The sequence below is a fragment of the Solanum verrucosum genome, unplaced genomic scaffold (assembly GCF_900185275.1).
Source record: "Solanum verrucosum unplaced genomic scaffold, falcon-dt-bn FXZP01000032.1, whole genome shotgun sequence".
NCBI lineage: Eukaryota > Viridiplantae > Streptophyta > Magnoliopsida > Solanales > Solanaceae > Solanum > Solanum verrucosum.
The window spans coordinates 3,661,080-3,917,877 of record NW_026020569.1 but is presented as its reverse complement, the minus strand read 5'-3'; the positions used below and the strand labels follow the sequence as shown (position 1 = coordinate 3,917,877).

The following is a 256,798-nucleotide window of genomic DNA, read 5'->3' as shown; positions in this document are numbered from 1 at the left end:
TCCTACAATATTCATTTATGTCCATTCTAACTTTTGGATTGTCTTGTCTTGCCCTTAACATCCATCATTGTGTTAAACAAATTGTCAAAAAAAATAAAATTCAATGTGCATCATATCAAGGTTATGTCGTAGCAGATTATCCTTTCAATACGACAACTCCCAAAATATGCTCTGTTTGGTCGAATTATGTTCAACACCATATTCAGGAAGCCTAGAAGGTGGAGTTTTTGTAATTTTAGGTAATTGAGAAACTCTCTCTCAAATTTGATGCCCTGTGAGTAATGGAGGTGGCGGGGAGTCATTTTCAATCTTAGTTTTCCTAAATGCATTTTTCATCTTTCTAAAGTCATGGTCCATTGGCAAGAACTGACGATGACAATCAAACCATGTATTTTTTCTGTCATACTTTAAAATGAATGTCTTACTATTTTCCACGCAATATAGACAAGCTAGCTTTCTAGCTGTCATCCAACCACACAACACATAACAAAGTTCTACTTAGTTGATATATCATAAGTCAGTACGCCTTCAAACCACAATTGTTTGAGCTCATCTATCAATGGTTGCAGATAGACATTAATACAACTTTTTGAATTATAAGAACTTGTAATAACACAACCTAGAGCTTCTCCATCAGATGGATGAGACAAGACACCCGGTGGCCTTCTGTATTTACGATGCCATATCATATGTAGAGCAGACCTTATTGATGCATACAACCTCTTTAACTTAGGAATAATAGATAAATAATGCATCGCCTTAATTGGGAACATCTATCCAGCATGAGTCCTCTTATAACGAGTATGTCCACAAAACATACAATTTTCTAATTCACTAGTCTTGTAAACAACATGCAATCATTAACACAACAATGAATTCTATCATACGTCAATCCTAACTTAGAACTGATAGAAGTTCTTATGTAAACTCTGGATTAACTAGTTCACCAAAAGATCAACCGTTGAGTCCATAGCCACATTAGGAACATTCCAATATGATTTAATATTTCATTAATCTAACTGCAACAAACAAGGCAGAATGCGGACTCCCTTCACATAGTGGACGACTAGGCTCTTCTAATTGATCATAGAAGTGTCTTGCTTCTTCATTAGGAGTTTCATCAAAATATTGTTCAGGTTCCATTCCACCTTGAACCTCGAAAGCATCATTGATCATTTTATGAACCCTATCATGTTTAATCATATCATCGTGTTCAACCCTAATATGGCCATGTGGTGCAAGCATATTATATCCATCCACGGGCATTGAATTATAAAATATATCATGCAATCTATCTCTTTCTCCATGATCGACCCATGCAAAATATCTAGGCTTAAATCTATTACGGTACAAATGAACCATGACTATATTTGGATTAAAAAAATTCAAGCACCTACATGCACTACAAGGACACCTAACCAATCCATTATTCTTGAAAATATCAAGTGTCATTGTATGTTCAATAAAAACTCTAACACCGTCAATAAACTCAGTTTTCAAACCACCACTAGTTTCCTAATGCATATTATACATCCACAAACGATGATCCATCTACAAAAATATAGATATTCAGTTATAAATTAAATTAAATAATAATTTAACTACATTAACTAAATTATATTGGTAATATATATTTATAATTACTCATAACTAGTTCGTAAATACTACATTTCAAGATCTACAAAGTTCAAGCTTATTAATTCATAAACACTGATTAAGTTTAAGATTTTAAATAATTAATTATATTCGTTATTAAATTCAAGTTATATTAAATTAAGTTCAAAGTTCTAATTAAGTTCAAATATATTAAGGTCAATAAGATTTTAAGTACTTCAAAGTTTAAATTAAGTTCAAATTTAAAAGTTTAAGTTCTAATTAAGTTCAATTATTAAGTTCTAATTAAAGTCAACAAGATTTCAAGTTCATATTCCTAATTAAGTTCAAGTTATTATAAATTAAGTTCAAAGTTCTAATTAAGTTCAAATACATCAAGGTCAATAAGATTTAAAGTAATTCAAACTTCAAATTAAGTTCAAGCTTAATTAATTAGTTCATAAAGACTACATTTTAATTATCAATATTTCTAACGTTCTCAATCTAATAAGTTCATAAATTCTACAATTCAAGATTTCTAAAGTTTTAAAATCCTACAATAATTCAAGATTTCTAAAGTTCACAACCTAAAGTTCTAAAATCCTACAATAATTCAAGATTTTTCTAAAGTTCACAACCTAATAAAGTTCTGAAATCCAAAAATTCAAGATTTCTAAAGCTAACAACCTAATAAAGTTCTAAAATACAAAAATTGAAGTTCATATCTAATTTCTAAAATTAGTTATATATAAACTTCAAATCCAAGAATTTCTAAGTTCAAGAATTCAAGTAACCTAATTTCAACTTTCATATATTATCCAATATTTTTCTAACTTCAAAGTAATCTAACTTTCATGTACAATCTAATAATTTTCTAAACTTCAACTTTTCAACTTACTAAATTGAAGAATTTCTAAGTTGTAAAATTCAACTAATCTAATTTCAACTTTCATATACTATTCATCAATTCTCAACTCAATAATATTTACACAATTCACTTATCCTCAAAACACTTCAATTACTAATTCGAAAAAAACCTCATCAATATATATTTATGACATTCAAACATCCATCTTATACTCAAAACACATCAATTACTAACTTGTAACTTCAAATTAACACTTCACTAACTAACAATCAATCAAATTTAAAAAAATCCTAATTCACAAATTAAAAAATCCCAAATTCAAACCAGTCCTAAAATAAAAAATCTTTAATCCATTCACTAACTAAAAATCAATCATTCAAACTAACAATCAATAAAACACAATTTCAATAAACTAATTACAAAAAACTAACTAACAAAATCGAATATAACTCAAATTGAAAAGAAAAAAAAAGAAAAAAATTATTTTTATTAAAAAGCGACTGACAATGTGGCAAATTGTGTTGCTTTTTTTAGCGACATTGTTCGTCGTTTTTTGCATATTTTTAGTAGTGTTGCAACTACACAAACCAATGGCCGAGGAAAGATTTTCATCTAGTGGGTTCAAAAAGATAAGTAAGCACACTAGTAGTATTCACAATAAGTGGGTTGGGACGGGTCGAATTCAATATAAGCAACTAAATAAAATTTAACTCTATCTCAAAACGAGGAAGTTTGTGTTTGACATAATATTAAAATGAGTATGAGAAAACGTATTTTTTTGAATTTTAGTTATGGTCTTGTCTTCATCATTGTTGTGTATATACATTATTCAATTTTGAAACTAAGGGCCTGTTTGAAAGGCCACAATGGAATTGGGAATTGGTGTAATTACTCTCTGTCATGTTTGGTAGACCAAGTAATTACTTGGTAAGAGGGGAATTGGGTGTAATTGAAGGGGAGTAATTACCCTCCTCAATTCACAAGGGATGGTAAGGAATTGAGTGTAATTACACCATGTAATTACATGAATTTTTTAATATTATATTTTTTAAATATATTTTTGTTTGGAATACCAAGACACTTCTTCCTTTTTTGTCTGGACATTTCCATTTCTAAGAACGGCAGCACAGTAACAAGCCCTGTACTTCTTCTTTCAAGTAAGATTTATTTCTTGATTCATTTTACTTTCATATTTTGATGTCTAGATAGATTATGTATGAGTTTTATTTTTGTATTTTCTCCTGTTAGTTTTGAGATTAAAATAATTATGAGAATTAATTTTTTCTTTAATTTCTGATAATAATAATAATTAGAATAATAATAAATTAAAAAATCGATTCTAACAATCAGTTATACATAGTAATATTATTTATTCAAAATCTGATCTATTTTAAAATTTAACTGTGTAATTACATTCGTCCAACCAAACAAGACAAAGGGAATTACACTGAATTACAATGTGGCAACCAAACAGGTCAATGTAATTACTAGACTGTGTAATTACTAGGCTAGTAATTACTACCCTAGTAATTACACCAATTCCAATTACCAGGTGACTTTCTAAATAGACCCTAACTAAGGAATACTTTCAAATCCAATCTCACTGTAGACAATAAAATTTGTGTTGAGAAGATAATAATCAAGACTGAAAAATATCGCAACAATAGTATTTTTATTTATAAATTTTAAATGATTACACCTATTTATTTAATCTTACTTATAATTATATTATTCTTTAATCAACTATAAATTAAACGCTTGACTTAAAATGAGTTTGAGAGAGTATATTTTTTAAAAATTTAAATTATGAAAACTTTAAAAAAGTTATAAATTTTACTTAATTTTATAAAAATAGAAAATAAATTTATTTATTTTTATTTATAAATTTTAAATTATTACACCTATTTATTTAATCTTACTTATAATTATATTATTCTTTAATCAACTATAAATTAAACGCTTGACTTAAAATGAGTTTGAGAGAGTATTTTTTTCAAATTTAAATTATGAAAACTTTAAAAAAGTTATAAATTTTACTTAATTTTATAAAAATAGTAAATAAATTTATTTTTCAATATATCCCAGTAGATTTTCAAATAAACCGGATGTTTCATTTATTTACAAATAAAAATAAACATTGGCTGAAACAATAGAAAAAAACCTATAAGCGAGATTCGAACTCGCAAAGTTGAAACTATGAAAAAAAATGTTGCCACCCGGATTTGTACTTGAGAAGCGACACTAACTTGCAAAATGTTGAATTCCCTTAACCACTGAACCAAATCATTTGCTTATGCTTGGGGAGGGGGGGGGGGGGTCATCGTTAAGTATATATATATGTAAATTAAAAAAATCGATCATATATATAATGTAATTTTTTCGATGAAGGGGATTCAGACTCCATGTAGCTCCGCCAGTGGCGGATCCAGGATTCGATGGGTGCTCAATTCTTTTAACATTTGGTAGCCAAAAAAAATTTCATTCTAGAAGTTTACTACTAATATTTTTATAATTTAATTAATAAATGAAATACAAAAAATAGGAAAGTGGAAAAACAAAAAGAGATATAAGCAAAATTTTGAAAAAGAAGTCATGAAGTTCTGTTGGCCTTTTTTCAACAAAAAGATAGATGTTGTCGTAGGGGCTCGAACCCTTGATGAAGGGCACCACCGCTCCTCGATTCCGACTTCAGAACCACAGAGCCCATGGAACACTTTGTTTAATGGGTGCTGAAGAAAACCTTATATAAATTTTTTAGTATTTTCTATATACATATATAAAGTTTCCGTCGGGGTCAATGGGTGCTCAAGCACCCAAAACTCTACACGTGGGTCCGCCCCTGACACAAACTAGTTGCAAAAAGTGATGTGTGGTGTCTTTAAAAGCGCTCAAATCTCAACCTTAAATGTTTATCAACACTTCACAAAATTTGTAAAAAATAATCTCAACTTGAAAAAAATTATAGAAAAGAATGTAAGTTGTCCATCAAACGTAAGTTTTAGCCTTGCCCATAAACACAAAACTTATGGTAAATTAATAAATTCACTGTTTTATAAGCAAAATGTTTGATACAAAAGTTTTGCGCATATTGTCAGTCATGCATGAGTAATAGCTTTTGCCTATAAATACGTGTTCATTGCCTATAAATACATGTTTATAGATCAAATTTATTTATTTTCACAACTTATTACCAATTAACCAATAAAAGCTTTGCCTAGCAAAATTTTTGAAACAGGTTAAATAAATTGTTAAGAAGGTGAAAAAAATAATAAATAAATAAAAACCACTTCCTTTTAGGCAATTAGTGAAGTTAACCCGATGGGCCGAGTTAGAAGTTGGGCTTAATGCATGATGGCTATAGTAAAGAAACAAGTGGCCCATATTCTTCAGTTCAGTTTGGAGCAAGGCACGTCACTGGACCAATGATATTGGAACACGTGGTACCTCTCCGACTCAAAATGCTAAGAACCCCTTGCCTATGTAATATAGTGGTAAAGCCAGCTGAAAAGTCTTGGTCATATTTGAATCTGAATCTGTATCTGTGTTAAGCAAGCATGGCGGATTGTGCGAGGAAGTTCCTCCTAGCTACCGTATTAGCTCTATTATGTTTCTCATGGACAATCGCAGCCTCTGACGGGCCATTTATTGTCGCACACAAGAAGGCCGCTCTTACTCGACTCAAATCCGACATCGAACGGATTTCCATCTCCATCGACATCTACAACGAAGGATCTGCGTATGCTTTTCTTCCCCTTTCTTACTCAGATCTCAACTTCCTTGTTTTCACAAATGCCGATCTCGCGCCTTGATTGCCTAAATCTGTCATTCATTTCAATTAGTCCGAATTTGTTTCCTGTTTCCATAATAGGAAAAGGATTACCTAGATAATCTGCGGTAATTAGCATTAATTGTTTGAGGCATCTTTATCCTACCTGTATTTATGGAGTCGAAGCTAATAAATACAACTATACTTTGCTCAATTGGTAAGGAAATGAAAGTTATTCTAGTTTAATCTCAGTCTTCATTTTGTCCCATTTCCAAACAGGGGTGCGAATTCTCTTGATCTGATTGTTTTATTGGGTTAATAAATGTAATTATTTGAATTATCTTCTTTTTTTCCTCCACACTACCGTATAGGGGAAGTGCAATTACTAATCGTGTAATCAGATTTCTTTCTTATTGAAATCCCCATAAGTTTTTTTTATTGCTTTCACCTTCCTGAAGCTGAAGCATCCTTGGAAAAAGAGACAACAAATTGCAAAATGATCTGGACTGGAATCCCTTTTTGACTTCACCTCCAATTCTCAGTAATTTATCGTGAAACAAATAAATATTCACAATAAAAATAATCTTTATCTTCTTCTAAATGTGTTTATGCATATAAGTTTTGTAGACAATGTTTGTGAAGGATAAAATCATTTTAAAAGTCATCCTTGGGTGCTTTACAGACAATGAGTAGTCTATAATTTTTTGGTCTTATTGTTTTCTAATTTTTGAAAGACTAACTCCTGTGTCCTATTTTTCTGAGTTTAATATCAATGGAATCCTGTATTCAAACTCTCCAGCCAGCACCTGTTTCAGATAACACTATGTACCTTAGTCTTTCTCCACCAGATCAATCTGTCTGGATTTAGGTAGCAATGGATGATATTGCTGAATGTGATCGGAGAGAAAAGGACACTTTTTCCCTTGATTGGTAAGAGGGAAATAAGGAATTGCTAAGTAAAGGGATTTGGAAACCCTCCAAGTCAGCTGTTTGGATCCCTTGTGCTTAATGAGAAAGATTTCCTACAAGAAAATACAGTCACCTTGGCTGAAATTTGGTTGTTAAGTCTTGGGGGTAAGATAGTAACCACTAGTGATATTTGGTGAAAATACTTCTAAATAATAATGTGTTTCTCACTTTCTTTTCACGTCATCAGCAGTCTCTCTCTCAGTACTTTTCAAAATGATTCAAACCTTGTGCTCGTTCCTGAACCATGTGTGGGATAGACTAATTCCTTGGCTTCAATGTGGTGAACAGTTCGGAATCTAAGAATCTCATTAGCTAATTAGAGAATGACTTTGCGAGATTCTTTTACCTTTTCTTGTGCAACTGACACACTCTAAATTGTTCTCGAACCTCTAGATTTCTGCCAGTTGCTCTATGCATTATCATTTACGATGATGTGCCTTTGACATGAAAAAGCTCTTTTTGTTCAGGACGGCATACGATGTGAGTCTTTATGATGATAACTGGTCTCAAGATGTATTTGAAATTGTCGCTGGTAACACATCCATGTCATGGGAAAGGCTGGACGCGTGAGTCCTCTTAACACTGGTGGTATCTGACTATTTAATTTCTTTATCTTGTCTCTTTTTCATGCTGGTTTGTTTGTCTGATGTCAGTGGGGCTTCTCTCTCCCATTCCTTTGAGTTGGAAGCTAAGAAAAAAACAGTGTTTTATGGGGCACCAGCGGTCATAACATTCCGTATTCCCACTAAGGCTGCTCTACAGGTTTGACATTCTTGCTTATATGCTTCTACTTGGTATGCTTGATATGGATGGTGTTGATCAATAATATTCTCGTTTTAGGAGGCATTCTCAACTCCGATCCTCCCTCTTGACATACTAGCTGATAGGCCTCCGGAGAAGAAGTTTGACTGGGTAAGCGCTCAAATACTAGTAGCTGCAGCTGCACGAACTACAGAACACATTTTTTGCTAATTGTAGTTTGCTAAGAGATGAATTTCCTTTTTTTGCATGGACTGGCCAAACTCTTGGTGAATATTCACAGGCAAAGGTATGACATCTTCCTACAATAATATTTAGCTTTGATAATGCTTACAGTTACATAAGATTACATACAAATACTGGAGAAGTAACCCGTTACTAGGTTATCAATCAATATCTGATTTAGGAAAAAACACATCTGAATTCAGAAAGAATGAGGGGTACAGGGTTGGAAAATTCATCTTATAAACATCTCTTTGAGCGCACCCTCTAAGTTTGACATTTTAAGTTGAATCTAAAATTTCTGCATTTTACATGTCCCATGTGCTTGGTACTTAATGGAAATATTTGATAATTATGAGAATTCGGACCTCATTTTATCTCACCTTGTTTACAGAAATTGATGGCAAAATATGGTTCCTTGATTTCTGTGATCTCAATTGTGGTTCTATTTGTCTACCTGCTTGCGAGCCCTTCAAAGTCCAATGCTGCAAAAAAGAAGCGCTGAATACAAATTAGCTGGCTTGCAACTTGGTCATTATTGAGACAAGAATGCTTGGAAACCTTCAGGCTTATTCTGTTTGTCCTTGTTAGTCAAACAGTTTAATGTACCAGTTTTAACTTTTACACTTGTAACAACATCCAAGCAGGTAATTAGACTGAGATGTTAGTCTTGGGCAGATCTCTAAGCTAAGATTTTTACTTTTTATGAGAATTTTGTACTGGGTTCCTTGAATACCTAAGTTTTTTGTTTTTTGTTTTTTGTGGTTGGCTTGCTTCTTGAGCATAAACAATTTCATTTTCTTACACTTTGAATTGTGCGATTTCATTATTAAGAGGTGCGAAATATTTTTCTGGTCGGGTAATGGATAGATTAGAATTGTTTATCTGACAAAGATGGCCAGGTCTAAGTAAGGAAAGTTGTAATAATTTTAGGATGCTTGTTTGTAACCAGCCCAGCACTTGGCCCTTGTGGACGGGTTTCTTTGGATATACAGAGTATTATGTGTTGGTGCTGATGGATGGGTAAGTTTACATCCGTAAAGCATAATTCCTGATTTTTAATGCCTTACTAATTGAGATGTAAACGCATTCTTGTCTTGCTCAACGGTTTCCAAGGAAAGAAAAAGTTTCCGTGTAAATCCAGACCGTAGAGGAGAGAAACATTGAATTACAAATGACAAAATTCCACTGTATTACGAACCTACCTATCTTTAATTTACAAGAATGGCCATATTGTTTATAAGGCGAAAGAGGGAACAGAATACTAGTCTAGTTAATTACTTGTATCAAGTTTGTTGCACCCATTCAACACAACTTTTTGCAGCATAGTCTATGGTTAGCGTATTAAAGGAATACTTGATCAGTTAAAAAGACCAGAGAGTCTGAGGCCTTCTGCATGACTTCATCAAGTGGCTGCTTAGTCTAACATCACATCTAATGTTCAATATGAAACAAACTAAATCGGGGCAATACTTTGACACAGTTATCAGTGCTGCATTAGTCCCACACTCCCACCTATACAACAATATATGATTTAAGCTAGCTTTTCGCTGATACCGCCCGCCTTCTTCAGTAACACCAGAGGAACACCCTTAATTCCTGCAACTCTTTACAGTTATCAAAACATCCTTAAGTACCATATTCATAAATTACATAAATCTGTATTTCATTACAAACTTTCAAAGACATTTTTTTTTTTATACAAATCTATTAGTCAACATTAGTAGTAACTAATTATTTTTCAATAGAATCCTTTCGAATAATATATATATATTATATTAGTGTTAAACATGAGTCTTTTCTATAAAATTCAAAATAACGAATCTTTTTTAATAAAATATAAATTTAAGTATCAAAAGAATTACATATTCAAATGTTACTTTAAAATCATAATTTTATGTTACCAGTCCAAACACAAGCTAATTTGGTCATGGCGAGGCAATGTGTTGCGCCTTCAATCAAGAGTATTGCTTTCCAATACGCATTTTTAAAGGTAGAAATAATGTGACATGCAAATTTCATGAACCATCCATATGTTGGGTGTTCCTCTGTCTCTAATTACTTGTCCATTTTTCCTTTTTTAGCTCTCCTTAATTACTTGTCCATTTTGACAAATTTAAGAAAGGACAATTTTTTTTTACCTATTATACTTTCAATTAATTATTTTGAAAAAGGTAGAACTTGTTGAAAATCTTATGTTTTTAATTCATCAACTTCATAATTAATAAAGGTAAAATGGTAAACTTACTATGTCAATAATTATTTTCTTAATAGGTGTGTTAATTCAAAAGTGAACAAGTAATTAGAGACAAATAGAGTACATAATAAGAATAATGGGAAATGAAGGGAAGATGAAAAGAGGAATTTTTAAGGTTATTATGCTTTAGTAAGAAAAAAAAACAATTCTCCCTCATTGGTGGTGGAAAGAAAAGTTCAAGTGTTTAAATAGAAAAACACTTCTATTAATTGTTAAAGGGTTGGAAAGAGAGACTCCCCTTGCGCCGTCGTCATCATTGTTCGCTCGGCCTCGGAAAATGATCGAGAGATTATTTTTTGGACAAAGTTTTAATTAATTAAATGGCTAAAACGTTTTTAATTATTTAAATAATGAGCTGAAACCCGACTCACAAATTCATTATTCGTGTAGTTTACTGCCGTTGAGTGGCTCGCTGACATGATTGTTTTGGCTATTAATACACTGGTGAATAGAATCGCTCTATCCTGAGAGGATATATTCCAATGGTGAATAGAATCGCTCTATCCTGGAAGGATATATTCCAATGGTGAATAAAATTATTCTATCCTGGGAGGATATATTCCAATTCAAACCTCGAATACTAGAGAAGAATAATTTCTTTAAGAGAACACTGTACATTCAGTGGATTCGATTTTCTTTCCTTTATGTTTCATACGATTGTTACAAATTATGGTATGTTTTACAGAAGTATTAGTTTTTGTTAATTGATTTCTGCTCTTCACTATGTGCTTTAAACTTTAATATTTACTGTTCCTACAAAATTTTGTTATCACTAGTATTGATTTAAAATACAAATGGCATAACAGCATCCACATTAATTAACAATTAACATGTGAATGAGCTAATAATGGCCTCCTTTTATGCTATGATAACAATTAACATGTGATTAAGTTGGCTGGCCAAAATGGGAGATAGAATTTAATATTTATAAGTTCAAAATTCAATTTTTTTTATTACGTTCTAAATTATGCTATAATAATTTGTGTATATTAGTAATAATTATTTAAAGATAAATTCAGAATTTGAACGATGTCGTTACATGTTGATATGGATATGGGTAGTCAATATTGTTTTGGTTTTATGATTGTTTATTTATGAACAAAAAGTAAAGGAGTATAAAAGTGAAAGGAAGATGAGTATCACAGCTTTCTTAACTATTGCAAAAGCGAAAGGCATTTTGATTTTTGTCCATGGCGGCTATTTCCACCGGCACTTACACGGCGGCCGGTGTTTCGCCGCTTCTCCAATATCGGAACTCATGCCTCCGCATCACCTCCGCCAGATTCAAAATTGCATCTGCAGCTGCAACTACTGGGAGATCAACTAACTCTATCGGCCAGCAACCGCCAACAGTACCGATGTCCAACAACTCCATTACTGACTCCACTGAGCTAGAGCAAACAACTACTTTGATTATGAAAGATTTCATGGAATGGAGCAAGGCTATGATTGCGTCCGGATCCGACGGTGGGCCACCACGCTGGTTTTCACCCTTGGACTGCGCTGCTCCTATGGAAGACTCCCCTCTATTGCTCTACTTACCAGGTGATTCATTGGAACAGCAACTTTACTCATTTTTTATATATCTTCAGTGAATGGACAATATAGCAGAAAAAACAATCTGTAAGATCCACACGCTAGACAGATAACCTTCTTTGTATCAGCGTTTATGAACTGTTCATACAGTGATCTAAATAGCTAATCTGTAAGTTAATTAAACTAGGTTTTATTTACTCGGAACATTGCAGGGATTGATGGTGTTGGACTTGGCCTTATAAAGCATCACAAAAGACTTGGGAGGTAAGCTTGTTAATTGAACTTTTCGGCACAATGTCGGAATTTAAAATATTTGATTTTTAGCAGTACTATTGTCTTTAAGATGTTTGTGTTGTACTAGACTAAAATATCTTGTTAAGTTATCTTCTTCTTTTTTTGTTTTTTTGGGTGGTGCTTTCCATACGTGAAGGATCTTCAATATATGGTGTCTCCACATTCCAGTTACAGATCGAACATCATTCTCAGGTCTCTCCTTGCTCATCTCCCTGTTGTGTTCTTAGGAAAAATTGCTTGCCTGAATTTTAATAGATGGAAACCAAACATCTGAATAAAAATATTTTAAAGAGTGGAAATGGTAGCAAGTGCTGTTGTCCCTAAATTTTGTCTTATTATATATTTTCACATGGACATCCAGAAGTGATGATTTGAGGATATATTACTACTATTATCATATACTGAAGTCAAATTCTCTTTCTTAGTATTGCATAACAGGTACAAATCTTATGTAATTTGTGAAAAAGATCCTTTTAGATTCAGCAAATCAGATAGTTATGAATCACCTAACAAATGGGACAAGAATGCCAACTTAGCAAGCTGTGCATTTGGAAAAGCCATGCAGTTACTATTTAAACATTAACATGAAATGTCTATGCCCTGATATCTAGTGCTTTTTGCTTTTTCGCCTCTCTTTGTAATGAGTAACTTAACTTGTGTCCACTTTTAAGTTTGAACAATGTTACTAGACAAACCTGTCCTGTTTCATCTCAAGCAGTTTTTCTTTCTGAACTTGTGTGTGTGCTCCTTTTATCTTTTGAAATGAAAGTAACAGTGGGATATACTTCCCCTTAACTCTCCTTCAGACCTGGTGTACCTGGTTGAAGCAACTGTTAGATCAGAGCATCACCATGCACCAAGACGTCCCATATATCTTCTTGGAGAATCTTTTGGGGGATGCCTTGCACTTGCTGTTGCTGCTCGTAATCCTCATATTGATCTTGCACTAATTTTGGCAAACCCAGGTTCAAAAGCATGTCATTATCATTTTACGAGATAAATTTATATTGCTTGAATCATTTTTCTTATTGCAAAGATGTGTCTCAGCCACGCGTCTACGTGAATCTCAGCTGGAAAATCTGATAACGTTGTCCGAAGTCATTCCTGAGCAACTCCATCCAAGCATGGTTAAACTGTTAAGTGTGACGACAGGTTATTGTACCTTCATCCTCTGATTTATGAGTATAATAGTTTAAGTAGATGGAATTTTGTCTTGCCAAACTAGCATTTTAATAACTGCTAACAACTATTAGCTGTATATTTTGGTAATATTTGTTTGAAGTTTCCAGAAACTAAGTTTGTTTTGAGTTTTTATAAAAACTGTTTGTTTGACTGATTTTTCCAGCAAAGGTTGACTTTTTAAAAATATTCTCATACTCATCTTTCTGAATTCTACCCAAAAGAGTTGCTTTTCCTGCATCTCCTTGATTACCATGCTAGATGAAATGTGAACTGTTTGGTTTGGTAGATGAATGATCCCAGCTTCAGGACTATTATTTCCTCTGAATCTTTTAATGAGAATCTTGTTGACTAGAATTGTAGGAGGAAACATGCTAAACATGCTCTCCAGTCACTAATTAAGATGTTTACTTGCCTACCTACGTCAGTATATATAATCACACATGTCATACTTCACATTGTATCTTTCTCCAAAAGATGTGTGTATCTGTTGGGACAACACATACCTATTCAAAGTGTGCAGCAACTTATTCTGGTCTTAATTTTTTCTAACTTGCACCACAAACTTTCACTCAACTTGAACAGTTTGACTGCTGGGCCAGAAAAATCAATTACTTGAAGAACTTAATCCCAATATTGAACAAATCATTCAGCTATGTTTGCTGTATGCATAATTCTTTAAAAAGCAATAGATCTAGCAAAACACCTACCAAATGTCTTTGAAACTTCTCTTCTTTTTTTTGATAAAAGTAACAGTTAGTCTATATTTATCCACAGGTATACTACCTCAAAAGTGTAGTTCCCCTCCAAAAGTGTTGTAGTTACATAGGCTCCTATACCTACCAAGTTACAGCCAGTCTATAGTTGTGCTGATTACTTCTGAGCTATCTAAGACTACTTGAAACTTCTCTTGATAAAGTATATGTATATGTTCACACTTGTTCTTTTAACGTTTGCACGAATAAATTTACATCTTTAGTTTTAGTTATCATGTTTATTGGTTCTAAATCCCTCAATATTGGGCTGTGAAGTGCTCAAAATGGAGTGACATGAAGAGTGACGATTCATATAGCTGACCAACTTGCTTGGGATTGAGTTGTAGTTGTTGATCGCAACTAAATAACTTCAGTGGATACTTCTTGCTTAAATTGGTTTACTGAGTTCACTTTCTGGTTAACTTTTAGATGAAAATTTACAACTGATTGAATTACATTGATTAGGGGTTCCTGCAAGGGTGGCAGTGGCAATTCCTGGCAGTGGACACCCTTTGCAACAAGCAGTAGCAGAGTTATTTCGTGGTGATGTAGCATTTTCATCCTACTTATCTGTAAGGTCCAAAAGTCTTAAACTCATTAGGTTAAATTGTGAAAGTTATCCCTCTTAATCTTAAAGCTTGGTCACCCTAGAAAAGAATTGTTGCATTTGGACATTTTCACCAATTTATTATTTACGGTACCTTCTTAGTAGTGATAAGATTCCCTTTCGTTCACCATGTCTATCCATGTTGATATCTTCCTTTCCCACTCTGGCTTTGACACTTCAATAGTTTTGAAGACTTTAAACTTAGACAACCATTATTAGTTGATATTTTCAGTTGGAGATTGTTCTTGTTGTCAGTTTGAGCAAGAAAATGATGATAAAGGTCACAGGTGCTGGCTGATGTTTTACCTGTAGAAACACTTATCTGGAGGCTGAAGATTCTCAAATCAGCCTCATCTTTTGTCAGTTCTCGCCTCCATGCTGTCAGAGCTCAGACTTTGGTACTCTCGAGGTAATTTTTCAGAGTTCCAGTGTCATTGGTAAAATTTGATGAAAGAGAGATTTTTAATTGCCTACGCCTTCCGTGGAGATAGTTGATTTTCTCTCTCTTTTCATCTTTACGAGAAGTTTATTAATGTAAACTAGAATTGTTGTGTTCTTTCTTATTCCGGACATTTTGAGCAATATCCAATTCAGGTTGGCTTTTGCAACTGCCACTATGTGGGACTAAGAATTATATTGCTATGCAGTGGAAAAGATCACTTGATACCCAACCCAGAGGAATCTGAGAAGCTTCGCAAGATGCTTCCAAACTGTGAGATCCGGAGATTTAATAACAGTGGGCATGCCCTTCTCCTGGTAGGCTGTTCTTCTTTTCCAAACCCTTTCAGACCCAATTCCTCTTTCCAACTTTCCACATATTACTTTTGCTCTATACCATATTCATAACTGCTTATGCAAATGGTAACAGTTCTTTGTTTAGAATAATTTTTGTGAACAAACAACAAACCAAAGCAGAGAATGTCTTGATTAGACTATGCATCAATATAGATAGATTTTTTCAAGAACTCTGTGCCTGAAGTCCCGTTGAGGTTTATTAAATGACAAAAAAAGGAAAACAAGAAAAAGAAAGTGCCTTTTAGTTAAATGGAGAAAAGAACACGCCCCTTAGTGACTGAATAGGCTTGGGAGTAAGTGAAGTAGGAGATGGGACCTCAAGGATCTGTTATGGGCATAGTGAGGTAAGATGATAGAACTTTCAGTTTGCTGGCAGTTGTGTGCTTTCTAGTTGCGTAGGCAAATGTAGGTCCTTGTTATTCATTTTATTTTTTGATTATTGGGATATTCACTGCACTCTTCCAACTTGGAATTATCCATGCATTTTGTATACAAGCTGAAGTTTATAGCTTTTGCTCTTATTTTCTATCATCTGCTGTAGTTTATGATATCAGGTAAGCTACAGTCTTGATATAACATTTTTTTACTTACTTTTTATCTTTGACAAGATTGAATATAAAAAGTGCAAGGGTTGCCTTCCAACAGAATTACTCTGTCAATATGATTCCATAAAAAGTCACACAGTGGCATATTACATGCCTTACTTCCTACAGAAAGATTCAGTACCCATGGCAGTGTATACAATAGGTTACGTAGTCCTGCAGTAACCTACCTGTATGCTCTTAGTTCTGCATACGTAGAACTGGTTACTTCGTATTCCAACAAAGATATTACTCCAACTTTTAAAGCATTCATACCGAAACTTATGCAAAAACATCTTTTCTGGGGTATATGATAAGTTGAAGTTTTTATGCAGGAAGCAGACTTTAATTTGGTAACTGTCATAATGGGTGCCAATTTTTATCGACGTGGAAGACACCTTGATTTCGTTAGAGATTTTGTGCCACCAAGTACTTCTGAGTTTGACAGTGTGTATCAACCATACAGGTATTTTGTCCTGCTCTATGTTGGAACACACTGACTATTGAAGTGTGTGACCATCTCATCTAAAAGCTTAAACTGTTAGAGGGAACACACTTTTATTACTTAATTATATTCTCAATACACCCACTCAAGTGAGGGCCTGATTCTTTTATCATGGGCCGAAGCACGTGGAGATTCATTTTTATTACGGGTGGTGGTAAGATTTGATCCCAGGACTCTGTCTGCTCTGATACCATATTGAAGTGTGTGACCATCTCATCTCAAAGCTTAAACTGTTAGAGAGAACATACTCTTGTTATTTAATTATATTCTCAAAACTAACCACTAACCAGTCGGTAGGGGATTGTAGAGACGCATAATTTGCTTCCTGGTCATTTACAGTGTGCTCTATGTTCATAGATATGGTATCTAGTTAAGGAGGTTCCATGCTGACAATGTATTTGTTGGCGGTCTTGCTTCTCTATAGAAGATGCTACCTTTGGACTAAACTAGGGTTAAGCTAATCAGAAGCTCTTATTGGCATAGTGAATCAACTCTTCTGCATCTGCTATTATGTGTACTTAGTTCATTTGATAAAAACACAAATACTGCCAAGTTTATTTGATCATTATTTCTTGTGTGACTGATTAAAACACAGGTGGATGGAAGTTGCCTTCAACCCTGTGATGATATCAACTCTTGAGAATGGGAATATTGTTCGGGGTCTGACTGGAATTCCTTCTGAAGGACCAGTCTTACTTGTTGGTTACCACATGATGCTTGGACTTGAACTAGTTCCTTTGGTGTCCCGTTTGTGGAATGAACATAAGATTGTCCTGCGAGGAATAGCACATCCATTGATGTTTAAGAGACTAAGAGAGGGAAAAATGCCTGTCTTATCAATGTATGATGATTACCGATTTATGGGTGCGGTTCCCGTGTCGGCAACTAACTTTTATAAACTTTTATCATCAAAATCCCATGTGTTGCTGTATCCTGGGGGCATGCGGGAAGCTCTTCATCGGAAGGTATTACCTAGTTAAAGCATCTTGCTAAGAAACGCTCTTCTCAAAATATTTCTGTATTTACTGACTTCAGTGCAGTCAAATTCTATATTTTGTTTATGAATCTAAGGGTTGCATTTCTTAGAAAGTTTGTGATTAACTTGTGTGATTTTTCTCTTCTCCACTTGAAACATAATGTCATGTGAAACATTAATGAGTTGATCACTAACCTTTTGTTTCCTTAAAACCTAAGGACAAATTTGTACTGCACCGTCCACCAGATCAATTGATTTTGTATCTTAGGCTCAACTTTAGTCTGATTAATGTCATATGTATGAGCAGTTTATCTTGTTCATAAAGATACACGTATGCATGATCTGAAGATATTTATTATGATAGCAAATTTAACAATGCAGTTTGAAAATTGAATTTCTCATCTATTACAAGTATATGTGTACTAATTTACTTTGTATGTCAAATGTTGAATTAAATGGTCATTCTCATGTTAATGAAACAAAATTGAAATTTACAACCTGTTGATTTCTCAATATGCTATGTATTTGTTGTCTGTGGTTCCAAGGAAAGCTTGATACAAAGTCTAGATCTATATATGGCATAAGTTAAGTATTGAAATTTGAAATAAGTTGCTGAAAGATGTTTGCTTAAGTATGGGGAGATTGACTTGGAACAATATAGCAGAAATCCTTGCAGTTATAAATGTTGAATAAGGTTATTATTTAGCCAATGAGCAGAAGATAAAGGCATGCTGCTCTTCTAATAATTTGGTCTTCTATATTCAGGGGGAGGAGTACAAATTGTTCTGGCCAGAACAGTCTGAATTTGTCAGGATGGCAGCTAGATTTGGAGCAAAAATTATACCTTTTGGTACAGTGGGAGAAGATGATATTGGCCAGGTAATTTCACGAGTTAACATATTTTGTATTTGAAAGTGTTTAATCAGACCATGCAACCAACATATATTCTGGTGGATCAGTTTCACCACAAAAGTTGAGTCTTTTTTTTTTTTTTTTTTTTGGAATGCATAAATACATTAATAAATATAAAAACAATTGCTTAAAGGAATGTTGAATACTTATGAAAACAAGATGGAAATCATTGTTTTACCTGAATGGATCGGGTGTGATGGGACAGAACAGCTTGTGGCTTCAGTTCGATAACAGTGTTTTAATAGTTGAACTGAATCATTTAGTTTTTTTTAAGTGCTGAGGTTATCCAATTCAGATGGTTTGAAAGGGGAATTTTTTTTAAAAATTGGATATATTAAAACTTGTCTACTAACTAACAAAAGTAGATTCTGATAAAGAAATCCTGCAAGCAGAAAATTTAGCCATTAATTGGCTGGTGATATTTTGCCGATTATAAAAAGAGTTTCATCTACTAATACGTTCCCCCCAAACCCCTCAATTTGGAGCATGGAGAAAATGCTCTTTAATTTTGCTTTCATGTTGACTACCCAAAGCTCTTTCCTTAAGAAACAATTAAACAATAATGCACCAGCTGTTATTCTAAACCTGCTGTGATTAACATTGAGATAGATTTCCTTATTGGAAATAGCAACTTTTGTATCACAAATTCATCCTCTTGTTCACTCATCAATCTTTCAATCAGATGCTCCTTGATTATGATGACATGATGAAGGTTCCGTATCTCAAGGCTTTCATAGAGGAGTTAACTGGTGAGGTGGAGAAGTTAAGGTATTGAGTTTGTTCTTTCCTTAGTTTATCTGACTTAGAGTGTGTTTTGGTATGGCGTGGAAGTTATATTTCACTGTAAAGATTTTCCTGTAAAATGTTTTCCAGTGTTTGGTCGGCGAATGGGAAATGTTTTATTTTCCAGAAAATAATATATAAAAGATTAATAATATTTTTAGCTAATAAAAGAGTGGTTTGATGGGAGTAATAATAATAATGTGTGTTAGTTGAACAGAATGATTTATGACATAAGGAGGACTACTTATTTTTTACATTAGCAGTCAGGCCAAAATAGGAGTTGATTCTACTAGTCTCTTATTTCCAGTTACTTTTTTTTCCCTATTTATTTTGGTTCACTTTGCAAACCATTTAGTTGAGTGAGAGTAAAATTGACAGAAGAATGCTGTCTTGTATGTGAACACAGATGTGACACTGAAGGAGAGGTTTCAAACCAAGATGTACATCTTCCAATAATTCTTCCAAAAGTTCCTGGCCGTTTTTACTTCTACTTTGGCAAGCCAATTGAAACAGCAGGTAATTCGTGAAGTATTTATATGCTGCTTTTGATGAGCTTTTAATTAATTAGTTGTTGTTTGCACTTTTGCAGGTAGGAAGGAGGAACTTAAAAGCAGGGAGAAAGCACATGAATTATACTTGGAAGTGAAGTCTGAGGTTGAGAGATGCATTGATTACCTGAAGGAGAAAAGAGAGAATGATTCGTATAGGAATATAATGGCCCGCCTGCCTTACCAGGCTAGCCATGGCTTTGATTCTGAAGTTCCCACCTTTGATCTATAGTACTTATTGTATTCTTTTCTTATATATATATATATATATATATGTGCGCACACCTTCCTTGTTTAAAAGAAGGAAAAAAATACTTAATACTATACAAAGTGATTCTTTACAGTTATCATTTTGCAGCGAGTTGATCAATCTTTACATTAGTATAGCGCACTTAAGTCACTATCAGTCATAAGTAAAGGCTGATGTTTGACGTAGGCCAAACATATATATCACTACTTTAATAATGCCCAAAAACCCTTGTTGGGCGTAAATACCATCACCTTAATAAGTAGAGATAAATGGAAAAAGAGAGACCAAAATTGATTAAGCAAAAGACGTTTAGGTAGAAGTGGTCCCGTCCCAAGTATAGTAAGGTAATTATGCAATGGGTCTAATGTTACATGTGCCATTAAGAATGAAACTGGTAGTACGTACATACTGATACTATATATATGGGAATGGGATGTGGTTAACAACATAATGTGATTTTCCGATTGTGTTGCAGAGTATTTCCCAAGTAGTAGTAGTAGTGCAATCAGAAGAATGAACAAGTTAGGAATGGTTTTGATTTTGTTGTTAGAAGGGGGTGGGGTTGGTTTTGAAGCTCAACAGAATGGTTACTTTGTTTGGGCTAGAGGACAGAGGAGAGGAGAATAAATATCCCAGTGCATGCAGAGAATGAATGAATTAAGAGGTAGGTACTTTGATCATGCATTAGTTTAATTAATAAAGACACCTGGTTACTTACTTATTTTACTCACTTCACTGCTCCATAATTGAAAGCATAACTAGTTACTATCACTTTCGCATTAATTACTCTGCTGCTAACAATAACAAACATCCCTTCCCTTCTCAACCATGCATGCATGCATGCAACTATAAATAACTATATATATATATATATTCTCCACAACTCTTTATCACATTTCTTCATATAGCTAGCTAGCTAGCTATATATACTCTTTTCTAACCAATTATAAAATTCAATTTAATAAGTGGGAGCCACCAATATTCTGCTTTTAATTCCCCCCCTGAGCAGTTGATTAGAAATTTCAAAATGGAGTAATTAAGAGAATAGAGGAGACATGATGAGTTAATTAGCTAGGTAAACAGGACTAATTAAACAGGGGATGATAGTAGTACATGGATTAATTAAGGTAAGACTGTAGCTAGCTAGTAATATAATGGAGCGACGACTAATACATTCAGATCTGACGCATGCAGTAAGTCCTTCACTTGCTCGCTATTCTAAAGAAGAAGAAAAATCAATTTCTCTTACAAACGAAGAGTAAGGTCGAGATTCAGCTGGCGTTCATCAACGGGGGGAGTTGAGAGAGTAGGAGCATCACCAGTAGTAGTAAAATATCCATGATTCGGTGGAGGATAGAAACCGGATGAGGAGGAACAGAAAGGGTTAAAGTTATTGTCTGAAGGAGGGGCTTGGAGCTGGCAGCAGTAATTACTCATATTGTAGGGGTAATTACCATTGATGATGTTCTGTTGTTGAGGCATATTCTGATCATTGTTGTTGTTTTGAAGAAAATGGAATCGGAGCATATTATTATTGTTATTGTTAGGGTTAGGGTGAGAGTCGGTAGGGGTGGTGGAGAACATATTCCGGCGAGAAGCAGCTCTTTCTCGTTTGTGAGCATTCTGGTGTCCCCCAAGTGCTTGAGAAGTGCAGAACTTCCTAGAACAATAGAGACAAGAGAACATTCTAGACGAAGATGGAACTTTTGGTTTAGGTGCAGGGATCATGGGTGGTTGATGATCTTCAAGAATAATATCTGGGGCGACGGAGTTAGACTGGCTCCAGAAATCATAAACTAGGTGGGTGTGGGTGTGGGTGTGGTCCGCCATTAATGACTTAATTTTCTGAGGAGGAAATTAAAGCAAGGAATGTATGTATGTATGTATATATAGGAGAGGAGAGGAGAGGAGAGGAGAGAGTACTGATCAGTAGTGGGGAATATAATGGGACAGATTATGGCAGAACAGAAGAGAGAGAGAGTTAATTTGTTTGTATCCATCTATCTATCTATCAGCTGCATGCATTCAGCTCCACCCCCGTTGTTAGTACACAGTTGTTAAAGTGTACCATTTTTACTATTTTCTCATCATTTCCAATATCCCTGCATGCTATAATAAGTAACTACACAAATATTAATCATAAATTCATATCCATCAATACCAAACCTTTTTTCGATCGACTTAAAGTATTAACTATATTCTGAATCTATCATCCACCTTTTAATTTTTGGTAAAATAAAATTAATCCAAGACTTGTAATATCAAGACTAAAATACTGGGATAATAAAGTTTACAACGTACACAAGCTTATGTTGATCAGTTTAGAAGTTTAAAAAAAAAAACTTTAAAATTTCTACGTTTGAATTCACGATCAATTTAAAAGTTTGAATCTTGAAATTTCAACTATGTCACATAAAAGGTATATAATCCCTCGTCATTTAATATTTACTCATCTCCTCATATTGAGGTGTTTGTAGTTTTAATTAAGAACAATTATATATAAGTAAGGGTAAAATGAAAAATAATTATTTTGAAAAAGCAGGAGAGATAATTTGATGGTGTAAGAGGAATATATAGGAGTAGAAGTGGTGAGTAACTATTAAGAGTGATTAGATATAGGGATGGGTGTGTTAGAAGTTAAAATGGTATGGGTGAGTACGTGAGAGTGGTTTAACTTTAAGCAGATTGATATGTTTGTTTAAGGAAAGGGGGAAAAGTGATTGACAAGTTGATGTGAAGAAATTGATTTGTGTTGGTTGGTTCAGCCAATTCTGACAGAGAAACAAACAATAAAAGGAGAAGGCAAGTCTCATTAAAAATGGCACCCTAAAATGCCTATTTCCCAGAGGCAGATGGAGGTATGGACATGGTGGTGGAGATTAACACCTATATATGTACTACTCTTTCTTTTATTTATATATTTATATGCCTAGACATTCTATGATGAAAAAGAGAATCTAGGAATTGTGATGTATTAATTAATTAATCATATATAAAAATTGATTTAATCTGTAGAAAAAGGACAGACAGCAGGGTAAGTGGAGAGGAATTAGCTTGTTAGACACGTGTCTGTCTCACTAAGTAAGTAGCAGTGAGTAGAATCACAATAACCTGAGCTGAGCTGAGCTGAGCTGATCCCCCTATCCTATCTATCATCACCCAAAACTGCATTCCCTCTCTCTCACTTTAACAAGACGTCTCAATGTGACATAAATCCTACATTACAACTTTTTTGATAAATAAATAAAACTTATCCCTACTCCTACCCTCTTCCTTTTTATGGAACATACCCATAAATATGGAATGGAGTAGGCATGTTTAACATTAAGAATGACAAAAAAAAAAAAAAACAATTATCCTAGTTGAAAATTTTACTACTACCGAGTCTGAGTCTGAGTCTGAGTCTGACCCTTTCTTTAGATTATTGAGAAAAATTGTCTCTACAGTATGGTTGCTGTATACAAGTAAGTTCCTGCATACAGACAGATGAACAACCATACAGACAGTAGCCGAGGTAATTTTGATTCTCCCTAGTGTTAGACTCACATTCTTCATCCACTCCCTTTTATAATGTTAACAAAACACACATCAATATATATGAAACATCTTCCATTAATAACCCATTAAAACAGCCTTCAAGCCAAAAGTAAAAACACAGATCCACCCATTTCTTAAATGGATGCCTTTATACTCTTCCTAAGATTACCACACTGGCCGCATCCTGATCAACCAATAAAACCAAAAGGGTAACCACTAAAGAAGCTACTCCCCCTCCCAATCACCTGGCAAATATCAGCCTGCACGTTGCACAACTTCAGGAATCATGCCACTTTTATGGATTTCACAGATAAGTCACAACTCGAGGAGAAGTCACCAAGAAACACGTACAAGGATCAAAAGGCTCCAGGATCATCAAAGAACTAGTACTGATATCAAGTAAAGGAAAGGGAACAAATCTGCTGGTAGTCGTATAAGAATCTCCCAATGGCATTTCCTCATATAAAAGTACATCTAGGTACATACAAGGATGTAGATACATTCATATTGGCAGTTTACATTTCACTTTAGGAGCGTACAAATTTCTGCATAAATTTCTCCAAAGCACTTCTGAAATCATGGGTTTAAAGTTTGATATTTGTTGAAAGGTTACTAGAATTTCACATATATTTGTACTCTGTTAAAATTATTGGGAACCCATCCATCTCTGTCTGATTGCATGATATACCTGTAAGATTTAGAGGATGGAGTTTCTGGGTAGCTCGATGTTTAAGTGAACAGAGATTAGTTGTAATTTGGTTTGCAGATTAACAATTTAGAAGAAAGCTTTATCCGACCACAGTAAGATATATATATATGTGCACAGAAGTGCAACATTTACAATACTCACAATATACACGCCAATTAAGAATTACTCTCACAATACCAGAAGTCATACAACTGCAAGAGCATCAAGTATTGCCATCATTCGCCAACTTCAGCTCAGCACTTATGGCTCCAAACAATAAATGTTGATTCTGCAAATAATAATTTGAATAACTTCAAAAACTTTCATTAGATCTTTTCTGATAAAAAACCACCGCATTTGTTGTATATCTAGGACTTCTTTTGTAAGTCAATTGTACATCTAAGACTTGCTCAATATGATTACTTTGGTCAACAATATACTTTTTCTAATTCATTCTCAAGTCACCTGCATTTATTAGCTGGAAGTAATGCTGATTTTTCTCTGTTTCCCCTGAAAAAAAGACACCCCGACTTCATAAAAAATACGTCCTAGAAACTTCCTTCACGATTCAGCATATCACACTCTGTTATGTATCTTTTTTCTACATTTAGATTCGAGATACCACAATGTTAGATGCAGCTAATGTGTCTTGGTAGAAATTGAAAATATGCAATGAATGAAAGGATCATGTGACTTGATTGCCTTGAGTTTCCATCATCTAAAGACTAAAAGAGCAAGCCTAGGAAGACCTCCGGGATAATGTTAGCTTTTCTAAATGGATAATGGCAAATAAATTCAAAGTCCAGTTAATTAGAAGGATGAGATTAAAAGAAAATCACCAAACACCCATGTGAACAATACTAATCAGAACTAACCAAAATAATTGGTATTGGTGGTGAATGAAACTAAAATGGCCTGGCAGCTTCTTCCATCAACTTCTTTGCTCTCATCAATCTCTCTACCTCCTTCAGAGTCTAAAATCACAATAATATAGAACACTTACATGGTCAATTATCAAATAAAATAATATATATCCTCACACTTGTAAAGAATTTTCTTTTACCTCCAAAACCATATCTTCTGTGGTCACTGCATCCAATGTATCATAGCCTAACCGAGAAGCAATATCTGCAAAGAATAAATAAGCTGTTAAAATACAACAAAAGGATATGTTAGTGCTAATGAGTATGAAGCAAATATAAATTACTCTGTAGTGCAATAGTTGTATCAGCTGTAGCATATCCATTACGGCTATCTTCATAAATAGCAGTTAATTGAGTCAACACCTGTTACCATGGTAAGCTAAAAATCAGCATAATAGCCCAACAGCTGAAGAAATCCACAAACAAGAGGCGTTCATTAAGCTAGAAAAGGATGTTTAACATTAAATATGAGCAAAATATCAATGTTTTGTCTAGCTTTTTAGGTGGAGACCTCGGAATATGATCCATTTATTGTTTCAGCAGCAGGAAATTGAAAATTCTCCTCCACAATCTGCTTGGCTACCATATCCAAAGGGACATCAATCCATATTGATATGCCGTGTCTCATAAGCGCCCTGTAAAAGTCAAGTTATGATCAAGAACAAGTCTTGTTTTCTCTTGGGGGAGAATAATTAACAGCATTCATACAGATTAGCTGCGCACTGAACTGCACCATTCCCAGTACAAACAACAAGGCGACCCATGGATGACAACTGCTTCAGTACCTCCGTCTGCAGTTGCGAAATTGGTTTTGGTGATAAATCTCAACATAGAGAAGCAGTAAAAGACAGCATATGGACATTAGGAAGCCACCTCCGAATCTCGAAATCCCTTCAAGTCTGTCTTGATAAACGACCTGACAGCATCCTTTCCTCCCAAAGCTTCTTCAACAACACTATCACTGCAATAGATTAAGCTAATAAGATGAGTTAATGAAGATGTTAGTTTAGGGTTTTTGGAGAAAACGTGCAACTTACGACCTGTCAAAATAATAATAGCGCAGTGCCTCTGCAAGAAGTTGAGCTGAGTTAGATTTGATGGAGCTGCTTATTCCTTTCAATTAAAAGCAACATAATTAGTGAGGAGAGACGACAAGCGATATTCTAACCATGAAGGATGTATAATAAATTCGTGGATTTTCATAGAGAATGAAGGGAGAAAAGTTATGCCCACCAACAAGGAATAAACAAGTTCCTTTCAAGTCTGGGGATATCTCTGCTGCTTTCCTCTGAATCACAAGTCAGTTAAAAAAAAGAGTTTGACGTAAACAGAAGCATCCATCCAATGCTCAGTCTTACCTTGAGGGTTAACGAAAGATCAAATTGAGTGATGGAATCTGAAAATGGGAAATCGTAGGTTAATTATGAAATTTCGGAATACGAACCATTTGGTGTGTGAGAGACAGACTCACCATGGTTATTGTTGGCAAGTGCTCTGGGCTTGAGATGATGGCAAATAGTAGTAGGTCGAGAATGGCCGACCAATGGCCATAACTGCTGAGCCAATTGGACCACCTTCATTTTCCTTCCCACTTCTTCTTCCCCTTATCAGCTAACTAGTCTTAAATATATACCCTTTTCTTTTTTCTGTATGTATAGTAGACTAGTTTGTATTAATCCAAGTTCAATTGTTTTTGATGGGCAAAATAGATTTTTTTGCTGACCAAATATTCCTGGTCATTAGTTCATTTCATTCCTCAAAAAGTTAGTACTAATTCTTATCTTCAAAACAAATAAATAAACTTCTTTATTTACCATTGCAACTTCTTTCACAACTTTGTTGTCACAATAAACTTGCATACCCTTGACTAATCCACCAAATGCATGCTGCATGCCACGAATCTTATCTTAATATAATAGAATGGACTAGATTATAAAAGAACGTTGTTCTTAATTTGACGTTTCTTCTCAAGGGCTTCCCCAAACGCTACAAGGGGGGGTAGGGGTGGATTTGAACACCGCGAGATCAAAATTGTGGCAGGGAGCTCCCGTTACATTTGTGTAAGATACATGGAGAACATTCAAAACGAACAAATAAAACCTTACATTAATAACATATGTACAAATCCCACTCCCGCAATATTGCTTTGTGGACACAAACTCTACACCCCCGACCCAAAAGAAAAAAATACGGCACTGTCTACAATGGCTTACATATATCAGCTCCTACCTGCATCCACCAAAAAAAAACATGTCAAATATAACGAGGGAGGAAATGAATTATACAGTCACATGAAAATCAACGCATTCTCCTAGCCATTTTTAGCTACTATAGAAATACTTCAATTACTTAACAACCAGTTATCCCGCACCCAAACAAACAACCAATCTGACATACTTTTCCAGTGAAGATTTGACCAGGTGGAGGGTAGAAGACTAGACAAGATTCAAACACAACTTGTAACCCTTTTTTCTCCTTCTCAAAACATTCAGGCAGATCAATCACAGATATGAGGTTCACTTTAGAATTTTTCACTAGCTCTGACAAAGAAATAAGCTACTTATCTGGAAACAGTATAGTTGCCATGTTACTATTAATCAAGGTGTTTTACCTCTGATTTGCCCAGAATTTGAAGCGTTTGAAAGAGAGAGAGGTGTTAATGGAGGAGAGCACATCACATCACCCTTGCCCTTTCTTTGAGGAGATTCTAGTAGCTGAGCTACATGTAGTGCCATTGCTCTCTGATTATTGGAAGGTATAGAAAAACTTCGAGGGATGGTTAGTGGAGGAAGTGGTAGTGGAGAACCCGTATTTGATGCCAGCACAGGGCTCTGATTAGTTGGTGACGTTTCTTGATTTCTGTTGACTAAGGGCGCAGAGTGCCCAAATGCAGTAGAACTTGATGGCTTGGAGGCCAATAAGCCAGGGGGACGAGGGAGCTCATGAAGCTCACTTATTTTTGGTGAAGAAACAAGGGGAGGTGAAGCACTGTAGGATACATCTAGAGTCGATGGTGGCTGAGTTATTGGTATTCCAGAAGCCAATCCAGGTTCTAGAAGAGGCCGTTCGGCCAAGCCTATAGGTCCACTGGCAGATAACAGTGGCTTGCTGGATGAAGGCTTACTTGCTAATGGACCTGAGAAAGCAAGTCTTCTTATCTTTCTGGCATCAATTCCATTTTGTATATCATTTTGTGGGAGAGAAGTTCCCTCAGCAAGAGGTGCGGGTAGTGGGGTGGAGAAAGTATGATCTTTAATCTCTTGAGCAGTAGATTGGCCTTTTGCAAGAGTGTCTGTTGACAAGTTGTCATCTGCAAATTTAGAGTATTTATCCATATTAAGCGGGGAAGAATGCCACGGATTGTTGCTGCCTCCACTAGTGTTCATGGTACTTGAGTGTTGAAGGGAAACACTTGTCCTTGAACCCAAACTTTTAGCATCGGCTGGAGTCGGTAAGACGTATGTGTGAAATTTCCGGGCAGATGTCTGTGCTTGTTTTATTCTATCAGAAATATCCGATTTCTCTGCAAATATTGGAGCAGAATGACTGACTACACGCGGTTGTCTAGTAAAAACCTGCTCCTGGTTTTTGCCAAAATCCAACTGCAAGAAAATGTCTTTCAAATTAAATAAGAAACATCTGACAAGTTGACAATAAGAAGCATACAAAAGACCCAACAAATCTGAGCATCCAACTGAAAATCTCAAGGCAACGTGTGGAGTAGCTCAAACCCTTAATAAACCCCCTTTGAAAGTCCTTACAAACGCCATATGGGAAAAATATATAGCTAACATAATGTTTCCTAAATACTAGATACAGCCACAGGGGTAGAACTTTACCTCCACTTCCTCCATCCCAGAGGTTAGGGTACTTGGAGCATCAGCGGGATCAAACTGCCAAAATCAGGCATATTAGACCAAAATCCAACATTTGGCAAACTAAGCAAGTCATCATCTAAGATCAGATTTTGATAATGCATAAAAAAAAACTATAGATCTTAACTGTCAATCACTATAAATCATAACTGTCATTCTCTTCCCAGGTGTCTCTCTTTCTATATACACACACAGGCGGACAAGTTCAGCTGTGCATTGAATGAGTACAAGAAATTGATCAAGGGATGTAATGTCACTGAAGGACATATGCAGTAATAAGAAGGCTTATGGTTATAGCTGGTTTTAGTAGTTGTGAGATTGGAATCAGTTTGTGTAGAAATGTGTTGACGAATAGGAAAACCAAAAGATTATTTTTGTGCTGCTTGAAAACTAGCACCTCATCACATACGCCAAAAATAATTGGATGTAGCCCATGAACTAGAAACATATTAGTGATCAGCCAGTTTCATTGTGGTTATTACAAGCTAACGGCAGGGAAACAGCATTTAAGAATTGACATGCTACCAAAAGCTTTAACAACCAAGATCTCCAGTAGGCAGCTCACAATCTTCCACAAAGGGAAAAAGAGGCATGACAACAATATGATTACCTACCTCCATTGAATCCCTCAATGGGAAAGAATCATTTGGTTCCTGCTTATTTTTTCTATAATCAAAACTCAATTCACCATCATCATTGGCCTCATAGCTCTTGCCTCCATCCTCGCTATCATCCAATTCAACAGGTTGATAGTCAATGTGTTGGTTTTCAGCAACCATCCTTATTTGTGGTTCAACAGATTCAAGAGATTTAAGTCCTTTGCGGAAGAAATTAAGCTGTTTCAGAAAAAGAGAAATTAGGCAGACAAGGAAGTACCCGATTCAAGAAAAAGATTGATAACCAATAATGAAATAAATGGAGTTATGAAATGCAAAAGGACACCTGTGCTCCATGGTGACGAGCTGCCTGGGTCAAAAGGCTGCGACATTGCCCTTGCTTCAGAGATTGTACACGGAAAATGCAAAGTCTTGCCGTTTCCTCATAGTCCTCCCGAGCTGCCTGTAACTGCTGAGAAGTAAAGTTCTCACCCTTTCCACCCTTTCCTCTTTTTGCCATATACTCGTACACCTCCCTGCAGATCATGCCAGATGTTAGCAAGACTTGATTGCAATTTTATTTTTAAAAAAGGATTTCTGTACCATGTCAAAAAGACACATGACGAAGGATACCTTTTTTCATCACACTGCAGTTTCATCTCCTGCATCAAGGAAGAGGATACAACCGACTGAGTAATGAGGAAACAATGCAAAAATTCTTGCATACACGTGTTCTATAATCAGCCTCCAAAGGTGCATCAGTCTGGCGGTTTTTCAAATTAATACATCTGTTTGGTTTGATCAACAAAATTGTTTCTGCTCATCTAATTTGGGTGGTTATTTAGGTTAATTCAATTAATCAGTCATAGCACACCCTGTCATAGTTACACTATGTCAATGGCAACAGGCCACTGTAGCTAATATGTGGACTGGGGAGGGATGGAATCTTGGCCAAAGAAGACAACTAAATGACTGGGAGATTGGAAATATGACAGAACTACTCAGCTATTTAGATGTTCACAGAAGTTTTGCTGGGACAATGATGTGCTAATATGGCAGGAAGACAGCAAAGGTGACTTCTCAGTCAAGTCTACTTATACGGCCTTACGTCCCTTAACAGGACAAGGGGACAGGAGAAAGAGTGGCCATGGAAGATGATATGGAAACCTAAGGTACCTTACAAAGTGAAATGCTTCACTTGGTTTTTGGAACAACAAGTTGTTCTAACACATGAGAACCTGAACAAGAGAGGCCATCAGTTGGCTTCTAGGTGTTACTTGTGTGGAGAACAAGATGAGCCAGTCAAACATCTTTTCTTACATTGTAAATGGACAGAACAACTATGGAGAATGTTCACTACCCTGAAGGGGATCAGGTGGGTGAAACCAGGATGCATTAGAGGAGTACTTAGTAGCTGGATCAGGGATGGAAATGTTACAAAGAAGGAGGAGAGATGGAAGATTGTCCCAGCATGCATTTGGTGGTCAATCTGGAACGAGAGAAACAATAGGAGCTTTAAAAATGTGCAGAACAGTCTACAGGATGTCAAAAAGAAGTGTTTAGCTCTATTTTACTTCTGGTGTAAACATAATTTATTAGCTCAAACTGAAGACATCTTTGATGTTCTAGATTGTTTATAGGTAACACAAATAGACTTGAGCTTTTGATAAACAGTAATACTTTTGAAGGGGAACTACACTTTTGGTTGTAGTATACATGTGGATAAATAGAGTAATGTTACCAGTTTCAAAAAAAGAAGAAGGTAATACCTAGCTATAAAAGTTGATGTTCAATAGGATTGGCAAACACGACTTTGATTAAAGCAACCAACTTAATGAGAAAAAGAAATAAATAAGTTAATTGAAATAATCCAACCCAACCAACCAAGCACTCTACATTTATGGGATTGTTGGTGTAAAAATATTGTCGATAATTTTAAACTCTATCAAATAGCAAAGAGGCCATAGTAGGGATGCATCTATTAGCAACTCTAACCCCACCCAATTAAGACTTTACTACAGCACTAAATATGGGAGATCTTCAACTAAGATGGCAAAAGGGAGTAACAACTCAGCATAAGCTTAAGTTGTACCTAGGTCAAAGGCATTAAAAGTTCATCAAATTTCTCACAACTTGGGACAATAACAACAATGAAAAGGAAAGAAACATCATCAACCAATATTACTTTCAAAAGTTTCAACCAGTTAAAGAGAAACAACTATAGTCAGGACCAAAGAATTAGCATGACTTATAATTAAATAGTTTCCGAATTATAATTAAAAGTGGGGTTACTGCAGACGAGAAAGAAGAGAATGGAAATCATCGCAATACTTTACTACTGGAAAGGTGCATGTGGATAAGAAAATATAGTGCAGAAATAGCAGGACTGGAACAGTTAACAACTACTCCCTCCGTTTCAATTTGTATGTCTAATTTTGACTTGACACAGAGTTTAAGTAAAGAAATTTCAGAATCTTGTGGTCTTAATCATGCCATGTGGAAGTTGAAATTAAAGAGTTGTCAAAAAAGGAAAGAGACTTCCTTTTTTAAACGGGCCAAAAAGGAAAATAAGACAAACAAATTGAAGCAGAGAGTAATAAGAAAAGAGTGGGGAAAGGATGAGGAAACTTAAACTTATCAAAAGGATCTAGAGATAAATAACAGAATCACAAAAGAACAAACCTCCACTTTCCGAAGTTCACTAAGAAGAGATTCAGAAGGGTTTGTGATAGTTAGGATGATATGGGAACGCTGCAATACAGAAGGCAAAAGTCATAACCACATTCAGTTAAATTTGGTAGAATAACTATTAATGAGAAAAAGAACAGGCACTGACATAGCAGTCTACAAATTTCTGAAGTTCTAATTGTACTCCTCCAAGCATCGACAGTGCTTTGCCTGCATATAGATAGTATTTGACAAAGAAAAGAATCACAAAACAGAATGTAAAATGATAGGGAAGTCCATTTTTAAACAGTACATTATATATTTTTAGCAGCAAAAGGCACGTATCAAAAAAAAGTCACGAAAAAAAATGAAAACTAAGCAAACAGACAAGAAACAAAAAATGGATAGAGAAAAGTTGTTATACATGTGTAATCGTCAAAAAACAGATCTTATGTGCGTGCAATAAGATTTTCAAGAAGAGAACAATAAGTACATATATCATAAATTAACTACATCAGACACTGGAAAATACTAAGACAAGAATGTGTGCTTCTATTTCCATTTGGTACTACTATATTCTTTTTCATTTCTACATTAGTTACACTGTTGGTGAGCTTCGGAGAACACAACGATCAGAGGGAAATTAGCATTTCTCACAGTTCCTAGTATAATTTGAACTGATGAGGAGATTGTGAACAGGTTGACAAGCTGAGACACAGTGGCTGAGCCAAAAAAACATTTTTTTTGGTAATATATATGATTTGGATTCTAATGTAGTGGTAAGGGTGGTTCAAATCTTGTCTTAGAACTCTAATTCAAATCCTAGGTATGACATTCTAGTCTTTTTTATAATCTCGTTTGACTTTCTGGCTCTGCCACTGCTGAGACCCAAAATAAAAAGCTCTGAACAGTGAAAGATAGAGCTTCTGCAAGGCAAAGGTATAACAGCCTGAAAAGTGTAACATTCCCTCCAGAAATACAAAGGGCAAACCAATATTTCTTTTCAAACTGAAAAGTTCCAAGGAATTAACTAAAATTGGTGCCTTATCATTTTTTCCAACTTCTAAGGAATTAATTAGAACTGGAAACATCTAAGTATACATTACACAAAGATGTTAATGATAAGCTTTGCACGGAACTGCTTGTTAAGCTGATAACTTTATTTAAGCAGTAGAAATCGTGTCAGACAATTGTCCAGGCAGAACACAATAATGAAAATCACTATAGAATGATACAAGGAGACCTAAACATTGGTTCACTTACGATTTTCTCCATCACCATTCAACGCAATTTTCTCCAATAAGCAGGTTCCCATTTCCATCAAGGATTCTGAAAATTCTGGAAAAGGAAACCAGCAAACTGACGATCAGTTTGATGAGCTAACTATGGAATTCTTTTTGTGAAGTAACTAAATATGCAATCCATATAAAGGCTAAAATAAAGTGGGGAAAGAATTTCATTTCTGGATCCTGTTACACAATGTAAATAGGGTTGTTCATGGTTGTGGTTAAAAAAACAAACCGAAACGCAATCCGATTAAAAAAACCGATATTTGGTTAGGTTTGGTTTTAAATTTTGAAAACCGATCCTATTTGGTTTGGTTTTGGTTTTACTAAAAAACAACCGCAAAAATAGCCAAACCAAACCGATAAATTGGATATATAAATTTTATAATTATTTATATATTATTCATAAATAAAATATAAATATCTTGTTAAATTTTAATTACTTAAGTCTTTAATTTTACCATTTTCTCAAGCCCAACACTTTAGCCCAACTATAACAATCCTAAGTCCAAGTCCATCAAAATCCATTTTAGTCTTTACCTACCCTACTTCACATAAAATAGTCTCACTTTCTCTTAATTGAATTACTTTGTTCGTGTAATGATAACTCTAGTATTATTTAATTGCTTAATTGAACCGACAATAGCTTTTTGTGGATTGTTCATGTACTAGGTGTTTGTGTCTATTGAAATACATACGTCCTCAAAAAAAATTATTACTTTCAAACCAGAAAAACTGATCCAAACCGACAGTTATTCTTTTCGTTTCATTTGGTTTGGTTTAGAAATTAAAAAAAAAAAACCGACTAGATTGGTTTGGTTTTGGTTTTAATCAATAACCGATCCAAACCAAACCACAAACACCCCTAAATTATGTAAATAAAGTAATCTTTCCCATAGGCAGCTTCTTGTTATCAAACAACTGATAAATCTTTCATACAAGCCATTTCAAAAGTAATGTAAATATTTTTCCTTTCTGGATCATATATGATCTAACATTTGTGGTAAAACAAAGTAACAGTGAGATGAATAACATTGGTAATACCATAGGCACTATTAGCCGCAGCTGCTGCTGCAGATAGTAAGCTGTCATAACAATCTCTCATGTCTTTCATATCCTGCAAAAAGGAGAGAATAAAAAACTTAAATTACAACACAAATAAAGTAAAGTAAAGAAATAGGCGCTTGGAGAGGAGTTGAGTGATAAATGAGATTTGTAAGTTGAGCAGAAATGAAATGAAGGAAATAATCCGGGAGCAGCAATTGGGAAAATGGATACGGGTCGGGTAAAAGAACAAAGCAAAGCAAAGAAAAGAGGAATCGGAAACCCTAATTGTGAAGGGTACCTGTGATGCCTGAGAGAGGCCATCCAAATGCAACAAAATCTGGTGATCCTTCTTGTCCTTGTGCAGTGCAAATTTCTTGAGCTTTCCGAAAGACGACTTCATCATTAATTAAATCTAATACTGCCTCTTTTCAGATTTACTATTGATCTCTCCCTCACACCTAATCACACACACACACAGTGTGCTGTGTGCTGTGTGCTGTGTGTTATAGTAATTTAGACGGGAGTGCAGTATGCCGGAGACCGGAGAAATTATTAAGAATTGAAATAAGTAGTAATTGTTGCGAGAAGAGGGATGGGTGGGAGGGAGGGAGAGAGAGAGGAGCTTATTTAGTTTTACCAAGAAAATTCTAATGTCATGCGCCCAAGTCAGAAAGGCAACTGCCTCTCTTCGTTAACACGTCTCTACTTTGACCCATTTTGTTAATCCACACTAACACTAGCTTAATAACTTTCCCCTTTCTACTTTCACCTATTCTACTTTAATAAAATAACTCTCCCATTTATTATTGGAAAAATTACCAAACATTTAAACCATATTAAATGTTATAGTTCTTATTTTGAATTTTTTTTGATTCACAACAATAGTTTTCCCAAATTATGCTATTTGTATAGATAGCTTAAATTGTATAATTTGTCTAACCGTATAAATTAGAATTTTGTATAATTCAGTTCCTAATTATATAAATTCAGAATTTGTATATGTTTACCCTAATTATTTATATACGATTTATAGAAAATTCACAATAAATTACCAACTTTGTATAGTTTACCCTACCGCATGAAATATATAAACCGCAGCTTCCATAGAAAACAAAATTATAGTTATGGATTATGTCTATTATGTTTGTTATTTCTAAAATTTTCTCATTAACTATGGTGATTGAGCTAGTTGATGATGATTTGTAGCTACGTGGTGAATGGCGATAATTGATAATAATAGGTATAGAATTACAGTTGACGGTAAACATGAATGGAGTAATGATGAATTGCATATCATCTTTGTGAAAATATCTTTATAGACATCTTAATAATATTAAAAAATTATCGATCTAAATCATTTAGAATAAGTAAGATTCAAATTTAAAAAATAACTTAATGGTTCACATATGAATAATTAAGATTAAAAATTAAGTGCAAATAATGTGAGGCTTGAGTGATCTACTAGCTCTCAACCTCATCTCATCTACCTAGGCATTTCTATTTTGTGAAAAAAAATATTCAATAGGTAGATACTTTCGCTTGCCAAAATTTTCACATTCAAACTGTTGAATTTACTAACAACAATTAAGTAGTAGAAGAGATCATTGTTTCTCTTCTTTTTTTTTTTAGTGAAAGAATTCAAAGGATGTGTGGATGGGGCTGCTCTTTCTTAATCAGAAATCTTGAGTTCGAGTCTTGAATATGAAAAAAATGGTAGGGAGTGCTTCCCCAGATGGACCTTATGCGATGCAAATTTAAATTAATCGAACTCGAATAGGGTACTGCACACCAAATAGGAAATAAAAAAAAATCATTCTAAATAGAAACAATATAGCATGAAAAGGTTGATCAAAATATGCATATAACATGATTCACAAAGATAATAGTAAATAAATGTGGTAATTAATTTATAGACAAAATAAGAAAAGTCATGGTGTGAGACAAAGAGCATAACATATTTGATGTGATTCTACGAGTAAAAAATGTAAGTAGAAGAATAGTTAGAGTTTGGATGGATGTCCAAGTCCCGCAAGATCCAAACATGAAAGGAAAATGGAGTGGGTTTAAGAATGAGCGAATTTGCAGGCTCGGACCATCTCCAATCCACCTCTATTTTATTCTCCATTCTCTATATTTGGAGAGTAAAATAGAAAATGAGCACTCCAACCCATTTCCATATCACTCTCTATTCTTCATATTTAGAGAGGTGAATAGTAATTCTCCAAATTTGGAGAACTACTATTCACACTCTCTATTTCACTTTTTGAATATTTTATTGTTATTTCTATTGCTTTCTAATTAACATATTATTTTAAATATAATGTCATTAATTAAATATCTAATATTCATAATTCTTTTTAAATGTAATATAATATTTTTAAAAATAGATTATTTAATATATACTACTTACATCCTGAATTAATAGTATTTTAAGTTTTTCTAATTTTCATCAATAATATAATTTGATTTTATTATTAATTTCACTATAAAGAATACACAAAATTAAAATGATAAGATGAAAAATTTAATTTAAAAATAAAATACATAATATGATCATTTAAATACAAGATAACAATACAATACATAACATAATAATTTAAATACAAGATAAAATACAATACACAACATAATAAATAATTCGCGATGAAACAAGAATCATGCCGAGAAGATGTTGAACGTACATTCAAAGTTTTGCAATCACGTTTTTCAATTATTGCAAGACCGTCACGTTTTGGAGAAAAGAAGCGCTACATGCTATAATGACTACATGTATTATACTGCACAACATGATAATTGAGGATGAACATGATCTTAATGTACCAATTCAAGATGTTGTAGTGGCTCCAACTCCAACGACAGAAATGGTGGTAGATGAAAATTTCTGATTTGAACAATTTTTAGCTAGACATAAAAAAATTAAGGACAAAAATGCTCATTTTGAACTCCATAATGCATTAATAGAGCATTTATGGGAGCAACATAATAATTTCAAAAATTGAGTGTTTATGTAATTGTATTTCACTTTTATTTGAATTTATCCATTAATTTGTATATTATGTAGTAATATTTTCCTGCAATTTATGCTATTTAAAAATTTAGAATAAAATATAATTTTATATTAAATAATTTTTTTGAAAAAATAAATTTTTATTCACATGAAAATTATATAAAGTAATTATTGGGAAAAAGAAATAAAAGATTTATATTATGAACCAAGAAAATAAGAATGAAGTAGAAATAATAATATAATATTGAGGAGAGAGAAAAAGATTCATTTTTAGAGAGTAAAACAGAAAATTGGATTAGAGTTGGTTATATGAAAAAATAGAGAACTCTATATTTGGAGAGTATAAGGTTGGAGATGCCTCAATGGCTTAATATGAAATCGATATCAACAAGACATGATTTGGGCCTGCGCTTATTTCTCATGTCTGATAGCCTTGACAAGTACTGGACCAAAACATACATCCTAATCCATGAAAGTCCAACAAGAAATAACGACTGGTCTGGCATTTGAAATGTATTAATATATAATATGTATATTGGAGTTATAATGTTTTGCCGATTAGATACACTACTACCATTATCTGTCAATTCAAAAACTTGTCAAGAATAAAAATACTTCATGCATTTCAATTTGTTTGTCATGTTTTGACTTGATATAGAGTTCAAGAAAGTAAGGAAAATTTTTGAATCTCATGATTTTAAATTAAATATATATAGAGTGTATCAAGATATCTTTTAATCTTGTGGTCTTAAACATACTCTGCAGAAAGTTGAAATTAAGAATTTACCTAAAAATGAAAGAGACAATATTTTCCTAGGCATACTATAAAAGAAGGTAGGACCAATAAATTGAAACTAAAGAATATTGTATTTGAGGAACATGTCTATCACTATGTGTGGAGAGTCGATAACACAAGGTGATTACTGTCTTTGGATTGATATTTGACTTTCCAATCCGTGTCTAATTGCTTTGGTTTAAAAACACTGTAAGTAATATTTTAAGCAATTAGGAATTGAAGATAGGAACTCTTAAATATAGAATTGGAAACTGAAGACTAACGGAGTAGGGCTTATTGTTTAATTAATTAATATTTACTGTCACTAGCAAAAGTGCTCTCTTTTTGGATTATTTCTATTCATGTGTTGTCATCGTCTCACCAAGAAATTAAGGATAGCTTAGAGAAACGTATATTGCTTAATCATACAAGCAAAAAATGAAACCCAAATAGAATTGCGCTGTGTGCTGCCCTATTCTCAATAAATCAACAAAACAATTTAAGGTCAGTTTGGTATATGAATATATTTTCTTTAAGTCAATTATCATCATAAGAAAAGAAATACCTTTGCTATAAAGGCCTGCCAAAATATCAACTTTTCCTAATGCCTACATTTTTTCCTTTTTTTTTTTTTTTTACTATTTAATCTTGTATTGCTGCATTGAATTATGAGTTTCATAATACAACCAAATTATTTTTTCGATAAAAAGCAAATATGTGAAGATAACTTGTACTTTTAACAACTTCACTTACATCAGTTCAAGTTGTTGTGCGATTAAATAGGTGTATATTTCTACATCTACTTTTGAGATGTGACAAATGGTTCCCCTCTACTTTAGAATAAATACCTTATAGTCCTACACACACTTGCTTTGCTTTCTCTAGAAATGTCAAATTTAAATACTGTAGTATTAATATGATTCACAGCCACAGGGACAATTGGTTTTCCTACTCTCTTTCATCATCCTTTCAAACCATTTGTCACATTATTCATCCATCTTAATCTTTGGGACTCCTCTAAATATGGGAATGGGAATAGATAAAGAAAGAATAAACAAACATAAAAGGGTTGGCAATGACGGACTGTTTAATAACTCAAAATAACCTAATTGAAGTGGGGCTTTGGACAAGTTGATTCATAGTCATGTTTTTTATCCACACAAGCAATATAATATTTTGATATGGAAACATTTGCTTCTTTATCTCGATGATTACAGTAAAAACCACTATCACTCCTCAATCTACATTTCTACATCTACACTAGTATGACAATCCCAGAGTGCACTCATTCATTCAGGCTATAGAAAAAGGTTATCTACAATCATATCATCAATTGTTATTGTATCAGTTCAGGGATAAGCTTGAGCAGAAAAGACAATTCCCTCTGTGAGAATTGAGGTCTATTTTGAACCTTCTCCTCCCCTTCCAGCAATATTTCATCTGGCTTTTTCACTAGCTTACACACAGCCTCTGTTACTTGTTCAACAAAATCCACTATCACTCCATCAATTCCCATCAGATGTTGCATATACACAGCTTCAGGCACATTACTGAACAAACACACATCACATAATACATTGTTAGTTAGTGTCAGACTATTCTAGAAACAACAACATCTGAATCAATACTACTTACTTCAATTTGCCGTATGTCAGGAGAGACAGCTTCGACTCTTTGATCTTGTTAACTAGTCCTGGATTCCTGAAGATACCTTTCACCTCGGAAACAATACCTTCCAAACCACCCTCTAAGCACAGTTTAGTGGCCTCTTCCAACGAGTTCCTTCTAACATCATAGTAAATCTCTGTACCTCCATTTGTGAGAAAAAACACCTACAGTGCCAAAAGTCAGATCGAATTCACTAATTAAGATTGATTGATTTAGATTCCAAAATGGAAACGTACAGGGTAACAAGTCTGGAGATTCTTGACAAGCAGAGCAGCATCAGGCTGGAAACTTGAGAATATGATTGGTCTGCCTTTAGCATACTCTAATACAACATGTAAGACGGCTTTAAGAACATGGATGAGGTAGTCTTGTTGATAAACAATGTGATCATCGAATTTCAGCTCGATGTTAAAACCAATAGATGGATTAACTTTCTCAAAAGCTTCTTTTAAGGTACATGCCGAATCATCAGTTTCAACTGTCCAGCTAACAATCTTTCCATCTTTAGTTTTCCTCATTAAAGGTTTTCCAGCGACACCCTCTTCTCTTTGGGGTCCATAGCTAAGAAATTCAGCAAGTGACAATTCAGTAATTCGCCTTTCATAAACTGTACCCTGCATGCACCCATGAGAATCAAGATCAATGTACATAAAGAGATTGATTAGAAGAGAAAGGGTATTTGGATATTAAAAGAGCTTACATTATGTTGAGTGAGGATGAAATCGTCGTGAAAAATGACAGGGCAATCATCCTTTGTCACCTACAAAAAATGACATTTACTACTTGTTTACTTTCCCCTCCAAGTAATCAGCAACAGTAAATGTACTGTATTAATTTGCAATCCATCCCCAAAAAAGATACTCCAGCAGAGACAGAGATCAATCGGTATTATAAAGTTTAGTGTGGTGAACAAACTGCATAATTTTTCGGCCAAGATCCAATGCTTTAGGTTTTTGGAATAATTAATAATAGAGATAAGTGCTAAAAAACATCAGAATGTGGGTTTCATATCTAAACTATCACTTTTTAGTTTGAAAAACACAGATCAATGGTGTGTAATACTCTCTCTTTTATTTGAAAAAAAACTTGACATATGAATAAAATATTTCACCTTGATAAAAATTAAATAATAAACTATTAATATTAATTAATAATTAAAGTGTTACTATTCATAAAAAAATATTCTTTTTAAATACCCCATAATCCCCATCCTATTTTTTTTTTAAAATTCTTGTATAAAATATTTTTTTTAAATTCATATTTCACCCCCTCCCCTCCCAAAAAAACCCACCCACTCATTCCCCCCGCACCACAAAAAAAAATTTGATATTATTTTATTTTTAAAAAAATAATAATTCTACACCATCCTATTTAACCTTCAGCTCCTAATTTTTATTTTATTTTTTTATATTTTTCTCATTTTGTATTAGATATGTACGTACATATATTTTTAGAAAAAAATTCTACTAGTGTACCAAATATAACTTAAATAAGTAAAAAATTTAAAAATGTCTTGCGGCGAAAAGTATAAAATATTTTAGATATGTATATACCTAACACAAAATGAGAAAAAAAATTGGAAGAGGAGGGCTAGGTGGGGTGGGTAGATTTTTTTTAAAAAAAATAAAATAATATTCAAATTAGTATAATTGGAGGGGTGAGAGGAAGTGACGAGTAGAGTAAGAAAAATATTTTACATTTTATTTATAAACGAAATATTATTTTTTTGGATAATAATTTTTTAATTTTTTAATTTTAACTAATACTAAAAATTTATTTAATTTTTGTCAACGTTAAATGTTTTGTCCATGTGAAGTGTGATGTGACAATTTTTTTAAATAAAAAAGAGAGTGTATTACCCACATCATGGTGAAAGTGGTATAAAAGAGAGATGTGTTTCTTACACTAAAAAGTGATAGTGATAGTTTAGGTGTGTTTTTAAAATTTATCTCTTAATAATATTAGAAATTCGGGTCGGGTCGGGTCGGGTCGGGTCGGGCTTTTGGGGCCGTGGATAGAAAGAAAAATGAAATAGTGCCATCCCATTGTACGCGGAAAATAGTTTGCAAGGTACCTGAACGTCAAATTCAATAAAATCGATTGGGTAATTAGCAGCTGCATTGAAAGAAAGAATGGAATTTTCCTTAACGGCATTCATTCTCCGGTCAGCGGACTGCAACAAATTCATCCCATTCCCTCTGTGTCCAATGACTAAAAATTTGGATGTTCTTCCAATTTCAATCCCTGCAAATCAAAATTAAAGAATTTGTCTTGTGTAGAAAGAGAATAGAATTTGTACAGCCAGAAAATAAACAAACCAAACCTTGAGACGAGAATCGGGTGGCATATAGAGGAGCTTTGTCAGGGACTTGATCTAGATTGGGGACATCGGAAATATGAACGGCGGCCGTAAGAGCCATTGTTTGTTATATACTACTACTTACTTAGTATATAAGAGAAGAGAAGAGAAAACGGGAGGAGATTTTGGAGAAAGAAAGGGAAATGAAATCTTATTATGGAGGAAGTAGGAAGAGAATGGTATTTATGGAGGTTGAAATCGTAAGGGCATCAGGAATATTCTCAATCCGCAATCGGTGTTATGCTTTTGGATATTCCTCTCTCTCTCTCCCTCCCCACGTAGATCAGACGCGTCCTCCATCTCTCCTCTATCTTACATACATTTTATTTTAATATTATATTACCTACATTACTTGTAATATTCATTCATCAAACTATATTCTAAAAACTTTCTACAATAACTACAGTACTATTTTAATTACTGTTTTCCAAATTTAACATAACAATTGTGTTACGACAATTCGGCTTGGAAAAGTATACGATATTCACCTTAATCGTTACTTTTAAAAAGTTAATTCCAATATTTCAGGGCATTGCATGTACAAAGAAGAATATGCTAAATATTTGATTGAAAAAAAGAAGAAGAATATGCTAAATATATACCCTATTTTGAAAAGGATATCCATAGACCATAATTAATACTTTTCCTGTTACAATTTAAGTGTGTTTACTATTGGGTCAAGATTGTTTCTTTTTATATGTGGTAAGTTTTTCAATTTCAACGTATATATGACAAGTTTAAAAATAATTAAAAATTACAAATATTTTTTTATTTAATAATAAAAATTTTGATTTGATTTATTTTTTAAAATTTTGTGCTTAGTCAAATGATAAGACTTAAATAAATTGAGATAAGAGGGAACAGGGAAGTAGCTTCGTAAAAGTAGTCTTATTTTTTAAAAACTTTGTAATAGCCACTTTACAGCTAATTGGTTTCCTTTGAGTAGGTAGGTAGATGTAAAACGTGCAACGATTCGATCATATTACTATTATTATATACAAGCAATTATCCATCCCATTTAGATGATATCCAAGTGCTTTTCGACTTGGTAAAAAAATAAACTTAGCTTCTTTATTACGTATTAGCCATGATTGATGAACTTAACTTTAACAACAACATATATATATATATATATAAAGTGAGAAGGTGAACTGATTTTAATAAATTGAAATTGGTGTATGAATAGAGAAAAACACATTTCCCTTGAATTTGACAATTGGCTGAAGCGATAAATATAAATTTGGAAAAGAGTATAAATTTGAAGATGAGAAACATAAATAAATCCTAATTAAGTACTAATAAATATTGCAATAGGCAATGGAATCATATAAGAGAACCTTAGGTCCGCCTACATAGTGCCACCATAAACTAAGATTCCCTTCTAATTTATTTATTTTCAAAACTAGTCTTCCCTTTATGAAAAGTGGCGACTTAAATGAAGGGTTGCGATTTTTATGAAAAAGTTGTGACTTTCATAAAACGGTTGTGACCTTTCTGAAAACTTTTCTAAATAGTTGTGACCTTTTAGATAAGGCACAACAAACATTTGCTCACACTATCCTTTGTTGTCTATAAATAGAGGGATTTCCTTTTATTTTAAAACAACAAAAATTCTGAACATTTTTTTCTTCTTCTTCTGCACAATTAAATATTCGTGTACTTTGCTCCTATTGAGTTGCTCACTGACACTATTGCTTATGTTACAGATCCTGGTATTTTTTACAGTCATAAATTTATACTTATGTTATTAAGGATAAATGATAAGAAGTTATAATTTTCATTTTTCTATACATTATTAATGTTCGTTACTACGTAATCTTGCATGTAAAATAATATAGTGTTTTAATTTTAATGACGGATAGATTTTAAGTATTATTTTATAAATTTCGTGATATTAAATTACCGCGCAAAGCGTGGATAATTTTACTAGTTATTAATAAAAAAGAATATGATGTGTAGCCACGAGATGCTGACATGTATGGATAACATACATTATGCAATCCAGGCAGCGCGATTTGCCAGAAGAGTATTTTGGAACTTGTACACATTTATTTATTGGAAAAATTTGGTGACCACTTGAAACAGTATTCTTCCTTTATTTATTGAAGGTGAGGTGGATCCATCCACTATTCACTATTGTTATTAATATTTCCTCTGTTTTATACTCCCTCCGTCCCTATTTACTTGTCCATATTTCTTTTTTTAGTTGTCCCTATTTAGTTGTCCATTTTGACAAATCAAGAAAGGACAACAAATTTTTTTCTATTATACCCTTATTTACACTTCTTGAAAATTGTAAAAGTGTATGTTGTTTCCCTCCAATTTATTTCACTTGAATTCAAATAAGTGGTTGTAATTTTGAAGTGAAAAGTTGTCATAAGGGTAAAATTGTAACTTCACTGTGCTAATCATTGTTGCCTTAATCTGTGTGCCATTTCTAAAGTGGACAACTAAAAAGGGACGGAGGGAGTATTAGTTTAGTTGATCATTGTATCAAAAATAATTGTCTCATATTAGTTGATTATTTTATTAAATCAAGAAAATGTCGATTAAATTTATCCTATATTACTCTTGCAACTAATTCTTTTTGAAATTATTCATATTTGTTTGTAAAAATCTCAAAAACTAATAATTAAGGGATGAATTAGTAAATTTATTTTCTTATTTATAATTTTTTAAGCACCACACAAAATGAAAAGCAATCGATGGATGGAGAAAGTATAATAAAAATATGGCAACTTGGAAAATGGGATATGTCACTACTCCACAACGTTATTATATATCTAGCTGTTGTATAAGGGTCTGAAAAATATCTCAATTTTGGTCGAATTTGTTATTGCGATACTAAACTTTCATAAGGACCTATTACCTCCCTAGACTATTTAATACCATATTTTTTACCCCCTGAACTATTTAATAGTGTATTTTAGAGGTATATATGTGTCCACGTGGACACATACTATTTATAATTTTGCATTATTTTTTATGTCCATGTGGACAAATATATATGTTTAAAATACGGTATTAAATAGTATAGGGAGGTAATAGGTCCTCATGACAGTTTAGTATCGCAACAACAAATTCGACCAAGTTAGAATATTTTTCAGACCCTTATCCCAAGTTTTTATATAATTATTAATGATTATTTCAGACAAATCACGACTATTAATTTTTTTCTCCTTCAATCTGATTTACATAATAGCTTAAAGTTGGATGGATTATGTTTTTCTTAATTAAATTAATTTTACACCCCCAACGTAGCGTAGATACATGTTATGTTTGTGAAATAGAGTAATTAGAATATGGGGGAAAGGTACATGAATTGAGTTTTACGATAATAGGAACAAGCACTTCACCGAGTACAATTTCCCTTCTTAAAGGAAAATAACCAAACTGGTCACAATGTCTATCATAATTAATAAAAATATCTACACTTTAAAATAATTATTTAAAATGTTAATATGTCAATATTTTAGAAAATAAATTATATCCTAAAATAACTAATTTCCTTTCCTTTTATTTCTCGGATCAGGCCACATCAGATCATTTTTTACTCCCTATCCGATGAAAAAAATAAACCATTACTCATTTATTTCTCTTTCTAGGTTTTATCCCAAATCACTTCTCTCTCTCTTCCCTTTTTAATTTAATATATACAAAATACTTTGCACAAAGGGGATGTACCTAACCTATTTGCAAAAGTTGGTAGAAGGCCCTAACTAATTTTTGTTGATTTTTCTGTGATAATGTTCCATATTTACCCATGACTATATATTTTAAATTTTTTAAGTTATTTTTTTTTCTTCATAAAAAGTGGTGTTGATGGGATTAATTTGGATGGTTGTGACGTATTGTTTCATAATATATTGTATTGTATTATATTAAATTGTGTCGTAATGTATTGTTCTAATGAATACATTGTTTGGATAGATTGTATCGTTCTCCGTTATACTTTGTCACATATTCATAATTGGAATGATAAACATATAAGAAAACTAGGAAATGAGGTAGAACTATTATGAAAAGGTAGAGTAAAAGATGAAATATAATTATTAAATAATAAATAAAAACAAAATGAGAAGAAAATATTAAGGTAACAATGTGATCACATCAAATCGGTCATTACATAAAATAATTATTTTCATCATTATCTAATGATGAATTTAAACAATACTACAATACAATAAAATTTAAATAAACAATCAAAATAAATATTAATAATACCTAGTGTGTGATTTGTCTACAGCTAGCTAGTGTTTTCTTCACTAGATACAAATTTGAACTTCTTGTTATTTTTTCTCCCGCTTTACTAATCACTAAGATACGTAAGTTATGCGGAAAGCAAATATCGCTTGCGACTACCTATGCCTACGCGTATTAATTAGCTTCTTCATTGATATTGAACTCTCATTTCGGTTTTTGCCTTTTAAAAATCAGAATTTTAAAATTTTTACTCATAATTAATATCTCAAAAGTTCACTGTAATTTATCCAACAAAGTCATTAAACTTTATTTTTTATCAATAAAATCACTTAACTAATTTTTTATTAAAAAAAAAATTGATATGCAAAATAACTTTTTTTAATGTAATATAAATATGAACCCTATAAATTTTAAAATAAAAATAAAAGTAGTCTCATTAATAAACTTTTATGAGCAAACTTAATTAGTGAAATAAATTTTTTTATGAGTATCTTACATAAATTCCACTACTTTAGATTCCTAATTACTAGAATTTTCGATAGTTTGTAATATTACTTTTTATATCATATTTTGGCCTCGAGATATATGTATCATTAATGACGAGATACATGTATGTTGTATCCAATAATTTTTAAAATCGAGATACACGATTTAGTAATTTGAATTATAGGGAGTGTAACTTATTTCCTTAATTAAAAGATTAATTAACAACCCAAGAGATTTACAGGATTCTTGAGTATGAACTCTAACAAGTTTTCCTAAAATAACGAAATCATAAACCCAAGTAATTTTGTTATTGTACTCTTCATCTTCTTCATCGGTTCCTTCTAATGTACAACGATCTAGTTGAATGATATCTCGGTTTTAAAAATTACTGGATGTATCTCCCCATTAATGATACATGTATCTCGAAGCCTAATTTGTAAAAGTTTACACAATCGAACTTTAGAGAAATATGAATTGCATCTCAGATACATGAATGAGATGTAAAACCAAGATACATTAGAGAAATATAAACTCTATCTCACATACATGTGTGTTTATCACCAATGAATATTACTTTTACTATAATATGAAAATCCTAAGATTGATATAAACACAAAAAAACTTAACTTGTGCTCCTTATGTATTTATTAACGTGTGTCTCTAATGTTGAAGGTTGCACTGTTGTGCTTGGACATGAAATATAGTCCTGTACAAGTTGTGGTATGCAAGCAATCCAGAATCTTGCATTATTCTTGTTGTGTTATCATTCTTGTATATTCTAATTTTCTAAAATTTTTCCTTTGAATTTAATTTATGTTTTGTCAATTTCACTACAAGAAAACTGTGGATTACATTATATACGAAAATTCACAGGTAACTTAATTTCCTGCGAATTTTCGTACCAAAACAATTCCGATGGAAATACCTTCGTAGGTGATTATTACCTGCGAATTTGAAAATCCCCAAGTAAACTACCTGGGGATTTAAATTCTGCAGGTAAATTACTCGCGAATTTTCTTGCAAAAAATACTAAAGTTATCCCTAAGATTTTTGGTTAAAATTGGTGAAAAAAAGATTTTACTTACAAATTTTTTCACAAGTAAATCCTCATGAAAATATTATATTATTATAAATTTAAACAATTTGTGGAAGATCAATAACCATTTTAATTCCTTTTTTTAAGTTTAATTTCTAGATTTTCCAATTATGTTTAGTAGTTCAATTTCTCATTATTATTTTCTTATTATACTTCTTGTTTTTGTTGTGATTGAAGGAGTCCGAAGGTAAATAATACAAAAAGATAAAAGTGAACTAAATAAGTCACTATTCTAGTAAGTAACTAAAATAGATTTAGTGGAATAAAACATTTCGTTTTATGCAATATTTTAAATGTTTTTCGTTAGTCTCATAACGTGTATATTTTAATATATAACGGAACTATTTTTTACACCTTGTAAAACGGAACTATTTCTTACACTTTATAAAGTGGAAGAAAATTTTTTGTTTTACAAAGAAGAATACTTTTCACGTTTTGCATTAAATTATATCTCTTTATGAAGCTTTTACAATGTTTGTCATACAATTATATTGATTTGACATATCATTAAAATGGAAAAAATTATTACATTATATATTTTTATTTATTTTATTCTGAAAACTCCTCCAAGCTCTATTTGTCAAATTATTACGCTTTCTTTATTTTTTAAAATTTTGTCACCGACAGCTGTGAAAATCCTCTAGAATAAGATAAAAAAGTGTGTTCATCTCACTTGAGAAAATAGTGAGTCACGAGAGCCATAATTATTACTAGATGGCCAATTACACACCATATATATATACTAGACATAGGATCCCGTGTCAGCACGGGGCCCAATATATATTTTGTATTTATTTTAATTTATGTCATATTATGAAATTTGAGAAGTTATTGAAATTTTTATATGATTTTAATAATATTTTAAATTGTTAGCTATTGTAATTTGTAGTACTTTTTTTTAACATAATTTTGAAAATAATAGTTATTACTCTCTTTGTTCTAATTTATGTGGCACATGCAGAATTTCAAATATTAACCCTTTTTTATATGTCTCTTTAATATATTAAGTTGTTAATTATTGTATTTTATAGTACATTTTGAACTTAATTTTGAAATAATATATGTTATTTCCCATGTCCCAATCTATGTGGCATTAATTGATAGATTTGTTGGAGTCGAGCAAATTTTTTTTGTTAATTATTGTAATTTATAGTTTCTTTTTTGTCAATTTCAAACAATATATGTTGTTAATTGATAGATTTTTTGGAGTCGACTATTTTTTTTTTTAATTATTGTAATTATAGTTTCTTTTTCGTCAATTTCAAATGATATATGTTTATCAGATAATCCATTTTATGTGGTACCAATAGAATTTAGAGAGTCAATTAAATTTTTTATATAACTTTGAAATATTTAAGCCGTTAATTATTGTAATGTATAGTATTACTTATATTTTTTTAAAATATATTTAAATATTATATGTTACCTTTTTTATCCTAATTTATATGGCATTGATAGAATTTAAGTGTCAAATAATTGTTAATTATTGTAATATAATATGTAGGACTTTTTATGTAGTTTTTACTATTTTTAAGCATATTAAGTATAGTATTACTTATATTATTTTTAAATATATTTAAATATTATATGTTGCCTTTTTTATCGTCATTTATATAGCATTGATAGAATTTAAAGTGTCAATGAATTGTTAATTATTGTAATATAATATGTAGTACTTTTTATGTAGTTTTTACTATTTTTAAGCATACTAAATTGTTAATTATTTATATATACTACTTTATTTTTTATTTTTAAAATATGTAATCAAGGAAAAATGGTGACACATGATAATTAAAATAAAGAAAAACACAACTATTGGTCAGCCGCCATGAGAAAGGTAGTGGGGCCCACTTTAATTAATTAAAGAGTAGTAGATTTGATGGATATATGTGTCATTATGGAGATGTTGGATGGTTTTTTTGTCTAAAGAAGAAAAGGTACAATTATAAAGCATTGACATACAAAAGTTTTAAGGAGCAAAAGCTAGTAAATACCAAAAATACCCCCATTTAATTCAGCCAATTTATTCATTTGTAGCTTTTTGATGGGGTCCAGTTCAACCCTGTTTTTTTTCTTTTTTTGCCACGTGTCGACGGAAAAGAGGATGTTTATTCACTCTTCTTATATAGTAATAATATATTCTCTTATATTACTATATATTAGAAGAGTCTAGGATTTACTACCAAAAGTGGGCCCCATCTCCTTCCACTTAAATAATATTTTTCAACCTTATCATGGTAAAAGTTGAATTTATTATCCTTTTCATTTAATTTTATATGATATTATTTTTTCTATAAAATCATTATATATGTTTTAATAATTTAAATTTCAAAAACATTATAATTTAACTTTAAAGATTTTATTTTATCAAAATCTTGTACATTGAAATATATAGTTATGAATTTAAAATATTTTTAAAATCATATAAAAATTTCAATAACTTCTCAAATTCCATAATATAACACTTAAATAAGAAGAGTCTAGGATTTACTACCAAAAGTGGGCCCCATCTCCTTCCACTTAAATAATATTTTTCAACCTTATCACGGTAAAAGTTGAATTTATTATCCTTTTCATTTAATTTTATATGATATTATTTTTTCTATAAAATCATTATATATGTTTTAATAATTTAAATTTCAAAAACATTATAATTTAACTTTAAAGATTTTATTTTATCAAAATCTTGTACATTGAAATATATAGTTATGAATTTAAAATATTTTTAAAATCATATAAAAATTTCAATAACTTCTCAAATTCCATAATATAACACTTAAATAAGAAGAGTCTAGGATTTACTACCACAAGTGGGCCCCATCTCCTTCCACTTAAATAATATTTTTCAACCTTATCATGGTAAAAGTTGAATTTATTATCCTTTTCATTTAATTTTATATGATATTATTTTTTCTATAAAATCATTATATATGTTTTAATAATTTAAATTTCAAAAACATTATAATTTAACTTTAAAGATTTTATTTTATCAAAATCTTGTACATTGAAATATATAGTTATGAATTTAAAATATTTTTAAAATCATATAAAAATTTCAATAACTTCTCAAATTCCATAATATAACACTTAAATACTACATATTATATATTAATTACTATACTATAAATGACTTAAATACTCCATATTATCTATTACAAAAATTAACAATTATTTGACACTTTAAATTTTATCAATGCCATATAAATTAGGATAAAAAACCTAACATATAATATTTAAATATATTTAAAAATAATATAAGTAATACTATACATTACAATAATTAACAGCTTAATTATTTAAAACTTATATAAAAAATTTAATTGAGTCTCTAAATTCTATTGGTACCACATAAAATAGATTATATAATAAACATATATTGTTCTCCATATTATCTATTACAATAATTAATAATTATTTGACACTTTAAATTATATCAATGCCATATAAATTAGGATAAAAAACCTAACATATAATATTTAAATATATTTAAAAATAATATAAGTAATACTATACATTACAATAATTAACAGCTTAATTATTTAAAACTTATATAAAAAATTTAATTGAGTCTCTAAATTCTATTGGTACCACATAAAATAGATTATATAATAAACATATATTGTTTGAAATTGACAAAAAAGAAACAATAAATTACAATAATTAATAAAAAAAAATTCCACTCCAAAAAACCTATCAATTAACAACATATATTGTTTGAAATTGACGAAAAATAAACTATAAATTACAATAATTAACAAAATAAATCTCTCGACTCCAACAAATCTATCAATTAATGCCACATAAATTGGGACATGGCAAATAACATATAGTATTAAAAAATTAGGTTCAAAATGTACTAAAAAATACAATAATTAACAACTTAATATATTAAAGAGACATAAAAAAGGGTTAATATTTTAAATTCTGCATGTGCCACATAAATTAGAACAAATAGAGTAATAAATATTACTTTCAAAATTATGTTAAAAAAAAGTACTACAAATCACAATAGCTAACAATTTAAAATACTTTTAAAATCATATAAAAATTTCAATAACTTCTCAAATTCCATAATATGACATAAATTTTAAAAAAAAGTGTTATAAGTCATAATAAATAGTACAATATTTAAACTACTTTAAAAGCATTATAAATTGTAATAAATAATACAACAATTTAAATTACTTAAAATTTAACGACTTAAAAATATTTTTTTAAATGTATTAAAATTTTGGTTAATTGTCAAAACTTTACATGTGCCACATAAATTGGGACATGGACAGTCACACATATTTTTTTAAAAAAATTACATTAAAAGTATTCTATCAATTAACAACATATATTGTTTGAAATTGACGAAAAAAAAACTATAAATTACAATAATTAACAAAATAAATCTGTTGACTCCAACAAATCTATCAATTAATGCCACATAAATTGGGACATGGCAAATAACAGATATTATTACAAAATTAGGTTCAAAATGTACTATAAAATACAATAATTAATAACTTAATATATTAAAGAGACATATAAAAAATGGTTAATATTTGAAATTCTGCATGTGCCACATAAATTAGAACAAATACAGTAACAAATATTATTTTCAAAATTATATAAAAAAAAAAGTACTACAAATCACAATAGCTAAAAATTTAAAATATTTTTAAAATCATATAAAAAATTCAGTAACTTCTCAAATTCCATAATATAACACTTAAATACTACATATTATATATTAATTATACTATACTATAAATGACTTAAATACTCCATATTATCTATTACAATAATTAACAATTATTTGACACTTTAAATTCTATCAATGCCATATAAATTAAGATAAAAAACCTAACATATAATATTTAAATATATTTAAAAATACTATAAGTAATACTATACATTACAATAATTAACAGCTTAATTATTTAAAACTTATATCCAAAATTTAATTGACTCTCTAAATTCTATTGGTACCACATAAAATGGATTATATGATAAACATATATTGTTTGAAATTGACGAAAAAGAAACAATAAATTACAATAATTAATAAAAAAAATAGTCGACCAAATTGACGAAAAACAAATTATAAATTACAATAATTAAAAAAATAAATCTCTCGACTCCAACAAATCTATCAATTAATGCCACATAAATTGGGACATGGAAAATAACATATATTATTAAAAAATTAGGTTCAAAATGTACTATAAAATACAATAATTAACAACTTAATATATTAAAGAGACATATAAAAAAGGGTTAATATTTTAAATTCTGCATGTGCCACATAAATTAGAACAAATAGATTAATAAATATTATTTTCAAAATTATGTTAAAAAAAGTACTACAAATCACAATAGCTAACAATTTAAAATATTTTTAAAAATATAAAAATTTCAATAACTTCTCAAATTCCATAATATGACATAAATTTTTTAAAAAAGTGTTATAAATCATAATAAATTGTACAATATTTTAACTACTTTAAAAGTATTATAAATTGTAATAAATAATACAACAATTTAAATTACTTATTACTTAAAATTTAACGACTTAAAAATATTTTTTAAAATGTATTAAAATTTTGGTTAATTGTCAAAACTTTACATGTGCCACATAAATTGGGACATGGAGAGTCACACATATTTTTTAAAAAAAATTACATTAAAAGTATTCTATCAATTAACAACATAAATTGTTTGAAATTGACGGAAAAAAAAAATTACAATAATTAACAAAATAAATCTCTCGACTCCAACAAATCTATCAATTAATGTCACATAAATTGGGACATGGCAAATAACATATATTATTAAAAATTTAGGTTCAAAATATACAATAAAATACAATAATTAACAACTTAATATATTAAAGAGACATATAAAAAATGCTTAATATTTAAAATTTTGCGTGTGCCACATAAATTAGAACAAACAGAGTAATAAATATTTTTTTCTAAATTATGTTAAAAAAAAGTACTACAAATCACAATAGCTAAAAATTTAAAATATTTTTAAAATCAGATAAAAATTTCAATAACTTCTCAAATTCCATAATATGACATAAATTAAAATAAAAAAATATATATATTTGGGCCCCGTGCTGGCACGGGGTCCTATATCTAGTAATAAGAGAGGGAGTTAAGTAGCTCAACCAGGCAGGAGGTCAACATGCCTGATTGGCAGCTTTAGAGGATAATTTGGTAATTTCAATAACATGGAATCATATTATTGGTCGACAGAAACTAATGTTGTCCATTAATGGTATACTTTTGGTGTAATGACAAAATTGCCCATCACAAACTCATGTAGCTTTTGCTCGCCCTCTGTCTTCAAAGTTTTTTCTTTAATTGACAGCCACGTGTATTCTATGAAAGGTTATTTTGAAAAGACAAATTAGATCTCTATTGATTATTACATGAAAAATTATTACTATAATAATAATTAGAAACTTAAAATATTTAAAAGGCATAAAAAATTTAGTGCATTATAAATTTTTTATTAGTACTACATAAATTAGAATAAAGAAAATGACATATATTATTTGAAATGTCATAAAAATAATATAAATTACAATAATTAATAATATAATTTGAAATAGTAGTAACAAGTATCACAATAATTAACAACTTAAATATTTAAAAGTCATATAGAAAATTTGATTGACCCTCAAAATTTCATCAGCGCTACATAAATTGAAACAAAATAGGTAATACATATTATTGAAAATGACATAAAAAAAAGCACTTAAATCATACTAATAATTAACAACTTACAAGTTTAGAAGACATATGAGAGAAATTATGTAAAAAATATTATAAATTATAATAATTAATAACTTAAAATATCTCAAAATAATTTTTTTATAAACTCTCTAGTACTAATAGAGATGGGACTTTCCGTATAAACTATAGAAGTTTATTCGGCAATTGAACACTAGTTTGGAGTGAAACTTTACTTGTTCATGCGTTCACGTTTGGTGTATTTATTGTGGTTATAATATAATGAATCCACAAACATAAAAGTCACCGAGGGACTTGTGTATTTTGACTCAAATCCACCCCCACATAGCATAACTAACTGGAGTTTTACAAGAACCTGTGATTTGCATTCACAGCAAAATGGCAGAGTAGACCCAGCCCAGCGTTTAGAAAATAGCGCAGTTGGCCATGTAAATTCCTCAAAGAGATGTTTGTTGTAATACCAGACTCATTCTTCCTTGTAAAATAACAACGTACTATATATTATATGGGACTCTTGACCCAAAGTGTGATGCACCCACCACATTGTTTAAGCACAAAGAATAAATTCACCGCCTAGCATGAACATAGCAAAACCCAGATGAGAACTAATGTATTACACTAACTAATCCACACATACAATACAAGTTTAGGAATGAAAAGCACCCCTCATATCACACAACAGTTCACTTCCTAAAGCCAACATCTTCACACCTGTCAACACTGATAATACACGACACTGAACGACCACATACCATACACCTCCAAGAACCACTAATCTATTCAATCCAGTTTCCATACTATCTGTTAATCACAACTTTTGATCTGTTGGTCTGCTACTCCCACCTGTTCGATTAGCTTCTCCCACTCTTGATGCCAAAGCAAGAACTTCAGGTGACATCTCCCAGCTTCCACTTTTCCTTCCCCAGCTTGATCCTCTAGGATGTATTCCTGCACGATCACTCTCATCTACTGTAGTTCTTATCTCAGGAGACATTTGCCCTAACATGCCATCTTTAATGTTCAGGCCATCGTTGTCGCTAAGTTGTCCTTCGTTATCCCCTACTTCACTCCAAACCGCTTTCCTGCCCATTTCTATGTCCTCCACAGCCTTCCCCATGTTTGGACTCACAAAACCCCCACCTGCAGACCGAGTTGGCACCTTGGGTTCCCTGGGCACCTTTGCACGGAAATTGTTCTTGGATGGAGGAATACTAGTACAAAATATCTCCTTGAAATTCTGCATCACTCCTCTGTTGTAGGGGTTGGCACGCCAATCATATCGGTATCTAAAATTCTCATAAGTAGTCTGCAGTACCCAGAAAATAGACATCACTCACAGTTCACATCAAAATCCAAACCACCTTAGATAAACAAAGGGAAGCATACAATTTCAATCCATGAACATACCTGATTAGTACTGATGAGGTATAGATGAAAAGCAGTAAGACCTCCAACAAACCACACTGATATAAAAGTGTATGCTATCAGAACAATGGAGGCCGGTGTTTTGATCATTGCTTTCCATATGGTGGTGTCATCTAGAACCATGATTCTCTTAATGTAGACCCAGCAGAACCCAAAAACATATATGCAAAGAAGTGTTGTAGAGAAGACAAACATGAAGAAAAAACGGTAGTTACGCTGCAATAAAAGACACAAGTTTCAGAAATCTGTGCAACGTATGGAAAGAGTCCAAGACATCAACACTAGATCCATTTTTAAAGATGCATTTGTTACAGAAATTATCAGTGCAAGCAAATGGACTATAGATATTTCCGAAATCAAATGTGGACGTTGACGTTAACAGGTAAATTGACCAGCCCAACTTCATACCTTCATAAATCTCAGACTCACGACAGCAAGTACTGTACGCAACGACAAAAAGATTTCAGTCGAAATGTGAGAACTTATACATGTGGATATGTGTACTAAACCCTCTAACTTATTTCCACCGCAAAGATCTAGAGAGCTAAATATTTCTAAAACATATAATTGTCTGCATGATGGCCATTTGAACTAAATGCTCAGTTACAAACCTTTGAACTTCCTCCTGCTACCAACAGCATCAATGGTAAAAAGAGTTTGATTCATACATTATTATTAACAATTTAACATAATTTATATACTTGAGCTGAATTTCACGATGCTTTGAGGATCTAATACTTCAGATCCACATCATTGCTTCATTCAGACAACAACTCTACAAGTTAACTTTAGACATTTTACGAAATTTACTTGTTTTCGCAAATTGACATAGAGTGAATAGGTAATTTTTTTAAAAAAAGATAAAGAAGAAAGAATCAGTCTTACATTTATTTGTTTGTATAAGTAAAAGAATCAGTCTTTTGTTAGTATCTTTTTATGAGGTTTCCAAGCAGAACGAAAGAGCATGATTATGATAAAATGTCTGATAACTCTTCATATCAGATTATATGCAATAGTTCATCAGACATATCAAGCAGTGAAAAGTAAAACTGAAAAGAGAGCATATCAGTTACTAGTGTGGTGGTACCAACTAAAAATATGTTAAGAAAAAAAAAAAGAACTATTACCAGCCCAATGCATTGCCCTACCCAAGGGCAGTGATGGTCAAATCTTTCAACGCAGTTATTGCAGATTGAACAGTGAGAACAACGGGGAGGTCTATAAAGCATGCAGGTGTCACAGTATTTGATCTTCACGGTAATGCCATTGACCTCAACTTCTTTAATGCGTGGCAAACGTAATTGAGGGGTTTGTCCACCACCTTCTACAGTACCATCATAACCTTCTGGTTCTGGAGGGTGTGCATTACGAGGAATTATTCCTGGATCCCTTCCAGATGTGAGAAGGAGTAGAACTAAAACCTGTAAGATTCAAATGTGAAACTATTAGCCATACAAATTGGAAGAAACCTTGCAAAAGTTATGCAATTAGGTTGCCAATCCTTTTCATTGTAAGGACAGCCACTTAACAGTCAAATCAAAGACTATTAACACAGCCAAGGCAAACTTACATCCTTGAAATGCAGTGCCAAGTTTGATATCTTATCAATTTTGAGATCATTGATTTTCTAATACTTGGAATTTTTCCAAGGCAACACAGATTAAGTAATTATCCAATACTCAGAATTTTGTTTCCAGTAACTGTGAGATTAAATAAAGACGAACTTATACAGCTATTGTGTTTTCTGCAATTGCAATCATAAACTGCAGGTAAGCTTGTTCAGTAAAACACTAAATCTGATGTTACAATCAATGAAAACTAGGGAGAGAACTTACATAGAATGTGAACACAATGACTACAACCATAATCAATATCCCCAGGTGATTTGAAAAATCATCCATCAGCTTTCTAGCAACAAAGACACAGAAAACTGAGACAGGGGCCACTATGAGAAATATGGTCAGTGCTAGGGATCTTGCGTCTGGCCCAAATATGAACCTTCCTTGGAAGAAAAATATCTGCTCAGAGAAGAACATTAACAGTCAGAAATTAAGAAAAAACTGGCATAAATTCTGTTTGCATCGGAAAACTCTACTCACGTCTCACAGAAACGTTTCTTTTTCCTTTTGTAAGGAGTATATGTAAAGAGATAACTTAACTATTTTTAACATAGGAAGTTTGATGATCACTTTTCAGTACATCAAGAAGTAATTTTTCAACACATGAACACAGCTGGAAAGATATTCAGTTATAGATGAGCATATGATCAGTATAGGGACTACCAAAGAAGTTTGTCCTAGAATTGAGATAAAATAATCAACAATGTCCTCCTCTAAGTAAAACCTCATTCTGAGAAGTAAAATAGCACAAACCAAAATAGAGTAAATGTGACAACATAAGCTAGAATGAGCACATCCTCCTACGTGTTGCTTGGCCACTAAAAACTAATACTAATAATCTTCAGGATTTCTCCAAGGAGATGATACCTCAAAGCTACTCCTTGGGTCTTTTTTAAACCAGGCTGATGGATTTTAGTTTGTAATGAGATAGCAAGTTGTAACAGTGTCAATAAACTATAGTTAAAGCTTTAAGAGATAGTAGAAAATAATGGAATAGCTAATACTTACATTGCTTCCTTTCCATGTCTGGTAAATCCGCAAGTCATCCGACTCATTAATGGATCCAGACAATGGATCGGGTCGTTTCGGAGGAGGAACCACATACATCTCTGGGCCTTCCTCTCTATTATGGCCCCTCAGGAATCGAGATCTCCAGCAACAAACGTTGATAAGAATATATAAGCACTAAAGTGAGAGCGACTTCCCGGCGATAAAATTTGCCGGCGAAACAGTCAGATTCCGGTGAAGGGGAGTAGTAGTGTTTTGGTTAAATGGGCCGACAAGGCATGAGGGTAAAGAGAGTGTAAAAGGAAAATAAGGGTTTGGTTTGGTTTGGTAGGGGACCCATTTCTCACTTTACAGGATGGTCAAACTGACGTGGCATATTATCGTTGGGTGAGCTACTGGAGTGGACCCCATCAACTTTTGTTTCCTTTCCTTCTTCCACTTTTAAGGAGTTCATCAGAAAAAAAAAAGAGAATATTTATTGTGCTTAAATAATGTAAATAGAATTGATGTCAATTAAACTTTCAAATATTGACGTATAATTACAAGTATTATTAAAGGTAGAGAAATATAATAAAAGAATGTAGTAGGAGTATGTTATTTTTCAATTAAACGCCAAACCTTTTTCTGTGGACTGAAAATTAACATTGGTGATTGGCACGAGATGATGTTGACATTTTAATTTTATTATAAATTAGAAAAAGCTGAATAATGTTTTCAACTGGTTCTATGGTGTAGTGGTTAGCACTCTGGACTTTGAATCCAGCGACCTGGGTTCGACTCCCGGTAGGACCTTATTTTTTTTCCTTTTTTATTTTCCCCACTTTAATTTGTTTTTGTTGTCTCCATAAATAATGGAATACTCCTATATAGGGTTGTTCATGGTTATTGTTAAAAAATCAAACCAACCACATTTTAAATCAAAGTAATTAAAAATCAATATTTGGTGTGGTTTAATTAAGTTTAGTTTTAAATTTTGAAAATCGATATTATTTGGTTTGACTTTGGTTTACTAAAAAAAAACCGTAAAAACAACCAAACCAAACAGAGAAATTATATATATAAATTTCATAATTATTTATATATTATTCATAAATAAAATATAAATATTTTGTTAAATTTTAATTAACTTAAGTCTTAACTTTACCATTTTCTCAAGCTCACCCTTAATTTTTTGCCCAACTATTAAAAACGGTTGTTTGGTGTAAGAGATAAAAATAAATAGTGATGGAATAAAAATTTTGTTTCTTGTTTGGTTGCCATGTTTGAGATAACTTATCCCACCATTTATACCATAGTGATGGATAAGTTATCACATATACATGGTGGGATAAGTTATCCCAGGATAATTATTCTTGGGATAACTTGTTCCCAAAACGACCCTAAAATCAAGTCCATCAAAATTTATTACTTTAATTTTTACCTACCCTACGTCACATTAGATAGTCACATTTTTTCTTAATTGATTTTCTTTATTCGTGTAATAATAACTCTACTATTGCTTAATTGGATTCCTAATAACTTTCTTGTGGATTGTTCATATGTTAGGTGTTTGTGTCTATCGAGATGCGTATACTCTCAACAAATTTAATTAATTACTTTCAAATCGAAAAAAGTAACCTGAACCAGACCAACAACAACCAAACAATTATTTTTTTCATTTGGTTTGATTTGGTTTTAGAAATTTAAAAACAAATTGGTTTGGTTTTGATCTTAACCGACAACCAATTTAAACCGAACCATGGACCCATACATGAATTTATTTATGATATTTTGAGGGATAAAAAGTGAAATAAGAAGATCCATACCTGCATTACTAATCTCTCTACAGTACAATTCTTACATTATTACTCTTGAATCCTTAATCCATGTGGATGCCTATATTTTAATGCAGCATAATCTTCCAACAAACATCTTGTTTGTTTGGTTAGTACTTGAACAAACATAAGCAAAACCTAATTAGTAGTACTTCTTAATGATAAATGCCATATACTGTTGTGTCGTCAAACAATCTCTATTGAATTTATTATGTCAAGCATACAAATACATCCCAAATGTATCCAGGGGGTGTCACTTTGCTGAAAAATTACACTCTGTAGATGATAAAATAATTTCTTTTTTATATATGTGTCCTTTGTGCGTAAACCTTTTCATATTTTGACACCTCTTAATAAAAATGTTAGCTCTGCCACAGATATTCGCATGAGAGTAAATGTTCCTGCTGCTGCCCTAGTAGTGTTTATGATAATCTCAGAATAGAAACCCGAAGTTCTCTGACAAGGACACTAACTTGCAATCACCACCTTGATTTATAATCTAAATGATCATCCGCATTCTGTTTCCCTTTCTCTCTCCAAGTCTCGCCCCACTTCTTGGCCTCTGCAACAGCTCGCTCCCGCTCTTGATCCCTGTTCAAAGCTCTTATAACTGTTACATCGATCTGAGCTCCATTAAAATCAACAGAGCTTCCATTTGTTAGTTCTTCAACAGCGGATGTCCTCCCGTCTCCCTGAGATCCAATCTGATTTGACTGAGCTGCATGTGAATTATGCTTTTGGGATGCAAAGTAACTCAAAGCAAGCACAATGTCTTTCGTGTGAGGTCGAGCATGGGGATCATCCTGAACACACATTAAGGCCAGTTCTACTACCCTGCGGAAGACAGATTGTGGAAACTTGCCTCTTAACATTGGATCCGCTAATTGTACATAGTTCATGCGGTCTTTCAACATAGGACGTGCCTGAGAAGGGGCAAGGAAACTTCACCGTTAGCGCACAAACAGGAACTGACAAAACAGGAGCCTAATGTTATCAATAATCTCAACACTTTTCATTCAGAAAAACAAATGAAACAATTTAGTGTATGATACATTTCAATGGTCAGAACCGTGCAAAGATGGTATTTAATCACTGGATAGATCAGTCATTCTCATTTTCCAGTAACTTTAGGCTCCTCCAAGACAGAGACCTTCAACCAAAATACCTTTGACATGTTGATAGAACTTTATGCTTCAAAAATGAAGTAATAGATGGTAGAGTCAAGAAAGGACACACAAACATTTTTAAATAGTGAAACAAAAAACTTATACTATTTGTTACATGTATTTATGTTTCAAAGTTGGTTTATTTTCCAGCTTGCCAAATATACTGACTTCAATCAATTAAATGTGAAGTGATTACCCAGTCAACAAGCATTTCTTTTCCATGTTCGCGAGAGTCATCCATTGCTCTACATCCAGTAATTAGCTCCAACAAGAGCACACCAAAACTATAGATGTCTGATTTCATAGTCAGTTTTCCGGTTCCAGCATACTCAGGTGCGCAATACCCATGAGTGCCCATAACCTGAGTTGAAACATGTGTATTGTCTGCAATTGGGCCAAACTTTGCAAGACCAAAGTCAGAAAGTTTAGCATGGAAACCCTCACCCAATAATATGTTTGCCGACTTAAGGTCCCTGTAGATAACAGGACGATCAGCTTGGTTGTGAAGGTAATCCAGGCCTTTGGCAGCACCAGATGCTATTACCATCCTGGTATCCCAATCCAATGGGTTCATGTCAGGCGTAATATCTGCACATTATACTCTTAATTAACACATTTTATACTTTAGAGGAAAAATGCATATATTAGTTGCATCCTCTGATGCATTTTCAATTTTAAAAAAATTCTACAGAAAAAAAGTTCAGTTCAAATCAAGCAAAGTAAAGCTGGAAAAGTTCCCACCAAGCTAAAACACACATAGTAACAACTTTGGCAGACATATTGCAGACAACCACAAATAGGATCAACAAATTTAATGCATGGTTAATAGAATAATACAGAGAGGAGTAAAAGAAGGGCAGTTGATATCCATCAAATTTGGCAGTGCAGCCGTAAAGAAGTGAAGACTTCCTCGATAAAGAACAAAAACTAATGAAAACAGAAGTGAAAGAGTATTAAAGAATGATAATAATAACTTCATATCTTCAAGGATATTCTGAAAATGGACTTGTTTCAAGCTTAAGAGCCTATTTGGATTGATTTAAAAGTTGGTCAAACCTACTTTTTAAGTCATTTTTAGCTTTTGGAAGTGTTTGACAAGGTTAAAAATAACTTAAATAAGTTTAAAATGACTTTCAAAGGTTAAAAATCAAAAGTAAGTCTCCCCTACTTTATATTTTTTGACTTAAAGTTATTTTTTTAAGTCAATCCAAATGGGCTCTAAATGAGTTAAGCTATCAAAGATGATCCAAAAGTTAATAGCAAATAATGCATGAATCTACAGCTCTGAAGAATAATATTAACAGATTGGTGCAGGTAGACGAATAAGAATTAATTTGTTAGAAATCCAAATTAAATCTCATAAACTGTATGAGTGAGAATATAATTACCATGGAGATGATATTCCAAAGATCCTAGAGGCATGAATTCATAGATAAGAAGACGCTGCTCTCCTTCAGTGCAGTAACCAATTAGATTAACCAGGTTAGGGTGGCGCATCAGTGAGAGCATGTGAACCTCGACAAAGAACTCCTTATCCCCTTGAAGACCTGAATGATTTAGCTTCTTAACAGCCACAACCTGAATGGTTACAGATGATAAAGTATGATGATGAATTTGAAATGACCAAAACACATGCACTTCTTTTAGCATGACATTAGATATAGTGAAAATCACCTGACTAGTTGTAAGTTGCCCTTTGAATACTGGCCCAAAGCCACCTTCCCCGATGATGGATTCTCGCCTGAAATTGTTTGTGGCGGTTGCAAGATCCCGGTAAGAAAAAGTTGGGAGGTTGCTTCTCCGAGGAGAATCATCTTTTGATATCAGTAGTTGCTGTCTGGGCTCCAGCAGTGTGATGGGATTATCTGGCATTAAAAAAGAAAATCATTACTACTTGTTGAAAAACCATTTACATTGTTTGAGGATGGAGAGTTAATTAAGTTAGTAGATTGAAATGGGATGGGAAGGGAAGGGAAGGGAACCTGGAGGAAGATGAGAGTTGATAGGATTAGGAGGGTCCCTAGTTGGTTCAATAGGGACGTAATTAGTGTTGGTTTTCAAGTTGATCCCCCTTTTCTTGCTCCCGATCCCGAAGCATGGACAATAGGGACCCATTGATTCTTTCTTTTTCTCCGATCCTAATCACATTCTCCATCTGCATCTTGCATTTCCCATCTAGCTAGGGTTAACATCTTAATAATAATTATTCCTCTAATCTCATATTTACAATCACATAATATTCCTAATAATAATACGTATGGGTCGGGCCTGTGTACACTTACATAACTAATCAATCTAATGGGCTTGGCATCATGACTTGTTTCCCTAACTTATCTTACCTGGAATTGGTTCTCTACCTGATTTGTTGTTGACACTTCCACCTCCTCCTCATTTCTTCTTCCCTATCCCTAATCTTGTTTTATGTCATCTAATAAACAATTTCTCATTTATTGATAATTTAAAAAATAAATAAAAAACGAGTGAATTTTTTTAAAATGTTAACTCAACTTCATTTTGCTTTTTTAAAAGTGATCATTTTCGGACATAAAATCTTTCCTGAATCTATCAATGTTCCCATAATCATTTGTTTCATAACAGTGACTACAACATGATGTTATATAATTTGGAGAAAAGATTGAGAGAATGTGTGTATCTCAAGTCTATGTCGTCTATTTCTAACTACATTAATGTATTTGGAATTTATAACATTCGTGATTCATACTTAAGATAGGGTATCAAATTAATTCTATCTTGATTTTAATAAAATGGAGGTTACCATTGTTATTCCAAAAAGCAAAGTAGTGTAATATTTTGGATTAGATGCGAATGTGGTATGGAGATGGTGAGTGGTAGAGGCCGTCCTTGATTCGTGCAAGTTTATGGCATTTAGAATATTAGACGTGGACAAGAGTGGAAGTTAAAGGGTAACTAACTAATTAATGTGCATCCGCACACATTTCCTTTCTCGTCGATTTGCTCGCTGCATCTCCAATCACAGCACTTTTCACATTTCCTTCAACACCTCAATTTGTTTACTCTTTTTGATAATGTAAGCTCAATTTTTTCCTACACACACACACCTGCTAAATTGTAAAGTTTCCCTTTCCTCACTCACTCTCTCTCTCTCTCTCTCTCACTCAATTACAATTATGGATCTAACACAAACTTCTGATCAAACAATATCCAATGACAAACAGCCAGATATTCCAGACGAAACTCCTCCTCCCCATGAAACAGAGTCTACAGAAGCAGAGATTGTTGAACAACTGCCAACAGACGATGGAGTCATCAAGACAACAGATGATGATGGTGCCAAGACAGACGACGTCAAACCTGACGACGAGGTTGAAGTTTCTTCTCCCCTGCCTCCTGATCTCGATAAGGTTTCAGAAGAAATAGATCAATTTATCTCTGAATCGTCAAACTTAAAAGGGGATGATGATGAATCTAAGCCTCCCGATGTTCCTGTGTTTGTAGAACAATTTGCTGTTCTTGTTGAGGCTAAGATTGATGAATATGATGGTGGCGATGCACCCGTCAAATGGAGCCAGCTAGCTCAGGAGGAAGCCACATCATTTTTGGATATTGTAGATCGAATCTCCAACCTATTTACCTCCCTCTGTCGATTTTCTTCAGAGTACAAATATGCTTATTCAATCAGCCGTGTTGATGGTGTTCTTCAACGAGCAATGTCCTACATAGAGGAAGAATACAAGTCAATCCTCTACGATTACAAGATCAATACTGATTCAGATATCACCAATTCAGACACTTCTTCTTCCAAGCCTAACCCTAATTCTTATTCATCATCAGACACCAATCAAGCTGCAGAACAAGACTACTCTGCTTCTGAAGAAAATAAATTTCCAGGCTACTCTGAGGAAATCGTAGCCACCTTGAATAAATTTTCCAAAGCCTTGATTGCAGGAGGCTACGAAACAGAATGCTGTCAGGTCTATTTCATCGCACGGAGGAAAGCTTTGGAGGAAAGCTTGCATAAGCTTGGGTTTGAAAAATATAGCATCGACGATGTGCAAAAGATGAATTGGGAACCATTGGAGAGAGAGGTTACTGCTTGGATTGCAACATTCAGGCACTGCACTAATGTTCTCTTCTCCAGTGAACGCAAGCTCGCCGATGCCGTGTTTGAGGACCAACCATCAATTTCTGAGACCATCTTCAGCAATTTGTCTCGAGGTATGATGATCCAACTCCTTAATTTCGCTGAAGCCGTTTCCATGACAAAACGGGCTGCTGAAAAACTCTTCAAGTTTCTCGACATTTATGAGACTTTGCGGGATTTTATTCCTTTGGTGGATAAGATATTTCCGGTTTCTTACGCTGATGAACTCAAGGCTGAAGCTACATTGAGTCGGGGACGCTTAGGAGAATCCATGGTTTCTATCTTTTCGGAACTGGAAAACTCAATCCAGGGGGACTCAAACAAGACACCAGTTCCAGGTGGTGCTGTTCATCCTTTAACTCGCTACATCATGAATTATCTGAAATACGTAGGCGAGTACAGAGACACCTTAGAGCAGGTATTCAGAGAACATCAGATGATAGAAAGAGCTGACTCAGCCACGGGATCAGACTTTGACTGCCAAAATCCACAAGCGGGTCAGAGTAATCATCATACATCATCGAATAAGCTATCACCTTTCGAGACTCATATGATAAAAGTCATGGATCTATTGGATTCAAATCTGGAGGGAAAATCAAGGCTTTACAAAGACACTTCACTCAGCTCAATATTCATGATGAATAACGGACGATACATCTTGCAAAAAATAAAAGGATCTCCAGAGATCAATAGCCTGATGGGGGATCAATGGTACAGAAAGCGATCTTCAGATCTAAGACAGTACCACAAGAATTACCAAAGAGAAACGTGGGGTAAATTGTTGCAATGTTTAAACCATGAGGGATTGAATGTGAATGGGAAAGTGAATAAACCAATATTGAAAGAGAGGTTCAAGAGTTTCAATGCATTGTTTGACGAGATACACAAGACGCAGAGCAGTTGGGTTATTAGCGATGAGCAATTGCAGTCGGAGCTGAGAGTTTCCATATCAAACATGGTTATACCAGCCTACAGGTCATTCTTGGGAAGGTTTAGTCAAACATTTACTCCGGGAAGGCAGACGGAGAAGTATGTAAAGTACCAACCTGAAGAAATTGAAACAGACATTGATGAGCTATTCGATGGAAATGCTACGCCATGGGGGAGGAAGAAATTGTAATCATAATAATCAACTGTTAAGAGAGAGAGAGAGATCAGTTGATGATCAATAACGTTCTTTTTGTGTTGTAACTTTTTTTTTTTTGGATTATTGTTTATGTTTGTAGTGGTACTCCATTAGTTAACTTTTTAAACTTTAATTCTTTGTTTCATGTACCCAATTCACTTTTACTACTTTTAAGTTTTATATACTCGACAATATAATGCCAAACTTTAGTTTTATAGGAGCAACATAACAATCTTAAAAATTGAGTATTTCTATAAAATTTAAAATAAAGTTTACATCATGATGCAATATTTATGTAATTGTATATTATGATTTCATTTTTATTTTATGTTGTTAAGAAATTAGAATAAAATATAATTTATATTACATGAAGATTTTGAAACAAATAAAATTTTATATTACATGACGATTATGTATGATGATTATTTGGAAAAATAAGAAAAGATTTATATTATGAAATAAAAAAATAATAATATAATATTAAAAAGAGAGAATTTTTTTGGGGGTGTAAAATAGAGAATTGAATTGAAATTAGTTATCTCCAAATTGAGAGATTGACAATTGACACGCTAAATGTATACTTGTAAAAAGACTAAAGAAAAAAGAGAAATTCAAAGTTAAGTTTATTTTCAATCTAGAAAGGTGGTTTTTTTTTTTTTACATATTAAAAAAAAAGTGACACATAAATTGAGACAAAAAATATAAGTATTGAAAAATAACTTTGTTGATTAAATCAGGATCCTAGACGCAACAGGTAGAGCTGGCAAATTAGAATACATCTGAAACAGGATTCCTACAAATATGAATTATATCCAATATTACTTGAGAAGTCAAGTTTAGTGCCACCTTGATAATTATCAAGTTTTTATATGAGAAATAGTTATCTACCAAAGTATTCTATTAAGTTTTAAGAGCCTGTTTGAATTGACTTAAAAAAAAAGTTTTTAAGTTAAAAAAAAAGTTTTTAAGTTAAAAAAAAAAAATTAAACTGAAATGACTTTTAAGTAAAAAAAAAGAATAGGGGGAGATCTACTTTTGGTTTCTGACTTATTTTAAGTCATTTTTTACCTTGCCAAACACTTCATAACTTATTTTAAGTTTTTTTTTTATATATTTGTCAAACACTTCCAAAAGTCAACCTTTAAGCCAATCCAAACGGGCTCATTTATTAAAAACCGTAAAAATTAGACTGAATGATCAGTTTTCAAATCAACCATCAAAATTTAGCTATTATTTCAAATATAACTAGAAAGTGACCATTTAATGCAAAAATATTACTCCGAACAAATGCTTGTAGAGAAAATATGAAACACACAAAACATGACATACAAACTTGAGTTGAATTTCAACACATTTGTTCAAAATGTTACTGAAGTTTGAATTTTAGGAACGATTTTGTGGAGTTTGAACTTGTAAAAAATCAAACTTTTACGAATTTTGAAATTGGTATCATTAATTAAACGATGACAAAGTTTTAAAATTGGTACCATGAATAAAATAACAATAAAATATATATCATGAGTGAAATAAACTTACATGATAATGTGAAAATCAATGATTATTTACTTGTAATACATGTTTTGAACTCAAGGACAAGTTGAAAGAGGAGTTGTGTTCACAACAATTTTTGTTGTTGTTTAAGAAAAGTTTGGGAATACAAGCTTATCTCAATACATTTTCCACCCATAGACAAATGATCAGACAAAACGCTCCATTCAGTCTCTCAAGAATATGTTAAAGACAACCTTAGATTTTAGAGAAAATTGGGGTGATCACTTACCCTTTATTGAATTTACATATGATAAAGCTACCATTCAAACATTAGAATTGTAAAATTCAAAGCTTTGTATGGACAAAGATGTAGATCACATATCGAATGGTGTGAAATTGACGAAATATAATTACTTCAGACAGATCTACTTCATCATGCTATGGAGAAAATCGAGCTAATAAAAGAGTGACTAAAAACTAGTTAGAGCCATCATAAGTACTACTCATATGTGTGATACAAGAATTTAGAATTTAATATTTTATATATGAAGGGCGTCATGCAATTTGAAAATAAAGAAAAGTTGAGTATGAGATACATTGGTTCTTATAGAATCTAACATAGAATTAGATCAATGACCTATGAAGTTGAATTACCTGCAAAACTATATCTAATTCACTCAATATTTCATATTTTCATATTGTGGAAATGTCTAGGAAATTCTTTCATTGTTGTATTACTGAGGATATTGAAATCACAAAAAAGTTTACTTATGTACTACGCTAACTATTGAGTGGATGATAGTATATATAAACCTAACTACTGAGTGGATGGTAGCCTCCACGGTACACACATGGGGTGTTAGTGACTTAGATCTTTCGCCTTAAGTTATTTGTGTTATTGAGTGAGATCCACAACTCAAAAATAATTGAACTCTGAATTTTTCTCAACAAAGTTTCTTTAATTGAACAATCGCACAATTCTCAAATATCTACCGATTACCAGAAACATATACACAAACCTCATATGACATTGCATAACAAAAATAAATAATAGGCATAAGCATATACACGATTTTTATGATTTCCTATTGAACATGATCTGCATTTTCAAACTTCTCAATCAATTTTTTCCGAGGCTCCACATCCAATGACCAAATACATACTTAAAGTTCGAACAAGCATTGCAACTAAATCTAATACAAACATTTCCAACCAAATTGAGACATTAAATTTATTAAATCCTAAGTTGTTAGAATCGTTTCCAAAGTACTTAATAAAAAAGTAAGAAAGAAAAAATACATCATATATATATAAAAGAAAACCTTAGGCTCGCCTATGTGGCGCCACCACAAATCAACATTTCCTTTTAATTTATTTATTTACAAAACTAACCTTCCCCTTTCACGAGAAGTTGTGAAATTTATGAAAAGTTGCGACTTTAATGAATAGTTGTGACTTTTATGAAAAATTGTGACTTTAATGAAGAGTTGCGACTTTTATGAAAGGTTGTGACCTTTCCGAAGGATTGCAACTTTTTCAGATAAATGTAACCTTTCCGATAAGGCACAATAAACATTTATTCACACTATCCTTCGTTGTCTATAAATAGAGGAATTTCCTCTCATTTTAAAAGAATGAAAATTCTGAACCTTTTCTTCTTCGCAATTAAATATTTGTGTACTTTACTCCTGTTGAGCGACTTTCTAACACCATTGCTTATGTTATGGTATGTATTTTTACAGTCATTAATTTATGCTTATGTTATTAAGGATAAATGATAAGATGTAATAATTTTCATTTTTCTTTACATTATTAATGTTTGTTAATACGTAATTTTTTATGTAAGATAATATAATATTTTAATTTTAATGACGGATAGATTTTAAGTATTATTTTATAAATTTCATGATATTAGTGATTACTGGTATTTGATAAGAAAAAAGGAAAGAGAAGGGGTTATAAAGGTAATTAAAATGAGTAAGGAAGGAGAGGTGCGGAAATTGGACAGGTTCACGAGCGGAAGCTAAACCCAACTTGGTTTGGTTAGATATGGGCCTTGAGTTTGAAGTCGTGTATTATTACAACAACAACTACTGTATCTGTATGTATGTATATCTGTAAGTCGGGTTTAATTATGTATTGAATTTCAAATATTACGAAACAAGTTGTTTCTCCCAATTCCCTTCGCCGCTACCCACTTCTGCTGCATTCTGGTTTGTCTTCTTCTTCTGCTCCTAATTCTGATTCTAGGGTTAATTCTTTTTTTTTTTTTTTCAGTTCTTGATTTTCTTGTTTGCGAGCTTCTTTAACCCTAGAAACCTAGGAATTGAACTGACATGCCAATTCTGCTTTGTTAGTTTTTTTTTTTTTTTTTTTTTTTTTAACTTTTCCTTCTGTTCTTTTTTTGTTTTGCCTTTGTTTAGAGATAAACTTATGTTGATATGTCTTTGATTAAATATAAGTAATGCAATGTTCAAAGGCTAAAGATCCAATCTTCTCTTAACTGGTAAGGCAACAGATTGACGCTAGCCGTGTTTTCAAAATTCCAAAAGGTAGGATTGGGATGGCTGGTGATTAATTCCAACTTTTAGAAAGGGTACAATAAATGATATTTCAACTATTGCCGAAAAGAACGGTATTTTAATTGTTAAGCATGTGTAAAATCAGGACTCCTAACAATTTCGATTTTTCATAGATTTTATTCCAAGTTATGGGGGTGAATGTGTGTTAAATTGGCTCAGTTTGTTATATTTGTGCTAATTAGCCAGATATGGACACAATGTGTGTATGGTATCTTTTTATTCTAGAAAAAAGTGTGTATGGTATCATAGAATGAATTGCAACTGCAAGCATGGAATATATTAGAGGTCAAACATTATAATACTTTTTACATCTATGTATCTGTTATATATCTGAAGAGCTATTCGGTAAATGTATCTGTCTAAGGGGAAATATTCAGCTGCCGGAAATCCTCCCCATACACAGTTGGGAGATCCTTTTTTTTTTTTTTTGGTTAGCTTTTTAGGAACTACTTAGAAAGACCCATTTTTCAGGAGCTATCCTTAAATGGTCATCCCTGGAATGCAATTTGTGGACTAATCTATATTGTTAAGAGAATAAGTGTAAACATTGACTACTTATTTGATTTGAAACATTCTTGTCTGCTTCTTCAAAATGGATCCTTTGACCCATAAAAGTGCTTCCTTTTTCTAAGTTGGGCATCATTCTCATGTCTATACTTGTGATTTGACAGGATTTGTCCTACTAAATTATTATTATCTAGTCAATTTTTTTTTTATCGCTCCCACAAATGTGATATCGTACTTATTTAGTTTGTTTCTGGCAGAGTGTGCTTTTCTCTTAAAGGTCTGCTTGCGGCTTACTAGTTGATGAATATTGCTTCCGAAACAATGGGGAGCACATTTAATACACAAATTTTGGTGGATAAGCTGGAAATGCTCAATAGTTCACAGCAAAGCATTGAAAGTATCCATTAACTTTTACCTGCTACTTAGATAATCATTCGATCTTAATTTTTTTTCTGTTTAAGTAGATAATAATTTAATCTTATGCTATCCCCTCTATCCAGTTTTTCAGGAAACAAATTGGTGGGGCATGGAAACTAACTCCATGTTTGAAAACTAGGGAGAAATAAAGGAGATTATAATGAACAAAAAATAAGTTATTTTCTTCCAGCTGTTTAATTTGGCGGATAAGAAAAAGAATGAGGACAAGTGTTGGACTTTCGTCTTCCCTTCGGGGTGTCCCAATGGTTTGGGCTTGGGACATCCATGTTGGAGGTCTCAAGTTCGAAACCCCTTGCCGGTGAAAACATGGGGTTTGTTTTTTGGGTCGAGCTCATTGCATCGGGCTTGCCTAGTGCGGGTTACCTCTCTCGTGTGGTTTGCGAGCTATTGCATAGAAACAGAGGTTTTACCCTGTGCGCACCCAAATGGTAGCGGCTGCGTGTTTCCCTTATCATAAAAATAAAATAAAATATTGGACTTTCGTTCTCTTGAATTTGAATTTGTGGGTACAGTAGGAAAAATTACTCTCATTTATTTCTTCAGCAATTATTTATTTAACAAATGTTTTCTTTTGTAATCCTCAACTCCAACTAGCTTTATCACATTGGTGTATTTTTCACATGACCAAAGCAAAACAAGTTGTGGAAACTTGGGCCCAGCAATTCCATTGCTCACCACGTGAACAGAGATTGTCATTTCTTTACCTTGCAAATGACATCCTTCAGAATAGTCGGAGAAAGGGTGCAGAATTTGTTGCTGAATTTTGGAAGGTTCTTCCAGATGCTCTTCGTGATGTTATTGAAAATGGAAATGAGGTTGGAAGAAACGCTGCTTTGCGGCTGGTATGTTTCTCTAGCTCCTTATTTTTAGCTCCACATGTTGCCATAGGGGTAAATGAGTTTGATGAGTTTTAGTCCACCCAGCTGTATGTAGCATTTGAGATACATATTTGTGGATGGTTAGCATTCCGAGAGGAAGACCCAGGTTATGCATCTAATTCTGAATTTCCTGACAAATCTCTTCTTTAAGTTTTTAAGATTCCCTAAGATTTCCCCATACATGGTGTTCTGATCAAGTAATAGGTAATGTTCAATCTCTGAGCTTTGTTGTCAAAGAAGGAAGTCCCATGTGTTATCAAGAGGGAGGTGTATTTAGTTTCACTATACTAGATTGTAGATTTATTTTAGAGAGAAGCGATGATAGTACGATAGCGTCAAATTAAGGAGAAGCAAAAGGTGTATCGCTCAAATGATGAGTAATCATGAATATGTCACATGATACCCACAGCAAGGTAAGAAAATAAATACAAGTCTACGTCAGACTACTTTGATACTTGAGAGATTGAACCTAGGAGCTTTAAGCCTTGAAGCCTCAGAGTCAAAGATATGCAAGCCCATTATTGAAGTTATCCAGTTTGCAAGATATGAAATTAAAATACTTCGGCTAAATAGACTTAACCGAGTCTCCTATTTATTTTGTGATATGTTTTTTTTCTTTCTGAAATTGGCAACTGTTTCTATTTCTGTAAATCAGTACATGGGTTGTACTGATATTTACATAAGGAACTCTAAGAGAACTGTCCTATCCCTATAATGAGTCTAAAACATCAATGATAGTGACAGTTTGATTAGAGTAAATCTGATTACACCAAAAACGCGAAGTCAGATTACAATTACTCTCCCTATTCTCAGAAACTCATGATTCCTCTGGTTCCATATAGTCCACCAAGTGTGCTTGGATTGTTTTTGTGGTAAGAAGTGGGACGAACCTTCATTTTTCTACAGATCTAGCTATGTGCAACAAAAATAACGACTACTTCTCAATTCCAAGCTAGTTGTGGTTGGCTACATAAATCCTCTCTATCCATTTCACTCAATTGGGCATTTTTCACTCCTATGATCAATAATTTGTTGTACTTTAATAATTATTGCTTTTTAGACTTTATTGGCATACGAATATCCAAACAGACTAATTCTTAGCATTTATTGAACTTAATGTAAGCTTACCATCTTGACTAGCTTAAATCACAACTAATTGGTATCACCTATATGAATCTTATGTTTCCATTGTGTTAGTTTCTCGAAAACCTTACATGGATTTTAATAGATTATAGGTCTTTTGGGACAACTTCCTTTCCTTGTGATTTCAGGTTTTATGTATCAACCTTTTATTTTATAAGCTGCTGGTCAAGTCTTAGCCATGAATAGGCAGGAATATGGTCAATGCTTTCTGTTCCATATGACATTGTTCTATCATATTCAGAATCCTGCATGGTTTTGCACTAAATTTTAGTAGTTCCATTTCTTTTTGGAGTAACATTTGTAAGAACAGTATTTGTGGAAAATGGAAATTGAGTATGACTCTTATTACTGCTGTGGATCTAGTCATTGTGGCTCGGCTGCTCCTTTCAAAACAGTTATTGCCGGCCAAAAATGTGTTGAGTCGAAACAACACCTTTTTGTGCTGTATGATTGTTGGTCAGAGATGAAATAAAAATTATTAGTAGATTTATCTGTTCTGGTGATTCGACAAATAAAAAGTAATTGTTCCCTGCCTTCACTTTCCCTTGAAATACTTGCGTTCAGGATGAAAGTTTCTTCAGGAGAAACACCAAGGCTATTGTATGGATATGAGTTATACATCGAACGCCCACCTGGTTAACCACTTATTGAATTGTATCTTAGTTGACCTTGTTCTAGATCATAGATGTAAGATGTTTGATTCCAGCACTTAGCTAAACAACATTTTCAGGGTGATTCCTATTGCATTTTCATCTTCAAGAGCCTACAAATATATGGAGGACTGACAAGATGTTCTTGAACTTGTGATATGGACATGCATTGCGAGTCCTATACTATGGTTATACTGATTGCAATTCTTGTAGCCATGAGTTTTAACTTTGATTAGCCACTTATTTTGTAAATTGACCTGAATAGCATGATTAAATTGGATGCAAATTTGCTATGATATCAAATCTTTTATTCTGGGTAGAGTTTATTCTGACTTGGCATTGTGGGACTGACATGCTGCCCATCTTAATGCTCTATTTTATTCTGATAACCACAGATCAGTATCTGGGACGAGAGAAAAGTCTTTGGTTCTCGAGGGCAGATTCTGAAGGAAGAGTTTGCTGGAAAGAATGTTGGGAATGGAAAGCATAGTGGAGGCAAAGTGGTTGGTCTCCCTTTTCATCCTGATCTTTTGTTCCTGATTTTTTTAGCTGTTCATTCTATTTTCTATATATTTGAAAATGATAGTACCTTCTCATTGAACTCTTTGGTATGCAGAGAAACTCAGCTGGAGATGCCCTTGACAAAATAGTTTCAAGCTATCAGATATTGTATGGTGGTCAAATTGATGAAGATGCGATATTGAGCAGAGCTAAAAATGCTATTAGCTGTGTTGAAAAAATAGATAAGGAGATTGGGAGTGATTTAAATCCAGGTGCCCTTTCTTTTCCACTTGTAATGTGTTCCTAACATAGCTTGGCTTGTCCAGTTCATGTTGCAGTGGCCCAAAAGAAACAATTCATTCCTTTTGCGAGGGTTTCTCTAGTTGCCAGACAATTATCTTCCAATTGAACCATACAACTCTGTTTTGTTTAAATGAATAATTAGTTTTCTGGGGCCAATTACTTGGACTTCCCTTTAATTCCACAAAACTAAATAGACCTCACTAATACATGATAGTTTTCTGCCTAAATATCCGAATTGGATGTCTTTTAGCTTTTGCTGGCCTGCGAGTGAAATTCCTATGCCTAGCTTAAACAAAAGTAGGAAGAAAGGGCTTCCTTCTTCCAAGAGTGTGTGCATGTTTGTGATATTTTACTTCTTTATTTTTGGCTTATCGTCATTTGTTGGCTTCCTTTTTCCCCAAGTGAAGTTTCCTTTTTTCATTCCTATTCCGCTTCTTCCGATTTCTTAATTTTACCAATTAAAAAGCTACATTCAATTATTTTGCTTACATGTCTAGTTTCAAATTATTTGTTTTGCTTCTATATCAGGCTGATTAAGAAGCTCCATAGAGAAAAAAAAACCTTGGGATACCTTATCAGACTGAGAGTCTGAGACGAAACACTTTTTTGATTTCAGTATAAGGACTTGCATCTTTTCATGGAGGAAGACTTATTAGAAAAAAGATCCTCACCAGAGAAGTAAAACTTACTCGAAAAAAATATTAAAAAGGTTAAACATGCTTGAATATGTAATCTCACAGACAGAGGTAGGTACACAACTGCTGAAATAGAAATGGAAATAGGAGAGTTTTTTTATTTTATTTGTAATAGTGGTGTTCGGTTTAGCTCGTGCATTCCTCGACTATTTCACCGGGTACCTACTACTTCCATTCAGCGCAGGCACCGGGTAGCTTTGCCCACCAAGGCTTAGGCAGATTGGAAGAAACCAGTGTTTTTCTTCATCAAAAATAAAGAAAAAGAAACCACAGTGTTTTTGGCGGCTGCTGGAATTTAAACTTGATACCTCATGGTTCTGTACCTTCTTTTTTTAAAACTTCTTTTAGGTGTGGACAAAGATAACTGAGGACCAAGTTTTACTTCTTCAAATTAACAATGTAATCCTAGACTGGTTTGGCAGATATTTTCCTGTTTCTCAAAATTCCAAGATCTTTCACTCTTGACTTTTATTCTCATACAATAACACATAAGTTGACCTATACTTCCCGGTATGGGATCAAGGTCGAGTTAGAATGTGACTACTAAATGTTGGAAATTACCCGTTTTGGATTCTTATGTCAAAATTGTTCTGCTGGGAGCATCATATATGTATTGCTTATTATGACAAAATATCAAATGAAACAGAAAAATGAGGTATCAATTTAGCTAAAAGTTATCAAACACCTGTATCTCTTGAAGTTACTTGTTGTGAGGACAGTAGTTGTTTAAAATTTGCTTAGGGTCATACTGTGTATAATCTTTTTGAAAATAAAAATGTGTTGCCTACCTTTTGCTGTTATGGTAACCAATTCAATTTGTCTTCAAACTCTGGGGAATTAAGGAAACTGTATGTGTTTTATTATTGTAGAGGAGGACATGATTGTGTATAGGATAATTATCTGCAAAAATTGTTATTCCTTTCCTCTACAAAGAAACCTTTCTTCCAAGTCTATTCACCATTAGAGCCATTTATCATCTTTCACAGTCTTACTTAGAGAAAAAGAGAAAGTTACAAAAGCTTTATCCAAGTCGTGTTTATTAGGTAAATGTATAGGGATTTTTTCTAGTCAGAGGAGCCGATTTTCATGGGCATGATTGAATGTTATACTTAACCATACGGTATTGTGGTCTTAGTTTTCAACTATCTAATCCATATTATATTACCTTATTTTTCCTCTGTTGAAATGTAGTTTGATTTGTTTTTCTTTGATACTTGTTTGTCACGCTAGACTTTCTATGATTCTATCGACCTCCTCCCTTTCCCTTCAGGCCATCTTAATGGATCTGGTATAGTGGATGAGCTCAAGGGGCAGCACACAATATTGAAGGACTGTGTTGAGCAGCTAACAACTGTTGAGTCATCCAGGGCAAACCTCATCTCTCATCTCAGAGAGGTCCTCCAGGAGCAGGTTAGTCATCCCATTGTTGTGCATTCTTTCCATCTTTCTGTTTGTTTTTGTGCTTTTACTCCTGATTAAGTGGTCCCATGGGTTTCTCCTCAGGAATATAAGTTGGATCAAGTACGCAATCATCTTCAGGTAAGTAACGTGCTTATTTATATCTGTTGAAATGATCATTGTTAAATTCATGATATACGTCTTTGTGGGATGGCCAGCTGTGTCAGTTTTTGAGTTTTGTAAATGTCTGTGATGCACCTCCTCTTTGATGTGTTATGATATTTTGGTGAACTTTTGATTGTGCTCTGTCATAGATTACATGATATTGGTTTCAAAGAGAATCAAATATAGTTGAGTAGACGATGAGAGATATACCTCATGCTTACTTGCAGAGTTATTTTCCTTTTTTATTTGATAAGAAAAAAATTATAGGGAAGGGAAATCCTATCGGAGCTACCAGCTTTCCTATTCATCAAAAGTCAAAATGTAGAGAAGGAATAGCCAGTGCATTTTTTACTTTCCCAGTAAAGAAGTGATACTTCTCACATTAGTATTGATAATGCTATCCTGCTAGCTTTTCTGGGTTACACATATTCCTAATAAACAGTGTAGTGACGCTTTATTACTTGGATTTTAGGCTGCTCAGTCCCACGCAGATCAGGTTGGCAGTATTTGCGGACAGTTGCTGAATTTTGATGGCAATGGGCAAATCTTGGTTGAGCAGAATCGAAAGGAAGCTAACACCTCCCAAGTTCCACACACATTCATATCTGGAAATCGCGAACAATCTGCTCCAGTGATGTACACTCGACAGGTATCTTATGAAAAATCTGGCAACCTTGATGAAGATATGAAGTCTGCAGCTGCTGCAGTGGCAGCAAAGCTCACTGCATCAACATCTTCAGCCCAGATGCTGACTTATGTCCTCTCATCCTTGGCGTCCGAGGGTGTCATAGGCAACTCAACTAAAGAATCTTCCCATGATAATCAACCGGAGAAAAGGATGAAGCTTGAAAATGACTGCTCTTTTTATGCTCCCCCTCAGAATCCTCAAGAACCCGTCACATTTTTCTCTCAGCCAAATTCAGTGCAACACAATCTTCCAAGCACTGGGGGGGAATCAACTCCAATTGAACCGCCTCCTCTACCATCATCGCCTCCACCATTGGCACCCTTGCCTCCTATGCAGCCATATCCAGTACCTCAGTTCATTCAGACATCTGGGCAGTTGCCTAGTTCAGCATTTGTTTACGCAACAAGCCAGCAACCTTCAACATTGGCTGGTTTTGTCTCTCCTGTGAATGGGATTTCTCCTTTCACATCTTCAATTGCTTATCAAGGTTATTCAAGTGATAGTAGTTTATATAGCCAGTCAATGGCACCGGTTACGCGTCAGTAGGAGAGTTGGTGGTGGTTGGGTTGTTATTTTAGAGCTATAGATTCATACTTAGCTTCTGTCGCTTAACTTTAGGGTTGTTGGGAGCTTTTATTTAATTTGTTAACTAGTCTGATGTACAAGATTAGGCTGTAACTATGTAACTTATATTGTGATTTTGTTTCTAGATTGGAGGTTGTTGGTGTTTATATAAATACTGATCTAGTATTGCAAGTGGTGTTTTTGTATCATCTAAGAGAATATTAATGTTTGTTCAATTGCTAATGGTCATGAACGTATTTTTTGGTAAACAAGCAAGGAAATCAACATTTTTTTTTTTATAATTAGAAAACCTCTCAAGTGGAGAGATAGATTCAATGAATATTGATTTGGGGTGACATATCTCTCTCGGGAGAAGGTAAAAAGAGACATTAATGGAACAAAAGCTGATTAATTCCGCCGTCCTGCTGTTGGTACTAGGAAGAAACCAGTCCACTCACTCATTTTCTCATACACACTTAATTCTCCAAAACAAAGCTTTGTCTCCCTTTTTGTTGTGTTACTCTGCTAATCCCATCAACAAGAACACGTGCCCTCTTTACAACTACTAATTTTCTCCAAAAGCAGCCGTCCAAATTTAAACTTAAACAAAGTACGTAGTAAATATACATACTCCTTAAAAAAGGGAACCATACTGAAAAAGCCTGCTCCTTTTGTCCCTCCACGCCCTCAAAATAGGTGCCAAATCAATGCTAAAATACAACAAGGACATGAGTTACACTTGACTATAAATAATAGCTCTAGTTACATTCTCAAATGAATGAATATATATATTCTCACTCACCAGTCACCACAAGGCTATACTATAGAATGCAGCAGTGTTACCTACAAGTTGTGGAAGAAATGGCTTCAAAGAATGCAGTGGTTATATTCAGCAATAGTACATGTTGTATGTGTCATGCCATAAAGAGGCTCTTGTGTGGAATGGGTGTCAATCCAACTGTTTATGAGTTGGATAATTATAACACCACTTGGCAACAGGCCTTGTTTACTCTTCTTGCCAATTCATCCTCCGATCTGCCTGTTGTTTTCATAGGTGGCAAGCTCCTTGGCTCCATGGACACTATCATGGCTGCTCATATTAATGGCACACTAGTTCCTCTTTTAAAAGACGCTGGTGCTCTCTGGCTTTGATCACCCAATTATTAATTATTTTTATTTTTACTTCGGAAGTCCATCTCTTTTTTTGTTTTGTAGCTAAGGGTCACAAGAATTCAAATTATGAAAAAGGCAATTGTAGTTTGTTCCCATATATATATCATCACTTCCTAATTTGTTTACCTTGTCCTCACCCTTCAATTATTTACCCTTTTCCCTTAACTTATCCGACTCTTTCTTATTGTACTAAAAGGAATGGCTTCAACACTAATACACAACACCAACAATATACCTATGTTATCCCACAAATTACTTTTCAAAGAATAGAGAGAGTTATGTCGTAAAAGTAAAAAGGTTGTTTCCCATCTCATCACTACTAATTCTATTCTTTTTAACAACATTCTATTTTAATGTGCTTGAAGTTACATGGCATGAAGAAGCTAAGTAGGGATTTGAATGAATTCAATAGCTCTTCCGTAAATTCAGTATTTGTATTAGAAAATTAAGTAAATATATATGTATATTAACTTGCGAACCCTAATATCATTACTCTGGTCTCTAATTTTATATTTTAAATTGATTGACGAATTAGTGAAAAGCAAAGTGCTTTCCATGCTTAGAGTTGTAAGTTTGAACCCTAGTATCAACAAAAGCTATTTATATCAATTTCTTTATAAAGTTTTCTATTGAGCTTGCATTCATTTCCTTGTTGAAACACGATGAAAAGAAAATATGGACATGACCCATGATTCTTTTGTGTTATCATATTTTAAAATAAGAATAAATACTGTAATATCATAATAAAAAAGAATAAAACATTTTTACCATTTCTTTAATGAGTTTTTACTTTTTAAAATGCAAGTAACATTGTTCTCTTAATATTCATATTATTTATTAGTGTAATTTTTTCAGATATGTGAATTCTAGATTAATTGGTTAAACATTTTGTTAACTCTTTATGCAATTAAAAAATGTAACTCTTTTTTGGTCAATTTATTAATTATGCATGTATATATTTAGTAAAATAGTGGGTCTCACAATCAGGAAAGGTACAAACAAACCTCATCCATTGATTATTTATCGAAAAAACAAGGAAAGAAAAGATATGATGCAATTCAAATTAACTTATAAAAATAAATAAAATTACAAGATAAAGTAGTCCAAAAACAGAAAAAAGGGATTTATAACTGCTCTCCTTCCCTACGTATGTATATATATACGCCTCGACAGACAGTAGTACTCTCATTATTAAAACCAAAAAGGAAAAAGTAGTCGCTTTTACATTTCTTTCCTTCATAAATTTGGGGTCTAGTCTAGGGTTCCTCCCTCCCTCCCTCCCTCTGTTTTACTGTTTAGTTTTTATTCTTCTTAGAAAAATAATGGGGGAGTTTTGAGTGGTTCAACGCCGTGCTGAACTCAATTTCTTTGTTTGGCTCTGAGGGTAATTTAGGAAGTCAAGTGAAGTTGGAGGTTTGTTTGTTGGAGGTTGGATCGGAAAACAAAGTGAAGACGGTGGTGGGGGATTTCAAATGCCGGAAGAGGACTTAATTGAACTCAAATTTCGGTTGTATGATGGATCAGATATTGGTCCTTTTCAATACTCACCCACTTCCACCATAGCTATCCTCAAAGAGAGGATTGTTGCCGACTGGCCCAAAGGTTTTTTCTTTTTGCTTCCTTTACTCTTCATCTTCGCATCTCTGACGTTTTCTGGCCTCTGCTGTCTTCATCTTCCTTTATGTATACCATCTTGTAATCCCTCTGCTTTGAAAATTTGTTCTACAGGCTAGCCACCTGCATGTTTTGTAAGTTGACTTTTGTTAGATTATGTGCTATACACAGTTTTTTGAGTGCCTTGATATATAGTTATAACTCTGTTGTGATAATTTCTAAATGGAACTACGCAAAGGCGGATTTATTAGTTACAATGTTTATTGTCAAGTAGAGAATCCAAAAGTGCTAGTGTTTGTTGCAAATGCCTGATTGTCAAGTAACCACAGAGAGTATCTTTCCCCGGAATTTTATGAGGCAACAATTGTAGTGAGGTATTCTTTGTTTTATAATGAAGTAGATTTAGTTAGTTTATCCATAACTAGGGTAAACAAGTAGCTCATGGAGACATATACCTTCCGTGAAGTTGTGAACCCATTTCGTCCACCATAGAACCTTATCTAGCATACTCTTAGTTAACTCATTCATATAAGCCAAACATTCTTGCACCTATGATTGTTCATGAAGGCAATGCATTCATACATACTACTACAGTTATATATTCTAGTGTTTAGATAATTCAAACATAATCAACCTATGATTCACAGTGTGGAAACCCCGCAGGGATATATTGATTATCCATCTTTAAGATCAAAATCAACACCATCACTGGACTGACTCAGATGTAGATCTAATGTGACCATAGACATTCTGAATTGCATGATTGATATTGTCTTACGTGAAAAGTAGGATATGTATGCCAAGTGTCAGATATGTACTGAATTATACAAGTGTATTATACTCATACAATGCATACCATTGGAGGCTATCCAAGGGTACTTATGACAGCCTTGCTAAGTATTTGTTGAGAGTACCAAGAAATATGAAGAGAGTATCTGTAGAAGGGAACTTGATAGCTGGATCTTCAAGGTAATGACACCAAATCAGAAATGATTCTCATTGAAGATTGACAAGCATTTTGGTCCCTACTCATTTTGCCTGGGAATGCTTGAAGAAAAACCCACAGACCTTAGGAGTTCTTGGTAGTGGATAAGCGCATCGTTGTCAAAGGCCAGAAGCGTAGAAAAGCACCATGATCTATTGGTTCTTAGCTAGGCACAATCAAAGGACATTGCTCAATAGGTGCTGACCAAGAGCAAAATCAAACAATTTATATCGGATACCAGGAAAATAACTATATGGATAATAATATAGGAAAAAATGCTATATTAAATGATGTCAAAAAATGTTTAAATACCGTACGTTAAGTCTCCCATTTGTGGGATTACACCAGTTTGTTGTTGTTGTAGGGCGAGTCTAAGTGAATCTTTTGATGAGGGACTTTTGGATCTGAAGATCCTGGACGAAAAAGTCCCTTCCCTCCTGCACACTCAATTAAAAGGTCTCTGTATTAGCTATAGGTAAAGTTCTTCTAGAGTCAAAGTCAGGGGCACAAGACAATGCTCCTTCAGAACTAGAAGAGGCAGTTTTATGTTTCTATACTTAATGACTGAACCTTCAATATGCCTTAAATTCACTCCTATCGAACTGGGGATAAACCCAAGACCAATATATTTTCAAATTATAAACATATATTGGTAGAGGTGATTTAATTTTGATCCTGGTAAAAACCACCTTAATGTTTGCTCTTATACCGTGCAAGAATGTGAATAGACATCTGAATTTTGACATTTGACATTTGACATCTTCCTCTATATCATGCTTTTCCCACGGTCCATTTTTTTCTGCAGGGATTTGTGAAAACGGGTTCTTCATCCGAGCTGGTTTATTATATGGTTACTAGGCTATGTTTTGATAAGATTCAGCTGCTTTTACTGCAGATAAAAAAGTTGCACCTAAGGTGGCAAATGATGTAAAATTGATATGTGCTGGCAAAATTTTGGAAAACAGCAGGACTGTTGGTCAATGCAAGACACCTTTTGGCGAGCTACCAAATGGTGTAATTACCATGCATGCTGTTGTACAACCATCTTTAGCTAAAGCAAAGTCAGGTAGGTTCCCCTTACTACGCAATATGTTGTCATTCTATGTCTGTTTTGAGCAACAGTGTTGCAAGTGCGAGTCTTATTTCTGACCTAACATGTGCCTAACATATTTATGCTGGAGATGTCGATTGTCTCTGATAAGATTTTCTGAAGATTGGCATTTCTCTCAAGGCAAGAATATAAGGTGTTCAGATATTGTTTAGTTGCAATCTTTCATATGTGGTATGGAGAAATGTGTATAGTTATGAGAAGAAAGAAGGTGGTTGTGATGATTTGACATTTTTGTGATCCCATCTATAATATTTCTTCTACTTTGAAGTTTGAACATTATACTTGTCAAACAGATTCAATGAACTTATGTTCACTAAATTAGCAACTATCCTTCACGTTTAACACTTTTGTCTATCTGTGAAAGATGCAAGTATACACCTAAGGGTGTGACCTAGTGGTCAATGAAGTGGAATTAGAACCATGGGTCTCATGTTCATATAAAAGTGGAGGCGAAAACACTAGGTGATCATATTCGGTATGAGGTGCAAGTGACACATTTGGAGGATAAAATGAGAAGAAGTCACTTGAGTGAATTTAATGAAGTCCCATATTGACTACCAATGCACCGGTCACTAACTGAAAGTAGTAAAAAAAGGTGAGGTAGACCTAAAGTCATACAGAAGAAAGTTATCTTGAACTACCATCTCTCAGAATCCATGTACACTCTGCAAATTATGGCACAATGGAAGTAAAATATCCACATACGGTTTTGATTATGAATTTATACACCAGTAAAAATGTTGAGAATCTAAATCTTCAAATAGTTGATTGATGCGGGTCTAAATGGGAACACCATGGTTAGCGGGGATCCATATAGCTGACTCTAGCTAGCTTGAAATTGAGGGGCAGTCGATGATGTTGCATCTTTTTCATCACACTTATTTGGTTTATTTTTTCTTTGTTGTTATTTTGCTTATTTTAACTTCTTCACCTGCAAGTAGTGCTACTTTTTGCTTTCTATTTTGTGGAATTATCTGAAGACCTGTGAGAGAATTGCTATGTTACAATTGTGTGCATAATTTCTTTTTTGCTACAATTGATATAATCTTCCACTATTAGTGTGACCTGAGATTACCGCAGACTCTGAACTTGTAGAGCAGCTACGAATTATGGGCTTCCTAAGTTCTTAGGAGTTTTGTTCTACTTGTTGAAGTTGCAAATACTCAAAGCTGGAACATTTGTATCGATGTGCTTATCTTAAAACTAAGAGAGAGCTCTGTATTTGAAAATCTTTGGTGGCCCTGTTACACCCTATTCCCTACTCCTGCCCCCGGTTTTTAATCTTCAGTCCAAGCATTGTGTTGTTGAGCCATTGATGTCTTTAATCTTTTCCTTTATTGCTTCTGAGACTTGTCTTTCTACAACAGAAAAGAAGATTATCGAGAACCCAAATCAAAGCATCTGTTCATGCTCCATATTGTGAGATTGTAAGTGATTCAGTTTGATCTTGTGGTATCATTGGGTTACCTGCACTGTGAAGTTTAGTCTGGACTCTCTAGCAATAATTTGTATGATACCTCATTATTACATGTTTGTTGAAAAGCATTTGTAACTATTGCATGTTCTTATGATCACGTTTGTTCTATAAAGTTTGTATCTTTATACTTGTAGTCACATATTTCTCATATAAAAAATACACAGAGAAGGCTGTGGAGACACGCAGAAGGATTTTTAGCTGTAATTTTTTTTTTTAATACTAACTTGTTTACCCTGGTCATCACGTGTCTATGTACTTGGACCATCTTGTGAAGAAGATGTAAGATTAAATATATTTATGGATTCATGTTTTAGTCAATAACTGATATTAGTGTGAAATAATGCATGGCATGTCAATGGAGATTACAGTATGTTAACGGGGTACAAAGTAAAAGAGAAGACGATCAGATCGATGGATATAGAAGCTCATTCCCTACCGGCATCTAATCTTGTTGTGTATTCCAATCAGTGCAGCTTCTCTGTTTGTGGCTCTCAGCTACAACTTAGCTTTGGACACCAAAAAGGTATCTGATCTTGAGAGTAACCACGTTGTTGGTTCTGATAGAAAATGACAGCATTTTCATTTAACTGCAAAGAAACGAGTTGATGTGGCAAAAAATCTTTTATGGTCTCGATCGATTATTCATTTCCTCCGTTTTCTATTTCATACCGACGCTTACCGGGCTCTACATGACTTTTCCAATTGCAGCCTTTAAAATATGAGATCTAAAATTAGTATATTGATGATGGAAATAACTCATAATTGAAACAAATTGGCAAAAAATACTTTTAAAATTGCAATGACAGTGTGGAGCAATCTATCCTTGGCCTTGTACGGTATTAAATGGAATGATTTGAGTTTAATAATTGAGACTCTTTTTCTTTTGATTTAAGTCATACTAATATTGAGAAAAGTAATGAAATGAAATCAGCATCGCCATGCAGAGGCAGCAAGAATGGCCCTATCTTGCCATCCCAATAGCAAGCAACCATTGTCCTCTGTCAATTTGTAACCATCACAGGAGTAGAGACCCAGTAATATTTTGGATTGTGTGACTGCGTTTGCACTCAGTGCTACTCCTTTAAAACCTTTTCCTTCCATCACCCTCCTCCACTTTTCTAACCTCTCGTGCCGCACCATTCTCTCCATTCCCTCGCACGAAACTATGTTCATTATCTCAGGTCCAAATATGTACTGTTCCAATTTTGCCCTCTGTGATGAATCCCCTGGAAATGTCGCGTCCAGGGAATCAAAGATGGCCGAATAGTAATGCAGCGCCTCCAGGAACCGACCCAGGAAATACGGTCCATTATGGCTCGCCTCTTGCTCCACGATCGTTACTATATTTGGGGCTTGGTCTCTGATCATCCCTAACAAGTTCCCAATACAATTGCCTGGTACTCGATGCAGTCGATTCACCGAATTCACCGCCAGTGCCTCACCTATCCTTCTGTTGAACATATGTGCTTTCAAATCCTCAAGCTGCTCCCCCACCGGGTGAAATTCGAACGGAACGTGGAGGGACTGCGCCAGTTCTGTCAAACATCGACCCGTTTCCCTCACCGCTTCCGGAGACGAACCCACTCCTGTGATACGAAGGAACGGAGCACCGCCAGGTCGGGCTGCTAAGGCCTGCATAAAAGCCGGCCACTGATAACCTTGAAGGATGTCTAAATCGATAACATGAACGCGCTCCTCTGCTTCGAATGCTTCAAATATGGCTTGATTAGCTGTGAAATGAGCGAATTTGACATAAGGGCAGGCTTGGTAAAGAATCTGATAGATCTTGAGGATTTCGAGGGAATTAGGAGGAAAAGGGTTGAAAGGTTTTGGGACAGAGGTGCTGGGTTTAGTGGCTAGTGTTGCGGCAAGTCTAGCTGTAAGAGCTTCGGTGAAGCAAGAAGCCACTCGTTGCATGGAGTCACCGATTGGGGTGACTACTCGATTCAGGTGGTGGAGATACCTTCTTGCCAACATATAGTCCTCTTTGGAGACTGCTTCAGCACAAGCAAGGAGAAGGTGCACCAATTGTAAGCCACTGTCCTGATCCTGCATCTGCACAATTTAATTACCACTTCTTTAGCCACCTAAGCGTTGCTATCTGGCGAAACATGAGCAATAGTTTATATTTGTAGCTGATTCAAAGAGTCCAATTTTTTGGAATGACAAGGACTAATTTCCTTTCATATATAATAAAAAACTTTTGTCCATACAAAGAGGGACAAATTGCACGGTGATAAGCCCGCCATATAATTCACTATAGACTTGGTTGGTTTCTTATATGCATTTAAAAAGAACTAAAACAATTGTTGTGAAGCTGGAACATTCAACACTAAAACACAAGCATTGGAATTTTGGAAAGACAGTATGATATATATATATATTTGCATGAGAGCTAGAACATACGGTTTCACAAAAACTGTGGTAAACCCTTGATAAGTGTCATTGCATGAGATTTAAGAAAGGAGAAACAGAAAATTATAGATAAAGTATACCTGATCAGGTGCAGCAACAACCAAGTTGTGATTGATAATTTGCGTATATTGTTGTTGTGTTGATGGTAGTTCAACATGTGTTGGTATTTGTTTTTGTTGCTTCTCATGCTGCCGTTCTTGATGTAGCTGTTGTGACAGAGGAGCAATAGACCCCGTCTGGAAAATCTCATCGTCTTGGTTCAGTACTTGTCCTGTAGATGTGTTGCTGAGTAATGATCCCATAAAGCTACCGGACGTATTGGATGATGAATTTGGCAACGCCAGGCACTCTAAGAAATCAGGAATTACCGACAGAGCATCAAATGAGTCGGAAGAGGATCCTGCTGCACCACCATCTGAAACTTTGAGGGTGGAATATGAGGATGCTAAATCCTCCTTGTCATAGTCATCATCCAAGAAACTCTCGAGAGCTGGCAGGTTAAAGCTCTCAATTTGCATGAACTGGTTATTAGGAGAGTTGAAAACTTTTTGGAGCGGGCTCAGTCCCTTGCCTTTATTATTCGAGTTGTAATTATTAGGTCTCAGGGGAGAGCAAGGAGGGGAGCACATCATCATGCTTTGCCCATGAATTCCCTGATGATGTGCGTATATGTTGTTATTGTGAGTAGTAGTACAGAAACTGGAAACAGGCTGAGGCAAGGGAAGGTTCCTGACGGGGGAAGAGATCATGAAATCTCCCTCCAGCTGATCAGCAAAGAAGGACTCCCAAATTGAGTTATCAGGAGATTGGATTTCAACATCATCGTGGCCTTCAAATTTGGCAGGGAAAGTGAGACTGCCACGATTGAGTTCAAAGTCGGAGGAGATAGGAGTCACATTCTTGGATTCAGAAGAGGCAAGAGAGTCATCTGGAAGCAGCTTGCTGTAAGAATTCTCGCTCTTGAAACTTGCTATTTCACTGTTTAAGCTGCCAACCTCACTTTTAATGTCATTCTTTAAACTCCCCATGTTGCCACCACACAAAGAATTGTTCATCACACGCATTCACTGCAGGACCTGCTTTTTGCAGTCTTGTGTTCTACTGATGAATCAACCTTTATTATTATTATTATTATTATTATGATTTGATGTCGTATATAATTAGAAATGTGAAGTTGACATAAAATGAGAGTGAGTTGTGAAGATACAGAAGATGTAAATTGGTTGCAAAATCAGGCGAAAAGGAAAAGAAAGAGATTTTTATAGGCGAGAGTTGAGAGTTGAGAGGTTGTCATTCGTCAGCTTGTCCAGACTGTAGCATCTGAGGGAGGGAGGAAAAATCTGTGGCTTTTTCATTTTTACATGTTTGGGAATTAGTGAATTTTATCGACTTGAAAATGGGATTTGGAATTATACCTTTTATACTCTTACTAACATTTTCCATCACCTGATTGGTTGATTCCACTTCATTTTATTATTTTATGTCTTAAACTATCTGCATATCTAAAGGAAGTTTCGTGGAGAGGGTGGGCTCCATCCTGGGCCGGCCCAGCTGACGTTGAATAAGAAGCTAAGGATGAGTTAATACCATAAAATAAAATAATGGGAGTATAGTGAAATCCGCAAGAGGGGATTGGTCGAAGCGGTATGAAAGGGATATTATTAGATAAATGCAATGCGTCTTTCTAGGTTAACAATCAAGTCACTTCCCACCACCCCAAGGCCAAAACTACTTAACAAATCCACCCACCAATTTTCTGAAATAGAAGAATGACTTACAGTGCTAATGGAGTACTAATTATCAATTCTACCCATACTTTTAACTAATTATCAAATCTATTAATTTTACTTTGTATATCTTCGCACTCTATCGATTAGAGTGAATAAATACATATGACAAAAACATAGTGAAGAATTGAACAAACATAGAGTGAAATAGATAAAACCTAAACTCTTCCTATGTAATGTAATTTTTTTAAACTCTACCAATTTCAGATAAATACAGGGCATGCATATGTTTGGTCTGTCAGATAATCTTCTCTTTTCTGAACAATTTTCTATTGTGTTTGTGTTTTTTTAGGTAGCATTAATGTGAAAAGAATATGATTACAAACACGGGCTGAGCTAATTGGGAACCCAATAGCTTTTTCGTAATTGTATTGGTATTAGAAAATTAAATAAATATATATGTACATTAATTTGTGAATCATCTAACAAAATGGCTCAGTGAGGAAAATGTTGTGGAAATGCTTTCCATGCTAGAGTTGTGAATTTGAAACCACTAGTATCAACAAAATTTTCTCTTCTTTTGTTAAAAGGAAGCATGCTTTTAGAACCCCCAAACTCCTAATCTTGGCACAATCTCTTATTGCAAATGAGTTTGAGTCACATATACATTGGTAATGTTAAAGATTTTTTAACACTATTGGCGCTTACGATACCAAGCTTGATCTTAAGAGTTATCTGTGGTGTTATTGTGGTAAACTTAACTTGGTAATGTAGTTTTTTTACACTATCAATGCACGGAACATAAATTCTGTATCAATATATAGTAAAAATTCTAAGTGCATCAATCTGTAAGATACAGTTTGACTTAGCCTAGTTTTGAAGTCCCAATTGTACAACGCATGCATATACATGGGAAGGAAACTATTAAGGTGGTATCTATATAAGTCTTGTTGTAGCTCCCTACATCTTTATATTATTTTTCGTTCATTGAACTTTAGTGTCAGACCAAAATATAGTTTCAGCACAAGGTTATTACTACCAATTGTCAATTCGAATATAATCTCTCTATCTGTATTTGTTCTAACTCATGATAAAAAGACACTCAAGCATATCTTTTTTTTTGTGTGTGTTTCTTGAGTTTTAGAAGGAAGAAAATAGACTCTCAACGCATTTGGATTTTCTCCTAGATATGAAGAGTTTCTTTTCTTTTTCAGTAGCATCTACATGATCTTCAGGCCAACGTTTTCCTTCATTTGAGCGGAATCACAATCACGCTCCGCACATGCCTTAAATTTTTTCTTATTAGCGGCTCAAAATTGCACAACCATTACTAGAAGTTACTATTTTCTCTATGAATTCCCCACTAAAAATGTTTAAGGGCTATTCTCACAGATATTTTAATTGAATTAGTGAGAAAAAATAGTAATGTTTTCATACATAAAAATTTAAAAGTTACCTACTATTTCAGTGATAATCTATTTTAGCTGTGCTTTTTCCTAGTGAGCTGATTTGGCGGGAAATTAATGGAAAAATCATGTTCTATAACACAAATTTTCCATTGATTTGAGATGAGAAAAATAGGAAAAATCCTTTTGGCTAGAAAATTTGGCCAGAATGGTAAAATAACATATTTCGCACTATGTTATTTTACCTTTTTAAACATTTTTACCCTTTTAACTTTAACAACTTTTAATTAAAAATAGAAAAAGATCAGTTTATTTTAAAATAAAAAGGATATTATAGACTTTTTAAATTTCTAATCAAATTTTCTGGCCATTTAACACTATCCAGAAAAATATTTGTTTCAAGTAGTAAACCATACAGTTAAAAGTTAGTAATAAATAAATAAATACAGAAAACTATGCAATGAGGCCACTCTTGTATGGTGGGGGGATATTGAGCTAATCGCTAGGCTACTGCAAACTCCTAGGTTTTGCACTTTAATTTCATATATATATATATATATATATATATTTTTGTGAAGAATACAATACCAACTCATCAGTATGATAGATGATTACTATGCTGTATTGCTGTTTATCAGTTCAAAGAATTGCACAACTCCTCCTGCTACCTTCATTTTTTTTTTAAATTCTCATGAAAGTAAGATGTAGAATTATTGCCGTTGTTGAGCTAGTGTTTAATTCGAACTCAAAAGCTACAAGTTATGAGATGAGCTTTGCCGATTATAATATATATGTGGAGCATAAACATTTATAACACATGTTTATTTGAGAATGGTAGAAATGTAATGTTAGGTTGAGTTGTAACCTTTTAGCTTTAATTGGAAAATTATTAGAGTAATTCGCAATTAGTATTGAAACGAAAATGTATGTGCTGAGTTTCGGCAAAAAGTAGAGTAGCCGATCGAATATATATTATAAAAAGGAATTAAACATTAAAATTACAAGTGTTAGCAAAGGGAGGGGGAAAATGTTTAACTGAGAGGATACGTAAGTAAAACAACTCTCAAGTAAATTTGTTATAGCATAATGTTCTTGAATTGATCGACTTTGGAATATAATAGAAGAAGAAAGTAAAAAAGGGGTGGATAAATAGTAGTAGTAGAAAATTGATAGCATCGTCTCATGTGGCGTCGTTTGGGATGGTTGCCTTCCTTTCTCTTTCTTGTGAATTAAGTCGGCATTTTTCTATTCACTAATTTCCCATCTCCGCACCTTATTTTTTACCTACTCGATAAATACATACTTGATAAAATTATATTACGTTACGTTCCTCAGCTTATATATGACAACTTATTATGACGTAATTCCAATACACACTACTTTGAAATATACATATATTACCAACTTTTTTTTTTACTTTTCCAGTGAAAAGTATATAGAGCTTATAATTTGTTGCTAATTAATGAATTTTGATATTTTCTTATTTGTAATTATAATAGTCGTGCAATTGATTTTAAAAATATTTCTATAATGTAATAAATTTAATTTTCCCATCACAGAAACACTAGTTTACAAACATATAGAGCGGCAACAAAGTTAGGGTCACGTGTAATAATATAACTACAAAAAAGGTATTTGACCTCGTCTAATTAAGAGATATTTACTACTTTTGTCTTGTTCATCTTTTAAAGGAAAACGATAAATATATATAGGTATTTAACACTACTACTCCTATTTGTTTTGAGATGTACCTGTGAAATCCATAGATTTTTACGACGCTTCACGCAATCATAAGAAATGGACTACTTGAATAGTAATAGTACTAATATTTATAAAAGAAAATAATCATATGTGAATTTAAAAAAGAAAGACAAAAAACAACGAATACACCAAGGACCAAACAACATAGAGAAATCGAAGTCTAATTATACCAATTTTTTTTATTAGTATTATATACACAATACACACAAACATGTTCCATCAATTTTTGCACGCTCTCAACTTCTTATATATAATGCACTTCACCTAACTTTAAATTCAGTTATGCAGTGTATTGAATACTATTTTGTTATTCTATCAATGTTTCATTTCAACTTGGAAACAAATTCAACTGATTTGCTTTTTTAATCATAATAATAAAACATAAAGGTGCAATGTTTAATATGCATTTGCCATTTTTCACCTATGACCAAATAAAAATTCACAATCAGAAAATTATGATAGATGTCAAAATTTATAAGTAACATATTATTTGGGAGTTATGGACTTGAAAAGATATAGAAGTAATGAAGATTATTAAGAGTAGAAGTTAATGAAGATGTAAATCATGTGTGATCAGTTAAAGGTACAAGATTAATGATTATTAGCAATAGAGTAGAAGTTATGAAAATAAGAGGTATGAGCTACTATGGAGTGACATTTTAAATAAAATAATTATGAAAAATGAAAAATACTTTAAAGTAGATTATCATGTTATAATTATATATGAAATGGAGAGAAAAATGTCAAAAAAGGAGAAGAAAAAATACAATCCAAGACCATAGAGAAGTGTGGCGTCACATAACTTTAGTATATGAATAGAGTTGTATATATAGTAAAAAAATCGTATAAACTGTTTATACTGAATTAAGAAAAAGTAAGAATACTTATCAACTTTTTGAATTCTATAAAATGTTTTAGTACTTTGTTGTTTTTAGTAAAAGAAGTAGACTACGATTTTGTGATATACAGAAGATTAAAAAAACACTAGGATCAATCAGCACTTGAGTGAAACAACATGAGTAAATGAATGATATATGTACACACAACTAATTTATAGGATTTCAATTGAATATTTGTTCATCTGCAAAGAGAAAAAAGGAAGATTAATAATTGTATTTTTACAGATGTATAATATATCTCTAGCTACTACAAGAAGAAGAAAAAGAAATTGATAAAAATAATCCATGGGAAATATATACAGTTATCATAGATTTTGTCTGTTGATTGGTATGCTAACATACAAATGGAAAAGCCACATTTCTGACTTTTTCCTTTTTTTTTCTTTTTGGATACATATATAATGAACAATTGTATGCTAGTTATTAATTTATTGTACCTGAAATATGATTTATGTGGACCATGGTTCCACCTTCATTCTGTTAAATTAGGGCTAGCGGAAAATTGCTTAAATTATTATAATGTGAAGTGAAATTCATTTCATTCATCACATGAACATGCATCCCAAAAAAAAAGAAATACTAAAAATAATTGGAAGTAAGCATAGTTATTTATGAGATGTTGGAAGAAATAATTATTTTACAAGTTTTGGAGGAGATGAATAAAAGTTTTTAGTAATTAACATTTAAATAACTAGCTCAATAGCCTAGCTAGTTCCGCCATGATGTATATATAGCCTAATGAAGTAGGTAGTGAGTCGAGAATAGTGTACAAGTATAAAGTGGAATATATAGTCTATACATTGTGAATGAAATGTAGCATACATTAGGCCACAATAATAGTACATATTTCAAGTTTCAAAATGAGTGATCTCGCCATACATTGGCACATGCATGCATGCATCTTCAATTCCTTCTTGTTGAATTATATTAGTCCCTTCTTTTCTGTGCCTCTTTTTTACTACTAGTCTACCAGCTAGCAGCATTACGATTAGTCTACATTTCTTTGTAAGCTATTAGTAGATTGATCAACTTTTTCCATTTATTAACAAAAAAATGCAGCTGCTACGCTGTCATCACGAGTACTCATGTATTTCGCCTACCCTCTTGCTTTGTATAACTTTTGACAAATTCAAGTTTAACATTCAACGTCAACGGTTCAAGACCAAACCAATAAAAAGTCGAAATATAACCTAAGACGTGAATACGTTTTTCCCTTCAATTATGTTCCAACCCACGTGAGATAGTCCACAAAATAACTACTTTTCTTCCCTCTATTTTGGGTGGTAATATGATTTGTCCAATCTATTTATTTATTAGCTCAACTCGTTAATTCAGCCTCTAAATTAAAACTCGGGTTGATTTTTGCTAAATATGTAATTCAAATTGATATATTTCTTTTTCTTTTTTATAGAGTCATATATAGTAAAGAATAAAAACTTTGTTAGTTTTGTTTGGTAAATGAACAAATTATAAGCAAACAAACCAAGAGTAATTTTTATTTTTGGTTAGAGTTGGACGAGTTGAGTTGTTGTTGACCCAATCCATATTTATTAGTTGGGTAATCCACTTAAATTCAATCTAACCGATAATTCCAGTTTTAACTAAGCTCAATAACGTAGTCTTTACATTAGGCTGGCATGTGGGAGTGGACTACGAAGTGCATATACAACCGATTTCAATAGCCCATTTACGTCATAGCCCTAAACTTTTTGCAAGTTTAGCTGCTTTTAAATTTTTAAATTTTAAGTGCACGATTTTGAAGTAATATGTGTCTGGAATTTAGTTTATCAAAGCCTAATTTCAGACAATTTAGAAGGAAACAACTTCAACCATTTTGGATGATGTTTAGACCGTATATAGCTGAAGTTTAGTCATTTTTGTATGAAATTCAGGCTATATATGTGACCGACCTTGAACAATTTTTTTTAAAAAAAGATCAGGCTCTATATATATATATATATATGACTTAACTCACTTGATGTTAAACTTGTAAGTGATGTATGATACTCTCTCTCAGTGCGCTATTGCTTGTAACATTGTAATTCATAAGAAACACGATTTGACACCTTTATAATCTCAGGAAATTATGATTGATGGAAGTAGAAGAATGCATCCACAAAATGAAAACGAGAATGAGAAATGAACTTACAATAAATGTGGTTGGCTGAATTCTTTGCCTCTATGATATATCACATGATTCTCAGTAGCAACAATCCTTCTCTGTGGCCAGACCAAATTTATAACAGATATGGGGAGAGTGGCAAGTCCGTGACTGGCTCCTATTGGGGTTAGGTCAAATAATAAATGGTACTGTAGCAGTAATTTATTTATACTATATATAAAGTAGTATCACGTTAAGAAGCAAGGCCACCATAAATTACAACAAACAAACATGTATGAAAAGGGAGGTCTATTTATTCCTCTATGTAAATGAATGAATTTGTCTACTTCCCACTATACTCTCTTTCCTACACATCCACCCTTACAAAATTCCAAAGAAAGTTCACATGATTTGTTTGTTCGTGAATTCTGACTAGCAATAAGGTGCGATCCCTGTCCCCTCTTTCTAACTTTGATCTCTTTTTTTCATTTCTGTCATCACTTATACTCATTATCCATACACACACTCTAGCTCACATCTTCCTTTTTTGTTTTTAAACATAAAATTCTTCAATTAGTCTTTTTGTGTACTATAATCAATCACTTTACTAGCTAGCTATTCACATATAAGTAGTTGATTTTCATCTCAACTCTTTTTTGTAAGTCTCAGCTCAGTTTGCCATGACTACTACTACACTTGTCCTGTTGGTGGTTTCATGCTGCTTCTTGTGGTTGAGTCTATCGTCAGCAGCAAAAGTGGTTAATCCACAGATCACTGTCATGGGTATGGTTTACTGTGACATTTGCTCCAATAATTCCTTCTCCAGGCACAGCTACTTCATGCCAGGTACACTCTTCCTTACAAGTTTTTGGGCAAATTAAACATTTTTCATCTTTTGCATAAAGCTATCTAAAATAGTCCTATATATACACTGGAGTTGGCAAATGAACAGGTTGAACGGCTCAAAGCTCTAACCACCCCCATTTCCCTTTCTTTAAATTGTTTTTAAAAAAAAAAGAAATTTGAAAGCTATATGCTTTAACTTCTTCCAAATTTACAATATCCCCAATCTTGAATTTTATATACTCGGGTTTGAGTTGAATTTTGACCCGTTTGGTCAATCATTTGGGTTCAACCCAACAAATGGGTCATAATCCAAACCCATTAAAACTTGGCCGGGTTACTAAAAAAGAATGGGTTGATTAATTTCGTAAATGCATTGGAATTGATGGCTGAACAGGTGTAGAAGTGAAAATAGAGTGCACCTTCAAGGCAATGGCGACAAGGACGGCAGAACTAGTATCAGTGTCAGTGAACAGAACTACTAACAAATATGGAGTTTACAGGTTGGAGATACCTTCTGTGGATGGAATAGAGTGTGCTGCTGAGAAAGCAGTGGGCAATTCCTGCAGGGCTAGCCTTATTGGAAGCTCATCTTCTTTCTGTAATGTACCTGGCTCTACAAGAACCACTACTGATGAGATTACAATCAAATCTAAACAAGCAAACATGTGCATCTATAGTCTCACTGCTTTGAATTTCAGACCTTCTAAGAGAAATGTTGCTCTCTGTGGAAATTAGAACTCCAACTATCTTATTTCCTTATTATATGTCTTCTCTCATTCCCATTTATAGGGAATATATAATATGTATAATTCATGTCCCTTTTTATTTCCAGTAATCAAAAGCTATGCTGTTAAATACAACCTCATCTTTTTGTTTTTGACCAGAGGAACTGTTGTTAGCTGCTTAATTGTTCTTGATGGAAAACACAGAAACAAGGTTCAAATTTGTGTCGTGTAGCTCTTTGGACATAAGAATCTCCTTTTACCTTCTACTGATATGACAACTCTATACTCTCATCACTTGATTCGAACACCAGAGCTCAGAATGCTAGCTGCTATTAACATAAAAGTTTTTACTGAGATGAAAATAATACTATGCCTTGATCAACTGCAATAACACAAAACAAAAATTACAAGCCTAAGCATGGCATAACGATTCCTTTGACTCATTGCTACCAAGAAAATTTCCAATTTAACTCCATCTAATATCATGAATAATTTAAGCAGCAATTTCATCGCAAATTCAAACCTTAAGATGCATAAGCCATTTTCAACCAGGGAGGTGGATAGACAAGGAATATCAAGTTAATATCTGGATAGAAAGTTAACAAGCATCAAACGTAGCTCAAGCTGTTATACATTTGTGAGAATTAGTTCACAACCTCCTCTTTTGCCTGCACCAGATTACGCAATAACCTGCTTATGTTTCCGCACATATTTAAACACTTCACAAAAGTGTAGGAATGGAAAGCAGTTCCAATTAGCAATATTTTACTTCAATATTGACTGTACAAATTCTACAAGCCTTAAAGAATTTCTGCTCGACTAAGATAAACCGCAGATGCAGTAAAAACATTCAAGTATGACACGTCCTGTCTCTTTGAGATTTTTTTAGCAAAATACAGTACAAGAGCTTCTTTTTGAATGCTAAAGAGTCATTTCCAGCACGTCTTGATCAGTACATTTCCAAGCTTTTCTTTGAAAAGAAGCAAAAGCTTAAACAATTGATGGACATGTAAAAATCATGCCTGACCACACTTGCTTAGGCATGCAACTCCCTCTTCTAAATAATCTTGTCTATTGATCCAAAACTCAGGGGCATCCTGCAGAAATTATTCGATTATCTACTTATTTCTGTTAACATAATAATGTTGCTTTCAAATTGTATGCTCTTCAATTAGGGTGTGCATTGATTCATTGCAATCCTTTTCCTTTTTTCGCATATTGAAAAAAAAAACTTAATAATGCTCAAGGAGAAGAATGACGAGAATGATTATTTTTTCTAGGTGAATGAGCATCCTGACTAGAAGAATAGGACAGCAAGAATAATTTAAACATGGAAATATACCAGTCACTATGATTTCAGCATGATATAAAACAATTAAGTTACAGCATAAAATTTTTTACTTGCTCAACTAAGTGGACTTTTATTTAATTAAGTTACATTCAGCCACAGGAACATCTCTCATACACAGATGATTTGATCAATTGCAGAGGAAGTACAAGAAAAAGAGAAGGATTGGAGTGACGTGAAACACAAATTTCCTTGTGCCTGAAGCTGATGATTGCACGGGCCTAAATCATATCAAAACAGTATAATCCAACATGTGCCGCAACCACTTCAACGGAGGACAGAAATAGAATATTCAAATCCAGAAAATTATGGGAAAGTGTACACGGATTAGAAAAGGATGTATCTCAAGAGATTAGCTTTCTTTTTATTTCTCATGGGAATAAATACTCTTCTATATGCATGATCAGGCAAGGAGCAGAGATGGGGCAACAGAGAGGAAATAGATACCACCATACCTTCATAATTCCGGCCAGAACTGCACCACCGAGATACACCATATGCTTTCTTCTTGGTGGATCTTCTATTCGTAAGCGCAATTTCTATTGCAGAAAACATATAAAATGAAATTTTCAAAAATAGAGAAAATTTCAACTACTGTAAGAAAACCAAGAAATGCATGGTAAAAGACAAAACAGTTGTAGGCAATGCAATCCAACTTCCTAGATATCATAAACCCTACACATCCTGTTCCAACTACTTTCTTATCTCCATCTCTTGATTGACTTGACCTCATATAGAGCAGAAACCACCATAAGCTGAAGGTACCAGTGAGATCGAGGTATTTTATTGTGGTTTGTGGGTAAGACTATTCGAATAAATGCTACTTAGTTGCATAAACCTTATTCATAAACCAAAAACCTCAAGAAATTGTGAAAAGAACAAATAAGAGTCACACAGTACCTTCAAACCATCTTTGTTCCCCTTCAGAACAACATCAAGATAGCGGTCCAAAATTTCTTTCTCAAGGCTGTCAATGTTTGAAAAGAAGGGAAAATAGCTGTTATTCAAGGAAACAAGAAAATGATGAGTGTGGACATGAGGTGGGTAAGAAAGAGTCCATTCCTTATATTCCCACAGTAAACCAAAGGATATGTTAACTGCAAAAGTAAAGTTCAAGGGAATAAATCACAAAGAGATGAAATTCCTTCTCGATGACAGCTCACGGATATTCTTAACAGGAATTCTTCATGCATTAAAGTGTATACCTGAATTTTCCTAATATAGCACATTTCTAAACAATATTCCTACCCTCTCGAATAGAATTTCATATTCTAATTTATCATACGTAACAAGATGAGAGTTAAAATAGTATGTAGTGAAAATGAGTATAGATTTCAAGTTAATTTGCATTTTTAGATATGCCTTCATGCATTTCATGTTAGTTATGATACTAACAATTTCAGAAGGGTACTTATGAGCAGGGAAAAAATAGAACAACTATGAGGAATTAGTCATCAGTCAGAGATACCAAAGCTGACTGCTACCAGGAGGAGGGAATTAGCAAATTTTGATACCGCAAGAGGGGAATCAGAAAATTCAAAATCCACAGGGAGGTGAATTAGAGTTCTACGCACAATAAAAGAGTGTTATCAAAGTTATAGCATAACAGCTTTACAGTTCAAATTCTCTGCCAGATTGATCAAACATTAGTCCTGAGAAAAAATAAATTCAAGGATATATTTTTGTTCATAAACTCAAAGCAAACTGTCACACCAGTTAAAACTTCCTAGAAGAGTATGACAATAATGTAGCATTTAGAATCAACCATGCACAATTGCACTACTCAGCTCCAAGTTCTCAAAGCTATATAATAAGGAAGAGTATTTTGAGTAAGTTACCGACTAGGTAAGCCAGGATACATGGTACTTCCACCACTCAAAACAATATGCTGGTAGAGCTGCAAGAGAAAATTTGAAGTAATGATTATTACATTAAACATATGATGGATTGCAAATGACAACACTGTGGCAAAGAATACAGAAGAAATTTCAAAGTTGAAGTACCATCATCCTGTTGTCAATATCCATCTCCTGGATGCAGCGAAATACCATGTCAGCCATGCCATCACCTTCAACATCAATAAGATCCTGAAATGGACAGAAAAAGTGACACTTAGCTTCCTTCCACATACATCAACCCATCAATTAAAATTTTGTAGAAGCGTGGAATAATATTTTAAATCTAGCTTCCTTGCACATACATCAACCCATAAAAGTAGAAGTTTGGAGAAGCATATAATAGCATTTCAAACCATGCAGTTCAGACAATGTGTTCTTGCTTCAATTTTTCACAAGGACTTAATTGACACTTTTATCTGAAACAAATTGGTTTGAGGATAACACTCTATTGCTTTCCTATTGAATAGTTGAGAGGTGAAAATAGTGTTTAAACAGCAAAAGAACCACCAAATTTAAGAAGCTGTACGACAAAAGATGGTCATGGTATTAGATAACAAATGTGACATTGAAATCTGGTGTTATATGGGATTTGCAGGATAGCTTGCTTTATGGGAAAACATCAATTGCCTTTCATCTTCCCCACTATGAGGAAAGCAAATCCGGTGCATTTTTACGAAAAAGATATGTTCTTGATTTGTGAAAGAGGAAAGTAAAAATGGGAATGCATGCTCACTGGAGTAAAAAGAGCCTCAGGTGCCTGGAACCTCTCTGTGCCAACTTTAAGTACCCTCCCATCTGGAAGCTGTTGAAAAACAAGTGAAATAATGAGTTACAGAATGACCAAGTTTCTTATGGGAGAAAAAAGGATCTTTACTTCCAAGAGCAAAGTACCATACCTAATTGCAGTTCAAAGTAGTAGAAAAGCTCAAAAAATAGTAGTGCCTTTGTTTTTTCCAATTAAAAGCTTATTATGGATGGAACCTACTCACAGTATAATTCTTAACAAGAATTGTAGTTTCAAGCCCCAACTGATATTCTCTCTTGTAATCATAACTGCAGTAAAGCAAATACCATTACTCGCCAGAAGAAGTAGTAAAGGGATTGATTTATGACGCAAGTAATTCACCTAATGTAGCAGAGCTTTTCTTTAATATCCCTGACAGTCTCAAAATCGGCACTTCTATTCATTGCATACCTTCAGATATTGACTGACCATCAAAACTCCAGTAATGGTTTAAAATAATCAAATATAGCATGAATGACCCTATTTAGTTTATTTCAAATATGTGTTGGCAATTACCCTCTCCGAAGTAGCAGATCAACCATATAAGATGTTATATGCCGTCCAGCTACATTCATTCTTTTCGTGAGGTGAGGAAATGAGTATCCATCTACAACGGGAACCTGCATCAAGATATTTCTGAATAACATACAGAAGAAAAAATATCCCCATGGTTCATAGCAAGTGCTACCATGTGCCACCGTAAGAACAAATAGCTGAAAAAAACACTGCCTTTAAGACCAGCTTGAAGGAGCAATCTTATTAGACAGGGAGCCCAATGGACTATGCAGGAAAACAGTTCTAGGTTTGGGGGTAGCAACTCCTAGTATGCTTACCTCAAACTGTATAAGAATTAACCTACTCTTTTGAATCAATGTTGAACCGAGACAAACTCATGAAACAGCTATGCTTATGGAAAAACTTACAACATGTGTAACTCCATCACCTGAGTCGATGACAAGCCCAGTCAACAAACCTGCATATTTGGAACATAAAAAATGAGCAAATCCATCACCAGATAGGGCCCAAGTAGAAGCAAAATATCGAATTAACCCCACCCTTGTAACAAATACCCTCTAAAAAATTGCAATATCAAGACTTATGATGGTCCTTCTCGCAACAACAACAACATACCCAGTGTAATCCCACCAAGTGGGGTCTGAGGAGGGTAGAGTGTACGCAAACCTTACCCATAGATATAGAGAGGTTGTTTCCGACAGACCCTCAGCTTAAATAAAGCATTCCAAACAGTTTGAAAAAAGGGGATACAAATATGAGAGCAATGACTACAATGAAATAATGCGAAATGGAGAGCATTACACAACAAACTGCAGAAAGAACAGTAACGACAATGAAATAATGCAATAATCTGAGCACAAACTAAATCAAAGAACAAGAAACTACGAGAATAGTGCTAATACTACTGGTAAGAAGGAAGGTCCAAGGATCACCACCAAGCCTATCCCGCAGGAAGCGAGAGAACGCTCAACTACCAAACTAACCTTCTACCCAAATCCACAACCTCTAAACTCTCCTATCGAAGGTCCTTCTAGCAGATAATTGAAAATGATTATGCCCCAAGAACTCATACATGTATAATGGTACCTTGAGCATACAATGTTAGAACAGCTTGAATTTGGATGAAGACACCAGCAAAGTTGTACTTCTCAAACATGGTTTCTACCTGTAATTCAAGTAAATCTGAGTATAAGTTAAGAATCATTGAAGCAGTAAAGAGAGGGTATGATTTTCTCGAAAAATTAAAACATTAACACAAACCATCGTTTCACGATTTTTAGATGGATTTAGAGGTGGATCTGTCAGCAGAATTTTGCATTCTGTTGGATCTATCTTCACCAGCAGAATGAAAGGAAAGTCTTGTCAGTTAACCATGAACTTATCATACAATAAGCATTTCAAAGAAAAATTAGCAAGCAAAAGTTTAAACCAATTAGAAATCTTCACAGGGAAGTTAGCAATAGAGAAATCTACCTTCAGTTCGTTGAAAAATGCATGGTCCCACACATTCCCCATATCATCCCAGTTTTGTACAATTCCATTGTTGACGGGATAAGATAAATCCAACTGATGGCGCAACTTCAAGCATTCATCTCCCACAATAATATCCTAGAGGAAGAATGTAAATGAGTTAAACATTCGTCAACAAGTCTGTGAGTACACTTACTTATGAAGCTCAACAGTTAGAGAGCAAAATATATTAGAGAATGGTATAATATAAGAATAAAAGAGAGCAAAGTACATAAGGAAAAAAAGTGATGATGGGAAGATTCCCAATGTCCTAGTTACAAGCTATAAGTTTAAACAATGAATCCAGGAGTATACTATCTAAGCAGAACTCAAAAAATCCTGAGGGGTATCAGAAAATAAAATAGATTTTAAACTTCATTTCACAAGAAGTAGCTATAACATCTAGTTTAGAAAGCAACTGTTGAACTAATGAAGTTTCAACCCAGATTTTCTTTCTCTAAGAAGAGCTTACTAGTTTTCGATAAATGCAAGAGAACCCTCACACTTTCAATGTAGGGTAAGCATAAAGTGAGAGATATTTACCTTCAAGTCTTGTTCCATAAGGGACTCTTCATATCTTAGCATTGGCCTCCCCACAACACAAGGGAATACAGATGTGGGAAAATTCTCACCCGCAAAGCCACACTTGACATACTGCATTAGTTCATCAAAACATTGAGAATTGACACACCATTTTACTGTCCATATAGACATCAAAATAGTTCAAAAAAAATATCACCATGACTGGCCCAAAAAGGAAATGCTAAACAAGAAAAAAAAATAAAGGAAAAAAAGCAAATACTCTGTACAAAACAGTCTCTCACTTCATAAAACTGAATAGCAGGCTCCAGTAGGAAAGGAATAGCATCATGCTTGAGTCGTTAGGATGATGATCTTCATAACCAGAAATTGAATTCAAAGTTTGCATCTTGTGAAGGAAAACTGACTTACTGAGATTTGGTTTCCAGGAACGAGTAGTTCCAAAAAAAGAAATAAAACCAAAAGTAGCTACAACAATTTCACCTCAACTCCAAACCAGTTCGGGGCGGCTATATGAATTACTAACCATGTTTCTCCATTCAAATTCATCTCACACCAACATTATACAAAATATAAAGCAGTATAGCGGCATATGTACAAGTTCAATGAAGTAATGTGATCATGCCAGACATACACCAACTTTTTTTCTTCTTAAATGAAAACTGCACTTTAAATTACCGGAACGAAATGTGTCCGACTAGAAAAATAGATATAGAGGAGTACTACACCCCCATTAGTTTCTGATTGATGCATAGTTGACAGATTTAATTTAGAAAAAAAAAATGAAAAATCTATTACCACAAGGATAGTGTAATCTTCAAAAAGAAAAAACGGCATTAACTCAAGTTAGCAGATCGTGATTTAAGCATCGAAATTGAGAAATTTCTACTCTTGGTGGCGTCTTTAGCTGCTTCTCCGGAAGTATATATACTCACATTCAACTTAATGCCCATTTTCTCTAATATATTAAGTAACATTTCAGGTATTAAGACCTTAATAAAATCAATTTCGTTTGACAATTGCGCAATCTTCAGATGAATTTCCTCTATCATCGAATCTAAACTCAAACAACACCAATTCAAAAGAGAGAACAAAGAGAATACCCCAGTGCCGTTGTCGCAAACGACAACATTTCGATTATCCATCTTGTAGCTACTCAGCTGGATCAATCATGGATTCCACTTTTCTTAAACTTTGAGAATTTTTTTTGCTTGCGGAATCAGCAAAGATCGAAGCATTTAGTTAATAATGGCCATGGACTAGCTCCGGTTACCGGAAGTTAAAAACATTTTTTGTTTGAGTCCTCCAATTTCGTAATTTTTCATTTTCTACCTCTTTTCTTATAAAAAGAGCCAAAAATACCTATTAACTATTGGGAAAGATCTAATAGACGGAAAAAACTGATGTCAAAGACCAGTAGCCGGTATTTGTGTATTTACACCAAAGTAAACTTGTCTTTGGCATCATATTTGCGGCTGTTTTTTATATTTTGAAAAATATAAATTAAGTCATGGAGCTGATATATTATTTCAGATATTGGATAAATTATATATATATATAAAAAAAAATCTAATCAAAAGTGAGGTTTTATTTCACCCAATAAAAAAATGACACGTAATAAATAACTTTTTAAAAATAAAATAAATATGGGGTATACTAAATAAGTTAAGCATCTGACACTTTTATGAAATTGATTCTTTTGAGCACTGAAAGATTTATAAACGGTGGAGACAATTTAGTAAATGGTTTAGAGGACCCGAATAGATGTTGAGCAAATAAAAAATGGTCCATCAAGCATGCAGTACTAATTTACGAGTAACTTCAAAATTATTATCTTTCACAAAATAGGAAAAAACTAGTTAGTTAAGTATTCCTTGTTACGTATGACCAAAAAAAGAAAAAAATAGATCCTCTATGTATTATGGTTGTTGGTTTTGTATCTCATTGTATGTTGTTGTCTCCTGCATTAGGCGTATGGAGATGATCAACATGTGGTATGTCATCTGTAAGCCATTTCTTTCCCCAACTCATTAGTACAAGTGAGACGGTTTTCTTGCATCACTTGAAATAACTTAAAAATTGGATCTGGTTTTGAAGAAGATGATATTGATGCCAATATTTCATTGCTCAGTGCTTGATGCATCAAAGGGGATTTGCCTTGAATCCACTTCAAATATTCAACAGCCAAACTTATCTCTTCAGCATCAGCTAAAAAATTGAGAAAATTCAGATGGGAGTCTAAAAATGCAGTATCAGTGCTTTGGTCACGGAGTAACTCCATTGCAGGAACCAAATAACCTGCAATTGTAAAAGGTAAAAAACTTAGTAAAACAGAGATATTCAGCCCAATATAAAACTACATTTGCAGTTAATATAAATCACAAGTAAAACATCATTATCACATATATGGAGTAAGTAATACCTTCCTTGCAGAGGCTGAGTATGAATGTACACAAGATGGAACGTGCAAGGGTTTGATCTTGTGTAGCACATTTGCTGAAGACTTCAAGAGACATTTTGAGATCTTTTGCTTGACAAAGCCCTTTAAGGACTGAAGTGTATGTAATAGCATCAGGTACTACTCCTTTCTCAATCATGTCATGGAAAAGCCTACAAGCATCTTCAATTTCACTTTCTTCTGAACACTTCTGAATAAGAATATTGTAAGTCTCTAAATTACCAGGGCACCCATTTGTGAACATCTCATCCCACAACCGTTTTGCTGGTCGCAGTAGATCTTCTCTACAGCAAGCTTCTAGCAGGAGATTGTAAGATTGTATATCAGGAACTGCACCTTTTCTTCTCATGTCACGGAGAACTTCGTAAGCTTCTCTCACTTTGCCAGCCTTACACAAAAATGAAACCATAATATTATAGCCATGTGTGTCAGTAAAATAGTTTCTAGAAGACAATTTTTGAAAAACTTCAAGCAATTCATCAAGCTTCCCATGCTTACAAAGGTTTGCACTTAAACTTGTCACAGTAACAAGATTAGGGGACCTTTCTCTATCTAGCATGAAGTTCAAGAAAAAGATGGCAAGTATAGGATCAATGGCTGAAACTGATCCTATCAAAGCATTGAGCAAATCGTCATCCATAGGAAAGTTACCAGACGCAATTACTTTGCCCAAATCTTTAGCTTCGGAAATCAGCCTCTCCGAAATCAAATCAAAGATGTACTCTTTATAATCGTTATTCCTTGGTGCGACCCCTAGTTTTCTCTTCTTCTTCAAAACCAAATCTTTGTCAACTACATTTCGCATATTCCCCAACGCTTCAGCAACAATACTATAAGCAATAAAATCAGGTTTACATTCCCTTATCCTCAATTCATCAAAAGCAGAAACAGCTTCTGCTATCCTAGACTGAGAACATAACCCCTGCACGACTAAAACTGCCAGAAGGGATCCATTAATTCCCGAAAAGTCAATCTTCCTAACCTCATCTAACAAACTCAAAGTCTTTTCCAACCCATTAAATCCACAGAATCTCCACAGAAACACACCAAAACCAAGAGTGTTCAAGCGAACACCTCTGTGATTCATTTCGTCGAACACCTGAAAAGCACATTTATAGTTCCCTTCTGACGATAAAGCAGCGAGAAGTGAATTACAAGTTTGGGATCCAATCTCCGATGCGAACGAAGGGACCTCAGTGAAAATGGAAAATGCTAAATTGGATTTCTTAGCAATGATGTGGGAAGCAATGACAGAGCGATATAGAGCAGGATGGAGACGGATTTTCTGGGCTTTTACCTGTTTAAAGAGCTTATCAAGGGTGTTGAACTGGCGAGTGATGCAGAGAGAGTTGAGAATTGAATGGTAAGTGGAGGAGTCATGAGAGAATCCAGGTTGCTGAGAGGCCCAGTTGAAGAAACCGAGTGCAAGAGAATGGTGGTGGACAAGAAAAGGGTCGATGACTCGGGCGACGAGTGTCGGGCTGAGTGATTCCCGGCATCCGAGGCGATATAACGTCTGCTCTAGTGCTGGCGTCCATGTTTGGCTTCTTTGCTTTGATGCGTGAATGAGAGCTCGGCTTATTACACTTGCAAACTCCCCCACTGATCGCCTCATCATCTTATACGCTCTCTTTTCTGTGTAGTACTAGTATAGTAGGCTAGCTATTCCAGCATTACTTGCTCTAGTTATTTTACATAATCATAAAATTGTTAGTACTTCCTCTATCCAAAAAGAGCTACTATATTTTTATTTAACATAATTTTTTAAAATACTTTCTAAATATTTTGAATTGTTAACTTACCTTTGAAGTATGTAAAGTAAATTTTACTTCAAAAATATTGGGATGCTGCTACAAAGTAGAACCAATAACAGAAGCAGAAGAGAGTTAATCTTGCATGCGCGAGTACTGTAGTGGAAGCCGTAACAACTCCCAAGTTTTAGTTGAATTCATCTGAAAAAAAATTAAGAAGAGCATGCTGCTTGTAGCGATGAATGCATTAGCACCGCAGACTATACGAAAAAAAGGAAACGTTAGGAGAAGGAAGGGACTGAGGAATTTTTCATTTTGATCTAAACCCACACTAACCAAAATATCACACTAAACCTTTTGTTTTCTTTACAGTATAAAATAAATATTTGTACAAGTTATATTCTATTATACAGTTTGGTTCTTCCTTTTTATAGTGAACACTGTCCAGAGCACATGCCACTTATATCACACATCCATGTATATACAGACAACACCTGGCAATATCTGCTACTACTGATGCTTTAAGAGTTTCTTCTATATCTCTTGATACTATATGGTCTAACTATCTGATGGTTACTATTTACATAAAACTAAAGAGTTCTTCACCAATGGGTAGGATATCTATCTACAATTTTTGTTACTTGAAATCTGCATACTGTGAGTGGTGTATCTGACATATCTACAATGTTTTCCAGTCTTACAGGGAACCACTCAAGTGTAGGATCCAATCAGCTTCAGACTTTGGAGGGTTCGAACTTTGAAGAGACTCCCAAAGAAGTAGCTAATTGTTCCTTCTTCAGGTAGCTTTTCTGAATGACAAGGATTCCACTTAACATGCAGCATATTTGGGCCAACTTGCTCACAAATTGAATCAACTGTCTTTTGCTCAACTGGATTCCCAGTCACATCTGTGACATAAAAGATATCTTTTGCCTTCCCCCCTTGTGTTGAGATTTCTGCTCTTTTAATACACAAACTATTTTCCCTGAATATCCTAGTGATATCTGATAGTAGTCCTAGCCGATCTTCTGTACACAATTCTAGCTCCAGACCCTGCAGAAAGCTAGCACATATTAGTGCCTCATCCTAGAGAAAGCTTTGGAAACTAAAATCTTCTTGTCTCGGACTAAAGCACTTCACCTCAGAGGTTCTTCTCTCAATAGCTGCTTCAAGACACAGAATCACACGCTCTCGCTCAGCCTCTGAGCTTATTGGAAGCCCATCAACATGTCGAATGTAGAATTCCTGCAGCAGGCCATTGATTTAGATTGACATTAGACATACAAAGCAGCAGAGATAAAGGAAGTGACTGTTAGCTAATATGCCATCACAAACCAAAACTAATTCATTACTTCAATTGAACTAAGCTTGTCTTGAATCAGTACACGGTAGAAAAACCATCAAGTACTGTCCACGTAGAAATTAACATTACCTGATAAGCTTCGTTCTTTCCTGTGTGAACAACTCCATGAAAGACCACATATTGCATGTCAGTCAAAGTGCAGACAATATCAAACAACAGCTTAGGTCGATCCCTTGACCTCATAGTGATCACAGTATAATCCTTTTCACTGCAATAATAAACAGTTATACAAGGCCCGGATTTCAAATCCTCAATGTTGCCCTGTTCTGTCTTTCTAACTTTTACATAGTCCCTATCATCAAACATTATCTGGTGTAATCTTCTCTCCCTGTGTGTAAATCCAGGAGGTGAAAGTGTCATCTTTGCAGTCTTCAAATCATTGTTTCCCTTGAGGACGTTACGAAGAAGTTTCTTGATTGTAGCAAGGCGTTTTGGGTCTTCAATTGCACAATCTGTAACGTCGTCCACAACATGAACCACGGCTGCAGCCCTAGCATTATGTGTCCAGATTGCAGCGTTCACCACATTACAGTGAAGGTCAGCAAGAACAGCGCACACTTCAGACAATAAGCCAGGTCTGTCTGTCCCGCTAAGTTCAATGGACGTGTGCTCTTCAGAAGGCATCAAGCCAACAGTTCCCCTTAAAGAGGGTAACAGAACCTCGTCATTTTCAAGAGTCTGTGTAACAAGAAACTGAAAGAATTTAGGATCCATGCACATCTTTGAGCCAAGTGTGGAAAAAGAAATCAATGTACACTTTTGCAAATAGGATTTTTCTTGCCTACAGCCTATTGATTTTTTTTGTGGGTAAAAGAAAAGGCCGTTTAGTAGGGTGTATTAGAGAAAATAATACATTTATTAGTCATGGTATTATTTAATCTTTTGTTTGGAAGGATTTTCAACCTATGTATAACTAACACATGTATTAGTAATACATCATATTCAATATTATAGGGTGTATAGCAAATACATAGCAACCCATGGTATCAACAAGGGTTACTAATACATGGATAAGCATGGTTAAAGACAAAACTGCCCTTAATACACCAAAGATAAGAAATAACCCTAGCATAACTTATCTCAGCATTAATAATACACCATATTCAGTCCCAATCCATGGAGTAACTTTGTCTATCCCATTCCCATACCAAACAATCCCCTAAAATATTAAAGACTGCTTAGCTGATAGACCATAATACTATACTGCAATGAAAATTGTCGACCCTTAATATGAAATACCTTTTGGATATAGCTGATGATTTCTTCATCTCTAACTTTATTTCCATCTTGATCAGTCACATTAAACACTGAAGAAATAATAAAGAGAATAATTAGTGGCAAGTATGGAATTTCTTGGTTTTGAGTAAATAATAAGAACTTACCGTCCATAAACCATCCCCATCAGAGGAAATGTATGCTTTCGTGATAACAAGGTTTAAATCCGTCAGAACCTGCACAACTTGAAGAAGAATCCCATGCTTGTTGACACTGTCAACCTGCACAAGGTTGAGGTTGAGCATAACATAAATACTTAGGGCACAGAAAGTGGCATCTTTAACATGAACTGGATGGCTAGACTTGATACAGAGAAACAGAAAAGAGGGGATAAGACGGGCATGGGCAGGGGGTATGTATACCTGGATAATGGTTGCATTCTCACAAGAGTCATTGTCAATTACCACTCTGTAAGAAGAAACAAGAAAACAAGGGTTAAAGAAAAAAGAGGATCTTTCTTCTCAAAATATAAACAACTTGATCAGTTTTCGAGTCCAAAATCAATTCAGGGACAGACAGGGGAAGATAGAACTTGACAAGAAGAAGAAGAAGAAGCAACCAAAACTAGTGAGTTGTAAGGACACAAGAGAAGAAAGAAATTAATCAAATTAGCTGGTGTGACTATCAAGATAATCTAGGTCGAGGAAATTGGTTAGAAATGAAAAAAATAAGGAGGAGAGAGAGAAATACCTGGGAGGATTCATCCTCCTGATAAGCTTAGCATACTCGTCATCCATATCTCTCAATTTGGAAAGAAGAATAGTGGGATGAATGAAGAAGAAGACATGCGAGGAGAGAAGAAAGGGTTAAAAGTAGAATGAGTCTCCAATGTCTGTGGAAGAAAGGCAAAAGCTGAAGACGAGTAAAGTGACGCTTTATTGAGTGGAAAAGGCATCCATATATTATGTATCAAAAAAACAACACGCCGCACCACTATTCACACTAACTAGTTAGTACTACTAAATTATTCCTATTTATTTGTATCTCAATTTAATAGTCATATTTGTTAAATCTAATAATGATTCTTTTTTAAAGTAAACATGACATTAAAGTGGAACGAAGGGGTACTAGACCAAGTGCCTCCCCCGGAGGGGAGGAGATGACGGATTTAATTGGCATATTCCAAGGTTGACTGCTAAAATATTTTTTGTATTTTAAACAAAAGTCTATAAAGACTTGTAGGTTATCTCAAAGTGTGATGTCGATTTATGCCCTTTAGTAGAATTATTTTGACTAATTTCGTCTTATTCGAGTTACAATCCTAAGGGGTTGGTTAGGAAATCAATTTCATGTATTAAAATTAGTATAATTATTATTACATTTCATATTATTTTATATAAAATTTAACACATTATAATCAAATTACAATCATCCATAATTATAATATGAATAAGTTCAATTTATATAATATTTTAGATAAGATAAAAGATGAAATACTTGGTAAATAACTAAATCTTGCCTAATTATCTTTTTTTTTTAGTAGACCATCTCCAACCCAACATCAAATCCTTATTTGGTGTAAAATTTGGTGTTTTTTAGCTTCAACCCACACCAATTTTTACACCAAATTTGGTGTATTCATTACACCAATTCACTTTTTGAATATTTTAATATTATTTCATTATACAAACTTTTAATTGAACATTATATAAATTGTATGTTTTAATTAAATCTCTTGTATATTTAATTATTTTTTATGTAATATTTTTATAATATTAATTTTAGATATAAAATTTAGCTTTTTTATAAATTAATTTTTCTATATATGACTTTTTTTAAAAATTAAATTTATGTTAATTCTACTATAAATTATAATTGGATATATATATATATATATATATATATATATATATAAAAGTTGGGCATTAAGCCTTTTATTTAAAATAATTGGATATAACTACAATTAACCTTCACAAAAATAAAAAAATGAAAACATATAAATTTTTAAACAAATAATACAATGTACTTAAAAATAATCGAAAATAATAAACATTCAACAAGGTAGTAATTGATATTCACCATGAATTATATATGGTGAATGTTTTAGAAAGAATTTATTTTATGAAATAAGAAAATAATATAATAATGAAGAGAGAGAAAAATATTTCTTTTTGATATAAAATTTGATGCAATTGATTGGAGTTGATTATACCAAAAATAGTGTTGTGTAAAATTTGGTGTTTGGGTTGGAGATGCCAAAGGAACAAATTCGGCCATTTTCCTACAAATGTTTGGGCTGTGGCCCACGACCATGTTCTTGAAAGTCCAAAGTGTAACAAGTTGGGCGGTGAATGGATTTATTTGGCCAACCCTAAATCATCTTCATACTCTACATTGACATGGTTTCACTGATTTAACTATGAGTGACAAAATTTGACTCTATCATTTATCAATATCGACATTTGATGTCTACTTTTGAAGTCATATGTTACCCAAAAAGAAGAAGAGAAGAAGATAACATAATCACTAATCATGCGTTGATTTAAGAACGTCCACGTTGATGTTTTGTGAATCGCTCCAATCAGATAATATTGGAGTTTCATATTTTATTCCTAATTATCAATTATATATATACAGTATGGCCAGATATGTAGAGATTCTGCCAAAGATATGGAAAGGAACATTATTTTAGCAACTTGTCCACGTAGCAGATGCCGTCTCTATCGAATGCCCAACAAGGAGGGGATAAAGGGGTGCCAAATTGGTTTGGACTATTCAACCAATATGGATGAAGATAGAGCATGGACCACAAACAATTGAGCATTTATACCACTAATTGATGCCTTTCCCAAGTTGCTCCCAAAGGATTGGGCATCATGTATATTTTCTCCAACTACCACAAGCAAAAAATATTATGGAGATTCAATATCTACTATATATATATAAAGAAATCTTAATCTTATATACAATGTAATTTTCAAGAAAAGGTAATTCAAATGAACCCTATGCACCTCTTAGCTCCGTCGCCTTTGGTCTCAATAATAATTACGTGTATATATAATCTTAACAAATACTATATACGTGTGAGGTTGAGAAAGTGGATTGGCTGGAGTGGTGGGGGAGCTAGAGAAGTTACATTCTTAATTTTTAAGAAACTTGTTTTTAGTAGAAGAAAATTTCATAATATTTTAATCGATCAAACATAAGAAGATTAGAAAATATCTCATGCCCCGCACGTGCGGGCTAACACACCCTTATTCTTATCCTTTTCATTTTGCTTTTGTCTTTGTGGTCCTTAAACCTTCCAAGTAAAAGATTTTTTTTAAAAAAAAATAAAAAGTGGAAGCAAAAAAAGAGGATAGAATGAAATGCTCTAGCTGGTAATTCCTCAGAACAAGCAACACTAGGAATTAGTTAGTACCCACATTAACATCTGAAAAACTCTTAGCTCTATCTATAAGACAAACAAAATAAAAAAGGAAATGATTCAATTGTAACTAATAGTACTATATGTCAAGAAGGCAAAATGGTTTGGTGGATACCTATACTTGTACCCGTTTGTATTGTAAACACTTCTACTTAACCCTTTATCATCTGAACCCTTACACTTAAAAAAACACAATATATTAAACCCCTCTGACCATTGATCATGCTTATGTGGCATTAATATGGTTGAGTTGGCAAGAGAGTGAGACCACACGCCTATTAAGGCAAGTGAACATCATATTTAAATTTTAAAAAATATTTAAATTAAAAGAGTAAATAATAAACATAAAAAAGAAAATTGAAACCCTTCTTCTTCACCAAATGACCCACTTTTTTCAGCCATCTCCATTTTTTTTCCAACCTTTTTTTTTCTTTCTTTCATCTTATTTAGGTGGTCTGATACACCAGAGGCGGCGAGGAGTATGCTAGTACACCGGAGGCAGCGGGGAATTTTCTGGCCTTCTGGTACATCGGAAAGGATGGAGAGCATAGGGGGTCCCTGGTGGTTCGCAGGAGTCGTCGATGGTACGAAAAAATGAAGACGGTGGAGAGGGGAACGAGGCTGGTGAGGGGCAATGAGTAAAGAGATTGAGAATCAAAGCAAACTTAAATGAATCTTATTCAAATGTAACATCAACTTAAATACAGGTAAGATGTAATTAACTTGACTAATTCTAAAGAACTGTTCTAACAACTTAATATGTAACTAAGTTGACTAAAACTAAGGAACTACTTTAACAACTTAATCTAAATCTAGTCTAACAACTTGATAAGAATTAATAACAAACTAGTGAGTATGTCAACACACCTCCTCAAGTTAGGTGTGGTGCAACAACGCCTAACTTGGATAAACACCGAAAGAAGGCAAGCTTGGGCAGCGGCTTTGTGAGAGTGTCTGCAATTTGATCCCCGGCAGAAAGATATTTGACTACCACTCTACCTGAGTTCACACTGTTGTAGAGGTAGTAAAAGTCTACTGCAATGTGCTTCATCTTAGTGTGGAAGACTGAGTTCTTGCTGAGATATGAAACACCAATATTATCACAAAAAATGCTTGGCGTTTGCGAGACTTGATATCGTAATTCAGTCAACAAATTGTGTACCCAAATAAGTTCAGAGAGTGCATTGGATACAGATTTGTATTCTGCTTCAGTAGATGACTGAGCAACTGATTGTTGTTTTTTAGAGGACCAACAGATCGGATTTGGTCCCAAGAAGAGTATGTAACCAGATGTGGATATTCTGTCAGAGGGACCACCTTCCCAATTAGCATCGGCGTATATATACAGATTACAATCAGAGTGGCTAGAGATTTGTAGGCACGACGTTGTTGATGCCTTGAGGTATCGAAATACTATTTTTACTGCTTTCCAATGCTCCAGACTTGGGGATTGCATAAAATGTGATAGTTTGTTAACTGCAAAGGCAATATCAGGATGCGTGAATGATAAGTATTGATATTTACCAATGGTGCGTCGATACAAGGTTGCATTGGTAGGAAGTGAACCATCGGCTACTTGGGGTGGTAAACTTGAGCACATAAGTGTCGTAACTCTTTTACAGTCGGCCATATCCACATTTGAGAGAATCTCAAGTATGTATTTGGATTGTGATAAGACAATCCCATTTGGAACATGTTTGACTTCGATCCCCAAAAAATAGTTGAGTTCACCCAGGTTCTTTAGGGAGAACTTGTAAGCCAGAAAGTTGATTACATGTGTGACCAAGTTTGGGTAATTCCAGTAATGAAGATATCATCAACATACACTAGAATATACATCGTGACAGCTTCAGATGTAAAAATAAACAGAGAAGCATCTGATTCAGACTTAACAAACCCAATTTTAGTCAAGTGAGATTTGAGAGCTTCATACCATGCACGAGGAGCTTGTTTTAAGCCATAAATGGCCTTTTGGAGACGACAGACATGATTGGGAAAATCAGGGTTGACATAGCCTTTCGGCTGCGCCATGAATACTTACTCCTGTAAGTTACCTTGCAAAAATGCATTATTTACATCAAGCTGCTGCACTTTCCAGTTTTTTTGAACTGCAATAGAAAGTACAATTTTGATGGTGGATGGTTTGACAACCGGACTGAAAGTTTCATGAAAGTCCAATCCTGGACATTGTGTGAAACCTTTTGCGACTAATCGCGCCTTGTACCTGTTAATAGAACCATCAGTTTTCCTTTTAATGTGAAATAACCACTTACAATCAACAACATTATTTATCGCGTCCCTAGGTACTAGTTCCCAAGTTTGGTTTTTCATTAAGGCGTCGTATTCCAGATCCATTGGATTCTTCCATTCAATGTGCTTAACTGCTTGCTTAAAGGTATTTGGAGTGGGAGAAAGGTGAGCCAAGAAGCTAAATTTTTTCTTTGGTGTAAAGATATTATTTTTGGACCTTGTGACCACACCGGATGATGGAGGGACATCAGCTGGTGACATAATTGTTGGTTGTTGCGGTGGCTATTGGTTGATTGGTGGCCGACGGGAATAGTATAATGGTTGAGAGGTGTTGTGGGCTGCTTCATTAAATAGTGAATGAGGTTGAGAAGAGATAGGAACCATACATGATGAAATGGAAACTGTATGATTTCCCATTGTAACGTGGAAAACTTATTTTTCAAGTGTGAGAACATTTGAGTGAAAGGAAAAATATCTTCACAAAAGTGAACATCACGACTGACGAAAATTTTTGAGTGCACAGGATTAAAGGAGAGGGGTACATGATGAACAATAGAAACTCCTAAGTAGACACATGGTGTAGATCTAGGCTGAAATTTATTTTTGTATACGGCTTAAGCAATGGATAACAGAGACAACCAAAAATTTTCAGCAAAGAGTATTTTGGCAGTTCGCCAAACAATTTTTTATAAGAAGAATCATTATTCAGGCCAGGCGTAGGTATTCTATTTATGAGATAGACAGCATGGTGACAGGCAAAGGACCATAGTTCAGATGGTAGTGAGGCTTCATTGAGAAGAGTTCGAGTTGTTTCGACAATGTAACGATGTCGTCGTTCAGCGATTGCAACTCGTTGGGGGGTGTAGGGTGGGGAGATCAAATGCTGAATGCCATGGCATTATAGGTACTGTTTAAGACTTGTGTATTCACCCCCTTCATCAGTATAAAGTGAGACAATTTTGTGTTTGAAAATTTTTTCCACTAAAGGATGAAAGTTTGCGAAAATTGAAGCGACTTCACTTTTGTTTTTGATTGTATACAACCAAGTGTATTTGGTGTAATGATCAACAAAAATGCAGTAATACAACTTTTATCAATGGATAAAATGGGTGATGGACCACATAAATCACTAAACAAAGTTTGAAGTGGTGCATTACTATTTAAAGTGAGTCGTTGAAATGGCAAACAATGTGCTTTATTTGATGAGCACGAAGTACAAAAATGAAACTTTTCTTTGGTGGAAAAGGGAAGTGAAAATTTATTCAGTACTAAGTCTAGGATTTTCAGATGAGGGTGACCCAAGCGACGATGCCACAGTTGACGGAAAACTTTGGTGGAGGTGAAGTTGGCGGAAGGTGACACATGATCCCTCTGTGGCCACTCATAGAGTCCGTGTGTTTATTCCGGCCTTGTACCAGCAGTCTCTGAGTTTTGAGATCCTTCACAAGAAAAGAGTGTGAAAAAAATTCGATTGAGGTCAAATTGTCAGTACAAAACTTAGCAACAGAAATAAGGTTCTTTTTTATAGTTGGAGCACAAAGAGTGTTAGAGAGCATGAAATTGGAGTTAGAAGCCTTAATTTAAGTAAAACCAGTGTGAATAATGGGAATAGTTTTACCGTCACCCATGGACACTTCCTCATTGCCAGTGTATTCTTCAAGATTATAGACTCGATTGTGACATGATGAGTTGCTCCAGAGTCAAGGATCCAAGGATTTGCATCTGAGTGATAATTTGACACAAAGTTGACCTTAACTTCAAAGTGGTTGTGCGATTTTAAGCGACACACATCTGTTGTGTGACTGATCTTTTGGCAAAGTTGGCAATTTACCATTTGCCTGGGTAGTCTCCCATTATGTTGATTTCCAGGGACCTCCTGTCGTGGAGCTTGTGGTCTTGAAGATTGATTTGGGAAGCGACGATTATTTTTCTGATTTTGGGGCTGGAAGTTGGTCCTTTGTGCAACTGCAGCCGTGATGATGGAGGATGACCTGTCAATAACTTGATGTTTGAGAAAGAGTTCATGGTCAGTGAATTTCTGGAATAGCTCCTCAAAGCTTAGGGTTGTGTCACGCGCTCTTATAGCGGCAGTGATTTCACGGTACTCATAACCTAGGACACTCAAAATCTTGACTGTTAGTTCATTATCAGCCACCGGAGAGCCCGCTACTTTGAGAGCATGAACAATTGATCTGATCTCCTGTAGGTAAGTAGCAACTGTCTTGGAGGCCTTTTCATGTTTTGCAACTGATCTCGTAAGTTAAAGATACGAGTGTGACTCCTATTAGCATAAGCTGCATGAAGGAGATCCCAAGCTATTTTTGCCGAAGAGGCAGTTGCAACAGTGGGAGCAATGGTGGGGTCAACGGATGCCATCATTGCCTGTTGAATTAGTTGGCCTTGGCAAAACCACAACTCATATTCAGGATTGGAGATGGTACTATCAGTTTGTGTGATAGTGGTTGGCGAGCAGATTTGGCACCAGTGAGATGCCCAAGGTATTTGTGTCCATTGAGTAGTATCACTAATTGTGCCTTCCAGGTGGCAAAGTTAAGGTTACCTTGCAGTTTGATAGGTAATTGGGCAGTTGGATTGAACTGTACCACATGAGTAGTAGTCAGAACTGCAGCAGCACTATCACTGGTGGTAGCAGGAACATCCATGTTTGGACGCAAAGAGAGGAAAAAAAAAATTTGGATCGGACTCGTGAAAGTTTTAGAGGGGCTCTAATACTATAAAGAGATTGAGAATCAAAGCAAACTTGAATGAATCTTATTCAACTGTAACACCAACTTAAATACAGGTAAGATGTAATTTAAATTGACTAATTCTAAGGAACTGTTCTAACAACTTAATATGTAACTAAGTTGACTAAAACTAAGGAACTACTTTAACAATTTAATCTAAATCTATTCCAACAACTTGATAAGAATTAATAACAAACTAACAAACTAGTGAGTATGTCAACAATAAGCTGGTGCGGCAGCTTATGGTTTTTGGATTTGTGGAGATTGGAGAAGGATGAGGTAAGAAAAATGGTGAAAGTGTGCGACGAAGACGGAGACAGATGAAGGAGAGAGTATTTGTGGTCTCGCCGGCAAGAGGAGTGGTGGCAGCGGCAAATTTCTCCGGCGATTGGGCCTTTTCACGGTGAAAGGCCAATGAAAGTATGGTTGCAGCATACTGTCTCGATGCTTGATTTTACATACCTTCCTCTACTCAATTATTATTGTTGGAATAACAACAAATTAGGGCTATTCCAAGTGCTTTTCTTCTACAGAAGATAAACTGCTAATGCGGGATAGCAACTTAAAGCTGTACCATTCTTTATTACTTTTAGGTAATCCTTTTTCCCTTTTAAACTTAAAGTTGTACCATTCCTTATTACTCTTAGGTAATCCTTTAGCCCCTTCCAAGACAATGAAATGGTTCTCTTCTATATACTGCTCCTGCACCAACCTAATTAGCACAGAAGCACATGTCTGTGAAATGGCATAGAGCCACGAACTTCCATAAGATAGTAATCTACCTAAAAATCTGGCACCCCATGTCAAGCGAAGACACTCCTAACAACATACTCCGTGAATAATACACGATGTAACATAGAGATAAACACCGAAAATGTCACAACCAGGAGAATTTTCTTTTACCACTTGATGCCATTTGTCAAAAAAACAATGCATTTCTCAATAACATTGTGAAGCAAAGGGATAAAAGTGAAAGGCTGACTTTGATGGACAAACTGCCTGATGAGTTGAAAAAGAATTAAGCACTGACCTTTTTCACTGAAGGTAGAAGTTCCAATTCTGCAGTAACTTTTCAAGAACATTGAACTGAATAGAGGAAGGAACCTCGTATTGAAGCTTGGATCTTCTGTAGAAAGCTAGTTTAGCTAGCAACAGTAAAGAGTTGGACTTGGGAGGTCTCAGACCTCTTCAGTTGATGATTTTACCTGCAAGTGATGCCATGAGTTCCCGCTCCTAGTTTCTTACAGGTATACAAATATCTATGTAGAAACATGCATCGACTTTCTAGTCACCCATCGGTAGAGCTATACCTATATCGAGGGTCTGAATTCATCCAGGCAACCAGGTGGTTTCTAGGTTCATGTTGAATTAGCCTAACAAAAATTAGGCGTTCAGAATTCAGTGTCTTGCACTGAATCTATGTGTTACACAAGAGAGAAAATTGCTTCTGGATATATGATTTCTATGTTTATTTCAACAAACGAAGATATAAGCATAAAGCACTCCGCTAGGATATAAAGGTCAAAATGAACTGCTAAACTATTTCCTAAAAATAAACCCTAGCTTAGAAAACACCAATTTCACTTTTATGTACCCCAAAATCAGAATTATATGAAAGCTCTACTGTCCTGATCCTTGAGAATTATCATCCTCGGGAGAAGGTTGTTGCTGCTGGTGCATTCTTGAATGCCCCATCTGCTGGTAAATCTGATTCAGAGACTGAGAATTCATATGAGCATCTTGTGATAATCCGAGCTCCAACCCAGGTAGGCTAGTAGCACCCAACATAGATGTAAAACTCAAATTGGTGGAGGGGAGGTCAAATCCAGGGAAACTAATCTTTTGCAGACTTTCAGTTCCCAAATTGTGGCCAAAATTAGTGACATCAGGAGCAGATGGGGGCCATGTCCCTGTTGTGGCCAACTGGGCCATAGGCCAACTGGTCCTACTACTACTATTACTAATACTTCCATCCATGTTTTGCTGCAAACAAGCGGAAACAGAGATTCCCTGTTGCGAAACAGAAGGTCCAGCTGCGGCTAAAGCCGATGCCGGAATTGTTCCATTGCCTGTTGCAGCAATTATGGAGGGCTCCGCTTGCTGTAATAGCCACTGGATCGTCTCTCCATCAGATTTATGACCCAATTCGCGCGTGAGTTGGAAAATCCTAGCAGCACAGAGTGCAGGCATGCGAATCCTCCTTCCTCTGCCTTCAACTTTAGTGTGCCTATCTTTATTGGATTTTCTTTTAGGAGCCAATTGATGCTTCTTAGCTTCATCTTTTTCTGCAATTTCAATCTGCAAGTCTTTGATCTCCATGTTGCTGATGTTATTGGTATTGATATTGATATTGTTGTGCGGTGGGTGGCTCGAGACGTTTGATACCTCCTCTATGAACAAATGTGTTTACCCAATCTTAGTTAATTCAATAAACTATTCAAAGTTGTTTTCTTGTTACACAATTATACTAGTACTATTAAAGAAAATGAAACCCATTCCCTTTTTTTAATTATAGAAGAAGCTGACATGCAAAATCATTACAGGAGGATAATTACCAATACTTCCATTTACTGTAGCAGTATTCTTTTCCAATAAAAACCGTGTGGAATTTTGACAAAAGGAACTCAGTTATTTTGCTTAAATGATATATTTATATTTTAAAAGTCATTAAATATACACATATATATTAGATTTTATATTCAGTTATTAGCGCTTGAAATATATCACTTTAAAATCATAATCTATAAAATTGGAACCCTGACTCCGTATTTGTTTGAAAGGACATCAAACAACAACCAAGCTGGAAAGCAAACAGTCAAATTCCCATAAACTTTGCTACTATAGTTTTTTGTTTAAGTCCAATTTTGGTTTTAGAGCGGAGATGCTTTTTAACAAATGGGAAAAGACTCAAATATAATATCGAATTATTTGAAATGGCTCATTTAGGTCTTCCATTAAAAGTTAAGGTTCAAAAAATACAATTAATTACTTTCCATTACCTACTGCATATTACAACTAATTTGAAATCCAAGCAACTCCATAATTGATTGATTGGTCCGTGATATTAAATAATAACACCAGTTGGTCAACACGTTACGCTACACCCTCGAGAGTTGAGTCCTAACGTGCATTGCATGATGATACATAGAAAATTGAAACTAATATGCTTGAATCCAGAAATAAGTGAAATGTCTTTCTTAAAGTGACACAACTATAGCTGGTTACATTTCCTAACAAAAAAGAGTTATAAATTGGTGGCAAAGTTAAATAATTTCTCACATTTATTACTTTGTTTATTGGTCCAAACGATTAACCACATTTGGTGTGTAGAAAGTGATTACGATAATATTACAGTTTCAAGTTATAGTAAAACATTTAAAAAGCACAATACACAATACTGTGTTTATGCATAATTTTAAAGTTGTGGTACTGATTGACTTGAATACATAATAAAGCACAAGTTATATGTGATGTCAATTTCCTATAGCCAAAGAGGCCGGCCTTTCTCTTCTGGAAATGCTCTTCAACGCAATTAAAGGAGTAATATATTGTGTTGACAAGTATAGACGGCAACAAAGAAAAGGACTTGCCTTGAATCTAGAGATGCCACAACTCTATATACTTCAAATTTTAAATTCTTTAATGATGGTTTTCAACATCAATTATAGATATGGTGACATGTCACAACCTTCCCAAAAAGTGGAGGGAATTTCTTTATCAAAGGTAACCTCTCTCAAATCCACATCATACGTCTCAGGCTGCCTGCCACAATGTTTACAATTTCTTTCCTGACCCAACTTGTTCATTAGATATCAACAAAATTTTACTTGGGATTCAAATCTAATTATTGAGGGTAAACTTCAAGTATAGGAGCGGTTCTGGATACACCAAATCACTCACATGCACTCTAATTTCTTATTTAGAATTATTAGAAAGAGAGACAGCTTGCATCAATATTTCCAAGTTTTGACATGACCTTTAACAAAAATAAGTAATTAAACAAAGTTCTGCAATCAAATTAATCAATTTCACTAATTTTTGCTTCAGAAAGGCCCCATTTTCAAGGGCAGACCTTCCAACATACTATCAAGTTTATTGGAATTACATAATGTCATGTGTTCATTTTCTTTAAAGCCTTCCAAAATTAGTAAAAAGAAGTGGAGGAGAAAACTTACAGATCTAACAGCTATCTTTGAGTGTTGGCAGTTGTCCTGGTTGCAGTATTTTTCCAAAACTAGGAAACACAGTAGCAATGTCAAATGCTTGAAAGTGGCCACTCATTTCCAAAATTTACTTGGTAACTATAGCTGCTATATATACATGCACATTTTCTTTTAAAAGTACACTAGAAAGATTTCATTTTCATGTGTGAAACTTCCAAGTTTAACATCGGGTACACATTTACAGGTACAGAAGATTGAAGCAATACTTGGACAACAGATAATTTACAATCTGAGAGTTTTTTCCTGATAAAGAGTAAATAAAGAATTGCAAATACACTTGTTCAGGTGCGCACAGAAGGCCCAAAGTACATGCAGATTGGCGGGTTAATCCTGAAGATAGAGAGTATAGCTGATGGTATGGTCCAAATCCCATCGCCACATATCAACCCAGATGCAACCGCACCAGCAAAATCGTCTGCATCCTTCTTATTTATCTTCTCCCATACAAATAATATCACTGTGCCAACAAACATGTCAATTGCAAAGTAGGCCCCAATATAGAATGGTACAGCCATCGCCATTGGAATTGGAATGAATTGGGAGACTTTCGCTGGAGTGACATCCTTCAAGAGGTTAATGGCCAGTGCTGCCACAAAGAACCCACAACACAATGCAAGACAATGCTTTGGAAGTTCGGAGAATCCCTCAATCCCCAGAATGGCCATCTCTCGGTAAATAACAGCATATGGTGCTTTGTATGGACTATCAGGAGATCCAATGTCAAAAGCATTCCAATACATCCAGAATGTGAGGGGTGCAATAATGCAACCCATGGCTGTTCCCACCAACTGACTCACAAACATCGATTTAGCTGATGAAAGTGTAAGATACCCCGTTTTGAAGTCTTGCATTAAATCAGCAGCAGTGGAGACTATGGACATCATAACTCCACATGCTGCCAATCCTGCAACGACCCCGCCATTGCTTCCAACCAGTGACGCAATAATAAAGAGACCAATCTTACCATAAGTTGAAGCCAAGCTCCAGTCTGTAAGTCCTGTACCATAGGAGTTGCAGAAAGCAAGGGCAGGGGCAATTAAGTATGAGCAAAGGACCAAATACCACTTCAGAGGAGGAAAGATAATTGGCATTGTGGCTGTAGATATTGCAGCCAAGGCAACATATCCAGATCCAGCAAACCAGAATGGTATCCTATCTTTCAGGAAAACTTCGTCGCGCTTCTTCTTTTCCAATTCTAGTCTGGAACTCTCACCACCTGTAAGAAAATGAAAAGACAAAATCAAGAAACATCATCTATGACATAAAGTAGTAATCTCTCAAGGCCATTTTAAAGCGAACACCAAAAAGTGCACGTCAACTGAAAGATTAATATAATTTCATATTTCCATTCCCCCCTTCCAATAGTGCAGTAACAGAGTACTTTCTGACAGATTAATTGGTTCACAAAGCAATTGCAGAAACGAGGAATAAGTCAATGCAAAAGTTGACCATCAACTTTTTCCGCTGCTTGATCATTGATCCGCAATTGCATTGACATTATAACCAAGCAGAAAGAGAAACCATCTGTTTAGCAATTTGGAGTTTTAATGTAGCAATTTGTAATTTTATCAATTTGGTGCTCATTCCAATATGCAGTGTTTCTCTCAGTACTTAAAAACGAAATACTTGGTCAACTAAGACCTACCTATGACCTCCATGACCAAGGGAATATTATTCTCCATGCTGCTATTTCTAAAAATTTCCGTTACGGAGATTGACACTATCTTAATCAAATTGTAAAGTCCATCCCCAAGTATGAGAGAGATGGCTATGAAGACCTGCAAAAAGGAAAGAAAAAGAAGATTACAATAACACCAACAGAGTATAAGGAAAGATTGCAAGAGCACCAAAAGATGTACATGGCCAGTTCTCCAGGGGAAAAAATAGAATGAGTATACTTGTGATGCTACGAATGCACCTTTAAATGGTTGGTTAGAAGATAACATGATATATGAGGTTAGAAATCTGACTCTAGGGGGCTGCAACAGTAAAAATAATAAATCTCTGGTGGGGGGGGGGGGGATATGCTGAATATTATCATTTCCTCAAGGTCCATTTCACTATTAAGAGGTGACATAGGAGGACAATTCTCATATCTTTAGCTAACACACCTAGAAAGCTTTAGATAGAACCCTGGAAGCATATAAAAAAACATGCTTCTCATGAGGCCTTGGGATTCTTAATTTGGGGAAAAAGGAACTCATAAACACTGATAACTGAAAGGCAATCTTCTGTTGATGGTGCATTATCATCCTACATGTAGAATCGTTCCAGAAAAATAAATATACAACAATACTCTTTACGTTTATAATTTAAGAAGTGTGTATCTTCAGTGATGTTAGATGCCTAGGGTGTGCTGTAAATTGTAATTGCTTCTGGTCGACAGCTTTGGAGTAGGCAAGTAGATACCTCCTAAATCAAGCACCCAGCCCCCCGGGAGAAGCACCCCTGTCGTTGGGCATTCACCAAAATGCCTAGGATCCTCAACCGATTGACTTCTTGTGTATCACAATTTCTAACTATACCTACCAACAATCTTAAGCCATAGACACAGCTAGCCTACAAAGGACCAATGGCAGTTCGTTGCACAAAAGCACCAAGGCCAGAAAGATGAAGCAGACTTATGAAATACGGTTATTAAACTGGAATTGAAGAAATTGAATATTGTGCATTCAAAACCTACTGCAAGGAAAACTGCAGATGCTATGCTTGAGAAGTATTTTAGCAAATTAGAAGTATCCTAAAATTTGAAAATGTCTCTCGTTGCTATATAGTCGACTACAGATATTAATCTTTACACCCTAGGCTGACAAGAAAATATAAATTCCCTCTTATCTTTCTCTTCATCCCTTGTTTTAAATCATTTTCTGCCAAATGAAGTACAGGAATAGCTTGGGAATGTATGCACAATCATTCTTGAAGTACAGTACTCTTAGGATTGCAGATTAAGACCACATTACAGAGATTGTCATTTTTTGAATGTGAATCAGCTAAAATTACTATCAGTAATTACACACCTTATATCCGTAGAGACCTTTGAAATCATTGCTTCCAAGGTCTGCTGGGTACCAGTCACCAGCACGCTGAGAGATCAATGGCCACAGGATACCCCATGATATAATAGCTCCAAAAAGAACTGAGCAGTTGACTATGTGAGGACAGATAAGACCACATCCAACATAAGTCGGACTAAAATCAAAATAGAACCTGCAGGATGAAGACTGTAAGAACCAAAACATCAATAGTCAATCCATACTTCAACAAGAAAGTTACAGATTTTCTAATTCCAGCAGGTAGGGGAAGAGGGAGAAAACGAGTATAAGGAATTCATACTACAAAGCTATGAGACGTGTTTCTCTATAGGCCTCAATTTACTAGAACAAAAGCCAGGGACAAAAATAGATAGTGTCAGAATAAAGAGTAAAAGACAATAGGTAAACATTGAAAAATAGTGCAAGTATCCATAAGAGCCAATAGAAAAAGAGGTTTCACAGCCACTAATCATCTATACAACAGCTACGCCTCAGTCCCAAACAAGTCGGGGTCGGCTATATGAATCCCCATTACATGTTTGCTGGTGTTCTAACAGCCTAGCACATATTTGCTTTAAGAACCGGTTTCCTCCTCTTGAAAATGAACAACTGTCCACAAAAAACATAAATATAGCATTCTCATTCCCATCTAAAGCTACAATTATTCTCTTCCTCTCCATCTAGCCCATGAAAATTATAATCTTAAGAGTAACAAATAATCATATGAATAGAAAAACAAGTTCAATATGAATAGAGGGGGGAAAAAGAGGAAGAAAAAGAGTTTTACCTAGCACATATAGCAAGGAATATAAGAATTGCAGATATTAGAAGGATATGCTTACGTGTTCTTGAATAGGGTGAGCCCTAGAGTGGGAAAATTGTCAAAGCCACATGCATCCCCAATACCACTGAAAAACCATTTAAAACAGCTCCAGCAGAAACTTATACTCAAATATTTTCCAAGACGACCAACTTGATTCCTGTAGCAACAAATGATACTTGTGATATTCATAGAGCACAAGACGTTTCATAGTAAGTTCTCCTAAGAACATGCAAATGATCAAATAGTTGAAGCCCCCCACCCCCGACTGCAGAAAAAGGATAACATGAAAACTTTTATATTCATAAAGTTCTGAAAAAAGGAAAGAAAAGGAACCAACTCCAAAAGCCAGAGAAGAAATAGGGAAAACTAATTATTTGGTGATGTTTAGTCGAGCAGGCAAAGTACACAGCTTTATTCGTCTAGTACATCAATCACCAAGAATCTCTGTTGCCGATAAGGACCATTAAGTATAAAATTAACTGAACCAGTCTTATCTTACTAGGCACCTTTTGCATTTTTATCATCAATCAGGTAGCTAGCTCAAAAGGGTGGCATCTTTATGAATTTAGATACAGAAATGAAGATAACAATGGATCTCTTGCCTTGCAAGTTCAGCGCCGGTATTTGTGTGGAAGCTATTAATTAACATGGCAGTTGCAGTTCCACTAGGGTATGTGAGTTTATAACCCATTACCATAACCTGAAATTACATTTAAAAGAGAAAACAAAATTTATCAAATTGATATTTTAATCCCACTCAACACAACAAGAAGTCGGAGTAGCAAGGCAGTGGTGCATATTCCCAGAACTCAATAAACCAATACAATATAGCTGCTGAGAACTTTCAAAATTAAAGAAGCATTTCGCAGAATAGCATACATAAATTAATAGAAAGGACGCTGCTGCCCAGTGGCTGCTCTAACTGTTCAAGCACAATGCAGTGGTGTTGATTCCTGATTCGACCAACGTTTTCTTTTAACTTTTGTTATATGTCTTCTTCACCTCTTAAATTAAATTTCTAACAAGATTTCTTACACGAAACATTGCAGAGAGATGGAATCAAAACCATGCAAATCTTGACATTTTATTGAACTACAATCAGAGATGATCAGAATCAGACAGTACCTTACGGAGAGGCACAAGACTAAAAAGTCCAAGGAAACTAACTATAAATATAAATCCCATCATCCATAATAACCCTGGATTCTTAACATCCTCTGCACGGTTTCCAGGATAATCAGGACCTATAAGGTTGTATGTTTTCTCATCCATTGCTAGCAAGTATGATCCAAAGCCACCTGTAAAAATAAGGTAACAAGAGAATGCATCATGAATCAGACATATGATAAACATAAATTTATTTGGTTACTATGTAAATACTATAGTAAAAAAGAGCTTAAATTTGACATTAGGACCCACTTTAAGTGTATACATAAACTTTAGTCATTTGAATCTCAGCAAATGAAATCTGGGATATACAGAAACAATAGTAGCAATGAGCGAATCAATAGAGTTGATGGCTATAAGAATATATAACTAAGAGTTGCTTTGTTTACTCCATCAATGAATTACATTTCAACCCAAACTAGTTGGTAGTGGAGTAACTGGATGAAGGCAAAAGCATAATAAGAATAGGGGCATACCACTAAAAGCGAGGCCATAGCAAGCAACAACACAGGTCTGAATAACAGTATTCTCTTGCTTAGTAAATGGTTTAACAGAAAATCCGAGCTGGGACATAAAACCGGTCCATGATTTGACGAAGAAAAACCCGAGAAGACCAGCAGCGACATTAAGGGAAGGAATGATACCAACAGTGAGATTGAGCTTGTGGGTGATGATACAAAAGAGAGTACCAAGCACAGCACTCACCACTAGACCTCTAATGGTGATCTGCTCCTTCCAATCGGGTATATTTTCCGAATCCGATTCGGGGATTTTGGAGGGTTCCTCTAACAATGGCTCCGATATCTCCACAGTTCCAGAATTTTCAGTCCCCATTGAAACTTAAACTTTGCACTGTTAGGATTGGATTTGGTGAAAGAAAAGATAGAGAAATGGGTAAAAGTTTGTTACAAGTCAAAAGGGAAACAACATGACTGGTTAGGTAGGGTTGGTATTAAGCTAATTTTGAAAATTAACTCCACGTGATTCAAGCGGAGATGACAATGCTTACCACTAAGTTAATCATCATTTTATTAATTTTTATTATTAATATGATGATACTTGTATTAGAAAAAAGATAACAATATTGGATGCAGTAATTAACAAGCTAACCTCCAAACAAAGTTGTTATTAAAAGGAAAAAAAGTAAATCTTATCATCAATTTGATTCCGAGAGCAAATAACACGACGTTGCCTTAGGCTTTGCAAATACTCTTAACTAAGGCCCTTTTGGTTTGGTGTGGAAGGAGATTTTTTTACGGATCATTGCTGATTTTCAATTTTTGTCCTTAATTAAATTGGATAATAATATTGATACCAAAATAACAAATAACTTTTAAAGGATTTAGTAATCATAATATTTTTGACGAAATGGCATGAGAGACTCATGTATTTATTTTGATTTCTTGTTCAATCCTTATATTGTACGTGATGTTGGAATCAGGATTTTTTTTTAAATATAAAAATTTGTCAATATACTTTATATATACTGAAATTAAGACCTGTTTTTTATTGAACAATTAAATTTCAGATTTATTAATGTTTTATAAATGGTGTCATAAAAAAAGAGCGAAGAAGTAACATGATGATTCAAATTGAGTATGGGAATATGGAGCTGCGTCCAGCATCAACCAAACTTATCAATTCCCAAGAAACATTTGTGTTTATTAGGCGTTTTTGTCTGTTTTCAAATGCTTTGTTAAGTTGTAACGTATCCTTAACTTGCCTTTCATACTTGATGGATTATGTCAAAATTCTCAGCTCGGACCACCAATATTACGTAACCTTTAATTTGACCCTTCTTATCCATCTCTTTCTATTTGGTAACACATCGTATATAAAAATAAATATATTTTCTTAAAGATCATGTAAATGAAAAGCGGAGTTCAAATCTGTCAACTTAGGCTTTGTGGAGAATCATAGGGATCACATGCATTAGGCCCAAAATCACGTCATGAGTGGGATTTGGGCTTTGTTGATACGTTTAAGAAGGGGATGAATCACTTCAATAGCCCAATGCTTCCAAAATCATGGATAATCCATTGCTAATTAACATCAATCATCCTTTCAAAAACTAATTAAATTTCAGCTATTTTTCAATAAGAAAATCAAATTTTAAATAAAAATATGTTATCAATCTGTGTATATAAAAATCAGAATTACTGATTTCAATAAACTTTGCAGAAACACGAAGTAACCAAAGTTTAATAAACCAGTAAGAATAGATGAACAGAAATTAATTGACAAAACTAAAATCTGTAATAAACGTACCACAATCTGGAAAAAACAGAATCAGAAAAAGATCAAGCCCACTGAATGCACAGTGTCCCCTTAAGGAAATTATTCCCCTCTAGTATCCGAGGTTTGATTTGGAATATGTCCTCCCAGGATAGAATGATCTCAATCACCAGTGTATTGATACCTAAAACGCTGGTGTCAGCGAACCACTCAACAGCAGTAAAGTACACGAAGAAATTTTGTGCAGAAGAAGAAGAAGAAGAAATCAGAAAAAATTCGTAAGGAATAAATCTGAAGAATCAATGTATTTATAGGCAAGAGGAACTGGTTCCGAAAGGTTGCAATCCTTTCAGAATCCACACGACCATTCATGAAAGTTGCAACCTTTCAAACGGTCATGGCTGTTTCTGAAAGTTGCAACCTTTCAGAACAGTCACTGCGGGAAATTTAAATAAAACGGGAAAGATTTAAATTAAACGGGTCGCGCATGGATCCGAGTCGGGTCAATTAACTAATTAAAACGTTGGCCATTTAATTTAATTAAATAAAATCTCGATCGATCATCTTTCCGAAGCCGAGCGAGCGACGACGACGGCGCGAGGGGGGTCCCTCTTTCCAACCCTTTTAACAATTAATAGGAGTGTTTCTATATTTAAACTCTCCTATTTTTCTTTCCACCACCGATGAGGGACAAATGTCTTTTCAATAAAACATAAGAGGACTTTTCAAGTTCTCAACTTTTCAAGTTCCCAACTTTTTCCAAGTTCCTCTTTCATCTTCCCTCAATTTCCCATTAACTCTTGCTACATACCCAACAAAATACTCCTAGTTAAAATATAAAAAAAACTCCAGAAAATTTAATCAGGGTTCAAAGTTATACTTTTATAAGTTGTAATTCTAAATATTGTCTTGAAGTTTCATTTTTATAAGTTAAAATTCGATGACAATATTTCACTTTTATAACTTTGAACTGCACATATAAAACTTAAACCCTATTTATATTTTGTATTAATGACTTGACGTAGTTTTTCATGTTAATAAGCATTATAGGATGAAATCCAGGTTCCACCCCAATGGCAATAATTGATAAAAATAATATGCGTATCTGATCCTTGTACATCCTACAATAGATATAGCCAATGACGTTCTAGTAAATTGATGTGGTTGGTTAGATTTCTAATCGGGTATTAGTCAAAATAATTAACAACAATTATTGTTCACTACCTAATTGCCCAATCAATCTACTATTTCTAATGTTTAGATGTTAGTTTGTTTGCATGAACAAGAAAAGAAAAGAAGAGACAAGTTGCTTTTTTTCCTTTTCTAGGTGGGGCTAGCTAGGGAGCTAGGGAGAGAAAGAGCAGTTAGAGTCGATTGCTTTAAAAAAATACAGTACTAGTTTTTGAGTAAAAAAATAATAATCAAACTTCAATTATTTTCAAGTCAAAAATAAAAAATAGAAGAAGATCTATTTTTGGTTTTAAATTTTTTAAAAGTCATTTAAAACTTATTTTAAGTTATTTTTAATTTTGTCAAACACTTTTAAAAACTAAAAATGACTGATTTGACAAACTTTTAAGTCAATTAAAACATGCTTTTAATTAGTCCATGCTTAAACGTACACTCCTAATAATGTGAATGGCTATGAAATTATCAAAATTTGTGATCACATACATGTCAAAGTGAAACTTCACTGAATTAATATTAAAACATGGTTCAAATTGAATGATTAAAGATAAATTATGTTTTACATAAGAAAATCGTTATATTTAAAATAGATTAATATAAGACAATAATTTCACAAAAAGGAAGAGGTATTATTTTTATCCCTAAATACATAAATCACTTACGTACTTAGCTATGATAAGATATACTCCATCCATCCACTTTTAATTGTCATGATTTCCTTTTTTAGAGTCAAACTATAAGAACTTTAACTAACATTTTATGATGTATTTTTTCATCATCATATTGATATACAAAAAATTGCAATTTATAATACTATTAGTATAATTTTTGAATATCTAAATTTTTTATTTAAAATATCGAATCAATGTAATATATATAATTTAACTTTGAAAATTGGTCAAATTGACTTTAAAAAAACGCAATATGACAAATAAAAGTGGACGTAATTAGGAGTAGTGATTTGATATAAATTCCATCGTTTAGCAATCTGATACAACTTCACAAGCGCTTGTAAAATAATCCACGTTTATACATCATGACAATTGACACCCCTTTCCACTTTTTTGTTCCAATCCTTTTTAACCTTTGTATTCTTTTAATTTCTGATGAAATAAGTAAGTAATGCAGGCAATGAGTATTGGAAGTTGCGGAGCTTATCATATACCCCTTCTCATAATTCAAATAACTTCTATCATTTGTGATGCAAATATATAACAATTCAGCTTCTAACTAGCTAGTGATGCATGCATGTTGTTTGTTGAGTTTAGATTCAAATTATCGTCACTAAATTTAAGGCTTGTTTTTTTTTTTATATTAATATATAAAGTACTGCTCGATATGGAATTTGCCTAAACCAGTTATTTTAGTTTTAGTTATATATATTTCTTGAATGTTAGTTGGACTAGCTAGAGATGTGTGGATGAAATATACGTAACCCTCGTGGAACAAGTCCCTCTTCATTTTGTCTATCATCAAATTAAATAGAGTCGGTTGTATTCCATCCAAAATAGCCATTTAATTTGCTAAGTGTCATTCTTACTTCCGTTGAACAATTAGCAATATTTTTGTTACCATTTTGCATATACTTTGGGTGTGTTTGGTGAGGTGAAAATGTTTTTCAACTTTTCATTGGTCAAAATATTTTTTCTCTAGAAAAACAATTTTCTTAAAAATGACTTTCCTAACAAGTTCACTCCCAAGTTTATTGTCTCTTCTCCGGTACCTTGAAATTGTCATCTCATAATGTATTTTACTATTTTTGTAGATTACATATAAATACTACTAGGCGGTTTGTTGTGATGCGCACAGCTCTCTTCTTTGGTATGACTAAAAGAGGGCATTGGCATGTCTTGTAGCAGGACGTAATTTAGCTGAAAATGAGAATCCCTCTCCCCTGCTAGGCCCTCTCTTGTCTCAAACGGTCCCATCTACTACCTTGTTTTTTCACTGTTTTGGTCCTGTCTCACCATTTCTATTGTTTTGCTATAGTATAATATACAATTATTGACAACGCCACGTCTATTAGTAGAACACGCTTTTCAATTCTTACCAAATTAGTAGTTCCCACTTGTCTTGACAACCACTATACTAGTGCCAATTTTACTAGAATTATCAAATCTTAATTTAGCATGATATTGTTTGCTTCATATATCCTACGTTCACATTACTAAAAGTATCAAAGCATTTTCTGGAATCGAATTAATGAGCTTGACATTAATATCGATCACTTGTAATTACAATCACATTATTATCATCATTCAAAAATTAGGTATAGATGATATCAAAGACACAACTTTATTTTGAAGGAGTGACAGGCGGGATCCGGCTCCCCTCCATTTCGTCAAGTGCACATCTAAATGAGAGACATGTGTCTTATTTAAATTTTAAAGGTCAAACTTATACTATATTAATAAATATTATTATCATAGTTAAGTCAACCAATTTTGAAAAACTACTCCCTAAATATGGTAAGAACAAGATATTTTCTATATAAATTTTGATATTCATTAATTTCATCTTATATTTTTATATATTCAAATATTAAAAATTTCTTTTATTCCCAACGAATAAATTTTAAAACATACTTCTTCCCCCCCTTCAAACACAGTATGTAGCCACATTTTCTCTTCTTACTAAAGTATGGTAATTTGGATATTTCACATTTGTAATTCTAAGAATTTCTCGTTTTTATTTTATCTTTTTATTTCCCACTTTTATTTTAAGGTTTTTGTCTACATTGATAATTATTCACCTCCTTTATTCGTTTCTCAGCGTATATAATATTTTAAGAACAAAGTTTATAATCACAAAAAATTGTTTAGTTGATTCTCACCTTAAAAATAATACAATTTAATATTTAAATACAAAATATAAAATGAGATTAATGAATATCAAAATTTATAGAAAATATCTTGTTCTTACCACATTTAGGGAGTAGTTTTTCAAAATTGGTTGACTTAACAACTATGGTTATAATATTTGTTAAAAATAATACAATTTAATATTTAAATACAAAATATAAAATGAGATTAATGAATATCAAAATTTATAGAAAATATATTGTTCTTACCACATTTAGGGAGTAGTTTTTCAAAATTGGTTGACTTAACAACTATGGTTATAATATTTGTTAAAAATAATACAATTTAATATTTAAATACAAAATATAAAATGAGATTAATGAATATCAAAATTTATAGAAAATATCTTGTTCTTACCACATTTAGGGAGTAGTTTTTCAAAATTGGTTGACTTAACAACTATGGTTATAATATTTGTTAATGTAGTATAATCTTGACCTTTAAAATTAAATAGAACACATGTCTCTCATATAGATATGCACTTGACAAAATGGATGGAAGGGGTAATGGAGGGGAACCAAATCGTGAGAGGCGTATCATCCCTGACCCTTCACCTAGGTTTCTCTCCACATTCGACATTTTTTTTCTAATCAAGTTTAAATGTAAGACGTTGTGCGTACATCCAACACCATTCACCCATCCATATCAAGTGTAATCTTGGTGCAAGCTAAGAAATCAGAGTCATAATCTTCCTTAATCAGTAGTATATTTGTAGTTAAAGCAATTATAATAATGATGTCAAATCGTCAGGGTAATTGAACCTTGCATAATTGGAGATAAAAACATGCAACATGATTTATATGAAATCCCGCTAAGATTGAAAACAAACTATTCAGGATATGACAGGGACGTATCTCGTACGTACTAGGTGTGTCTTTATCATGGTCGATATTCTAGTATTTCCTACACAATTAAATTGATGCTCTTGAAGAATGTAGAATAAAAATATTCCAATCAACATATATATGTCAGTTCATTATCAAAAAAAGTACTCCAATCAACATGTATATATTGTCAGTTCATTATCAAAAACTAGAGCACAGGGGCATATATAAATTGAAGCATACACGTGTGCCCATGTCACAATGTAACATCTACAACTTGTGGGTCTGGAATCCAATTTCTCAGTTTGTTCCGCTCACTATAATCTTTACACAAAATGACAACTTTATTGTCTTGTAATTTTCTCTACTGATGCCAGCTTAGCTTCTTATTCAGGAATTGAAAGTAAGATAATAATGAAACTATATTACTTAAAACGTACAATTAAATTTCTCTTCTTTCATATCTTAAACTCAAACATCTCTCCTCAAACAATATGAAGGTACCGGTGACTCCAATTATTTCTATATTTGGAGACTGACTCATTAAACTTGCAACTAATTTTCTAACTTCATGATCCTTAATTCTTTTATTTGCAGTTACTAGGTTGGATGCACTCTATACTAAGACAAAAAGGAAATGAGCCACCAAACAATACTGCCATAATAGGTAATTTACACTACTTAAGTCTCTGCTTAATAAATTACCCCACAATATATAGCTCTGAAATTTATGACTTCTTATATAGTGATCTCAAGTTTAATTTATATAGTACGTACGTATAATAGTAAAAGAGTCGACCATTAAATTATTTGGTAATACAAATATAAGATATAGACAAAAGTTATTGGGTTCACATAGTTTTAAGGCTACACGATCCGCTTCTAACACTCCAGCAGTTTCAGGAAATTCCGTGACAACTCATGACAAGGAAGTTAAAAGCAATGGAGCAGAACAATTATTTGATGAAATTTTCCCTGGATTTTTGGCAATTGGTACTCTGGGTAATTATGAGACAAGTAATACTGACCCTCCAACGCCAACGTTTCCTATGCATGTTGAAACAGAGAAAGAACTGAAGTTCATAATAAATGATGAGCTTGAGAAAGTGAATGAAGAATTTGCTTTTGAGCCATCAGAAAGAACCATTGACAACATGGAAGAATGTCCACTTCAGAAATATCTCTTGGGTTCTTCAGTTGAGTCGCAAGAGATCATAGAGTCCGAGGTAATATAATGTTAAATTGTGTGACTATCTCCATCAAACATGCACGTGCGTACTAGTTACGTTCTTTTTAATAATGAGTGGCTGTGAGACCTTGAGTTTAACTTTCAAAAGGAAACAATTTTTGACAGGAAAAGCTAAAGCAACAAAAAGGATTACTAGAAGAGTTGACGTTTAAGAAGAAAAACAAAGATAAGAAGAAGAAAAAAGATGCAGCTCATTTCATGAAAAAGATATTGCAGAACCTCCAGCCCAAATCAAAGAGCTCAAATGTCACTGCATCTGTTTCAAGCAAGAAGAAACTCCCTCAGGTCACTACTAATTAATTATTTTAAAGTCAAGATGCTATCAAAAAATTGACTCTTCAAAATTATATAAGTTCATAGGAACACTTGTCAGCAAGTGTATGATCGATCTCAATAGCTTTATTTTTATGGACTACTAAGTATATACGATTAATTAGTGAAGATATACATGAGTATTTCTATTGAGCTTATTATGTCATATTTTTCAATAAAGCCGATCGACCTTAATCGATCATCTCTATTAGTTCATATATATATCGTAAAGATGATATGATATTTGGGCCTAACTCAATTTCAAAAACTAACTCATATATAGGGTAGGATTGTCCAAGTTCATATTTTGCTAACCAATATAATGTGGGACACAAGTCATAAATATAAATTCTTGAGGAACTAATTTAATAAAATAAACTTTTGATGTTTTATGTAGGTCCTTAAAATGTTTTACAGAAAAGTTCATCCTGTGAATGAGAACAATATTCTAGAAGATAATCATGAGATTAGCAACAATATTAATGTTTCCTGCAAGGCTGCTAATCTGACAAATTCTTCTCCAAAGAAGGAAGTCATCAACAGAGAGCACTGGATTAAAACAGATAGAGATTGTAAGTAAAACAAGTACTACTACTATTAATTAATTACATTCAATCTCTTCTGTTGTCGATTACGTACTATATATCTGACTGCATGTATATATGTAGACTTGGTGTTGGAGCTGGAGCTGGAGCTGTAGATGGATCGATGGCAAAATATTAAGGTGTACGTCCGGTGTTTATGTAAAAATAAAGAAGTACCTTCATTATTCTTTGTGCAACTCGAACAAAGTGTGCGCTGGACAGATTTGATTATATATGTTTGATGAATTGTTACGAAAGTAATAAGTATTGTCTTAAATAATAATGTGTGAAGTTAGACAGACATGTATGTATGTTTGATGAGTAATATTGTTTCTTTAGCCATACATCAAAAGCTATTTCTAGTTTGTATATAATACGTATGCTCCAATCATTGACATGTCACTAGCTTTAATTTTGTGTCTGCGCTGTCTACATTCTAAAATGATCGGATCGGAGTAACAAAGTAATTAATTGATCGCGTTATGTATCAAAAGTGGCTCTACTCATTCGCATGCATGACTATTGACTACACAATTCTTATGCCTTGTGCTATAATTTGTCCCACTTAACTTATATTTTAGCTTGTGCCATTCAACTTGTTTTTTTGGCACAACTTGTGCTTCAACGTTCCATATAATTTAGGTCACTAAATTTTTATTTTGGGGCATAACTTGTGCCTAGAGGTTAATTTTTTTTTCTTGCCTTCAAGCATAACTCATGTCACTGCACTTACACTTGTATCTTGGATATAATTTTTTTCCTTCAAAATAACTTGTATCAGTGAACTTATGTCCAACAACATAACTTCATGTTATTGAACTTATGTATGGGGTATAACTTTAACTGGACTTGGGTTCTAAAATTTTTATTGTTTCATTGTCGCGGACATTTTTTTGGCTATTTTCTTTTACTTTAAGTTTTAAAGCGTAAAAATTATAGATCATCGATTTTAAAGGGCAAAATAAAAACCACCCTGTTTTCGGGGCATTTATGCGATTAAATCTAAGCCTAATACAATTATTTTTCATTTGATTTGAGACATCTTCAACATCTATGATTTTTAAGAATAAAATGCATATATGACTCCTCAAATTTGTTGGGTTAACATAATAATAAAAAAATTAATATAGTCATGTGATATTCATTTTGGACAAATCCATGCGCTAGTCTTTGGTTGTACATTCAATAATTTCTCTATCAAATTAAATTCCAGATGATATCAATTTTATGGTTCAAATAATTTATTATATTGATAACAATTCTTTAACATATTATGGTATCATTTTGAATCAACTTATACTGTTTTCACACTATTAAATGCATCTCTATAACTTTTAAGTACCTTTTTTTTTCTGTAATCTATCAAGATGAGATATCATTTGTATATCCAACAGTATTTAGATTGATAAAATATCTAGAAAAATATTAAAATATAAAAGCAACAAATCAAAAATTGGTTGAGATGTCAAATTTAGTTTAGATGATATGAAGAGATACCACTTTTATCTTAATGCGACTTGGGGAAAAATACAAAAAAAGAAAAAAAAAATGTATAGTTCATTAGATATTTTGCTAAAAGAATTTTTCAGATTTTGGAATTAAGATATGTTTCATAAGATAATCATTGACGTTAAGTTATATGTAAAATTTATTAAATTACTTTTGAATAATATACATAGGTTAAAATTCACATAAAAGACTAATACTTAGTTTAATTCTATTGTACTTCAAAATAAATCAACTAATTTGTTGGCTTTCTCTATCAAACATATATTCACTCATGGGTGCTTCGAGAAGGACATTATCTACTAATGAGTATTTTCTTTTTTTTGATTTTCCATTTGGTGTCCGGTACCCACATTGAAGCCCGACTAAATTTGGATTCATGTCGGGAAGTTCCACATTGAGGTAAAGCGCTCCCTAACATAGGTGACTCCGTACCCAAGGGGAATCAAACCTGAGACGACCTCTTGGTTAAGGATGAAGGAGTACTTACCACTCCACCACAACCCTTGTTGGTTCTAATGAGTATTTTCACTATATATATATATAGTGCGCAGACACAACATTTCAAAGATTGGACTAGTCGTAATTGTCCTACTATTTTCAAATAGACATGATATCTAAAATCATAGTATTCAAACTTGTGCACTTCAAGTGACATATTTTCAAAAAGACACAATTCATGACGCATATGTTGATGTACACTTAATTGTGCACCATCACAAAGTTTTATATACATACAAGTGCCATACAGAATTAAGGATCCGATGGATTGAACATGAGCAGATATATATATCGAAAATGAGTATAAGTAAAAATTGATAAAATATGTCAGTTATACATATTTTATATGGACAAGAAATAAGTTAATTGACGTAATATGATCAGTATGGTAAAACACAAACCGGATAATAAAAATAACAAGATAGCATATGAATATCTAGTGAATAAGATCCATTTTTGCCACCACTACATATACCTAAAGAATAAATTATAAGTACTCATCTAAAGTATATTGTTGTTGAATTAAATGTGTAAAGTCATATATATTTGAATTAGTTTCCACAATAAGACGTGAGAGATTAATTCTTGATTACTGTGATTCAACTAAGCTTGTTTTTCACTCAAAATTGGTTGTATTCTATCCCCTTTGACCCTTTCATTCCACTGTTTATATCAAATTAACTGTTTTTTTCTCAAATGACCATGTGATCATGATAAGATTAAAATTTAAAACTTCATTTGCCGTGTACAAATCGGATAGTATAATGTAATTTCTACAGATATGATCCACTCCACCTGAATTATTATTTACCGATAGAAAATTATAGATCAAATATAATATGTTTGTTTACTTGCAAATGGAAGGCTTGTCCACCTCTTTAATTAGACCGTAAATTTTGTTTAGAAAGACCCTAGCTCTTTTCTAGTTTTCCTTCTTCACCTCTACTTAAAACTGTAAATCTCACCTCGTATATACATGCATCTGCTCTTTTTCTAATAGTAATAATTGACATATTTTAACAAATAAATCTTACATATATATATTTAGTACTCCCTCTCCTAATTTATGTGACACTTTTCATTTTTCTAGAATCAAATACTTTAAGTTTGATCAAGAATTTGCGTATGAAATCTTCAATTTTTTAAAAATGAAATTTATATATTTTTGAACTACGTAAAAAGTACTATACTATAAGTTATAATAATTGAAAATTCAAAATATATATATATATATATATATATATATATATATATGAAAATTTTACAATCAAAGATAAGCTAGTTTGAATCTCAAAATCTAAAAAATGCCACAAAAATTGTGACGGGGAGTAATATTTTTTAAATGTGACTAATTAGTTTAATATTTTTACCCTTATATAGCAGTACTATTACGAATATGAATAGTCTTATATCAGACCTTATTTCAATGCACGTGCAGCTATAGTACAACTATTGTCTTTGTCCATTAATAACTCTATTAAATTTGATGGTGTCATATATTTTTGTCCAACTATGTTATATTACTGGGGAGGCTCTAATAAATTTCTTTTATCAATAAAAGCACGTAGTCAAAATGTTATGGTGTCAGATATGATTTCTCTCGTCAAGAACAAAGACAATTAATTGATAATTCTGGGCAAGGAATTTAAGGCAAACAAAAGTCTTTTGGCACATATCAAATTATAAAGAGAATTCTTACTTAGTATATAAAGAGGTGTTTGGGAAAACGATATAACGTGAATATGTGATGTTTTTAAAGTACAACTTGAAAAAAGTTGAGTAAAGTTGAAGTTAGCGTTTAAGACATGTATTTTTTAGCTTGAGAAAAGTAAAAGGTTTTTAATAGAAAAAAAATTCATTTGAAAATACTATAAGTAGGGGTGTTCACGGGTCGGTTTGGATCGGTTATTGATCAAAATCAAAATCAAACCAATTTAATCGGTTTTAAAATTATCAAAACCAAACCAAACTAAATATAATATACATTTATCGGTTTTGGGTTTGGTTTGGTTCGGTTATTCGGTTATTAACCATACACAAAAATAAAAGAAACAATTCATTCAAAACGAAAAATAGTTAAAATGACTTACTGAACTTTTGATCACTAAATTTACTATCAATAAAGCTTTAAAATTCACAATATTGGCCTAGAAGGAAGAGACAATAACATTTTCAGTCCTACAAAGAATTGTCATAGACACTCATATACATGAAATCAATAAGATAAATGTTTCATCTTGGACATTTTTGCTTTCAATAAGTAAATTATAAAGAAATTTAATGAAAATATGTATAAGATCTTTAAAATTGTTTATAAAAATAATATATTAAATATGTATATTAATAAAATATATGTATATAATTCATCGGTTCGGTTTGATTATTTCTTCGATTTATTTCAAATAAAACCATAACCAAATCAAATACTATCGGTTTTCAAAAATCTAAAACCAAACCAAACCAAACCCAAATAAAATCGGTTTGAATCGGTTTTTATGCAAACTGTGAACACCCCCTAACTATAAGTAATATTTTCTTTGCCATGTGAAACTTGGATTAGGATTATGTTATTAATTTCTACAACTGATGATGTGTACCGACTTAAAAGAACAAATATACTACTGTTTCTTTTGTTGAAATATCATACTAGTATAAACTGGTTTATTATCAATGAACAAATATATATGGGGTACATTTGCTAATGGAATTAAACGTGTCCACCTTCTTAGAATGACCTCTTTTTTCTTTTTGTTCTTAGCTTGACCTACAATTAATGGTTTACTAATCCTTTTCTAATTAGTAATTGACATTTTAAAATATTTTTTTTGGGATAAATGTTACTTATTATATTTCTTAAATGCAATCTAATCATATATTCTTTAATAAAATATCATTCATACGAAATTAAGGTAAAAATCGAACTGTCACCAATAAAGTGAGGTACTAAGATTCCCTAATACCTGTAGGTGGTCAAAATATTTCTATTTTTAAATTCTCATAGTTAAGGATGACTTGACTGAGCCGCCGGGTAATTTTTCCACGTTAATTAATCTAGTAGACACGACAAATACCAGTCGTCCTTCAAAATTCACTAGTATTTTTTTTTTTTTATAGAAGTAGTAGTCTATATTTATTTTACAAGTTTAACCTTTTGATGAAACTACGTTTGTCTTTCCTCTACTATATATAATAAATAATATATAATAGAGTGTGTATCTTGTCAATTAATAGCATCGATCAGTTGTGTCTAATTACTAGGTGTTATTTTGGATGGAGAATGTTGTTGTTGGTTACTACTCTATGAATGGGGGATTAAAGACGACGTCCCGTGATGAGATGATGGGAGTAGTGCAAAATCATAATTTATCGGTTAAGAATAAGAAAATTAAGAAGCCCAGATTTGCTTTTCAAACTAAAAGTCAGGTTGATATACTTGATGATGGTTATCGATGGAGAAAATATGGACAAAAGGCTGTCAAGAACAACAATTACCCAAGGTAATTCATTTTATATCATCCATCTTTTACTAATATTGTATATGAAAGGAAATTTAAACTGTATTCTAATAGCTTGTTATCAGTACCCAAAAATATTTTTCTATGTCATATAGTTTTTAGTCATAATATTACGTACGTTATAGCAGCCATATATAACCCGTACGTCTTAATAACAAAGGGAATGTGACTGTATATAGTTGATTCACTCATTTGTGCGTCTGTCTTCGTTGAAATTCATACCTAATGTTTCTCCTAGTCCTATAGGCTATACAAATAAAAGATCGATCGAGTTCCCTGGATGAACACACATTTATTTTGCTTTAATTTAAATAAGTTATTATTGGGTTTTAAAAAGTGTGAATGGAAAAGGTAGAGTTGCGACTGTTATGAAGAGTTGCGATTTTTATGAAAAGTTGTGACTTTTATTAAATGTTATGACCTTTCCGAAAGATTGTGAAGGGTTGTGAACTTTTCAATAAGGCACAATAAGCATTTGTTCACACTACCCTTTGTTGTCTATAAATAGAGGGATTTCCTCTCGTTTTAAAACAACCAATTTTCTAGACTACTTCTACTACTACTAAATCTAGCTAGTATTTTAAGTGTACTTTACTGTCGTTGAGTGCAGTTCGCTGACACCATGGTTATAGGTACCAATACGCCGGTGAATAAGATTGTTTTATCTTGGGAGGATATATTCCATTAACCTCGGATACTTGCAGGAAATAATTTCCTTAACACTCGATTTTCTTCTTTGAGAAAAATATTTTGTGTATTGTTTCTGGTTCTACTGATTTTAATTTTCTAGCTTTGAAAATATTGTTTAAACTTTGTTGTTTCTTATCATTTTGTTCTAAATTCCAAAGATGAACAACAATTATGACCTTGTATACTCACTCAAAATTAATTAAATCTAATTTGCGGAGGCACCTTAGGGAAATTAAAGGGTGGTTGGCTGCACATCCTTGGGGGGCAAATTAAATGATAGATTAAATATATGGAGTAGTTAATGGATGGTTTCCAGATATATATATATATATAATAAGTAATTGAAACATGTACTGCAGAAGCTACTACAGATGTACTCATGAAGGATGCAATGTGAAGAAGCAAGTACAGCGCCTTTCCAAAGATGAAACAGTTGTAGTGACTACTTATGAAGGCATGCACACTCATCCTATTGACAAGCCCAATGATAATTTTGAACAAATCCTTCATCAGATGCATATTTTGCCTAATCCTCCCATTCCCATACCCTTTAATTAATGCTAGTACTGCTCTGTTGCTTCAACATTACACTTTTAAAACAACTGCTACCTAATTAACATCACCAAATAATCCAGCATTGGTGTAACCATGCATCACTAAATGTTTAATTTGGACTCTCAAAATTTCTTCTTCTTTTTTTTACATGTAATATACAGTATTTGTTTCTTTGGAAGGCACAAAGGTTGGGCTTCTTTATTAGTAATTTGAAGGGTAAACTACAGTTTCAGAGATTAAATTCAAGCTGTGTTGTAGTTTCAGCCTCAATTATAAATTTTTTCAATACATAACACCTTGTGGTCTCTAATCTTCGCCATTAGTGAATGTTCACGTTAACTTTGCGTAAGAGTATCTTTGACATTGTTGTTGGGAGGCTAGAAACACTTATTTTGAGTGGAAAAAAACATTTTTGTTGAAAAATTTAGTGTTTAGCGGATCAGTAATATTATTTTTAAATGGAAGCAGAAAAAGTTTTTTTGCTATTAGGAAGAAACTAAAAATTTGTGCTATTTTAAAAAGCAAAAGCAGAAACAAAACATATGGTCAAAAAACATCAACATCTTGTCGGAACATTATTGAAGGACGAGAAAGAAAAAAAAAATTGTTGGATGGACTGATGAACACACTCAGTGTATAAATGAATTAAAAAAGGAATGTTCGAAGTTACCAAAGCTTAGATTACCAAATGAAAATGATAATTTGGTATTACAAACAGATGTCTCAGATTATCATTGGCGAGCATATATATATATATATATATATTAATTAGCATATTTCAGGTTAAATTTTATTTAAGATTTTTTTATATTTATATAATAAATTTTATAATTTATTTTGCGTTTATATATTATTATTATTATTATATATTATTTTACGCATTATTTTGCAGAATTAGAAAAAAGTTAACAATAATATTTTACAAGATTAGAAAAAAGAAAAAAAAAGAACAATTAAAGATTTCTGCCTCCCAAAAAAGTTAAAATATTGATTGAAAATTTAAACATGTACATTTTTATTTAATAAAAATAAATTATTATTTTTTTATAATAGATATTTAAAATAATTTTTCTCTATAAAATAAATTTAATATTAGAAATACATTAATAGTTGTCCTTTTTTTTATTTGACTCTCAAAAATACTTTTTTTAAAATAAAAATAAAAATCAAACAAACGCAATTTGTTTATGAAAAACTCATTTCAAATGAATCAGTCAAACACAAATTATTATTTTTTTCAAAAGCACTTTTTTGAAAAGTCATTTTAATAAAGGGTTTCTCAAAATAAGTTATTTTTAGCAGCAATGTCAAACAGACTCTAAATATTATGACGTATATGCGTCCATTATAACTGCATTTTTCTATTTTTAAAAATACTTGGAGTAAAGTAAAGATAAACTAAGAAATTAGATTTTATTTTTGTAAGAAAAGATGAAAATTGAAAACACCAACTGAAAAATTCAAAGAGTGAAAAGCAACTACGTTTAATTTCTCCTTTTCATTAGAGCATTGTCATATTTCCAATTTAGATGAGAAAAAGGAATAAGAATGAATGTTTTCAAGGTCCAAACATCGGTCTACAAACAGATCCAAGTAAATCTTTGTTGGGACTTTCTAGGTGAATTAAGAAAACTATTTACCATAACAAATCTTTGTTGGGACTTTTTAGGTAAAATATTAATTTTTAGATTATAAAACAACGTTGAGTGACTTTCTAAGAAAACTATCATTTTAATTAAGTCACTTTTGGATAGTAAAACAAAGTTGAGCGACTTCATAAAAAAACTATTTTTAATTGAGTGACCGTTTGAGATATTATTTTTTTGCTCTTGTAATGATTCAATCCAATCTATTCTAGCTCCTTTATAGTATGCCAATTTTAACCAAAAAGACTAAAACAGAGCTTTCCTACATCATTTTCTCTTCGTCATACTAATTAACCAAGCATGACACAAGAAATTAAGCCGTTGTGCGTGGGTCAGGAGACCTTACATGCTAGAGTTCTTTCTTCCTTTTTTTTGGTTTCCCACCCGGTGTCCAAAACCTACATTGAAGTTCCGACTAAATCTGAATCGCGCTCTGTAGGGCTCATTTGGGGCCAAATGGCGCTCCCAACAAGATTTTCTCCATACCCAGGGCTCGAACCCGAGACATCTAGTTAAGGGTGAAGTACTCCCACCAGTGCACCACAACCCATGTTGGTTAAAATAGAGTTCTTTCGCATCTGCCTTACCTCACAACAACTTGTATATTTTCCACAAAGTAAACACAACGTGAAATATCTCATTTTTGTGTACCGAAATCAGCTGTGCATGGCATCAGATGATCATATCCTGCACATCTCTTTAAGAATCTTTATGTTATTGCATAATCGATACATGTTAGTATATTCTAGAAGAATGGAAGTATATTTATTTAACAAGATACATACACCAATGTTTCTAATGTCATAAACTTGGGAACCATAAAGTGGCAACAAGTTGAGGGACTACGAAACGATATAGTATTTTGGGAGCCTAAATTAGTCAGCATGTAGAATACGGATCAAAATCTAACACATTAGGTGGGATATTGCACAGCTTCTGATATTTTTAAAATTTTAAATCTCTGTGGGACTTGTAATAGAGTATGCGAAAAGACTCCAGAAAGTCTTTCATAATTTAGGACCTTTGTTGTTCAACAGCCCAGATAAACAGAGAAAAATTTAAAGCTATTATTACCTCCTAAACATGCCTGAACTTTGAAGAGTTCTGCAATAGTCCACAATAATGGAAGAATTCCTAATAATTTCCCATATCTTGGCAGAATTTTTCACCCAATCACGCTCAGACACAGTCCTTGAGAAAGACGGACCTCTCTTTGACAAAACCTGATCCCGCAAATTCCATAATGCTGAAATGTGGCTTTCATATTGAGGCTTCAAGGAATCATCCTTATTTCTAGATGGAATTAGAAATAATTTTAAAAATTCAGATTCTCGACCAGCACTTTGAACGTTGGAAGAAACAGCAGAAACTTGACTCTCTTTAGCAGTGTTGTGGTTTTCTGATCTCACAAAGGATGACAAGCAAAAGAATTGTGTTAGTGCCTTCTTCAGTTGAACAAGATTACATGGTGCTAGATCTTCAGTGCATAGCTTTGTATGCACAAAAACTGGATCAGCCATGTACTCTCCTCCACTATCTAGAATTCTGTCTCTGTTTTCTTTCTCAGAGCTTTGAGGATGAGAAAGGGTTAAAGATGATGGATCAGGTATCCCATGCTTTAGCAAATCAACCGTTGACATGAGTTGCCACATGCTAGCATCATGGATTCCATCTGATACCACCAATATAATGTGACAAATGGATGCCAGAAGAACACCAAGCTGGATGCTCAATAGTTCATGAGCTAGCTCAGCCGATAAAGATTCACCGCTTATTATGGGTATGGTGGATGAGCCATCTGGTCTAATCATTTCAGCCAAAACCGAGGGGCTAAAAACAGGCTGTGTATCAAGCAGTATAATCCGTTCAGATGAAACCCGTGGTTCAATGCCAACCGTACAATGTTTTGCCATAGCCCTTGTTTCTTCTGTTTCTATGGCAAACGGAGGAAGAGTTCCAGGCAAACTAGCATCAAAACCATAAATTTCGTTCATTATCGTCGACTTCCCAACCCCTGGAGGACCAATCACACCCACTACTGTAAAGTCTGTATTATCCGTTAGAAACGGTAGAAAACGATCCGTGAGGAAATCCCAGGTGTCAGAGAGAAGATTAAGAGATCCAATGGAGGGAAGACGTGGGCGGTGAGCTGCAGAATCATCGTCAGGTCCACCACGGTTGAACTTACCGGCGGAAACAAGTCCAGGTTTGGCTAATAGGATTTTCGGAGCTTGATGAGACACAGATGACTGATTGGAACTAAGATTTCCACCACTGCCTGCCATCAGTTCCCTTTTCTAGCCTATTCTCCGATTTGGCTCGCACTCACAGAGGTTGAAGTGGCCACAGCTTCTGATAACAATTTCAAAATGAGTCAGACTACTGCTTGTCCTCCTTGCAGCTTGAGTAGCTTATGGCCTTATGCTCAGAGGATCAACCTTTAAACTGTAGGCTCTGAGCTCCGATAAGACCTAGAGCAATGGTGTTTATGTGGATTGATAAGCATATAGCTCTCTTCTACAAAACAGGATGAACACTCTTAGCTTGCTATCCAAATTAAAAAACTTCAGCTTGCCACTTTGTCAAGAAAGGATTAAGAAGCCTTTTAACGGAAATTGGCAGAATACACTTATTGTATAACTAGCATACATTTTTTGAAAAGAATCATCGCATACATAACTACAGTAAAATGAACCAGATCACTCAATGTATTGAGAACACTTTTGCTAGGAGTTTAAACATGACACCACGTTGAAGAATCACAACAGTCTTGCCTAAACAGGGGGCAATCCTGTTCTTTCTTTTTATTTCAGAAGTTGGTATGTCTTAAGACTCTTAGTTCCCATAGTGAATATGGATTAATTTTCTTATTAACAGACATATCATAAGATAAGATGATTTTACCTATTCAACTTATAAAGACTTTTAAATTATGTCAAAAGATACAAATTTTGCACTAAAAAAAGAAGTACAATGTTCAATTTGAAAGACATAATATTTGAAAATAACAAAAAATGTAAGAAATTGGGTGCCTTGGAGGCAAAAGATCCATGTCCACCTGGTGGCATAAAAGTTTTGGCTAAAACAGAACATGATATCAATAAGGGAACATGTGTTTGGTGGCCATTTTACATGAGCGTCAAAACGTAATCATATATGTGATACAATTGCAAACTTGAACAATGTTAAAAATAAAATTAATCATAGGGACATCAATTGCTGCTTCAGAAAGCATGAAACACTAATTTAGCTTTGGTATCCAAAAAACCTAAGAAACTAACCCAAAAAAATGGCCTGAAAAGAAAAACACATGATATATACATCCCTCTATGAGAATAAATGGAAATTAACAAATTTTCCCCTCCTTCCCTGCCCAAACAAGATGTAGGAGAAAATCAACTTATAGATGTGAGCATGCTCATTAATATTGATAAATTTTAAACCTCAAAGACCCAACTTAAATCGCTTGAAGTGATCCCTTCATACTAATATGTCCCCGTACCTCTGTAAAAAAAAGGTCAACTCGAAATTTCATCCCAAAAATCCAAAAAGAAACCGTGAGCAGATTTTGCAGACCAAAAGTAAAGCATAAGTTGGAGAACTTTATCAGGGCTATTTTGGTGGGTATAATTATCAAGAAGAACAAAAGTTTGAGAACATGTGGGAATTTCGAGATGTATGTAGGACATTAGCAGGAAGAGAAAAGAAGCAAGAACATTCTCAAAAGTAGACATATATAACTAAAACTGCTTAGCGTTAACTGTTAAGCCAGTCAATTACTTTTCACACTGCAGCCCTCAGCTATCCATTCACAAGCGGCTAGGCTAACTTTTTGTCCAAAAAGCATGAAGAAATTCAAACTTGAAGCAGAATGCAGAAAAATAAAAATGAAGAGACCAAATAGAAACTGGAAAGTGAAAGGTGTAAGCGGGAAGACATACAGTTAGCGGCGGCGCCACTGAAAAATTTGAGGAACGTTACGCTTGAAGATTGACGAGATGAATTCGGTTTCGTATTGGTATTCCAATCTCAAGAGCTCCTATACATGATTCCGATTTGTACAGAAGCAACAAAATTTCCCAAATCCGCAGAATCTTAAATGCTGGGCTTTTTAAGTTGGTAACTTCTTTTTGGGCCGCGAAAATGCCATCCTGAGTTCTGGTAGATATTGGGCTACTCTAGAAGTAATCCAGCCCATGAGTTGGTCTAACTGGGTTAAAACTTTTAAATTACGATTTCTTACAAAAAAAAATTAAAAAAATGCTATGAATACATACTTATTTGCACTAGGTTTCATGTATTATCAATTAGATTTATTCAGAGATTGGTTTGTTAATACGCTAAATCAATAACCAAATCACTTAAGAATTTGTTAATCGATTTCACTTTAATCAGTGAGAAAATCCACACATAATCATAAACTTATTTGTGCCCCAAAAAGAGAGAAGGTGTCACACTAGAGAGGCAGAAAGGCTAGTCTGTGTTGCCAACAACCAAAAGTAATACTAGAATTTATGAAATAGGGTAGATAACATTAAAGTCATTGTTATATAATTCAGAGTAAAATAATAATTTTCATATAATATTTTTTGAATTATCAATTTAACCTTTACGGAAACCAAACTAATACTAACAAATAATTAAAATCACAAATCCATTTAAAAGCGTTTAACCCAATAATGACTTTTCGATTATAACGGTTTTTGCATTAAATCCAATAATTCCATAACAAGTGTCACAATATCTTGCAGATATCTTCAAGTATCTTTATGTTACTGCATAATTGATGTACATCTTAATAAATACTAGAAGAATGAAAGTATATTTATAATGTCATAACCTTGGCAACCATAAAGTGGCAATTACATGAGGGGCTACAAAACGATAGTCGGTGTAAAATATTTTACGGACCAAAATGCAAACACTAGGTGGGAAATTGCACAGCTTCTGATAAAAATTTCAACACGAGTCACATCTACTGCTTGTCCTCCTTGGGGATATCCTTCTTCGGTATCTCCTTTGGCTTTGCCTTTTCTATTTCCCTGCAGAAACATCAATGGCATGTCATGTTCATCTGATACACATAAACAGAACGACTGCAACCGATTGCCAAACACGCAAAATGAAGGATTCAATTTACCAAGAGAAACAAGTTAATTCAACAAGTTACTCCTATACAGCAAAAGAGAAGATGTGTGAAGATGAAGATAAAGATAACAATAGAAGGAGATGAGAAATGACATGAAAGGATTAAAAAGATGAGAAGTAAAAGGAGGAGATCAAACTGAAACCTACAAGTCAAGAATAAAATTCTAAAACAAGCTCTCTAGGGTACCTAGGATTCTAAGTATAGAATAAAGAACATATTGCTTTTCATGTTACACCTATTATGCATTAAAAATTTGTACAGTAGAACTTGCAGTACTTTGTAGTTTGCAGAAGAAGATTGACATACCATCTTTCTCTGGAATAAAGCCAGACAAAACTTCAAAAGATGTTCTTTTGCTCATACTGTCCGGAATGTTTTAGCCAGACATGCATAAACTACCAACCTAGGTTGCTATATGATACAGAATCAGACAACAAAGTTAGCAAAATTTTTCTACAATTAAAGGGCGAAGAATACCATTAAGGATGGGTGTACTTACATAAGATGTATATATAACCTAGAACAAGCTATCAAAACATAATTTAGAACTGCCAATACCATTTGATCAATTTCATGAGTCAAAGGCTAATAAATAACTAAGCCAGCTGAAATGTATGGAGAATGCAACAACCATGAAAACGGGGATGCACCCATAAAGGCATTGATCAGAGGCATAAACCCCAGAAATGGCCTCGGGGATGTATCAATCAACATAGTGGGGATGCATACACCAAGACAAATCTCAGCCAAACAACCCTAAAATTGCCTAGGCATTTAAACCTCTCATACTAAACCCTAACCCTAATAAATGCAACCAAGTTTTGGCATTTGACCTACCACATGAAATGATTAAGACTGCTGTGATTCCAGACAGCTAGTCAATGTGAGTCATAACACCTTGAGTAGCTTATGGTCAGATGATCGATCTTTTAAAAATTTCAGCTCGCCGCCTTGTCAAGAAAGGATTTATAAGAAACCTTTTTAGGGAAATTGACAGAACATATTTTTATCTTTATAAATAGCATACATTTTTTTTCCAGACTTCACAGCATACATAACCAATGCAAAATGAACCAAATAACTCAAGGTATCAAGGACACATACCATAAAGAAGTTTCCATCTATACCATAAAGGTCTAAACCTGACACCACGTTGAAGAGTCACACTATTCTTGCCTAGGGAAGGGGGCAATCCTGTTCTTTTTTTTGGCTTTTCCGAAGTTGGTTGAATAAGCTTTAGTTACCATAGTGAATACAGACTAATTTTCTTATTAAGAGTCATATCATAAGATAAGATGACTTTACCAATTCAACTTATTAAGACTTATAAGTTTTGTTAAAAGATACAAATTTTGCACGCAAAAGGAAGTACGTATAATGTTTTAATTTAAAGGACATAATATTTGGGTGACCAATTTGAAGGCAAAAGATTCATGTCCAAGTGCTGGCATACAAGTTACGGCTAAAACACAACATGATATCAATAAGGGAACATGTCTTTGGTGGACATTCTACATGACCACCAAGACGTAAGCATATAATAACAACAAATCCAGGGCACCTTTATGTCTTCCAACAGACTAAAACATGAAAGACAGATCACAGATGTGGCAATTTTGAGTTAATGTAGGATATTAGCAGGAAGACCAAAGCTTAGAAGTAGACATAACTAAAAGTGCATTGTGTTAAGCCAGTCAAATACAACCCTCGTACAATATTACTACTAGGTAGAGCACTAATTTTGTTTATCACTATCCATTCATGATTCACCAACGGCTAATTTTTAATCCAGAAAGCGATGAAGAAGTTCAAGCTTGAAGCAGAATGCAGAAAAATAGTAACTTCAACTATATAACAAAATGAACAGACCAAATACTTGATTGAAGACATACTTAGCGGCAGAAGCTGACTCTTCCTCGAGCCAATGGCGAATTTGACGAACGTTACGCTTGAAGATTGAGGCAGACTGTTTGACATCGCTCCTCATCAGTAAAAACACGGCGCTTACTCCGACCACCGTCAATATAAAGTTGGTTAAAGCCATTTCAAGATGAATTCCGTTTCTCTGATTGGTATTCCAATCTCAAAAGCTCTAAAATTGCACGAATCAAGTGGACATGAAGAGATGATTAGGATGGTGATCCGATTTGTATGTAAGGGTTTTAGTACTGAAGCAGGATTCTTGCATCGCAAGATAATTTCCCCAAATCTGCAGAACGTGAAGCAAAATTAAAAATTGGGCTTATTAAGATAAGTAACTCTTTTGGGCCAGAAGATGTCACTGTGTGCCGGTAGATTTTGGGCTAACAATTCTGAAGTAGTCGACCTCATGAGTTGGGTTAACTAGAACTAGCTTTTGGGCTAAGAATTATTTTCACGAAAAACTACAGACATACTTCACTACAATATATACATATTTTACCTCTAATTTAAAAATATCCCATTTAATATCACTTTTTAATAATTATACCATATATTTTAAAAAATTAAATTAGATACACAATCCCCTTAAATATGATATTTAATAATTATCTTAAATTGTATCTCCTTAATTAATGGGACTTTAACAATTCATATTACTTCCTCTCTCTTCACACCATCAGCCCACTCCCCCAAATTATATAAATTCTGAATTTATACAAATCTGTGAATTATAAATTTTGATTCAGAGCTCTAATTCTTTTAAAGTTTGATTTTAGGATTTTTACATTGTTTAAATCTATTAGTTCTCCATATTTTTTAATGGATGAAAATTTACGCTCTCATTAACTTCGTACAATAATTCAAAAGAAGGTATCACTTTAAAGGTAACAATACAAACATTATATATATAAATTTCATAATATTGCAAGTAAAACATTTTTAAGATACATCTTTCATGTATATCGTTACGTTGGTCATAATATATCTAAAGTTATCTTACTTTACTGGATACAAATCTCATATTAATATCTGAAATACATGCATAATGAATCATATATGCTACACAAATCACTACTTTTAGATATAAGATCGTTCTCATTATCAATGACGTATACATTATTTGTCCGAGATGCACATTATTTGTTCGAGATACACAATATAAAAATATTACACATTTTTTCATGTATCAATACCACATTATTGTCGAAGATACATGCTTAACAAAATATACATGATATAAAATGAACATTAAATTATTAAAATGTTCATATACATGCTTAGCAATACACAACGAAACCCATATATACATGTTTAGTTTGTTAATTTCCCATAATTTACTCCTTTAATTAAGGCAATAAGTTACAACATCTAATTCAAATGTCTTAAATCATATATCTCGGCATTTTAAACCCTATGGATACATGTATCTGACGGATCAAGATACGTGTATCTCACCACAAAAAATGATATAGGAAGTAATATAAAAATTATCGGAAATCCTAATAATTAGGATCTAAAGTAGTGAAATTTATGTAGTTTACTCTTATTTTCAAATGGTTACGATACGATTACATACCTACAATTTTGAGGAAAATGTTGATGAATTACCTTAGTTATATATAATAAAAATACTTATTTGCACCGAATATTTTCATCAAAACTAAATAGTTCCATCATAAGTTTCACAAATTAAATAAAAATACATCAAAGTTAAATTAAATATTACTTAATCCTGATTAGCTGATAAGAATTTATATGCAAAACACACATTTTGCATTCAATTGCTAAGTATTTCCTAACGTACTATTTGCAATAATCTTATGTAATTCTCACCAAAAATTTAATTATTAAGATATCACTTAACAAAATATTTAAATTCACGCTAAAAATAATATATATTGACTTTCGTAAATAACATTTGCTTTTGGACAGAATATAGGGAAAATGGTTTGATATACCTTCCAATTTTGTTATGAGTTAAAATGACTCATATATACCTTTTTCCTCTAACGAAATAAAAAAATTAATTTAAAATATATTTTTTGAATTGTTTTATTTTTGAGAAAAACATTCATGTAAGGGTATATTTGATACTTCTCATATGTATTTTTTTTCCGTCTTTTTTAGTTCAACAGTTAATTTGAATTAATTATTTTAATGGTCAAATTTATTTTTTTACTAACTTTCTTGTAAAATTTATTATATATGTCCCAATATTTTTACATACAAAAATTAAATTACAATATATCTGGAAAATAATTATTTTTAATTTTCTTCTTTACTTTTTGCTCTTTTTTCATTCACACTATAAAAAAAAACATGTGTGGAAAAGATCACATATATGTCACGACCCAAAAATGGACGTGATGACACTCGTCTTAACCCACCAAGACAAGTCAGCCTAAAACTCAACCATTACAATAAAATGAGGAAAATTTTATAATAAACTCAAAAATACCCCCAAAATCTGATTGTCACGTGTACAAGCCTCTAAAGTATTACAATTGAATCAAAAGAAAAATGTAAGTCTCATATGACATTATTTCTAGAGTAGAACAAGATCATAAACAAGAGTAAGAAGGTCTGTTGAGTTGACAAACAGCTACCTCACAAATCTCCAAGAAGCCTCGGAAAAGAGAAGAATATATCACAAAGGTTCAAAAAAAGAAAAATTACCCTCTCCCCCCGGAACCCCCCCCCCCCACCTTCCACCAACCGACCCCTAAAAATTTTTTGTTTTTCAAAAACATAAAAAAAATCTATTTTTTCAAAAAAAAATAAAAAAACTACCCCCTCCCCCCGGACACCTCCCACCCCCAGGGCGCCCCCCTTCCATCAATCTACCCCTAATTATTATTTTTTTGTTTTCCAAAAACAAAAAAAAAACTGTTTTTTCAATTAAATTGAAAATTAATTGAATTTTTGAAATACTATTAATTTTTTTATTTTTTTTAGCACAATTAAGAATTTTGAGTGGAAGTGAAAACTAAGTGATCTATTATGAGTCAATATGGATACCCATATTTAACCTATTTTGATCATATTTGTAGAGACTCTTAAAATAGCTTAAGCTCATATTTAACCAATTAAAATATGAGTGATTCAAGTCATTAAATATGAGTAAAATGAACTCATTTCATTAATATGGGCTTAAATTGTCACCCCTAATTATAAGAAGGAAATTTAGACGTACGTCTCTCAACAAGAAAAATAATGTCCAATTCTAGCTACTTATCAAGGGAATGAATCCACAAAGTATGTACTTATAATTAAATAAGGGTAAAACTTACCCACATGGATATTTACACTAAGTCCATACATGCATGTCATTTATTTAAATTTATAGTTCATTTTACTTCATTATATGAATCCAGTTTGTCCTTGTGTCTGGCAGACTGGCACCACACCTCCGAAGCTAGCTAGACAGGATCTCATCGTTGCATCACCACATAATCTAGATGACCTCGAGTACTCAACTCTTCAAACCAAACCTGTTCCTCGTCGACTACCCTTAAAAAAAAATTATGCCTGACCTGTCACTTCTACCACGTGTCAACTCCTAATTCAAACACGTTTTAAATCGGGATTTTTCCCAATGCATGCAGTGTATGTGATTTGTAAATGGCTTATGAGAGAATTCTCCTCCTATTCTTTATGTGTACAGTGTACATGAATATAATTGCCATGGGAAATACTGACGATAAGACACGAATTTGTTCACTCCACAATATCCTTTTAACCTTTTTCTAATTATGGGGTGCATGAGTATATATATATAGTTTGATGATGATCGATAAATTAAATTTTTATAGTTAAGTAATGTAGAAAGTAGTTGCAACTAAACGCAAGCATCGGTATATTTACTCGATGCATATACTACATGTTAGATAGTTACAAGTAAATCTTTTAATTAACATAAATTAATAATTTGATAAAATAGAAATTGACCAGCTATCGTAGGTGTGAAAATTCTTTATATATATACCAGAGAAGATATATATATATATATATACCTTCATCTTCTTGATGTGAAGGGTTCAGTTTTAATTACTCCTATTATATTAGACTGGGTTAACACATGCATCTCCTCTTTGATAGAAAGTCTAGAGGTATTCCTGTTAGGTTGTGCAAGGGACAACAATCTGTAATAATTATCTTATCCTCTGATATATATATAATATCCAGCGGAATTGATGATTTTACTGTTTTTTTAAGCTACAAACTTAGCTATTTTCAGTATATACTAATTTATGTAACACACTTTTTTTTGTATTGTATCTCAAATATAAAATTATATTTGTATATTTAAAAATAATTTAACTTTAATTAGCTACTTATTATAATAAGATGATTTATATATAGTCGTACAAATTAATTTTAGACCACCCAAAAAAGCTCGTATGGATCGGAGTTCCGATTTTGGAAAAGTTTAATAATGTTTGAGAGATTACATGATATGAGGAAATTGTTGAAGCAAAAATAAAGAAAAGAATGTGGTAGCACTATACAACTAGCATTTAGCAAAATAAGTTGAATAGGCATTGCCACTTGCTGCTTGCAAACAAAATAGAAAAAGGGACTTTAATATTCATAAGCTAGCTGGTGCCTGCACCTTACAATCCACAACGAACGTACGGTTGAAGACAAAGAGAACATCTATCTTATATTTACAAAGAGAATCACAAAAAAAAGAGAGAAGAGTGATGTGTGACTAATCGGTAATCAGTATATAGGGGTAGGACATGGAATATCTATCCTATCCCATCCAAAATCATTATTATCAATTATCATCATCTTCAATTTCTTAAGAAAGAATATCGATAATAACCAGAGAAACATAAATAAAAAATTTAAAAAGTCACAAAAATAATTTTATATTCAAATGGTATATTAAATTGGAATCGAAGGATTCAAATAAAACAGAATTGAGATAGAGTGCTAAAATTTGAGGACAAATTAAGGGGACTGTCCATGTATTTGTGGTTTTTATTTGTTGTACATGTCCGATCGAGTAAAGCAAACCATTGGGGGAGGGGAGAAGAAAGAGTATAAAGCAAAGCATGCCCACTATTTACTAGTCTATAAGTATCCTTAAGCCTATAGAAGTGGCCACATGCACCACCTGAAAAATAACATACTACCCTTTTATGAATTACTCCATATAAATATGATTCTCTAGTTGTTATCTAAAGGAATAATAATTCTGAATTGGCAACCTAACCCCAGCTAGTATTTATTGATTGATAAATAGAAACATGCGTCATGCATATATACGTTGTCCTTAATTATTCCTTCGATGACATTTAATTTGATGACTTGATGCTTTAGGTTTCTAGAATATCTCATTCTTAACAAGTACAAATAAATGATAGAAACGTTAAGCTTTATATATTTTCGGCATACTAATATATATTGCTAATACAAAAATTCATATTCTTTCGTGTACGTGAATGTTGTATCATTTAGATAATTTTCTAAATTCTTTAAGCCTCAAAACCGTCATATCGTGATTTTGAAATTATTGTAAATAAATTAATTAGATGTGCTAGTATTAAATATTTGTACAGGTACGCGCGCATACATGTACCTCAATATCTCAGAATTAAATTCCCTAACAGTGAGTGAAGGGTGGGAATTGTTGACAGAGACACTGTCCTAAGCATACATATAGGGTGTGTTTGGTATGAAGGAAAATGTTTTTCATGGAAAATGTTTTCCTAGAAAACAAGTTGATTTTTGACTTCTTTTCTCATGTTTGGTTGGTGAGTAGAAAATATTTTCCGGAAAAGATTGTGTTTGATTTATGAATGATTTTTTTTTTTGAGAAATATCTTTTATTTTTAATAGGGTAGAAAATAATTTTGAAATTGAAAATATTTTTTAAAAACAAACTTAAATTTTTTGGGGTGGGGTGGGGTGCGGGGGTAGGGGGTGGGTTGAGGATAGGGGTGAAAAATTGAAATTTTGAAGTTGAAAATATTTTTTAAAAACAAGCTTAATTTTTTTTTGGGGGGATGGGGGTTGGTAGGGGGTGGGTGGGGGGTCGAGGGGCTGGTAGGGGGTGGGTGGGGGGTCGAGGGTTGGGGTGAAAAAATAAATTTTTGAAGTTGAAAATATTTTTTAAAAACAAACTTAAATTTTTTTTGGGGTGGTAGGGGGGGTGCTGGTAGGGCGTGGGTGGGGGGCTGGGGGGTGCTGGTAGGGTGTGGGTGGGGGGCTGGGGGGTGCTGGTAGGGGGTGGGTGGGGTGGGGGTGGGGTGGGGTGGCTGGGTAGGGGTGAAAAAAATGAAATTTTGAAATTGAAAATATTTTTTAAAAACAAACTTAATTTTATTTTTTTTTGGGGGGGGGGGGGGGCTGGTAGGGGGTGGGTGGGTGGGGGGTCGAGGGTAAGGGTGAAATAATGAAATTTTGAAATTGAAAATATTTTTTAAAAACAAACTTAATTTTTTTTTTGGGGGGCTTGTAGGGGGTGGGTGGGTGGGGGCTGGTTTGAGGGTAGGGACAAAATAAATTGATTTTTTCAACAAAAAAGTAATTGTAGTTTGAAGTTGGAAGAGAGGTTTGGAAAATGTTTTCCTTAAGTTTTGAAGGGAAGTCATTTTCCTTAAATTTGAGGAAAATGAGTTGATTTGGAAAACATTTTCCAAAACATTTAACCCAACCAAACATGAGAAAATTGGAAAACATCCTTCATATCAAAGACACCCATATTCTTCCCAACTAAAAGTACAAAAACAATAAAAATTGCCTAATTAAGCTCGCTCACGAAAACATCGTGATGCCAAAACCACATCATACTATAAAGCGTTTCAAGGTTATATTCGATCGATGTAGTAGTAATTAAGAAGATATATATTTGGAAAGATCACAGATGAAATTAAGAATTAAGAAATATCTGAATTTACTCTTGATTTGCCACTAAATCGTAAGATATTTTTATTTATATTATCGGAATCTCCTATCAATCACCGTAGATAAAAATTTAACCAAATATAGTATCTTAGCATAAGATGACCTGTTTCTGGTTCGATATTATCTATATGATTATTGAATAATATTAATTGGATTACATCCAACTCTCTCAACTAATTGTCTTTTCTTTTCTATCAAGTCTATATCTATATATATGTGTCTTCATATTTATTTTAGATCGTAATATTGTCACTCTTTCCTTTTCAATTAATTTCTCTAATTACTTCTTAAGGTGTAACATACCAAAATGTTTTTTTGAATGTTATGGTCTTTAATTTTAAATATGTCATGTAGAATTAATGTTGGTATAAAAAATTACTCCCTCCATCCCATTTATGTGGCCTTTATTTTTTTAGTCCTTCTTCAAAAGAACGTCGATTTATTAGAAACAATTAAACTTGAAAAACCTTTCTTACCTTTAATAAAAATGATTTATAATAACATGAATATTTAAAAAATATTTTAGATCACAAAATACAAATTATAAAAATAAAAAAAAAATTTAAAAAAAATATCATGCCACATGAAAAAGAAAAAAGTATAACAAAAATATTGAAACGGGTCTTATTCGGGGAATCCACTCTTATATTGACAGCACATTCAAAAGTCTTATTCATCACTTAAAAAGGAATTCGTGTGCGGGTGTCCTGCATAAGTTAATTAATCTCAGTCAAACAATTTAATTTTGACTGGAAATTTGCATATGTAATCTTCACATTTTTTGAAATAAAATTTATATATTTGTAAACTATGTAAAAAGTACTAGTATAAGTCACAATAATTAATAATTTAAAATGTTAAAAAGATCAATGAAAAACTTACGATCAAAGATAAGCTTGTTTAAATCTGAAAATTTGAAAAGTGGAACATAAAATGAAACAAATGGAGTACTTTGGAATAAGGAATCGTGCAAAAAAAAATTGTGTGTTAGTAGATAATTATTACAACAGCTAACATATGAGTTTCCCTCCTATTGTTAGTCCTAAATTATCATTCCAGCTAAAAAAAAGTAAAAAAAGATTTGAGATATCAAGCGGAGACGGATAATATATATATATAGCAAAAAGAATAATACTGCGTACCTGATTAGTGCTTCAACTTTATCTTCATATCTGCTTGTAAAGCAAATTACAGTATGTGGAGTAAAAAAAAAAGTTACATTTTTGGTGATTTGATGTAATAAGAATTTTGTGGGTACGTAAATGTTATAACTCTATATATATATATATATATATATATGCGGCCTCTCGAGGTCTTAGCTCACCACACAGCCACGACTTAATTACATTGGCACTTTTAAATTAGTTTGTTTTAATTACAAGAAAGAAAATGGAGTCGATCCGCAAGCGCAGAACAGGGTTGATGAAAGGGAAACTAGTGAAGTCGTTATACCGTGGCCGAGCAGTAAAGGCGAGTAATTCAACAACTAATTACAGCAGGGAGGTGGATACTCCTATTTATCATCTTCATCATCATCATCACCCTCAGCCAAAAGAAAAACTTGCTCCTTATAATCCAAATAGCATAATTATAGTGAATCAGGAGAAAGCTGCAACTCCGCCCAAGCCAAAAGTTTCTTATTACATTAGTACTGGCCGCGATTCTAACAGCACTAATAGTAATTATTATTATGTTGACACAGACGAAAGCGTTGATATAAAGGCTGCCAACTACATATCTTGTGTTCAGGAGCGTTTTAGGTCACTTTTTAATAACTAGTGTAATTCAAAGATAAAAAGGAGGAATAATTAAGATATATAGTCGTCTCCGATTTGATGATACAAGCTTATAACTAGTTGATGTTGTTGTACTAGTAAATAAAACACATCTCATGCATGCATGTATAATTATTATTGTAATCATCATTATATATGTACGCTTTATGAACGCGTATATAAAGATGATGTAATAATGTATTATATTTCAAGAGAGAAATGACAGCTTTTAACTTCTTGTTTAATTCATGTGCGAATTATATTAGAGCCTCATCTCTCTTGTTAATGTCTCTTTCACGAAAAGCCCGTCGCTTTATTCTTATCGCAAGAAATGGAAGCAGGAATCATTTGTGTCAGCGTTCAACATATAATTTTATGCCTAAGTTCGTTTACGCAAGAAAAATAAGATGATGTCAAATATATAAAAGAGAGACATCATAATCAAGCAATGAAGCAAAAGCATTTTAGATGCAGTACTATCCTATCCAGTGTACTACTAGTAAAGTTGAGTCAGAAGCCCTTTTGGTTAATTTTTTTTTTGATGTGCCGTTTTAGTTTTTTTAAAGAAAAAGCAGCGATCTTTAATTAAAAAAAATTACAAAATGCGATTTTTAATTTAAATTTTTTATTTTTTTTTACAAAATCGCTGCTGTGGCAGCGATTTTTAATTAAAAATAAAAAATAAAATTTTTAGACGAAATCGCTGCTATTTCGTCTTTTTGTCAGAGGAAAATCGCTGCTGGCGCAGCGATTTTGCCCTTTTGGCTAGAATAAAAAGTGATGTGCCCTTTTGGAATTTTTGACAATTTTTTTTGCCCTTTAGGCTCCGGACTCTAGTAAAGTTGCTGTTTCGAAAGATAATCACAGTACTCTACCCTCTACCCTATGCTACCTAATTAATTAATGTATCGTAAGATAAACTTATTCTTGCGGAATCTCTACCAATAACTACTGATAATCGGATATATATCACCAATTCCCTTTAAATTATATACGCTAAAGATTTTTAATTTGTATTTTATGTGATCACGGTTAGAATTTCAAGATCTAAACTTCTAAATTCAAATTCTAGAAAATAGAAGCTTTCAATTTTTTTTAAAAAAGTGAAGGATCAAAAACACAATTAAACTATCAACTTTTTTAAGTTTTACACCAAAATTATTCGGAGGGTGAGAAACATAAATAAACTATCACTTTGAGAAACACATCTAGAAGGAATATTTATCAAGATATTTACTAATTTGTGATTACCTAATACATGACTTAATTGCCTTCCATTGTCCATGTATAGAACTTAATTAAACTCTACCCAAATATAATGACTAGGGTAAGACATGGTCTTTTTTTGTTAGAGGAGGTTCCACGATTTAAATTTTTTATGTTAAAGGTTTCTTTTTGTACTAAATTAAAACCCATTATATTTTTAAGATTGTGGAATATTCATATCTAATATTTATTGTAATTTTAACAATTTTTTATACATCAATTTATGCTCCATATCGAAAACATATGAGTTCAGATGAAGTCGATTCCTATACATTAGATATGCCCCTATTTATTGTTTGATACTGCCTCCGTCCACTTTTAATTGTCATGTTGCGCTTTTCGAAAGTCAATTTGACTAATTTTCAAAGTTAAATTAGATTACATTAATCTGATATTTTATACAAAAAAAAGTAGATATTCAAAAACTATTACAAAAAGTACCATAAATTGCAATTTTTGCATATCAACATGATGAAAAAATACATCGTAAAATGTTAGTCAAAGTGTTTATCGTTTAACTCTATAAAAGAAAACCATGACAATTAAAAGTGAATGGAGATAGTATTATTTGTCTTTGTGATCCATGAAAAGTAAGTCAGTTTTAGCAGGAGAAGCAAGTCCTTACTCAATATATTGGACATCCAAGTCTCACAACTATACATATATTGTCTTGTCTTTTCTTTTGTATATAAAGTCCATAATCATTATAGGGTATTATGCCATTTTCTAGATGTTATACTGGCGCTTAATATCGAGTCCTATTCAGGGTATCTGCTCATATTGACAATACATTCAAAAGTTTGTATATCCACTTAAAAAGAATCGTGTTATATTATACCTTGTAGGCCTGTATAACTTAAATTTGAAATAGGAAATCATTTTTCATTTATGTTAGCACCAGATAATTAAAGTTCATATATGATCACAACAATAGAGTATCAGTCAATTAGCTACTATTAAGAAATATTCCAAACAAAATTAAAAGGATTTGAGATGGATATAGCTAAAAGAAAGAATATAATACTACTACATATGTACTCATTGATGCTTCAAGTCTATCTTCATATTTACTTTGAAATTACACATGCTCAATTAGTTTATAATAATTACTATTATGTTTGTATAGTACAGATATAGTTAAACTACCTATATATACCTCCTCTCACGGGTCAATCTAACATCTAGTTAGCTACACACTTGCTAGAGTATATATCTTGTAAAAGCCTTTATCCCCAAAAGACGAGAAATAAAATTAATGGAGTCGAACCGCAAGCGCAGAACAGGGTTCATGAAAGGGAAACTGGTGAAGTCTTTGTACCGATCAGCAGCACCTACTCATGTAACATCTTCACCAACTAATAATTATTACAGCAGCTTCAAGGACGACGACCACAGTCCTCCTCAAACTGTTTATCATCTTCAACTTCACCATCATCAGCCAAAGGAAAAACTTGTTCCTTTTAATCCAAATAACATCAATACCGCGTTATCATCCAGCTTTATAGTGAACCAGGATCAAGCTGCTCTTCCACAGAAACCAAAAGTTTCATATTACATTCCACCGAAGAGTAACAGTATTAATAGTACTGATGGCACTAATTTTGATTATGCCAAGATGGTTGACAAATCTTATGGAGACGAAAGTGTTGATATGAAGGCTGCTCACTACATATCATGCGTTCAACAGCGTTTCAGATCACTTGAACTTACCTGTTAATTCAGAAAGGAATTGTATAAGTTAATTACAGCATTGATTAATGATTATAACAACATGATCCCTATATATTCAGGAAAGGGCTATAAATATCTTTAAATGCTAACTTATTGTTGTTTTTAATGTACGTACTAGTGAAGACTTCATCATACAAATCAATCATTTGATACAAGTATAACAGAAGTTGATTTAATTTGTTGTAGCAAATAAAATCATCGATCACATGTCTCACAAGTATGGTCTTTATAATCTTTCTGCACCTTTCAAATTAAGGACATTTTAAGGACTTAGCTACTAGTTAGATCGATAGTATTTCAAGAGAGAAATGGCAATTGGTTGTTCAACTTGCAGTTTGAATGGGTAGTAATGTTCGATACTCTCCGTGCATACAACTTGCTGCTACAACTTCAAAAGTTGCGTGTCTAACTTTTGATATGAACCATCTGTTCTGTTTGCATATATAGTTTCATGAAGGATCACACTACTCCACAAGCTCCTTAGAATCAATATATGACACTTTCTATTTCTTGTTTCATTGGTAAAATCAAAGAGTTTTAATGTGCAAATTAGAGCTTTAGGTATTACTCCATCAATAAACTGCCTAGGGGTGTTGCAAGAAATTCACACTTCAATCCCTTGGTCTCTGATGAAAAATATAAATTCACTATGTCTATATGGACTACAGGTAGCTATTTTTTCTATATTTTTCTTTTAAAAAAAAAAATGAAGAAGAAGAATTCCAAACTACTCTTTAGTAATGCATGTCTCTTTCACGAAAAAGTCGGTTGTTTTATTTCGTCATAAGGAATAGATTAATTTTCTTGTTACTTATCCAATTATCTGGTGAGGGGATTTTCATTTGACTTGTAAGCAGGACTTAGATAATCTTGGTGCATTATATATGGGGCCATTATGGTCCAAAGGATATTCGAGAAAAATTCTACCTACCATACATATTTTCTTGTCATCGAAATTAGACCTTATTAACCGGATATATGATATAATCTAGCCTTTTTATGTGATATTCCTACTGTCTTCAGATCTGGATGGTCACCGGCTTCATCTGCAACTAGTATTCCCGGTATGGTACATAAATTTATAGATATGAAATCAAAACTTTTAAGATATAATATATAATGAGATGAACGGTAAGAACTTTAACTTGAATCCTGGATCCGTCCATCTCTACTATCTTGTTTCCTTGTTAACTTACTGATATATTTTCTTGATAATAACATCAGCGAGTATATATGTTTTTTGAAAGACAGTCAACTTGCACAACATATGAATTGTAATAGTCGACAAAATCAAACACAAACTGATTTAGTAATATTAAAGAGTACTATTCTGGTACACCACCAACCATATAAATGAATACAGAATTTGAACTAGAAGCTGTGAATTAAATCGATCAGAGAAAAACAGAGCACTTAAAATGGGGTTGCAGTAAGATCCAGAACAAGCCTAATCCGCAGCAAAGCAAGAATTGAAAGTAGTGGATCACAAACGCTGAAGGTAACAAAGTGAGTAGCAAATAGCTAGCTAGCTAGCCGGTGTAAATATGGACACCAATGGCAATAAGGAAGATGGTAATGAGGCCAAAGAAGAGAATGGTATGTATTAAAATAGAGAGTCCACTTGTCTGAAAGTTTGCAAATTCTACTGCCCGGTTATTTCCTGGGAGTTGAAACAGAAGCCCAGGGCTCAATAGCACAAACAGAACAACCGCTATTACAACTGGTCCCCAATCAGCCATCTCTATTACTCGTGGAGATAAGTGGGAAAAAGAAGAATGAATGAATGAATAATTTTGGAAGAGTTAATAGACATGAAACTTGTAGATCGGTGGCGTGGCTTGGCTTTATCTATTTGAGCAAATTTTGGACAAGCGAAACTAGACAAAGAGGTATCATAATCATGGCACCGTCAGACAAATAAAGTATTTGTATTATCAGCTGATAGCGAACAGCAATGACACGATTGCCCGCCACGCAACAAACAATTGACAACCTTCTCAACTCTTCTCCTGGACGGCACGGCAGTCTCCTTTGTGGGCTTTCGCCATTCTAAGACCTATATAATATGAATTACTACTCTGTTTTCCTTTGTGGGCTTTCGCCATTCTAAGACCTATATAATATGAATTACTACTCTGTTTTCAGTTTTAGATGGACGGGCCTATCTGCACATGGAATAGCAGAAACAAACTATAAGAGCCCATCATTCACTTCATCGACCCAATATCTGATAACACCTACTTCTCCTATTACATTCCTTCCAATTGCGTAGAAAAACTCCATCAACAAAACCAAACGGCAGCACCAGTCAAAATCTAGAGGACTCTATTTTTCAAGTTATCTAATCATGTTTGTCTTATGTAATTTTAAACAACTTAGACTACTATTTGTTATTACCGGTAAGTTAACTTGACATGTGAGAAATTACAATGCGCATAAAAGTTGAAACACTTGTGAAGATGCATTTTCTTTAGAAGGGCAAGCCCCCAGTTTGTAAGACCATGACTCATGAGACGATGTGGCCTCTTTGCTCAACGCGGTTTAAACAAAGGCAAATCCACTGTGGGCACCTCCTCCTAGTTCTTTTCATCTGTCATGGACAAAGATACAAATTAAACATTCCTAAGTTTGACTGATTAGCAGCTGAGGTATTAACTGTAATGTAATCAGATATAATCCTTTAAATATAAATTAGCTAAATTAAAGCATTTTGCATTAATGTAAACGCACAAAGTTTTGGCATTTTCTCTGCTTTCCACGTGCACCAGCACCACCTTTCTTTTTTAAAGTCTCCCCACCTTGATGAATTTTATGTGATAAAATTTGAAAAGCAAAGGCAAAAGAAAGGCTTGCGCGTTCTTCAATAATCGGAAACTTAAACACAAAGTTGGTGTTTTCTGTCTACTTCCATAAAGCAAAAAATCCCACTAACACAATTCATACCTTTCTTCCCCTTTAAAACACAAATGCTTGCTTTTAACCCTCAAGTTTAGTATATCCCCTTCTCCTTCTTCACTAAGCAAAATCACTTACATTTCCATTATATCTGCTGCTACAATTTTGCAAACACCACATCTAAATTCAACAGAGAGAAACTTAAAGCTCAGACATTTGAGTACTTCTTTGAGAGAGAGCGAGAAAGACCCGATACTTGAAATAAATATGGTGGCAGATTGGGGGCCAGTGGTGGTTGCAGTGGCGATGTTCATCTTACTGTCACCAGGATTGCTATTCCAGCTACCAGCAAGGACTCGGGTGATTGAGTTCGGGAACATGTACACAAGTGGGATTTCCATCCTAGTCCATGCCATCTTATTCTTCTGTATATATACAATCTTGATAGTTGCAATTGGTGTTCACATACGATCCGGTTGATACTACTAGCAATAAAGGCAGCATTTGAGTTTTCTTCGTGGCCGCTGCTGCTCCAGCCAAATTTTCATCTCTTCTTGGAAAGCTTTTGCAGAAGAGGGAATTCTTGTTTTATCAACTTTTTCTCTATGTTTCTTTTCTGTTGAACTAGTTTGACCTTCTGAAACACTCTGACAAAGTGGTGTCCCTTCTATATCAAAATGTGTATCAAATGAAAGGAACAAGTTTTTGGACCACTTCATCATATTCTCAGTACATGATAGTTCATAATTCAGAATCTTCCTCTTTTTTTTCCTTTTCCAATATTATTACAGTGAACATGATATATATATTTTAGACAAAATGCAACATCCTGCATATCTGCTTTACTTAAGATTGTAGTACATCTAATAGACGAAAAGACAGAATCATTCTGTTCTCAAGGCGAAAGCAATGGGCTGCAGATCTCAACGATTAAATTTAAGCACCAAAATACGAGCTGGGGGATAAAAAACTTAAGTTAGGAGGAGTAAATTGGAACTTGAACAAATACGGAAATAGTCCCTAGTCCATCAATCATATGGGTACAATGGCATATATCTCTGGTCCAAGAAATCGAGCACGAAAACTGAGTCCTGCATATTTCACTATAGAATCCGTTTTAAATTGCTACCAAGAAATCCAAATACTACTCTGGATAGAGGCTGCAAATGAGTTTACACTGAAGCTGTCTATAGTTAATTGTTTTTTCCCACCCCCACCAAGAGGATCAATAGGGTTACCATTACCCTTCCGCGTGACTTGAACCTTAACCTACCGGTTGATGGTGAAGGGAGTTGAACGCAGAAATGAGATCACTAGTCATTTTCCGTTGTTATGTAATTAAACTAAGCTTAACTATATACGAATCACTATGTTATAGAATCATTATACTCCAACTCTACTACAGCTTAGTAGCTAACTAATTAAACAAGCCCATCAATTCTATACGATTTACTCCTACTCTACTGCAGCCTCTGTTTTCTTAAGATTTCGAGAGGCCGGAATATAGTTAAAAGAGATCCCAAATTCAGACACACAAACCCATTTGAATAAGCAAGAGAAACAGCAGGCAAATTAAATAGGGCATAATAACTATAATAAACGCGAGGAATTCTGATATTTCCGCTTGAAAACAAAATTACAAAGAAACAGATCTTAAGTTCAGTGAGAAAATAGGGCTTACAAGTTGGATTAGTGAAAATGGTAGTAGCATAAAAGGGGGAGAAGATCTGGAGTAGTGTTACTACAGGATCATCCAGTATAGATGTGAACATGAACAGCGAGAATGAGAATAGCATAGAGTGTAAAGAAAATAAGAGTATGAACAGCAATCGCCTTTCCATTAGTCTTCATGCTCCCAAATTCGAGAGTACGGTTATTACCCGGTATCTGAAATAGAAGTCCAGGTTGCAGCAGTATGAAGAGTACTACTCCGATGAGCACTGGCCCCCAGTCCGCCATTAACAGAGAGCTATTTATTTCTGTAGCGGAAGAAAGGGGTAAGAAACAAAATAGGTGTAGCTGTAGCTTATGGAGAACGCTGCCAAGAAAGAAAGAAAGGAAGATGGAGGAAACGTCTAGTTTAGTCGCTACTTAACATTAGTATACGTATGACAAGGACACTACTCACTAGGAATTTTTGGATCTATTTGTGAGCACAACCATTTAGTATTATGTAATAAAAAGAAAATAATTCCTCCTCCCAAAAAACAAGTGGTATTCTTAATTTTGGCATTCAAAAATTAATTACTCATTCATAATTTTAAAAATTTAACTACTATATTATTTTTAAATTTTAAAAATATAATTATTGATTCTTAATTATTATGTAAATAAAAATTAATTCCTCTTAAAATTCTATTCATAATTTATTTTTAAAATAAAATAAGAAGACTAAAATATTATGGCCTAGAAATGCTAAACAGGGAGTAATTTACTTTCGGCAATTTCTTGAGAGAGAATTTTTTATTATTATTTTTTAAAGTAAAGCAACGAAATAGAAATAAGGAGGGGACAATTTTTCCCGGGTCAAGACTCAATTGAAAAATAAATTATTCGAAGGAGAAAGATGCATTGGATATGTAGATATGAATAGTGATTTAGAAATTCAAAATTCATATTGAGGTTCCAAATTCAAATCATAAATGTTATACTATAATTTTTATTGAATGAGTGTTTATGATACTTTTAAAGCTAGAAACTTTAATAGTTTCTTTTTCTACAGTATATTTTGTGTCTAGATAAATCAATTCATATGAATTAAAATGGTGGAAGAATATGAATTTTTACTTAATAAAGTCTTATCAGTTAATTATTATAAATTAATATGTATTTTCCTATAACTTACTCCCTCCATTCCATATTAACTTAAGCTTTGAGGTGTTTTACACCCTTTAAGAAAAGTAGGTTAGGACATAAATTGAACATAATTTTTCATTTTTACCCTTATTAATTATTGTCAAAAATAACTAATTATTAATTATAATAATTAATTCCAACACTAACTTAAAGGGTAAAATTGGAAGAATATTTTAAAAATAGTCTTGAAGATTGAAAACTTAAAGTTAATTTGAAAAATGGAAAAGGGCTCAAAACTTAAGTTAATATGAAATGGAGGGAGTATTATTTAATCCTAATAAACGGTAGGTTATTATTTACTCAAGAGGCCCCAAAAGGGAAGACACAAATTTCTTTTTCACTTTCTTTCTTTCTTTCCTAGCTGCTAAGCATAATACCTGGGAGGAAGTAAAAGAAGGAGAGCAAAATATTGAAAAACAGTAAATTCAATTTTACCCCATTTTATATTATAAGATGGTGATGAATAACATACCCCTTCAACTTTATGTAGGGAAAAAAAAAGGCTTTTGCTCAGGCACATTGTGGCAGAAGAACATATTCTGCTGAATTTAAATCAGAGGACCAAGAAAAATCTTTAAAAGTGGGATATAAAGTTTTTATTAAAGTAACTATTAAAGGTAAAGAAATAACATGAGAGCATTGGATGACAGAATACTTTTGAATAGGAACCAAGTTGATTTAAATATTATTTTTAATTTGTTTCTAGTATTTGATAAAGGTTATAGAGAAATAACAGGAGGGGTTAGATGATAAAATATTTTTGAATAGTGAATAACCTCCACCAAATTGATTTAAATATTTTAAATTTGTTAAGAAAAAATTTCCATCGAGTTGATTAAAGTTTTACACAAATGTGGATTTTTCTATTTCCCTTCTTGTTTAAAAGTACTACTATGAAACAATAGAATGCCAAATTTACTATTGTGTCCTAAAATTTTGGTAAGTTGATAACTCTGCCTTTTTTCTAGTTGCATAGATGCCCCCAAAATCCTATTTAATGATCCCCTAATTTTAGTTAAGATGTTTATTAGTAGGGGTGTTCACGGGTTGGTTTGGATCGGTTATTGGTCAAAACCAAAACCAAACCAACTTAATCGGTTTTAAAATTATCAAAACCAAACCAAACCAAATATAATATACATTTATCGGTTTGGTGATTATCGGTTTCGGTTTGGTTTGGTTCGGTTATTCGGTTATTAACCATACACAAAAATAAAAGAAACAATTCATTTAAAATGTGAAAAAAGTGACAACAATCCATTCAAAACGAAAAAATAGTTAGAATGACTTAAATTACTGAACTTTCGATCACTAAATTTACTATCAATAAAGCTTTAAAATTCACTATATTGGCCTAGAAGGAAGAGACAATAACATTTTCAGTCCCACAAAGAATTGTCATAAACATTCATATACATGAAATCAATAAGATAAATGTTTCATCTTGGGCATTTTTGCTTTCAATAAGTAAATGATAAAGAAATTTTAATGAAAATATGTATAAGATCTTTAAAATTGTTTATTAAAACAATATATTAAGTATGTATATTAATAAAATATATGTATATAATTCATCGATTCGGTTCGGTTATTTCTTCGGGTTTTTTTGAATAAAACCATAACCAAACCAAATATTATCGGTTTTCAAAAATCTAAAACCAAACCAAACCAAACCCAAATAAAATCGGTTTTATTTTATCGGTTTGGTTTGATTTTTCGGTTTGGATCGGTTTTTATCCAAACCATGAACACCCCTATTTATTAGCCTTTGTTAAGAGACTAATAGACACTTGTACTTATTTTCCATTCTCTTTGACACTTTTACTTGTTCCTAGTAAGAGTCAAGAGACATGATGCCACAACACGGTATGGGAAGATTTAATTTCCCATGAGGTGGTCGGATAATGTGAATACATCACCCTTTTCCTTTATCCCTTTTTTTCACTTTCACCTCTTCCTTTAATTTCTCTACTTTTTACAATGCTGTCTAATCAAATTTCTTTTACTACACTCTCTGTTTTATCCGATTTTGATTTGATACGAAATTAAAAAGTAAAGAAGATTTTAAATTTTATGGCCTTAAATTAAAGATATTTAAAATATATCAATATGTTCTTTTAATTTTATGGTTCTTAAATATTCATATGACAATTGAAATTAAAGAGTTACAAAAATGGAAAAAATACATAAAAAAGAAAGTAGAAGAAACATTATATATGTGAGCTGTTAACAGCCGAAAGTGCAAAGGTTAAAAAGAAGTGAGTAAAATATGATAGTATTAAGTGAATTATTGATGCATGATTGGGGTTATCCAACCCCAACTAACACACCACTAGTAGTAGTAATAAGAAAATACAGTAAAAGTTGTCGGGGGAATAGGATTCTGAAAATCATTTTCTACTTATTAAAGCTACTTTTCTTCCTTGTATTTAATTTGAAGGGTTGGATCTCACAAATCAAAACAGGATGAAGGATTGGGCAGCTCCGATCATAGCAACAGCGCTATTTGGATTTCTATGTCCAGGACTTATATTTCAAATGCCAGGAAAACATAGGCCTGTCGATTTCATGAATATGAAGACCAGTATCGTTTCTATGTTGCTTCACACTCTCTTCTTTGGTTTGTTTCTTATGCTTTTCCTTGTCATTCTCAATATACATCTCTATGCTTAATTCATCTACTTTTGTATTCCCAGTTCATTACTTTAATTTATATCACTCACCGGTTTGATTGATGATTTCATTTTTGTTTCCTTTCGACAGCTAAGATTTTTTTTCTTCTTTTTTTAATTCAGTGGATGAATTCACTCAATTATTGGTGACTTTTTAATATTATTATTGAATTTAATAGTTCAACAAGCTAGAATTTTCCCACTTAATAAAGTCCCCTAATAAATTGCATATTGCTAAATCACTTTATTTTGGGTGAAAATCCAAACATCCGCAAATAATTGAATTTGAGCATAGCCGTTTTTGCTAAGTGAATAATGATTCCTGATTTTTTTAAAATTATGCAATTCAACAAGCATGAATTGCCACTATGGCCCCACGCAACAATCAACATCACATGGTGTGTTCCGCTTGTTGAAATCAGGAGCACAAGAAAGACTACCTCTTCAAAAAGATCATTTATTGATAACTAGAGCTTTCCCAACACATAATACATCACGTCAAATTTGAATGGTAAAAAAGAGAGAAAGAAGCAAAAGCAAAAAAATAAAAATAAAAGACAACCAATTCTGACGCAACACAAATAGTAGCAAAACAATGGTGGAGCATGATGATCACACTATGATTCCAGTAAAGGGTTTAACCCGTGTACATATGAACCCCAATGGCTAATAAGAAGATGCAAATGAGGGCGAAATAGACAAGTGAGTGAACCAATATCGACACTCCACTCGTCTGAAAGTTGCTAAACTCAACAAATCGGCTGCGACCCGGCACCTGAACCAGCAGACCCGGCGTTAACAGGACGAACAGCACCACCGCCACAAACACTGGACCCCAATCAGACATTTTCCTCTCACTAAACGCTATATTATCCTAATCCCCTTTTGGATTTGATCGTTGGTACAGCACTTACAAAAAGTATAGTAATGGGGCTATTGAAACTCAAAGATTTTCTAGTTTGCTTTGGGTGGATACCCTGGTGGAATTTATACACAAGGTTACTAAGTGAAGGTATTCGGATTTCACAAGTTATCCTTTGCTTAGACCACAACCTTGTGTCTATTAGTGGGGCTGCTGCTTTTGATTTTGATGTTCAGAACCACGAAGTAGGTTGCTTTCGAGATCAACATTCTGATTCTCCCCACAAACATGCATTAAAATAAATTCTTTGCTTTTACACAATGTTATTCTAACTTTTTTCTGTTTTTACAAGAAATTGGCCCCCAAATGATGAAGAATCGAAAGGTTACACCTTTCCTGAAACAAAATACTAGCAAATAGAAATATGTAATTGAGTTGGAAGAAACTTTGCCACGAGAATCAACACGAATTGTTTGTGCCATAACTTTTCAAAACTAAACATATCCATTTCAATCTTCCTACTGGTATAATTTTTTATAAAAAAAACATCTCCACTCTTTACCCCAAAATTGTTGGTAAGAAACCTCTCCCAGTACAAACTCTCTCAATTACCCAAAACTTGTCATCAGGTTAAACTATTAAAGGTGGCAATCCAAACAAAGAGAAAATGATACGAACATCCATCATAGAGTTCAGACAAAGATAAAGTGAGACTTAGAAGCAGTAACATTTAAAGCATATAATATCTCGCAACAAGGAAGATATCATTAGCTTTTCAATAAACTTAAATCCATTGATCACTAATCAAGCCACAACCAGCAAACCAGTCTTTTGAAACAATGCCTTTCAAACTCTTAGAATATATTCAGCAAATTTGTTCAATCAAAGAAAACACGAACAAAAGACAATTCAACCCAGTACCCTTCTTCATGCATAGTTCAACCGGAATATGTCATTCAATACATAGAAACTCCCTTGGGGTGTTGGCATCAAATGAAACATCTGCAATCCAAACAAAGAGTAAGAACCTAGAAATTTGAGTGTGAACAAGTTCTGAAACAGGCTCCTTATCAAACACGGTTATAAAGCATCTAACATAGCATAGAATTACTATAAAGGTCAAATTCAATAGAAGGCTTTAGTATCTGCAGTTTCTCGGCATATCCACAGACAATGCAGCAAAGCTATTATCAGAAACACAAATTCCAGAAAAAAGAAACTGAGGGCTCAATTGCCCAAACTAAAAGCAACTCACAAAAACTTGTCACTTCTTTATTTTTTCTGAATCGTCAAAAACAGAAGTTTTTCAATGTTGTGTCTGGATATAGGGAAACAATGCAAGGCAAATAAAAAGCAGGACAAATGAAAAGAAAGTGAAAACAGAGTATCATGCAATCTTATCTTTGAATTTGTATGAGTATCATGCAATCTCATCTTTGAATTTGTATAGGACAACATCACATAATCTGTCTGCATAATGTGTTTTAAGGATGAGGCCAAAGACTACCCACCATTCAAAAATGGATGTTGTTTCTTATAATAATAGGCCTCTGTTATACGACAACAAGGGAGGAAAATAATCAGGCAAGGCTTCAGAAAACAAAGTAAGGCAGCAATCTGCTAAAGAATACATGATTCAATCAAATACAACTTTATCAAAAAATAATTAAGTCAAAGCTAGACAATACTCCCTCTTACAGATTATTAATTAATAGAATGATGAGTTTACTATATCACCCTTTGAATATAATAAATTTAATGTTTCGAGAAATGCATTGGGAAATGAATAATTCTTAGTAATAAGGTTAAAACAGGTATATAATGGTAAATTATTTTTAGTATTACTGGACAAGTAAAAGGGGACGGAGAGAGTACAAGACATGGGCAGTACTATTATACAGGGAAATCAAAATGAAGACATTCTAAAACTTATGCTATTAAACTTTTCTAAACAATCTATAAGGATACAGATAATAAACACATTTGATAAAACCAAAATCCTTTTTGAAGTCCACCAAACGAAAAACACCCTCCCACAAAATGCATGACCAAAAAAACACATTTTGAGTAAGAAAATGGGATTAGAAAATTATTGTTTTCTTCTTCCTTAAGTCAGCTACACACAAAGAAATTCGAGTATAACTGCCTTTGGAAGTTTATTGTTCACTTATTCCAAAAGTTCTGAAATGCTACTTAGCCACTGCCTTTTTTCCCTGGGAAATGGGTGACCATATACATGTGATATTACTTACACATTATCCAATAAATTTCACCAACAGTCATCATAACAGCCATTACACTTCAAATAACTAACCAATAGTCTATACTCTATACCAATGCCAGAAGTAACTCAATTCTACTAAAGCCCATCTGCAGGATACTTTGCAGTAAAACAATGCTCACTCTAAACATATTAGCAAGAAGAAATGTTATGACAACTATCAGACTATCACTACTTCTTTTAGCAAGTGTCAGACTATCACATGGAAGATTTGTGGCTAAGCATTTTGTCTCTGGCATAATGGAACAAACTTAAATTTCTATTAGAGTTATGTGTTGTAAAAAGAAGTTGTTTTTCATGGTAAGGGTCATTTCAGAACTTTAAACAGAAGCTATGCTAAGTAACCCAAACATAAAATCCTTGCTTTGGATAAGAAATTTTGGTTCTTTCTATAGTTGCAATTGACAATTGCAAGTCTAAATTTCCTTAGATCAAAACATGAATATATTAGCAGCAGGAAAACTTATCTCTGGCATTACAAACTGAGAACACTGCACGGAAAAGGAAATTCACAATGATAAATTTCATGTTTCCGAGTGATTCAGCCATTCCTACAGCAACAAACTGGCCTATGTTGGTGGTGTAGTAATCCTCAAGGCAGATCAAAATTGGTTTTCTCAGTTTTACAAAGCAAGGCATTGGAAAAGGATTTAGGTGTTTGGATTGGCTTAAAAGTTGGTCAAACCTACTTTTAAGACAATTTTTTACTTCTAGAAGTGCTTGGCAAATATAAAAAATAACTTAAAATAAGTCAAAAATGACTTAAAAGAAGTTAGGATGTGTTTGGCAAGGTAAAAAATGACTTAAAATAAGTCAAAAACCAAAAGTAGGTCTCCCCCTACTTTTTATTTTTTGACTTAAAAGTCATTTCAGTTTGACTTTTTTATTTTGACTTAAAAGCTACTTTTTTAAGGCCAATCCAAACGGGCAGCGTGGCAGATGAAAGAGTTCATCAAGCAGAAAGTCTGGGTAACAGTATGATCCATTAGAGCTCTCTTCATTTGGGAATGGGTTCTGGAAAAGGAATAATATTCCTTTCCCTTGTAATGGAGTGGTCTGGTAACATGACTAGTTATGGGATTTCCATCCAGTGTTGGACTTGATGTTATTTAAAGGTCCAAGCTTTAGCATTGATTCATAAAGGATCAACTTATACTTATGGTGATACTCAGGGGACCAAATATGCTAGTAAGTTGCATTTGCAATGTGGAGAGCTAAATTTATTTGAACAGGTGTACACAGTTTGTAATTTGTTAGTATTTTCGGTTAAGTTATATTCTCTCTAACAAGAGAACCTTAGCATTAACAGCATTTGAAGTTGCATTGTTCAACTGTTCTTTTTGCGAAAATTCATCCCTGCCAAGACAGCCAAATCATTGTAGAGCATTGCAGCTTGATAAAAAAAAATTCAAAGATGCACATCTTTACACGGATGAAGAAAGCGATAACGAAGAGAATGTCTCGGAAGAAATTAGCAACTAGACATATGAGCAACAATTGAGGTTTGGCAGAGCAGAATGCACTTAATAGCATATGTGTGCAGTGTCCTGTTCCTAATAAGTTGGAGGTCTAAGGTACAAATCTCAACTATGACACACAGTTAAAGCCCTTCTACTACACCCTCAGTACCTAAGATTACCGCACACGTTTGGGCTGTAGCAGGCTCTCAGGCATATCAATTAAGGTAGTTAAGATACCACTCATATATATTGTTCAATTGAAGCCTAAAATCTAGTAAGCAACTTTGATGTCATACTACAAACTAAATGGCATCCAAACACGTAGAGATCACCTTCCTCTATCCTTCCACAGCCATCAAAGCTATAACTCGGGAGACATACTTACAAGTTACAATCAAGGACATACTACATAGAGCCTAGAGTATCTCGCTATTAGCACATTAGCATAACTAGTCCCGCAGCAGTAAACCTAAAATCTGTAAATCACATACCTATCTCTAAATTATCAGAATCTCACGAGATCCTCGAAATGGAAAGTCAATTGGTGTTAGATTATTCGCAGTTCGACAAGTTTAGAGGGAGACATCGCCCAATTCCTCTTTTAGGATTGTTGTACACCAATATCACAGCAGCACCAATGTGTTCGGAAAAGGAAATCTAGATTCCATCCATTTTCCTTCTATAACCGATTTAGAAAATTATAGTTAACAGAAGTAGATCGCCAATTACAACAATTAACCAAGTATAGGGGAAATACCTGACTGAACTTGAGGGCGTGCTGTTCTCCGGGGAGTTGAAGATTCCCGCTAACAAAGACAAGCATACCGCCGGCAGGACCAGAGGGCTGACAATCGACGGTGTTGATATGATGCTTGCACTGCTGGAAGGGGAGACTGGTGAGCTTAGCAACGATACTCTGAGCACCTTGAATCTGGACGCCTTCGAAACTTAACATAGAAGCCTCTTGGTAGAGGTTAGCAAGGCCGGCCCGATTGGAATCGAAGGTGGAGTAGTAGTGATCTACGAATGCTTTGGCAACTGAGTCTGGATCCATGGCTCCGTTTGATCTACGATGGCGCCCTCTTTGCCTCTTTATCTTCTTCTTTTAACACTGCTCCTCTGCTATTATTGGTGAGTTAGCTGCAAAAATACGCTATACAACTAATCGTCGGATGGGAATTGGGATTCTCTTTTTAACTTTTTAACTTTTTAACTTTTTTCTTTTTTCCAGAAAAAAACGCTCCGTATCTATTACAGTAATTAAATACTCTATATAATTAAAAAATATCTTCATTTCACTTATTAAATCAAAATTATTAAAATGCAATTAGTTGATTAACTAAGCTGTCATATAGTAATATAAAATATATGATTGATCCAATACGAATTATATTATTCATCAATTTTACATATATTCATACGACTCATTCATATAATTAAACATGGATTCATAGTTATCAACCTTCCACTTTGATTTAGTACCTCAAATAAAATGAATTTTCTATTCTTTTGAGAAATACTTGCATTCAACATTCATGTAAAATTTAGTATTCACAAGCATTTTAATATAAATTCTAAGATTTTTGAGTAGATAATCTTTAAAAAGTTCAAATTTTTCGTAGATAATCATCAATTTAAAGTCTTGATAAATCATCAAGTTTTTACTATGTAATATTGGCTACGATTTTTATTTATTTTGCAAATTTTTTCTTAATGAGATTAAAATTTAGATCATAACATTGAAATATTTTATTTGTAAAAAAAATCAATAAAGGTGTGCAAAGTTTATTATTCCTATTTTTATTATTTATCAAATCAAATCAACCATGTCGAACCTCTAAATCTACAAATCAAATCAATACAAAATCTTTTCAATCTCAATTTTCCTTGGGGCTCTTAATTTCTCATTTTTTCTGATAATATCTTTATAGAATAAAATACACAATTTACGTTTCAAATATTTCTACAATCAAAAATACATTATATAAGATGTTTTAAAATTTAAAAATAAAACAGAAAATAATGTGGGATAAGTCATAACAAATATTCAATAATTAAATTATTGAAATCCCATAAACTAAATATTGTTAAATAAGTCATACTAGGTTAGCATTAATATTGACTGGATTTTGATTCGAGCTAACATATATGAGTTGTAAAACTTTTAAGACTATTAAAAAAATTTAAATCCAAGCTTGAAATTATTCGCTAAAAATAAATAATTTGAGGAAATTTTTAAAATATTTATAAATTACATTGCAATAAATATTTTTAAAAACTTGTATACATGTAATGTTAAGTTGATTTGGTTCCGATTGAACTTTTTCTAAGTCAAAGTAAATAAAACAAATTATTATTGAGTTCTTTTTCAATAATAACTAATTTATTATAATTGATTTTTATTTAATTCGAATTATCAATTTTCACTGTATGTACTTATTATCCAGGCCTTTGTATGTATTTTCCCTTGTTATTGATGAGTTTCCAATTTTAAAGGACAGTATAGCCGCTTTTGGTCACGGGGCAAAGCCTAAATTAAGGTTGCACTTGCTTTACAGACCTTCTATCTTCTTCTCTTAGGGTGTGTTTGGTATGGAGGAAAATGTTTTTCATGGAATATATTTTTTTTAGAATATTTTTCTAGAAATTGTTTTCTTGGAAAATAAGTAGATTTCTAACTTATTTTTTCATGTTTGGTTGGTGAGTAGAAATTTTTTTTTAATATTTGGTTGATGAATGAAAAATAATTTTCAGAAAATATCTTTTATTTTTTGCTTGAGACTAAAAAATACTCTTTAGGAAAAAAATTTCTGATTCAAAAATCAAGCTCGATAATTGATCTAGAACCCGACCCCGACACCCAGACTAGGATAAACCCCGATGACCGTTTCAAAATCCGACCCTGAGATTTGACCCAGGAAAAAAATTCGAAAGTAATTTTAAAAAAAAAAATGGGGGAGGGGGGAGGAGGTGGGTGGGATAAAAAACGATTTTTAAAAAAAATTGAAATATTTTCCAAAAATAATTTTTTTTATAAAAAAATTGACGGGAATTGCCTAGGGACTAGGTAGGTGGGCCTAAAAAATGAAAAAAAAAAATTGAAATATCTCCCAAAAATATTTTTTTAAAACAAAAAAAATGACGGCGGTGGCAGGGGAGTGGCGCAAAAATTAAAAAAAGAAAATTTGAAATGTTTTTCAAAGCAATTTTTTTGGGGGGTAGGGAGTAGGGGTGGTAGGGGTTGGGTGAGGTAAAAAAAAATCTTAAAATTAGTTTGGTGGTAGGGATAAAAATATATTTGAAATTTAAAAAATAAGAGAATTTAAATTTTTTAATTTTTTCTTTTTTTTGAATGGGGAAGGTCGGGTAGGGTAAGGAAAAAAAACTAAATGATGAAGAAGAGTTTTGGAAAATGTTTTCCTTAATTTTGGAAGGGAAGTCATTTTCCTTAAATTTAAGGATAATGAGTTGATTTGAAAAACATTTTTCAAACATGGAAAAATTGGAAAACCTCCATACAAACACACCCTTAAAGGATAATTTACATAAATCACATTTAAAGAACTAAGGTCCCAAGAACTAATTACATTATTATTCTATATTTTTTTCAAGGCTTATTAACATAAATAATGTGTTATATATTTTTATTTATGAGTTGTAGCATATATTTTACTCTTACACAAATTAACCTTATTTTTCCTACCAGAAATAGCTAATTATATATTTAAGGGAAAAGGGTATGATATACCCCTGAACTTTGTCATTTAAAATTGATATGCCACTCGTTATGAAAGTGGTTCATATATACCCTTATCGTTATACAAACGACTCACATATACCCCTACAGTTACAAAATGAGCTCACATATACCCTTCATTTAACGGGAGTGAAAAAATTAGTTTTAAATTTATATATTTAACCTTTATTTTTTTTTTAAATCATTTTGGAGTATATATGATCCTTCTAACAAAGTTCAAGGTATATTTTAATCTTTTCCATACATAAATTATTTTTTGACTTATTTGATTATCATTATTTGAGTTTCTTATTCTTATTTTATTTTTTCTTTTATTCCTTAATGTAAGAAAAAAATTTAAAACAATTTTTTTGTGGTTATATTATAATTTAAAACTATTTTTTCGGCTATATTGTAATTTAGTTTTTGTATTTGGAAAAAAAAATTGGGTCATCTGTAATAAATTTTACAAGAATTAGTGAAACATAAATAAATTTGACCATCAAAATAATAAATCTAAATTAGTCATTGAAACAAAAAAAAAAAGTCAAAAAAATATATGTTTGAGTAGGATTAAGTATTCCCATATGGGATTATACTTTGTTTAAAAAATTATTAAAAAATTAAACTAGAATTAATTTTTTTTTACTTCCGTTAGAGAAAAGGGTATATGTGAGTCATTTGTATAACAGTAAGGGTATATATGAGTCAGTTTTATAATGAGAAATATATCAGCTCTAAATGACAATTTCTTCTATAAAAGTATTTAATTTTCTCTTACTTCATCCCAACCTCTCCTTCAAATAATAAATTTAGATATTATTTTATTTTATAAAAATAATAATTCTACCGCACTCCATCTAACCCTCCACTTTCAATTTGTTCTCTCTAGTCTTGTGTTAGATATATATACATATCTTTATAGGAAAGTATTTTTTACTTGCTGCCGCAAGACTTTTTTTAAAATAAAAATTTTATTTATGTTATATTTCGTACATAGGTAGAAAAATTTTCAAAAAATATATGTACATATTTAACGCAAAATGATAAAAATATATATTAAAAAAAAACCAAAATTAAGAGCGGAGAGTTAAATAGGGTGGGATAGAATTTTTATTTTTTAAAAATAATAATATCAATTTTGTTTGGGAAATGAGTGAGTGGCTTGGGAGGAGGGTGAAGTATGAATTTTTTTTATAATATTTTATAAAGAAATTTAAAAAATAAAAGGATGGGGGATTGTCCCGGGGGAGGGTGGGGGTATGGGGGAGGAGGTAGTGGAGTGGGTAAAAAAAAAATTATTTTTTTTAAATATATTTTTTTTGGGATAGTAATACTTTAAACTATAATTTTTAATTAATATTAATAGTTTATTATTTAATTTTTGTCAATGTGGAATATTTTTTGGGATAGGTGTGTTATTGACACTTATCTCTTATTTTAATTTAAGACTTGATTGAATTAGTATTATTATAAAAAAAAATGTGAAACTTATATCTTAATATTTAAGGATGTTTGGTGAAGACTAAAATTTATTTTATTTGAAGATATTAAAATATGAAGTTTCTTTTTGACGTCATTAATAAAATAAATAAATATAAATTATACCTGTAATACATTTTGAATTCAATACATTATACACATTATAGGCATTTTTCAATGCACATACTGAATATATAATTAATATATTTTTAATACAATACTAATACATTTTAACATTGTTAATAAGAGAAAAAAGATAAAAATAATTATAATACATTTTGAATTCAATATATAATACGTATTATATGCATGTTTCAATGCATGTGGTGAATATAGAACTAAAACATTTTTATTACAACAACATATTTTAGTACCGTTAATAAATGAAAAAACAAACAACAGTTATAATACATTTTGAATTCAATATATTATACATATTATAGGCATGTTTCAATGCATGTGGTGAATATATAACTAAAACATTTTAATACAAGTATACTATAAGTATATTATATTTGATTTTCAAACATTGTGATACTAGTTTGCATTTATAGAAATGTATTATATTTGTTTTGCAATAATAACTATCAAATTTATAGTAATGTATAATATCAAATTCAAATGGGACAAGGGTCTGAAAAATACTCCAACTTTGATCAAATTTGCTGTTGCGATACTAAACTTTCATGAGGACCTATTACCTCCCTATACTATTTAATATCGTATTTTAAACATATATATTTGCCCACGTGGACATAAAAAATAATGCAAAATTATAAATAGTAATGTGTCCACGTGGGCACATATATACCTTTAAAATACACTATTAAATAGTTCAGGGGGTAAAAAATACGATACTAAATAGTCTAGGGAGGTAATAGGTCCTCATGAAAGTTTAGTATCGCAACAACAAATTCGATCAAAGTTGGGGTATTTTTCAGACCCTTATCCCAATTCAAATTGTATTATAACTATCGTTTATATTTATACAATTTTAATACAGATTTTTCAAAGCTTCACCTTTTATTTTTTGGTAAATCACCACTACAGAGACCACCAATTGTTTATATTTAATACAGTTTTGGTACAACTGTTTAGAACTTCACCTAATATACAATTTTAATACAACTTCAATACAAATTTATATCAAATGGTTATTAAATCTAAAATTATGTCATATATGGTAATAAGAATAAAGTAACACTTAAAAGCGTAACTAATCAAATAAAATATATTATTTATGTAAGAAATCCATTTTTTTCCAAATCACAAAAAATTCTTAAAATATATGAATTTCTAATACATTACTGGATTTTCGAATACATTAACAAACATCCGGATACAATGAGGAGGATGTATCTGAGTGGGGAGGGATATATCATAGTGGGATAGGAATCTAGATATATAGGGGGGAGGAATGTATTCGAGAGGGGGGGAAATATGTATCAGCAAGCGGAGAGTTGTGTATCAAAGAGGGAATTTTTATAATTTTTTTGTAAGTGATAAGAAATTTTAAAAACTATGATTAAATAAAATGTGTGTATTTAGGTAATTTTTCTAAAAATATACCTGCCCAACTCATTTATGTTTGGTTGGATAAATGATCTGCTTATTTTATTATCTAGATTCATATTAATCCATTATTAAACTGGACTAATATGCAACCCAAATGATCCATGAATAATATTTTAAGAAAAACATTTTCTTTTTAATTTGATATGTTTTTATATTACTATATATAATAAGTGGGAATATCTATTACTTAGCACATGACAAGTGTTGGATGATATGTGTTTCATAGTGTTGTACATTGTTCTTTTATGGTTGTACCTTTAAAATTTATATTATTGGACAATTTAACACCATTAATTACCTACTACTTTATTAACCAAAATTTTTGACCTTATTTGGGCCCATTTATTATTTATATGTTTTCAATTTTTAATATATGTTCTCTATCTAATTCTTTTTTCCAACCTTTTTATTTTAAACTTCTTGAAATTTAATTACCTATTTATTACTCTCTCTATGCACTTTTAATTGTTATGATTTCCTTTTTAGAGTCAAACTATAAGAATTTTAACTAATATTTTACAATGTGTTTTTTCATCATATTCATAGGCAAAAAATTACATTTTATAGTACTTTTTGTATAGATTTTGCATATTTTTTTAAAAAAAATATCGAATTAATACAACCTGATTTAACTTTCAAAATTAGTCAAATGGACTTTCAAGAAGCGCAACATGACAAATACAAGTAGACAGAGAGAGTATATTTTAGCTACAAAATATATTAGAGGTACAACTTTTTAAAAAATTTAAATTTTTATTGCGTTGACTCTTGAAATCTTATCATTGTCATATGAATTTGAACAAATTATATATTATTAAAAGTTACATAAAAGATGCTATAAATCACAATAATTAGCAATTAAAAATATATTTAAATCATATAAGAAATTTGGTTGACTAATTGGAATAGAATAAGTAACATGTACTATTTGAAAATAACGTCAAAATTTCTAAAATTCACAATAAATTAACAACTGAAAATATTTATGATTATTCACGTGAATTGAAACATGAGTAACATATATTATTCAAAACTAACGCAAAAATACTATAAATCACAACAATTTAATAACTTCAAATATATTTTTAAGAAAACATATAAAAAATCGACTGATCTTTAAATTCCATTTATATCACATAAATTAAAACAAAAAAAATTAATATTTATTGGGCCCGTGCTGGCATGTGCACCAAATATCTATATATATGTGTCACAAATGGAAAAGTCCCAATCAAGGAAGCAACATATATCATTTACAAATGACTTAAAAAACATTAAAAATTACAATAATGACCAATTTAAAATATTTAAAAGCTATATAATACAATACGTTGACTCTCAGAATTCTATCAGGCTCACATATATTGGGACAGAAAAAATAACACATATCATTTTAAAATTACCAAAAAGTATTATAAATAATAATAATTAACAACTTAAAATATCTGAAAGACATTTTAAAAGGGTTAATTTTGTAATTTTATCCATATCACATAAATTAGGACAAAATGACCAGTAATGTACGTTATTTGAAAGTTACATAAAAATATCATAAATCACAATAATTAATAACTTAAAACATTTTTTTAAAAAAATATGAAAATTTGGATGACTCTTCAAATTTCATTTGTGTCACATAAATTGAAACAACAAAAATAACATATATTGGGTCCATTTTAATTTATTTGTCTTATTTTTTATTTTTTTTATATTTAAAAATTGCGTACAAATACTATAAATCATGATAATTGATAATATAAAATATGTTTTGAGAAAAATACAAAAAATTTCACTGATTCTTGAAGTGAATCTATCGTAAAAATACTATAAATCATGATAATTGACAACATAAAATATTTCAAAAATGTTGTATGTGGGTAGTCTTATTATGCCTTAAATAACGTCAAAGAAAGTACAGATTTGTGATAAAAAAACTTATTTCTTTATCCACGCAAACAATCGCTTCAAAAACTTGGTTATTAGCCCCAAAACATACCATTTATATTATTGCATGGGCCACATTATCTAGTAGTGATAATATAAGGAGAAGAAATGTTATACTATGTACAATCAAAGTTTGAATTTAAATTTTGACAATAATTGTTTGGGTTGGATTATAATATGATTTTTATTGGGTTGGATTATAATATGATTTTTAGTTTATTTCTCTGTCCAGCTTAATTCAATTAAAATAATATTTAGACGGGTCAATGATCCGCACATTTTAACATTTTCAAACTCAATGCAAGTATGCAACTTGTCAATTTGACACCTACCTTTAAGCTTAATAAATAGCCAACGTCTTAAACATGTCAGTTGTTTGTTCCAATTGAGCACCTAAACACATGATAAAATATTCTAATTAGATTTAATCAATTCAAAATGTAAAATAAAATAAAATGCATATGCTCTCAAAAGTCTATTAGATAGTAAAATTAATCATAGAATATCTCATATAAATGAGAAAACATATAAAAAAAACCCCTAAACTTGATCGGATAACTTACTTCAGCACTTAAACTATATGGGTGTTTAAATACCCCCTTAATATTTTTGAAGTGAATTAAATGCAACCCTAAGGGAGGATGTGGCAAAGAGAGTTAGTTCACTCACCTAACCGCGTGTGAAGGAGTTAAAAAAGAAAAAAAAAATTATAAAATCATACACATGTCATTTTTTTATAGATCAATATATAATTATATTTTAAATATTATTTCCTTAATTTATTAACTTTTATTAAACTATATGAATTTTTCTATTGGCCCATAAAACTTTTAATTTTTTTCTCTTCATTTTATTGTCCTCCCCAATAAGTTTCTTCTCCATTGAAGCATCCTTTTTTCCTCCATCTTCATCTTCAACTCTATCAACTACTTCAATTTCACCATCTTTTTAGTAATCCACAAAACCAAACACCAACATTATTGACATCAATTTCACACCTATAAATTTTATCGATTTTCATCGGAGCTAAAAAAGTTTATTGGTTCACCGAATAAAATTGTATTCCTTTTGCATTTACTTAAATTCAATATGAATTTGATGGATAAAAATCCTAATAAAGAAGCGTTGTTCTTTTTGTTTTTATCTATTTTGCAATATCAACCACGTACCAGTCTTTCTTCCCATAATCCAAATAAAAAATTAATTATATCTTGAAGTCCGTGAAAAAAATGATTTACGAGTAAAATTTTTATATTGTCTTTTTTATTCTGAGGTTGAAAAATTGCTTGGGTACAGAAATCTCAAGATATGTTATTTAAAAAAATAAAAAACAAAGATTCAAGATATCATTTAAAATTTTACAATATATTTTAATTATAACATGTAAAAAACATTTAAAATATCTAGAAGAAACTATCGAGCTTAGTAATTCTAATGAACTCGATGAAGTATCTGCTGAGATATATCCAACGCTTTCAATATTTCAATAAATGTCCACATACAATTATTCATTACTATTCAACGTATTTCCAATTTAAATCAAATCAACTTTTTTTCTCGAATTAAAAACAAATTCCAATCAAACTGACAAGGACCCAAAATATAGAATATGGCAGTCTTATCCTATCCAGCTAAGGACCCAATTTTTTTAATTATATATATATATATATATATATATATATACACGCACAAAGCCGCACATAAGTATTAAAATTTGATAACAAATTTAATAAGCTAAAGAAATGATCTTGTGAATCTCGTTGGTAAGGTGGCCGTATTTTATTTATTTTTTCTTTTTTTGTGTAACAGCTGAAGGCAGATAAAAACATAATATAAACGTAACATTGAAGAATGACAGGTAGGAAAATGTGGGAAAAGAGTATATTAACCTTATGTACTGTTTAATTACTTTTTAAATGATTTGATTTTGTAAACATTATTTTTAAGTGATATGCAGAATTAAAACTGTAAGCTCCCAAGTCGTGGCTGACCACTAACATTCATGGATCATGAGTGCAAGTATTCATAAGTTGTAAAATTGAAAGTAAGTGAAGCCGTAAAGAATTTGTTTTAATAAGTTCCATGTATTTAATGTTTCAAACAATGACATTTCTGAATTTGTGTATACGTTGATTTTTCAAGAATAATAGTTTGACGGAGTGATGAGACTTTGCCATCAAATCAATGCATCATTTTCTCCTGGAATTATTAATTTAACTTTGATGCTAATCGCTTAAAAGTAAAGAACATAATTATAGAAAAAACGAATCAGGCTTGACACATCTAGAAACACTTTTATTGCACGATTTCAGGAAAACAAGCAACACTCATTTTATGGTACAACACGTATTTTGTCAGCTTGATATTATCTAAAATGACATATTCAAAATGTATTTTCACGGTTGATTTTTAAATTATAATTATTCAGAAAATGAGTCTTTATTCTTTTGTTTATTTTGGTCAAAGGAAATTGGACTACAATTATCGTTACTTTTGGGGTGTGCATTCTGTTTTTAACCTACAAACTACATAAGAGAGATAAATTTCACTTTAATGTAATATCCGTAAATCACAAAAAAGAGATAAATTGTACTAAACAAAACTCGATCAACAAGACATGCGCAAAAGATTTTGAACATAAGAAAATCTCATTTGAGAAATTATCTGTTTAGTTCACTAGACCATTCGGCTTTTAGCTAAAATAAAGTATAATTAAGGAGTCCAAAGTGTGCGTGGGACAGGTTGGATCCAAGTGGATAGCTGTGGCCTGTGGCTAATCATCAATCTCACATGCTAATATTGGCATCGAATTCGAATAAATAAGTTTGTTCCTCTAGAGCCTGTCGGCTGCAAGTGGTCAAAGTGGCCTTCTTCCAATTAATCATTCCTTAGTACGCTTTTTAACATTTTTTTGGTAATCTATAATGAAAAAAATGCATTGGATCCACTTGAACCTTGTTTTTTTGGTAAACAACAAAAGTTGATTATTACAAATTGAGATATACCATTTTTTTAAAATCAAACATCAATTTTGTAAAGGAAGCAGAATTATGACTCTCTAATAAACATGTCCCTTAACGGCAAGCAAATATAACTTTCTATTTGCCTTGGAAGTAGACTCCACATATAAGTTATATATGCAATGTCAGTTAATTTTTGTTTAGTCACATTCTATGATATTCAGTTAAGTTGGGTGGTATTTACGCTACAGACTAAAAATTTAATAACTTTAATATAATAAAAATTAATAGTTTTTTTTAGATGAATAATTTTGATTGTTTTTTTAGTTAATTACTTAATTTTGACTAATGCTTTAAGATGAAGCAATTCTATGTGTATTAAGACTTATTTTATATTTTCTTAAAGTTTTTGTGTTATTTATTATATTAATTAATATAATTTCTAAAATTTAAGATCTTCCATGCTTACTCCAACACTTGAAGGCGTACACCTAAGCTCGAATCAAATGTACTTAGCTCCCAACACCTTGAGGCTTATGCCTAGGCTCGTATCAGATAAATTGCCCCATTTTATATCTGCGACTGTTTAAAGAAAAAAAATAAATGACGTAAACCAATTACATTAATAGTAACCCACTTTCTATGTTTAAACCAAAATGAAATTAGGTGACGAGAAGGCGAGGTTAAAAGGAGAAAAGTTTATTAATATTATAGGTAAGTAATTTCGTGAAACAGTTGCCCAAAGTTTTGCAAAGTATATCTGTTGGTGAAACAGACATTCTTAAGAAGGCAACAAAATCCACCGGCCGCCGTCACCACTAGTCTTGCCAATGCAATAGTGCTCTGTGTGTTTTGTTTGTTTCTCCAACACTGGAAACTGTTTATGTACGTAATTATTTTTGAAAGGTCACCAAAATGATAAAAAATGAGTGACGTTTCAATATTGTCTTCCGTGCTATATTTGGCTTTTATTTTATGGGCGACCCTTTTCTCTTGATCAAGTTGGTCCGTTTGTTTATTTATTTATATCATACACTACCTAAAACAAAACATCATTGAATCAAAATATATATGGAGTAATTTTTTCTAATCAAGATAGACAGACAGGTTCTTTGACTTCCCCCAAGAAAGATTTAGAATCTGAATTCTCAAGGCAATTTTGATCTAACAATGGTTCGTTTGAAAGAGAGATTTAGTTTGTTCTTCAATAACAGATGGCTTGTATTCGTAGCTGCAATGTGGATTCAGAGTTTTGCTGGCATTGGGTATTTATTCGGCAGTATTTCTCCCATCATTAAGAGCTCTTTGAATTATAATCAGAGGCAAATTGCCAGATTGGGTGTCGCTAAGGACTTGGGCGATAGTGTTGGATTTCTGGCTGGGACTTTATCCGAAATCTTGCCTTTATGGGCTGCTCTTCTTGTGGGTGCTGTTCAGAACTTCATTGGTTATGGCTGGGTTTGGCTCATCGTCACCGGCCGATCTCCTACTCTTCCTTTATGGGTTGTGAGTACCTATCTCTTACCCAATTTCTTTATTGCTGATTTCAAATCTTTCGACTTTCTTTGTGTATAATTTTTAATTGAAATCTATTACAAATGCTCTGATTTATTATTGAATCAACTAGCGGTACTGAGTTCTTACAGTTTTAGGCCAATGAGGTTATTGATTTATCGTCTACATTGGGATTCAGGGGTTTATAAGTCTAATTGATATCTGAACTACTAATTTGCTTTTAGAGTACTATCAATAGTTTTAGTCAAATTTGGTTGTGGTGCTTCTGAATTTTGCAATGTGATCAATGGACTAGTTACAGTAATCCATTCATAATTATGTATTCAATTTGAACTCAGGTAGACGCGAAGAACCTGTTGCTCTATCTACATACCCTTCATGGATCTGATATTTCTAGTTTGAAGAACTTCTAATATAATTAAACCACTCCGGATTAAGGCTGAAGAGCAAGGGGTCTTACTTGTGAACCTAATAATTATCAACTTGCCTTCTCTTCTTGAGTTTGTCAGCATGAAATCCCATCATCTATCATTTCCTATTAGAATTTGTCAGCATTAAACCCGATTTTTACCGTTTTCCTAGTGTGCATGGGGAAGAAAAATGCTTGTTAACTATTGTGGAATTGAATGCCCTTCTTGCAGTACGTCTGGTCATTCTCCAGAAGATATTATTTACTACTATTATGTTTTGATGGATCAAAATCGCTTGTTTACTGCCAGCTATGATGTTTCGGCGTATACTTCTAATTTGTCCAAGAATTGACTCATTTCAGCTATTTCTCTGCAGATGTGCCTTCTTATATTTATAGGAACAAATGGAGAAACCTACTTTAATACAGCCGCACTTGTCTCAGGTGTGCAAAATTTCCCTAAAAGCCGTGGCCCTGTGGTGGGAATACTTAAGGGATTTGCTGGGTTGGGTGGTGCAATTATGACTCAAATATATGCACTGATCCATTCCCCTGATCATGCTTCACTTATATTTATGATTGCTGTGGGACCGGCAATGGTGGCTATCGCCCTCATGTTTATAATTAGGCCTGTTGGCGGCCACAGGCAAGTCAGACCATCTGATGGATTCAGTTTTTCATTAATTTATAGCATTTGCCTCATTTTGGCTTCTTACCTGATGGGCGTCATGCTTGTTCAAGACCTCATTGATGTTAGCCACACAGTCACTACAATCTTCACAGGGATTTTGTTCGTTCTATTGCTTATTCCTGTGGTGATTCCCATCTCATTGACTTTCTCGCAAGAAACTAGAGTACCATCAGAAGAGGCTCTTTTATCTGAGTCACAAAAACAAGATCCTGGAGTATCTGGACATGATCAGGAAATTATATTTAGTGAGGTTGAAGATGAGAAACCTAAGGATGTAGACTTGCTTCCAGCATTAGAAAGGCAAAAAAGAATTGCCCAACTGCAAGCAAAACTAGCCCAAGCAGCTGCAGAAGGAGCAGTGAGGGTCAAAAGAAGACGGACCCCTCATAGAGGGGAGGACTTTACCCTAATGCAGGCTTTGATAAAGGCAGACTTTTGGATTATATTCTTCTCACTACTTTTTGGTTCTGGATCTGGTTTAACCGTGATTGATAACTTGGGCCAGATGAGCCAATCTTTAGGATATGATAACACACATGTATTTGTTTCCATGATCAGCATATGGAACTTCCTCGGTCGTGTTGGGGGTGGATACTTTTCTGAAATAATTGTGAGGTACATAACATTCACTTCTTACATATTTTGACAATATTAACTGAACATCATAATGTCCTTCGTTTCAATGAATATTTTTCTCATGCAAGCTTGTCCTATTGACTTACAGAGATCATGCCTACCCAAGACATGCAGCCATGGCTGTTGCCCAAGTTGTAATGGCTTTCGGGCATTTCTTCTTTGCCATGGGATGGCCAGGGGCTATGTACATTGGTACTCTTCTGGTAGGGCTCGGTTATGGGGCTCATTGGGCTATCGTGCCAGCTGCTGCTTCCGAATTGTTTGGCTTAAAGAATTTTGGGGCTTTGTACAATTTCCTCACTATTGCGAACCCAGCTGGTTCACTAGTATTCTCAGGTGTTATTGCTAGTAGTATATATGATAGTGAAGCTGAAAAGCAAGCTCAACAGCGTCATCCCGGCCAATGGAATGGGGCATCTTTTTTATCAAGTTTTCTAGCTGTGGATGAACCTTTAAAGTGTGAAGGTGCCATATGCTTCTTCTATACTTCCTTAATACTTTGTGGACTCTGCATCGTTGCTTCTATTCTAAGCATGATTCTGGTTTACCGAACAAAGACTGTATACACTAGTCTTTACGGAAAATCTCGTACATAATTCATCCGGCAAGTGGAAGCTTGGATAGAAGTTTGAGTAATTTGCACAGATACTCTCAACCAGCTTATGGATCTAAGAGCATTTCGTTGAGGTGACATTGTTAGCCATAACCAGAACACTTCCTCCAGAATGTGAGCAAGACAATGGAGATGGCAAAGCTACCTTTTTTTGCTCTTAGAAGGTTTTCCTATTTATGTGAGATAAATGTTTGTATTGCAATTTTTGATTGGTGTATATTTCCCTTGTCATTCAAACTTGAAATTGTTACATTTTGGTTGTCAACCATTTCATTTATTGATTGTTCATTATTTTTCTTTTGATCGTAAATGGCTTTACGCTGCACAATGCATAGGTTCTAGTCCAGTGACATTGACAACTCGCTATATTTGGAAGAAATTCATAAATTATGATATCTAATGCTATAGGATGGCATCTACCTAAATACAATTACCAGAAAACCCAAGTAGATTAACATGCATAAAATTGACTAAAGTTCATGCTTGTTGATGATGTAAATTATTGCACCAGGTGCAACCATGTTGAAGATGTAAATTATTGCACCAGGTGCAACCATGTTGAAGTCAAAACTGAATTCAGTAACACAGAGGTTGGATTCATTTAAGTGTCCAATACAAGAATGATTGCAAAACTCGAAAGAAATCCAATCTCTAGACCTTATACACGTGATTTATTTAATCCAATTACATCAAATATTGCCAAAAAACAACAATAAACTATTTCCACTCTTCGGACTTTATAACATGGATTTACAAAATAGCATTTTTTTTCCTTTCGTTGAAGGTAGAACATGGACCTCATGAGTTGAACCTGGTGCAGTCCAGTCTTATTTCACCTTGGTCACCAGTTTTGACATCAACCCTTCCGAGTTTTCTCATTGCAGTGACAAAAGCTCCATTGAAGTCGAAAGCATTATTAGCAAAATCACTAACAGTGCCTTGAGAAGATTCATCAGTGAAGAGCACCTGATCTGAGGTGAACAAACCCTTTCCTTTAACCAGATTCTTGTAATACTCATTGTCAAAGGTTCGTGGAGTCGCAGGGTCCATGTTTATAGCGATGGATGGATCTACATTTTGAGGGCACATATCCTTAAGTTCTTTAGCATATTCTGGATCCAAAGAAGGGTCAACAGGGTTGGATGGGGTAAATGAGTAGAGACGGTTTGCAAAACGGTCACAATGAGAGAAGCCAAGTGTGTGAGCCCCTGAAAGAGCTATCATGTCAAACTGGCTGAGATTGTGGCTGGCAAACATAGTGTTCAGTTGAATGAGATTGAAGTCAGGTTCTGGCAATTTTCCAGCAACCCGAGATGCCTGGGAGATGAGCCCATCACGACGTCCCAATTCTACATTGTATGAAGGGCCCCCTGCCTGAAATGAACAAGTCAAGTGTATGGTAAATGAAGAGAAAGAAAAATGTCAAAGCAAAAAGAAAGGGGTTTCTGTGTCCTCGATTACCAGCACTACAACGTCTCTAGTGGCGATAGCTAAGATATCTGCACATGATACTACTCCAGGACACTGAGCCTCTACGGCTTGTTTTGCCTTTACCACAGTGTCAAAGCCATCTCCTGCAAGGGAAAGGTTATCCTTGGAATCCTTTTCCGCGTCTCCATTTGGTGAAGCTATCATAACAGACGCGTCACATCCCTGAGGAAATGTGCAAAAGAGACTAGAAATGAACAATTTTGGGAAGATGAAGAATGTCAAATTTTTTGCTGCCCACCAAAACAGGACCAGAATATTGGTGGTAGCAGCTATTCAAAGTATAGAATAAGTCTCTTGATCTCTTGTATGTTAAGAAATAATAATTATTCTTGCTTGTTCTAAAACTTAAACCATAATTCAAAGAACTAACTTGGGACACTGCGACATGAGTAACAGCTTAATTAATTCTAGAGAGAAATTGTTGCAGAAGATTACCTCAACAAAGCAATCATGGAAAAAGAGACGCAAAGTCGCTGGAATAGTGACAAAAGTCTGGCTGAACTTTATAGACACAGCTTGCTGAACTATGAATTCCACATTAGGACAAGTAAAACCATAGAAGTTCTCTACTAGTTGCCCTTCAGCTCCGCCAAGAATCACTATGATTGCCAAGATCAACACATTCAATCTCTCCATTTTTCACTTTCTTGATGAAAAAATTGATCCTTTTTTTTTCTCTCTTTTACTTTTCTCCCTTTACCATCCAATGAATTGTAGTAGCAGAACAAACATATACATATATATACTAGTAGAAGAAAAGTAATCAGGAAGGTAAATGAAGGCTGATTCTTGTTTCACTGATTGTTACAGGTCGTTATACTTGTTCCAAGTCTGTCCTAGCTGGATGAGTGGAAAAACTTTCCCACATACAGTACAGTGTTTTTACTGAACCCATCAAACACGACGTCTCTCTTTTTTTTTTTTAAACGAGTATATAAGTATGTAGTAAATTAATATAGTTTGATGTGAACATTGAATAGTGACTAATTTGTTGTTTATTTGATGAGCGTGGTGGGTGGACGGTGCGCCAGCTATTATATTGCAGCTTACCCAATTAACTACTTCCACGTGACTATTTCCATCTTCATACTTCATGTACGTTGCCTTAGTCTCTTAAGTATAAGATATTAATTCTAATTTTCTTCTCATTTATATTAAACTTGTGTCCTGATGGAAAATGTAAAGCAATTATGGATGATCGATCAAACACACAGAAGAATGCGTCCAGGTCAGATCTGACGGCTGAGGGAAAAGTAAATTTCAACTATATATTAAATCAAATTCTACTTCTTAAAGTTGGGAGTATTTTAGTTGAATAATTGTGCTAATTGTTTACGTGATTGCGTGTTAATACTGTGTTTAAAATATATTATATACTCTTATTAGCAATATTCAACGCTGTTGTTTGGTGATGGTGCATTCTTCTAGTTGCAATCCAATGTGATCTACTCCCACCTAGCAAGTTATTGAGACTTAGACAATGACACATTAACTAATCAAATAACAATAATAAAAATGATTCATATTTGGAAAAAGGCAATTGCGAGATAAAATAACAAGCTAGATATGTAGTATATTTTTCTTTTCCTCTAAATCACTAAATGCATACGTAATTAAATTGACTTGGCATCTCCAACACAATAAATCAAATAATTCATCCAACCTCAAGCCATTGATGGACAATGTTTCAAGTAAATGACTTTTGTTTTTCAAATAAAAAATTGTGCAGTGCAGCTGGGGATCCGGGAGAGACAAATGTGGGAGCTATTAGTTTATCCTCCCATTGCAATAGCAACTACAATAATATTAATAATATATGGGGTTGTATGTATCTATTGACAAAATCTTGAGAACCCAGCTGGGATGCACCTTCGTTGTGTACTTTGTTGCTTCGTCATGCGTATACGCATTGACGGTATATTATCACGCAAAATTTAACTCAAACTTGAAAAATAAAACGAAATTAAACTGTGATAATAGTGTAAAAAAGTTGTTAGGCGGGCTATGTGATTATTTTTCGAGTCTCAATGAATTGTGAGCTGGCTTGTTAGAGTGAAAAATGTTGCTTAGGTGCATCTTCTGGCAATTCCACTTGCCAATTATATTTCCCCTAATCCAACGACTCTATTTCTTGATATAACAGGGTTTTTTCTTATTACGTGTATAAGGCCATCAAATTAGCGTGCATAACATAAAAAAAACATTTTTTTCTTATTGTAATTTCACTTTTATTGAGGGGTTTAGGCAGATTCCTATATGTGCATCAATATCCAAACAGAGAATATGAAGAGAAGGGGGCAAAATAATGTACTATCTCTGTTTCACTAAGAATGATCTAATTTGACTTGACACGGAGTTTTAAAAAAATAAAGAAGACTTTTAAATCTTGTGGTCCTAAATTAAAGTTATGTCAAATGTAACAAAATTGCCCTTTAATCTTGTGGTCATAAACATACCACGTGGAAAGTTGAAATTAAAATATTAGAAAAAAAAAAAGTCATTCTTTTTAAACGGAGAATGTAATAAAAGATCACCTACATTTGCAAAATTAACTTTACATTATTATTATTTTTGTATAAAATATTTTAGGACTTTCGAGAAAGGAAAAAACGTTCAAGTTGGGGAAACGCAAAACAGCAAAAGCATAGGTAGGGAATGAAATTCAAAATTAATGGCGATGGAGTTTGAAACGCAAACCCAATTAGGGTTTCCGTTCTGGAGCCCAACTCGTCGACGTTTTGGTCCTGATGATCCCTTCTTCGCTTACGGTAACATTCAAAGAGAGCTTCTCGCTAAGCAGGTTCGTTCCTTCTCCTTCCTCTCTATCCTCTCCATAATTTGAACTTACGATCTATCTGTTCACTCTCTTTTTCTTCATTTCCAGGTTGCATTGGATTTGACTGAAGAAGAGAACCAGTTAGTTCAAAATACTATCACAGATGAGGAAATCAGGTATACCTATTGAAGCTCCTCCATAGTTTATCAGGTTTATATACTGAGAAACATCAAAAGACAGTGACATTAAACTATAATGTTGAAGGATTTTTTAACAGAATTCAGGATCATGTTCATAATCAGAGTGCTCTTCCCTTTTTGTTGAGATTGAGGAAATAGCACTTATGTATTTTCTCAAAGAGTGAAACAAATCTGTGCTTTTAATGTGTTTGCTTGTAGCCTCAAGTACAAAAGAGAAGTTGGACTAGTTACTAGAAGCTAACTTTACAATATATCGGTTTCCACTTTCTGGTACTAGTCAGGATATTGATTTGCAGGCAGTTTTGCATAGATTGAATAATGACCTAGTTTTGTGTTCACTATGTGATACAATCAATATATCACTTTCTCAGATCTTCTTGGCCTAGCCACAATATGTTATAGTGCTCATTTGCACCTGCATTTACTGGTGCTGAGGTTCTTTTTTCTTCTTTATTACTGTAAAATATCAAGATCCTAATTATGTATTGTTTAACTTGTTATTTTTTTAATGGATGTAATATTCTTAACTTGTTATTTTTCTGTCAATCTTGAGGTGATTTCTGGGTTTGTTTACTATAACAAATTTTTGGGAAATCTATTAATACAATACTAATTTCTGATAAAATTGATTAAATGTTTGACAGCAATCTCTTCTGTCCAATCATTGGTTGTGGTGCACAGATGAAAAATCTGGATGACTTTGAAGACCATTATGTTACACGACATACTGCATCTTGCTCTGCTCTCGAGTTTACCCAACATCACGCCTGCTCAGCATACATGTGTCAGAGGCTCATGATTCCTTTTTTCAGGCAAAAGCTTCTCGGGGCTTTCCCATGGTAACATTTTATCTCATAGTTTTCTTTAGGATGTCCCATAGAAAATGAGGCAAAGCCCCTTGCACTGTTTAAACACTGAAAGAGTGATATTAGAATATACCGGAGAAGGAAGAAAGTTGAATCAGTAAAATGACACGATTCAACAACTGATGAATTGTTTGTTGAATCATCCAATTCGCGCTCGCTCTAAAAAATAGAATATCCATACTATAAATGGAGAATCATCAAGAACTGCCATTTTCCAGAAAACACTTCTTTCGATACTAAATCAACCCTTGCACTCAAAAGAGATTTCTAAAACAAACAATGGCTGGAGAATTAAGACTGTACCAACTTTAAATCTTGTATAATTTTTTTCTTCTCTCTATTTCAAAGAAAAGTTGTAGTCTGAATTCTCCAGCCATTGTTTATTTAAGAAATCTCTTTTGAGGGTATTGATTTATTATCGAAAGAAGAGTTCTCTGGCAAATGACAGTTCTTGTTGATTCTCTATTTATATTGTGAATAGTCTATTTTAAGAGCGAGCATGAATTGGATGATTCAACAAACAGATCATCAGTTGGTGAATCATGCCATTTTGTTGATTCAACTTTCTTCCTTTTCATGTATATTCTAAATGTAGCATGCAGTTCCTGTTTGTTAAGGTAATAGCTGAAGGGATTGTGCAGGAACATACGTGAACAGTTTATGTGCATCGTCTGGGTTCCTGTGTGGCTTATACATAACCCATCCTGAATTTGCATCATCTTGCCCAATCCCTTCCCAAGGAGATAGAAGTTTGCTTGTCTTTCCAAGTTTATAAGCTGCATGTTATCGGCCTTCTTGATCTTAGTGGTTGAGGAGTTTACTCCTGACCACTAGGTCAAGGGTTCAAGGCTGATAAACAGAAGAAAACCAACAGGATAGGTGTTCTAAAATACCTTTAAGGCATCTTTAAAATTGTAAAAAAATAAATAAACTATAAGCTGCATGAATCTTTGTTGCAGAATTGGCTCTTTGATTGTGGTTGGTCATGTATATATGAAGTCTGCATGCACTTGTATGTTTTTAGTCTGTTCAAAGAGAGTTATGAGTAACACTGTCTGTTACGATCTTTTTTAAATGTCTGGATGTAGCTATTTACTGAAATTCTCGTTGTCCTGTAGTATGAGTGCCTGGTGGAAGGCTGTGATGTCAAGTTGAAAAGCTACAAAAGCAGGCAGCAACATCTAGTTGACAAGCATAAATTTCCAGCATCTTATGAGTTCTTCAGAAAAGCTCGTCCATCAAAGAAACAGAGGCAGAAACCGCATCATAAACAAGCATCGAATAAGACTCGGGAGACGTCAAGTGCAATGCAAGTTGAGGAAGAAACAATAGACAATCTCGTTTCAGCAGTATCGAAATTAACCACTTCAGACTCTCCTTCAGCAATCAGCTTTGGCCGTAGTAGGGCTCGTGGATTGTCATTTGTGCCTCGTGCTGTTAATCGGCAGAGAGGACCAGTCACCTCAACTGGTGGAACAAAAAACTAGTGGCATGCCAATGGAATCTTGAAGCACCTGAAAATGTCTGGCTCATGTTATGAAAGATATGATTTAAAGCTGATTTTCGAGCATTTGCCTGCAAGACATTGGCTACAACACAATGTGATGATGGTTCCAACATGTTAACCACTGCTCTTTATTGCATGCTCAAAATTTATTGGATGTCTTGTCAAAGGTTGTCACACCTCTGGTGGCTGCAATCAAGAGAACTAAGTTTTTCTCCTATCATGCCCAAACATGTCAAATTTTACTAGTTAATCAATCATAGAAAAGATTGTGGTTTTCATACTATAGCAATTAGCAAATATTAATCCAATTATTTGGTTTGTTATATATCATTTAAGTTTCTTGTGAAAATTTATGCACTCCTTCCCATGGGTGCATTAGCATTTGAATTTGAGGAATTCGTGTTGCGCAGTCAAAGAGCCCAATGATCATGATGGGGCTAAATTATCCAACTTTGTGAAAAGATTCAATATCTGAGAAAGTTTCTGTTACTCTAGCCCAATCATTCACCTCAGAATTTAGCAAACCCAATTTTCTAGGTAGATCTGTTACTTGGTGTGCTGGAACAAAATGAACCTGATTGAATGATTGATTGGTGGATTTGTTCCTAGAATATCACTAAATCTGAAACCTAGTATGTTCAGAGATTCAGTTAAAGTTGCAGAATTTCCAACAATAGGGAATAGGTTGGTTTCATCATATCAATTCAGAAGAATTGAACATCCAAAGAATTAAAAAGGGAAACTGTAATAATTGGTGAAGTGCTGTAAAAGCACGTTTCATACTGGGACAATGGACAAACAACATAATAACCAATTATTACAATACTTATACTGATGTTAATGAGACACGAACTTATATAACTGAAGAACATAAATCTAATTATACCAAGATATTTTTAAAAAAATAAGAAAAAGAAGCTAGAATACTAAATTTAGAAGTCCTCATCCAGCTTGAATTCATGGGTATCACCATTACCATTCAAACTGGACATAACAGAGGCCTTCTGATACTCCCCAACTCTCTTCTCAAAGAAATTAGTCTTCCCTTGTAAGCTAATCAGCTCCATCCAATCAAATGGATTCTGAGCATTGTACATCTTGTCATAACCCAAAGCATCCAACAATCTATCAGCGACAAATTCTATGTATTTACTCATCAAATCTCCATTCATCCCCACCAGAGCACAAGGAAGAGCATCACACACGAACTCCCTTTCTATCTCCACAGCATCTGCAATAATTCCCCTGACTCGCTCCTCAGTTAGCTTCGTCCTTAGCAAACTGTAAAGCAAACACGCAAAATCACAGTGCAAACCTTCGTCTCTTGAAATTAACTCATTTGAGAAGGTTAATCCAGGCATTAACCCCCGTTTTTTCAACCAAAATATCGAACAGAAGCTTCCGCTGAAGAAAATCCCTTCAACACAAGCAAAAGCCACCAAGCGCTCCGCGAAGGTTTCGGAACCATCGATCCAACGAAGGGCCCATTTCGCCTTCTTTTCAACACAAGGGATGGTCTCGATTGCACGGAACAATTTGCTCTTTTCGTCAGAATCCTTTATGTACGACTCCAACAGCAAACTGTACATCTCGGAATGGATATTCTCAATGGCGATTTGGAACCCATAGAAAGCACGCGCCTCAGCAACCTGGACATCTTTCATGAACCTTCCAGCGAGGTTCTCTAAAACGATGCCGTCTGAGGCGGCAAAGAAGGCAAGCACATGAGTGATGAAATGTCTTTCACCGGATGTTAGGTTTTCCCAGTGACGATTATCAGAAGATAGATCGACTTCTTCTACCGTCCAGAAAGATGCCATGGCTTTCTTGTACATTTCCCAAATCTGTGGATACTGAATTGGGAACATACAGAATCGATCTGGGTTAGAGGCGAGCAAAGGCTCTTCTGGGATAAGAGGCATTTTTGTTTCTGAAAATTGGATAAGAAAATCTAGGGTTTAGTAGAGATGGCTGCTTGAGAAAAATGGTGGGGAATGTGAAGATATTTAAAGACGGCAGAGGCAAAAGGTGTTAGGTTTCAATTAAAAACAGTGAGCGCGGTATTTGAATTTTTTTAGGAGAAGCTTGCGGGAGAATGAACATAATCCAACTGGCTGGGGACTAAACTAATGGACCACAAAATTTCGAGTTTCAAATTTTGCCGCCATTATTAAAATATTTCAATATTCAGTTTTATCTTTTCTCTAAAGCGTGCATCGTACGATTTGCATTTTGTGCGGTAAATTTTGGTGCAATTCATTTGTCCAAACGTTCGGTATTACAGAAACTTTTACCAACTTCTTTTCCAAAATCAGAAATAATTCTCTATATGGGGTTAGATGGAAAAGAAAATCCTCAATACTTCTGAAAAAGAAAGTCATTTCATGTGCCAGTTCAAGTCTATTTGTATCTCAATTGTTATACAGTTTAATCTTTAATCATACTACTCCCTCCGTTTCACAAAGAGTGACCTGATTTGGTTTGACACGAAGTTTTAAAAAATAAAGAAGACTTTTGAATCTTATGTTCCTAAATTAAAGCTATGTCAAATGTACTAAATTTCCCTTCAATCTTGTAGCTTTAAACATGCCACATGGAAAGCTGAAATTAAAATGTTACAAATAAAGGAAAGAGGTCATTCTTTTTTAAACAGATTAAAAAGGAAAGGAGGTCATCATTTAGTAGCAATGTGTTTCGTTACTCAAACGGATAAAAGATCATTCTATTATACAACATAAAAACCAATCAAGCTTTCCTTCTCCACTAGAAATATATAGGAGTAGTACCCAAAGTAGGAAAATGAAGATAAAATATTACTGTTACGGTAAGAATTACTTTAGAAAATATTAAATTAATTCCTTTAATCACAACCAACTTGATTGTTATAAAAATATCAAACATTAGTTATTTCAACCTTTCAATTGATCAGAAACAGTTACAGTAATTGAAACCAAATAGAACCCCTCCCCACCCCTCGACATAGACCATAGAACTTAGAGCAGAGACTTCTCCCTTCACTACACGACGAGAAAGAAAATAGAGGCATGGCGCTCTGGCAGGACAAGGCTTCCACAGTTTTCACGAAGGAGCTTGCAGGAGAAACGCAATAGAAATCACCAGAGGGCAGGGAATGAGAGAGAGTGATCATTACATGCTTTAGAGTTCAGACAAGCAAAACATTACATGTGATTCTTGATTTACCACATTATGTATTTACAGCAATCTACACTAATGAAGACTAAAAGACTCTGTTCAAGATTGACAAGGGATTCACCATCTTATCTGTGTGCTGTACAAGAGCTCTGGCTTGAGGAAGTGTACATTTTAAGCAGTACTTCTTACTTAAACAGCGGCAACAATGGGTTCTATTCATCTACAGCTGAATCAGCATCTTCCGCTATCATCCAAGGCAGCTTAGGACCCTGAACAAATGTAAACAAGCAAAACAAAGCGGATCATCATATAAACGCAAACATTCTAATTCAGAGAATTGACAAGAGAGAAGAGAGAAAAAGTTGATTCATGGTTATTAACTTATTCACCTTACCAGTAAACAAATCAACCATAGTTTTATTATGAATACAGAAATGGATGAAGGACAGAAACCAGTCGGTCATGAACTATTTTCCGATCATTATTTTGAAGCAAATCACTTTTTAAAGAGCACTATGCCATAAATTTCCAGTCATGTTATTTCTCCTACAATGCATAAACTGGTATCTGGAATCTCCACAGCTTGTCGCAATTGCGTCTATATGATATGTTTACTAACTGCATTTTAACCGTTTCATGAACCTTGCATCCTTCTGACACAGCAACTTGGTACTAATGCTTGCTGGCACTTACTTAAGCAGTTTTCTCCTTTCAACATGATGTATCTATGGTATTGAGACGCTCTTCTACAATCCAGATTGATTATTTCTTGACCACATGTACCAGTTTAGTATTTTATTTACTTTGTAAATTTTGATGTGGTTGCTCAAGCAAGTCTCTCCATCTGGGAAACAAAATCATGTACAGCACAAGGCGAGCAGCATTCTTCTATTGTCATATCTTTGGCAGCTTTGTCTAAATTACAGTTTTTATGTATTGCCAGACTCTTATACAACACAGAAAACCAACCCGATTGCAGTTGTCACTGATGAAGGTGCTTATGAAGCTATAAGGCGGCAAGGTTTTTTTCATTATAAAGAGCTATCAGGCTATGTGTATTAGACTCTAATTTGACACATAATTCATTGGATATTATGTGTATGCACTCTGAATCAGCTGAGTCACCATACTTACCAAATTGGAATTCATAGCAAATTGTTTTTTTTTTTTTGAGAATGTAAATTCATAGCAAATTGTTAGCCCGCTTTCACTAATTTAAAACATATGCAATCATGTAGGCAAACAGAATGCTAAGATTAGGTCCCGAAACCACAATACTGAGTTTACCTTTCCCTGCCGTATAATTCTAGGAGCACTTTCAGTCATATCAACTACAGTAGATGGATCAGCCACTCGAACACCCGCATCAACAACAAAATCAAGTCCCTAACATAACCAAAGCAGAAAACAGAGAGAAACTCAATCCACCATATAACATTTCAACCAAAGAGTGACCACAATAGGACAGGGCACTGACCACGCAAAACATGTAGGACACCAAATATAGACATACAGATCTAAGACAAAAGAAAAACATGTACAAGAAATGGAGCTAAATTTAAAGAATTAAGCATATCCAACTTACGAGTTGCAGCAATAACAGATTCATATGTAAGAGACACATAACACACAAAGGGAAATACAAAAATTTGTTGATCTCTAAATGCAAAAAAGAAGGGGATGGGGTTGCTTGCAAATTGCAAGTACCAAAAGCAGCCTAAAGCAGCGAAATCTTTGGTGGAATAGTACCTCTAGACCATATACATCAGCTATAATGACGGGATCCAGTATCCACTCATTCTCCTTAGGTGACTTGACGCTGAACCAAATCAGGAAAACTATCATTAGGTATGTATGCCCAAAACAGAAGTGCAACTGTGCAAAAACAGTTTACTCATTTTCCCTATGCTGGGATGTCAGAATACCTTGTGGATATTAGAGGTCCATCCAACTTTTCTAAGATTGCTTGACAGACAGGATCATCAGGTATACGAACACCAACATTTTTCCTTGAAGCATATTTGGAAGTTGCAGTCCCGTATCTCGTGCATTGTTTTGGTAGCTGTTTGCTAGCAGTTAAGATGAAAGTGTACTGCCACACAGGTGATTAGTAGTTTAGGTACATTGTCAGTATCAAGAGATCTACAGGACTACTCAGACCTGGGTACCCAAAATGTCAAAGATTTAAAGAGTCAAACGATCTTAAGGTCACCTCACGCACCCCCACCCCACCCACCCTGCCCGGAAAGAATAAAGGAAAAAATAAGCATGAAGTAAGTCGACGACCAACAAGGAATTTAAGTAGCGAAAGAAATTCTCATACCACATAGTAAAACCTGATGAAGAAATTCGACTCTAGGATATCACTAGACTTCCGATACTCCCGACATACGTATACCAGATTTATTAAAAATTTACAGCACATGAATTGGTAAATTTATTAACAATTTACAGCACAATAATCGTCTATAAAACACATTACGCATACTTACAGGACCGGGTAGACAGTGCTTGACTGCTCGAAAAATGTCTGTAAGACCTTGGGCATTACCACGGGGAAATCCAGTTGTATATGTATCTATGTCGCGGAAAGATCGACAAATGATACTAAGGGGCTGTAAAATCATAAAAGATTGTAAAGAAGACAGCATAAAGGGCAGTGCAAGTGACAAATATGGAGGTACATAGGCAGGGAAGGAAACAAAAAATAAATTGAATCAGATCCAGCATCCACTGGGTTGCTTTATCTGATGCAATGGTTCAGTTCAGCAACATAAATGCAACTTGCCTTTGAAGGTTCTATCTCTTTTATTCTGGCCAAAAGAACAAACGAAAAAGAAATGGACATTGTCATCATGGGACCCGAGAAAGAAATGTAAAGCATTAATTTACGCTAACAGAGAGATTTCCTGTAAGTTACCTACGAAGACGTTCAATGGCTGAATGACTGTTCAGATCACAAACTATTGCGTACCTGTTTGAAAGATGTCAAATATCAGAATTCAGTGTATAAAAGATTCTGATTGAGGCTTAAAGTACACTTCTTAACCAAATTGATACTCCTCCAATTCATTTTTATGTAACACAACTTCATATTGCAAAGAATTAAGATGCTATGCTTGCAGTGATTGGAATGTGATGATTATCATCCAAATGTCACTGTTTGGGAATGGCTTCCAGCAGTATGTCCATTTTACTATCCATTTGATAGAAAAAATGATGATCACATTATATTCCCTAGCAGACTAAAGTCAACCTCACTCTATCTAATCTCAAAACAACATTGCATTATTGGATGACGATGTTTCAACACTATCAGCAAAGCCTAAATCCATTATGTGAAGTAGGTTTGATGCTTAAAGTCTATAATATTTAAAAGCCTAAAATTCAGGCTTTATTGTTGAGGAAAGGAATGAAAAGGTAAAATATGATGACCTAGTTTTACTAATGGAAGTATGAACAAAAAAAGGGAGGAAGTCCTAAATACAAGATACTGATATGCAAGTCCTAGTATCTAGTATACAGAAATGATTGAATAGTATAACAGAAAATAAGTCCTAACACAAGATATTGATATGCAAGTCCTAGTATCTAGTATACAGAAATGATTGAATAGTAGAACAGAAAATAAACTTGGAGATATGTGGAAGGTTACATTAGCATTTTCATTTTTACATAACCTGACCAGAAGTTGAACCAAAAATTTTAATATGCAATAATAAGTATAATTAAGCCGTTCAGGTATAAACACAAATTAATAAGTATAATTGATAGAAAGGAAGAGAAATAACAACATACAGAGTGTCTGTGGGAATGACTCCAACAGCTCCTCCTTTAAGAAGTTCAACAACTGGATCCAACTTCCAGGAATCCGAGCCAAATTGATCAACTTGAACATAGAGCAACCCATCTTCCTACCACGTTTCGAGTATTAGTACATAAGAAACAAAACAGTAATAAGGCATGCGTAGTCGGAATACTTGCTAACTATATAAGCAAGGAACTGGGCATCTTAAAATTGAGAGATTCAAACCTTAGTTAAGCGAGGAGCCGAGTATTTGAGGCGTTTAGGACTTCTCTTAACCACCGCCAAGGATTGGAATCGGCGGGTTTGGGGAGGAACGGCAGTGTGGAACGACAGGCGAGTGGGGAATGAAGAGAGAGAGCGACGGAATGAGAAAGGCACTGCTCCGGCAACTCCACAGTGTCCCAATGCTTTAGTTTCCAATGACATCTCTTCCACACCTACAATCATCCTATTGAGAAAGAATGAGACAGAAGACTGGAGAAAGTGGGTTGGTTAGTTGCTGGGCAACTTAATAAATTCACTTCACGACGCCGTTTTCCCTAAAACGAAATTGGATTTCAGAAATGGTTTTATTAGTAATTTTTATTTAAGCTTGAAATATGTAAAACAAACAATTGTGGACGTTTGATCTCGTTTTAGAATAGTCACAATCCCGTTCACATGAATAAACTATCAGAAAAATCAACCACACATATGCTACATGATTTAGTTCAATACCAGAGAGAAAAAGAATATTCTTTCCGTGAAAATAAAGAGGGAAGAAATATCCACTCAAGATGAGATGAAGGAAATAATGTCAATTGTCAAACGGATCATTTGAACACATTAGGGTGATAAGTTTATATTTTCACATCATAATATTTTATATTTAAAAAAAAATCCCATATACCAATTCATTTCAAGGACAAAAATAAATATCAACCCATTCAACAAACAAAGCAATTAAATTATGCAGAACGTGGGAACCTCAATTAGAAAGGAGTCAATGTCTTATTTTTAGAATGAAAATAAGAAAGCGCATAGCAAACATAATAGATATAATAAGGCTCCATAGTTATAGTTTCGATAATTGCTCTCCATAGCTATAATTTCATTTGTTATGGAAGCTGCGGTTTATATATTTCACTTGTGAATATACAAATAGGATAAGTATATACAAATTCTGCATTAATACATTTAAAAAAAATTCAAAACTCTATTTGTTTACTTCTCTTGCCAATATACAAACAAGGTAATTTATTTTTAAAAAAATCATAAATCAAATACAAATAGTTAAGATAAACATATACAAAATTCTGAATTTATAGCCGCAAATTACAATTTTCTTAAATTATTACTATAGTACCTAGTATAGGCTAAATGTCTGTAATTCTTTCATAATTTTCCCATATGGAATCGCTTTTTGGGGCTGATTAACTTAGGCCGAACTTAATCGAATTTCATGTTTTCAATACCGAACATGTTCAGTAGTTAAAACCAAATAAATCTGGCTTAATCCTGAATCTGATAAATGGAAGATAGTACAGTAGACATATCCCACCTAATCAAGACATCCACAAGTTAACTGCGAAGTTATTTCTGAATTTGAAAAGCCAAGCAGAACATAGATGTGTCACAACCAGCAATTGACAAGACCGGTAAAGGGGGAGGGGCAAAAATGACAGAAGTTGACCAGGAGCGCAGGCACAATATTCTAAAACAGCTTCATGAAATCATTTGACAACTAGTATGAATCAAAGGACAAAAGACTGTTTAGACAAAATCTGTTACACCAGTAAATCCTAGCTATATGGCAAAGCTTGAATCGCCAAAAGCCATGTTTATGCGGGAAGAAACTACATCATGTATTTTGGCCTGTAAGACTGTATTGTGGCCCTTATCTTGGAGGAGAATGTGCAGGTGGCGGCACATTAGACTTTGCAAAACCAACCCATGCAACAAGTCCAACAGCAAGTATTACCCATCCAAAAATGTCATATTTCAGATCACTGCTCTTCTTCTTCTTTGAACCCTGAATGTACCAGCAGACAAAGAATGAAAAGTTAAGCAACTCAGTTCAATGAAACCAGACAACTTCCTTTTGGAATTTCATTACTTCAAAGGAACAGAACAAAATGGAAAAAAATGTGAAGAACAATAAAAAACAACAGAAACATAACCACCAAACTATGACGAAGGCAATTTCCACACAACATATTTAATTTTTTTTAAAAATTAACTGTGGCGTCCTTGCCAGGTTGCAGGCCCCTGACTAATTCCATGGGATACATGTTACCTCCCACCAACAACAGGGGTGACTCTATCCATCAATGCTTGCCCACTAAGGCTGGAACAGATGGGGAAGAAATCTACTCTAGAGTTTGTCCCCGAGACCTCATGGTTGTCAACCCACTTCATTGACTGTTAATTCACACCCTTGGGTGCATAAAGTTTTTAATTTTGTAGGCCGTAGAAGGAATTGTGCAATGCACTTTGAAAAACAACCCGCACCGCATAGAAAATGAAAAAGAGTAGGACTTATTAAGAACAAAATAAAGTAGCTTGAACTAATAGAAATATACATCAGGGTGGGGGGAAACTAAAATTACAATACCTTTGTACTTGTTGCTGCTGTAGAAGGTCCTGGTCCCATAGCTTGTTGAAGGGGACCTTGTTTGTGAATCTGGGCATGCAACTCTGAAGCCTAAAATAATGTACAAGAACATAAATAACAAACAGAAATGACATTCATACACGATAAAATAATTAATAAGGGTAATTGGTTCTCATAAAATGATAAACAAGAGTAATTCCAAGGGCAGTATGAATCACCTAGAAGGACATTTACAAACATATAAGCTATATCAATAAACATCCAGCACGCCATTCATTCCACAAAAAAAAAGATGCAATGAAATCTAAGGTCAAACTTCTTTCGATTCTTCTCCACCTAAGAAATATGAACCTATGAACTATCCAAAGAATCTTACAGAATGTTTAATAGAGAAGAAAAGACCAAACATTCTGATACCCAAACTCGTTGTTTAAAAAGTATACAGATCATAGTTCTTTCTTCTTATTATTTTGAGAAAGGTAGCATTGTAAAGATCATAATTATCAATAGACAATTTGAAGAACTAAACATGCACAAGGTGTTGGTAAATATATGCAAGTGAAATTCAAAGTATCTACTGAATGTGAAGCCACTGCATAGTTGCTAAATCATACTTAAGGTGAACATTTTTCTTTATAAGATACTTAGGGCAGGCAATTTAGCATGCCTAATCAGTAATGATGAAACTGCACAACGTACCAGAGTTCAATGAATTGATCAAATAATGTGTTAGTGGATGGGATGAAATGGGCTAATCCCAAACTAGGCCAAGGACTTTTTGAATAATGTTACATTGAAAGACTGACTTCGTAGATTTCCATTCTACATGCATCAATTAGTTTGATGTTTTCTTCTACTTCTACAAAAATATTATTTGAGCCTACGGCCTAGCTAACATCTAAAATTAGGATATGCTTCATCAAGAATACAAAATGTTACTCTGAGAAGAATGAATTATGTGCTGTTAGCTGATTGGAAGAGAAAAGGCTGTCTCAAACCACTATATTTGAGCAATCATGCGGGGAATCACATACACATAGAACTTCCTTTGATAGATGAAATTATTTATTGTCAAGGAAATGAATAGGAAAATTGAAGGCACACTGTGCCAAACAATCAATAAAAGAGGAAAGCTCCTCGAAGTACACATGGAAACTACTTGCGTAGGCACTTCTTCCAGGGAACATTTAATCGTGTGACAAGAATTCAGCACATTAAACATACTAAAGGCTAACTAAAAAACAGCACTAACTTTACCTTAGTAGAAACTTCAAATGATTTCTGATAAAGCTCGTTGTCTGGATCCTACAGTTAACAGGAACAAAGCTATGAAAATAAGCCTCTAAAAATGCACTAAAAATATCAAAATTTGCATAGAGAAAAAATATACCGCATCAACAGCCTGCTGGAAGCACTGGGCTGCTTTGTCAAAGTAAACCTTAGCTTCATCTTCGTCAGGATTTAGAAATCCATGGGATGTATATGCATTCCCCAAACACCAAATGGCGTCATGCTTCTGTGGATTAACCTCCAAAGCCTCCTCTAACTTTGAGATAGCATCTAGAAAGTATATTGCCCAATTAGAAAGCAAGAACAGATAATACTATTACTATCTTCAGTTCCATCAACTTATTACAAGAAAAAGGCCCAAGATTTCAACCCACCCTTCAAACATTTCCTTCTGCAAAATGAGTATGCCTTAATAGGTCTTTAAGCTCTTAGTACGGAACTTTAACATCTATATACATGCCAGTTCAAAAATAATATATGGTCTTAGAGCGAAATAACAAAATTGTTTGATTACTTAACCATGACAGACAACATTCCTACTATGCTATGAAACATGTCTTTGGTTAGTTACATAAATGTCCCACTGCTATATAAGGGCATCGAAAGTGTTTAATGTGTCTCATCCCTCTACTCCTTTTCTTAGGCTTTACGTTAAATTTTTACATATGGGCTCAATGCCAAGTAATTTCTCACACTCACAAATATATATGGAAATTCATAGGAGAACCCAAATTTGGTTACTTGTTGGGAGAGTGTTGAAATTAATAGGTCATATCCGATTTAAAAGGGCATTCAAGATGTTCAAGAGGTTACACTTGTGGTGTCTGTCACCTATCAGTTGACAGTTGATGCAGTTAGAATGAAGATCATGGGAGACCAGATTGGCAAAGGCAAAAAAAGTTAAGTGATCCCTTCCCACCTTCCCATCTAACTACACCTACCTTGGAGGGTAGAGTTGCCCAATAGTTACACTAGTGGAAAGAAAGGTGGTTCTAAAAACTCATTAGGTCACTTCACATTCATTGCCCTAATTTGGACTGATTCCTTGACCAGTATTAATTAAATTAACAATCCAATAACTCTGATAGCATGAGCGGACATTGTCCAATAGCCAATTCTAGGAAAACTTTTTAGCAGGAATTACAATAGTAATACTAGTACTGAAAATAGTACTAGAAAAAAAATACTAGAAAGAAATACCAGATATCATCTTCTTTGATTCGCTGACAGACTGGAATTGTGATAATTCCAGCAATGCACCTCCCCATCTTGTCAAATTCTGCACGAATTAGTCAGAAACAAAGTCACGGTCAATTAGTCAATACGCATATAACATCAATTAAATAACAAGTTAGAGCATGAGAATATGCATATGTTGTCTGCGAGTGATAGGGGCACAAGGAAGAAAAGGTACGTGCCTCAGCATCAAGAGGATCTGTAGCATATGTGGTTTCGGCAGTCTTGCGAGCGTGCTCGAAGAAGAGGAGTCGGTCGAAATCACTTTGCATATCCATGACGAACGATACTGAAACTGACTATCCTTTCCGCTTCGTGCGATAACTTACTGTGTTAGGGTTCTAAACTTCAACTTGAAACGGTTGAGACCTCGTCCGCTTATCTTGTAAAACACCAGCGGACTTGCCGATGAGTGAGGATACCCCTCCGGATTGGGCCTATTAGAAACCATGCGAAGATGGGCCTCTTCCTGATTAAATAGGCTGGACAAAATTCACAAATGGCCACAATTACAAGAATGGCCTCGGAGGCCTTGAACTTTTGACCTCACTTATATCATGACCAAAATTTCAAGCAAATTTAAACGTTTTAACCTTGAAGATCTTTTCTATAGAGCAAAACGATTCAAAATTTTAAGTTGTATCATGTTGTATGAGTTAAAATAAGGATCTAACAAATGGTCGCATTAGGAGACGATACATATCAAGATACAAAATCATGTTACAATTTAATATGTGATTTTGATTGGACAAGTTAACATTTATTCATATTGAATGCAGCACAATAATGAAAAGTTATCTTACTAATAATATGAAAATAAATTACTCGTGGTCGGTCAAGATAAGTCTCACCCCTAATTCCAAATAAGTTGGGACTTGCTCTAATAATTACATCCACCTACATAATAACTTCAATGTGCTAATCATAATCAAGCAAGGCGTTGCTAAATTATAGGCTACAAATTTAAGCTCTACTTCTTTTGCTTATTACTTTACAATACTATTTATAAGCTACTATTCTTCAACTATTCTTGATAGTGAGTAATTTTGCTTATTACTTTACAATACTATTTATAAGCTACTGTTCTTCAACTATTCTTGATAGTGAGTAATTAAACATTATGAATCTAATATTTCATCATTATCGACGTTCTACTGAATTTCAAATACATATTTAACTAATATCTTAAAAACAATTTAGAGATAAATAAGTGTATCAAAGATGCCATCCACAACCTATTTACAATTTTATGCCAATCGAAATGATGCTACAATAGATCGATATGATATAATACCAATGAGACAAGTCGAATTATTCAAAAGGATTTAAATATTAATTCACAATTAATATTTATACCAATAATCATAATAAAATCCAAGATATCAATGTGATTGTAGTGTAATTCAAAATGCAAACAGTTTCTAATTCATGAAACATATCACATCTATAAACTGTGTGTTAACTTGAATTTATTAGAATTAGGTTTCAAATTCGATAAATAATGGACGTGATCCAAATATTACAAAACTCAATATAGAAAGATGTCCAACTAAAGTTATCAGAATCATTATTTATATATTTTCTATTTAAGCCATTATCTTTTCAAAAACTAAATTAAAATTAGAACGAAGAAGTCACGACAAAAAGAAATTCACTCATTCTTGTTACAAATTCAAAAGCAAACATTGTAGTAATATCTTGATATTCATATAAAGTATAAATAAATTAAAATATGTCTACAAAAATTGTGATCAAGTTATTAGTATTCTTTTATTTTCAATTAACAATAATAAAAAAAGAATTATAAAAAAAATAACAATAATAATATCAAATTTAAATTCTAAAATATGAAGCAAATTTAATTAAGTTATGTTTTAATACGAATATTAAGGGCCCGTTAGGTCATACGATATGAAATCATAATTTGAAATCATGATATACGAAATCATGAGATGAAGTTAGAGTTCTGTTTGGACATGCAATTTGAACTTGTTATGTTGTATATATGTTTTTTCACAAACATAAAAACTTATGAAGTTGTAAAACTATTAAAATTGTCTCAATTCTTTATACAATCTTACCAAATAAGTTCAAGTTTATAAAATCGCATAACACACTATTACAAAGATAACATTAAAAAATACAATATTTATAGATCAAGCTTTAATTCAATACAAAAACATAAGTTGTAGTGTACTAGTATTTAATATAATACTCCCATATAGTACGTACAATCTTATCACATCGAACTTGCATTTCTCGTTCGTATGACTGAGAAGATGAACCAACATTATTACTTTGAGTCATTTGTTGGTAAATATATTTAATAAAAAATAATGATTTTGGAACAAAAATTAATTTGAAGTAATGATGAATTCTACATTAGTGAGAATAATTATTTTATGAGATGTAAATGGTTTAAAAAGTAATGATACGAATTATAAATTTTATTTACATATGAAAAAAGTAGTTAGTAAATATAGATGTGACGTTGTGAGTCAATTTTGTATTTGAAAAATCTCAAATCATGATTTTTGGAGAATTTGAGATTTCATAAGATGAAATCAACATGAAATCGTATGTTCAAACACTAATTTTATCTCATAATTTTATATCTTAATATGAAATCAAATGTCGAAATGATTACTAAATATTCAATAAGATACTTATAAAATACTTAATAAAATAAGAATAAATTTTAGGTTTAGCAAACATAAAAATCATATTAGTGCTCTATAGCTACATTTTACTATTTGCGCTCTATAAGAAAAACATAGTTTGTTATTGAGTATCGGATTTATATAAAATCGCAGACAACATTTGATTGTATAAAATCGCAGGAATCTAATTTGTATAATCACAACGATTTGTATAAATGGGTGTTTGTGTATATGAAAATTGTGTTTGTATATGTATATGTTATTTGTGTTTGTATATTTGCATAAAATTTGAATTCCTATACAATTGAATTGAGTTAAAACAAGTGTATTTGTATATCAAATCTCTCTTGCTTTATAAAAACACAAATTATACATTGTATTTTGTATAACTTGTGTTTATATAAAGCAAGAAAGAGAAAAAGACAAAAGAGAACTGGGCATGGAAAATTTTGTATTTATATAATTATAAGTGTATATGACGAAGAGATATGTATTTGTATGTATAGTTTTTTGTCGCTTTATACAAACACAAACACAAACACAATTTATACATTTGTGTTTGTATAAAGTGAGAGAAGTGATGGAGAGTGGCAATCGAGATTCAGGGAAGAGAGGCGAATGACAAAGTATTTACTAGGAATTATAATTAAATAAAACTGTGGTTATAACATTTATTTTGAACTAATAATTTGCTACTTAAACAATTTTCCGTGAAAATAATCACAAGATTCAAAATAAAAAGAACAAATTCATTTTCTAGTCCCACTCGAGTGGCCCATTACTCGACCGACAGCACTAACTTTCACCGCATGTCACGCGTGATTAAATTCACCGAGCCGACTGGTCATCAGGAATTTGAAACGGATATCCCGGTCACACCGAGCTCCATATTATTTTTCAAAAAAATATCATGGCATTTATGTGATTAACTGAAGAGGTGAGGGCATTTCAGCTGAAATTTGATTCATAAATATCCAAAAATCTGTACCACCTTCTTCTCCGTCGCATCTTCCGGGTCTTCGCAGCCGAAGTGATAAAGGGTATGTCTTGTGTATTTATTTTTACTTTATTCACTCTCACTCTTTCTACAGTTCTACATCTATAGATTTGGTAAATCCCAAAATATAGGGTTTCTGTGCTCTGCTTTTTCACTTTTTGTAGTAAGCTTTAATTTCGGCCTTATATATTACTGCATTTTGGCGTAATCTCGGATTCATCGGATCAAGATTGTTTGATATTGTAAATCTCTTTTGAAGTTATTTTGCATGATTATATCCATTTTGCTTCTTTGATCTATTTTCCTTTAGTGAATTTAGCAAGATGAGTTATTCATGTCCAGCTTTATTAGATTAAAATTGACGCTAATTGCTATTTATATAATTAAGGCTTAAACTATTGACTTTTGAGTGCACATATTATTAACACAGTATACTTGTACGTTTTTTCAAGTTTTTGTTTATGCCAATTGCCAACAAACCATATTCTCTAGGTATACTTTTTCTATGGAGTTAGGTGATTTATGATTTATGTTGCAATTACCTTGATGTTGATTGTTGAGAGTAGTAACTGATCTATATCGGAAAGAGGGGTTATTCAGATGGTAAGCACCCTCAACCTTCAACCTAAGTTTGTGGGTTCGAGTTACCAAGAGAGCAAAAAAGGTGGGAGCTCCTAGTAAGGGGTAAAAAGAAATAAGGATCTATATCAAGTATAAATAATGCTACTTGTTGAGTTAGAAAGTTCAATGTTTTGCCGTTTTTTTAATCATATGCCCCTATAGATTGAATTGCTATGGTTGACTCACTTTTCATGATTGACAAGTTCTTATGATTTATTTGTGCTTCTTTAAAATAATTGCATTCAGATACTGCAACATGGAGAATATGCAGAGCTATTGGCAATTTGGCGACGAGCTTCGAGGACAATCAAAAACCTCAGAGGATCATAAATGGTCAACAGCTGCTCTAAAATTGTCTGAACAGATGAAGTACAAGGGTGAACGTAGGAATAACCTCGACCTTTCAAAGAGCTCTGCTGAAATTAGACCCAGGGGTAATCATATGTTTCAGGAAGATAACAAGTGGGAAAGCCTCAACTTCAATATGTTAAATTTGGAAAGCAAGATGACGGAAAATATGAGCAAGAATCGCATTATGGATAGCATTTACAATGCAAATCCAGTTTATCTTAATCCCAATTTTAACAGCTTGGGAAATTCATCTTTAAGCAAGTTCAATGCTAGCAACTATACCAAGGAACCAAGCAATAATAACAATAACAACGTTGAGAGCACAAATGGAAATAACTCTGTTGACAAAAGGTTTAAGACTCTGCCTGCTGCTGAGACACTGCCGAAGAATGAGGTTCTTGGCGGATATATATTTGTTTGTAACAATGACACAATGCAGGAAGACCTAAAGCGCCTGCTCTTCGGTAATTAACTTTTCCCTATCATGTTAAGCATTGTCTATTCAAGTGTAATATTGCATTTGATATTCAATAGCCAGGGATTTTATGTTTTGTTACTAGTTGGATAAACTGAATGTTGAAGCTGCTTAGTTAACGACCAGTGGTTTTACACTATTTTATTATAGAAGCTCAAAGAGCAACTAGCCAACAATTAAAGAAAATGAATTCTGACTTTGTTACTAGCTCTGAGTACTCTTCTTCAGAATTGCTATCACCAATCCTCAACTCCAATCACACCATAGCCAAGTATCGACAAAAGTTAAGATCATTGATAAATAGATGATGACTAGGAAGTAATTCCTTCCAATTGTTATCCCCTTTGCTCAACTCCAATCATTTACTTGCAGGCCTTCCCCCTAGATACAGAGATTCTGTGAGGGCAATAACACCAGGGTTACCCTTGTTCCTATATAATTACACTACTCACCAGTTGCATGGTATCTTTGAGGTTAGTTGCAGAAACTTTTTTCTATATTGTGATTGTGTGAGTTCAAAATGATGATAAATCAACTGTTTTATATTTCTATAGCTCAAGTGTAAATCAACAACAAATATCATGTTGGATGTTGCATTCCGTACAGATTCACATCATTGTATATGATTGCTTTCAGTGTGAAGCATAAGTTTTATATTCGTACAAAAGACTGGCTGCTTCTTCTCCTTTCAGATTTTCTTAATTCTGTGGTTAGAAATTTTTCTTACCTTGTGTTAAGCCTGGTGCCTTGGTGTGCTATGTACTTTATCGGGAACCTTATGATTTTGCAGCATTTGGCCTGAGCATTAACTTGCTGAGCTCTTATTTCTTGCCAAAAAGAGCTATATGTTGTTAAATATGGCACCACAAGCTTCTTTTTTTAAATAGCTTCAGTCTCGTTACTTCTCCGACTCTGTTTTAATTTATGCAATGAACATAGATATTAAAGAAAAATTGGATTCAATCCAATTAAGTATCTGGCATGGACCATGACTTTCTCTTTGAACTATCTGGGCAGGCATCGAGTTTTGGAGGTTCCAACATTGATCCAACTGCCTGGGAGGATAAAAAGTGTAAAGGAGAGTCAAGGTTCCCTGCTCAGGTAAGGTTATGAATTACAGCTCATTTTCTATTGAGGCTTTTGAAGGATCTGTGTAGATTTTCTTAGTTTCACGTACTTAATGCTTAGGTGAGGATCCGTGTCCGGAAAGTCTGTAATCCTTTGGAGGAAGATGCTTTCAGACCAGTTTTACATCATTATGATGGCCCCAAGTTCCGTCTAGAGCTCTCCGTTCCTGAGGTAAGATGATCATTCACATATAAGTTTCATGCACCTGTTATGGGCAGACTGCAGGTTTTTAACCCCTAAAACCTTATCGGTTTTGCAGACTTTGGACTTACTAGATCTCTGTGAAAAAGCCGGTGTGTAGGTGCTATGTGCTCGTGCTGGCGTCCTGTACTAGTAAGCATAAAAGAACTGTAGCCTATGTGAATGTTATAGGTTTGTGGTGCATGTCAGCAGTGTGCTGTCCGTAGATTTTCCTTAGCATAAGCTTTGGGGTGCAAGTCTGGTTAAGAGGTTGTAAGTTTAGGATTGGTTTGTGTTAGCCAAATAAGTGCAATGCTTATCTCTGAAGATATTTGCAGAGTGGCTTCACAAATTTAGCTATGTAATCTTACAGTAAACTAGAAACAAGTAAGACGATTATGTAATGGGTCAAGATCGAATGTGTTTCTGTATCTGCAGAGGAACTCTGCTTCATGTGATTTGTACCGTATGAATTCTTAACATTTATTTCCATTTAGGGAATGCCAGTGCGTGTCCACCAAGGAATTTGGTGACTTTGTCATAAAAATATTTGTGTTGATGGTGAAAGTCTATCCAACAACAAGTTTTTTGCAGAAACTATGTGGCTCTCTTGGCCATAACAGTGATTAAGTAATGTGTCCCCAAACTTGGCTGGGACTGATAATGGTCCTTCAGCTGCAGTTTTGGTACCTTTAACTTCCCAGCTATGTTTTTCATCATATGAGATAACAATCTAGATAACATTTAACAAAATAATCATGCTAAACATTACTTTCAGAATATTTTGATGTTGACAGACGGCGCAATACACAATTTGTTTTTCCCTGTACTTTCATAATCCAAGGTTGAAAAAAGGTTCACTGACCAACTTTGCAGGGTTATATTTCCAATCTGTAATAGATAGTGAAGACATTTGTCGTCCTCCAATTCTTACAAATGTGGTGGCATCAGGTCCCGAAATGCAGTAGTCGTGAATTTTGGAAGGATCCAAAATCATGGAGCTGCATTTACAAGGCTCCAACCGGGTGTTTTCTTTAAGCTTCCTTCCTTCATCCGCTTCCTTAGTTTTACCACATCGTCCCATCTTTCAGCTTCTGCATACATATTAGATAAGACGACATAAACTCCATGACTATTTGGATTCAAAAGCAGAATTTCTTTCACAGCTCGTTCTGCAATATCTACGTTTCCATGGATCTGACATGCATGTAACAAGGAACCCCAGATAACCACATCAGCCTTCCAAATCATTCCTCTTATGAGCTGCTCAGCTTCTAGTAGTTTCCCATTCCGCCCAAGAATGTCAACCATGCATCCGTAATGCTCAATCTTGGGATCTATACGGTATAACTCTTTCATGGAGTGACATATTCCTTCACCATAGTCAAATAACCCAGCATGGCAGCACGCTGACAGAACCCCAACTAATGTAATGTCATTTGGCTTCACTTTTTCTTGTTCTAGTTCCTTAAAGAAGTTAATTGCTTCTTTTCCATGTCCATGGGCAGCTAACCCGCAAATCATTGCATTCCAAGTTGCAATGTTCCTTTCTCTCATACTGCTAAAGCACTTGTTTGCTTCTACTATGGCACCGTTCTTTGCATACATGTTCACTAATGCCGTTCCAAGAATCACTCCTAATTCCATCCCGTTTTCCTCCATATACGCGTGAATCTGTTCTCCTAATTGCAAACTACCTGACTGGGCACAAGCTGACAACACAGAAGCCAATGTAGCTCCGTTGGGCGCCATTCCATCCTCAAGCATACGCTCAAACAACTGAATAGCATCACCATACCTATCATTCTGAGCAAACCCACAAATCATCGTCGTCCAAATACTCAAATTTCTCTCAGGAACTTCATCAAACAATTGCCGCGCATCCCTCAATAAACGAGAGACGGAATAAGCCCTGATCAAACCATTAACAACATGCAAATCTAAATCTAACCCAAATTTGATAGCATGACAATGCACTTGTCTACTAACATAAATACACATCACGTTGGAACAAGCTTTTAGTACAAAAGGGAATGTATGTTTACCGGGAGCGACGCAAAGTCTTCGCATCTTTACATAAAGAAGCAAGGCTTGTCGGGGATTTGAGCTACCAGCTTGAGCTCTTATGAGAGTGTTCCACATGAATGAATTGGGTTCGTTAATACTGTCGAAAAGTCTTACTGCATAAGAAAGGCTGCCTGATTCTGAGAGAGCAGAGAAGGACAGTAAACGGCTGGCGGCATAATTGTCGTGGATACGGGCCCTGATGATCATCTGGGCATGGATTTGCTTGAGTTGATGCAGTGAAGTACATTGGTCGGCTAGGAGAGAGAGGTGGGGAGGATTGCGTGATGGTGGAGCAGAAGGAGCATAGGTTATACTACAGAGGTGCCTGTAAATGTAATGGAGTCCCCTTATCTTGAACAGTTCCATTTTGGCGGAACCATAATTCAGAGCCAGCTTTGAAATATATATATATACTAGATATAGGACCCCGTGCCAGCACGGGGCCCAAATATATATATTTTTTATTTTAATTTATGTCATATTATGGAATTTGAGAAGTTATTGAAATTTTTATCTGATTTTAAAAATATTTTAAATTTTTAGCTATTGTGATTTGTAGTACTTTTTTTTAACATAATTTAGAAAAAAATATTGATTACTCTGTTTGTTCTAATTTATGTGGCACACGCAGAATTTTAAATATTAAGCATTTTTTATATGTCTCTTTAATATATTAAGTTGTTAATTATTGTATTTTATTGTATATTTTGAACCTAAATTTTTAATAATATATGTTATTTGCCATGTCCCAATTTATGTGACATTAATTGATAGATTTGTTGGAGTCGAGAGATTTATTTTGTTAATTATTGTAATTTATATATTTTTTTTCCGTCAATTTCAAACAATATATGTTGTTAATTGATAGAATACTTTTAATGTAATTTTTTTAAAAAAATATGTGTGACTCTCCATGTCCCAATTTATGTGGCACATGTAAAGTTTTGACAATTAACCAAAATTTTAATACATTTAAAAAAATATTTTTAAGTCGTTAAATTTTAGGTAATAAGTAATTTAAATTGTTGTATTATTTATTACAATTTATAATACTTTTAAAGTAGTTAAAATATTGTACAATTTATTATGATTTATAACACTTTTTTAAAAAATTTATGTCATATTATGAAATTTGAGAAGTTATTGAAATTTTTATATGATTTTAAAATTTTTTTAAAGCTATTGTGATTTGTAGTACTTTTTTTAACATAATTTTGAAAATAATATTTATTAATCTATTTGTTCTAATTTATGTGGCACATGCAGAATTTCAAATATTAACCCTTTTTTATATGTCTCTTTAATATATTAAGTTGTTAATTATTGTATTTTATAGTACATTTTGAACCTAATTTTTTAATAATATATGTTATTTGCCATGTCCCAATTTATGTGGCATTAATTGATAGATTTGTTGGAGTCGAGAGATTTATTTTGTTAATTATTGTAATTTATTGTTTCTTTTTCGTCAATTTCAAACAATATATGTTTATCATATAATCCATTTTATGTGGTACCAATAGAATTTAGAGAGTCAATTAAATTTTGTATATAAGTTTTAAATAATTAAGCTCTTAATTATTGTAATGTATAGTATTACTTATAGTATTTTTAAATATATTTAAATATTATATGTTAGGTTTTTTATCCTAATTTATATGGCATTGATAGAATTTAAAGTGTCAAATAATTGTTAATTATTGTAATAGATAATATCGAGTATTTAAGTCATTTATAGTATAGTATAATTAATATATAATATGTAGTATTTAAGTGTTATATTATGGAATTTGAGAAGTTATTGAAATTTTTATATGATTTTAAAAATATTTTAAATTGTTAGCTATTGTGATTTGTAGTACTTTTTTTTTATATAATTTTGAAAATAATATTTATTACTGTATTTGTTCTAATTTATGTGGCACATGCAGAATTTCAAATATTAACCATTTTTTATATGTCTCTTTAATATATTAAGTTGTTAATTATTGTATTTTATAGTACATTTTGAACCTAATTTTGTAATAATATCTATTATTTGCCATGTCCCAATTTATGTGGCATTAATTGATAGATTTGTTGGAGTCAAGAGATTTATTTTGTTAATTATTGTAATTTATAGTTTCTTTTTCGTCAATTTCAAACAATATATGTTGTTAATTGATAGAATACTTTTAATGTAATTTTTTTAAAAAAATATGTGTGACTGTCCATGTCCCAATTTATGTGGCACATGTAAAGTTTTGACAATTAACCAAAATTTTAATACATTTAAAAAGATATTTTTAAGTCGTTAAATTTTAAGTAATTTAAATTGTTGTATTATTTATTACAATTTATAATGCTTTTAAAGTAGTTTAAATATTGTACTATTTATTATGATTTATAACACTTTTTTTTTAAATTTATGTCATATTATGGAATTTGAGAAGTTATTGAAATTTTTATATGATTTTAAAAATATTTTAACTTGTTAGCTATTGTGATTTTTAGTACTTTTTTTTAACATAATTTTGAAAGTAATATTTATTACTCTATTTGTTCTAATTTATGTGGCACATGCAGAATTTAAAATATTAACCCTTTTTTATGTCTCTTTAATATATTAAGTTGTTAATTATTGTATTTTATAGTACATTTTGAACCTAATTTTTTAATACTATATGTTATTTGCCATGTCCCAATTTATGTGGCATTAATTGATAGATTTGTTGGAATCGAGAGATTTATTTTGTTAATTATTGTAATTTATAGTTTCTTTTTCGTCAATTTCAAACAATATATGTTGTTAATTGATAGGTTTTTTGGAGTGGAATTTTTTTTTTTTAATTATTGTAATTTATTGTTTCTTTTTTGTCAATTTCAAACAATATATGTTTATTATATAATCTATTTTATGTGGTACCAATAGAATTTAGAGACTCAATTAAATTTTTTATATAAGTTTTAAATAATTAAGCTGTTAATTATTGTAATGTATAGTATTACTTATATTATTTTTAAATATATTTAAATATTATATGTTAGGTTTTTTATCCTAATTTATATGGCATTGATAGAATTTAAAGTGTCAAATAATTGTTAATTATTGTAATAGATAATATGGAGTATTTAAGTCATTTATAGTATAGTAATTAATATATAATATGTAGTATTTAAGTGTTATATTATGGAATTTGAGAAGTTATTGAAATTTTTATATGATTTTAAAAATATTTTAAATTCATAACAATATATTTCAATGTACAAGATTTTGATAAAATAAAATCTTTAAAGTTAAATTATAATGTTTTTGAAATTTAAATTATTAAAACATATATAATGATTTTATAGAAAAAATAATATCATATAAAATTAAATGAAAAGGATAATAAATTCAACTTTTACCATGATAAGGTTGAAAAATATTATTTAAGTGGAAGGAGATGGGGCCCACTTTTGATAGTAAATCCTAGACTCTTCTTATTTAAGTGTTATATTATGGAATTTGAGAAGTTACTGAAATTTTTATATGATTTTAAAAATATTTTAAATTCATAACAATATATTTCAATGTACAAGATTTTGATAAAATAAAATCTTTAAAGTTAAATTATAATGTTTTTGAAATTTAAATTATTAAAACATATATAATGATTTTATAGAAAAAATAATATCATATAAAATTAAATGAAAAGGATAATAAATTCAACTTTTACCATGATAAGGTTGAAAAATATTATTTAAGTGGAAGGAGATGGGGCCCACTTTTGGTAGTAAATCCTAGACTCTTCTAATATATAGTAATATATAAAGTGTTTTGTCTATTAAAAAATAAAATACTATAGTATTTCGGAAATCTGTATCATTTCATTAAAAAAAAAAAAAGGTCTCTGAATTTTAAAGTAAAATACTGTGTGAAAAAATAGAATTATCAAATTAAGCCATTATTTTAAGCGATTCACCAAAGTAATACATTTTAATTTTTTTTTACAAAACTAGTATAAGCGTATTTCACAGTAACGTTTTAGGTATAATTTATTTTTAAAGCTGACGATGTTAAGTTGAGAAACGTTACTATGAGTAACGTTTTACTCTAAAAAACGTTACTCATAGTAACGTTTTATAATACGATACTGAGAGTCACGTTTTACACCTAAAACGTTACTCACGGTAACGTTTCTTAAGAATCCAATCAAGGGACATCAAATCCTTCAAATTTAGAATCGAATCCTGCAAAGTATATATTCCCTCTGTCTCAATTTATGTGACACATTTTGGATTTCGAGAATCAAACAAGTTTATGTTTGACCACAGATTTTTCACATATTTTTTAAATAATTTGAATTGTCAATAATTGTCAAAAATTGTAACTTATAGTACTTTTTACGTAGTTTACAAATATATAAATTTCATTTTTAAAAAATTGAAGATTACATGAACAAATTCTCGATCAAACTTAAATTGTTTGACTCTAAAAAAATGAAATGTATCGTATAAATTGGAATAGAGGGGGTATATTAATAATTTGTACTCTAAAATGTTCTTTCTTCAATTAGTGGGAGATAATTTGTGTTTACCGATAAAAAAAATTCTTATCAAATTATTACACTAAAATTCATAAAAATATAGATTTCTTGTACAAACTATAGCTATATTTGCTGGATTCAATTTTAAATTTGCAGGATTCGAAGTCATGTGATTAGATTCTTAAGAAACGTTATTGTGAGTAACGTTTAGGTGCAGAACGTGACTCATAGTAACGTATAATAGAACGTGACTCATAGTAACGTATTATAGAACGTGACTCATAGTAACGTATTATAGAACGTGACTCATAGTAACGTATTATAAAGCGTTACTCATAGTAACGTTTCTCAAGTTAAAGGCGTCAACACATAACTTATTTTTTAAAAATAAAATATACCCTAAAACATTAATGTGTAATACGTTTATACTAGTTTTATAAAAATCTTAAAAAACATATGATTTTGTGGCTTAGTTAGGTCAAAAATTAAATTACGGAAAAAAAGTACTTTTGATCCATACATATTAAATTATCTGATCAAATCTGAATTACGAGCGACAAATCACGACGATAATCCAAAGCTTGCCTTTACCCTCAACTCTGAACTAAAAGAAAATGTATTTCTCTTTTTAAACACAATTTTATTTTCTCTTTTCTGATTTTTCAAAAAATCATTCGTAAAAAAATAAAAAATTCAAATTATTTCCCTTCATTTTTTTATTTTTCCAAAAATTCTTATAAAAAAAGCCCTTGAATATTATTTAAGGTTGATTATGCTGAAGTTCTTCTTAAATTAATAATTTATTTCTTGTAAGTTACTTATGAATCTTATAACTTTAAATTAAAGATATGTAAAATGTATCTAAATATCGTTTGACTTTATAATTTAAGCATGTCACATGAAAAAATGAATTAATAGAGCCATTAAAGAGAGAGAAAGACATTTTTTTTAAATAGACGAAAAAGAAATAAACAAATTCAAACTAACTTAATTCACATTGATCTATCTAATCCAAAATATGATTTTAATAAGTTATTTAATACTTTATCCGTTCACTTTTATTTGTCACTTATTTCTAAAATAGATTTTTATTTTTATTTGATATTTTTGATATATCAAGAAAGACAATAATTTTTTTCATGTTATACCCTCAACATTAAATATTTGTTTTCCAAATTATTTTCCAAGATATCATTTAATAGGAATAGTTTGGTCGAGTGTATAAGAATAATGCTAAATAGAGTGTATTAATAATACTTGTATTAAGAGTGCATCTATTAGTTATGTTTGCATTAATTATACATAAATTATTTTAATGCACGGTCTGATTTGATGCATTAAAAATAGTATGTATTGTATTAAAAAAATTATTTACAAAGACACCCTTCACTTTTTATGGTAGAAAAGATGTAAAAAAGGTTTTGAGGGGATATTGAGTCTTTTATCATATTGATGCATGCATTAAAATCATTGCATTACTAATACCTAGAAATCCATGGTATTAGTTATGCACACCTTAATACAGAGAAAATGACATAAATAGTCCCTTAACTTTAAGAGTAGGTCTAAAATGTCTCTTAACTATACACTTAACGGATTTAATTCTTTAATTATTCAAAAATTTATCAGTTTTGGTCCCTTAACTATACATCTAATGGTTTTAGTCCCTAACTATAAACTTACCAATTTTAGTTCTTTAAGTATTCAAATACTTATCAGATTTGATCTTTGTTCATTTTTTTAATACAAAATAGCTTAGGTTTATATTAACGGAATCTATGCCTCTAGAAATAAATCCTTTAGCAATTTTTTTTGTTGTTTCTTTCTCTCTGCTACTTTTTCTTCAAATTAACCTTATGCGAATAACTTTAACCTCAACGATTTAAAATAAATTTCACGAGGAAAGAAAATATAAGTTATAATTTTATTCAATGGAGGATAAAATTAAGCATATTATTGCTACTAAGGACTTGAATATGCTAAACTTTATTATAAAAAGAAAAAAAATCATTACCCGTTAAATCCAAAGTTTGTACTCCAATGACTTCATGGAACGGAATTTGTTTAATTTTTTAGAAATGAAAATTTATAAAATGATAGATTTGCAAATTTTTTTTAAAAAGAATAGATCAATTTTATTATTCTATTCATTTTATTTTACATAAAGAAATTTGAATAAATTAAATAAAATCCGCACTGATTAGTATATTCAAGTGCGGATTTAAGTCATTAACAACAACTATATGCTTAATTTTATCCTTCATTGAATAAAATTAAGACTTATATCTTTTTTCCTTATTAATTTTATTTTGAATCGTTGACGTTATTGTTCTTTTCATAAGAGTAGTTTGAAGAAAAAAAGGCTGGAATAGAGAAACAACTTAATTAAAAAAATAGGGTAAAGATTTTATTTTACGAAGATTTCTATTAATATAAACCTAGGCTATTTGTATTAAAAAGTGGGGAAAGACCAAACCTGATAAGTTTTTGAATACTTAAAAGACTAAAATCGGCAAATTTATAGTTAAGGGACTAAAATCGGTAAGTGTCTAGTTAAGGGACCAAAGTTGATAAGTTTTTGAATAGTTAAAGGACTAAACCCGTGTGTATAGTTAAGAGACCATTTTACACCTACTCCTATAGGTAACAGACTATACACAATAAAGTGCATTAGTTATACAGAGGTTCAAAAAGAGTACCAAACAAGGTACTAGTAATACATAAGACTAATACATGCATTATTTTTTCTAATACACTCTATCAAACGATCTTTAATGTGTATGCAAATAAAGTGAGACAAATAAAAATGAATAGAGGAGTAATAAATTAAAATTTAATTAAAATAATTATGAGCTGTTTCAACCTTATTTCACTTGACACTGCTCGCTTATTAAAGCCAAAAACAATGAGCTGGCCTGGCGACATGTACATATGGTGAAGTGAAATAGAAATCCACCGTGGCAATCAAAGGCGACCTCGACAATAATACACGTCAGAAGTCACACCGCACCGTTAGATTTCCAATTACATGAATAGCTTCTCTTCTTAGCCTCAAATTCGTCAGGTAGTGAGGCCGCTCCAATATTTGTACAAATCTCCTCATCACTCTCACAACTCACACACATTGCAGGACTACAGTGAAGCCGGCGGCAAAGAAAACTGAGGAAGTGAGAAATGCCTGGGATTAGAGGGCCTTCCGATTATTCGCGAGAGCCCCCTCGCCATCCTTGCCTTAAAATTAACGCCAAGGTTAATCTATAAAATTCCCTTCTTCTTTATTCCTTTGCCACACTGCAACATGTCTGTAATGATCGCTGCAATTAAGTTTTCCGATCATCTGAACCCTCAATTTTTGAGAGTCAATGGTAGTTATTCCGAATCGTATTATATTTTCATCCTTATGGTGGAGTTTCTATTGCGATTTTCTGATAATTGGTTAAGATTGTATGCTGATCGAATCATTACGGGAATTGCTGATTAGCTAATTTTTGTGTAGGAACCTTTTAATGCCGAGCCAACTCGTTCAGCTCTGATTTCATCTTATGTCACTCCTGTTGATTTCTTCTACAAGAGAAACCACGGACCCATACCAGTAGTGGATGACATAGAGAGGTTTTATACTTTGGCTTTTTTTTGTAAAATCCTGTTATTTTTTTAAGAGCTTTCTTGCTGAGAGTGCTTGGCCATTCTTCAGGTATTCCGTTTCTCTGAGTGGTCTTATTAAAAATTCCAAAGACTTGTTTATGAAGGATATTTGGTGAGGATACTGCAGACTCCTTTACATCAATACTTCAATTTTCATGTTACTCACTCAAATAATTGATGTATTTTTTTTTTTTGTTTATAAATAACAGTAAGCTTCCAAAATATACCGTTACTGCCACTTTACAGGTAAATTCTCATGCTCCGACTCCAGAACGTTGTGTTAGTTGCTGGGAGAGAATTATGGACTGGGAAATGATAAATTGAAAAAGAAATTTTTGGGCCATATCTTATAAAATTTTCATGAGGGGAATATGTACTACTGTTGATCGTTCAGTTATTTGCAAAACTAATTTGTTTAGTTCTTCTCTAGTGTGCTGGTAACAGAAGAACTGCTATGAGCAAGAGTCGAACGGTGAAAGGAGTTGGTTGGGATATTGCTGCTTTAGGAAATGGTAAGTTGATTAAACCTGCAGTGCTTTCATCATTTAAAAGCTTGGTCTGATATCTAATTCTCATATACTACTGTAGTGAACTTGAGAAATAAACTAGATTGGATGGAGAATTCGCAAGTTCAACATGTTTATGCTAGGAAGTTTCCATTTCCATTCTACATGTGATCATGTATACACACTCTTCTCTAAGTAGCCAAAGACAATTTTTAGATTATGCACCAAATTTCTGCTAATGCAATTCTATTTAAGTCTAGAACAGCTAGTATTAACATAATAAAATTAAAGGAACTTTGCTTGGTAAACTTGCTACATTACCATACACATACAGTAGTTTTTTCTATGTTTTATTCCATCCTTGGATTGACAAGGAGACCACCACCAAGCCCCCTTTGTAGCTCCCCCATTTTACTTTTTAACTTCTTGTGATACTAAATTTGGTAAATGTGATTGCTTTAACTGATTTGTATGGGTTGTACCCTTTTTCTTCTACTTCTGAGAGGTTTCACTTCCTATATATTTACATGTCTCGCTGCTGTTTTCACGATGCTTTATAATTTAATCGACTTCGTAGTTTGTTTGTTTGTTACTCACTTATTTTGGTAAGTTCTCCTTGAAGTATTTAGTGTCTAATGTGAGTATGACTTTACTAAATGTAATTGTAATGTCACGGACCCATGAAATCAATTTTTGAAAGAATCCATTAAAAAGAGTTCAGTTGAAGAACTTTAATCAGGTCCTACACTTCTACTCATGTGCATAACAACTGATGGGTTTGTTTCTTATTAGCACTTAACAAGATTTCATTGAGCTTCCTATTAAATAAAACTTAAGGGGCTTATGTAATACTCCCTCTGTCCTAATTTATGTGGTACCGTTTGACTTGACACGAAGTTTAAAAAAGAAAGAAGTCTTTTGAAATTTGTGGTCTAAAACAAATCTTAGGCAATTGTGTGACTGACTATATATCAATTCATTAAGGGTAAAAGAGTAATTTTATAGTTATGTTGTTTCTAATTATAGAAAAGTTTCATTCTTTGGGAGTATCAATTTAGAACGAAGATCATGAGTCAGATGCTAAATGTGCCTTGCATTACCTGTTTCAGTATTTCTAGTTGGATGATAAGTTGCAGTTCTCTAAAGTAAAGACTTCTTTTTGTATGTATAGTTAAGTGGTTGTGTGCACCAAATGTAAATAATACTGGATGCCTAGTCAACAGAGCTTAAGAAATATCCTAGTTTTGTATTCCTTTGAGAGAGTTAGATGATAAGAAAAATATGAGACTTGGGACATTAAATTTAACAACAATTTAACATAGGAACCAAAATTTGTACTAGAGTAATCCAATTCACTCTACTCCGTTAATGTGTCCTTCTTATGGTCTTCTTTAGAATGATTTTCGGAAAATGTGATATTTTCTGTTATTATTTCTACTATATACCCCCTGGTACTTGTATAATAAAAATTCAAATCAACATTTCAAGCTTAATTTAACATAGGTAAAAAAATACACTACCTAATCAAAATATGACACATGAATTGGGACAAATGGAGTAATAAGTTGTGGAACTTGTAATGATTGAGTGAAAGGAGTATAAGAACTTACGTTTTATTCTAATTCATTATCTAGTGATTATGGTAAAGAATTAATTAAACCATTTGCATCTATCTGACAGAATATATATATATATATATATATATATATATATAGGATTTAATGTTTCCTAACCACAGATTCACCTCTTTCACTATCTGCACTTGATATGGTTATTTGCTTTGGTAGTAAAAATAATAATGGTTTGGGTCGTGTATTTCTGGTAGAAGGGAAGGTTCCCTTGGAACAATATTTATTCAGTCAAGGGTTCCTTGTCTCTCTCTTTTTTTTTTTAAATATGGAAAGGGGGGGAGGGTATGAGGAGAAATTCCAAGAAGATATTGGAACATACATTTGGAAGAGATGATGGAGGCAGGAGTTAATTTTATACTGATGCATCGGTCCCTCCACGAAAAATCACTTTTTCCAGTTGTCTGTGTTAGGAATTATTTTTGAGAAAAATCTGTTTAGTATAAAATGCTTGTTGGTGCCTCATTTTAATATAAATAAATAAATTTATATTTAACTAGTTACATTGTTGTGCATTTCAGCTGTTTGGGGTGGAGCAAAATTGGCAGATGTTCTTGAATTAGTTGGAATACCTTATTTGACAAGTATCACGCAATCTGGAGGAAAACATGTTGAATTTGTGAGCATTGACAAGTGTAAGGTGATTATGTAGGATATCTTATTCATTGATGAAAATGTTGTTTCTTTTTTCTCTTTTCTTCTTTTACTTTTCTTTACTAGAAATATAAACTTTGCTGTAAAACCCCCCTGGCTCAGCAACATATTTATGATTCTAGGAGGAAAATGGAGGTCCTTATAAGGCATCAATTCCATTGAGTCAGGCTACAAACCCTGAAGCTGATGTTCTTCTGGCTTATGAGATGAATGGAGAGGTAATACAAATCACTGTCTTCTATCTTTATTAAATATGCTTGTTTTCTCAGTTTCATCTTCTATTGTCTAGTAAAATGATGGTATGCTTTACATTCAATGTTGTGTGCAACTTTGGTCTTGTATCAGTTTGACCTATTTTGCTTATTCAGTTTTCCTAATAATGTAGTTGCTTTAACAACAACAACATGCTCAGTGAAATCCCTCAATGATTCAACTAGTGTTATCTATTATTTAAGTTGGTGTATGTCTTTTTAGCCCATTCCAACATAATATCCAGTTTTTCAACAAAATTTATCAAACAAATAATGCTATAAGAAAAGCTTTAAGCAACCCACATAGATTGATCTCTTTATAACTTTCCTATTGTACACTTAAAAAGACAAATTTGTTGTGGGTCTGTATTTTCCCTTGTGAAATATTTTATAGTGCAGTTAATAAGTTTCTCTACAATTTGTTCAAAATCAAACCAAAGAATCCTATTTGAAACTGTTGGAGAATTTATGTCTTATTTTTTGGGTCTTGATGTGACATGAAGTAACACACTTTGTCACTTGCAAATCCAATATAACAAACTATTCAAATGGTTTGTCCTTCAATTCTAACTTTGTGGAGTTATCTGGTTCATTGAAGGATGAGCATTGTGTTAAATTTGACTGTTTGACTTGAGTTTATAGTCATTTTCAGTGTATCAATCAATTGTAATCTCGTGTATTGAATGCTGTGCCTTATTGTAATATCCAATGACATCGTTGGTTAATTCTGCAATTTTCTGAGTTTATTGCTTCAACTGGGGATGACTTTCTGAATTTATTTCCAATTAAAATTAATGTCATCTATTTGGTTAAGTAGTCCATTAGACAGCAATCAATGGGAACAAAGAGGGTGATATCTGATTTGACAGAGAATTATACTTCTAATAACATGTTGAGCCTTCTTAATAAAAAGTGGTATTTGGAGCATAAAAACAACATTATTCCCAGTGTAATCCTACAAGCAAAGTGAGGTCTGGGGGTATTTTGAGTATGCTATTCTAGAATTATCTTTGTAATTTTGTTTCTAAGCTCAATATCTTGGTAATGAGAACACTAGCATTTTGAGTGTCAGCTTGGAAACTTCTGCTTCGGCCCTTCACCCTTGCAATTTCCTTTTAAAACCTGATAAGTTGATTGTTCAACATACTGTACTAACCTTACTGGATTCACGTGTGAAGCCAATTAATAGGGATCATGGCTATCCACTGCGTGTGGTTGTCCCTGGTGTGATAGGTGCCCGTTCAGTTAAGTGGCTTGATTACATCAATATCATTGCCGAAGAATGCCAGGTTGTTATTTATGTATTAACAACTTCAGGATGGTGAAACATTTTCTTTTGAACTTGTTAACACAATATCTGCTGGACAGGGATTCTTTATGCAAAAAGACTACAAGATGTTTCCACCAACAGTGAACTGGGATAACATCAACTGGTCTACTAGGAGACCGCAGATGGACTTCCCTGTTCAGGTAATTGGTTAAATTTCTCCCCATCAGTAGGTGGTTTACATTGGGGTTCTTTTAGTTTTTTTGTATATAAACTTATCTATCCTGTAAATAGGTAGACTGGGAATTCATGATTACAGTTTTGGGTGGCGTTTGCTTCAAAAATTCGGAAGCTTGTACTCGAAAATCTTTTCGATTTTTTTGAAGCAAGCATAACCTTGGTCATTTTATTCGGATACAATAACTTGCTAAATAGTACTTGTATGAACTTTGTGAGTTACTTGTGGATTGCGTTACCCCAATTTTCTAAGTTATGTGGTGTTTTGTACTTATGTGGAACTTCAACTTTGAATATATATATTTTTTTCTGTTTTAACTCACATGTTGTCGAAAGAATACTTAGTTACATTACACACAGAGTTCGTTGAACTTGAGAGAAACACTTAGTTGGAAATGATAGTTGGATTTAAATGGTTGATGCATGTGTTCTAATTTGTTTGATAGAATATTAAAACTGGGTTTTTGATTTGCAATAACACTATGCCAGAACTTCTCTTTTCTTGTATAATAAATAAGGATTGATGTCCCTGAGATATGGTGTTACTAGAGTTCTTTACATGATGGTTCTAGAAAGTAGAAAGCCTTGTGATTACTTTTAAGAGTGTCTATTTTCCAGATCTGAGATGGTCCAACTAGCTAACTGTCTGTTGATCAAATGATTGATTTATCTGGCCTGACTTTAGCATTTATATCTGGCTGTTTACCAACATGGCTTTACAACTTCTTCAAATTTGTCTATTGCTGACAGTTACTATTCCCTTTTCTGGTTACAGAGCGCAATATGTTCCCTGGATGATGTGAGTGTTGTAAAGCATGGAAAGGTCAGTTTTAATATGATAAAACTTTGTTCAAGCATTTCTTGACATTTATCTTATTTTTTTGATGGACACTTTTACATATACTCGTGTAAGTGAAAAGAAATGAGTTTGCATGGTTCAGTTATGCAGCCTTGTTTTGTACTGCTGCACGTAGACAATCATAGTACTTCGTTAGGTTGTTCTAGCGGCAATTATTTGTTTTCAGATAACCATCAAGGGGTACGCAGTATCAGGAGGTGGGCGTGGCATAGAAAGGGTAGATGTGTCTATTGATGGTGGTAAAACTTGGGAGGAAGCCACCAGATACCAGAGAACTGGCGTTCCATATATTGCTGATGATTCAAGCAGTGACAGATGGGCATGGGTCTTTTTTGAAGCTGAGGCAAATATTCCACAGAGTGCGGAGATAGTTGCTAAAGCGGTAAGTTTCTAGTTATCTGTAAAATTTGCATGTTTTCTTAATTCTAATAGAAAAAAGGTTCAATTGTTAACTTCAACAATTTCTGATGAAATCTATCTTTAGAATGAGATGTTTCCAGGATCAGTTTTAGACTTTAGTTAATATTCTTTTTAGTATTCTAAGGACTGTAGTTATAACGTAATAATGTACAATGGCACATCTAGCAACCCCATAATTTGCTATATGCATTAAGAAGTTGCTTTCTCATGTTATTTTACACTGGAAGACGTCAGTCTGCCGATTTTTTTGCTCCGTTCTCAGTTGATATTCTATGTTCAATAGGTGGATATATCTGCAAATGTCCAACCTGAAAGTATAGATTCTGTCTGGAATCTGAGAGGAATCCTGAACACCTCATGGCATCGGGTTCATGTCCGAGTTGGTCAAGCAAATCTTTAGGCTGTGTTTCATGTGTTGAGCAGATGACAGTATTCAGCATCACAGGCCATGGTTGTTTGTATCTTCCTAGCTTAAAATGAAAAAACATGGTTGTTTGTATCTTCCTAGCTTAAAATGAAGATGACATGGTTGTTTGTATCTTCTTAGCTTAAAATGAAAGTAGCATGGTTGTTTGTAACTTCCTAGCTTAAAATGAAAATAAAATGTTTTCTTGATGTTGTCTCAAAATACTAATGGAAATAATAATAATAATAATTTGGAAGTGATTGCATCTTGACAATCAATTGTGCTAGTTTCTTCCCCAGTATCTATTTTTCTATATTCCTTTGTAGTTTGATCTGGATAAGCTCCTAATTATTTGTTGAGTTTTGGGATGACGGAACTACTGATGTGAAAGCAAGAGAGGTTCCAATCACAGCTGGTTAGAATATTAGGAAACTGGTTAGTAGGTTCTGCTTTACTTTGCAATTAATTTGGTATCTTATTATGTCCTCTTCTCGAAAACTTGTTTGGGATCGAGGCGTAGTTGTATTATGTCTTCCTCGCCATCATCGCTGATGATTGTATCTTCTTGCCGCCTCAACCACCATGTGGAACGGTGAAGTCTATTCTTTCGTCACAGGTAGCTTGTTTTTCTTCATTTTGAGCATGTGTTTGTATATTGTAGTTATGAATAGGTTGCGCAATAGAGACACAGAATGAGGTTCAAGATTTGTGTTTGTGTTTGTCTTATTTAACGAAAGTAGATGTAGTGCCCTCCAAAAAGAACGAAAGTGAAGTGGGATGGGATGAGGAATTTGAGGTGCATTCATACGTATATGTAGACAGGTGGAGAATGATCACATTCGAAAAAGAGGTTCAAAGAAAGGATTGGGGAAAGAGAGGCGAACGTCAAAATCAATTTGCATTAGAAAAGTCTACGGGACAAAATAAACAAAGCCCTAAACAAGTCATTCTTATAGTAAAACAATTATAACTCTGACAAGGAACAAATAAGATCTTATATCCAACTAAATAAAAGATAAGATTCCTCTAATAGTAATATAATACTTTATTGTCAACTAAAAGATTAAAAGGCCTTATTGTTAAACAAAGGTCAAACACATATGCAGACCCTTAAACTTGTTCCTAAATTTCATTTTGACATTCCAACTCAACCTTATTCCATTGTAACCCTTCAACTCCAATTTTTATGTTCCATTTTGGCACTTCTAAGTGATGTGGCAGAGAGTGTGCATCACACATTCTCTAAGAGAGTGAAAGACAAAAAAAAAAGTATTTTTTAAAAAAATAATAAAAGATTACCTTTCAACTCTATTTCTTTTATGTACCATTTAACACAAAATACTAATTTTATGATTTCTTTATTTCTATATATGTTATTCAACTGCAATTTTGCATTTTAAAAATTGACGATCATCCGTTAATTATTGTAAAAAATTAAAACTGACGGATTATCATTGTTTTTTTTAATAAAAAAAGTAACAATTTTTTTTTAAAGAATTTTCCTATATTTTTGCGTGAAAAATAACCTACGAAAGTGCGTCGATTTCTTTCTTAAAAAAATCAATGACAACCCAACGAAGTCTATCGAGTTTCAACATTTTTTGGTAGTGTTATTAATTAGCAATGAACATGAGTTTTTTTTCACTCGTATTTAATTAGTTGAATGAAAAATTAGAAAACTGATATTTGAGTTAGTTCAAGTAGACTAGATATGAAAAAAATATATGTGATGTTATTTAAATTAACTAATTGTTTTTAAAAAAACCAACACACTTTCGCAGATTATTTTTTCACACAATAAAGTACAAAAACTCTAAAAAAAAATTATTTTTTAAAAAAAATGTTCATCCATTATTTATTAGCACAATAATGGCATGTGAAGTACACACATCTCACTTTGTTGGTTCTTTGGAAAGAAGTGCCAAAATGGAACATAAAAATTGGAGTTGAAGGGTTAAAATGGAACAAGGTTGAGTTGGAGTGCCAAAATGAAATTTAGGGACAAGTTTAAGGGTCTGCATATGTGTTTGGCCTTAAACAAAAGATAAAGATGAAGATCCTAAGAATTTATTTTCTCATACTACTAGATATTTTTTCGTACGTTTCCTAAGATGCATCGGATGGTTTGATCTCTTCTTACCTGGAATTCTATTCATGAATTGTATGAGAGTTATGATTCGTAGTTAAGTTGGAAGTGTATACACGATAGCACGAATAATCGGAAAGTTGAAAGAAGCGTTCTCTTTCTTGGAATCAAAGCAAATTTAGTACTCCCTCCATTTCATATTAATTGAATTGTTAAAACATTTTTTATTATTCAAATTAACTTAATTATTCAATTTTCAAGACTACTTTTAGAATGTTTTTCCAATTTTACCCTTTATTAGTTAGTATTGAAATTAGTTATTAATTAATATTTAGTTATTTTAATCATAATTTTGAGAATAGTTAATAAGGGTAAAAATGGAAAGTTAAGCCTAATTTATGTCTTAATTTTCTTTTCTTAAAAGATGTGAAACACCTCAATAATTTAATTAATATGAAATGGAGGGAGTATAAGCCATGGAAGTAAATGTTTCATACATACTTAAGTCACACCGTGCTAACACATGAGTTTTGATTATTGATTATGAGAGTGCACAATTAAATAATAGGTCAAATCCATCAGCGATCCCCTAAAGTTAATAACAATTTTCACTTAGACATTTTAATTAGGTCTTGTTTATTTTAGACATCTGATCCCAGTGTGTCATTTTTAACACTTTTTTCACTAGCACATGTTTACTTCAAGTGTGTGTTAACCAAGTGCGTCCACGTAGATTAGATGCTCAATTATTTCATGCCAACTCATTAAAAATCTATCATATTAAAGAAAAAAAAAGAATTAAAATACATGACAAAGTAACCAATGAATAAATGACATGTGGTCTTTTTATCCCAAAAATTAAATAAAATATTTGACAAATTTAAAGAAAAATGCAACCCTCCCCCCCCACCTCACCCCACAACTTCCCTAGTCATCTTCCCCATTCATCCTCTCCATTGTATTACTCCATTTTTATTATTTTTGAGCGTTATTTTTTCTATCATAAACCCACACCCACACAATCTACTCTATCATATTCTTTCATTTTCATTATCTTTTCCGTCACACCCACAACCACACAACCATCTTCCCCGTTTTATTCCTCTTTTTCATGATTTTTTCCATTCATAGCACCCTCCCTCCCATTTCTTCATTTGGTTTAGGGCTAAAAGGTGCAAATGTATAACAACAATGGTTCATATTTTTAAGATTGCGTCTTTTTTTTTTAATTTTGTGATATTTGTAGTTTAATAGGGCTCAAGGTTAGTGAGATTAACATTTACATAGTAAAAATTGAGATTTTTTTGCTCATATTTTAGAATTATTGTGGGTGAACTTTACATGATTTGTTCAATTTCTTGTTTCTTTTTGGCTCTATCTGAGTTTGTAGTGCGAAATTTAAATTGAAATTATTATAACAAAAGATTTAACCTCCATTGAAGTACTTTAAGCTTTGAGAAATAATGGGAGAGATAGTGACTATAAAATGGGAAAGAAGAAGAGAAAAAATAAAATAAAATAGACTAAATAAGTCCCTCACACGTTAATAGCGAGTGTATCACACTCACTTTGTCATGTCAGCAGAAAGTGCCAAAATGACACAACGGAACCTGACATGAGGTGTCTAAAATGAATAAAACCTAGTTAAAATATCTAAGTGAAAATTACTGTCAACTTTAGGGGGTCGCCGATGAATTAAACCCTACCTATACTATATTTGTAGTTTAATTAGGGCTCAAGGTTAGTGAGATTAGCATTTACATAGTAAAAATTGAGATTTTCTTGCTCCTATTTTAGGATTATTGTGGGTGAACTTTACATGATTTGGGGTGTTGATGATATGAGTTTGATTTCTTATTTCTTTTTGGGTCTATCTAAGTTTGTAGTGCAAAATTTAAATTGAAATTATTATAACAAAAGATTTAAACTCCATTGAAGTACTTTAAGCTTTGAGAAATAATGGGAGAGTTAATGACTATAAAATGGGAAAGAAGAAGAGAAAAAATAAAATAAAATAGACTAAAATCACTAAATAAGTCCCTCACGCGTCAATAGTCCATGCCAGCAGAAAGTGCCAAAATGACACAATAGAACCTGACATGAGGTGTCTAAAATGAACAAAGCCTAGTTAAAGTATCTAAATAAAAATTGCTGTCAATTTTAGGGGTCACCGATGAATTAGACCCTATCTATACTATACATATATAAAAAATAAAACGGTCCGATCTCTGATTCTGGTTAGAGTGTTACCTATATCCGGCGACTAGCTCGTGGGAAGTCGAAAATGTTAGAAAGTGATGAGAAATATTTTTTGAGTAGTAATAGAAGCGGAAAGATTTGATTCGTAGTTATTGAAAATCTCGACGGCAACAAGATGATGTTAAGTCCGGCATCACTGTTGCACTCGTTTTGTCTTTCTCTATTTCACATGTCTTGAATTCAAGGATAAGTTAATCGCCTCAAAAGTTGTTTGTCAATATCTCCCCAACCGTTGGATTGGAATGAATGTGAATGTGAATCTTATCTTCATTTAATACTTCATCGTTATAAACTACTTTTGGCTTAACTCTGTGTGGAAGTGGGGTAGTGATGATGCCATAACAGGCATGCAGTGGGTAGTAGCCTGTATCAATTCATGAGTCATGACAAATGTCAAAGTTGTGGAGCATTAGTCTCTATCTATCAAGTACAAAACCAAATAAATGTCAAAGTTGTGGAGCATAAGTTAATCTCTTAAGTAATGGTATCTCCCTAGGCGATTTGTCAGCTACCAACAAAATAATTACTATTGTACTTCATGACGTGTCAACTCAAAACACCACATTGAGCAACGTAACAAATTGTCACGGATTCAGAATTAGTTGATATTCTCCGTTCAAAATTAACAGCTCAAAAAAATATCACCTTTAAGATGAAAGATTAAGATTGGCACTTAGGTAGCGTTTAGCAGTAGATTTCCAAATACTTTTGGCAAATATTATTTGGGTGAAAATTTCACCATGTGTTTGGCCATAGTATTTGGGAAACATATTTCACCTTTTTAGAAAAAATATGATTTATATCCATAAGGTTTAAAAACTATCAAAATTAACCATAAGTTTGTATTACAAATCAATTGGATATTCGTCGCAACAAATAACAAATAGTGTCCATGACACTGGAGCAATGTGGTAGTTTGGAGTGAGTTCAACAAGCATCATTTCATCAACAACCATATCATCACTTTCATATTCACTGAATATTTTATCACTACTTTGGTGTTCACGTAAAAATTATGTAATACAGCGCAAACAACTACTATAATGGTGTTTTTGTAAAAGATAAAAAAATTGGTGTAAAATTTGAATTTTTAAAAGATCTCAAATAATGAGATTTGGCTCAAATACTAGTTTTTTCTAGTATTTGGGAATTTCGGTTGTTTGCCAAATTTGTCAAGTAATAGACAAACACTATTTGCCAAAGTTTTTCCTAAATTTTACTTGGAAAATCTATGACCAAACGGGTCCTTAATTTTCAATTATATTCTCAATATTAAAGAATATTTATTATTATCTTAATGTGTTTGAATAAAGTTAAATTGAACAGATAAAATACTACTTATTAATTATGGTTGAGTGTGCGGAATACTTTAGGATTACTTGGTGTGAAGGATTTGAGTTTGAGGGCCGGAATTAGAATATGGTTTTATAAGAGGAGAGTAATGTTGAAATTAGTAGTACTTAATTATTCTATTTTGATTGCCATCCAAACAAAGAAAATCCCTCGACATTCCAGTTTCCCTTCCTTTTAATTCCTTCCCTCCACAAACAAGATAGTATCAATTTGGATAGGTGTTCCAGAAGATGCTATTTCGTTGCCTTCTTCTTTATTAAACTCAGAAATTACAAAGTAATTAAGAAAATGCGGTAATAAAGAAAAGATATATATATATATTCTCTCTAATCAACTATATATTGACTTCATGAAATTAAAATGCATGATCAGAATACAATTCAATTGAATTCATAGTTTACTAGAGTAGTAAAAACCGCTATCATAAAGGACAAATCATATATTCCGAGTCTACAAAATTACAATGCTTTAAAGAAAAGCATACAAGTGAAAACTTGGAACCACCTAGCTACTCGACTTTCTAATATTCCAAAAAGACAGATCAATCACAGCTATTGATTTATTTATACATGTGTCAATAAACATATTATATATAGACCGATCTAGTTTATTACTTATATATGTACGTCCACACTTCTCTTTGTTTAAAATATATTGGAAGACATGATAATGGTCACCTTCCTCTCCATCTTCACCACATACCCCTTCTTCATTCTTCCATTCTTTTGTCTAACACTAATTCTATATCTATCGTATGTCATTGTTGAACAATTCCAGCAAGGTGCCAGAGGCTTTGAAGGACCGCCAACTTACCCCATCATAGGTTGCCTGATTCCATTTTACAAGAACCGCTATCGTCTCTTAGATTGGTACACTCATCTTCTCTCTCAGTCACCAACAAAAACAATCGTGATAGACAGATTAGGTGCTCGGAGGACCATAGTAACAGCTAATCCACACAATGTAGAGTACATGCTCAAAACCAACTTTGACAATTTTCCTAAAGGCAAGCCGTTCAATGAAATTCTTGGTGATTTTCTTGGAAATGGTATATTCAATGTGGATGGAGATATATGGTACAAACAGCGCAAGATGGTTAGCCATGAGTTCACCGCAAGGTGTTTGAGAGATTACGTTGTGAATGCCCTCAAAGAAGAGGTGGAGAACAAGTTGTTGCCTATGTTAGACTTAATGGAGGCTGAAAATAGAGCTTTTGACTTGCAAGACTTGTTAAGAAGACTTGGATTTGATGTCGTTTGCAAAGTTTCCTTGGGGTTTGATCCATGTTGCCTCAATCATTCTCTTCCATTTTCGCCTCTGCTACATGCCTTTGAAAGGGCTTCACAAATATGTGCTGGTAGAGGGGCTGCTCCTATATCTGCCATATGGAAGGTGAAAAGATGGTTAAAAATTGGATCTGAAAGACAGCTGAGACTAGCCATTGATCAAATCCATTCATCAGTCGCTACTATCATCCGCGAGAGAAAGATTAAGATCAGAGGAGAAAACCAGCAAGAGATCAGTAAAGATCTTCTTTCAAAACTGATATTGGCAGCAAACTTTGATGAGGAGGAAGTCAGGGACATGGTGATAAGCTTCATTATAGCAGGAAGAGACACAATATCTGCGGCAATGACTTGGTTGTTTTATCTACTTACTCTCCATCCTGAGATAGAAAATGAATTGGTTTCCAAGGAGCTAAGGTTTATAGAAGCTGAAACACTAACAAAGCATGAGACATTGAGAGAGATGAAATTCTTGAAAGCTTGCCTCTGTGAGACAATGAGACTCTATCCACCAGTTGCATGGGATTCAAAGCATGCAATTGCTGATGATATTTTGCCAGATGGTACTCGTATCAAAGCTGGCAATAGAGTGACCTACTTCCCCTATGGTATGGGGAGGATGGAAAACTTGTGGGGGAAGGACAGGTTAGAGTTTAAACCAGAGAGATGGATGCAGAATTCAGAAGAAGATGAAGGAGGAGCAGAGCAGGCATCAAATTTGTACAAGTTTCCAGTCTTCCAAGCAGGTCCAAGAGTTTGCCTTGGGAAAGAATTGGCCTTTATTCAAATGAAGTATGTTGTATCTTCAATATTGAAGCGCTTCCAAATCAGACCAGCTTGTTCAGATCCTCCTGTGTTTTTGCCACTCCTAACTGCTCATATGGCTGGTGGTTTTAAGATTTTTGTCCATAAAACTAAAAACATTAATTTAGATGATCCCTAAGTCTCTTCCTTCACATGCTCCAACGAGTTCTCCTTCCAACAGCTGCCACCATTATCTCTAAAGAATTTATTTCATTTTCTACCTTTAATTCCTGAGAATATTTATTGGTTTTACCGATCGATCAATACAGCAGCTACTGGTTCACATCCTCAAGGATGGAGGAGTATTTCAACTTTGTTTAAAGGTTTTAATAGCCAAGACAATTCTACCATCCTCTTCTTCTTCTTCTTTTTTTTTTATTATTTCCCCTGTAATCTTTTCTCTACACTTGGACTGGAAACAAAAAGCTTGTGAGAAAGGAATTAACTAGAGAAGAAAGAAATTGAAATCCTTCATTGTGTACCAAGAGAAATTTGTTTTACAAGATAGAAGTGGTTTGTAGCATATTTCCTGTTCATATTTCTACTCTTCAATCCCTTCTTGAAACATATGTTATCCGCGTAATCAAATAAATAATGGGCAGAAAAAGTAGTAAGTTATATTTACATTAAACCGATAAGTATAGCCGCATGGTAAGACTACAATACCAAAAAGAAGTAAGGTACAGATCTCTAACTTTGGCACCAATCGGAAGGAAAGGAAAAATATTGAATAAAAAATAGTATAGATATACTAGTCTATACGGTTTAAGTACCAACTACGTGAGAGTTGAAAATCAAACTGATTTCCATTCTACCCAAGTTGTTAAAATAAATTTGTTTCTATGCTTTAGAATATACTCTTATATATTACAGCTTGCATGTTTTTCTTTTTTAATTACTGTATTCTTATCAAGTTGGAAGACACATGCGTTATCTTCACGCTATATATAAAACTATTTTCAAGATTTACATAGGCAACTAACTATTTGTTATTAAATTGCAACCAAGTCAGATGCCATAAACAATAGTGTATATTTTTTGTTGCGTTGGTGCAAGAAGTGCTAAGTAGACGCAATTCTTTATCAACTTATTTAAACTCAATAGAACTTGTTTAATCCAGACCTGCAGCCTGCAGGGGAGCTGACCTTACCAATCTCGAAACAGATTCCTGGCGGGCAGCTAGGAGCATAACTACATATTTATTCATATGTACTGAGTTTTACCAATATGATCATTCCACTGATAGTTTTTTTTTTTTTTTTATGAAACTAAGGATTTTTCCACTGAAAATTATTCAACTAATGATTCTTATCACAAAAAGTCATTAACTTTCTTTTATAACTTCAAAGTTACTAGACTATGATTATTTCACCCTCAAAGTCACTCAACTATTGATATTTTACTTAGAAAGTCTCCCACCAATTTAAATAATTTATTAATTAAATTTTGTTGAAACACAATTTAATTTTAAATTACTTTTATTAAAAAATAATTAGATGCTCATTTTTAATTATTTTATTAAAATTTATTGAAACACATTTTTGTTTAAAACTGATTTCTTAAAAAATAATACGATACTCATTTTAATTATTTTATTAAAATATAATCTTATTACGTATTTTCTTCATTGACTTCAATAGCGTAGATCTTGAAGAGAATGCTCCTGACAGGACTCATCTGGGACAAACGAGAGGGACGGAGAACACAATTGAACAAGCACCTCCACCAAAGAGGTCACTAATGCATGTTCAGTTAAGGTTGCAGGTTTATTTAAAAATAAATACTTTTAAATTTGTTGAAATATAATCTTTTTTATATGTAAGCATCTTATTATTTTTTTTAAAAACAGTTTAAAACAAAAATTGTGTTCCAACAAAATTTATAAAATAATTAAATGAACATTTAATTATTTATTCAAAAAATTACTTTAAAACAAAAATTGATTTCAATAAAATTTAATGAAAAAACTACTTAACTTGATAGAGTGATTTTTTAAGTGAAATATTAACAATTGATTAATTTTATAAGGTAAAATATTTATAGTTGAGAGACAAAGTTGAGCAACTTACTACGGAAAAAATACTCAATTGAGTAATGAGAAAAATTCTCAACCACATTGACTTTATGTGAGAAGAGAACTATTAGGAACTATTTTTGTTAGAACGATTTCAAGCCAAAATGGCGAACAAAATGGCCATACCACGACCACTATTATTCAAGTGGGAATGCTCCTCATGTTTATAATGAACCAATTTAATATATAAATCTCTGTTCTATTTAAATAAATAATAATAAAATAAAAAATCTCCACGAGGCATGATGCCCTATTAACTTTTACTGATATCACTTTTATTTATGATTTGTATTTCCTTCTCCAGCCCCTCGACAAAACACACAGGATGCTGCACAAAAAACTCAATTTCCAGTTGAAGTGATTTTAAATTTGCAACGATTGAAGAGAAATATGTATTGCTCGTGCAAACAATTTTTTTGTTCTTTCCAAAGGATTCCCTCATCATTTTTCTACCTAAAGTAAAAAAAAAAAGGTTAAATTTTTTCTCTTTAACAAAGTCCCAGTAGGTTAACAACTATTTTGACAATGATTTAGCTATTGGAAAACAGAAACTGAACAATCGACATCAACTATGCTGCAAAATACCTAAATTGTCTGGCATGGCATATGGAAGATTCTTCTTGATCTGGATGGGTCATTTAGGTAGCAGACGAATTTACATATCCCTCGTGTAGCTGAACATGAAATGAGAATCCATGGATCATCTGCCAGCACTCTCGCAAGGAATGTAAAAGTCATGCAACTTACATTATTTTCTCTGATGTGATTATTCCTCTGGCTCTTAAAGTGCTAAGCTTCCAAACTGTTTGTTCCAGTCCTCGTATGCACCAAGTTCATTCAAAGACACAGAAGGCCTTACCTCTTGTAATGCACTCTCAAAGTCCTGTGCAAAACAACATATTGAAAATGCTGTGATGAGAAAATTACGGACTAGTATGCAACTGAGTTAGTTCTTTCTTTTGTTTCCATAACAGCATCTAACTTTTGCTGTTTTTGCATGCCTGCAAATTACCTGAAGAGTTACTGGCCTCATATCCTCCTTCTTTAGCTTTGTAATTTCAACACCGTGCCTTAGAGCTTCCCTCAATGGACCCATGGAAGCATCCTTCACTAAATTCTTCATGTCAGACCCAGAATACCCTGAAAATTTAAGCAAAACATGATAAATAAGAAATTCACAAATAAAAGGAAGAAAGAAAAATAGGAACGATGGACAAAACTATGGCCTCATCAGATGGGTCTTAATGTTTTTGAATGTTAGCAACATGAGTTGCGAATACCTTCCGTAAATTTGCAAATGGAGACAATATCGTCATCTGAAAGCTTAAACAAACCATCCTTCTCCAATAGACTCTTGGCAATCCAAGCTCGTGCTTCTGTATTCCAAGATATATGGTCAACAATACTGGTCACAGTATTCCATTCCTGATTTTTTAAAATGAGGCTCTAGCTTGCACCTGAGGAAGGAAGTGGAACATAAAGTCTTTTAGTAAGCCGTCTCCTTGCAGCCTCATCAAGCTCTTGGGGCCTGTTTGTTGCACCTGTTTCCATGAATAATACCATCAAATTTTCTTCTGCTAGTAACTAAATTAAATATTTTTCTGTAGTAAAAAGGAAACTGGCAGATTTAAATTTCTCATTTGATTGCCCAGTATACAAACTACACCTCATGGATTCATCCACAACGCACACCTCTTGGGAAAACAAAGAAACTTTTGACTAGCATAGGTTTGTGATTGGACTGTTACGTGGTTTTTAAATGGGAATCTGCTTCTCTTAACATGCTGAAGTGTAGAGGGATTTAGAAATCACCTATAAGAAGAATCTGTTCGCTCACATTGTCAAAGCCTTCCATCTCAATCAGAAATTGTGTCTTCAGGCGCCTACTAGATTCATGTTCACCTTCTGACTTGCGCTGCAACCATGTAAAGTCTTTTAGAAATCCCTACTTGGCAATCAGCTTATGGAGAAGTAAAGTCCAGCCAAAAACTAAAAATAGTATACATGTATGATTGATGTTTACCTTCTAACTTGTACTGCAGCCTTATCAAGTTTTCAACCACAATGTCAGTCAAAAAATTCACAAGTAGAGAACACTGAATTCTCTACTATAAGTCATTTCTTTTTATGTTTTGGGTCGCCCTTTTGTTTCTTTTTCCCCCAATGATTCTAAACTATTTTTTCGAAAATGCCAAAAGTCCCGGATTAGTAGGGAGTCAAAAGTAGGTATAATACCAATTTCAACATCTGCTAGCTGATGAGTTGACAAGAGAAATAAATTCCTCATCACTACATGTTTTTTTTTCCTCATCACTACATGACTCAGACACAATTCTGATTAAATCCAACATTTCCATTTGTTAGAAAAGGAAGGAAGGAAGCAATTTGCAAGATATGATCTTTTTCAAATATTGCATCCCATTCAGTATGCAGAAATTATGCACTAAGGAAAAGATTTCTCTTTACACTGAAGTGTCAGAGAGTTACATACCTGAGACAACAGAGAATCTATTTCATCAACGAAAATAACAGCTGGCTGACGACAACTGGCCACTCCAAAAAGTGCCCTCACCAGCTTCTCCCCCTCTCCAATCTACAATCATGAACTCAAAATCATTTGCCAAGATAGTTCCATCCACCTTTAAATATATATCTAGAACAAGATAGCTGTAACGCAAGTCTCATGCACTAGATTATAGTAATCCTTACATTTCCTTGTCATTTCTTATCAAATTCCCAGGTATGAATTACATGAAATTTTACAGCTAGACCAGTTAAGACTCCAAATGACTTGGGAGATCTCCAGTTTATTGTTTATTCACTGGGTATTTCATATCATAAACCTAGTGGCTCACTATAAAATTGTACGCAAGGTAAAATGTTTATGCTGCCTACAAAGAGATTATTGTTCCTGTAAGATTTGAGATACAATAGATGAATTCGTAGCTTAAAAACAGTGGCGTCCCCATTAACTTATTTATCGTGATGCATATAATAGTTAAATATCTTGCAGGAGGTTGGGGGTTTCATCCTCCTTTTCTTTCGAGAAAAGGGATCAGGTACATTTCAGTTTTCATAGAATAATATACATATACAAACATACAACATACCCACTTGCTTGTCAAAGAGCTGGCAGATATGTAAAAGAAGGTTGCTTTTGCCTCGCCAGCAATAGCTTTCCCTATCATTGTTTTGCCAGTTCCCTAAAGCATGAGAGATTTATAAGTTCAAAGAAAACTGCTTTCTTCTAAACCTGTCTTGACCTGGTGGACTAAGAACTTACTGGTGGACCAAACAGAAGAAGACCTCGACCTGGAGATCGGCAGCCTTTGAATATGTCTGGACGTAATAATGGCCAGATGACCATCTCAGTCACACATTTTTTAGCATGTTCCAGGCCAGCAATGTCATTCCAACGCACATTGGGATCCCGGTGCATAATCTCATTGCTGATATGCTCAATAAGTCGAGGCTCTATATTCCTCAATTTCTCAGGAAGTTCACCATCAGGACCAACTAACATTTCCAAACTGAATGGTATATAATATGAAGAATTAGGACAAGCATTTCGCATTATGAAACACCTTTTAGATCATCTTGTGATCATCTTTGTAAAATGGACTAAGCTAATATAACTTGAATTAAATAGCACAGTTAGCTCAAAGTAGATCTCTACTGATACAAAACAAGCAAAAAGTCAACTAACCATCTCCTTGTTGAATCATCAAGTGTATCTTCTCCTTTCCTAGAAGTGCGTGAAGTAACATTGCCTACATTATTGCCACTACTACCTCTGATAGGAGGAACAAAATTGCCCCGTATGCCACGGCGTGGAAAACCATAGGACCTGACTCCACAGCCTTTGTTCATCAAGGTGTTATCGTTTTGTGGGGAGATTGAAGCACTTGGTGATCTACTCAACCCTCGCTTATGTCTTGCGTCCATTTCCTACAGCATGAAATGATCAGAATGGACACACATAAAACAAAACAAAATAAGCTAAACAAAAGATTTACAAATCTGAGAAGTTTCAAGAACGGCAGTCCTTAATAAACAAAGCAAATTGATACTACAGCTCAGAGTTGTTGCTCAATTTAAAAAACACATTTATCAGATTATATAATTGCTTTCTTGAAAATCAATCAGTCTCTTTTTAAATAACCAGTGCTTCTGTATGGATGCTAAAAGGTATGACATCATTCACCCATGCCAGCTATATGTTTACAGCAATAAATACACTTGCTAACAGTGATGACGTTCATGTTAGGAATCATGGCTGCATGCACATTACATTGCCATTTACACTAGCAATAGGCTGGAAATAATGCCCTGATTGAAAAACATTTTAACTTGCAATGGTGTAGCATTCCCTTGGGTTTAAGGAGTTGATCAACTGTCTTCTTCTATCGAAATCTAAGTCCATAAAATTCTCTCCTGTTACACCAACTGTCTTAGTCGATATTAAAATATACTCTTCTTCCTCTTAATCTAAAATTTGACCTTATATAGCATACAAAGTTTCTGCTAAATAGGAAAAGCTTTTATCGCATTGCATTTAATCATTCCCTCCTCGGGGAAGGGTCCACCTGAGTACTTATGGGTTTTAAATTAGGGAATCAAGAACCGTGAACCAGACCTTTATGTTTGTTGATCGGACTTTCACATAACATTTTGGATTAAGAATAGGGGGAAAAGAATCAATAATGTGAACAAAAGTAAGTTGGTTGTCAGCCAAGGAATTCTTCTCTGTGCATTTAAGCAAACAAGTCAGACAGTCTTAATTAGACAAAATAAAAGCCTAAAACATATTGTTTCAGAAAGTTGTAGGTTTGTAGCTATGATAACTTAGGTAACTCAACATTCAAGAAGCTTCCATGAAAATTGAAAGAGGTACCAGTTTTGCTCTAGCAGTGACAAATCCATTTGGAGAAGCATCAACATCAGCTTCTTCAGTGCACAAGGGGGATGAGATGTTTTCATCTCTAGAGCCACTGCTTTCCCTGTACAACCGTCTTGTTTTGGAACCATTGACACAAGTTCTTTCTTCCTCTCCATCTTTAATGTCCACATGCTTTGAGTGAAACCTATCAACAGGAAGAACCTCTGGGCTACTATCATTTGCAAAGCTTCTATTTTTTATCAAGGAGAAATCTCTTGGACTAGTGTGTGCAGGTGTTTTCAAGGTTCGGCTACCCACATTGGCATGTCTGTTTAATTGATTTCCCTGCAAGATAATACACTTCAAATGACTTCACGTATTCTCAAAACGATCACTCTTTATTCACAAACAATGGAAAGTAGCTTGAATTAAGTTTTTATAGATATAGCGAATTCAAAAGAAAGGGAAAACCAAAGAAAAAACAACAAGCATGTAAATAGGATTCTCAGTGCTGGTGATAGAAAAGAAAAAAGGAAATAAGCAAATTCTTAGTCCACACACCTGTTCACCTTTAGCTGTGTCTTCATGTTGCTGACAAAGAGAAAGAAAGTACTTAGACTGCTTAATCTTCTCAATGTCAATATTTTTTCCTTGGGCAAATATGCAGCCTGGATCTCTCCCTGCTTGTTCAAAGGCATGGCTGAAGATATATAGCAAAGATCAGCAACTTCAACATGTAAGAACATATTGGTTCATTGAATTATTTATATTGCTAATATGAGTGACTCGTGAAATGATGAACAAAATGATTCTTACAGGTTCAAAATTGTAAACAAAAAAAAGAAGGAAATACTTGTACTATTCTGTTTGTCTTCGAGCTGTGAGAAAAGAATGAATGATGCAATTGAAGTAATGTATCCTTCTCAGAGGAATAATACTTCACGGAAGAAAAATCATAATATACCTCAATTGACTCTTTATATAGAATGAACCAATTTACTGTTGGGTCGTTTGACCAATGATAGCTTTTAAAATGAAAGCGAATAAAGAAAAAAAAGGATCACATTATTCTTCATGTTTTCTCCTCAATTTTGCTAAACCATGCTGATATTTTACAAAAAAAATTGCAGGTCTTAACAAAAAAAAATATTAAAAGGAAAAATAGAATCACATCATTCTTCATGTTTTCACATCAATTTTACTAAACCATGCTGATATTTCAAAAGTTTTTCCAAGGCAAGCAGAAAATTCGATTAAAAAGAAAAATAGAATCACATCATTCTTCATGTTTTTGCCTCATTTTACTAAACCATGTTGATATTTCAAAAGTTTTTGCTAGGCTAACAGACATAGATTAACAGGTAAAATAGGTCACATCATTCTTCATGTTTTCTCCTCAATTTTACTAAACCGCGCCGATATTTCAAAACTGTTTACAAGGCTAACAGAAAATTCGATTAAAGTTAGCTCAAAAGAAACAGATAAGGCTGAAGCATCTTTTCTGAAATCTCTGAAATGACACACACTCATGAGGTGAGAACTAAATTGCATCAAAATGCCTTTTGAGAAATCAAAATAGAGCAAAATAATATTTAAAGTCAGAAATTAACCTCCAAATCCACGCTCATTCAGTCTATATTCTCAAAGTAGCTTAGAATGAAGGAAAAAAACTAGTCTATACCATACATATACTACAGTCCGTCCAAACGATTGTCGGAGATACGAAATTCAGAGCATCTAGTTTATGGTTAGAATTCAGACATCAATTACTGAACATCTATTTACTAGCATTTAAAGAAATTACAAAAATATAAACCATTAAATAGAAACGAAGTGTACCGATCGGATTCAGTTATGAGGGAGCTTCGAGCAGAATCAAAATTTGACAGAGCTTCACGACGAATAGGACGAATGAAGGCCTCGTCGACGTCTGAATGAGAATGGGAATCGAGGAAGCCGATAAGTCCTAGTCCAAGTACTGTTGCAGAACTGAAATCCTTACTTTTGAGAGCTACGTCTGCTCCAAATAGCATAGAATGGAGCCTCTTGAGATTCGTGTCGACTTCTTTCCTCCATGATACCTCCGATTTTTCGTCCTCCATTTTCTCCGATTTCGAATTTGGTGCCGTATTTTTGCTACTGTCCTCCTTTCCCGCCATTTTCCCTCCTCATGAATTATTGCCAGGTACATGTGTAATTTATAAAGATATTTTTAATTGCTGAGACGTCCCTGATGTTTCTCTACATAATACACAAGCCTCTTATCTTCTGGGAATTTTAAAAGAAGTCCTACTCTGTTGTATTTTGTCTCTTTCATTTAACATAACTTTTAATTTTATTTATAATAAATTGCTATAACTATATCTTAGGTAGGCTATAGTTTGATTTGGTTTTAAATTTTGATAATTGATATTATTTGATTTGTTTTTGGTTTTACTAAAAAATAATCGGAAAAATAATCAAATCGAATCGATAAATTAGATATATAAATTTTATAATTATTTATATATTATTCATAAATAAAATATAAATATTTTGTTAAATTTTGACTAACCTAAATATTTTACTTTACAATTATCTCAAGTTCAACACTTAAATTTTAGCCTAACTATTGCAATTCTAAGTGTAAGTCCATCAAAATTCATTACTCCCTCTGTCCCATTTTATGTGGCACTTTTCGAATTTTGGTTTTAACTAACAACTGATCTAAACTGAACCATGAACCCCCCTAATTATTACCATTAGTCGATACTCTCTCCGAACACTTTTACTTGTTTGTTATTTTAAAATATATTTTCATTTTGTCATTTTTGACATATCAAGAAAACACAATTGTTTTTTTCATGTTTTACTTTCAACATTAAATACTTAGTTTCCAATCAATTTTCAAGGCCTAATATTGCTAAACATCATTTAATATGGATAATTTGGTAAAATACCTATATCAATGATTGTTTTTTTAATGAGTATATCAAGTCAAACAGTGACAAATAAAAATGAACAGAGAAAATATTAAATATCTCTAATTGACATCATCATTTATCATCGTCGTTAGCTATTAATATAATTCCACTACTAATCATTCCTCATCGCCATTACCAACCAGGTTAACCCTTATTGTCAAGTGTCAACTAGTATACCATAAAATACAATCCATAACTACTATCACCGGTCAAACACCATCACAAATTAAAACACACAATCACCATTACTATCAATTGTCATATAAATCACTAAAAATCATTTATTCATATAGTACCAGATAAAATTAGTATTTTATTTAAATTTTATATTTAGCATTTTTTAAACATAAACAAATATTTTGTCATAATTTAAAATTAAAAAAAAGATAGTAAAAAATAAACTTCAATTATATACTAAAATATTTGCTGGAAGGATATGCCATAATGGAACAAGGGATATTATTCATACTTACTTGAAGTAAATTTGATTTTAATCTAAATAATATTAGGATATTCTTAAATAATTAGATTTTCATTACGGTAAGTTTATGAGGTAAATGTGATTTCACTGTGTTGTCCCTCCAAATTATTTCTCTCCATTTTTTCTTTCTTCTTTTTGGCCTAAATCACCCCACCTCTTTTTTCCTATTCAGAGAATTAAATCCCAATCTCAAAATTTCAGATCTCTTCTTGGCTCTTCACGGCTATCAGGTAGCTTTCTTCTACTACTTTTCCCTTTGGATGATTTACGTCTAGCTTTCTACAATAGCGTCTTCTGGTTTTGTTGTTGTTACATGCTATGGATCGATTATGATCTGTTTGCTTTCAAATGCATCTGTTCGACATTATTACTACCGAGACTTCTGTTTCTCTTCGCCATTTTTTCTTTTAATGTTTAAAGGGTTTGTTTTCTTATGTTAAACGGGTTATTCTTGTTTGGATTAAAGACAGTGCTTTGAAATGTCCAATTTTCAAGATAGGTATTATAGGGAGAAGTCCTTACCATAAGTAAAGTAATTGAAGTGACAAACAACAAAGACAAGTAACTCATATGATTTAATCACTCCTATCCACGACCCTACAAGGCTTCGTTTGAATATCTTAGGATCAAACTAATTCCAGAAAGCTTAAGTATAAAGACAATGACAGTAAATACAGAAGTACAATGGTGAAGTTTGGTTGTCTTGTGAGAGTGCGTAGTTCTTAAAGTAATATCCCTTGTTCTGTTGTTTGTTTGAGGTCTTCTATTTATAGGGCCGAGGTCTCTTGGAGTCCAAGACCAATTGGAATCTCCGTTGAGAAGAAGTGGGTTGCTAATTGACAATTGCCATGCAGATACGCATCCCAACTAATGCGGGGTGGTTGAGGAGTCCGCGAGACTCTGTCCCCATGACTCAATCAGTGGATTAAATGAGCGTTACCATGGGATGGACGGGTGGAAGTCTACGTCATGGAAGGTCATTCACGCCCACACTCAGATTATAGGAGGTCTGACAATGGTTGTGTGGTCATTAACAACAACAACAGACTTAGTGAGATCCCACAAATGGGGTTTGGGGAGGGTGGGTTTACGCAGACCTTACCCCTACCTTTGTGGGGTAGAGAGATTGTTTTTGAAAAACCTTCGGCTCAAAAAAGTAATTTTCGAAATAGGTTCGAGAAATACAAGAGTGAAAAAGATGTGATGAAAATAACTAATTGAAGAAAAGTAACGACACCAAATGAAAGATAGCCAAAGTAAAAGAAACAACAATAGTAGTAAAAATTGGACAATGAGATAACAGAAGAGTAGTAATGATAGTACGATAAGGAGAAGAGGAATCAAATAAGGTGTTCTAAACTAGATTCATGCTCTCTCCCAGAAGAGAGGGAATTCTCTCTCTTGCTTACTAATCTTCTGCCTTAAACCTCGACTTCCATGCTTGCCTATTTAGGGTCATGTCCTCGGTGAGCTGAAGATGTGTCATGCCCTGTTTAATCACCCCTCCTCAGTTCAATCGTTCACACGCTCATATTAGGTTGCTCTTACTAGGAGTTGGTCGTTTGGAGACGATATGTATAAGGAGTCAGAGACATGTTGAACCTCGGATGGAAAAGTGTTGTCCTGGGCGGTGAGTGGTGCACATGCTATTTTTTCCCACTACTGGTACTTTCTTAATGCACTGTATAATTCCTCCATGATCTGCCATTCCTAGTGAAACTGGGGCAAAGAGTCTCAAGGTTATTGGCCTCAATCAGTTACTAACCGTGAGCTTTAGTTTTTTCTAGAATGTTATATCTTGAGGAGTTGGCTAAGATACTGGTGCAATTACTAAGAATATTTTTTTTTTCTTCTTTTAATGTAGCTTCACTTCTTTCCCCTAGAGAAACTGTAACTACCCCTCTGACCCCTTTGGTGCTGAACTTTTGTTTATAAACAAGTTGTTACCTATTAAAAAAATAAAAAAAATTCTTTCCCTTAGCTGAAAAACTGCTTCTGTTCTCACAAACGTTTTTCCTTTATTGACGAACACTTCAGATTTCCAAAAGAAAGTGTGTTTGACTTCCCAAACGCTTGGCCAAAAAAAATGAATATTGATAGGGTCTTAGTGCTGTATATTTAATCAATAAAATAATTTAGATATGCGATCTTGAATTTGTTAGACTTTTTAGTTGGTTTGCATATGCTTCTCTAATGAATGTTCAATGATTTTGGTGACTTTGTAAAACATTACTTGTTGGATCACCGAATTAGTAACTCCTCGACATCTCCCTCTCCATGACTAATTCAACTTTAATCATAAAATGTGTACTAGTTTTTGTCTCAAATCAGTAGTATTAACCCCATAAGATTAATAAAAAGTATAACACCTAAGATATTTTCGTCACATAGCAGCAAATAACCAAATAATCTCTTGCTGCGAAGTTCCATATTCAAATTGCTATACATTTGTAATTTAAAGTATAACCATTCATTCTGAACTCGCTTAGTTATTTTGGATAAGTTGAATGTAACTTATCCAGTACTTGTTGGATCACTGAATTAGCAACTCCTCGACATCTCCCTCTCCATAACTAATGCAACTTTGATCATAAAATGTGTACTAGTTTTCTACTTAAATCAGTAATATTTAACCCCATAAGATTAATAAAAAGTATTTTACACCTAAGATATTTTTGTTACATAGCAGCAAATAACCAATAATCTCTCTGCGAAAAGTTCCATATTCAAATCGCTATACGTTTTCAATTGAAAATATATTAACTATTCATTCTGAACTCGCCTAGTTATTATGGATAAGTTGAATGCCATATATTATACATACCCATTTTAGTACAAGCCCGTGTTTACATATAACAATAATAATAACAACAAAAAATACCCTGACTTGGTTAACTGTATTCCAGGGTGTTTTTGACAAAATCACCTTTTGTTCCTTAAAAAAAAAATGGTCTTGTTGACAAAATCACCTGTGTACCATTCAATGTATTTGTGCTGTATGTAGTAAAGCTTGTGCCCTTTCCTGGCGATAAAGAAGTCGGAACACAGTGATTAAACTCTGAAACCCTTTTTTTTCCTTGAAACAGGTAACTTTGTATATTACTACAACAGTACATAGTCAGTACTTGA

General features: G+C 33.2%; 38 protein-coding genes, 1 non-coding gene and 1 pseudogene across 45 annotated transcripts in view; 18 read left to right on the top strand and 22 right to left on the bottom strand.

Annotated features, from left to right (window-relative positions):
- Positions 1-5,959: 5,959 nt before the first annotated feature.
- LOC125811082 (uncharacterized) lies at positions 5,960-8,265 on the top strand. Its single transcript, XM_049490574.1, has 5 exons — positions 5,960-6,197; positions 7,664-7,762; positions 7,850-7,958; positions 8,037-8,108; positions 8,239-8,265. Exons 1-5 carry the CDS (start codon positions 6,016-6,018, stop codon positions 8,248-8,250), a joined length of 474 nt encoding a protein of 157 aa, XP_049346531.1. The 5' UTR covers positions 5,960-6,015; the 3' UTR covers positions 8,251-8,265.
- A 3,341-nt stretch (positions 8,266-11,606) lies between these two features.
- On the top strand, positions 11,607-20,164 carry LOC125810924 (phytyl ester synthase 2, chloroplastic-like). Its single transcript, XM_049490427.1, has 14 exons — positions 11,607-11,979; positions 12,183-12,234; positions 12,401-12,456; positions 13,071-13,229; positions 13,312-13,416; positions 14,664-14,770; positions 15,093-15,214; positions 15,453-15,561; positions 16,517-16,647; positions 17,282-17,651; positions 18,428-18,541; positions 19,257-19,342; positions 19,764-19,873; positions 19,947-20,164. The coding sequence occupies exons 1-14, from the start codon at positions 11,625-11,627 to the stop codon at positions 20,135-20,137; spliced, it is 2,067 nt and encodes a 688-aa protein (XP_049346384.1). The 5' UTR covers positions 11,607-11,624; the 3' UTR covers positions 20,138-20,164.
- A 4,386-nt stretch (positions 20,165-24,550) lies between these two features.
- LOC125810751 (probable inactive shikimate kinase like 1, chloroplastic) lies at positions 24,551-26,883 on the bottom strand. 2 transcript variants are annotated; one of them, XM_049490234.1, is made up of 11 exons: positions 26,775-26,883; positions 26,662-26,699; positions 26,537-26,591; positions 26,344-26,416; positions 26,177-26,264; positions 26,012-26,094; positions 25,815-25,938; positions 25,588-25,666; positions 25,444-25,508; positions 25,256-25,354; positions 24,551-24,669 (listed from the first exon to the last, which is right to left on the bottom strand). In XM_049490234.1, the coding sequence occupies exons 1-10, from the start codon at positions 26,881-26,883 to the stop codon at positions 25,286-25,288; spliced, it is 783 nt and encodes a 260-aa protein (XP_049346191.1). In that variant the 3' UTR covers positions 24,551-24,669; positions 25,256-25,285. The 2 variants fall into 2 exon arrangements, with proteins under 2 accessions (XP_049346191.1, XP_049346190.1); XM_049490233.1 differs by lacking the exon at positions 24,551-24,669 and having other exon boundaries at positions 25,191-25,354.
- A 445-nt stretch (positions 26,884-27,328) lies between these two features.
- LOC125810928 (uncharacterized protein At2g33490-like) lies at positions 27,329-35,440 on the bottom strand. The gene is made up of 11 exons (XM_049490430.1): positions 35,073-35,440; positions 34,772-34,844; positions 33,705-33,779; positions 32,611-32,672; positions 32,457-32,525; positions 30,408-30,436; positions 30,121-30,310; positions 29,793-30,014; positions 29,143-29,196; positions 27,915-28,905; positions 27,329-27,532 (listed from the first exon to the last, which is right to left on the bottom strand). Exons 1-11 carry the CDS (start codon positions 35,175-35,177, stop codon positions 27,522-27,524), a joined length of 1,881 nt encoding a protein of 626 aa, XP_049346387.1. The 5' UTR covers positions 35,178-35,440; the 3' UTR covers positions 27,329-27,521.
- A 4,408-nt stretch (positions 35,441-39,848) lies between these two features.
- LOC125811130 (glycerophosphodiester phosphodiesterase GDPD1, chloroplastic-like) lies at positions 39,849-42,718 on the bottom strand. The gene is made up of 6 exons (XM_049490625.1): positions 42,548-42,718; positions 42,299-42,468; positions 40,925-40,984; positions 40,461-40,838; positions 40,192-40,388; positions 39,849-40,106 (listed from the first exon to the last, which is right to left on the bottom strand). Exons 1-6 carry the CDS (start codon positions 42,642-42,644, stop codon positions 39,893-39,895), a joined length of 1,116 nt encoding a protein of 371 aa, XP_049346582.1. The 5' UTR covers positions 42,645-42,718; the 3' UTR covers positions 39,849-39,892.
- Positions 42,719-55,655: 12,937 nt separating this feature from the next.
- Positions 55,656-59,434, bottom strand: LOC125810945 (probable protein S-acyltransferase 7). Its single transcript, XM_049490449.1, has 5 exons — positions 59,170-59,434; positions 58,378-58,560; positions 57,670-57,963; positions 56,525-56,758; positions 55,656-56,423 (listed from the first exon to the last, which is right to left on the bottom strand). Exons 1-5 carry the CDS (start codon positions 59,266-59,268, stop codon positions 55,926-55,928), a joined length of 1,308 nt encoding a protein of 435 aa, XP_049346406.1. The 5' UTR covers positions 59,269-59,434; the 3' UTR covers positions 55,656-55,925.
- A 455-nt stretch (positions 59,435-59,889) lies between these two features.
- TRNAQ-UUG (transfer RNA glutamine (anticodon UUG)) lies at positions 59,890-59,961 on the top strand. Its single transcript has one exon. It is a non-coding gene; the product is annotated as a tRNA-Gln (tRNA).
- Positions 59,962-61,462: 1,501 nt separating this feature from the next.
- Positions 61,463-64,264, bottom strand: LOC125811026 (probable serine/threonine-protein kinase PBL7). The gene is made up of 5 exons (XM_049490515.1): positions 64,132-64,264; positions 63,824-64,014; positions 63,538-63,727; positions 62,346-62,737; positions 61,463-61,906 (listed from the first exon to the last, which is right to left on the bottom strand). Exons 1-5 carry the CDS (start codon positions 64,262-64,264, stop codon positions 61,463-61,465), a joined length of 1,350 nt encoding a protein of 449 aa, XP_049346472.1.
- A 1,034-nt stretch (positions 64,265-65,298) lies between these two features.
- LOC125810935 (exocyst complex component EXO70B1) lies at positions 65,299-67,394 on the top strand. The gene has a single exon (XM_049490438.1). The coding sequence runs from the start codon at positions 65,299-65,301 to the stop codon at positions 67,390-67,392; it is 2,094 nt and encodes a 697-aa protein (XP_049346395.1). The 3' UTR covers positions 67,393-67,394.
- A 3,616-nt stretch (positions 67,395-71,010) lies between these two features.
- LOC125811114 (uncharacterized) lies at positions 71,011-79,607 on the top strand. Its single transcript, XM_049490608.1, has 8 exons — positions 71,011-71,102; positions 72,236-72,375; positions 73,011-73,258; positions 75,483-75,590; positions 75,704-75,860; positions 77,857-77,996; positions 78,090-78,125; positions 78,622-79,607. The coding sequence occupies exons 2-8, from the start codon at positions 72,279-72,281 to the stop codon at positions 79,381-79,383; spliced, it is 1,548 nt and encodes a 515-aa protein (XP_049346565.1). The 5' UTR covers positions 71,011-71,102; positions 72,236-72,278; the 3' UTR covers positions 79,384-79,607.
- A 655-nt stretch (positions 79,608-80,262) lies between these two features.
- LOC125811025 (glutaredoxin-C8-like) lies at positions 80,263-80,553 on the top strand. The gene has a single exon (XM_049490514.1). It carries the CDS (start codon positions 80,263-80,265, stop codon positions 80,551-80,553), a length of 291 nt encoding a protein of 96 aa, XP_049346471.1.
- Positions 80,554-81,813: 1,260 nt separating this feature from the next.
- Positions 81,814-85,926, top strand: LOC125810917 (membrane-anchored ubiquitin-fold protein 4-like). Its single transcript, XM_049490418.1, has 3 exons — positions 81,814-82,176; positions 84,069-84,239; positions 85,652-85,926. The coding sequence occupies exons 1-3, from the start codon at positions 82,047-82,049 to the stop codon at positions 85,705-85,707; spliced, it is 357 nt and encodes a 118-aa protein (XP_049346375.1). The 5' UTR covers positions 81,814-82,046; the 3' UTR covers positions 85,708-85,926.
- Positions 85,927-86,669: 743 nt separating this feature from the next.
- Positions 86,670-89,204, bottom strand: LOC125810983 (GRAS family protein RAM1-like). Its single transcript, XM_049490478.1, has 2 exons — positions 88,257-89,204; positions 86,670-87,816 (listed from the first exon to the last, which is right to left on the bottom strand). Exons 1-2 carry the CDS (start codon positions 89,202-89,204, stop codon positions 86,689-86,691), a joined length of 2,076 nt encoding a protein of 691 aa, XP_049346435.1. The 3' UTR covers positions 86,670-86,688.
- Positions 89,205-96,575: 7,371 nt separating this feature from the next.
- On the top strand, positions 96,576-97,776 carry LOC125810893 (pollen allergen Che a 1). Its single transcript, XM_049490392.1, has 2 exons — positions 96,576-96,916; positions 97,311-97,776. The coding sequence occupies exons 1-2, from the start codon at positions 96,751-96,753 to the stop codon at positions 97,649-97,651; spliced, it is 507 nt and encodes a 168-aa protein (XP_049346349.1). The 5' UTR covers positions 96,576-96,750; the 3' UTR covers positions 97,652-97,776.
- A 696-nt stretch (positions 97,777-98,472) lies between these two features.
- Positions 98,473-105,551, bottom strand: LOC125810884 (actin-related protein 2). Its single transcript, XM_049490380.1, has 15 exons — positions 105,340-105,551; positions 104,240-104,350; positions 103,661-103,795; positions 103,448-103,519; positions 103,274-103,352; positions 102,595-102,644; positions 102,188-102,291; positions 102,014-102,082; positions 101,877-101,940; positions 101,621-101,689; positions 100,993-101,076; positions 100,828-100,886; positions 99,890-99,956; positions 99,445-99,528; positions 98,473-98,738 (listed from the first exon to the last, which is right to left on the bottom strand). The coding sequence occupies exons 1-15, from the start codon at positions 105,379-105,381 to the stop codon at positions 98,658-98,660; spliced, it is 1,170 nt and encodes a 389-aa protein (XP_049346337.1). The 5' UTR covers positions 105,382-105,551; the 3' UTR covers positions 98,473-98,657.
- Positions 105,552-106,235: 684 nt separating this feature from the next.
- On the bottom strand, positions 106,236-108,309 carry LOC125810877 (pentatricopeptide repeat-containing protein At5g14080). Its single transcript, XM_049490374.1, has 2 exons — positions 106,659-108,309; positions 106,236-106,534 (listed from the first exon to the last, which is right to left on the bottom strand). Exons 1-2 carry the CDS (start codon positions 108,307-108,309, stop codon positions 106,236-106,238), a joined length of 1,950 nt encoding a protein of 649 aa, XP_049346331.1.
- A 685-nt stretch (positions 108,310-108,994) lies between these two features.
- LOC125810880 (ACT domain-containing protein ACR6-like) lies at positions 108,995-215,127 on the bottom strand. The gene is given in 9 exon segments (XM_049490377.1): positions 108,995-109,498; positions 109,586-109,690; positions 109,878-110,486; positions 111,048-111,115; positions 111,191-111,208; positions 111,211-111,304; positions 111,446-111,491; positions 111,774-111,820; positions 215,122-215,127. Coding segments are annotated over 8 exon segments (1,329 nt in total). The 5' UTR covers positions 215,122-215,127; the 3' UTR covers positions 108,995-109,156.
- On the bottom strand, positions 121,068-123,253 carry LOC125811024 (transcription factor TCP20). Its single transcript, XM_049490513.1, has 2 exons — positions 123,136-123,253; positions 121,068-121,837 (listed from the first exon to the last, which is right to left on the bottom strand). The coding sequence occupies exons 1-2, from the start codon at positions 123,251-123,253 to the stop codon at positions 121,068-121,070; spliced, it is 888 nt and encodes a 295-aa protein (XP_049346470.1).
- Positions 123,789-129,626, bottom strand: LOC125810875 (probable metal-nicotianamine transporter YSL6). The gene is made up of 7 exons (XM_049490369.1): positions 129,169-129,626; positions 128,651-128,823; positions 128,128-128,225; positions 127,545-127,682; positions 126,688-126,877; positions 125,316-125,448; positions 123,789-124,886 (listed from the first exon to the last, which is right to left on the bottom strand). The coding sequence occupies exons 1-7, from the start codon at positions 129,524-129,526 to the stop codon at positions 123,952-123,954; spliced, it is 2,025 nt and encodes a 674-aa protein (XP_049346326.1). The 5' UTR covers positions 129,527-129,626; the 3' UTR covers positions 123,789-123,951.
- LOC125811022 (protein LAZY 1) lies at positions 135,467-138,061 on the top strand. Its single transcript, XM_049490509.1, has 5 exons — positions 135,467-135,534; positions 136,660-137,026; positions 137,155-137,334; positions 137,759-137,933; positions 138,030-138,061. The coding sequence occupies exons 1-5, from the start codon at positions 135,467-135,469 to the stop codon at positions 138,059-138,061; spliced, it is 822 nt and encodes a 273-aa protein (XP_049346466.1).
- Positions 143,223-144,715, top strand: LOC125811021 (probable WRKY transcription factor 45). The gene is made up of 2 exons (XM_049490508.1): positions 143,223-143,449; positions 144,517-144,715. Exons 1-2 carry the CDS (start codon positions 143,223-143,225, stop codon positions 144,713-144,715), a joined length of 426 nt encoding a protein of 141 aa, XP_049346465.1.
- Positions 147,409-153,514, bottom strand: LOC125810881 (uncharacterized). The gene is made up of 2 exons (XM_049490378.1): positions 153,400-153,514; positions 147,409-148,875 (listed from the first exon to the last, which is right to left on the bottom strand). Exon 2 carries the CDS (start codon positions 148,641-148,643, stop codon positions 147,429-147,431), a length of 1,215 nt encoding a protein of 404 aa, XP_049346335.1. The 5' UTR covers positions 148,644-148,875; positions 153,400-153,514; the 3' UTR covers positions 147,409-147,428.
- On the bottom strand, positions 151,113-153,484 carry LOC125810901 (uncharacterized; annotated as a pseudogene).
- LOC125810895 (uncharacterized) lies at positions 165,015-166,892 on the bottom strand. The gene is made up of 2 exons (XM_049490394.1): positions 166,652-166,892; positions 165,015-165,096 (listed from the first exon to the last, which is right to left on the bottom strand). Exons 1-2 carry the CDS (start codon positions 166,854-166,856, stop codon positions 165,083-165,085), a joined length of 219 nt encoding a protein of 72 aa, XP_049346351.1. The 5' UTR covers positions 166,857-166,892; the 3' UTR covers positions 165,015-165,082.
- On the top strand, positions 168,262-168,530 carry LOC125810896 (uncharacterized). Its single transcript, XM_049490395.1, has one exon. It carries the CDS (start codon positions 168,280-168,282, stop codon positions 168,490-168,492), a length of 213 nt encoding a protein of 70 aa, XP_049346352.1. The 5' UTR covers positions 168,262-168,279; the 3' UTR covers positions 168,493-168,530.
- LOC125810899 (uncharacterized) lies at positions 169,696-174,404 on the bottom strand. Its single transcript, XM_049490398.1, has 3 exons — positions 174,193-174,404; positions 172,398-172,411; positions 169,696-169,981 (listed from the first exon to the last, which is right to left on the bottom strand). The coding sequence occupies exons 1-3, from the start codon at positions 174,385-174,387 to the stop codon at positions 169,762-169,764; spliced, it is 429 nt and encodes a 142-aa protein (XP_049346355.1). The 5' UTR covers positions 174,388-174,404; the 3' UTR covers positions 169,696-169,761.
- LOC125810897 (uncharacterized) lies at positions 173,326-173,554 on the top strand. Its single transcript, XM_049490396.1, has one exon. The coding sequence runs from the start codon at positions 173,335-173,337 to the stop codon at positions 173,539-173,541; it is 207 nt and encodes a 68-aa protein (XP_049346353.1). The 5' UTR covers positions 173,326-173,334; the 3' UTR covers positions 173,542-173,554.
- LOC125810894 (nuclear transport factor 2B) lies at positions 175,170-179,337 on the bottom strand. The gene is made up of 2 exons (XM_049490393.1): positions 178,901-179,337; positions 175,170-175,404 (listed from the first exon to the last, which is right to left on the bottom strand). The coding sequence occupies exons 1-2, from the start codon at positions 179,195-179,197 to the stop codon at positions 175,330-175,332; spliced, it is 372 nt and encodes a 123-aa protein (XP_049346350.1). The 5' UTR covers positions 179,198-179,337; the 3' UTR covers positions 175,170-175,329.
- Positions 190,852-193,956, top strand: LOC125810878 (protein NUCLEAR FUSION DEFECTIVE 4-like). Its single transcript, XM_049490375.1, has 3 exons — positions 190,852-191,346; positions 192,142-193,070; positions 193,180-193,956. Exons 1-3 carry the CDS (start codon positions 191,011-191,013, stop codon positions 193,685-193,687), a joined length of 1,773 nt encoding a protein of 590 aa, XP_049346332.1. The 5' UTR covers positions 190,852-191,010; the 3' UTR covers positions 193,688-193,956.
- On the bottom strand, positions 194,280-196,061 carry LOC125810886 (peroxidase 51-like). The gene is made up of 3 exons (XM_049490383.1): positions 195,631-196,061; positions 195,166-195,357; positions 194,280-195,078 (listed from the first exon to the last, which is right to left on the bottom strand). Exons 1-3 carry the CDS (start codon positions 195,829-195,831, stop codon positions 194,503-194,505), a joined length of 969 nt encoding a protein of 322 aa, XP_049346340.1. The 5' UTR covers positions 195,832-196,061; the 3' UTR covers positions 194,280-194,502.
- Positions 197,716-200,821, top strand: LOC125810890 (uncharacterized). Its single transcript, XM_049490388.1, is given in 5 exon segments — positions 197,716-197,995; positions 198,080-198,147; positions 198,816-198,907; positions 198,910-199,010; positions 200,156-200,821. Coding segments are annotated over 5 exon segments (759 nt in total). The 5' UTR covers positions 197,716-197,866; the 3' UTR covers positions 200,525-200,821.
- Positions 201,398-202,514, bottom strand: LOC125810885 (ribonucleoside-diphosphate reductase small chain). Its single transcript, XM_049490381.1, has one exon. The coding sequence runs from the start codon at positions 202,464-202,466 to the stop codon at positions 201,477-201,479; it is 990 nt and encodes a 329-aa protein (XP_049346338.1). The 5' UTR covers positions 202,467-202,514; the 3' UTR covers positions 201,398-201,476.
- On the bottom strand, positions 203,666-207,973 carry LOC125810888 (uncharacterized). The gene is made up of 9 exons (XM_049490384.1): positions 207,731-207,973; positions 207,496-207,611; positions 206,618-206,671; positions 206,486-206,510; positions 206,190-206,312; positions 205,623-205,789; positions 205,447-205,516; positions 204,985-205,083; positions 203,666-203,966 (listed from the first exon to the last, which is right to left on the bottom strand). Exons 1-9 carry the CDS (start codon positions 207,950-207,952, stop codon positions 203,910-203,912), a joined length of 933 nt encoding a protein of 310 aa, XP_049346341.1. The 5' UTR covers positions 207,953-207,973; the 3' UTR covers positions 203,666-203,909.
- LOC125810898 (mitochondrial import receptor subunit TOM20-like) lies at positions 209,194-212,937 on the bottom strand. The gene is made up of 6 exons (XM_049490397.1): positions 212,807-212,937; positions 212,589-212,667; positions 211,489-211,658; positions 211,356-211,403; positions 210,099-210,188; positions 209,194-209,516 (listed from the first exon to the last, which is right to left on the bottom strand). Exons 1-6 carry the CDS (start codon positions 212,900-212,902, stop codon positions 209,382-209,384), a joined length of 618 nt encoding a protein of 205 aa, XP_049346354.1. The 5' UTR covers positions 212,903-212,937; the 3' UTR covers positions 209,194-209,381.
- A 1,119-nt stretch (positions 215,128-216,246) lies between the features above and the next one.
- Positions 216,247-219,525, top strand: LOC125810889 (B2 protein). Of its 3 annotated transcripts, none has more exons than XM_049490385.1 (6): positions 216,247-216,324; positions 217,149-217,717; positions 218,101-218,201; positions 218,746-218,829; positions 218,917-219,027; positions 219,116-219,525. In XM_049490385.1, exons 2-6 carry the CDS (start codon positions 217,159-217,161, stop codon positions 219,155-219,157), a joined length of 897 nt encoding a protein of 298 aa, XP_049346342.1. In that variant the 5' UTR covers positions 216,247-216,324; positions 217,149-217,158; the 3' UTR covers positions 219,158-219,525. The 3 variants fall into 3 exon arrangements, with proteins under 3 accessions (XP_049346342.1, XP_049346343.1, XP_049346344.1); XM_049490386.1 differs by lacking the exon at positions 216,247-216,324 and adding an exon at positions 216,359-216,523; XM_049490387.1 differs by lacking the exon at positions 216,247-216,324 and adding an exon at positions 216,364-216,394.
- Positions 219,526-220,012: 487 nt separating this feature from the next.
- On the bottom strand, positions 220,013-221,469 carry LOC125810879 (pentatricopeptide repeat-containing protein At5g56310-like). Its single transcript, XM_049490376.1, has one exon. It carries the CDS (start codon positions 221,467-221,469, stop codon positions 220,030-220,032), a length of 1,440 nt encoding a protein of 479 aa, XP_049346333.1. The 3' UTR covers positions 220,013-220,029.
- A 7,067-nt stretch (positions 221,470-228,536) lies between these two features.
- LOC125810882 (sulfite oxidase) lies at positions 228,537-235,744 on the top strand. Of its 2 annotated transcripts, XR_007441892.1 has the most exons (13): positions 228,537-228,860; positions 229,108-229,223; positions 229,306-229,368; positions 229,466-229,502; positions 229,687-229,768; positions 231,912-232,030; positions 232,167-232,262; positions 233,474-233,584; positions 233,664-233,765; positions 234,575-234,622; positions 234,825-235,040; positions 235,362-235,541; positions 235,618-235,744. XR_007441892.1 is itself a non-coding variant. In XM_049490379.1 (12 exons), exons 1-12 carry the CDS (start codon positions 228,786-228,788, stop codon positions 235,476-235,478), a joined length of 1,182 nt encoding a protein of 393 aa, XP_049346336.1. In that variant the 5' UTR covers positions 228,702-228,785; the 3' UTR covers positions 235,479-235,744. The 2 variants fall into 2 exon arrangements, 1 of the variants encoding a protein (XP_049346336.1); XM_049490379.1 differs by having other exon boundaries at positions 228,702-228,860; positions 235,362-235,744.
- Positions 235,745-241,845: 6,101 nt separating this feature from the next.
- LOC125811020 (cytochrome P450 94B3) lies at positions 241,846-243,411 on the top strand. Its single transcript, XM_049490507.1, has one exon. The coding sequence runs from the start codon at positions 241,846-241,848 to the stop codon at positions 243,409-243,411; it is 1,566 nt and encodes a 521-aa protein (XP_049346464.1).
- Positions 243,412-245,636: 2,225 nt separating this feature from the next.
- LOC125810876 (ATPase family AAA domain-containing protein FIGL1) lies at positions 245,637-252,385 on the bottom strand. 3 transcript variants are annotated; one of them, XM_049490373.1, is made up of 13 exons: positions 252,065-252,385; positions 250,787-250,925; positions 250,241-250,570; positions 249,053-249,294; positions 248,630-248,876; positions 248,457-248,549; positions 247,838-247,939; positions 247,159-247,261; positions 246,804-246,887; positions 246,627-246,722; positions 246,359-246,486; positions 246,094-246,229; positions 245,637-245,674 (listed from the first exon to the last, which is right to left on the bottom strand). In XM_049490373.1, the coding sequence occupies exons 1-12, from the start codon at positions 252,382-252,384 to the stop codon at positions 246,128-246,130; spliced, it is 1,986 nt and encodes a 661-aa protein (XP_049346330.1). In that variant the 5' UTR covers position 252,385; the 3' UTR covers positions 245,637-245,674; positions 246,094-246,127. The 3 variants fall into 3 exon arrangements, with proteins under 3 accessions (XP_049346330.1, XP_049346329.1, XP_049346327.1); XM_049490372.1 differs by lacking the exon at positions 245,637-245,674 and adding an exon at positions 245,833-246,020; XM_049490370.1 differs by lacking the exon at positions 245,637-245,674 and having other exon boundaries at positions 245,833-246,229.
- Positions 252,386-253,761: 1,376 nt separating this feature from the next.
- The window catches only part of LOC125810874 (vacuolar protein sorting-associated protein 52 A-like), a 17,117-nt gene continuing 14,080 nt past the window's right edge, over positions 253,762-256,798 (top strand). Inside the window, exons 1-2 of the mRNA XM_049490368.1 lie at positions 253,762-253,899; positions 256,756-256,798. The exon at positions 256,756-256,798 is cut by the window's right edge and continues 222 nt beyond it. The gene's annotated coding sequence lies outside the window, so the exon portion shown is untranslated. The remainder of the gene's footprint in view (positions 253,900-256,755) is intronic.

Coding starts and splice junctions, on each gene's coding strand:
- LOC125811082 (XM_049490574.1), top strand. CDS start 6,016: ATGGCGGATTGTGCGAGGAAGTTCCTCCTAGCTACCGTATTAGCTCTA. Junction 6,198..7,663: donor ATCTACAACGAAGGATCTGC/GTATGCTTTTCT, acceptor CTTTTTGTTCAG/GACGGCATACGATGTGAGTC. Junction 7,959..8,036: donor CCACTAAGGCTGCTCTACAG/GTTTGACATTCT, acceptor TTCTCGTTTTAG/GAGGCATTCTCAACTCCGAT.
- LOC125810924 (XM_049490427.1), top strand. CDS start 11,625: ATGGCGGCTATTTCCACCGGCACTTACACGGCGGCCGGTGTTTCGCCG. Junction 15,215..15,452: donor CAGACTTTGGTACTCTCGAG/GTAATTTTTCAG, acceptor ATTGCTATGCAG/TGGAAAAGATCACTTGATAC. Junction 19,874..19,946: donor CAAGCCAATTGAAACAGCAG/GTAATTCGTGAA, acceptor GCACTTTTGCAG/GTAGGAAGGAGGAACTTAAA.
- LOC125810751 (XM_049490234.1), bottom strand. CDS start 26,883: ATGAAGGTGGTCCAATTGGCTCAGCAGTTATGGCCATTGGTCGGCCAT. Junction 26,592..26,661: donor ATCTTTCGTTAACCCTCAAG/GTAAGACTGAGC, acceptor CTTGTGATTCAG/AGGAAAGCAGCAGAGATATC. Junction 25,355..25,443: donor CAGAAGATATGGTTTTGGAG/GTAAAAGAAAAT, acceptor TTGTGATTTTAG/ACTCTGAAGGAGGTAGAGAG.
- LOC125810928 (XM_049490430.1), bottom strand. CDS start 35,177: ATGATGAAGTCGTCTTTCGGAAAGCTCAAGAAATTTGCACTGCACAAG. Junction 34,845..35,072: donor GCCTCTCTCAGGCATCACAG/GTACCCTTCACA, acceptor TCCTTTTTGCAG/GATATGAAAGACATGAGAGA. Junction 28,906..29,142: donor CTGGGATGGAGGAAGTGGAG/GTAAAGTTCTAC, acceptor ATTTTCTTGCAG/TTGGATTTTGGCAAAAACCA.
- LOC125811130 (XM_049490625.1), bottom strand. CDS start 42,644: ATGGCTCTTACGGCCGCCGTTCATATTTCCGATGTCCCCAATCTAGAT. Junction 42,469..42,547: donor CACCCGATTCTCGTCTCAAG/GTTTGGTTTGTT, acceptor TTTGATTTGCAG/GGATTGAAATTGGAAGAACA. Junction 40,985..42,298: donor TTATTGAATTTGACGTTCAG/GTACCTTGCAAA, acceptor CATTTTTTGTAG/GTGACAAAGGATGATTGCCC.
- LOC125810945 (XM_049490449.1), bottom strand. CDS start 59,268: ATGTATGTGGTTCCTCCTCCGAAACGACCCGATCCATTGTCTGGATCC. Junction 58,561..59,169: donor AGACATGGAAAGGAAGCAAT/GTAAGTATTAGC, acceptor TTCTCTGAGCAG/ATATTTTTCTTCCAAGGAAG. Junction 57,964..58,377: donor TCATTGTGTTCACATTCTAT/GTAAGTTCTCTC, acceptor TGAATCTTACAG/GTTTTAGTTCTACTCCTTCT.
- LOC125811026 (XM_049490515.1), bottom strand. CDS start 64,264: ATGGGTCCCTATTGTCCATGCTTCGGGATCGGGAGCAAGAAAAGGGGG. Junction 62,738..63,537: donor TTTGGAATATCATCTCCATG/GTAATTATATTC, acceptor TATAATGTGCAG/ATATTACGCCTGACATGAAC. Junction 61,907..62,345: donor AAGAAATGCTTGTTGACTGG/GTAATCACTTCA, acceptor GCCCCTTCTCAG/GCACGTCCTATGTTGAAAGA.
- LOC125810935 (XM_049490438.1), top strand. CDS start 65,299: ATGGATCTAACACAAACTTCTGATCAAACAATATCCAATGACAAACAG.
- LOC125811114 (XM_049490608.1), top strand. CDS start 72,279: ATGAATATTGCTTCCGAAACAATGGGGAGCACATTTAATACACAAATT. Junction 72,376..73,010: donor TTCACAGCAAAGCATTGAAA/GTATCCATTAAC, acceptor AACTCCAACTAG/CTTTATCACATTGGTGTATT. Junction 77,997..78,089: donor GAGAGGTCCTCCAGGAGCAG/GTTAGTCATCCC, acceptor GTTTCTCCTCAG/GAATATAAGTTGGATCAAGT.
- LOC125811025 (XM_049490514.1), top strand. CDS start 80,263: ATGGCTTCAAAGAATGCAGTGGTTATATTCAGCAATAGTACATGTTGT.
- LOC125810917 (XM_049490418.1), top strand. CDS start 82,047: ATGCCGGAAGAGGACTTAATTGAACTCAAATTTCGGTTGTATGATGGA. Junction 82,177..84,068: donor TGTTGCCGACTGGCCCAAAG/GTTTTTTCTTTT, acceptor CTTTTACTGCAG/ATAAAAAAGTTGCACCTAAG. Junction 84,240..85,651: donor TTTAGCTAAAGCAAAGTCAG/GTAGGTTCCCCT, acceptor TTTCTACAACAG/AAAAGAAGATTATCGAGAAC.
- LOC125810983 (XM_049490478.1), bottom strand. CDS start 89,204: ATGGGGAGTTTAAAGAATGACATTAAAAGTGAGGTTGGCAGCTTAAAC. Junction 87,817..88,256: donor TTGTTGCTGCACCTGATCAG/GTATACTTTATC, acceptor TAAATTGTGCAG/ATGCAGGATCAGGACAGTGG.
- LOC125810893 (XM_049490392.1), top strand. CDS start 96,751: ATGACTACTACTACACTTGTCCTGTTGGTGGTTTCATGCTGCTTCTTG. Junction 96,917..97,310: donor GCACAGCTACTTCATGCCAG/GTACACTCTTCC, acceptor ATGGCTGAACAG/GTGTAGAAGTGAAAATAGAG.
- LOC125810884 (XM_049490380.1), bottom strand. CDS start 105,381: ATGGATAATCGAAATGTTGTCGTTTGCGACAACGGCACTGGG. Junction 102,292..102,594: donor GTGATGGAGTTACACATGTT/GTAAGTTTTTCC, acceptor ATCTTGATGCAG/GTTCCCGTTGTAGATGGATA. Junction 101,077..101,620: donor CTGAGGCTCTTTTTACTCCA/GTGAGCATGCAT, acceptor TGTCCATTTCAG/GATCTTATTGATGTTGAAGG.
- LOC125810877 (XM_049490374.1), bottom strand. CDS start 108,309: ATGAGGCGATCAGTGGGGGAGTTTGCAAGTGTAATAAGCCGAGCTCTC. Junction 106,535..106,658: donor ACTCAGCCTCTGCAAGGAAG/GTATTACTTACT, acceptor TTACAATTGCAG/GTTATTTGGTTCCTGCAATG.
- LOC125811024 (XM_049490513.1), bottom strand. CDS start 123,253: ATGAACAAGTTGGGTCAGGAAAGAAATTGTAAACATTGTGGCAGGCAG. Junction 121,838..123,135: donor TCCCTCCACTTTTTGGGAAG/GTTGTGACATGT, acceptor ATTTGTTCATAG/AGGAGGTATCAAACGTCTCG.
- LOC125810875 (XM_049490369.1), bottom strand. CDS start 129,526: ATGGGGACTGAAAATTCTGGAACTGTGGAGATATCGGAGCCATTGTTA. Junction 128,226..128,650: donor GTCTTGTGCCTCTCCGTAAG/GTACTGTCTGAT, acceptor ATGTAATTTCAG/GTTATGGTAATGGGTTATAA. Junction 124,887..125,315: donor CTTGGTCATGGAGGTCATAG/GTAGGTCTTAGT, acceptor ATTTTCTTACAG/GTGGTGAGAGTTCCAGACTA.
- LOC125811022 (XM_049490509.1), top strand. CDS start 135,467: ATGGATGGAAGGGGTAATGGAGGGGAACCAAATCGTGAGAGGCGTATC. Junction 137,027..137,154: donor AAGAGATCATAGAGTCCGAG/GTAATATAATGT, acceptor AATTTTTGACAG/GAAAAGCTAAAGCAACAAAA. Junction 137,934..138,029: donor GATTAAAACAGATAGAGATT/GTAAGTAAAACA, acceptor GTATATATGTAG/ACTTGGTGTTGGAGCTGGAG.
- LOC125811021 (XM_049490508.1), top strand. CDS start 143,223: ATGGAGAATGTTGTTGTTGGTTACTACTCTATGAATGGGGGATTAAAG. Junction 143,450..144,516: donor AAGAACAACAATTACCCAAG/GTAATTCATTTT, acceptor CATGTACTGCAG/AAGCTACTACAGATGTACTC.
- LOC125810881 (XM_049490378.1), bottom strand. CDS start 148,643: ATGGCAGGCAGTGGTGGAAATCTTAGTTCCAATCAGTCATCTGTGTCT.
- LOC125810895 (XM_049490394.1), bottom strand. CDS start 166,856: ATGGCTGATTGGGGACCAGTTGTAATAGCGGTTGTTCTGTTTGTGCTA.
- LOC125810896 (XM_049490395.1), top strand. CDS start 168,280: ATGGTGGCAGATTGGGGGCCAGTGGTGGTTGCAGTGGCGATGTTCATC.
- LOC125810897 (XM_049490396.1), top strand. CDS start 173,335: ATGAAGGATTGGGCAGCTCCGATCATAGCAACAGCGCTATTTGGATTT.
- LOC125810899 (XM_049490398.1), bottom strand. CDS start 174,387: ATGTCTGATTGGGGTCCAGTGTTTGTGGCGGTGGTGCTGTTCGTCCTG.
- LOC125810894 (XM_049490393.1), bottom strand. CDS start 179,197: ATGGATCCAGACTCAGTTGCCAAAGCATTCGTAGATCACTACTACTCC. Junction 175,405..178,900: donor ACGCCCTCAAGTTCAGTCAG/GTATTTCCCCTA, acceptor TTTGGATTGCAG/ATGTTTCATTTGATGCCAAC.
- LOC125810878 (XM_049490375.1), top strand. CDS start 191,011: ATGGTTCGTTTGAAAGAGAGATTTAGTTTGTTCTTCAATAACAGATGG. Junction 191,347..192,141: donor CTACTCTTCCTTTATGGGTT/GTGAGTACCTAT, acceptor ATTTCTCTGCAG/ATGTGCCTTCTTATATTTAT. Junction 193,071..193,179: donor TTTTCTGAAATAATTGTGAG/GTACATAACATT, acceptor ATTGACTTACAG/AGATCATGCCTACCCAAGAC.
- LOC125810886 (XM_049490383.1), bottom strand. CDS start 195,831: ATGGAGAGATTGAATGTGTTGATCTTGGCAATCATAGTGATTCTTGGC. Junction 195,358..195,630: donor TCCATGATTGCTTTGTTGAG/GTAATCTTCTGC, acceptor ACATTTCCTCAG/GGATGTGACGCGTCTGTTAT. Junction 195,079..195,165: donor CTAGAGACGTTGTAGTGCTG/GTAATCGAGGAC, acceptor TGTTCATTTCAG/GCAGGGGGCCCTTCATACAA.
- LOC125810885 (XM_049490381.1), bottom strand. CDS start 202,466: ATGCCTCTTATCCCAGAAGAGCCTTTGCTCGCCTCTAACCCAGATCGA.
- LOC125810888 (XM_049490384.1), bottom strand. CDS start 207,952: ATGATTGTAGGTGTGGAAGAGATGTCATTGGAAACTAAAGCATTGGGA. Junction 206,511..206,617: donor GCCATTGAACGTCTTCGTAG/GTAACTTACAGG, acceptor TCTTTTGGCCAG/AATAAAAGAGATAGAACCTT. Junction 205,084..205,446: donor CTGATGTATATGGTCTAGAG/GTACTATTCCAC, acceptor TGGTTATGTTAG/GGACTTGATTTTGTTGTTGA.
- LOC125810898 (XM_049490397.1), bottom strand. CDS start 212,902: ATGGATATGCAAAGTGATTTCGACCGACTCCTCTTCTTCGAGCACGCT. Junction 212,668..212,806: donor CAGATCCTCTTGATGCTGAG/GCACGTACCTTT, acceptor TAATTCGTGCAG/AATTTGACAAGATGGGGAGG. Junction 211,404..211,488: donor TCCAGCAGGCTGTTGATGCG/GTATATTTTTTC, acceptor TGTTAACTGTAG/GATCCAGACAACGAGCTTTA.
- LOC125810889 (XM_049490385.1), top strand. CDS start 217,159: ATGGAGAATATGCAGAGCTATTGGCAATTTGGCGACGAGCTTCGAGGA. Junction 217,718..218,100: donor CCTAAAGCGCCTGCTCTTCG/GTAATTAACTTT, acceptor ATTTACTTGCAG/GCCTTCCCCCTAGATACAGA. Junction 218,202..218,745: donor AGTTGCATGGTATCTTTGAG/GTTAGTTGCAGA, acceptor CTATCTGGGCAG/GCATCGAGTTTTGGAGGTTC.
- LOC125810879 (XM_049490376.1), bottom strand. CDS start 221,469: ATGGAACTGTTCAAGATAAGGGGACTCCATTACATTTACAGGCACCTC.
- LOC125810882 (XM_049490379.1), top strand. CDS start 228,786: ATGCCTGGGATTAGAGGGCCTTCCGATTATTCGCGAGAGCCCCCTCGC. Junction 229,369..229,465: donor TTGTTTATGAAGGATATTTG/GTGAGGATACTG, acceptor TATAAATAACAG/TAAGCTTCCAAAATATACCG. Junction 234,623..234,824: donor GTGTTGTAAAGCATGGAAAG/GTCAGTTTTAAT, acceptor ATTTGTTTTCAG/ATAACCATCAAGGGGTACGC.
- LOC125811020 (XM_049490507.1), top strand. CDS start 241,846: ATGATAATGGTCACCTTCCTCTCCATCTTCACCACATACCCCTTCTTC.
- LOC125810876 (XM_049490373.1), bottom strand. CDS start 252,384: ATGGCGGGAAAGGAGGACAGTAGCAAAAATACGGCACCAAATTCGAAA. Junction 249,295..250,240: donor TCACTGCTAGAGCAAAACTG/GTACCTCTTTCA, acceptor TTCATGCTGTAG/GAAATGGACGCAAGACATAA. Junction 248,877..249,052: donor GATGATTCAACAAGGAGATG/GTTAGTTGACTT, acceptor TATACCATTCAG/TTTGGAAATGTTAGTTGGTC.